Source organism: Ictidomys tridecemlineatus, chromosome 4 (assembly GCF_052094955.1).
Source record: "Ictidomys tridecemlineatus isolate mIctTri1 chromosome 4, mIctTri1.hap1, whole genome shotgun sequence".
In the NCBI taxonomy this organism is placed as follows: domain Eukaryota; kingdom Metazoa; phylum Chordata; class Mammalia; order Rodentia; family Sciuridae; genus Ictidomys; species Ictidomys tridecemlineatus.
In genome coordinates this window covers 93776183-94064540 of record NC_135480.1, presented here as the reverse complement: position 1 = coordinate 94064540, position 288358 = coordinate 93776183, and the positions used below count along the sequence as shown (strand labels likewise).

At 35.7% G+C, this 288358-nt stretch overlaps 2 protein-coding genes, 3 long non-coding RNA genes and 1 pseudogene across 12 annotated transcripts; 1 reads left to right on the top strand and 5 right to left on the bottom strand.

Moving 5' to 3' along the window:
• Positions 1-33150: 33150 nt before the first annotated feature.
• LOC144376859 (uncharacterized) lies at positions 33151-35803 on the bottom strand. The gene is made up of 3 exons (XR_013437228.1): positions 35704-35803; positions 33343-33425; positions 33151-33224 (listed from the first exon to the last, which is right to left on the bottom strand). It is a non-coding gene; the product is annotated as an uncharacterized LOC144376859 (long non-coding RNA).
• A 25986-nt stretch (positions 35804-61789) lies between these two features.
• On the top strand, positions 61790-146180 carry Rdx (radixin). Its single transcript, XM_078046965.1, has 16 exons — positions 61790-61930; positions 77807-77882; positions 85101-85184; positions 89256-89351; positions 89894-90168; positions 97462-97545; positions 97751-97897; positions 100413-100509; positions 101224-101387; positions 108968-109098; positions 120799-120959; positions 121841-121933; positions 124709-124951; positions 125732-125892; positions 143661-143750; positions 145598-146180. Exons 2-15 carry the CDS (start codon positions 77871-77873, stop codon positions 143725-143727), a joined length of 1815 nt encoding a protein of 604 aa, XP_077903091.1. The 5' UTR covers positions 61790-61930; positions 77807-77870; the 3' UTR covers positions 143728-143750; positions 145598-146180.
• LOC144377179 (uncharacterized) lies at positions 105189-123410 on the bottom strand. Its single transcript, XR_013437874.1, has 3 exons — positions 123037-123410; positions 122706-122741; positions 105189-106844 (listed from the first exon to the last, which is right to left on the bottom strand). It is a non-coding gene; the product is annotated as an uncharacterized LOC144377179 (long non-coding RNA).
• On the bottom strand, positions 115312-117766 carry LOC144377178 (small acidic protein pseudogene; annotated as a pseudogene).
• Positions 137472-148890, bottom strand: LOC144377180 (uncharacterized). The gene is made up of 2 exons (XR_013437875.1): positions 148063-148890; positions 137472-137792 (listed from the first exon to the last, which is right to left on the bottom strand). It is a non-coding gene; the product is annotated as an uncharacterized LOC144377180 (long non-coding RNA).
• Positions 148891-156999: 8109 nt separating this feature from the next.
• On the bottom strand, positions 157000-227968 carry Zc3h12c (zinc finger CCCH-type containing 12C). 8 transcript variants are annotated; one of them, XM_078046963.1, is made up of 6 exons: positions 227947-227968; positions 190767-191518; positions 172364-172503; positions 167539-167773; positions 165418-165524; positions 157000-164790 (listed from the first exon to the last, which is right to left on the bottom strand). In XM_078046963.1, exons 2-6 carry the CDS (start codon positions 191444-191446, stop codon positions 163394-163396), a joined length of 2559 nt encoding a protein of 852 aa, XP_077903089.1. In that variant the 5' UTR covers positions 191447-191518; positions 227947-227968; the 3' UTR covers positions 157000-163393. The 8 variants fall into 8 exon arrangements, with proteins under 8 accessions (XP_077903089.1, XP_077903088.1, XP_077903087.1 ...); XM_078046962.1 differs by lacking the exon at positions 227947-227968 and adding an exon at positions 224357-224486; XM_078046961.1 differs by lacking the exon at positions 227947-227968 and adding an exon at positions 224039-224292.
• Positions 227969-288358: the final 60390 nt, after the last annotated feature.

Sequence of the window (288358 nt, the reverse complement as noted above, 5' to 3'; positions counted from 1 at the left end):
AAATGGTCCAAATTCTGTTGAGGGTGATATGATATTTTTTAAAATTACACATTTACTTACCACTTCTGGGAATTTCATCCTGCAGATGTCCACACAGGTGTCAGATCATGTCCCTCCTCTGTTTAAGGCGCTCAGTGGATTCCCATCTAACACAATGCAGAGGTAAGTTCTTAAAGACTGACAGGGCCTCGCATGATGAGCTCCTTCCTGCCTTTCCATCCTATTCCCCAGTCCTCACTGCTCCTAGCTGCTCAGGCCTTCTACCCCAGGCTTTTTCACTGCCTTCCTTTTGCCTGCAATGCTTTCCACCTGCATAGCCACAGGCTTCACTTCCTTTCTTTTTGTTTGTTTTGTGTTGAGTTTACTTACAATCCAAAACCCAGCTCCATTTCTGTGATCCTATTAAAAGTAAAAATTAATGGAAGGTCTTTCAGAAAGGCAGTTTTTGTACATCCAAGACAGCAACTGAGGATCAGTGACATGAATGGAAAGCTAGTCCTTGCTAGCCCACATAATTACTATTAAGGGACACTGGAACTTTCTTCCGAGAAAGAAATTGTGTCTACGAGGATGATAAAAAGCCATGTAATGGAAAACATTGGGCTAAGTTAAATAAGCCAGACTGAGAAAATCAAGGGTCTCTCACTTGTGGAAGCTAGAGCAAAATAAGGAAAAGCAGGGGAAAGGAATAATATATCATATCATAAAGACCCAGGGAAAATGAGTGAAATAGAAGGAGACTGAGAGGGAGGGAAGAGGGATGGGAAAGGGGAGGAAATGCAGAATAAAGTTAACAAAGTCACACTATGTGCACATATAAATATAACTATAATGACCTAATAAAAAATAAATATAACAAAACAACAGTTATTAAAAGATTTTTATAGAGGAAAAAAGCCGCTTAAACTCTTTGTATACAAGAACAGAGCATAAGGTTTCAAAGAGGCAAGTTAAGTATACATGCCATAAATTGAATGTGTCCTATCTTCCCCAACCCCCATTCATATATTGAAATCCTACCTCAAGTTGATAATATCGGAAGTGTCTGTGAGAGGTCTTGAAGTCTTGAGGGCAGAACTCTGTGAATTAAATTGGTGCTCTTATAGAAGAGACCCTTAAAGGAGCTCCTTTGCTCCTTCTGCTATGTGAGAATAGAGCTAGAAGGTGCCATCTATGAGAAAGCTTGCCCTCACCAGGCACAGAATCTCTTGGCATCTTGATCTTGGACTTCCCAGCCTGAAGAACTGTGAGAAAAATAATTCTGTTGTTATATGCTGTCTAACTTGTGACATTTTATTATATTATCTTGAAGACCAAGGCAAAAATTTTAAAGGAAAATATATTAGAAGATATATTACCCAATTTGAAGATTGCAAACAAAAGCCATAATGAAGAAATACAGCAGCACTGGTCATTTTGTCCACTAGGTGGCGCAAGAGTAGAAAGAAAATAGACCCTAGCAGATAGCAAAATTGCACAAAGGGGAATTCAAACTGTAAATCCACTGTGGCTTCCAAACCAGAAAAGTCCATTAGGCAGCCTGCCAGAATTTTCCCCAGTTGGTTGGAATCAGGGGAGGAGAATGAGCCTGAAATGAACCAATAAAGTAAACAGCAGGGTAAAGCAACATGCAATAGAACAACAAATCTGATTTTAATCTGAACCCAATAGATTTGCTTTGGCAAATGTGCAAAATTTTGAACCTTAAGAAATAAGGTCGGTTGAGGGTAGATTTGTGATACTCTATTAGAAATAAAAGATTAATAATTAATTATTTTAAGATTAAAGCTGGAAGACCATGGTTTTATGGTGAGCAAGTGTATACTTGAGGGAAAGAAAAAAATATTTAAAAGGTCTATAATTCCTTAAATAGCTGTGACTAATAATCAGATACATGAAGTAATTGAAATTTCTGCAAAATTTGGTTGTTGTGATGCTAATAAAATGGATTGAATTAAATAAGTGGGATTATCATTCATGGAAAATCCTATTACCCTACCACTTTAAAAATGTTTTCTTATAATCATCATCAGAGAGAATCTCAGAGACAGAAATTGATGATTGCCCTTCAACTAATAAAAAAATGCTCATGTCTTGGGCTGGGATATAGTTTGGTTGGTAGAGTGCTTGCCTCCTCGAATACATAAGGCCCTGGGTTCAGTCCCCTGCACCACAAAGGTCATGTCTTAAGTACCCCTACCCCTTTGTTGTAAGCTTCTGTCAGCCACCAAGAGTCACCTGTCCCCTTTGTTTGAAAAGGTGGGTTGATCATATTCTAGGTGGATAGAGTGTGGCAGAAAGGGGAGCTGAGGCTTGGTTGCCAGGAGAGGAAAAGGTAGGGTCATGATGCTCTGGAGAGCATCCTCGAATCCAGAGAGAGGGATGAGAAAGACTAAGGAAGCTCCTGAGATGGCTAAGCAGCATAAGGATCTCTGTGACTTTAAAATGGGACTCATTGTCTTAGCCCTTTCAGGCTATTAAGTAAAATACCTTAGAATGGGTAATTTACATAGAAATATATTGCTTTCAGTTCTGGAGGTTGGAGAGTCCAAGATCAAGGCAGCAGCAATTTGATATGCCCTCCTTTTCTTTCTTTTTTTTTCTCCCCCAGTGCTGGGGATCAAACCCAGGGCCTGGTACATGTGCTGTGTACCAGAAAAGCACTATACTACTGTGCTACATCCCAAACCCTAGATGGTGCCTCTTGCTGCATCCTCACATAGCCTAACAACAGAAGCGAGGAAAACATGCTTTATTTGAGATCTTTTATAAATTAATTAATTCTATTTCTGAGGAAAGAACCTCCATGACTTAATCATTTCCCCAAAAGACCCCACATCTTACTACTGATACAGAAGGAACTAATTTTCAACATAAAAAATGGGGCAGAGGATACCAACATTCAGAACAAAGTCATAGGCTATTCTTCTACTGTGGTCCTTGGATGGAGAAGTAGAGCAGACTGGAGAGCTGGGTTTAACCAGGGTTGGGGCCTGGTTCCATGAAATGGACAAAAGAGTGTAATGTGTTCAAGGAGAGGAATATGATTGATCATTGAATTCAGGTTGAATAAGGAAGTTGCCTGTTCCCAGTGCCAGGACTACAGAAGGACAAGGTCTTAAGAAGATAAGGTAGAACCTTGTACTGCTGGCCTCGGACAGCAAGCAGAAACTAATCTCTAAGTCAGTGACCCAATTTCCTCTGCCTTAAATAGTGCTTTGTGCAGCAGGCTCATTCTCGTTCTTCAGACATCCCTGATATCAAGTGCTGCCTGAATGATACATGATAGTAAGATTTATATGTACATTTTCTCATTTATCTCTCATGAGAGAAACATTTAATATGGAAAAAATAAAACTTATGAGGGTTAAATAATTTGTCCAAGGTCACATAGCCACATCAAGATTTAAAACCAGGTCTTTCTGATTCTAAATCCCCTCTTTTCACCTTAGCTACTTTTGGAAACATAAAATTTCATGAACTGAACAACAATGCATTATGCTAAAGTTTTTGCAAGGAAGCCAAGGAAAAAAAGAAGAGATGCAATAAAAGTGGCTGTAGCCCTAGCTGTTGTTACTACTCTGTCATTTGTTGATGTATTTGTTAATGATTCCATATAATTCAGAATCAAATGTGCTTTTTGACACTAGGTTCAAATCTTAAAAGATCTTTCTTTAAGAGCCACTACCTTTCCTCTTCATATCTCCCTTTTTTAAAAAAATATTTTTTAGTTGTAAATGGACACAATACCTTTATTTTATTCATTTTTATGTGGTGCTGGGGATTGAACCCTGTGCTTCACGAGTGCTAGGCGAGTACTCTGCCACCGAGCCACAACCCCAGCACCCGCTCCTTCCCTTTTCTTCTTACTTTGTCCACAGATTCCTTTTCATTCATGGTCTCCTCACTTCTATCTTTGGCACACTCAAAACAAAGAATTAGAACCAAGTTATTATACCAGCACAAGAAGGAAGAATTGGCGTTGGACAAGCATAAGAGAGTCAAAGAAGGATACTAGAAAAGAAACAGAATAGAACACATAAGCATCCAGAGCACTCCTAAAGAGAGCCCCATATCAGAGACGTATGTGTATGTGAGCAGGAGGTGGGGAAGCAAAGCCAGGATTGGAGAGGAAAGCCAAACAATAGTGATCCGTACATAAAAGAAATGGAGTGTTGTGAAATTGAGAATCAGCTTGGGACCAAAAATAAAAATGTGATTAAAATTCTTTCATTCTGTTTTTGTTGTTTGTTTTTTATTTCCTTTGCATTACTGAGGATTAAACCCAGGGTCCTCTACCACTAAGCTGCATCCCCAACTCTTTTATATTTACTTTGAGAAACAGTCTTGGTAAATTGTTGAGACTGGCCTTGAAATTGTGATCCTCCTTCCTCAGCCTCCTGAATCACTGGTATCACAGATGTGTGCCACCATGCCTTGCTCTGTCATTCTTTTAATAATATGAATGTTATAACTAATATTAAAGGTTACACGTGCCTGTAATCTGAGCTAGCTGGGAGGTAGAAGGATTGCTTAAGCCCAAGAGTTTGAGGCCAGCCTGACAACATATCAAGATTTCATATTAAAAAGAGAAAAACACCAAAGAGAAGGCCCAAACCAATAAAAGAATAGAAATAAAAGATCCAGCTTGAAATCTCAAGTTTTCAGAAATGTTCTATTTGCATCTCTTTGCACTGCTACATAAGTGACTCACACACAAGAGGTCCAGAAAGGAACTAAATTACAGTGCTTAAAGAACAATTACCCTGTCCTGTTCTAAATTGTCCTTAAATGAGAAGAAAGAAGGCTGGGATGGGAAAACCCTTATTCAGTCTGCATAGAAACTCCCATGAAAACAATTGGCGATTGCTTTGCCTATGCCAGAAACAGGGGGAAACTTGAACATTTTGCATTCTTTCAGGTTCAGTTTGAGGAGTCGTCAGGCCTGTGGACCCTGGGAAGTGTGATTAAGGACGCTTGCTTTGTCTTCTTACCACCCACTGCATGCATTGCAGTGACAGGCCTTGACATGTGTCACTCCTCCTAAGGCCAGGGAGGGCCAGAAAGAGTGCAAGGGTATCATTCCCTAGCCCACACAGTCCTCCCACTGCTACTTGTCTGTAGAAGTAATGTGAAGTACTCTAAAATGCCAGCCTGGTGCCTGGGGCTCCCTCTTCTCATCAGAGGAGGAGTGACACAGAAGAAGGGGCTTTCCTTCTCCCTGCACATGCAGGCCAGCTTTTCACTCTCCAGAACCCAGTGAGCAAAGGCAACCTCTCAAAATTATATACATATTTTACTTATTTTAAAAAATAAATTTTGTACTTGATATAAGAAAATAAATGCATTTTCTTTTAAGAGTTAGGCACCTTTATTTCATCTAGATGGGGGAAAGCCAAAATATTTAATAATTGGTATTTAGGAAAAGAGGGAAGCTTCATTCCAAAAGAAAATCTAGCTGGTTCAAAGATTTAAATGCATATAAAGAAATCTAAAGGTACTAGAAGAAAACAGGGAAAGGATGCCCATGTACTATGTTAAACTAACCAAATGTGTGGGAGATCAACCTTGCACGTGACTGGGTCACACTCCCCGGATGGGTGCTGAGGCGCTCAGTCACAGAAATGTGGCAGAGCTTTCCCCACCCTTCTTGGGTTTGAGGGTCAGTGTCTCTTGCATGGGTGTGTCTTGCTACAGCCGAATGGGTGGAGCTATGCTCACCTGTTCCTTTGTAATATAACCCCTTGCCCTGTTTAGGATAGAATCTTCCATGGAAGTGCCTTGTGTGCGTCCCCTTCTTTTACTGTGCCCTTGGGTATGGCCCACCCAGGTGTCAGTCATCCTGCTGACAGTGGACATCATGAAGATATACTCAGCTCCCTGAAACCTGACCCCTTGCCTCATTTGAATAGCTTCTCCTCAATAAAAGGGGTGCTCTCACTCTCTCTCTTCCTGTGGATCCTTAAGGTCAGAGGAGCCGTCACAGTGACCCCAAAGAAAAAGGTATTTCTGTCTCTTGTGTGGTTACTTTGCGAAGCCCAGTTAGCCCAGTTCAACTGGAGTGACCTTTTAGATGGGAGAACAGAAACCCGGCACAAATGCTTTTCTTTTCCTTTCCTGTGGTAAACAAAATATGGCTCCCAAAGATGTGTCTACATCCTAATCCCCAGAACCTGTGGATGTTATCTTATATGGCAGACTTCGAATACGTGGCCAAATTAAGGATCTTGAGATGAAGATATTACTCTGGATAATCTGAGTGGCTCTAAGTACAGTCACAAGTAGCCTATAGGGCGGGAGGCAGAGAGGTGAACCCAGACAGGACAGCAGGAAGCACTGTGACCACAGAGGCAAAAACTAGAGTGATGCAGCCACATACCAAGGAATGCCATCAGCCACCAGAAGTGGAAGAGGCCAAAGCCTCAGAGAGAATGTGGCCCTGCCAACATCTTGATTTGGGACTAGTGAAACTAATTTTGGACTTCTGGCTTCCAGAACTCTGAGAGAATAAATTTGTCACTTTCCGACACTAATTTTGTGCTGATTTTCTCAACAGCCCTAGTAAACTGATATACTCCTGGATTTACCCAAGCTCCACCAGAGTAACAGTTAAAGGCAAGAGAATGGTATGATTCATAAGAATAAAGAGAGTAGCAGAAAAGGATTTTGATAAATATCTGATAAGTGAGAAGAAACTTACTTATCAGAGACTATTACAATCTGTGATCCTGGAGTAGGGGATATGGAGAGGACCTGAGTCACTTCACCCCAGAAACAGGTACAGGGGCACCAAGCAGGGGAAGAGTGAGTCGTGGGGCTGAACCTGGATATGGAGTGGAAGTATAAACATGGGCCTTGGCTCCCCTGTCTCTGGCTCCTTCTCTGGTACTGGTCTGACATGAGCTAAGGGTGTTCCGAACCCTGTCCCCAGTCAGTGCTCTCAGCCCCACCACCCCTGCCTGAGCCTACGTAAGTCACTCGGTGGTTCACATCCTTCCTAGATGCAAGGGGCCTGAGAAAATCCATGCAGGACCAGCACAGGCTTCCTGGCAACCATTCCTCATTTTGGAAGGAAGGTGTGCCTTCTGATGGTCTAACAGCGGTCTCTGCAAGACACTGCAAAGTACATCATCCTAAAATTTCCAAACAGTGGGAATAAAAACAAGTAACCGAAAGCTTCCAAAATGAAAAACCAGATCACATTGTGTCTGAGGATCAGCAGTCTTACTGGCATCAGACTTTTCGATAGCAATACAGAATTCTAAATAGAATAACACTCAAAATTCTGAGAGATATTATCTTGCAACCCAAATGTGATAATTGAGCTGAAAATTAATGTACTGGAGAATTTGAGGGAAAACTAAGAGTTTACCAAATTTGTTAGATTTCTTGGGGAAAATATAGTGATTGTGTGTAGAAAAAAACTAAGCAATTGGCCAATGGTAATGGGAATTAGCAATTATTTTATTTTTTAATTTTATAATTGTAAATTGATAAATTATAGTTGTGTATATTTCTGGGATAAAAAATGATATTATGTTCTAGGAATACAATGTGGAATAATTAAATCAAACAATTAACTGTCACCTCAAATGCTTATCATTTCTTTCTTTCCCTCCAAATCCTCCCAATACTTGGGATTGAACCACTGAACTATATCTCCAGCCCTTTTTATTTTATATCTTGAGCAGGATCTCCCCAAGTTGCCCAGGAGGATCTTGAACCTGTGATCTTCCTGCCTCAGCCTCCTGAGTTGCTGGAATTATAGGTGTACATTGATATGCCAAGAAAATAATGATCGTTTTTTATGGTAAAAACATTTGAAATGTATTTTCCTACTGGTTTTGAAATTCCCAGCCCATTATTATTCTCTTTATTCATCACACTGTACAATATATCTCAAAGTTTTTAAAACAATGTATTCCTTTTATTTGTGACTTTGTACACTTTGATCATTACCTACCTATTCCCCTCAACCTAGATTAGCAATTATTAATGTTAGAAAAAGCACATGTTTCTATAAGAAAGAAGATATTATTATTATATACTATTTGATTCAGTAGTAAATAAAATTTGGTAGATTCAACAATATAAATATCAGACTTGATTTAACTAAATATTTGATATAACTGCATGGAGAAATTTGAGGAGGATTATAGTTGGATAAGAAATCAGAAGCCCCCCAAATTCCTTTCTAGGGTCATAATCTATGTATATTTTTGATGTGTATGTGTGAAGATCATTGTACAAAGAAGATTGTCACAGCATTGAACAAGAAATAGCAAAAATGGAGATAATTTTAAAATATCAATTGAGATTGGTTAGACAGATGGTGGTCAGATGGAATAAAAATGCAAGCATTTTTTAAAAGGCAGCCAGATCTGCTGACGTGAACTGCCCCCAGTACTGAAAACAAACAAAAACAAAGTATAGATTCCTGGGACCAGTACACTGCCACTTGTGGGGAGAAAACAAATATATGAATTGATACAAACACACACACCCACAAAAAAAAGCGCGCGCGCAAACACACACACACACACACACACACACACACACACACACACAAGCATTGAATTTCATGTCTGCACAGACTCTGGAAAGATCCATAAGGCACTACTTGTAGTGAGTGACATCTGCAGAGGGCAACCTTGGTGAGCATGTCCGAAGGAGGTAGGGAGCCTTCTTTCACCATGTACTACTTTGCCACGTAATGCTAGTGAACCTATTACTGATTTATTCAAATGCATATTTTAAAGGAAGGAAAGAAAAAACTTGATAAAATAAAAAAATGAAAAACAAAACATAGAATTAGCACCCTTTGTATCTCAGTATAATATACCCATCTTCTCAAAATGCCATTTCATCATTTCTAGCACCTTTCCTTTAGGTGGCAGCAAGTGCTTCGTTTTATAATATCTAGCAGACTAGCCTTTAGTATCGAATCAACAACTGTGTTTAGATGTCTTATTTCTCTTTTTTATCAGGAAAATTTTCTCAAAATATCAAAGTATACATTTACAAAATTCATGGCCCAGAAATATTCCAAGTATGGTAATACAAAAACAAAACAAGAAAATCAAGTATACATTTGCATGATTATAAAACAGACACATTGTTGACACTGATTATCACTGGGTGGCAGGACAATTAACAGGTGAATTTGTTTTGCATTTTATATGCCACATTCTACCACGAAGGTGGTATTTTTGAACACCTTATCTTCAAGTTCTAATCTTCACCATTGGAGCCTTCTTGGGTCCTGGAAAGATGGAATGGACTTAGGTGTTATCTGGCACTCAAATATTTCCAACATCACCATGCCTTTTAATTTCTTAAATGTGGAGTGAAAATAATGGGAAAAATTGAAGGTACACAAAAGGACTGACTATTGAGGGAGAGGTTTGATGGATGAAGGATCTTTTCAATAACCCTCAAATCCAAAAACAGATTTACCAAGACACAAATAAAGCTTACAATTCAAGATGCTTCCCACTACTTGCTCTAAACATTTTTCTAATTTTTTTGTACTATATCATTAAGCCCAGTGGTATCTTATCACTGTGCTATATTTTTGGCTCTTTTATTTTTTATTTTTGAGACAAGAGTTTATTTCTGGCCTAGATGAATTGCTGAGGCTGGTCTAGAATTTGTGATCCTCTTGCCTCAACCTCATTGGGGTTACAGGTGTGCACCACCAAGCCCAGAAATTCTTTAAATATTATTTTGTGAGATACTCTATTCCATGATTTGAGGGGGTTCTGAAGGTATACCCAAAAGCTCTCCATGGAACTAAATTTCCCAGCTCATGTTTTGTTCCCCAGACAGCGTACTTTGGATGTTCAAACCATTGTAGAATTGTTGACTAGAAGAAGGTTTTATGGAGAGGTAAAAAACCCTCCCTGTTTCTTTACTCATAGAGTAGTTGAGGGCAAATTCTTTAGAGCTATTTCTGGTGGCTAGCAAAAAGGGTATTCTTATCTTATGTAGAGAGCACAAAAAAAGTCCTCTTGTCCCCAGAAAGCTCTTGGGACAGGTAAGCAGATCCTGCCAGATCATCACATGGTTCATTGCAAGTTGGCTGAGTGCTGGACTGAAGAAAAAGAATTTGACTCCCCTCTGAAAAGATGCATCAGCATATTTATCTGTAAAACTGAGAAGACAACAAATAAGATACATGGTGTTTTAGTCAGCTTTTGCTGCTGTGACTAAAGGACCTGATCAGAACAACAGTAGAAGAGGAAAAGTTTATTTAGGGGCTCACTGTTTCAGAGGTCTCAGTCCATAGACAGCAAGCTCCATTCCTTGGGGCCCAAGGTGAGGCTAAACAACATGAAGGAACAGTGTGGCAGAGGGAAGCAGCTCACACTATGATCAGAAAGCAGAGAGAGGTCTCCACTTGCCAGATAAAAATATATACCCCAAAGCCATACCCCCAATTCCCACTTCCTCCAGCCACACCCTACTACTTCAGTTACCACTTAGTTAATCCTTATGCCAGGGGATTAATTCATTGATTGAGTTAAGACTCTCACAATCCAATCATTTCTTCTCTGAACCTTCTTGCATTGTCTTACAGGTGAACTTTTGGGGAACACCTCTCAACCAAACCAACACATGGTTTATAAATCCCTCACACAAAAATGCACAGAAATCCCAAACACAAAAATGCAAAACCAAATGAGAAGAATGAAACTTGAAAAAATAAGTCCTATATGATGTAGCAATTCCACTTCTGGGTATGCACCATAAAGATGAAAACAGAGACTTGAACAGACATTTCTACACCCATGTTCATAGAAGCATCATTTACAATATTCACAATAGCCAAAGGTGGAAGCAACCAAGTACATGTGGAACGGATGACTGGAAAAGCAATACGTGGCATATTCATATAATGGAATACTATTCAGTCTTAAAAAAATGAATGAAATTCTGACACATCTTGAAGACATTACACCAAGTGAAATAAGACTGTCACAATAGAACAAATACAATATGATTCCACATATATGAGTTATCTAGAGTAGGCAGATTCATAAAAACAGGAAGTAGAGTGGTGGCTGCCAGAGGCAGTGGGCAGGAAGAAACAGGGAGACATTGTTTAAAGGACACAGAGATAGACAGTGGTGATGGTTGCAAAACACTGTGAATGTATGTAATGTCATTGAACTTTACACCTAAAAATGGTTAACTTGGTAAGTATTGTATTATCTCACTACTATAAAAAGGGTGCCCCCAAAAGACTATCCAGATGGAACCAGGAAGAAAGGAACATTTCCCTTTGTTTTACCAATGTCTTAACAAGACAGGATTGGATGCTTATTCTAGAATCATTCTATAATATAGATGTTGATTACTTGTGGATATTGATAATAATTTTAAACATCTCTTAAAGAGACCCTTACTATGTTCGAGGGACCATGCTAAATTCATTTTCAGAACCACCCTATGAAATAGATATTATTATGGTCATTCTAAGGTTCAATAAACTGAGGCTTAAAACATTTAAAACACATGAGAAATTTCTGAAAGATACAAAGCACATGGATGGATGGATGTACAAGTACAAAAGAAGCTGCAGGCCAGGGCACAAGAAGTGAGAGTGTGTCTCCCAAGGGAGCGCAGAAAGTCTTCACGCTCCATCTACAATGCAGTGATGAGTGGCCTCATTACAAACTGGATTCAGTGCCTTGGGACAGCTGGGGTCTCTTTCCTTTGACCTGTGTACACAGAGCTCGGCAGCTGAGACTTTTGCCCTCAGGATGAAAGCCAGGGCACTGCCCTTTAGAAAGCAAGCAATCCGTTCAGAGATGGTTCCCAGTGAAGGTCTTGTGGCCTAAGAAGAGACTTTAAAGAAACTGAATTTCTACCATAAACCCAGAAGGAAAACAAACTCAAAATGCATCTTTACCTCTCCTACTTAGGAACCTCAGGGTTCCCCAGCCTGCTTGCCTGCTCTTTTTTCCCCCCTTTTCTTTTTAACTGACACATACTCATTGTACACATTTTTGGGGAACAGGGTGATGATTCCACTCTTGTAAACAGTGTACAATGAACAAATCAGGATAATTATCCAACCTCAGTCTATACTCCTTCCCCTATCCTTCTTACCCTCTAGCAATCACTAATCTGCACTCTTTGAGATGAACTTCTTTTGCCCACAGGAAACCCTCCAGGGAAGCCTTTCTGTTCACAAGCCCCACCCACTTGTCAGTCATTCCATTCACAGGAGAAGCTTCTGAGAGACACAGACCTAAACAACTGAAGAGGAAACCCACGGATCCACTTTTGCTAAATTAAGTTATCTATTTAGTTTTCAGTTCATTAATAGAGATGGACAATAGTGGACATGGATTTGTAAGAAAAAATACAAAAGTGAAAGCGTTAGACAAAACAACTTGATCATCCAAATATAGGAAGAAAACTATTTTGTAAAAAACCTAATCAACATACACAGAAATCAATGACATGCCCAACATTTATACTAGCTCATTAAGAAAATGAACATTTAAAGTTATACAGTAAAATAAGGGCTAATTAGGATCATCAGAGGACTTTATAACTCACTACATTCTTAAGACAATTACAGTTTACCATGAAAAGCAGCAATCATGGGAGAACACAAGAGTTCTTGGAAACTAAAAATAAAAAGATCAAAGGAATTGCTAAATAATAGTTTAGACACAACTGAAGATCTATTTGGTAACCTGGAAGACAAAGAAAAGGAAGTAAAATGACAGAAAATATGAGAGAAAATTAAGACTCATAGAAATTAGTTATAATATTATAAAAACACGGTCGTAGAAGATATAAGGGACAAAATAGGGGGAAAAAATCCAGAAATAATAAACTAAAATTTTCCTATGGCAAAGAGCTTCCAGATTGACTATTCCCACCAATTACTAAGCAGAGGGAGAGGAAAAATAAACACACACATGTATATATCTAAAGTCATCCAAAAGAAAATCCTAGGGGATTAAAAAAGAACAATATTCACATTGCCATCCAATTATGTTTTAGCAACTCAAATCAATAAAAGACAATTCATTTATTAAACTAATATATATCAAATTTATGTTGTGTGCTAGACATTGTTTTAGGTCTTTGGAATACAAAAACAGAATATTCTGTGAATCAAACAGATAGAAACCTTGCCCTCAGAGATCTTACATTCTTTTGTCAGAATGTCTTCAAAGTTTTGAGGGAAAAAAACAGATCTTGGAATTCTAAGCCTGGTCAAACTAATAGTCAAATGTGAGGATGAAATAAAGACATATTTAAACTTTCAAAAATTCAGAAAGTTCTTATACAAAAATAAAAGGGCTGGGTGTAGCTCAGTGGAAGAGCTCTTGCCTAGAATATGTGAGGTCCTAAGTTCAATCCCCAGTATGGAAAAAAATTTTTCAAAGAAATAGTTCAACAAATTAAAAGCAATCTCAGGAAGCAAACAAGAAATTGCCATTTGAACATATCTCAGAAAAAGTCTAGAAATCCAGAAAAGGAGGATAAAAGGAAAAGTAGGAGACAGGAAAGGTGGGGAGGAAGAAAAGAAGGGAAGACTTTGAAGCCTAGAAGAATCTCATTTGAGCTGCAAATTTCCAATTAAATAACAGTACATTTTCTTCCAAATGGGGTTTATCCACACCACTCATTCAATAATTACATCTGGCAGTTATAGAAGACATATATGTGAAGCATTATGCTGAATTCTTTCTATGGATTATCAGTTTTAATTCTCAGAGGATGTGATTATAATGACAGCAGAATGTGAACACACAAACCAGGAATATACATACATAAATGCACACACAGACATACATATGTAAAATTGGGAGGTGGACCCTCTTACACAGAAGGGAATCAACAGATTCTACTAAGAGCAAAAATCCAGAAATAGAAGTTTTGGTGCCTTGTTTAAAGTTATAAAGAATAATTTATAAATTTTTTAAAAATTAAAACTAACAGATTAGAAGATGAAAGGGAACAGAGAAGTTAAGGGAAGTACACACATAAGAAATTCTTTATCTTTTATAGATGGAAGTTAGTAGATGCTTTTTAAAGTTGATTAATTAAAAAATGGAGCTGTAGGCATATTATTTTAAATTATGATGGTAACTGCTATACCATCTAACAGCGGAAGCCACAGAAGTATATGTTTATGGGGAGTGGACCTGGACTGGAATGGAATGGAAAATTTTCATTTTTAACCCTTCTATACTGATTAATCTTCTTTATCATGTGCACATATAACATCTATAAAATAACAACAAAATAATAATAAAAAACCTTAGTAGTGATAAATACATGTGTAAATTATGAATATTAAATAATAATTAAAGAGTGAAGACACGTCCAATGATCTTTCCCAGAAACATACTAATGTTGAAAAAGGTGAGTTGCTTGTTCATAGCTGCTACCCATCCTCAATATTTCGCCAAAGGCTCATGTTTTTTAGGAAATACATCTTAGATCAAAGAGAATTTATTTAATGTATTAATTATGCTACATTTGAAACTAAAAAGACAATGTAAAGTTCTCCAGTTTTTCTGATTTAAAATTTGGGGAAAGCTGAAAATATTGTATCCTATCCTTTTTGACTCTAAATGACTCAAAACGACTTAACTGAACACTTTGGACTTTTCAGAAAAGGAATTTATCATTGAGGATTACTCATCTGTCAGACTAGAATAAAATGTAGTTTTGTACCAGGCGACCTTCTTTAGCGGTTAATATTTATTGAGCCTGGGAAGGCGCAGCATTGAGGACAGAGTGCGGGTCAGAAAGCCTTTCTGACCCAGCCCTGTCTCCAGCTAGCCGAGTGACCCAAGATTAATCACTTAATCTTTAAGTTCCTTCATTTGTAGAACGGGGATAAAGGAACTTCCCTCACCACTTCATGTTGTTTCTGAAGATCAGAAAGAATAAATCAAACCAAAGTCTTTTGAAATATTACAAAGTAGTATGAGATTACAGTGTACAATTATTTAGATCATAGATTTCAAAGTTGGAAGGAACTTGGAAACAGTCAAATTTCTTTAATTCACAGATTCTTTTTCCTAGTCTCTTTCTTACTAATTAGAGCTATTCCATGTACTACTTTTATTATAATTCTCACAATAGATATTGACTTAAAATTATATTCTTCAGGACTATGTTCTCTTCTAAAGTTACAAAGAATCACAGACTACTAAGGCTGCAGGGGACTTTGCCAGACATTTCATCTAATCCCCTTGTTTCAAACATGAAGCAATAGCAGCGCAAAGAGGGTGACTGGCCTAAGATAAATACGGGACAATGAACTCAGACCTTGGATCAGAACCTGGATATTCAGGTCCCCAGGAAAATAATCCTTTCCCATGTCACTGCTGAAGTAAGAGAGCAGCTGTTTGTAAATACACATACTCAATACTGCCCTGACAAGATTATACTAATTATTCCAACCATTTTTTGTAATATTCAAAAGATCTTTCTTCCTTCTGAAAGCAATTATACAAGATCAACTAAACAAAAATATATTTTAAAAAGAAAAAACTTTTTAAATTAAAAAAGGAAAAAGGCTTGAAAATAAGTGTAAACACATACTCTAATATATTCTCTAAATAAAATTTCATATTGTATTGTAATAATTAAGCAGTCAAATTAATTACCAATATTTTAGTAAAATGTAATATCACTTAGTCCTTAATACAAACCCTTGGAAGAGAGTCAGATGAGCATAAATGCTTAAGAATGCAGGATTTTAAATCAAATAGACTTGGGTTCAAATTCCAACTCAGCCATTTACTAGATATGTAAATTTTGAAAATGTATTCAACCTCCTAAACCTCAATTTCCTCAGCTATATTATGGGAATAGTAATAACAATTATTTCATTCAGTTGTTAAGAAAATAGAAAGTAATTCACATAATTCTATAAATAGGACCGCTCATTGTTGTCACTTGGCGATTTTACTAATGGAGAAACTACCACCCATAGTGATTATTTAAGATTGCTCTGCTGATAAGTGGTAGAGCCAAAATTGGTATCCAGGTTTTCTGACTGTGCTATTTCCCCCTCACTACATGACCTCCCTACCCAGCACTTCATTAGCTCATCTTCACATTACCCTCCACCCTTCACCCCCTCCAGGGGTAAGATGCAGCTCAGGTATAGATCATTTGCCTAGCTTGTGGGAAACCCTGGGTTCAACCCCCAAGACCACAAAAGAACAAAAAAAAAACAAACAGGTAACCACGATCTCAGGAAAGATTAAAACATGTAAAACAAATCCTCCCCTACCCTGTACCCAGCTTTATGAAAAGTTCTAGCTCTTTCCGCTACCAAAAGAGAGAGAGATTCCTTACTAAGTTGGACATCAGGACAGCTCTTTCAGTTGGTTTCAGATGATATGTCCTCTAAAAGCCCATGTCTCTTTTGGCCTGCCACAGGTAGTCACTTGACTCCTAAATGCACAGATCCCATCCCATGTGCTGGGCCCATGCTGAGGGGTGGCCACCTCTCTGTGCTACACAACCCTCTATTGTGCTCTTATCCCTCCTTGCTGCCCATGAGGAGTCCCATGAGGAGGCACATACCTTCCTTCCCTTCCCCCGGCTCAGCTTTTCCGGCCAGGACTGGGGAGGCCTTTCATCTTTTTTTCATCCTGGTGTCTGAGTTCTGACCCTTCATGACTCAAATCCCCCTCAAGAACCACTGATTTGTCCCTGAGAGGTATCATGCGAGTTTGATCCTGTCTTTTTTTTTTAATTCCTCAAAGCCAAGCATGAGTTGATATATTAGCAGTACTCCATAAATGTTTGCTGAAAAGAAGTGGTCAGGAAAGAAGGAAGGAAGCAAGCGAGAGAGGGAGAGAGGGGAAAAGGAGAGAGTAAGAGAGGAATTGATGGTTTTACTCATCGTTGTAGAGTTCTTAAAACAGATCTAACAATGAGGTCAGCTCCAAAAACATCTCAACAGTATTCATACATTTATCTACCTATCGCTATCTGGAAGTTGGTCCCAGAAAACACATTTAAGATTTAGGATTAAGATTTAGGAGTGTGTGTGTGTGTGTGTGTGTGTGTGTGTGTGTGTGAGAGAGAGAGAGAGAGAGAGAGAGAGAGAGAGAGAGAGAGAGAGAGAGAGAGAATGTATGTTGAGTTTGAACCACAAAAGTCAAATTGCAACATGAATGAAATCCAATACAGGGATATGGAAAATTTTTATTTTAAATGTTTTATGTCAACTTGACTGAGCTAAGGAATGCCCAAAAGGACTGATGAAACATTTCTGAGTGTATCTATGAGGGTGTTTCTGAAGGGACTAGCATTTGAATCAGAGGTTGAGTAAAGAAGGTTGCACTCAGCAATATATGTGGGCACCATCCAATTATTTGAGGGCAGAGATGTAACAAAAAATCACAAAACAATGTGAATTTGCTCTCTCCTGCTGTTGTGGGCCATCGGGGATCCTGGTTCCCAGGCTATCAGATTCACTGGACTTACCCCACTGGCTTTCCTGGTTCTCAGGCTTGTGGATGGTATATATGGTGAGACTTCTCAGCCTCCACAACCACATCAGTCAACCCTCATAATAAATCTCATATATATATGAGATTTATATATATCATGTAGGCATCCCTTGGTGTTCATGGAGGACTGATTTTCCAGGACACTCCTCAACCCCCAAATGTTCAAGTCCTTTTTATAAAATGGCATAATATTTGCATATAAGCTATGCACATTTTTCTGTGAAGTTGTTGTTGTTTTTGTTTTTTAATAAAGCAAGGTTTATTTAAAAAGGGGTAACATAGACTTCTCCCAGGAGGGAGAAGGGGCCATAGCTGGTATCCTGATATTTTCCTGTGAAGTTTAAATAATCTCAAGAATACTTATGATACCTCATACAATGCAAATAGTTGTCATACTGCCCGGTTAAGGGATGTCCATGTTCAGTACAGACACAAATTTTTTTTCGAATATTTTGCTTGGATGAATCTATAAATATGCAACTTCTGGATACAGGGCACTGACTATAAATGCTATTGGTTCTGTTTCTCTGGATAATCCTAACATGGAGATTAAAGTCCTAATTTTTTTAAATAGTAGTGACCAAGTTGCTATGTGATCCTGGGTAAATTGCTCTTGGGACTGTCAAAGTGGAGGTAATTCTAAAGGTTGTCATTCTTAAAGGCATTGTGGACAATAATTATAATGATGCATGTATGTATGTATGTATGTATGTATTTATGTTTGGCACTGAGGATTGAACCCACTGGTGCTTTATGATTGATCGATGTCTTCAGTCCTTTTCATTTCATTTGTTTGTTTGTTTGTTTTGTGATAGGGTTCTTGCTAAGTTGCTGAGACTGGCCTTGAACTTGCATTCCTCCTGCCTCAATATATCAAGTGTCTGTGAACACAGATGTGAGCCATTCCACCTAACCATAATGCCTTTTAAATCATCAATTTCTTAAATGATCCCTAAAAGTGGCTGCTGTACTATCTGAATTTTCAAATTTTTACAAACTTTGAAATCCAAATTCTCTTATCATTTGAATTCTTTCTATTTGAACCTTCTTCCTTGCCTCAACTAGTATCTCCAGAATTCATAACTTTTAGTTATACGACCATCAATTCCCAATACTTCTATTTCTGAAATGGCTTTGAATCTGTTCCTGGCTTCTCTGTTCCTACTATGATGCCTTCACTTTCACTAATTCTCACTTAAGTTCAATAACCTCCTGACATTTAATGCTTACCTCGCCAGCCAATCATTCTCCATTATGTCTGCTGAATCCTCGGACACTGAAGTTCAGACTATCCATGCCATCTATTCATGAGAGTACTTAAAAGTTCAGCTTTGGGCTACAGCTATCTTGGCTATATTCAATGTTCTTTCATCTGCAAAGTCTTGGCTTTCTATTCAATTCCTAATACCAGTTGCAGACTCACCTTGTTTTGATTACCTGGGTAGACAAGCAACTCTTTTATGCTCTGCATTCTCTCTGACTTAACAACATTCTTGTTCATAAACTCCCCGTATCTGCAACTGTGGGTAAAAGATACCTTAAAAGGGGGGCGGTTCCTGCAGGAATTAATCAGGAATAGGGTATTTGCCTAGCATGCCTAAGCCCTGGATTTGCCTCATTCTGGCCAGGATTGACTTGATCTAGATTACTAGCCACTCACCATGAGGAGACTGAGCAAAATTTGTCATTAAAGAGATGGTTCCAAAACTCAAATTATAACACGGCAGCCTCTAATTCCAGTGCCAACAGCAAAATATCATTGTGGTTATTAAGATTTTGTGATTTGAGTGGGTATGCAACATAGAGACTCTTCAGCAATAGAAAGCTAGTAGAAGGAAACCAAAAGCTTAGTCATTAAGTACATCCACCACTGGAATAGAAGGTGGGCTGGAAAGAATTGACCAAGCTATACAAGCAGCAATGGAGAAGGTTATTTGGTGAGTCAAAGGCAGGAAGCCTCGACAGTCTCAATTGCTGATCCAGATGTTGCTGGTACTGCCTTGGAGGTAGCTGAGGTAGTAGAAAGCCAGGTTAGCAGCAAATTACACTTCAAGTTTTTACCTTAAAAAGCAAGAATGCTCAGTGATAGAATGCTTGCCTAGGATGCACAAGACCCTAGATTCCATTTCTACCACATGCCCCCTGCCCAAAGCATACATATATATCCTTGTTGACAACTCCATTTGTTCCTTTAATAAATCATTAGGCATCAGCAATATGCCAGGCATAGTGTTAGTCACTGGGTACACAATGGAAAAGCAAAGCAGGCATGCCGACCTTCTCAGCAAGCTTTGTTAAATAACTTGGCATGTACCATTCTTCTTTATTGTCTTGTCAATATTAGAATAGGTTTTTAGACCAGCAGATGTGGCTTCTAGCCAGTGCTTTTATGCAAACAATTCTCAGATGTGCCATGAAAATGCGGCCAAGAGAACATTATAGCCTCCCTTCCTGCTCAAGAATAATGACACAATTTTTCAATAAATGACATCCTTCAAAGGCAAATTGCACACATTGGTGGTTTCTGGATGCTTTAAATTTGATAAGCAGTGTTTTTTAAAAAAATTTTTCAACTAATCATCCTTATATAGTCAGTTCAAAACAGATTGGAGTGTCAATCACCACAACACAGTATTCAGAAATATACCATGGATTTATACTATTAAGAGTCTTTGGTGGCCCAAAATGAAGTGATTATATTTTGTTGTACTTGCTTCTCACAGCAGGATTAGTAACAAAAATGTCTCTGAAAAAAAACCAAAACTTGTTCTTATCACTGAGTCAGTGTCCATCGAGACAGAACAATTACATAAATAAAAAGGCATGTCATTTTCTTGGCTTAGAAGACATGCACTGTTAATATGCCAGTTTTCCCTGAAACTAATTGGAAATTTATCACAGCTCAATAAAAATTCTCACAAAATTCTTTTGAAACTTGGAAAAAAGTGTAAAAGTTTGTCTGGAAGAATAAAAATATGCAATCGATAACCAAGGAGATACTAATATATAAGATTATGAGGGAGACCTTTGCCTGTTACTTAAAATGCACTATTTTCTGCTTGTACACTCCTGCAAGAGTAGGCAGATGATCAATAAAACAAAATATTGAGTACAGAAGTAGCTCCAAATATGAATGGGATTGGATTATATAATAAAGTGTTAAAAATAAATGTGTTATTCAGACAACTGGCTAGTCACTTGGAAAAAGAATAAAATTGGATGACTGACTACCCTGAACTTCCAGATGGAGTAAAGATTTAAATATTTTGAAAAATCAAATAGTACCAAAACCTTTCAGATGAATTTTTTTTTTTATGATCTTTAAGTGAAGGAGGATTTGAAACCAGACAGTTGGCTATCCAGGCATAGGATCCTCTGCCTCCAATGGAAGGATTCCCACTGCAAGGGGTCTTGGTGTGACAGGGTGCACTGTGTCCTACCCAGGAAGCTGCAGGAGATCCCTTCCCCACGCTTCCCGTCCCCCCCACCCCAGAGCCTACACTGATGGCCTTGTGGGGAGCTCCCATGAGACTTGCGAACTGAAGAAGAAAATGTTCCAGACTGGACTCTTCCCCCATATACAGACACTAGCACAGTCACAATAGGGACTACTGTTGCATGTTCCTCCCACTGAGGGGAGGCTGTCAAGGACAATTGAGAAGGAAATGCTTCCAAGAGGCAGAACTCTAAATATCTTTTTGTTTACTTTCCTGGAAGGAGAAACAACCTTCAGATTAAGAATTCAAGTTGGGGAAGGTTTCAGTCAAGGGACATGTAAAAGATCCCACTGAATTGGAACATGAAACACATACTTTGCTGTCTCTTGGCAAGTAGAAAACAAAGTTTGAGTGTAGGCTGAGTGATTCATTCTGACTATAAAAGAGCAAGAGGGGTGGTATAACAGCCTAACAGGGGCAGAGAGGTGATGCCCAGATGCGTTTTGCACTCCATGATGGTGTTCAAGTCAGTAGAAGACACTAGAGACAATGCAGGTAGTACCACTCAGGGCTCAGATCCCTTGGAAATGAAAATTTGGGTCACATCAGCAAATAAATAAGGCAGACCAGCAAAAGAACAAAGTGAGAGCCAAGAATCATTTTTGATGTGGCAAAGATAATAGCAATGTATTTTGGCTTACGAATTCCAGACTGGAATCAGGAAGCAGACTGACTAATTTTAACTTGCCAATATATCCCCATTTTAAGCACAAAGTCTGTTCACATTTCAGAGAAAATAGATCTTCTTGCCTGCTAATAGTTATACAGAGAAAGTTTATATCATCTGCTATTTTTTATTTTTATTTTTTAAATCTTGTTCCCTCATCCTCTGCCTCTTGGCTCTGAAAGGGAGAGCTCTCTCTGAAACTCCCTCTGCAACTCTAGGATACGCCATCCTCCTGTACCTGGAGCACTTCCTTTCCCACCTGCTTCCATGACTATTTACCTACTGCTATTTGAGATTCAGCCTAACATACTGTCTAAGCCTCAACAGCATATTTCCATCAAAACTGACCACTTCCTCCTTACTTGCATCAGATGATTGCCAACTCTTCATATGCACAGAGTCAATCAATGGGGAATCAAAAAATATTTTTAACTGCATCTGTATTGATCATGTACAGAGTTTTTTCTTGTTATTATAATCTAGAGGTGATTTAAAGTATATGGGAGAATATGTATCATATAGCACATCATTTTATATGAGAACTTGATTGTCCATGGATTTTTGTTTCTGTAACCAGTCCTCCATGGATACAAAGGAATAACTGTACTTATAATATTAAATCCATAGTGGCAATGAAATATTTTTCATTTCATTCACATTCATCTCTGTTTAACAAATTTTCCTTTAACATTTCAGAACTTAGCACATAGAAGGTATTCAGTGGATGCCTGTGGACTAAACCTATGAATTACCAGCGTTAGAAGCAGCAATATGTTCAGAATGAGAAAACTTTCAGTCATAAAACCAAATGAAACAAATATTCCTCTAGTTTCACCTTATCCTAAAAGCTTATATTCACAAGTACTTAAAAGGAGCCAGAGCTAATTCTGTCCTTTGGAACATGTAAACTGTTTTTCAGACCCAATATTTAAGTAGGAAGGTCAGGTCAGCTTCCAGGCATGTGGGTTCATAAAGATCAGAATAACAACCAATCATCCCTTTTCTACCTTTGGCCCTAGTCCATCTGACTCTCCCTTTCCTGTTCAAAGGGCAAGAGGAAGATGTACGCACACACAGCAGTAGTCTCTAGTGCATTTTTCGGGATCTGTAGCTACAGCAATAATTAAGGCTTGGAGGAGTTCAGTACTACTGCTCTATTTCAGTTTCCATTTGGGGTATAAACTTCAGTCATTCACAGACCAAATTCTTCTTCTTTTCCCTTGGTATAGTAAGTTGCTTGGTAAATACACTATACATTAATAGCATGTAAACTTCTGGGAGATTTCCATTTCCCTTCTTTTTCCTCAAAGTTACTTTTTATTCAAGAGGCCCATTTTTATTCACCACCATTATCAGGAGTACATTGAACTTGACAGGAATTTTGTGACTACACAAGTAGGATCACTGAGGGCTCAGATCCCTTGGAAATTTAAGTATGAGTAAAGAACCCCAAGCAGCTAAAGAACAAGTCCCTATTTCAAATGGTCCTTAATGTTTCTATGTGTGATGGAAAGAGTGTATCCCAATTATCTTTGTACTTCACTGGCCAAATTTTAATTATTATTCCACTGTGCGTGGGACTACTCACATCTAGCTTTTTGTTCTATGTAGTTACTAATTGAACCAGATTTTCAATTCACATACTCAGGGAAACTCAGAGGTCTATTGGGAAGCTACATTAAAGCCTTTGGGATAGTGAAAGCTATTTTACACTCTAAAGAAGTAATGTTCCTTAGTGATCTGAGAAAAAAATTGCCATATTTTTCATGGTATTTAATTTGATTCCAGGAAGTTAGGTAAAGAGAGGGCCAGAGCTAATGTGAACAAATAGGGAATCTTAGACCTTTACCTTCCCTAAAATCAATACTGTTGCCTAATTGAGCAAGCACAGGAAATACTCTTAAAGTCAGAGAGACCCAGCTCTCAAAACACTGAAATGCTTTATTTTCTCTCTCTCTCATGGAAATAACCTACAGGAAAAATTCTGTTTTCCTCTCATGGCTTCTCTCACAGTTAATTCTTCTCACAACAAAAAATAGTTATAATGTGTGTGTATTTCTAAATTTCAGATTACCCAATATCAACTATTTCTTGTATATATTTACATGACAATCATGAAACACATTCACCATTTGAAACAGTAGTCATGAAACACATTTTTGAATCTTGGAAAATCGATATTTATCAAAATGAAAGAGTGGTCCTTTAATGACTTTCTAAATCACTTTCTTACTCCCTCAAAATCACTATTAAGTCCTCAGATACCCTACAGCCTCAAGGGAAATCTTCACAACAATAAATAATATGAACAGAATGGAATATTCTACAACTATGGAGCATTTGCTATGTGCAAGGCTCTGGGCCAAACACAGAAAATGGTGACTAAAAAAGACATCAACCTTACTCTTATGAAATTTACAACCCAGAAGAAGAGGTTGACATGCAAATCTTTACATCATACATGTCTGACTAAAACTCAGAGTTTGATCTCATTCTGTTCTGAATCCATTTTTGTCAAATTCCCTGCAGGCCTTCACATGGCTGAATTCAATGTGCAGTTTTGGGCCAATCTTAGTTCTCAAAATCACTTGATACAGTTTACCACACCCTCCTTTTCTAATCATTTCTTCAACCGATTTCACATTCTGTGATTTTCTAAATTCATATAGTTAACCCAGCCACTTTTCTAAATTTGTCACTTCTGTATCAATCTCCCTACTATAACGTTCTCTCTCTGAGAGTTAATGGGCTCCTCAAATTAAACATGTCCCAAACCAAATCCTGAATTCTCATCTCCACTTCTCACACATCCGCCTTCCTGCTAGTTTTCTATATTTTACTAAATGAGATTCCTATTAATTTAGTTAATCAGGCCAAAAATCTTGGAATTATCATAATATTTTTCTTTTTCGATAAGTACATTTGACATACCAGGTAATCCTTTGGATTTACTTTCAACCTGCATCACAAACTTCCCATCTCCCGTCATCTTCACCACTACTATGTCAGATCACGACACCATCTTCGACCATCAGGATCTCTCCCAATGGATCTTTTTGTTTCTACTCTTTTGTCCTATTCACTGTGTGGCAGAGAGCCTCGCCCATCAGATCATGTCATTTCCTTATGTATACTTTTTCAGTGACTTTCCATAACACATAGAGTAAAATCTTCACCATGGCATACAAGATTCCAAATGATCTGGTCTTTACCTGCTTCTCAGCTCAACTTCTCTTCTATTCATCAAACTATTTCTTGTATTTTCTCTGCATATTTCCATTTCAGGACTTTGGCATTTGTTTTCCTCTGCCCAGAGTGTTGTTCACTGTACATTATCATGGATCTCTTCTTCATTTCATGCATGTCTCTGATCAAATGTCAGCTTTTCAGAGAGGCCAGTCTGAAACAGCATTCCCTTTCCATCTATCTGTCCTCCTCATCTGCCTTGTTTTCTTTTTAGTTCTTAATGCCCCTTGACACTTTGTGTCGGGGGTTGTATAAATACGGTTATTTGTTCATTATGTGTCTCTCCTATAAGGACGTAAAATTCAAGAGCACGGGAAACTTTGCCTCATTCATTCTTATGCCCCCAGAGACTTTGGACAATGAGTGCCTGGTACATTGTAGATATTCATCATATTAATTTGCATAAACGAATGTAATAATAGTGTAAAGGGAAGTTGCAATAAGATACCACTCATAGAACTAAGTTGTATTGGTATCAGTAAGGGCAGTGAAGAACACCAACATGCACTGTGGTAAGTGTCTATAAATTAAGATGTCAGCTACACAAATATACATAAGAGAGTTCTGTAACACTCTCTGGATAGTTGCACACCACTCTCCCTGAGTTGACCATTGGTGATAGGCATAAAAGCTCTGTAGAAGAAAAATGTTTTTTCCATGGATAGCTTGGTTTGTTTTTTTCCCAGAGAAATGTGATCAGCAATATCTCATTTATCTGTGTAACAGATCTCTTAGGTAGTTGGACAAGAGAGATGAAAGGAGAAGGAAAAAGAAAGAAATAATACCAGTTTTGTCTCAGTAAAAAAGGCACTGAAACAGAGCAGTCTTGTGACAGATCCAGCATGATAGTGATAGAGCTAGACATGTAATTGATCTTCCTAATTTATTACTGATCTCTGCTTCTGGGACCTGGGATGGGAGGAAAAAAAGAGAAGTGTCTGCACATAAGAAGTTTCTTTTATATCTCCTCAACCCTGACTACCGCCTATAATTTTGGTCATGGCTCAAAATCTGCAAGGTAAAGAGGAGGAAATATGTAGAAGGAAAGGGTCAGTGCTCTATAAGTATTTATTGAATGGATAAATTAGTTGGTAAGAGAAAGGGGAACAAGAAAGGTTTTGTTGTGTGCGTGTATGTGTGTATGCATATATCACATGCACACACACGTACAATTCTAATAAGGGGCCATGTGAAAAAAAATAGGAATTTAATGAGTAGCATAGAACTGGAATATGGACTTTAGTGGAGAATTTGTCTCCATTTCTCAGGTCTCTGTGACTTTATTCTCAGTGACATTTACCTCATACTGATTTATGTAAAGTATGGTTTTTTCCCCCCAAAAGTATAAAGAAATACAAATATCATCTCACTCCAGTCAGAATGGCAATCATTAAGAATACAAACAACAATAAGTGTTGGCGAGGATGTGGGGAAAAAGGCACACTCATACATTCTGGTGGGACTGCAAACTGGTGCAGGTAATATGGAAAGCAGTATGGAGATTCCTTGGAAATCTGGGAATGGAACCACCATTTGGATCAGCTATCCCTCTCTTCAGATTATATATACCCAAAGGACTTAAAAACAGCATACTACAAGGACATAGCCACATCATTGTTTATAGCAGCACAATGCACCATAGCTAAACTGTGGAGCCAACCTAGATGCCCTTCAGTGGATGAATGGATAAAAAAAAATGAGGCATATATACACAATGGAATTTTACTCAGCAATAAAAGAGAATAACATCATGGCATTTGCAGGTAAATGGATAGCCTTGGAGAAGACAATGCTAAGTGAAGCTAGCCAATCCTCAAAAAACAAATGCTGAATGTTTTCTCTGATGTAAGGAGGCTGACTCATAGTCGGGTAGGGAGGGAGAACATGGGAAGAATAGATGAATTCTAGATAGGGCAGAGGGGTGGGAGGGAAAGGGAGGGAGCAGGGGATTAGCAAGTATGGTGGAATGTGATGGACATCATTATTCAAAGTACATGTATAAAGACTCGAATTGGGTGTCAACCTACTTTATGTACAAACAGAGATATGAAAAATCATGGTATATATGTGTAATAAGAATTGTAATGCAAAAAACCCCCCAAAGTACATGTATAAAGACATGAATTGGCATGAACATACTTTATATACAAATATATGAAAAATTGTGCTTTATATGTGTAATAAGAATTGTAATGCATTCCATAGTTATGTATTTTTAAAGAATAAATAAATAAATAAAATACAAATATGGATATCATATCAGATGCAATTGTGTAACTTGGGCTTTCCCACTCCAGTCCAGGCAGATGCTAAGACTAAACTGACAGAAACCAAGCAGCATCCATTTGACTTGGTCCTCATAATTCCTCAAATCCTGCCAGCTGGATGTGAGCAGTCTGCAGAGGATGTTCTTGGGTGCTCACAAATGTTGTGCCCTGGGCTGCAGCTCTCTAGGAGTTTCTTCCCCTTTGGTAGGGAACTGGGTTCTGTGGGCCCTGGTGCTCAGGTTATTGCTTGTTTATTCTTTTCTACCTCAACCTCTCCATCATTCCTTTAAAGTTCACTCCCACCTCTTTCACCCTTCTGGTCCCCTGTCACTTTTCCCTATTTTTCATGCATAGCATGTCCTGCTTTCTCTTCTGTGACCTTTGGAAGTACTGTGGTTCTTTTCTGCAGTGTCTGGACATATTTATGTGATAAATTGCTATGACACAAGTACCAGGATATTGTGTTTGAAAAATTAACTTTGCTTTATTTTCTACTCATCGGGAAGGAATAAAGGATTGTGGAAGACAATGTGGAATGGCTATCAAAAAATATTGCCAAATCTTTTATCCATTTATGCCCTCCCACTGTTCAGCCTGAAAAGCAGAATACTTGTTTTTTTTTTTTTTTTTCATTTCCCTTGCATATAGAGATGTTCCTGGGACCCATTTCTGGCACACAGGACATAATTGAGGCCTCTTGGTTGGGGAGAAGGGAATCTGGAAAATCTCCTCTCCTCTGAAAAAAGAAAAAAATGTAAGGCTGCTTTTTCGTCTTCCCCTCTATTCTCATTTTTCTCTCTTAAATGTAGAATTGATGGCTGGATCTGCAGTGCCATTTTTTTTTCCTTAACCTTGAGAGAAAAGTCAGGAGAGAAACATATACATGGTCTCTGATACCAACAAATTAAAGAACCAAAACCAGCAACCATGTACAGACAGACTTCTTGTTAAGCAGAAAACATAAACTTCTATTTGTTCAAGCACTCAGAGATGGCTTTTTCCTGTTATTTTTAGCTGTATTAACTGATGTATAGGTACCTTCTTACCACCATACCACAGCTCAAATAGAGAAGCCACAACTTCCCAGATTAGTAGAGCTTCTTGGTCACTATTAGAGTGAAGATGCATTTATTTTTTAATTGAGACTAAGAGGAGGATAGAGCTGATTATCCTTTCCAGAGTATAAAATGCTGGAAAAGATGAGGAGTTATTTGATTCTACAAATAGTGGGGCTTTGAGTGGCTCCTATATAGTGCCATAGAGGGGCTAGGATCTCCGTCGGGTGTTACCTGTCATTAAATGCTTAGCCCTGAGCAATAGAAGGATTCTATAGCTGGGTCTAAGATCAGTACAGGAAGTCATGGTAAAGGGCATCTCTCTACCTGAAAAGTGCAGTATTGCTCAAAGACATCTGAGGAGCAATTAGGAAATGGTCTCATGGGCCAATGAAAGGAACAAGTGAGACTCTGGCAGGACTATGTGTCCTGCTTACTTGGATGCAATTTTGTGCAATCTAATCATGGATGGAGAAGGGATGGCAGTAGTTCTGAGATTGAATTTTTGTCTCTGCTAATAAATAACTGGTTACATTAGATTTAATTATTTAAATGTTTATGTTTTTTTATTTAAAGTGTTTTTTTTTCCCCCAGTGCTAGGAATTCAACCCAGGGCCTCATGCATGCTAAGGCAAGCACTTTATCACTGAACTACATGCTAAATCCTTCAATTTTGTCATTTTCTTGTAAATAAAAATTTCTGTTACGTAACTGGTATATTTAGACTACTTTCACTCCATTAATTATTAATGTAGATGAATTAAAATTTACCATCCTTTATACATATATAAATATTTATATATTTGTAGTTAGACACAATAACTTTATTTTTTTTATATTTATGTGGTGCTGAGGATTGAACCCAGGGCTTCACATGTGCTAGACAAGCGCTCTACCCCTGAGCTACAACCCCACCCTAAAGTCTGCCGTCTTATACCTATGTTCTATTTGTTCCACCTTTCCTTTGATTCTTTTTTCTTCTATTCTTCATTCTTTTAGATTATTGAGAGTATTGTGACTCCATTTTATATTCATTATTGGTTTACTACTTAAGCCTCATTTCCAAAAATATTTAGTGCTTACCCTAGAGCTTAAAATATACAGTTAAGTCATCACAATCCTCCTTCAGAAAACATTATTCCACTTCTTGTGTTGCATAAGGACCTCGGAGTCATGCATTTCCAATTCTACCCTTCTGTCCTTTGTGCTGTGGTTAGCGTATATTTTATTTTTACATATGCTGTAAGAACAAAATACAAAAAGATACAACTGACTTCTGTTTTAAATAATTAATTATCTTTTAGAGCAGTTAAAAATAAGGGGAAAAGAGCCCAGTATCATGGCACAGTTTTTTAACCCAAGAGACTTGGAGGCTGAGGCAGAAGGATTGCAAGTTCAAGGCCAGCCCCAGCAACTTAGCGAGATCCTGTCTTTAAAAAAAAATGAAAATAAAAAGAGCTGGGGATGTAGGTTAGTGGTAGAATATTCCTGGGTTCAAGTCCTGTACAAAAAAAAAAAAAAAAAGGAAAAAAGAATTTAAATTTACCATAATTCATGCCAGAGCTCTTTCTTTTATTTATATAATTCCAAATACGAGACAGTATAATTTTAGAATTAATCAAAGTATTTTCTTAAAATTGTATGATAAAAATTATTACATCATCCAAGGAATTCTATAAAAGATAAAAACTGAAAATGAATTTTCTCCTTTTCAATGTATACATATATTAAATGATAATGCATAGTAGAGCATTTTTCTTCTTTAAAAAAAACTTGAATATTTTCACACCTGTAAATATATGCATGAAATTTATATGACATATTCATGGCATTTATAGTCAAGTATTTATATTAAATTATTAAGTTGTATTTTTTTAAATATCTTTTTTATTGTTGTTGTTTATTTTTTATGTGGTGATGGGGATTGAACTCAGGACCTCATGCGTGCTAGGCAGGCGCTTTACCACTGAGCTATCTCCCCAGCCCCAGTTGTATTGTTGTTGTTGTTTTGGCACTAAGGATTAAACCCAAGGGCATTCTACCACCAAGCTATACCCCCAGCACTTTTTACTTTTTGGAGGCAGACTCTCTCTAAATTGCCAAGGTTAGCTTCAAAGTTTGTAATCCTTTTCCCTCAGCCTCCTGAGTTGCTGGGATTACAGGTGTGTGCCACCACACCTGGCCATAAAGTTCAAATTTTAAGACCCCTTTGGATTACATGTTATCACTAATACCAACTGAAAAAAATGATTCAAAACAAATTACTTTGATGCTTTATATTGATTAGGCTCTTTAATTGTGGCCTACTTATATGGTATTATTAAATTCCACGAAAATAGCCTATGCATTAAACTAAGTCAGTTAAACTGTCAAAAGCATTTTAAGAGTCCTGAACATCTGTAATTTCAGTGGCTCAGGAAAATGAGGTGGGAGGATCTCAAATTCAAGGCCAGCCTGGGAAATTTAAACCTGTCTCAAAATAAAATAAAAAAGGCTCAAAGGTAGAGTGTCCCTGGGTTCAATATCTAGTGCAGAGGGTAAGAGAGGGCTAAAAGTCTGAATAAGTGTTAAGACACTTGGCAAATGAAATACTTTGACATTACTTCCAAATTTATAGCACTTGTTTTTTGAATTCCCAACAAGCCCAATGAGAAAAACGTGATGGTGCTTCTAAGGGAGGCCAGTGATCTGTCATGATTGATCTCTAATTTTTACATGACCTATTTAGGAGGGGTATATTTCAACTAATGAAATTCTGCAACCTAAGCTTTGTGTTTGATTTTCAACAACATCAGTTCCATTGCTACAAAAACTGAGATTATTTGAAACATGCCAGAGAAGTTCTGTGATCCTAAGACCATGATTTTATCTAGGAGTTAAAGAACTTGAGCTTGTCATTTTTGTTTCTTTGTGTCAGTGCTCCCAAACACTTGGAAGAGTCTGTAAAGCTTGAGTGCAGCAGCTGCATGGACTCCCACAATATTTGCTTAATTGTCATTTAAATGCAATTAACCACAGGCGGGGAATGTAATTGTAAAGCTGCTGCATGCATGAGTTATTAGCATCTAATTCCCATTGGCAAGGAGCTCAACATTTCACTCAATCCCCAAAACCCATCCCTTAGGGTCTGTTTCCAGGGGCAATTTTAGATACCAATTTTATAGCAGTCGGGGTCCAGTCAGGAAACAAAAATCACACCAATAATTTGAAGAGGAGAAATTCAAATATCCTGCCTGCTGCAAAGGAACTTGACACAGGGTCTAAGCCAGAGCCGGTCTACAAAAGAGGTTCACCAGTGCTGAAGAGCAGATGGAGCAGAGATGGTCTATAAAAAGAGGGCCAGGAAGAATAGATTTGGGGCTGTTGATGACTGTCACTTTTAAAAATAAATACATTCAACAGGCATGGCGCATGCCTGTTATCCCAGTGGCTCTGGAGCCTGAGGCAGGAGAATTCCAAGTTCAAAGCCAGCCTCAGCAATTTAGTGAGGCTCTAAGTAACTCAGTGAGACCCTGTCTCAAAATTAAAAAAAAATAAAAAATAAAATAGGCTGGGGATGTGGCTCAGTGGTTAAGTATCCCTGGGTTCAATTCCTGTTACAAAAATATTAAATAAATACATAAATAAATTCATGTATTCTTTTCCAAGTTCCTGGTGAGTTACAACATAAGCTGCAACCATTTTAAAATCAGTTTTTGCTATCACCTGGCCTTAACTTCAGGAATTCAGATCGGTCCAGTACCGATGACAAAACAACCCCACATGAGAGAGTGATCGCCCTTAACTTACAGTAATTAATTTTTCCTTGTTATTCTTTCTCATAAGAAAACTGATAGTTAGATAACAAATGTGGGACATGGAAAATGTGTCCGCCTTGAAGAGGAAAAAAAATCATTGACCCAAAATAGATATGAGGGAAAAGTGTTTTATACAAATACTTGTAATGAGTATTGTGGTGGCTTTAAAGTATGTCGTTAAATTATTCAACAGTCTTCAAATGGTGGAGCCTAATTCCCTGATTTCTAATGTATGCTGGACTTCATTTTTTTCCAGAAATAGTACATGATAGAAGGCACAGTGTGTGATTTCCTATGCAAAGTCACAAAAGGCATTGCCACTTCTACCACTTGCTTTTTGGGCCACTCACTTTGAGGGAAGCCAGCCAGCATGTCATGAGGACACCTAAGAAGTTGGCGGAGAAGTCCATGTGAGAAGCTCCTGGGTTCAGTCCCTAGTACCACAAAAACAAAAACAAAAGCACACCAAGGAAATTATCTACTGAAAGCTCTTAGATCACAAATGAAGCAGCTTGGGACAATAATTTTGATATAAATGATTTATTATCGATAGATTCTTGCAAAACATTGGCTCTTTCCAGTTAGGAAGATTTGAATTAGGCTATGCAAAAGTATCTGTCAATAATAGGACACCAGAGATCCAGTCTTGGTAAATGATGTTTCTTCATTCTCCTCTTCAGGGAATAAGAATGGCTGAGTAACACCCCAGAGTTCAGGATTTGGTCATCACTAAAATTAATAATCTTTTTCTTTAAATTCTTCAGACTTCCCAGCTACTCAGGATGCCGAGGCAACAGGATTGCAAGTTCAAGGCCAACCCGAGTAATTTAGCAAGACCCTGTCTCAAAATAAAAAGGAGTGGGATGTAGCTTAGTAATAGAGCACACCTGGCTTTAATCCCCAGTGTACCCTGTACATAAACACACATAAACACACACACACACACACACACACACACTTGATGAAGAATGAGTTCTAAAGAAATAGCTAATTAGAAGATTTACATGTAGCTGAAGGACTTCTCAATGGATGTGCCATATATTAGGTTGAGAAGGGGTGCAGTTTCTTCTTTGGGCAGCTTCCTTGATATATCAACATATAAATATCCTTTTTGTTTTTCAGATGCTGATTAGTTTTGTAAGAAATCCTCCAATCTTTGGTCCAATGGTATATCATAAGTTCCTGTCAGAATTATGGGAGATCTCACTATTTATCTTTTTTAAAAATTTATTTATTTATTCTCCACTATTTATCTTTAAGACTAATTTGATCTCCCCAACCCCTTCCAGCATGGTATTACCTCATCTCCACTATGCCTAGTATTCCAGAATTCAAAGCCTCTTTGGTTCAACTTCTCCTGAGAGTGAACTTTGCTCCCGGTTTCTGCAGAGATAAGTAAGGGAGAGGTCAGAGGATAGGGGAGGAAATCTATGCAGACCAACTGCTCCTGTTCTCAGCTCAGCCCTGTACCACATTCTTCAAAGGTTACTGAGGGCCATATGCCTAAACCTGGAGCTTAGGACAGAAGCTTTTTTCCTTCCTGTTACCTTCTCCTTATACGTGCTTAGGTAATTGTTTAAGGTAGGATTTAGGAAGAGGAAAAAGATAATGCATACATTCAGCCCATCATATTTACACCAAATCTTTATTTTTAAAATTTCATCTTTTTTGTCTCAAATATTTTTTGGTGTGCAAAGAGAGAGGAGAATTTAAGCTGCATCTCACTCTGTACCAGATCTAACCAAAGACACACTATTTATTGAATGTGCTTTCTTTTGTGAATCAGAAATTGCATCACAAAAGTTAAAACATTTCCTCTGGGCCTAAGATGAGGCATGAAGATATCCAGAGGGAAGTTATTGAGGCATTGGAAAGGATATGTGGGAGTGTATGGAAACATGAAAATGGATGGGAAGTGGAAAATGAGGCTGATAAAAAAAAATACTGGGTCAGGTCTTAAAGGATATTTTACACCATATGGAAAAATCAGACCTTATATGTAGGACAACCACATGATAATTATGACAAGTTAAGCCCAACATTTTAAAAGATACATATGAACCATGTCGTTACTAATTGATTAATCGACTTCCTTCTGGTACCCTTTTCAGCATTTATTTTTTCAGCTTTTGCTTTCCCAAGTACACTTTTTTATGATTCCATCAATGATTCATGCCTCTATGGTTTTCATTTCTTTTTGCATCTGAATGTGACCTCATTAAAGAGTTACTCATCTAAGTTATGCTAAGTAAGTTCTGTTTACATCCCTGGCTGACTAGGAAACTAGGCAGGGTATACACAGACTCAAAAGTATATAAGGGACACAAAGGTGAACCCTAGAGGCTGAAAAAAAAAAGAATTAAAATATCAGAAGACACAGCCATGGCTGCATAATGCAGGGAAGACAGATTCTACACCTTAAAAAAGTTAAAATTTCTGAGCTATGGATGCAGCTCAGGGGTCAAGCACTTGCTTAGGATGTGGGAAGAGTGCTGATTCATGAAGCATGAAGGCACTGGCTGATTCCCTAGCATCTCCCCCATGAAGAAAAGTTCAAGATGCCAAAACAACTCAGAAAAAATGTATAGCAGTTCATACTTACTACAATGTATTAGACATATGTCCTATTTTTGTAAATATGCAATGAAATAAGAAAGTATGACCTGTGCTCAGGAGAAAAAAGTGGTTAATAAAAACTGACTTCAGTGGACCCAGATATTGGATTATTGGAAAAAGACTTCAAAACAACTATTATAAATAAGTTCAAAGAATTAAAGAAAAGTATCATAATAAACCAGAGAATATCAATGAAGAAAATGAAACTACATAATTTTTAAAAATTATTATTTTAATTGTACAAATTTGTGGGGTATAGTGTGATAGTTCTATATAAAGTTCTATACATTACACAGAGTATAGTGGTTGAATCAGGGTAGGTGACATTCTGAGGTCTAAAACTAAAATCTATGAGATGGGCTTAAGATTTGAGATGCAGAAGGAGGCATCACTGAACTTGAAATAAAACAATAGGAAACATTCAATGCAAACAACAGAGTGAAATAAGCAAGAAGAAAAATAAACAGAGCTTCAAATATTCAAAGTATAAGCCTGTAGATCCAAGAAGACAAAGAGAAAATCTTGAAAAGAGCAAGAAAAAATGGACAAGATTTTTTTCTTGTCTTAGTATCTAAGTGTGCTTACTTTTCTGATGCACTGTAGATTCGAAACTCAGAATGAAGAAAGATATAAAGTGACTAGTAGCTATATAGTGGTTTAAGTGACTAAATCAGTCAAAATAAACTTTTAAGAAAAAGATTTCTAGGGACAAAGGACAATCACAATTGACACACATCTAAAACAGCCCCAAAATACATGAAGCACAAACTGACCTACTTGAAAAGAGAAACAGATGGAGTTTTCAGGACTCCTCTCATAGAAATTGATAAAACAATTAGACAGAAAAATAAGTAAAAATATAGAAGACATAAATAGAATCACGAACCATGTTGGCCTTTTTAATATACAAGAGCATTCTACCCCCAAATTACTAGAGTAAGTGGTATTTTCAAGCACACGTGGAACATTCTCTAGTAGAAACTATAAGACAAGAATATAAAGCAAGTCTTGGGCTGGGGATGTAGCACAGTGGCAGATTACTTACCTAGCATGTGTGAGGCACCAGGTTCCATCCTCAGCACCACATAAAAAAATAAAAAAATGAAATAAAGGCTTGCTGTCCATCTACAACTATAAAAAAATTTAAAAAATATAAAGCAAGTCTTAATAAACTGAAAATGAATTAAAATCATGCAAACTATATTCCCTTGCCCACAATGGAATCAAATTATAAATCAAAAACAAACAAACAACAAAGGACTCTCCAAATATTTGGAAATTAAACAAACATTTTAAATAACTATGACTCAAAGAAGAAATCACAAAAACATTAGAAAATATATTGAATTGAATAATGAAAATACAACATGTCATTTAAATGCTTTTTATTTTTAGCACATTATAGTTATACATAATAGTGGGTTTCATTTAACATATTCATAAATGCAAAATAGCATAGTTTTCTCCCTTTCAATCCTCAGTAGTACTTCCCTCTCTCTACCCCTCCTTCCCTCTGATCACCTTACTCTACTCTATTGGTCTTCTGTTTATTTATTTATTTTCAAATTGGTGCATTATAGTTGCATGTAAAATTGGAATGCATTGTGGTACATTCATATGTGCATCTAGTATAATTTGGTCCATTTTATTCCCTAGTTCTTCTAGTCTACTGATCTCCCTTATAATTACTTTTTAAAAAACTTTTATTAATGCTTATAATTGCACATAATAGTGGAATTTATTATGGCATATTTGTACATTCACTTAACATAATTGGATCTATCTCATTCCCCAGTTCTTCCATAGCTATGCCCTCCCCCTTTCCCCCTGATCTGCTTGCTCTGCTGTGCTGGTCTACCTTCCATTATGATTATTATTAATTCAATTAGTATGTTATAATTATGTATAAAAACAGAATTTATTGTGGTATATTCATACATGGACATAGCATAATTTGGTAGATTTCATTCCCCAATACTTCCCTATCCACACCCCTTCTCTCTCTCTCTTGATCTCCTTCCTTTACTCTATTGGTCTCTGTTATATTTTAATGAGATTAGATTCCCCATTTAAAAATTCCTCCCCCACACCCCATCCCGCCACCTCTTTCTGTTACTTCCACATACAAAACATTCAATGCTTAACTTTCTGAGTCTGGCTTATATCACTTAGCTTGACATTCTCCAGTTCCATCCACTTACCAGCAAATGGCATAATTTCATTCTTTATGGCCAAGTATTATGCATATATACCACATTTTTTATCCATTCATCTGTTTATGGGCATCCAGGCTGGTTCCATAACTTGGCTATTGTGAATTGAGCTGCTATAATCACTGTTATGAACAACATGTCAATATGTATGAGGTGCAGCTAAGACAGGTTTACAAGGTGATTTTATAGCTTTATATATGTCTATCAAAAAGGAAAGAAAGTCTAAACTTGGTAATGTAAGTATTCCCCTTAAGAAGCTAGAAAACTAAGGGTAAATCAAACCCAACGTATAGAAGGAAGAAAATAATAAGGATCAAAGAGCAGAAATAAATTAAATAGAAAAATAAAAAGACAATAGGAAAAAGTCAACAAAATCAAAAGTAGTTTCTTTGAAAACATCAACAAAATGAATAAATCTTCAGTTAGACTGGCCAAAAATAAAAGAGAGGACACAAATTACCTAAATTAGGAATTAGGAAAAACAAATCACAAATTATCATTATAACCTTTATAATAATAATAACCATTATAATACAAAAATTAAAAGAAATAGTTTAATTTCATGCCAATAAAACTGTTTCAAAAAAGAAACAGAATTTTTAAAAAATCTATAACATAGAGGAAAGTAACCAAAGAGTGGAAGTGAGGAGGGAGGGGGGAAAATGGCCAAATTATTTTGTTATATTGTGTATGGTGCGCATGTACGAATATATAACAACAAATCCCATCACAATAATGCACAAATTAAAACTATATTAACTATAATGCACAAATAAAAAATAGGGAGAAAAAAATCTACATCAAGCAAAGAAATTGAATTTTCAATTAAAATCCTTTCAAACAGAAAATCCCAGACCCAACAGGCTTCACTGATTAATACTAACAAATGTTGTGGTAGAAATAATACTATTCCAATTGAAAATAGAGAAGGAGAAAATATTCATTCCAATATTATTATTGTTATTATTACTATTATTTCTTTTTAGTTGTAGATGAACACAACACCTTTATTTATTTATTTTTATTTGATGCTGAGGATCAAACCCAGTGCCTCACGTGTTTAAGGCAAGTGCTCCCCACTGAGCCACAAACTCAGTCCTCCTTTCAATTATTTTATGAATAGTATTGATTTATCAATATTCCTCAATACTAAATATGTATCACAAGAAAATTACAGACCAATATCCTTCATGAACATAGACACAAAAAGCCTTAATAGGATATTGGTAAACAGAATCCAGCAATGTAAAATTGTTTTAACATTCAGAAATCAATTATGCAATATTTCATATTAATAGAATAAAGGACAAAATTTATGCAATCCTTTCAACAGACACAAAAAAGCAACCAACTAAGCTCAGCACACTTCTAGTAATAAACTCCTGGACAAATTAGGACCAGAAGAGAATTGCCTTAATTTAAAGAAGAGCATTTATGAAGTACCTATAACTAACATGATAAATGGTGAAAGACTGAATACTTTGATCCTAAAATCCACAAGTTTATTAATATGAAGGAAGAAGCAAGGGGAAGGAGGAAAGAATAAAAGAAACTTAAAAAGAACAGAAATGAAAGTGGGGACGGGCGGGGCATAAAATCCTTTAGACAAATCTAATACCTTTTTTTTAAAAATGATGGTGAGTAAGGTGGCTTAAGGGGGTGAAACACCTCCAACATTTGTAACCCCAAGTTCTATGCTGAGGCTCTGGGAAATAGGGCAGGGTAAATATGAGGACAGAGTCAATGAGCAAAAAACAAAACAAATGTTGATTTGCATATTTCCACTTTTCCACATGGAAGCCTCATTTATTGTTTGTATGGAGATTTCTTGGAAAGCTGGGAATGGAACCACCATTTGACCCAGCTATTCCCCTTCTCGGTCTATTCCCTAAAGACCTAATAAGAGCATGTTACAGAGACACTGCTACAACGATGTTCATAGCAGCACAATTCACTATAGCAAGATTATGGAATCAGCCTAGATGCCCTTCAATAGATGAATGGATAAAAAAAACGTGGCATTTATACACAATGGAGTATTACTCTGCATTAAGGAACGACAAAATCATAGAATTTGGAGGGAAATGGATGGCATTAGAGCAGATTATGCTAAGTGAAGCTAGTCAATCCTTAAAAACAAATACCAAATGACCCCTTTGATATAAGGGGAGTAAACAAGGACAGGGTAAGGATGAAGAGCTTGAGAAGAAGATTTACATTAAACAGGGATGAGAAAAGGGGAGGGGAGGGGAGGGGAGGGGAGGGGGGATAGTAGAGAATAGGACAGACAGCAGAATACATCAGACACTAGAAAGGCAATATGTCAATCAATGGAAGGGTAACTGATGTGAAACAGCAATCTGTATACGGGGTAAAGTTGGGAGTTCATAACCCACTTGAATCAAACTGTGAAAGATGATGTATTAAGAACTGTGTAATGTTTTGAACGACCAACAATAAAAAATAAAAATTTAAAAAAAAAAGTAGTTTCTACAATGAGCAATGCTCTGATTCTGTGCTGTTATGTGTCTTTCACTACATTCTGGTTGGAATGTGTGTATTGGAACATGCCCAGCACCATTATTAATTGCATTAGAGCATACTATACTAAGCCAGGACCTTTCTCATTTGGGTTTTGGTAATGACTGGTGTCTTACGAATAATCTTGATGAAGCATATATTTGGATTTGATTTGGAGGGAAGTAAGACTACCATCTGATCTATCCCATAAGAAGGGTTATTATTAGGCCTCTTATAATAGGTGTTCTTGGAACCTCTTAATTAACATTTTAATCAGGGCCCTAGGAGATATAATAGCCCAGCAATTTATAACCAGCTGATACTAAACAAGAGTCCTGTGCCATATGAGATGTCATCTGAATTCATAGCAAGCTTGGAGAATTGGAGAACTAGTCATAAACAGAAGTAACTTTGGTGAATACTTTCCTAGAGAGGTAAATACTAGCACAAATATAAAATGTGGCTAGAAATGTGGCTCATTTTTGTACCCTGTAGCAGAAACACATTGTTAACATTTCAAATAATGATCCTTTCTCATAGTCCATCTTGTTCATTGACCTTACTCAACCATTATTGCAGGGAGCATTGGAGTTATCTTTAATCTCTAAATTTTATTTCCAATCCTACTGCTAAAACCATTGCACCAACTTTTTAAATGTATTAATCCATGAGAAAGACAGGGATACAAAAAGGAATTGGAGTGCCAGTACTCAGTATGATTGCTTGAAGATCACCTTAGGATCCTTGCAGAGCAGAGAGGAAAATCTTTTATTATTATTATTACTTAGAAATAAATTTGATTCAAAATGAGTCACGAGTCTGTGGGAAGGAAAAGTCAATTGAGTCCCCAGCTAGAACTGACAATCTGAGGGCTAATTCCAGAGAACAGACACATAAGTTCTAGAAGGAATGGAAAATCCTTCCTGAGATTCCACTAAAATCATTTGCTTCAAAGTAACATGGATCAGAAATCTGAGGAGCTGAGTCTAGCTTCTGGCCCATCTGCCCAGACAGTGTGGAGGCCAAGAAAAATAATTGGAACTGAATACTTCACAAACTGCCAATTCATCTAGGCTAAAACTAGATTTTGGTAATATTAGGATAAAAATTAAAAATTCGGGTTTTGTAAACCTATCCATTTCCAAGATCTCATATTTGCTTCCTTTTTTTTTCAGTGTTTTATTTTATTTTATTCCAACCAAGTCCCAGCTGAATCAAGAGGAAAACCAATGTAACACACCTAAATTGGAATAAATAATGGAAATACTCCAGAAGCAGATAAAGTGGGATAGAGCCAAAGAATCTGAGACTGAGAGAAAAGTGAGGAAGTAGGATGAGGCAGGGCTGTGAGCAGCAGCAGGCCATGCTAACACCTTCCTTCCTAGGGATTCTTACCTTATCTTTATGCTCTTCCTTGAAGTTGTGCTTGCACAGTGGCCTTGGGTCAGAGGTGAAAAAGCTTTGTGATTTCCCATTGTCAGGGCAGGAGGAACAAATAAAGAATCGCCTCTGTGGAACTGTGGAATGTTTATTATCCTAAGAAAAGCATTTGTCTTCTCTCCAAGGGGACATCCTGTCATCTTATCTTAGAACTGCCCATGAAATAGTCTCAATTGTCTTTAATATTAGAGAAAACCAGGAGCACAGGACCCAATCAGGCAACCTGTCTGTGGGCACTCATCCAGCAGCAGTGGCTAAGTTCAAAAATCAAACCCTACACTATTCAGGCAATTAAAATGACCCTGAAACCAAGCACTCTTACCTGATCCCAACCCCAGTTCCTGCCCTGTCCTTTCCTCCTCCACCCTTCCCAGGCAACAGCATGTCAGATGCTACATCCTTGAATAGAGTATCAGAGGTCAACTCTAGAGATGAGAAATGAAACTCATGGACTAATTTTTACTGTGAACTCCTAGTACATTCAAGAGCTGGGAGAGGTTGGTACAACCCCACTTGCCTTAGAGTTCTTTTTTTTGTTTTTGCTTTTCTGGCATCCAGTGCCTGGATTCCCTTATGGGACATATAGCTGCTTCCACAACTCTGAAATTGCCAGTGATTGATGATCTTTGAAAAAAAAATCTGTTCTTCTTATTTTTTTTAAACTACACTTTCTTCCTTTGAGTTAGGATTTTACCTTTGTCTTTCTTTAATCTCTTCTGCAGAATCTGCAAATAAATATGACATTAATGAAATTTCATTACTATCTTCTGTGACCAATAAATACTGTACAATCATACTTCTGGTCTTTTTCTTCTTTCCTTCCAATTTTTGATGCTTACTTTGCAGAATAGCTTTCCAAAATAGCTTTCTAAAATGAATTTGGAAATGAAGTGCATATTTTATGTCTTTATCTCCCTGTTTTCACTAGTTCTTTGCAGTCTTGTCTATAATAAACTCATGCTTTCAAACCAAAAGAAAACACACTCATAGAATTATACAGGATAATGTCTGAGCTGATGTTATCTTTATTTCATTAACTCATATTTGGAAGTTTGAAAAATGGCAATTTAATAGCTGTAGAGTCTAACTGACAAAATATTTCCCAGTTCACAAAGGACAGAACTAGAGGATTTTGTAATTAAAGTGCAAAAAAAAAAAATTTTGCAAAAGAACTTTTTAACCCTATGTGGATGGAAATTAAATAGAGAAAAGAAGTCCAAAAAACACAATGACGTCTTCATCTCTAGCACAGATATTATATAAAAATTTATTCTTAAATTAAATCAGGTCTCTTTTTTTGGCTTTAACATTATGTAATTTTGTAACACTCTCACTGTATGCAGAAGATCATTAGCATATGTTTTATCAAATATGATACAACATAATTTTATGTTTTAAATAAACAGAAGATTCCTATTTCAATGACTTCTAAGAAGATTCATTGTTGAGGCTGGAGTTGTAGCTCAGCAGTGAAATGCTTGCCTCAAAGGTGTGAGGCACTGGGTTGATTCTCAGCACCACAGATAAACAAGTAAATAAAATAAAGGTCCATCAACAACTAAAAATAATATGTATTTTTTTAAAAAAGGATTCATTGTTAAGTCAAAGACTAGGGAAAATGGCTACTACAAAAATCATTTTACTGATTGTGTCATTTTTCCTAACATATTATAGTTATACACACTTCTTTTAATTTACAAATAGTGGAAGTTTACCAATCACATGTGAACCTTGGAAATTCTGTCTAATGTGTGCATAATAAACAAACGAATTGTTGTTTTAGACAAATACAGGGAGACTTTTAAGCCTCAGACTTTTGATAAATGGCAGAAGCCCACATAACTGCCGAGGACCAGTTGGACAGGAATTGGCAGCGATAACAAACAGAACAATGAAGGTCCATTATCATAGAGTTCACAGAAGAATGACTTGGCACCTGGCCAGATGTATAATCAGTCTTTTTCAGTCTTTATCACACAAGCCAATGGGTTTTTCCAAATAATAGTAAATTAGGCGAGGCTCTTACCCTTTTTTTTTTTTTTAACTAAGAGGATTTCCTGACAATCTGTCTAGAAGTTCTGATAATATCTTTCTTTAAATGGTACATCGTGTATCTAAGATAAAATAATGATATTTGGTAGCAGCTTTTCAATTTGGGGATGTTTGAGGAATTTTATTTTCAATTGATTCTATTGACTTTTTTGTTAGTCTACATTGAAGTTGACCTTACCTTAGTCCAAATTCCCAAATGTGTGTGCTTTGTTCTAATAAATTAGAGCCATATTGTCATATGGCAGTCATCCATTCCATGATGACAACCACTGCTACCCAAATGTCACTTCCGCCTACAACTCTAGGTAGGACACGTGTCTTTGTACCCAAATACCTCTATTTATTAACACACTGAAGTTATTGCTGCTGCTTAATTAACACACCTCCAGTTTTAACTGTCCTAATTGTCATGATTTATCACAACTAAATTGGGAAAATAGTCCTCAAACTTAGATCATCTAAGGCTCTATTTATTATTAAATCTTATATAAAGAAGTACATTTTTTATATTTATTTTTAGTTGTAGTTGGACACAATACCTTTATTTTATTTATTTATTTTTATGTGGTGCTGAGGATCAAACCCAGGGCCTCACATGTGCTAGGTAAACGCTCTACTGCTGAGCCACAACCCCAGCCTATATTCTTTCATTTTTAATATTGCTAAAGAAATTATTTTAAATAATTTTAACAGACATTTTACTTTTCCTTTTTAAATAACTTTATTTTATTTATTTATTCATTTTTATGTGGTGCTGAGGATCGAACCCAGGGCCTTGCCACATGTGAGGCGAGTGCTCTACTGCTGAGCCATAACTCCAGTCCCATAAAGAAATTCTTAATTTTTAATTCATTTTATATGTTCTTTGTAATTAAGAGTATAAAATATTTAGGAATAAATTTGACAAAACATGTTAAGACTTACATGTTGAAAACTATAAAACATGTTGATAAATTTTTTTTAAAAAATTAATGGAGAGATGCAATGTGTTCAGAAGTTAGAAGACAGTGTTATTAGGAATGGGATATAGCTCCATGGTAGAGAGCCTACTTAGCATGCATGAAGCTCTGGATTTGAGCTCCAGTACCACAAAAACAAACAAAACCAGTGTTGTTTAAATTTCAGTTCTTCCCAAACCGATGTATATCTATTCAGTAAAATTCCAATCAAAAGTTTAACATTCTTTTTTTCTGGGGTGATTCATTGGATTATTCTAGAATTGATATCAAAATGAAAAGTACCTGGGATAGTCAAAACAATTTTTAAAATGAAGAACAAAATTGGAAGGCATATATTGCCTGATTCCAAAATTACAATAAATCTACAGTATTAAAATTGTGTGAAATAGGCATAAAGTAGCATCTCAGATCAACAGAATTGAAGAGAAGTAGGCTTGAATAGTTTTCCATAAAAGCACCAAGGCATTTCTTTGGAGAAATAAATATCTTTTCAATAAATGGTGCTGGAAAAACTAGAAAGATGGACTGCCCCCCCAAACACACCCCTCTCCCCCCAAAAATAAAGAAAAGAAACTCAACAATTACTTCACATCAGATGCAAAAATTAACTTCATCAGCTGAGGATGCATCTCAGTGGCAGAGTGCTTGCCTAGCATGCTCAAAGCCCTGGATTCAAGCTCCAGCACTAAAAGAAAAGGAAAAAAGTTGAAATGTATTATAGACTCAATGTAAAAGATGAAGTATAATAGCTCTAGTAAAAGACATAGAAGAAAATCTTAATGACTTTTGGTTTGTTAAAGAAGCCTTAAATAAGACATGAAAAGCATGAAGTAAAACAAATAAATAAAAGGGTCCAATAAATTGGATTTCATTGAGATTAAAACAAAAACAGAAAACAAAATTTGCTCCTTGAAAGACACTTAGGAAAATAAAATGTCAAGCAGGGCATGATGGTACACAATCCCAGCAACTCAGATGTTGAGGCAGGAGGATCCCAAGTTGGAGGCCAGCCTCAGCAGCTTAAGGAAACCCTAAATAAATAAATAAATAAATAGGCCTGGGGGTGTAACTTGGTGGTAGAACCCTCTTGGGTTTAGTCCCCAGTACTGGGTTTTGTGGGGTGGGGAGAAAAAATCTTTGCAATACTTTAATAGACAAAGCTTTTTTTTTTTCTCTCTCTTAGAATAGAAAAATATCTCTTGTAAAACAATAAGGAGGCCAGTCTTTACTGATATGGGCAAATAATTGAAAAAACCTTTCATTAAAGAAGATATATAGTGGAGGGCTGGGGTTGTGGCTCAGTGGTAGAGTGCTTGCCTAGCATGTTCAAGGCCCTGGGTTCTATCCTCAGCACCACATGAAAATAAATAAATAAAATAAAGGTATTGTGTCCAACTACAATTAAAAAATAAATATTTAAAAAAAGATATATCAATGACAAATGAGCATATGAAAAGTTTGTCACTGGTTACTAGAGAAATACAAATTAAAATTACAATGAGATATGACTCATCTTCCAGAATGGCTAGAATTAAAAAGAATGAAAATATCAAATGTTGGTGAGGATATAAAGCAACTAGAATTCTTTATATGTTGCTGGTGTGTGTATACAGTGGACCAATCATTTTGAAAACCAATTTGGCAGTTTCTTAAAGTTGGACTTAAAATTTGACCCAACCATTCCATTCCTGGATATTTATTCCAGAGAAATGAAAGCAGGAAGATCACAAGTTCAAGACCAACCTCAGAAACTTTGCAAGGACCTAAACAACTTAGGGAAACTATCTCAAGATAAAATAAAAAGGGCTGGAAATAAGGCTCAATCATAAAATACCCCTGGGTTTAATCCCTAGTATCAGAAAAAAAGTGCTTAAGTGTGGTTTAATAATATTTTATCATTAAAGCTTATTTTAGAGAATTGTGAAAAATTAAGAAAAATATCCAGCATGTTTCTTATCATTGGGAACAAGAGCTGTTACTTTCATTTTCAGACTTTTTCATGTAAATATAAACAAAATAATTTGTTAAGATGGGATGATATTATATTTGTTTATATCATGATTTTAATTTAACATTATGTAATGAACATTTTTTTCCCTTTTTCTTTGTATTTGTGTGTGTGTGTGTATATGTGTGTGCGCGCGCTTGTGGACTGAACCCAGAATCTCATGCATATCAGGTAAGCACTCTGCCAGAGAATTGGTTCCAGGACACGCCCCATACCAAAACCCACTAGTGCTCAAATCCTTTACATAGGATTGTGTGGTACTTACATATAACATAGATACATCCTTTGGTATGCTTTAAACCAACTCTAGATTACTTATAATACCTAATACAAACAATGTAAATAGTTGTTAGATTGTGTTAGTTAGGGAATGATGAAAAGAAAAAAGTCTGTTGTGTTCAGTATAGATGCAATTTTACCCCCAATTATTTTCCATGTGTGGTTGGTTAAATCCATAGTTGTGAAGCCCACAGAAACAGAGGGTCAACTGTAAATTGTAAATCATAATTTATATAACATTTCTTGTTTGTGGATATTTAGGTTGTTCTCAAGTTTGCACTTATATGTAATAAACATCTTTGTAAATATGTATTAAACCATGTCCTTCTTTTCTTTTTTAAAAAAGTTTTTTTTAGATGTTGATGGACATTTATTTTATTGATTTATTTATATGTGGCGCTGAGCATTGAACCCAGTGCCTCACACATGCTAGGCAAGCACTCTACCACTGAGCCCCAGCCTCAGCCCCCATGTCCTTATTTTCTTATGTATTCTTAGAAATGGACAGATGATCCAGGAGTATGAATGTATTTAGGACTCCTAATTATATTCAGTTTGACACATGATGTCTAATTGTATTTTAGGATTATTTTACCAACTTAACAATGCTTTTATTCAAAGTGTATAAAGGTACATGAGAGAAACTACCTTACTATATTCTCCAAAGTATTGAATGTCTTGGAACTTTTAAATTCTAATACCATTTTTCTTTCTGTTTAAGGAAATTGCTTGAAAGAAATTATTTTTTTAGTGTGACATCTTATTCAAAAGATATGAGTCATCTTTTCAGAAAAATGAAAACCAAAGTATTACTTTTATGAGACAAGTAATGCCATAGTCATTAACATTGCATTAAACCGTAAGACATATATTTCTTTTCTACTCTCATGAGCAGGTTAATAATAATTTTATCTTTTGCTAATATACAAATTCTCTAGTGTAAATAGTCTCTGATTCTGACACATAAACAAGTAAAAATGTTGTAAGATTTTGAAGGCATATTGTGTGAAATGATCTATTCATTTTTTTAGTTTAATATTTTGAGCTCAAAAGTTAAAAAAATATTAAGGTTTGCAGGTTTCCAGTAAAAAAATGTCACTTGGTTCAAAGTAGTAATTACTTAGCCACATAGCAAGTATGATTTTATATAAATGAACAGTTAAAACTATGAAGAGTCACTCTGTTTAGAATCTAGATAGTTTTCTTGTTTTCAATTTTGTTATATCAGAGATAAAACAGAGACACAGTTTGAGTATATCTTCATTTTTATGTGTATCCTTCAGAATACTGAATCTTCTGGTTCTTTGATGATTCTGACCTCTTGCAAGGAATGAGATATATCCCTGCTGGTCAAAAGCCATTGAATATTTAATTTCATGTAGTCTGTGATGCTGGAGAGCCCTTGATTCTTAAGAGAATTCAAGTAGGAACAAGGTCCATGAGTCCAATCTCAGATCAGCTTTCAATGGAGATAGTTGGAAAAATAAATAGTAAAGAAGTAGACAAGAAGTTACAATATTTGAAGTCAAAGACTGAGTAAATACACTATGGATGAAGTCTAGAGGCACTTGGTCAGAAAGAAATAACCCAAAATGTGATTTAGAAGTAAATGATGTAACTATGGCATTTACAGGTAAATGGATGGAGCTAGGGAATATCATGCTAAGAGAAATAAGCCAATCCCCCCAAAAACAAAGAATGAATGTTTTTTTTTTGATATGTGGATACTAATTCACAATGGGGGGTGACTAGGGAAAAATAGAAGTACTTTGGATTAGGCAGAGGGGAGTGAAGGGAAGGGAGTGGGGTATGGAAGTAGAAAGATTAGTAGAATGAATTGGACATTATTACCCTATGTGCATATGGTTACATGACTGGTGTGTTTCTACATTATGTACAACCAGACAAATGAAAAGTTATACTCCATTTATGTGTGATGTGTTAAAATACATTCTACTGTCATGTATAACTAATTAGAACAAAATTTTAAAAAAGGAAGTAAATGATGTAGCCAGGCATGGTAACACACATTATAATCACAGTGACTAAGGAGGCTGTGGCACAAGATCACAAATTCAAGGCCAGCCTCATCAACTTAGTGAGAACCTATCATAAAATAAAAAATAAAATGGGCTAGGGATGTGGTTCAGTGATAGAGCACTCCTGGATTCTCCCCAGTCCTGAAAACTAAAAAAAGAAAGAAAGTTTTAAAAGGAGGAGGAAGAGGTAGTGAAAAGCATGTAGCTGGTGTATAGCTCAGTGGTGTAGTACTTGCCTAGTATGCTCAAGGCCCTAGGTTCAGTCCTCAGTACTGCATTAAAAAAAGAAGCAACAAATGATATATGTATTTATTAGATATCACAATTTTTTATGAAATTGTGTTGAAGTTGGGAATGATAGCACACTCCCAGTGACTTGCAAGGCTGAGGCAGGAGGATCACAACTTGGAGGCCAGCCTCAACAACTTAGCAAGGTAGTCAACAACTTAGAATGACCTGCCTTAAAATCTAAAAAAATTAAATAAATGGGCTGTGAATGTAGCTCAGTGGTAAGTTGCCCCTGGGCTCAATTCCCAGTAATAGTAATTAAAAAAATAGAAATGATAACTGTAGGAATCTTCCTCTGGTGCCTTATGTGCTTCTTGGGGCTTTTCATGCACTCAGTAAAAGTTTGCTGAGTGAACAAATGATGATCTTAGGGGAAAAATTTATCTTTAAATATATATATATATATATATATATGTATGTATGCGTGTATGAATATAAATGTTTGTGAATATGCATATATTTGTAATATATATGTATATATTTAAAGTGGAAAATAAAAGAACTTTAAAAAAAGGAGAGAGACCTTGGATTTAGATGTTACTCTCAGCACAACCTTAGGTGAGATTTCTGTATGATGAATGAGGAAATGAACGTGAAGATGATCAGGCTGAGTTTCCCCTGAAATTTAATCGAATCACACTGAAGCCCTTTTTGGCCTACTTCCTCTCCTTCTCCTGCTCTTTCCCATGCAGAGTTCTGGGGGAGGCTGGAAGGGTGGGAAGAAGAATGATGCCTCCCTTCTCAGAGGAAGTAGGCCTCAGAGGCTGCAGACCTGAGACTCAATGAAAGGTCAAGGAATTGGATTGCCTGGATCTAATTTTTACCAAATGAGGGGCCAGAGAAAAGAAAGAAAACTCAAAAAGGCTGACCTAGTTCCATTTTCATTCCAAGAAAAAATGAATGAGTATTACAACTATCAAGCTTTTAAGTCAAAAGAGGTGCCCTCAGGCCAGGCACCAAGGGTAGTATAGAAGAAGGTAGTATTAGATTTGTATCCTCTGGGAGGAAAGAATGAATATAGGGGCCAGGCTAGAGATGACTCACATCCTCAGAAGTTTACATCAGCACAGAACTAAGACATCAAAGGCAGAACTAGTTTCTCCGTAAAACTAGATGGGTGTATTCTATTATTTTCCCATCAGATACTGATTTGTTCTCTAAGATCATAAAATTTCCTTTCCCGAGAATATCTTCTCATGATTGCACACTGCATTTGCATCCTTCTCATTATTAATTCCCGCAGTAACACAGCATGCAAGCTTCACATGATTGCCTGAGTATAAATCCTGTCCCCACCGATTACCAGCCCTGTTCATATCTCCCTCCATTTATTTCCTCAGAGGTAAAATTTAAATTAAAAAAAGAGAAAGACAAAAGAAAGAAAAAGGAAGGAAGGAAACTAAGAGAAAGAATACCTTCCACCTGTTGTTGTGAGGATTAAATAAAATAGTGCTCAGAAAGCTGTTAGAAAACAACCTGGCCTGGTTGCTAAATCTTGTTGTCACTAATTTGTTTGTGCAAGTATTTTCGATATTGGGCAGGTCATATGTAGGGGCTCACTGGCTTTCTCGGTGACAGATTAGCCTAGATTTAGAATACTATGGCAGAGACTGCTGAATGTCTACTGCATCCAGTGTCTCTTAGGTGCCACTTTGGATCTTTCAGTCCCATTTGTTTCTGGGGCTTCAGCCTCTTGTTCTGGCCTAGGTGTTGCTGAAGCTGGCCAGTTCTGCACCTGCTCCGATTTCATACAGATGCCATGTGATGGCGATTCCTCTCATGCCCATGTCATATGCCTGTTGATTCCCTCTCTGAGGCATCTCTGCTGGGCTGAGGCATGAGATGCCACAGGAGCTGTTCAGTGCCTGCGCACATACAATCGGAATTGCCAGGAAGCCTGTAGGGTGACCTCGACAGAAGGGAGACCGTGGTCGAATTTCTCCTCTCACCACACATTGACAGACTTCTGAAATATAATCATTGACACTTCCATTTGAGGACTGTCCTATCATTTTAAGCAGCCAGTTGTGTTTGACTCATTTGCAACCTTCAATAAAGACTCTAGTATTGGCTCCATCTCCTCCCCTGTCTCACCAGCTCCCTCCCCATTTCTGTTTCCCTGGGTTTTTATTTCCTTATAAATGCCAATCTGTACACATTTACTGCTATCTGTGGAAGCCAGGTTAAGATATTTATCACATCTATTTTCCCCTTTTTCTATGTAAGGTAGTACTGTCAATTTTTACTAAGCACATGGCTACTCAGAAAACAGTATAATTTCAAACTTCCAACCTCTCTTGCGGTTAGATTTGGAGATATATTATATATATATGTGTGTATATACACACATATATATATAACATATATCACATACATATATATCATATACATATATGTATATATCTATATCCAATGAAATATATATAATATATTCATTGGATATAGATATATACATATATATAAAATCAACTATATTATTATATATAATTATAGAGGGAAGCAATCCAGGAAATGTCCTTATCTCTCCCCCCTTTTTTTCTTTTGCAGTACTGGAAATTGAACTCGGGACCTCCTGCATGCTCCCAAATGCTCTGCCACTGAGCTAAATCTTCAGTTCCTTTTTAAATTTTTATTTTGAGGCCGGGTCTTGTTAAATTTCCCAGTCTGGCCTTGAACTTTGTGATCCTCTTGCCCGAGTCTCCAAAGGGGAGCTGGGCAGCGTTTTCTACCATGAGGTGGAAGCCACATGTTGGGGATGATGGAGCACAGGGATGGTGCTCCTGATGACTAGGCCTGTGCCGTATCAGCTCTAGATTGCCTATCTGGATATAATTTTAAGGGAGAAAAAAAAATCTATCTTTTTAAAGACACTATTATTTTGGGCTTTTTGTCACTTTTTGCTGAGCGTAATCTTAACTGTTCAAGTAGAAAATTGGCTTTCTATATGAAAAAAATGAGGACAATGGAAGAAAAAATAGCATCAAGTAGCATTTTATATGGCTTGTTATATAGCAGCACTGGATTTAGAATGCTAGTCTGTCTGAATCTAAAGGTCAATGCTTTTATCATTTCATTATACTATTTCTTACAAATTTAGACTTTACAAGTCAGATATCCTGTGGTCTGATCACCCTTGAATTAAAGAATATTGATATTGCAGATTAGCAGAGCAAAAACAAACACAGTGTTCCCTGGTCAGGAGCCTGGCCTGTCAGTGCTTTACATCCACATTAATACATGTTGCTAATTACAATAGCATTTACTGTGGGTTAGGCCTTGTGCTAAGCTCTCCAAATAGACCTCTCAAAGCCCTACAGAAATAGCATCATAAGAAGGATGGGTTACAGAGGGCCCCCACACTGGTCTGGGATTCTAGTTAGGAGGCTTACTCATATTCAGGATTAAAATAGTGATAAACAGGAGAATTAGGAAGAATGGCTTAAAAGATTCATGATTAGATAAGATTAATAGAATTTGATAACTGAGGTAAGTGGGGCCTGAACAAGTGCAGGGATACTTGCAATTTTCTGGGATGGATGATTGTTTAGAAGATGGTTTCACAAATTGAGATGTTTGTATACAGCAGAAAGGGGAGGATGAGGATGAGGTGGGAGGGGAGGACTGAGGAAAAAGGTTCCTCCCTGCAGTTCCTCCTTGGGCAGATTGAATTTGGGATGTTCCTGGGCACCAAGTAGAGATGCCAAGAAAGTCATGAATATATGAGGCTAGTAGAGAAGAGGAATCAGTTACAGCATTTTGGACATGATTTTGTAATTTTCTGCTCATGAAATTGAATTTCTTGAGGGAGAAGTAGACCTGCTTATTTTATATTCCTAGCACTAAGCACAAAGTCTGAAACTGAGTCACAGGTTAAGTAAATGAATGCGTCAATTTAAATCAGTCAAAAAGAATACATTTTTTGTTGTCTCAAGTTAATCCATAATATATACATTGATTGCAATATGATCGTAAGGGCTGGGGATATAGCTCAGTTGGTAGAGTGCTTGCCTTATATGCCCAAAGCCCTGGGTTCAATCCCCAGCACTACACACACACAAAAAAAGATTTAAAAAAATTAAAAATTAAAAAAGAAGTGTGATCATAAATCTCAGCTGGTTTCACAGTACCATTGGTCTAGTTGCATTATATTTTAATAAGCTTCTTCAGGCCATCTGCAGAAACAAACCACCCTTCAAAAAGTTGTTCACTGGAAAAAATAAACCTCTCTCAAATTCCAAAATAGTTTATATCAGACCTTTGGCCACATAGGCCCTTTACTAGTTGGAAATGTCATTCTTACATGTTTCTCCTGAAGAACTTTCTATAATACCCTGCCATGCATCCTGCATGCCATCATGTCTATAGGACAATTGAGAATCAACACCATCAGAGGAATGCAGAGCATGGAGGGACACTTCCCCAATTATTCAGTGTTATGATGGTCACCCTCCTTTGGAATCAGATCACTATCCAGCTTAAGAAAGTATTTAAAAGAAGAGAACAGAGGTATAGCCCAGTGACTATTAGATCCTTTATTAGATCAAGGATCCAAGTAAATTTGCAAAGGACCTAGACTTTGTCACCCTTCTTCATGTGAATATAGCTCCTAAATATTTATCAGCCTAGCCAACTCTGATTTAGACAATCCCTCCAACTTTAATTGTGATCATTGCATTTATAAATTAACTTCTTATGTAAAAAAGCACTTAAACATCTACTCGTTAACTTATCACATCTCAAATTGTATAAAGCAATCTATTCAGGAAGAGCAGGACACTACTCTTCAGCTGTTTTAAGTAATGGTGGAATGTCAAGGAGTGAGGGGCAGAATCACAAATTCTTGTCATTTTACTGTAGTAATTTCCCTAGATATTGTACTCTACTACTATTGCCAAATACAATATTGAAGAATGTCAATGATTTTCTTTGTACTTTATAGATGTGTTATATTGCTATGCATTGTTGACTACATCAAATTGAGAGCAGTAGGTTGTCTGTAAGTAACATTAAACCTAAAGTCAGAAAGTCTGGGTTTTAGTTGCACATAAACTTCTTGGGTGATTTCACTCTTTCATCCATTTAACAAATATTTATTAAACACTTCCGAATTCCTTGGACTCTGTTCTATTCTAGAACACTAGGATGAAAAGAAATGTGTACTGTCCTTGGGTTTATAGGCTTGTAGTGTAGTAGGGAGAAGAGATACCAATTTTTAAAAATTCAGGAATCAACAAAAGGAGGAGTAAAGGGAAGGGAGAGGGGATAGGAAAAGGAAAGATAGTGGAATGAATCTGATATAACTTTCCTATGTACATATATGAATATACCACAGTGAATCTCACCATCATGTACATCAAGACTGGGATCCTAGTTAGAATAAGCTATATTCCATGCTTGTATAAGTATATCAAAATAGACCCTACTGTCTTGTATAACTAAAATGAACCAATAAATTTTTTTTAAATGCCAATACTCTGACTACTATTATTGCAGTGGTTAATAAACCATCTTTCTTCTCTGAAGAAACAAGTGCTTATTATTTAGTACTACAATGAAAAGTTACATGGAGATTGTACCTGGGAGATTAGGCAGGTTGAGTTACGATTCAGATGTGAAGGATGAATAGGTATCAATGAGGTGAATAGGGCTGAGGGAAAGCATATGCAAGGTCCTTACAACCTGGACATGGTAGCAGGCATACTGTAGCAATTGTAGAAGGCCACAGTGACTTGAATTTGGAGAGTAAATACAAACCAATGACTAGCAATGGGAAGTCAACCAATGGGATGGGGTGAAAAGAAGGATATGTCAGAGGATCATGATTGTATTTCAACAGGTTAAATCTGAATGACGTATTGAGAAGTAATTATAAAAAAAAAAGAGAGAAGTAATTATAGATGCATGGGTTGATGTGAGAAGAACACCTGGGAGGCTTTTATTGGAGTCCAGAGGGATAACAGTTGTGTGGCCTGGTTGGGGGTTGCACAGATATAAAAGGTAGAGGGGGAAGGAGATAAAATCATTAGAAATAATTAATAGTTTTGGTGTAAGACTGAAGGAGAGAGAGATATTAAGGATGACTTCTATTTCTCTGGCTAAGATTGGGAACAAGAAGAATATCAGCTATGAGTAACACAAACTCTGGACATCTTAATGTCTATTTTGCAAAATAACAGGTTAAGCTTCTTTGAAGTCTTGTCAAGTTTTATAATACATAATTCAATCATCTTTCAAAATGAAGGAGTGGCCTAACTTGAGTGGGAATTCAAATGTAAATGATTAGTTATCTATTGCTACGTAAAAAAGCACCCCCAAACCTCAGTGACTTAAATAACCATTTATTATCTCAAGATTTCCCTGGATCAGGAATTTATGGCCAGATGCTGTTGGTTCAATGTTTCCTGTGGCACTGGGAATATTGACAGAGGCTACTATCATCCGAAGATTTAAGTGGGACTGGAAGACCCGTATGCTTCCATAGTGGCTCACTCACATGGTTGTTTGCAGAAGGCCTCACGGATGGCAGAAGGGCTCCATTTCTTACCATGAGGTCTCCACAGGTTGTTCAAATGTTCTCATTACATGGCATGTGGCCTACCCCAATGTAGGTGATCCTAGAGCCAATGAGGAGAATTTTTTATGATTTGGTTTCAGAAATCATAAACTGTCTCAGTCTATTCCTGTTGCTCTAACAAAAATACTTCAGTGCTTTTTTAAAAAATATTTTTTAGTTGCCAGTGGACCTTTATTTTATTTATTTATATGCAGTGCTTAGAATCAAACTCAGTGCCTTACACATGCTAAGCAAGCTCTGTACCACTGAGCCACAACCCCAGCCCCAGTACTATGGTTTTGATGAGTGTTCCCAAGGTGTTAAAGGCTTGGTCCTCAGGGTTGTGCTAGTGGAGGTGTTTTAGGCCCTACCTTTAGGTGAATTTTAGGGATACACATTCAGATCATAGCATGTATACTATCAATTCCATTTTATTTTATTTGTTACCTGATACTCTCCTTAGGAAGAGAAACATTAGGCTCTATCCCTTAAAGATGTCTCAAATAATTTGCAGATGTATTTTAAAATCACCACAGTAAAATTTAAATCTCACACACTGAATACTTCACAAAGTGGTGAGTATCTTTCCTTAATAGTAAATGGCACTGTTGTATAATACGATTCAACCAAATTAAAATAGAACTAAACTATTGCAAACTTCAACTAAAGTGCCAACATACAGGGTGAATATTTATTTATTTATTTATTTATTCATTCATTCATTTACAATTCTCTCCCCCTTCCATATGTCATGGATAGTCTAACAAAGTACAAAGCTTATTTTAAATATATTTTCAGTTGTTGATGGACACAATACATTTTAAAAAAAATCTTTTTCTCATTTTAGTTGTAGATGGATATTATATATATATATATAGTATATTTATGTAGTGCTAAGGATCGAACCCAGTGCCTCACACATCCTAGGCAAGCACTCTTGCACTGGGTTATAACCTCAGCCCCAATACCTTTATTTTATTTATTTATCTTTATAGGTGCTGAGGATCAAACTCAATGTTTCACATGTTTCACATGTGTTAGACAAGTGGTCTACCACTGAGCTACAACCCCAGCCCTACAAAGCTTATTGAGACATAAAGTCACTGATATTTGGGTCCACAATTATGAAATTTTATGGTGATTCTTGTACATACATGCTTCCTGCCTGTGTTATAAAATATATAATGAATTCTACAAATTCCACATTGCTCTGTATGAGAATCAAATATTTTACATTTAAATTAGATAGGTGAAGAATTTTAGAGCTTGAAGAAAACTTACAGCTGATATAGTCCAGCTCCCTTATTTAATCAATGAGAAGACTAATAAGAATGGGAACGGAGGCAGGAGCGCACATACACACAGACTTTTTTCTCCTAGAGTTCTCAGTTTGTCACAGAAAGCTACTGTTGATGAGCCGGTCATTTGGTAGCAATGTTGGAGAGGTGATTCAATGCTCTTTGAGGTTGTCTTCTTGTCCTGAAAATCTATGATGTTTTTTAACAATATGTGGGAAAGGTAAAATATAGGTAATATTCTCTCTTTTAACACTGATTGTAAATATGTTACAGAATAGTCCATAAAATCTTTCAATGTCATTTTGTAAATTGTTGGAAAGAACTGGGAATAAAAACTAGTTTAATAAGATTCCCTTATTGAGTCTGTCTCTGCTTTGATTATTACATACTTCTGAAATTTATTGCTATTTTTTTTACAAACTAAACTGTCTTTATTATGTAAACAGAATTAAGTCATAACTTTTATTCTATCTGTTGAAGATATGGTCATATCTGTGGACACATGAATTATGGGCTTATCTAATTTGAACCTAGATAGGGAGAGAATAAAAGTAGGAATAAACCTGTGGTTTCCTGACTTGGGTTAGGTACATTAGCCAACAGATCTCTATTGACTGTACTGAAATTTTATAGCTTATATCAGCAATTAAATGTGTATGGTTTACTAGGCATACAAAGTAAATGATAAGATAGTTGTATTGACTTTTTCTAATTTTACTGAGGGCTATTATGAACATAATGTGAATATGTACTTAAATGTGCAAGATAATATGCATAGTATAAAATATCCTGGTTTTTAATGGAAAATTCTCTTGCATTTCTTTCTATGTATAAAAGTTTTTAAAAATAGTTGTAATTTTGCCTTGTTATAGCAATTTTTTTTAGGGGGGAGGTACCAGGGATTGAACTCAGGGGCACTCGACCACTAAGCCACATCTTCAGCCCTATTTTGTATTTTTATTTAGACACAGGGTCTCACTGAATTGCTTGGTGCCTTGTTGTTGCTGAGACTGGCTTTGAACTTGTAATCCTCTGCCTCAGCCTCAGTAGCTGCTGGGATTATAGGCTTGCACCACTGTGCCCTGCTTAGTGTATAATTTTTGATGGAAAAACATTTTAGTATATTAAAATGCTTTAGACTAATTTAATATCTAACACTGTTTAAAGAACCTTGGCTTATACAAAACTGTATTTTCCAAAGAAAACAGGGGCTGAGGTTGTGGCTCAGCGGTAGAGTGCTTGCCTAGCAAGTTCGAGGACCTGGGTTCAATCCTTAGCACCACATAAAAATAAATAAAATAAATGTATTTTAAAAAAGAAATAGGTACAAAAGAAAAATCCATTTTAGCATGTTACCTATGTTTGTTTATTTAATGAGTATTTATAGGATGTCTCATTTGCCATAGTTCTTACAGTTCATGGATTTATAGCGACTGCACATATATATTTATCCCTAGATTATCCATCTACACTTAAAGTCAGCATGTTCCCCACCTGCCTTTTTTTTAAAAAAAAATTTAAAGTTGCTGATATAACTTTAATTTTATTTATTTGTATGTAGTGCTGAGAATCAAACCCAGTGTCTCACACATGCTAAGAAAGTTCACTACCACTGAGCTACAACCCCAGCCCCCCACTTGCCTATCTTGATCTCTTCAGTTCCCCTCTGTTGTGTACATACTCCCTGTTTACCTTACTGAAACCCACTGGAAACCCTGAAATCATTTCCACTTCTCCTTCTATAGTATAAAGTCTATCTCTAAATATTTTAACAGACTCTCTCTTTTCTCCACCTTCAATCTCCCAAGTTCAGATCTCATTTTCTCTTGCATGGGCTTTTGTAGCCAAGCTATCTACCTGAGGTGTCCCTGATGACCTTACTATCTACTCTCATTGTCCTTGAATCAAGAATTCCATCTGGTTGCCTGTTACTTACTAAAAATATAAACTATTCCTTAATACCTCTATGGTATTAATTAATACCTCATCCTTTTTCCTCAAGGTTGAAGGGCAAATTCTGCACTGCCCAAATGGATCTCAACTTACCTCTCTGGAACCTCTGGAAATAACACACTTACAACCAAGCATCAACTTCATCTTATTACTCAGTGCCCAAGGCTGGTTGTCTGTCCTCGGCTTCTCCTCTCATGGAACTTTCTAACATGCCTTCCTCTTATCACCTCACATGCTCTGGTATTCTCTTCTCTAGGCAGTTAATTGCCCTTTTTTTTCTGTCTTCCTGGATGCTCTGTATCTGACTTCACTATAGCTAGATTGACACCAATGTCTTTCCAATTACTGTACAAGAGGACAGGAACTCAGTCTTATTCAAACTAACAAGGGGCCTGCAAACCAATGTTTGTGCTAGGTCATAAACCTTCCATTTATAAACCATTCTTGCAAAAATGAAATATATATATATATATATATATATATATATATATATATTTTTTTTTTTTTTCTCTCTTGGAGGAATGGTGTGTGTGCTGGGCATTGGACCCAGGGCCTTGAGAATGCTAGGCAAGTGCTCTACCATTGAGTATATCTCCAGCCTTCAAGGAATACTTTTATATGTGCTGATGAGGCAAATGCTTTTTTGTTTTTTCCTTAAAGTTCACTTTTTAGTTTTAGCTGGACACAATATCTTTATTTTACATTTTATGTGCTGCTGAGGATCGAACCTAGTGCCTCATGCATGCTAGGCAAGCACTCTACCACTTAGCCACAATCCCAGCCCAGAGGCAAATGCTTTTATAACTATCATTGGAATTCCAGAATTCAGAATAAACCAATATATTGTGGTGAAGTACAAACAGGATTATAACAGACATATTAGTAATAGACTGATTTGAGTCTTTCTTTTAAAAGCATATTATGGGCTTCATAAGTAGACTTCTTGTAATTACTGATTAATACCAGATTTTTTTCTGAAACACAATAGTTTTAGCAAATGTGATTCTTTTCCTCTTTGAAATTTGAACTGTTAGAATGACAATGAGAAAGATAATTGTCAATTAAATCTCCAATATTTCATTAAAAGTGCATATACTTGATATAAGGAACAGTACAGAACAATAATGATGTGTGTAAGATGACATCTGAATCCATGGTAAACATGATCGTGACCATAAAATTCCACCAGCTCAGTTCACCACAATTATTATTAGAAAAGAGTGGCTTTGTTGCTTTTGTGTAATCAGATAAAAATATTTTTAACACTATAAAATGCAGAAAAAAAAGAGATGGAAATAGGAAATAAAAATGCCCATAGAAACATCACCCAAAGACAACTATGAGGTTCAAGTTTTCTTTTTGCTGATACTTCATGAATTTTTGAACATAATGGTGGTCATAATGCATGCATAGTTTCATAATTTATTTTTCCCCTACTTAAAATGTTGCCATGTTGTTATATACATTCATATTTAAAATTGTTACTTAAAATGCTATAGAGTAAATCCAGCTATTTAGAAACTTAGTTTCCATATATTTTTGATCTTATAAAATATTGTGATATGGAATTTATGAATTAAAGTTTTTGCTCTACTTCAGATTATTTCTGTAAGGATCCCAGACATGGGATTGTGGGTGGTAAGATTTATGAATTTACTTAAAGATTGAATCACAATGCCAAATTGCTTTCTAAAGAGGTTATTTCAGTTTACATTCCCACTCACACTGTCTGAGATTACCATTTTTATCTCACCAGCCTTGAATATTTACTAATACCATCATCAACTGAAATGTTACAACTTCTGTTCTATTTGCTGTTACAGAGGACAGAAGAAAATCAAGTCTTTGGATGCAAATATATTTTTGGGTTTGGTCATAGTTCTGCCACTTCCTAGCAGGTTTACATTGGATAAATTACTTAATGCTTTTGAGGATATCTTTATTCACTTATTTTTAAAAAGCTGACACTAGTTTTCATCCCAAACACAGGGTTGTTATAATCATTAAGAGTCCTGTGAAAGCTTTTCTCACCTGTACCTGATACATGCCCAACAAGAGTGAATCCTTCATTTTCAGTTGCAAAAGGGTGTTACAGACTTTTGATTAGTGTACTACTTATGAATTTTCATAATACTTTGACCATCTTTATGCGTGCAACCTGATGTAGAAGGCTGAACAATTACCTAGATAATTTTTGTGTCTCCGGAGACAAAGGAGTTGTCTTTTGGTGGTCTCTAAGAACCACATAAACCTGTTTGATTACAAAGCACACACCTGGTTCCCATCCTGGAGGAATTTGCAATCTAAAGGCCTTTGAGTGTAACCCTGGAGTCTCTTGGGGCTTTTAATTGTTTAGAAAGGTCTCCAAAGGGCAATGGTGGAAACTCACGGAAGAGGAAACTTAGTGAAAGTGATCTGGAGAGAGTTCCTGGAAAAGCTACTGTCTCAATGAAGGCAAATGCGAAGGCAGGAAGGATATGAATTACTTGTCCTATAAAAGTTAAATACACTCTTGAGTTTTATTGGAATTTAAGGTTTATTTACAAAAGATAAACTAAAGCATTGCAAACCGGTTAAGCCAGGCTAATCTGATTTTGTGCACTTGTTGTAGCACGTTTTACTCTGAATCCCAGTGGAAATACCCAAGGGAGGCAGCTTGGAGAGTATAACACTGTTCCAGAAGTGAGAAGAGGCTCTATGTAGTCTGTTACTAACTGAAATGAGTGGACTAGAGTTAAGGCTCTCTCCAAACCTAAATAATTTAGCTTTAGCTGCTCTTTTGAGTTTCTACTTCCAACTTTTTCTTCTCAACCCGCTCCTTTTAAGGGCCAAGGAATGTCATTGATAATAAAAATGATCACACATCCTGGCTTGGATCAAAACTCGCTCTTCTGATTGTTGTCATATCCACTGAGGTTTTGGGTGAATTCACAAATTGCCTCCGAAAAAAAAGCAAGCTTTTCCAGTAGGTTAAAACCTACCAAAATAATTTAAACGTTATTTTTTGCAAATACAAGTTCCTCTCAGGTAGGCCCATTTCTCTCTCCCACTCCAGGATTTTCAAGCCGAGCGGCCAAGTAACGCGCCCCACCCGCGGCCGGATTCCCCCTGGGAAGAACGCCTCCCCGGGGGCGCTGGAAACGCCCTCAGTGAGTTCGCTGGCAACAGCGGGAGTTTCAAGTTTCCACTCGCGGGGGAGGCGGCGGGCGCACTCCAAGCTGGGCGGCTCCTCTACCCTTTGCCGCAGGCTTCGCTCACGCCCGGGGTTTTCTGCAAGGATTTGCCCCTCTTGACGTGTGCCCGGATTCCCCAGGGGCCCCGGGACGGCAGCCTCTTTCCCGCCTTAGCTGCCTCAGACCGCGGCCTGCGGCGGAAAGGCCCCGGGCGGGGCGGCCCTCGCGGCTGCGGCGGGGTTGGCGCTCAGGCCGCCGCGCGAGGCCCGCTGGCCGGGAGGGGGAGGCGGGGGGCGCGGGGCAGCCCCGCCTTTCCCCCCGAGGAGGCGCCGGGCGGCCATATTGCGGAGCTGTCTGCGGTGTCGGCGGCGCCTCTCCTCTCCAGCTGCCCGGCGCTCTCACCACCACCTCTCCCTCCCCGCCGCAGCCCCAACGCCTGGCGCCGCCGCGCAGCGCCCCAGCCAGTCGGCGCGCGGGCAGGAACCGCTCGCTCTCGGGTAAGCCGCCGGCGCCCTCCCTTTCCTCTCCCGGGCTTCGCCGCAGACGTTGAGGTGACGGCAAGAAGTTGCGGGGCCCTTTGCTGCCCGGCGGTGGCGCCGGCGCCCGGGCCTGGCGCGCCTTAGCTCGCGCCCCGCGGGCCGAGGCGCCGCCGCCTTGTCGACCCAGCCAGGCCGCTCCCGGAGCTGGCGGGAGCCGCGAGGCCCGGCCGAGTCGTGGCGGCCGCGGCCCCACAGTGCCCAGTTCGGGCCGAAGTCCCCGGCAGCCGCACGTTTCTCCTCCGGGCGCGGCGTGGGATCCGCCCTTAGCGTCGGCCTCGCACCCCCAGACCCAGGGAGGTCGGACTGGGCCGCGGGCTTGGGCCAGCACGTCCATGGGGGTATTTGAAAAATACTGGTAATAAGGGCATGTAGGATTCTGTTTTGCCATGCAGGGAAGGCATTGATCAGAACTTCTCCCCGACCTCCAGTCTGAAAGTAAGAGTGTTGAATTACTAGACAGCGTGCGTTCCTCCCTGGTGGCAAAAAGCTTGTTGCATTACAGGCTTTGGGGCGCCAGTTGCTCCCGCCGCCTGCACCCGCGAAGCCAGGCCCGCCTTCCCGCCTCCACTCTACCTGCTGCTGCTGCTGTTGCTGCTGCTGCTGCTGCTGCTGGGGGCCCTTTAACTTTCTTGAGCCCTTAAGCCACCCAGTTTATTAGCTCAGCCCCCACCAGAAAAGTTGAGTACCTCACAGTCCCCTTTCCTTTACCGGGTTCTGAGCTCAATTCCCGAGCTAACTTTGAAAGGGGGCAGTACGTTAGTTATTTCAGTTTAAATGGAGCACATCAGTTGCTACACAGATGTCATTTTTCTTTAAAAAAATCCCCAGGATTTGTTTTTCCTCAAAGAGTGGTTATTAATGAGGTTGAAAATATGTTAAAAAATCAATTTCATCAAAAAATAGATTTTAATATAGTTGAGATTTTACAGAAGACATGTTTAGGAGCTCCACAGCAGTCCTGTGTAAGACTGGCACGATGTAAATGTAAAAGTCCAAGATAATGAGGGTTTATTTGATAAGCGAGTACTTGGACATAGACATTGCAATCTATTGTTGACGGAGCATACAGTTTTTAGAACACTAAATACTCTTTCATATGATGGACGGGCTTAGAATGAACAATTGTCCCGTTCATTTTGCTGGATAAATAATGGCTTAGACCATTTGCCAAAACAGCATCATTAGATTTGAGGAAAGAGACTAAAATTTAGGATTGCAGTTTTTTTTTGAGGAGGGGTTGTTTTGTTTTGTTTTCAGTATTTGCTTTTACCAGTATATCTTCTAGAGAAGAAGATAATTAAAATATGACAATGTAAAGCACTTCTTTTGAGAAATTGTATGCTGTTTAAAGGATTGCAGCTTCTTAACCATGTTTAAACTATAGTTTGGAATTTAATAAGCAGATGATAGGAATGAATAACATTGGAATTGAGACAAAATTTGATTATGACACTTAAAAATGTTAAATTCTTGCTATCATGGAGCATATACATTGTTTTGTTCACTTCTTTATCCATACACATGAAGAACCTGTAGGAGGGGTTCAGACATGTCATTTATTTGGTGTGGGTAAAATATATTGAGTCTGTCCTACTTTTTGGAAATTGTGATTACTTAACTGGAAATTAAATTGATTATTGTTTTCCTTGTGATGGTAAGAAGTGACACACTTTGCAGTTCTTTCCTGTCTCTTGCTAATTGTCAGTAGTCTCAGGGATTGGAACAAAGGTTTTTTGTTGTTGTTTATTGCTTCACCATTCCCAACAACAGAATTGGACTTTTTTAATATTCATTTTTATCTTTGGCAGGCTGTTGAAATGAGAGTCTTTGTATATTTTGCTTTCAGTTCACCGTCTTTTAATATAATTAACAACAACATATTCTACAGTAGTAGAATCTGAAATGTTGAATGATGGTGGAAATATTGTTTTTTTTTTAAATTTATTTTTAACTTACTGCATTTTAACTTAAACCATTTAAAGATGAGGGCCAATTTTAACCATTATCTCTCGAAGACCAATAAGATTGTGAGGACTGGCTGGGTGTGGTGGTGCATGCCTATAATCTCAGCTACACCGGAGGGCTGAGGCAGGGGGATTGCAAGTTTGAGGGCAGCCTCAATAATTTAGCTGGACCCTATCTCAAAGTAAAAAAATAAATGGGCTTGGAATATTGCTCAGAGGTAAAGCACCACTGGGTTCAATCCCCAGTGCTACAAAAAACAACTGAAAAAAAGAAGACCCAAGCAGTACTGATGAAGCGTCTCTGTAGAGAATAGCTAATAGTCTTGTCTTTTTTTTTTTTTGTAATGCTGGGGTTCATACCTGGAGCCTTGTGCATGCTAGGTAAGCACTATCACTGAGTCATATCTTCAGCCCTTAGAGTATGTCTGGTAGAAGTTCATGTTACTGCTGTGCACCTGGGAAGTCTAGGAAGTCACCCTTTCTTGGATGGTTTTGGAACCTCCTGTAGATCAAAAGCTGGTGGGCACTACTTTCTCCTATTGCTGGGTACAGGATCCAGTAGAGCTGGATTGGGTTGCTATAGACTCTACCTTTACAAGGTTACTTTAAGGTTCTTGGTATTTATTGATCAGTAAAGGCTGTTCTAGGAACTTCTGACTTCTATAGCCAGAGTATGTTCATCTCTTTGGTGTTAGAGGTGTTCACTCTGATCTCAGATGGTTCCTCCATCTCTAGGCTGTTTTAGAGAAATCCTGCCTGTTCTATTCATTCAAGTTCCTGGTATTTTTCTTAAAATTTATATTAAATGTATATCTTAATGTTCACAACTATAATTTATTTTTATGGCAAAGTTAAAAAACCCAGAGAGATGTAAAGGGAAAGTTAAAGTTCTCTTCACTCTCCAAACTCCCCAAACGCTTCCAACCCCTTTTCCAGTCCTGTTAACAATTGTTAGTAATTCTTGTATATATAGAAAATACCAATTCTTATGCAAGGATAAACATTCTTGATATCCCTTGTGATTTTAAAGTTTGTTAAAATAAGATTATATTGTAAAAACACTAAAATAGTATTAATTATGTTAAATACTAAATCGCTTCTCATGTTTTCATCATTGAATGAATTTATGAAATATAATTTGCTGTACTCGGAAGTGTTTGTGTAAGTGCATGTGCAAATTTTTTTGACTAATGATTAAAGGTGAAATTCACTTTTTGTTTTTTTTCTAGAGTATGACTAATAGTAAACAACAACAACAATAAAAACCACATGGTGTCCTTTTAAAACAAGGTTCCTAGCCAGGCATGGTGACATATGCTTGTAATTCCAGCAACTCAGGAGGCTGAGGCAGGAGGACTGTAAATTCAAAGCCAGCTCATCAATTTAGTGAGGCTCTCCGCAATTTATTGAGATCTCTCTCAAAATATAAAAAGGGATGGGGTTGTGGTTCAGTGGTTAAATATCTCTGGGTTCAATCCCTGGTACTGAATAAAATAAAATAAAATAAAGGTTCATGATTTGGGTTAGTGAAATGTCCATGTAATATGTGGTTGTGGTTGTTTTTGTCTGAAAACTATTAAGAATAATGATCTATGTGATTTACTATTTATTCATTCCATTTAATAGAGAACTCTAGTGTCAACTTCCTTCAAGAAATGGTTCTTTTGGATTGGGAGTTGTGTAGTGACCCCTCACCCCCCACTAAATAGCTGTTATATATAGCAATCCTTATAAATTCACTAACTTAAAATGCTTAGTTATACTTCATAGGTGTTCTAAATTTGTGTATGAGTAAGTTTTGCATTTTTTCCTTCTGTAATATATTGGTGACTTTTTCACAGTTTAATTCTAAGTTACAGGTACTAAATCAGATCCCCCACCTTGAGTACTGGGGGATTGAACCCAGTGGCACTTTACCACTGAGCTGTATCACCGTTTCCAACCTATTTTATTTCTTGAGACAAGGTCTTACTAAGTTGTGGAGGCTGCTTTGAACATGTGATGCTTCTGCCTCTGTTTCCTGAATTGCTTGGGATTACAGGTGTGCTTCTGTGCCCAACTGTACTCAGTTTTAATTTATGTGTATAAACAAGGCAAATAAACTTTTTACATCGAGTTATCTAATGATCAAGAAATGCTGGTTACTTTTCTTCATAATTTATATATATTTGAAATAAGCTATTTTTGAGGTTTAGTAAAGTTGATTTGTTTGAAAGAGAATTCTTGCTAGTAGCCATTTTAGAGTAGGGGCCGGCAAACTATGGCCAGTGTACCAAATCCAACCTACATGTCTCTTGTTGTAACTGAAGTTTTATTGAAACATACATGCCTTTTCTTTACATACTGTCTGTGGCTGCTTTTGAGCCACAATGGCAGAATCTATATAGCTCACAAAACCTGAAATATTTACTATCTTTTCCTTTATAGAAAAACTTTGCTAACTCCTGAGTTAGAGGAAAAAATTTCATTTTGAAAGACTATTTTAGATACAGTATCAAAAAAGAAGTTACTGTTTTCTCCAAGATTATAGAATATATAAAGTTAGTACCTTCTAATTGATACAAGATACTTTCCCCCTATGTTTTACGTGATCTCTAAGGGCTTTCTAGACCTTGCATTCTTTTTTCATGTGTGAAAAGTTGAAGTTAAATAGGACCGACTACAGGTGAATTTGTGAACAGTTTTTGGTTTTTAGCCCTTACAACATTTAAGATGCTTTGGATACAAATAATAACATTTTCAAATTGTCTTAAACAATAAGGAAATTTAATATCTTATATGAGAAAGTCCAGAGGCTCAAGAATGGCTCAGTATTCTTGATAATTGCCAATCTAACTTGGGTGAGATGAAATCTTAGTTTTGATTTGCATTTCTCTGATTGCTAAAGATGTTGAACATTTTTTCATATCTTTGTTGATTGACTATTTATTCTTCTGTGAAGTGTCTGTTTAGTTCCTTAGCCCATTTATTGATTGAGTTATTTATTTTTTTGGTTTTTTTTTGGTGTTAAGTTTTTTTGAGTTCTTTATATATCCTGAATATTAATGCTTTATCGAGGTACATGTGGTAAAGATTATGGAACCAATCTAGGTCCCCTTGAAGAGATGAATGGATTAAAAATGTGGTATGTACATATATAATGGAATATTACTTAGCCTTAAAGAAGAATGAAATTATAGCATTTGCCAGTAAATGGATTGAGCTGGAGAGTATCATGCTAAGTGAAATAAACCAATCCCCAAAACCCAAATGACGAATGTTTTCTCTGGTATGGGGATGCTAATTCACAATGGCAGGGGGTACTAGGGAAGAATAGCATTACCATCTTAGATTAATTAGGTAGAGGGGAGTGAAGTGGGGGAGGGGATGTGGAGGTAGGAAGGATAGTAGGTACAATGGATCAGACATTATTCCCTATGTACATATATAACTATATGACTGGTGTGATTCTATATCGTGTATATCCAGAAAAATGAGAAATTATACTCCACTATATGTGAGGCATCAAAGTCCATTCTACTGTCAGTGTAACTAATTAAAACAAATCAAAAATAAAAAAGAATGGCTCAGCAATATCACCAAAGCCCAGTTTTCCTTCTAGTTCTAGCCTGTGTTCTTACCTGCTGACTTCACACTAAGGCCACTTTTCCCTTGTCCCATATTGGCTGTTGTAAGGACTAGTGTCTTATTCAGATACAATAATAAAATGAATGAAGGGGACTGTGTCTTTTCCAGAAGTGCCTGCAAAAGATAATTCTTCAACTTATTGACCAGGATTGGGTCATATACCATATCTAACAAGTGATTGACAAGGGAAATGGAATTGCCCTTTCTTCTTACTCTGTTTCTATTAGACTGTTTTCCTTAGTCATATACTACCTGTCTTGAATTCTTTCTTGCCACCAACCAAAATCAGATCCAAGATTGACCTGTCATACAAAATCATACATAATTAAGTATGAATATGTGCGCTCACATCTTCCTGGACACAAAATGTAGTTAAATTTTGGAATGAAAAACATTGACTACTGTTTAAGTACTTGACAAATTATAGTTCAGGAACTAAACTCCTCCTGCCTATTTTTGTGAACAAAGTTTTATTTGAACACACTACGCGCTCATTTGTTTACTAATGTATGGCTGCTTCCTGCTTTACCAGCTACTTGAAAACAGAGATGATACAGCTTACAAAAGCTAAAATGTTTGTTTACCTGACCTTTTACAAAAAAGTTTGCTGACTCTTGCTTTAAGGTATTAATCATACATTGAGACAGAATCATGTGCCAAAAAATTCTTTGCATTTTAGACTGGAGAAATGAGTAAGATATTAAGGAGTTCACTCCCTAGAGGGAATATAGATATGCCATATTGTATGTATTTTTTTAAAAAGAATTTTTGTATATGTAGATGGAGAGAATGCCTTTATTTTATTTGTTTATTTTTATGTGGTGCTAAGGATTGAACCCAGTGCCTCATGCAAGCTAGGCAAGCACTCTGCTACTGAGCTATAGCCCTAGCCCTTGTGTGTCCTAAAGTGTGTTACATGCTATGGTAGTGGTTTGTATAAAGTAGAATATTCATTGTAATAATGTTCCAACCATTCTTCTGTGATATGAGTTCTGGATATTTCTTCCTACTTAATTTTTTTTTTTAAAGTCTTCCCATTGTTTGTGTAAATTGGTTGTCTTTCAGTAAGCTAACCAGAGTGGATGTATTTGTCATGAAAAATCTCCCTTTCAGGAGAAGTCTCAGCTATGGTTAATTGACTCAAGAACCCTTGGGTCTTTAGGGAGTGTGTGAGATGGATTAAATTTTGATAGCTACCACAAGGACTCTTGATATTTAAGCTGTTTGTAGGTTCTACACTTAGAAAAACTATATAAAGTTAGTTTGTCAGTTAAGCAAAGGTAGTTTATATTCAGAAGACTTACTACTTATATCTAGTCTATTATAGTTCCCATTAAATGTGTCCAGTTAACTAGCCTTTAAATTTATTTTCGTTGTTGAATTAAGTGGAATTATTTAAACAGTTTTGGATAGAGATAATATAGACTTGAATTTGGGAAAACTAGTTGTGAAAACCTTTTCTTTTTTTTTTTTTTTTTTTTTTTTTTTGTGGTTCTGGGGATTGAACCCAGGGCCTTGCACCTCCTAGGCAAGAGCTTTATCACTATGCTATATCCCCAACCCTGTTAAAGTTTTACTTTGAGTCAGGTCTTGCTAAATTGCCTAGGCTGGCCTCAGATTTGGCCCTCATTCTCCAGAATAGCTGGAATTAATAGGTTTGTGCCACAGCCTCTGGCTTAAAGCTTTTTCTTATGTTGTCTCAGTGTTTATTAGCTTCATCATTTTATAACGTTAAAATAAGAGGAAAATATTGCCCTTGACACCAATCAACAGAAAAAAAAATGATCATTTTTTTTTTGTAAGCTTAATTCAACAAAAGCAGCAAATATTGAGGACTTATTGTGAGACAGGAACCATTCCAGCTTCTTAAAATGGAGGTTAAGGGTATTCATGATAGTAGAATTACCCTGTAGAAATGCTGTATACTTTTAATAATATTTAATAAGTGAATTAATGTTCTATTTAGAAAAATCAGTTGTATCTCTATACAAATGGGTTTTTTAGAACATGTAAAGTGTAGAATTATTTGTGAGAATTTCTTCAATTTGTGTGCTGCTTTCCTGCTACATATGACTTCATGAACCTGTTTTTATTTTACTATTTTTAAAACTGTATGAATTTTTAATTTTTTTAAAATGTAGAATGATCGCCTTTTGGCATTGGAAACTAATAATTACAAATGTATTATTTGCCTTTCTGTTCACCTAAGGAACAACACAGATATATTTTAAATTTATAAGACTCTTTTAGAGGAGAACCTAAATTCAGTGTAAAATTGTGTTTTAACTATCGTAGTTCTGCTTTATATTTGAGTTTTAGAAATTTGCTCTGTATTTTCATTTTTTCAAAAATGTTGAATATTTGGTTTCCTTGAAAATACTCTTAAAGCAGATACCATGTCTACATTAGCTAGTACTTAATGTCTTACTTAGAATTGCAAAACACCCTTGCAGGAAATCAAATGATAGAAGTGATTATACCACTTAATCATATGCCCTTAACAACAAGTTTAGAAGTAGTCTTTCTACTTGATACTAGTAAAGGAGAAAGCTTGAACAGCCTGCTTTTTGAAAAGTATTATTGTTTAAAATGAGCTTGTCTAGAATGATATTTTAGAAAAGCAGACGAGGATGGTCAAAATCCCCAGTGCTAGGATTTTAGGACTCTGACTCTGTTAACTCACCTCATGACTTTGGGCAAGTCACTTATGTGAATCTTAATTTCTTAATAGAAGGATGAAATATTGGAATACCTGTGTATGGCAGGAAGAGGAAGGGCAGTTATTAAGAAGATTAGGTAATATAGGTCAAGAATCTATAGAATGAGTACTACCCTTCTTGCTCTTGGTGTTACTTTTTTAACTTGGAAATGGGACTAAATTTTTCTCTTTGCTTTATCTGGGGGTCACATGGCATTTCATAGGCAAAAAATGCACTGTTATCGGATTCAATATTAACACTGAGATAAAAATATAATAAACATAGTCCTTTATATATTTTTTGGATCTGGGGTATGTGAGCTTGGTAGGGGGGCATTGTATCTTTACGCGTTTTCTTCCATAATGATTGTAGGCAATGGTAGCATTAGTAGTACCAGAGACTGTTTTCATTAGAAATTGCAGATATTTTTTATAATACACTAAAATTCTCTCAAGATGACATTTATATTCATCTTTACTTACAAATTTGGTTACTAGATGCATTTGTAGATACTGTTGTTTAAAGCATTAATAAAGAAGCACATACATTACTATGGCCTAAATTTGTGTTTTTTATATTTCAATATAAAATAATGCATTAAGTTTATTTTGTAACTTAATGCATTATTTCCTGCACTTAAAAATAATTTTCTAAGAGGAGATCTATAGATCCCTAGAGTGTCCCATGCAGGGAAAAATACCCAAATGGTAAAGAACTTCTTTTGCCAATGATGTTCCTATGTTGCTTTGACTGCCAGAGTTACTGTATTAGTTCAATTTATGTTTGTCTTTATAGTACTGCTTTCCTCAATAAATGGCCAGAGTTCTTCTGAAAGTTTAAGGAGAGAGCATTTGATCAGAGATCATTTGAATCTCAAAAGGTGGAAAAAAGGTTTTGGGAAAAGAATATCTTAAAGGTAAAATTAGGCAGTCTGCTGTAAATTATTGAAGCTTCATTGTAAGCTGTGTGTTTAGGAGCCTTAACAACACCTGCTTTACCACCTGGAGTCTGTTGTGCCTCTCCCTTGTGAACATAAGGCTGTTTTTCCATTGCATGAAGTACAGAGGAGGCTGTTTTAGGGTCACCCTCAGAATTGAAGGATGAAAGAGGGAATGTTTTAAATGCAGCATTGTGTTTTAAGTACATATTCATATGGGTACTTCTCTGGAAATGGAAAATGTGCTTTGTTATGGAAATGGAAAATGGCATCATCTGTTAAGACTACTTCCTATGTTGCTACCAAGATTGCACTTCATTGCTTTTTGGGGAGTCATTGTGGAAAAAAGGGTAAAATCATGCTAAGAAATTTAGGAGTGGGAAAGATTAAGAAAATTAAGAGTAAGGAGGAGTAAATTTTTTTCTTGATAATGTTATGAGGAAAGGTGCAAATATACAAATATTTGATATGCAAATATAGATCTTTAGAATATAATAGTTTACATATTAGTACTAGTATTATTAATTAGAGAGTAAAAGAAGACACTGAAAGATGTCTTCTTAATTAGAATGAAAGAAGACAGTGAAAGTATTTTTTGAAATTCTCATCTCTGTTATTTTAAATTAGGATTTAAAAGACCCTGATTAATATTAAATATGGGGTTTCTGTACTTCCAGATGTACTTTGTAACAGTACCTGTGTTTTTATTTGGTGGTGATGAGTGGCTAGTTACATGTTCTTACTTACCCTTATGAAAATATTGACACAGTCCTAGTATACAAAAACAAGCCCCTCTCCTCACAATAACAAAACCCTAGAGTAGCTATCTTGTTGTCACATAGTTTCCACATTACTTTGTGATTTTAATCACTGGCTATTGTGCTGCTGAGAATATTTTGGTAGAGATAGCTTTCTTTTGTGTTATTTTCTTAGGGGTTTATGCTAGGAGCAGAATTTCCTGTTCAAAAAAGCTCTTTTAATATATTAGCAACTAACTTTCTAGAAAAATGGAGTCAATTGTGGTGCTGCTAGTAATATTTATCTATTTATTTATCAATACAGTTTCCACAATATTATCATTAATGAGTACATAATCAGTAATACCTTAAAACCATTTTGATTTGTAGTTTTAGTCAATAGCACAGTTGTTCAGTTTTTAAAGTAAGATTTGTTTGTGAAGTCTCTCACTTAAGTGTTTACTGAGTGAAGTGTGTTTACAAGCAACTTTATTATGGCTGTTGCATATTTTCCTATTAATTTTGATATTTCTTTTATCCTACTTATGTAGGTTTTTAAAGTAAGAATATATTCATCTATTTTTATCATAATCTATATACCTCTTTAGGTATTTTTCTTCAAAATTAGAATTGGTATTTCTTGTGTTTTTGAAAAGTGATTAACATACTTAGATAATATTAAATAGTATTGTAAAGTTATAAGTCCAACTTCATTCAGTTTATTCACTTAGAATAATTTGTTCTTTCATTTTAAGAATTTTTATTTCAAAAGTTTTACATTTTAATTGTAGAAATTTAAAAACTCATTCTAATTCCCAGAGATTCAATATTTTGCATTTATGTTCATTTTGGTCTCTTTCTCATACTTTTTTAAAAAAGTGACAATATGCTATGGATGTTTTTATTTATTTGCAGTACTGGGGATAGAACCTAGCCCTTCACATGTGCTAGGCATATGGTCTAGCACTGAACTACATCCCTATCCCTTATTTTGAGACAGGATCTTACTAAATTCCTCAGACTGACCTTGAACTTGTGATCCTCCTGCCTTAGCCTCTTGAGTAGCTAGGATTGCAGGTGTATGTAACCACTGAACCACATCCTCCACCCTTTTTTTTTGGTATATTATTTAGAGACAGGGTCTCACCGAGTTGCTTAGGGCATTGCGAAATTGCTGAGGCTGCCTTTGAATTTGTGATAATCCTGCCTCAGCCTCCTGAACTGCTGGGATTATAGGCATGTGCCCCCATGCCCAGCATAACCTGCCTTTTTCCTCAGAGGTTTGTGCGTATTTTCCCTAGCCATTGAATATTTTCTGTAACACCTTGATTAGCTGCATTTTGATCTAGTGTAGTCTATACCATTATTCACTCTTAAGTCCCATATGACATCTACTTTTTAAACTTGCACTATAATTAGAATCTTTGTAGTTAAACCATTATAAACATTTTAAAATATTTTCCTTGGTTATATTTCCATAAATGAGATTATTTTTCACTTTTTTTAATATTAGAAAGAGGAAGACAGGCTGGTATATGATAGAGTTGTGGGTTTTAGGCATCTGAAGGATTGTAGCTTGTCCATTTATTGTCCATGTGACTTTTGGACAAGCTACGTTAAGAATGGACCTTGTGCTGGGCATAGTGACATACTTGTAATCTCAGCAGCTCAGAAAGCCGAGGCAGGAGGATGGCAAGTTCAAAACCAGCCTTAGCAATTTAGCAAGGCCCTAAGCCACTTGGTGAGACTCTGCTTAAAATATAAAAAAGGGCTGGGGATGTCGTCCTGTGGTTAAGCACCCCTGGCTTCAATCCCCATTACATAAAAACAAAACAACAAAAAAGTGGACCTTGTTTTGTTTCTTCAATTATAAGGTAGCCATAATGTAATCTCTTACTTTCTTCCTGTTTTTTTTTGTTAGTAAAAAAATCAAAGTATAAGAACATGAAACTATGGTTTATAAATATAAGGCATTGTTCTCAGTCACTTTATGTTCAATTGGCAAAGAGAGCCTCATTTTTCTTCAGATAATTTATGATAAACTGAAATAAAATGGGGAAGTGAAATAAAACAGGAAAGCCTAACATGATTTTTAAGAATGAACACAGAAGCTGGGTATGGTGGTGCATGCCTATAATTCCAGGGAGGCTGAGGCAGGGGGATTGCAAATTCAGAGCCAGCCTCAGCAACTTAATGAGGGCCTATGCAATTTAGTAAGACCCTGTCTCAAAAGAGAAAAAGAACTAGAGATGTGGGTCAGTTGTTAAGCATCCCTGGGTTCAATCCCTGGTTAACCTCCCCCCCAAACACTGATCTGAAAGTAGACATTTTTAGAAGCTTCATTTAGAAGAGTCCATATTCGTGATGGCTTTTATTAGCCCTTCCCCCATTTCACAGTTTGTATAGATCAAGTACACTTGTAGGAGATTTTGTACGCTTAATTAGCTTGTGTAAGACCCTGGTTCTGTTTTTGTTGGCCTGTCGTGTATACTTTTATGTCAGATGAGCTCTCTTATTAAGATTAAAACTTTAGTGTGGAGTATTTTGTTTGGAAGATCCTTTCCTGTAGAGTATAACATGAAGTAACTCTAACATCAAAAACCTGGATAAATTATTTCAATATTTACTTGCCTAGCTGTTTTAGAAATACCTTTTCTATAATCTGACTACTCTTAGTTTGTAGAATCTGGCATATAATTAAATGTTTGCTTTCTTTATTCTTCTTTACTAATGAAATACTGCATTGGAGAGAGACACCAACCATATGGTTTAGAAAGTAGTGTGATAGATGTGAAGCTCATTTGAATACCTGCTAACTTGCCCAGGGTGTGGTGGTAGGGAATGAGGTGGTAAAGGAATGTTGAGTAAAGAAATAAATGTAAAAATTGTTCTGGAATAGATTAAAGCAAAGGAATGAGTTAGATTGACCTCAGACTCCTCATCAGTGGTAACGGATGCCAGAATAAACTAGTGTCTTCCAAATGCTGAGGGAATAATGGTCAATTTAGAATTATATTTGCAAGAAAAGAAGAAAAGGAACTATTCACTGGGAAGATAGAACAATTCTAAACCTAGATTCACTTAAAATAGCCTAAAACATAAATTAAAAGCTGGTATTTTAGAAGAAGAAATTAAGATCCATATTGATTAGTTGAGAAAACTTGATATGTTTCTACCAAATTTGATTAAACAGACTAAAATGAGTAGTAATAGACTATTAAGAAAATTTTAAAAACTTGGTTTAGCTTGATTTAATTTATCAAATGCATACAATACAGTGTATTTATACTTGGGACAGTCTAGAAAGAAAGACACTGACCGTGTACTAAACATAAAATATCCTAATGAATTATTTGACTATAGAAGAATAAACTTAAAAGTAATGAAAAAAATCGGCATTCTACCTAAAGTCCTCTAACCCTTCTATTTGAAAACTAAAAAACAAAATATTTCTCAGTAGTGATTAGAAATCATGGTTGGAAATGGAAACATTTAGGCAGGACACTTAGAACTGTATAAAAACCTAAGCCACTGAAGTGCTACTTAGAAAAAATGCTATACTTTCAAGTAAGAGGCAAGGTTTTTTCCCTCAAATATTCCCCAGAAAAGAATTATATTTGTATTCTTAAGAAGTCTTTCATTATAAGATGCAGTCTTCTTTTTGAGCATGAAACTTCAAGAAAGGCACATTGATTTGAAACTCCCATTAGTTCACTTGAGTTTGGAAAGCTCACAGGGCTCATCTAGTGATTTAAACATAGGAAAAGGCAGAGGAATCTAGATCTGATTTAGTTAAAAAAATAATAGTAATAATAAATGAAAACAAAAAAAGAGTAGTTACAATGTAAATATATTAAAAATTTTTCCTATAGTACAAATGGGAGGGTGTCCTATGTATAATTGTGACTTGAAATAAAAATTTGATCATATGATACACTGATTCAAAAATACTAATATAATCTAGAAAATTATTGATTCAAAAAGTAGTCCAAGTTTTAAACAGATACTTTTATCTCATGTATATATTGAATTAGAATAAAATTATTCTATGAAGTTTGAGATGAAGCAAACAATATTTCTGAATCAGTATTTCATAGATCACGTTTTTAACATTTAAGTATACTAATAAATGTTATAGATGCACATTTAATTTAATATTCAAATCATAAAATTATTTTTGAATTTCTCACTGGTAAATTAGGGAAATCACTTTATTTTTGGAGTTTTTCTATAATTGGACATACTTAGTTGATGATTTTGATGCATGAACTAGTAAAGAAACAATATTGGAAATTACTTAGGTAAACTTGCAGTTGGAGGAAATAGAAAGTCAGCCCTCTGAGTAAAGCCAAAGCAACTAATGAGAAGAAAATGAGAAAAATTAATAGAAATTAACAAAATTAATAAAAGGTCAATGAAACTAAAAAAAGTGACTTTTAGACCAACTCTTGACTTCTGGCAAGACTAATCAAACAAAAGCAGGCAAAATTAACAGGAATGAAAAGAAGGTCACAAATTTAGATCTAGTAGAGAAAAAAAATCCTAAGAGAATACTATGAATAGATTTCTAGAAATACATAATTCATTCAGCTTTGAAGAAAAGTAGATTTGGCTCTGGGATAGGGATTGAAGTATTTGGCCAAGTCTTTTTTGAGATAAGCCAATTCGCCAAGAAACCCTGGAGATAGAGATTTGGGGACTAGTAGCTAATAGATTATGAAAAGCAAGTCCTTTTGGAGGCTGTTTTAATCAAGACCTGAGATGGTAAAGTGAAGGACTTGTGAAAACAGATTGTAGAAAAATTTGACTGAAATACATTTAGGTTATAAAAGTAGAGGAGTATAGATAGGGGATAGGTTAAGAACAAGTTAAGAGGTGTGTGCTTCCAACTGAATTTCATTGCCCAGTGACTGATAAAACATACACTCGAGCGTGCACATGTGCACATGCATCCCCCACACTAAAGGAGAAAGTTATCCCTAAAAAGAGGTTTATTGGCCTGTGCTTGAATAAAATTTAGGAAAATGACCTTATTTCAGTGTATATTTAGTTGGTTCTTGTGTAACAAAGTTTCTTGCCAGAGACATTACCTAGATAAGCTTATTCTCAAATAATGTATCTAATAGAACACTTCTGTAGTTTTCAAATTAAAATGATAATTTTTTGAAAATTAATAATGATTAAGAATTAGATATTTTAACAGATTTGCAAGGAGAGGAAACTTGGTTTTGTTAGATGTTTCTTAGAACATTTACCCTAAGATAATGTCATAATTCTTGATAAGATTTGTTGTCTTAGGGGGAGAAGATACAATTTACCATTGGTCTTCAGAGCAATTCTAAATTTCATTGAATGCTGCTAGCTTGCTGGTGAGCAGCATGAAAATTTTTAGTGTGCAAAGCTATGACTGTTTAATATGTATAGGTGGATAAGCTACATATATACTTTATTGAGATTTTAAAACTTTCAAGAATAATTAAAAAATTTGTAGTTACATTAGAATTTCCTTTTGTCTTTTAAAGTACAAAAAATGGTTGAAAAAATTCTTAATTCTTTAGAATCTGAATATACTCATCCTCACTTTTACCGTCCTTTTCTCTATTAGTCTTATATAGGAATGAACCCAACACTGAGAGAGACCCTTAGCAAACATGTTTCTTTGCTGTGTTGTCTGTAAATTAAAACTTTTAATAGATTAGCAAGTATCAGGTTTTAATCTTTCTAGGAAACATGAAATATTAGTAGGAGACATTAAAAATTAGAATAAATAAGAACTGTTACTTCTGGTGCTCTAATGTTTATCTTTTATATAAGTGTTAGTTAAAAACCTTATGTGAAAAAGATAATAAATTATTCTTTTTCTTTAACAGAAGGTGACAATAGAATTTATAGACGTGAAGAATTTTTAAAGAAAGTAACAAAAAGAGAAAGAAAATGCCGAAACCAGTAAGTGAATTTTATTACTTTTGATATATAGTTTACTTAAAAAGATATTATTAGCAGTAAGTTTTTTTGTTTGTTTTTTGTTTTTGAACTGGGCAAAATATCAAGGGAAAGTTGTTAGAAGAAAATGCTCGGTTACTATTACTTGTTTTAGATTAGTGTGGCTATAGCATAGTATTATGGGCAGTGAAGAACTGGTATGGATAACATTGCAGTTAAGGTTAAAATTCATGGGTCTTGAGGTAAAACTGACTTACTGTCATTTAATCTGGGTAATTTGTTAATTTAATTCAACCTATCCATGATTTAATTTCCTTTTTATATAAAATGGGGTATACATAATTAGTTAACTTAAGGAGTATGATGAGGATTGAAAGAATCTGGTACATAGTGCAAAAAAAAAAGGTAAGTTATTGTTAAGAGAAAATAATGAGAGGTTGGGAGGACCCATGCTTATTAAATTTTTTTTTTTAATACTGGGGATTGAACCCAGCAGTGTTTTACTAGTAATGAGCAATATTCCCAGCCCTTTTTATTTTTTGAGATAGGATTTTGCTAAATTGCTGAGGCTGGGTTGGAACTTGTTTGATAAAATTTCTTCAGCCTCCTGAGTCACTGGGATTAAAGGCATGTGCCATTGTGCCCGGCTGCATGTTTTTTTCTCAAGTGTTCTCACACACTAGTTTTTGATGCTGGTGATACTTACACTGACATTATGTAGTCTTAGTTGTATATCTTTGGTCATTTTACTTGATTTTAGAATTATATGGTTCTTGATTAAAGTGTATGTATTCTTTTTGTCCTAGAGTAACTATTCTTTTCATCTAAAAAAAAAAATGGGGTATTTTTTTTAATAGTGTTCCTTTTGGTCAGTTAGCTTTTTAGAGAAATTGTTGGTTATGTTACTAGATTTTCATGAATATTGCTTTAAAGACTCAGCAGGTAACAGTGTGTAGTTGGTAGAAAAGAATAAAAGGAAGTAAAAGGTATAAAGATCAGAATTAAGAAGTAAAATTTTCTATTTGCACATGATATGATCGTTTGTAAACAGTTCTTATGAATCTATAAAACAACTAATAGACCTAGTAACTTAATTTAGCAAGATTGTTAGACAAAAAGTTATAGTAAAAATAATAATAAAAATAAAATCAATGTTTTTTAAAATATATATAATGACAGCAGAGTTTGAAAAATGTAGTGAGAGCATAGAAAACATAAAGTACTTAGGAATAAACATACAGAGGCAAAACAGTCTCTATACTGAAAACTTTTTATAAGAAATTAAAGATCTGAATATATGGACAAGCAGATAGTTTTTACAGTTTTATTTATAAATAACTATTAAGGTGTCAGTTCTTCCCAGATATATTGGTAGTTTTAATTGAATTCTATTCAGTTGAAACCCTGAAAACTTCTTTGGGTAAATTGATCAAATTGCTAAAGCAGTTTTAAGAAGGAACAAAACTGGAAAACTCACACACCTTCATTTCAAGACTTACTCTCAAGCTACAAAAACAAGACATTGTAGTAATTGTGAAAGGGTAGATAATAGAGTCAGAGAAATAGAAACACACTCACACACATTACATATTATAATCATAAGATTTTTGACAAAAGTGTTACACAGTTCAATGGGGAATTTTAATTATTTTCAACAAATGTTGATGGAACAAAGAGTTATCTGTACAGAAAAAACATGAGCATTAAATTCTTGTCTCATAATTTACTCAAAAATTTACTCTAGATGGATTGTAGACCTAAATGCAAAAACCTAAAGTATAAAACTTTCAGAAGGAAATAAAGGAAAAAAGTTTTGTGATCTTGGATAGGGGAAAGTTTCTTGGATAATATACAGAAAGTTTGAACCAATAAGGAAAAAATTGGACTTTATCAAAGTTAAAACCATTTGTAGTCCCAGTGGCTCGGGAAACTGAGTCAGGATCATTGTAAGTTCAAAGCCAGCCTCAGCAACTCAATAAGACCCTGTCTCTAAATAGAATACAAAATATGACTGGACATTCCTTGGTACCCCACCCCCCCAAAACAAACAAATAAACAAACAAAAAAAAAACAAAAACAAAAACCATTTGCCCTGTGAAAAAAAGAGCAATAAGAAAACAGCAAGATGGAATGAGAGAAAATAATTGCAATATGAAGTTCTATAGTTCAATTACTCAGTATAAAAAAAATTGGGCAAAAACTTTGAACATATACTTTATATAAAGAAGCTATGTTAATTGGCCAATAAACACACAAAGATTCTAAATGTTTTTAGTTATCAGCAAAATACAAATTAAAGGTTCAGTGAAATAACATTTTATGCACTAGAAGGGGAGTAATTATATACTGATAATATTAAGTGTAGATAAGGATGTGGAACATCTGTTACCCTTAATGTATTTCTAGTAGGAATGTGAATGCTTATAAGAACTTTGGAAAACTCTTTGCTAATGTAATTATGCAGAGAACATTTATTTATTGTTCCTTAGAGTGAAGAGTCAGATTTATTATTCAACTGGATTTCAGGTCTGTGGTTGGTACATTAAAATATCTGGAAGATAATATTTTAATATATTAATAATCAGGGATTTTTTTTCCTCAAACTTTTTAGGTCAAAATATAACTGACTTTTTTCTCCCCACTCACCCTAATAAAAAATATGTGTATTTTTTTCCCCCAAACACAAAAGTTGGAGAAAGTTAATTTCGTTTTTGTGTTTTACCCCAATCTTGTTGGCCCAGCTTTATACTTAGTAGATATGTAACCTTGGTGAAGCATAACTTCTGCAAACTTGATTCATTTGTAAAATTGATTCGATAACAAGTGCTTTGATTACCTCCAAGAATTGCTGTTAAGATCAAATGAAAAGGATTTAAAAGCTGTCAATTGCACTTTTTAAAATTAAACAGTATTGTTTCACTTTTTAAAATTTAATAGTATATTTATAGGTAGCCATTTTTATATGTTACAATGTTATTATGTTAACATGTATTAAGTTTATTAGCATTATACTTAAATGAGTTAATATTTTAAAATTTATCTGCTTTAATGTAGTAAATACTGATATATATATATATATATATATATATATATATATATATATATAACCCATATAACAAAAACTCTTTGAGTGCTTTGTAGTTTTCAAGAGTGTAAAATGATCCTGAGCCCAAGAAGTTTGAGCTTTAGCCTTTTAGGTATTATTATAGTATTTATAGTTGAAGCTGCCTCCAGCTAGCAGGAAGGGACGATAAAGCACGGGGAAGCATGCTTCCACTGATTTATGCTTATGCACAGGAATAGTCTGCGTCTGTAGTGCTCATGTTCTATTGGTGACAGCTTAGTCACAAGGGCATACCTAGTTCCAAGAGACATTATAGCTTAGTAACTCGGTGTCATTCCATTAGTTAAAGGAGAAAAATCGTGATACATTCAGAAAGATCAGTTGCTACAACTGAACAACCACTTATGGTTTAAAAAATAATAATGGAGAAGGAATGTACAGTAAAAACTGTTCTAAATGTGTTAATGGTAGAAACAGTCTTAAAATCAAGAACAAGATAGGAGATACATGTTATCATGGCTATTATTCAACTTTGAATAGCAAAACCTGTTGTACAAAAAAAGAAATCAAAAGCTTAAGTATAGGAAAGGAAGAAATGCTATTTGAAAATTTTAGGATTACTAAAATTTACTAACCTGTTCTTTACTGCCTACGAGCTAAGAATGATTTTTTTTTTACATTTTCAGTGGTTGAAAAAAAAGGTTGTTTTGTAACACCTGAAAACTATAAAATTAGATTTCAGGATCCATAATGAAGTTTTATTGGAACACAGTATGCTCAGTTGTTTATTACCTATGGTTGCTTTGTTGCTCTAGGTTCAGAGTTAAGTGGCTGCAATAGAGACTGTATGATCCTCTGAAAATATTTACCGTTTAGCTTTTTATAGAAAAGCTTGCTAATTCTTGCTTTATAGAAACACAAAGATTTTTTTTTTAGAGAATTTTTTTTAATATTTATTTTTTAGTTTTCAGCGGACACGACATCTTTGTTTGTATGTGGTGCTGAGGATTGAACCTGGGCCGCACGCATGCCAGGCGAGCGTGATACCACTTGAGCCACATCCCCAGCCCAACACAAAGATTTATAGACTCATTATAACAATTGACAAGTGAAATAATAGGATCAAAATAAAATCAGTTTTATTCCTTAAAATCCCAAACAGAACAGTTTGAAGAGATATTTCATCAGATTTCATAGTCCTGCCTTTGAAACCCTTGAAACTAGCTGAGTTTCAGAATTTGGAATTTTTAGTATTTTAGAAGGGTGACTATGTATTGTAATGTATATTACATTATGTCATGAAACTTTTATTAGTTCTATGGCATCATTAACATTTCTATAGAGAAATGTGTGAATGTCCATATGAAATGAAATAAATTAATTCACCATGAGTGATAGTTCACATTACTTCATATCAAATTTTTGCCCAAAATAAACTAAAACTTCATTCTTGAATGCTTTTAGGCTGTCAAAATTATGGATTAAGGACTGTGGACCCATATTTACAATTGCTACAAAACTTTAATGTCCAGGGGATAAAAGTCTTATTATTTTTATGGAGAAACTATAAATACTCTCTTTCACAAAAGAGACTAAAAAACATTGAAGATGTCCTAAATCATTGCACACAAGAACCGTAGTTGTGGGTAGAGTTAATATTGGAAAGATGTCAGTTCTTACCCTGAAAGACTGATGAATATAGTGTAGTTCTAAATTATAAATGTGGGGTTTTGAAAATTTACTGTTTTATTTGGAGGCAGGAACTAAAATACAGAACCAAGAATAGCCAGAACAGTTCTGTAGAATAATGAGGGGAGACTTGCCCTACCAAATATCAAGACTTATTTGAAGATATAGTAATTAAAACAGCATGATATTAGCAGAATAGTTAAATTGGCTGGTATAACAAAGATCCATGCCTGTACAGATGCTTGGTCTGTGACAGTCTTTGGGGAGTAAATAAATTATGTTGAGATTTAAAAAATTTTCATAATATTATCCAATGGGGATTAAAAATGAAATTGGATCTCTTTCATCATAAGCAAAAATCAAAGAGATATAATCCAAAACCTTTAAGATGTAAATTAAGAAATGTAAGAATATCTTTGTGACTCTAGACAAGGAAGTATTTGTTAACTACGGCAAAAAAGTGACTTCTGAATTTAAAACATTAAAATCAAGAATATGTGTTTATTAAAAAGAAAGACACCATAAAGAATACAGAATGACAAATAGGGAGATTTTTTTCTGACATAAATAACTGAGAAAAGATTAATATACAAAGACCTCCTATTATAAGCATGAGAAAGAAACAAAACACAATAGGAAAATAAGACATAGATGTGAACAGACATTTCAAAGGTGAGACTGAGTGGTTAGTAATTAGCTCAGGCTTACCTAGATAACCTTTTATCATTTTTTGCAGTGCTGGTGATTGAACACAGGACCTCATATAGGCTAGGCAAGGGCTCTACCACTGAGCAACATCCACTCCCACTTTTAATTAAAAATTTTTGAAACAGAGTCTAAGTTGCCCAGACTGGCTTGAATTTGTGATCTTCCTGCCTCAGCCTCCTGAGTAGCTGGGATTATAGGCATATGTCCCACACCTGGCCAGATAATCTCTCTTAAGGTTAACTGGTTGTGAACCTTAAGAGTACCTACAAAATTCTTTTTTATCTTGTAATGCAATATAATCATAGGTGAAACACTAGGGCACAGGGATTATTGGGATCATTTTAGAATTCTGTAGGCCACATATACAAACAGGTTTTCAACTTCATCAGGAATCAGGGATGCATATTTTAAGACCATATTGATATATCATTTCATATCTACTAGGTTATCATTAAAGAAATCTGATACCCACTATTAGTGAAAATGCAATCAATAAGAATTCTTAGGCACTATTGTAAGACTGTTTCTCATTACATGGTTAAAATAAGAGGTATGCATATTTTATCATCTGGGAGTTCTCTTTCTGTGTAAATACGTGTAGAGGAATTCTGATGCATATGTACTAGGAGAGTGTATAAGACTTCATAACAATGGAAACAATGTCCATTGATAGAAAAATGGGTACATAAATTGTTTAATCACTTGTAGAAGATGGTATAGCTGTGAAAATGACTTGTAACTACTCACAGAAATGTCAATCTTAGAAATATAATTGAAAAATCAAAGTATAGTATACAATTTAAAATGTTTTAATTGAAATAGATCTGCAAATCAAAAGACTACATCATAGTGAATCCCAGTAATTTGTACAATTAACGTGTTTATTATAATTGAACTTTTATAAAGTGAATATATCCATGTAACCATTGTCCATACTAAGAAAGAAGACTTATATTAGCAAGTGCTTGCAATTATAGTATAGCTGAAAAAAATCAACTTTTTAATTGATTATCTATATGTGTACACAAACATGCATAGACACACCTGTGAGTGATATAATTAGTTTTTAAAGATGAGAATGACAGCCAGGTGTGGTGGTGCATACCTGTAATCCCAGTGACTTGGGAGGCTGAGGTTTTGTCATATGAACAAACCAGCCTGGGCAATTTAGTGCCACCCTGTCTCAAAATAAATAAAAAAAGCTTGGGTGTAGCTTAGTGGTAGAATACTCCTGGGCTTAATCCCCAGTACCAAAACCAAAAAGGAAAAAAAAAGAAAGAGAATGACAAAAAAACAAAATTCAGATTATTATTTACCTGTATGTGTTGGGGGTAGGGATGAGGAAAAGTAAATTGGCAAAGAAATACAGTGATATATGTAACAAGTTGTCATTTCTAGTTAAGTTGGATGTTAAATTTATGGACTTCATTTTTCTTTTACATATGTTTCACATGTATTTTTATATCAATATTTTTAATAAGATATTTTAAAGAAAAATACAAATAAGATTATTTTAAGAAGGATGAATTTATATGATTTGTTTAGAGAAGGCATTCAGGTAAAAGCCACACCACATATGGTGTTAAAGTGATTAAGACATGCAAAGGGGTATGAGGAATCTGATTAAAAGTTCTTATAATGTGAATTAAAGTTATAAGAGAGTTTTGAAACATATGATAAAAGATTTTTCTCGTGCCTACTAAATAAGTAATTAAGTATATTGTCTTTCCTAATGATTTTCTCTTCTGTTTTTATTATAGATCAATGTAAGAGTAACTACAATGGATGCTGAACTGGAATTTGCCATTCAGCCCAATACAACTGGCAAACAGCTTTTTGACCAGGTATCATTTAATCACATGAAGCATGCAACTTTGATACCACGTGTATGCCACTACATACTATTTTTATGTGTGTGGTGCTGAGAATTGAACCCAGGCCTTCATGCATGTGAGGCAAACACTCTACCACTGAGCCATATCCCCATCCCACTAGTTTATACATCTGTTTTTTCCTGTACCATTATTGATAGTCCAACAGTGTAGCACCAGGAATTTTTCTCTGTACCTATTCATATAATTTGAACAGCTATAGAGAGATTCTTTATTCTTTCTCATTACTACATTTGTGTGATAGTACTTTTTAAAAAATTTAGATATTAAAACATACATAAAACCTAAAAATTGTATATAATGTGATGTCTAATTGAGTTTTATGTATATATACAATGTGAGATATACATTGTATAATGTTTACATCAGTTACACTCTCTGTCTCCTCAAACATTTATCATTCCTTTACGGTGAATATTGAGTGCATGCAGTTCTTTCATTTGCTCCTGGAGGTTGACTCTTCCTCTACTAGTCTCCTTGTTTAGCTTCTACTTGTGGGATTAAAATATTCATATGTCCAAGGAATACTCAGAAATCTCTTATTAAAATTTTTGTTTATATTCTTTCTTTTTCTAATTCTTTAAAAAATATAGTCTTTATTAATATAATAGTATATTTTATTAAAAATATACCCGTTGTAGTTATGCCCCCGGCATTTTAAAATTTTTAGGTATGTGATCAAAAGTTTCTGATCATACCTCCAGAAGAAGTAGGGAAAGAGCTTCTTGTGAGATTGGGCATACTAGGGAATTTCACAACTAAACTCTTCCCGATTGTCTTGAATATTAGTTGTGTAAAGTTAGTTAAAGTACTATGCCTTGTGCCCACTGTGGCACATCCCATTTTAATCAGCCAGCATTGTAAATCTCACAAAGCATGGAGGCAAAAGCTGAGGCCGTCTATTTAGGTTCACGTTTCTCTGCTACTTTTGCCCTGTATCTTTCCTGTTCTTGCTACCCTGAGCTTGAACATTTTCTGTGGCTTTGCTGGGATAGCCTCTCTCTTGCCAAAGTTATTTGGGATCTCCTTTTATCTGTATTAAATTTTTCATTGTTTGGCATTATTAGCTTTTGCAACATTAGTATGAATCTTTATATTCCATATGCTCCAAAAATGTGTTTGTTATGATAACCTTTAATATATTCTTTGCATAACTGAATTGCATTTATTTTAAACATTCTTTTTTTTGTTTTCTTTAATATATAATTTATTTTTGGTTATAGAAACAAATGTTAAGAAGAGAAAACTTTTCCACCCACATAAAACAATTGAATAGATGAGAGAACAGATAAATGATAAACAAAAAATAGAAATTTTAGATTTTGTTATAGTTTTAAAACTAATATTTAATATAATTTAAATATTTGATATAATTTGAAATCATTCAAATTTCAAACTTTGAAAACTTCAAAAAAAGTATGACTCTGTGATAAAATAAAAATACTGTATCCTGTATGAAATGAAAACCCTTGTTGGGTTACTTTTGATGTGGGTCTGTTAGTTTTTCTGATTCTAGCTCCTGCTTCTGCCCATGGAGCTGGTGTGTGGATGCCACCATAGGTGAGAACTTCACCCACTGGCATGGGACACATCCCAGGTTCCAGAATCAGAATCCTACTTTACTGGCTACTACTATGTTTTAAAACACCGAGTATTAAGCATACTGTGAAAATATTTTAGACAACCACTGCAAAACAAAACAGCCACACTGAGTCACACATACATACTCCCTGAACAATACTGCCTCTTCCCCCTCCGGAATTGTTTTTAAGGTGAATTATAGTTCAGGTAAGGAAAAACAATTTCAGTATTGAAATTATAATCCCTCCCTAGCATATGATGAGTGGCCAGTCTTCAGGGATGCAACAGAGTTAAAAAAGGGAATCTTCCTTAGAAAGACCTGGAACTCCTCTTGCCTCTCATTTTTCCTCTGCCACCTTTTTTCTGAAACAGGAGTCAAGTTTCATAAGTTAAGGTATATGAGGAATCCAAAATGCCTCCCTCAAAAGAAAGTTAAAAAGGGAAAGAAGGGCAAACAAAAGATTTGATTTTAAATCCCAATTTTTACTCTTTTAAAACAAACAAAAAGCTTGGACCAGTTATCCCAGAAATTAGGAGGCCACAGGCACAGTTGGAATTCACATAGGCCGGAGAAGTTCGCATAGAGGAAAAAAAAATCTACTTCAAAGGGTTCATTTGGGCTCCATGCTTGCATATCTGTAAGTTTGGGATTGGTGCTAAACAATTGAGGCCTGCAGGGAGAAAACCCTACTGTTAGCATGTGCTCAGCACAGGGAGCTGTCCTGATTCAGGCAATCTTCTTGGGCAGCCTCTTTCTTGCTGTGTTGTGAGTATTTGATGAATTGAAAGAGCAAACCATTCCAGGAGCAAGATTCCCAGATAAAGAATAAAAAGCAGGACTCGTCTAATTCCCCTCTGACTCTGTCATGGGAAGTGGGCAAGACATGAAGCACAAGTCGCAGCCTTTGAAAACAGGAAGATGCAGCCTAAACATTCCACTGTCTTGCCAGGCCTGAGACCAGGGAGGTCCTCTGTAGCCAGTGATTGGCTACTTTGGCCACTTGGTTGCTTAACCTGAGCTCAGAAATGCATCTGCTGCTTCTCACCACCTCAGGGCTTTCTTTTCACTACATTTTCTCTGTTGCTAAAATGACAAGCAGGTGCAGAGAGGGAATAAAATCCTGGGAGTGGTATTTCTCCCTGGAGAGAAACTATGTTTTGTATGTAACATTTTAGTGAAAAATTTCAAATGAGAGTAAACTGAAGGATCAATTTGCTGTATTGAAATCAAAAGCCTGGAATATTTTAAGATTAGTTTTAAAAAATAAACAATGTTTATCATTTAAGAGCTGAAGTTAAATCTTAAGTTTTTAAAATGTTAGTGAACTCTCAATTCCCTTCATTTTAAGTATTTTATTTTATTTGAAGTATGTTTTATCTTTTGTTAAGTGTGGGTATAATCCTGGATGTATATGCTAGCTGCACCACTTTAGTATTCCAGTATTTTTGAGTACCTGCTATAGGATAATTATTCCATGAGAGGACCTGGATGTTAAAATAAAATTTAAAAAAAATGGTAATCCCTGTCCTTAAGTGTTAGTGAAGGAAAGTAAATAGACACAGTACTAAAAACACATTTAATAATGGTAAAGGATAGAATAAGTGTTCTGATAGCAGAATAAAGTAATCAGAAACAAGTGATTAATTTATCTAAAAATTGAGAGAGCTTTCTGCACAGAAGGCATGTTAGTTGAGCTGAGCCTTGAATAATAAATTATTCAACAGGTGACAAAAGGACAGAAGAAACATTCTAGCAGAGAGTTAAAAAGCATGAGCAAAGGTGTAGAAGGGTGAAAGTTATGGCATGTTCCAAGAATGGTTTAATGCTTAGTGATCGTAGAACAGAGACAATATCAGACTCTTTTCTAAGCAAAAAAATCAAACTATTTGCCCTGAATACCAATAGGGTAATTCTAAGAATTAGTTGGAATAGAAATGTAGAATTATGACAATTGCATATTTGTTCTCTGGACTTGTTATTTGTTGAGGTTGTAATGGGAGATGAGGAAAAGAAAATACAAACAGGTGAATTAAGTATGAAGACTGAAGTGATAGTACAAAATTGAGTATATAGAAAATCCAAATTTAGGGCTGGGGATGTGGCTCAAGCAGTAGCGCGCTCGCCTGGCATGTGCGGGGCGCTTGGTTCGATCCTCAGCACCACATAAAAATAAAGATGTTGTGTCCACCGAAAACTAAAAAATAAATATTAAAAAATTCTCTCTTTCTCTCTCTCCCTTAAAAAAAAAAAAAGAAGAAAATCCAAATGTAAGTTTTCAGACATGTTCTGTGAATATGTTCAATTTTTCCTTAGGAAATGCCTTTTTTTTTATGGCAAAGAAATATATCTATACCTCTCTAGTTTTGTTCTATTAAAGTCTAGTTTCTAGTGTCATTTAGTTGCCATGTGAATGAATTTTCCTTTTTTTTTTTTTTTTTTAGGTGGTGAAAACAGTTGGTTTGCGTGAGGTCTGGTTTTTTGGGCTGCAGTATGTAGACAGCAAAGGTTATTTTACGTGGCTTAAACTAAATAAAAAGGTAAAATGTGCATGATAAAATTAAGCTAGTAATTAAGTTAATTTGAAATTATTGTGAATTTGCTGGTAAATTTAAGTGTCTGCTTCTGAGTCCCTTTTATAGTTATCTTTGTTCATTGCACGATGTCATATTTTTAAATTAAGCACCATCAACTTCATTTGAGTAAAAAGATACGCTCACTTCCTAGTTGAAAACTAGTATCTGTGAATTATTATTATAAGGCAGTTATTACATATTGTATAACTAAGTATTTGGACCTTGATTGGAACATCTGCAGGATAAGTGTCTCCAGAATATGAAAAGAAATTTCCAATTTAGTTATTAAATCAGATCTGTGAGTTACAAGCAGCCTTCATAACTGAACATAGCATTGCTTTTCTCACATTTATTTGTTTACACATTTAAAATCTTACATAGTATTACTTGAAGGTTTGGAAGCTTTTATTTCAATTCCTCTTTTTTCCAAAAAGAATTTGATGTGACTGGACTAAGTTGTGTTGAATTTGAGATTTTTATTGATTATACTTGAATTACTGTTCTAGGTGACACAGCAAGATGTTAAAAAAGAGAATCCTTTACAGTTCAAGTTTAGAGCTAAATTCTTTCCTGAAGATGTTTCTGAGGAATTAATTCAAGAAATAACCCAGAGACTTTTCTTCTTGCAAGTTAAAGAAGCCATATTAAATGATGAGATATATTGCCCACCAGAAACTGCAGTTCTTTTGGCCTCCTATGCTGTCCAAGCCAAGTATGGAGATTATAATAAAGAGGTTCATAAACCAGGCTACCTGGCTAATGATAGACTCCTACCCCAACGGTAAGTGAAACAAGCCTTTCTGTTATATTCTTTGAAAATTATATTCCAGAAATTTAAATTAAAATAATTGAGATTTTAAGTTGCCAGCTGGATCAGAAAGTATACTTTTAAAAGTTCTGACTCAGCCTCTCTATAGATTTATGTGCTCTATAATTGCTTAAAGTTGATCTACCTCTTCTACCATCATTTCTATAGGATGAGCAGTAAAGTGATATGTTAATTTAGGCTTAAGGGAAGGATATAAACTGTTGCTGATTAGTAAATGTTCTTAAAACAAGCATATAGATGTTTTGTAAATGCTTTTGAGAATGATAAGTGGCACACTATGTTTCCTCCAACTTTTTAAAAAGACTTTTTCAGATTCATAGGTTGGTGCTCTATTTCTCTACAATATAGTGCTATTATCTTTTTTAAAAAAGATACTTTTTAGAATATGTAGTATTATATATATCTTACATATATTAATAAATATATTAGATATAATAGACATATATATTTTAATTGCTGATGGACCTTTATTTTATTCATTTGTTTATATGTGATTCTGAGAATTGAACCCAGTGCCTTACACATATGAGGCAAGCGCTCTACCACTGTGCCACAACTCTAGTCTTGTCTTTTTAATAGTAATTTTTAAATATGGCTTAGGAATAAATCATTAGGTTTTGACAGGTTTTGAGAACTGATCATACCATTTGCTAGTTATGTGACAGTAGATGCATAATCTAAAATATCTTGAGTCTCAATATCTAAATTGGTAAAATGAAGATAAATAATGCTGTTCTGTCCAACTCCAGTTTATGAATATAGTTCATGAATTGTACAGTTTTAATTGTAAAGTGTTATACTGTTATCTGGTAAGATTATTTATGAAATCTAGAAAACATAGTATCAAATGTTATATTTAAATATCACAGTTCTCCTTCCAAACTCATTTGATGAAGCTAGTATCACCCTGATTTTAAAACCAGACAAAGACACATCAAGGAAAGAAATCTTCATGCCAACATCCTCGATGAACACACATGCAAAAATTCTTAATAAAATACTGGCAAATTTCATACAGAAATACATTAAAAAGTACACATGATCAATTGGTTTCATTCCAGGTTTGCAAGTTTGGTTCAACATATGGAAATCAATAAACATAATTTACCATATCAATAGATATAAAGACAAGAATCACATAATTATCTCAATAGATGCAGAAAAAGCATTTGACAAAATACAGCATTAATTCATGTTCAAAACGCTAGAACAGAAGGGATAGTAGGAACATTCCTCAATATTGTAAAAGCTATATATGTTAAACCCAAGGCCAATATTATTCTAAATGGAGAAAAATTGAAAGCATTCCCGATAAAAACTAGAACAAGACGGGAATGCCCTCCTTTACAACTTTTATTCAACACAGTCTTTGAAACTCTAGCCAGAGCAATTAGGCAAAAGAAGAAATTAAAGGGATACACAGGAAAAGAAGAGCTATGCCTATTTGCTGTCAACATAATCCTATATTTAGAAGACCCAAAAAACTCCACCAGAAAACTTTTAGAACTCATAAATTAATTCAGCAAAGTAGCAGGATATAAAATTAATACCCATAAACCGATTGTGTTCCTATACATCAATGATGAATCAGCTGAAACAGAAATTAAGAAAACTATCCCACAGTAGATGGGGTAGAGAGAGAAGAAGGGAGGGGAGGGGAGGGGAGGGGGGATAGTAGGGGATAGGAAAGGTAGCAGAATACAACAATTACTAATTGGGCATTATGTAAAAATGTGAATGTATAACCGACGTGATTCTGCAATCTGCATTTGGGGTAAAATTGGGAGTTCATAACCCACTTCAATCTAATGTATGAAATATGATATGTCAAGAGCTTTGTAATGTTGTGAACAACCAATAAAAAAAAAATTAAAAAAAAAAAAAAAGAAAAGAAAACTATCCCAAAAGTACTGTATAGACTTAATGCAATTCCTATTTAAAATTCCAATGCCATTCTTCATAGAAATAGAAAAAGCAGTCATGAAATTCATTTGGAAAAGAAACACAGAATAGCCAAAGCAATGCTTAGTAAGAAAAGTGAAGCTGGAGGCATCACAATACCAGACCTTAAATTATACTACAGAGCAATAGTAACAAAAACAGCATGGTATTGGCACCAAAACAGAAATGAGGACCGATGGTACAAAATAGAAGACACAGAGACAAACTCACATAAATACAGTTATCTCATACTAGACACATGGACCATAAACATACGTTGGGGAAAAGATAGCCTTTTCAACAAATGGTGCTGGGAAAACTGGAAATCTTTTTGTAACAATGAAATTTATTCCCTGTCTCTTACCCTGCACAAAACTAGTGGATCAAAGACCTAGATTTTAGACCATAAAACCTATACCTATTAGAAGAAAATATAGGCCTAGCATTCCATCATGTTGGCTTAGAAACCGACTTCCTCAACAATACTCCTAAAATGCAAGAAGTAAAATCCAGAATCAATAAATGGGATGGTATCAAGTTAAAAAACTTCTTCACAGCAAAGGAAACAATCAAGAGCACAAAGAGAGAGCCTAAATACAGAATGAGAAAAAAATCTTTGCCACCTGTATCTCAGCATTACTCTCTGGGATACATAAAGAGCTCAAAAAACATTAAAAACCCCAAATAATCCAATTAATAAATGGGCAAAGGAACTGAACAGACACTTCACAGAAGAAGAAATAATGAATGGTCAACAAATGTATGAATTTATGTTCAACATCTCTAGCAATTAAGAGAAATGCAAATTAAAACTACACTGAGATCACATCTCAAGTCAGAATGTCAATAATCAAGAATACAAGTAACAATAAATGTTGGCAAGGATGTGAGGATAAACATACTCTCATACATTGCTGGTGGGACTGCAAATTGGTGCAACCACTCTGGAAAGCAGTATGAAAATTTCTCAGAAAACTTGGAATGGAACCACCATTTGGCCAGTTATCCCACTCCTTGGTATATACCCAAAGGACTTTAAAAAAAAAAAAAAGCATACTACAGTGATGTAGCCCATCAGTGTTTATAGCAGCTTAGCTCATAATAGCTAAGTTATGAAACCAACAGATGAATGGACAAAGAAATGTGGTATATATGTACAATAGAATGTAAGCTATAAAAAGAATGACTTTATGACATTTGCCAGAAAATGAATGGATCTGGAGACTCTTATGCTAAGTGAAATTAGCCAATCCCCCAAAACCAAAGGTTGAATGTTTTCTCTCATAATGTGAATGCTAACACACAACAATGGGGGCAGACGAAGAATAGAAATTCTGTAGATTAGCCAAAGAGGAATGAAATAAGGGAGGTGAGACAGGAAATGGGAAAGACAGTAGAATGAATGTTACTTAACTTTCATATGTATATAAATACACCACAGTGAGTCTTTATATCACATACAACCACAAGATTGCCATCCTAATTAGGAATAAGATGTACTCCATGAGTGTATGAATATGTCAAAATATACTCTGTCATGGATAACTAAAAAGAAAAATGAATATCTGTTTTTAATTTTGGTATCACACATATCCCCAATGTTAGAAAGTAGATCGAGATCTTTCTTTTAGAGCTCCGAAAGAGGTTTTTACTTTTTGTAAATGCAAAACAGTATATTATTATTATTATTGACTTAAAATTTGTTTTATACCATTTCCTGAAGCTCATTTTCATAGCTACTAAATATAAAGACAAAACTACTTTGTCCACATTTGTTAATTTCCTTTGACTATAGGCATTGATGTTTATTTTTGGCTAATGTATAATTATTGATATATGCTTTATAATCTACCACCAATTTGGTTGTTACTATGTTCTGCCTTTTAATATTATAGAAATAATCTTAGAAAAAAGAATGATGCATATTCATCAGGAGAATCAGGAATAATAACATTTTTAAGTCTCTATGTATATGAAATATTTGTAAGTCTTTGTTTGCTTTTGTTATATTGAAATACTGGAGATTGTGTAATTTGTAAAGAAAAGAGTGTTAATTTGGCCCCAGTTCTGAAGGTTCCCAAGATCAGGCTTTCACATCAGGGTGACCTCTGTTATAGACCTCATGGCAGGAAAGTGGAAGGGAAGTGGGCTTCTGCAGAAAAGAGAAGGGTCCAGTGTCCTAAAGATGTAACTCAGTGGCAGAGTACTTGGCTAGCATGCACCAATCCCCAGTACCACAAACAATCAAGAGAGGAGGGGCCAAAGGGGCTAGATGCATTATAACAATGTGTTCTTTGAGAACTTATACAGTCTCTGGAGAAAGACGTAAATCCCTCTTAACCCACCACCAATCAACATGGTTGAAAACTCAGTAAGAGTTTTGGTGAGGGCAAGCTGTAGCAATGTTCTTCTGGTTTTAATAATTATTCCAACCCCCAATCCTCTCAGATATTTTTTTCCTTTTTTCTTTTTCTTTCTTTGCGATGGGTTCTTGCTATACTGTCTAGGCTAGTCTCCAACTAACTCCTGGGCTTGAGTGGTCCTTCTGCCTCAGCTTCGTAAGTCCTAGAACTAGAGGTGTACAACACTAAAATTGGTGGTCTCAGATTTTTTTAGGCAGTGAATTAAGTAATAACTAATACCGAATTTCATTTCAGATAGGATTAGTTTTTACTTTTGAGATATAATTTATATATTAAAAACAGATTAGGTTTGAAGTCAGTACATAGGTTGAATTTTACAATAAAATTACCCTTAGAATTTCTCAAATGTTTATGAAACAATGAACATGCTTTATTTCAGTAAATACAACACAGGTAATTGTTTTTTCATTGTTAGGTCAGTTTCCTGTTTGGTTGAATAATTCTTATATATAATACTTTGTGATTTAAATAATCTTTTAAATACTAAAATTGCACTTATAATTTATTTTAAATGCCATGTGTGCTATAACTCATTCTATTTAAATAAGAAGAAAGATAGCTGAACAACTTTGGTTAGGATTGTTTACCATTGTTAGTGCAAATGTTCTTCAAGATTTTTCAGGTCCATTGTTATTCCAGAATTGATAGTTTATGGAGGACCAATTCAAGCCATTTAAGCTTACGACACACTTGGGCATAAATTTTTAGATTATTATTTTTTTTGGTTTTGAATGAAAAAAAATACCTTCATAGTGATTGGCTTATTCCATGTCTCATGTATAATCCATTTGTTATTATCTAAGTATATGAGGAGGAATGAGAAATCACAGGGTTATTTGGTGACAATAAACAAATAATTTGATTCTGGTGGATTTTTAATTCTTACATTGAAAAAATCCAAATAAGTAGTCTAGTCTACCACAGTAGTTTAAATTTTGGTGATATGGATAATCAGCTACCAGACAGTATCAATTTCCTTTGAAATTTTTCCATGTTTAGTAATGACTTTTATGAAAATAAGGGGAAGAAAAAGTAAATTTGGGAGGAGGGTAAATTCAGTTTGATGTTAGTGAATTTGAAATGTGGGTAGTATAACCCAAACATTGTTGAACCTGAATTTTTAAGTACAGAAGAAGAAGCTCCTCTAGAAGATACTGAGAAAAAAATGGGCAGAGATTCAAGAATATTAGAGGAGTGTTATACCATAGAAACTCTAGTAAAAGAATGGTTTAAGGAGAGAAAGGTCAGGCACTGCCAGATAGTACAAAGTAGTCAAGTATGAAGATAAATTGTCTGCTGGTAATAGAAATTGGTAGGACTTTAGTTAAGAATAGTTTCAGGGGGCTGGGGTTAGCTCAGTTGGTAGAGCATTTGACTAGCACGTGTGACACACTGGGTTTGATCCTTAGCACCACATAAAAACAAATAATAAATAAAATAAAGGTATTGTGTCTGTCTGTAACTAAAACAAAAAACAACAACAACAACAAAAAACCCAAACAAAGAATAGCTTCAGTATAGTGTTCTAGATTGAAGCAGGTGGTAGTAGATTGGGGGCAATGCCTGTTGGGTATGGAAATTAAAGCTAGTAAATGTGGGCAGTCCTTAAAAGAAGTTTACCTCTGAAAAAGAAAAAATATACTCTCTAGGGCTAGGAGAGCATGGGTTTCTAGACTTGTTCCTTTAAAGGAGGGAAAATGATTATTTCATTTGTATGTTCTACAAATTTTTAGTATCTCTTCAGTGTTCTTACTAGGCATATGATAGTGAACAATTATTACAGTAGGTTAAGCCTCTGAGGCTACTGCATGCTTCATGGTGAGCCCAGAGTCCAGACAGCAAGAGAAAATGTGGAAATGTAAGTGCTCTGAAGAGTGACAAAACTGTTCTCCCCAAAAACAAGAGCTTAAAAGAGGATGCATAGAGAATATAATAGTCAGACTCCATTAAGAAATCTATTCTTAGGTTGCACCTGACTTGTCCAGGGAAGATTTTATACCTTATATTACTTTATATTGCCAAGAAATCCCTTGGTTTAATGCAAAAATTTTACATCATAAAACAATAGTGTTTTAATACTACAGTTTTTGAAATTCCCATAAGCACATTTACAATAGATATTTTAAAGACTGCATTTAAGATAATTTAAACTATCTTGAAAATTTCATATTATTGTAGATTCAAATGTAATGTTAATTTAAAAAAATTCTGTGTGTTGGGCTGGGGATGTGGCTCAAGCGGTAGCGTGCTCGCCTGGCATGTGTGCGGCCCGGGTTCAGTCCTCAGCACCACATACGAACAAAGATGTTGTGTCTGCCGAGAACTAAAAAAAATATAATAATAAATATTAAAATTCTCTCTCTCTCTTCCTCTCTCTCTCTCTCACTCTCTTTAAAAAAAAAAAATTCTGTGTGTCCTCTCAGCCTTCTCTAGTGGTAACATCTTGAAAAATTATAGTGTGGTACCAAGATACTGACATTGACACACTCTACCTTATTTAGATTTCATCAATTTTACATGCTCTTATTTGGGTATATATTTAGTTATGTGTAATTTTTATTCACATATATTAATTTGTATGACTGCTACCATGGTCAAAGTACTGAAAGGATTTTAGACTTTTTTTGGAGGGGGGCTACCAGAGATTGAACTCAGGGACACTCAATCACTGAGCCACATCTCCAGTCCTATTTTGTATTTTATTTAGAGAGAGGGTCTCCCTGAGTAGCTTAGTGCCTCACTGTTGCTGAGGCTGGCTTTGAACTCTCAATCCTCCTGCCTCAGCCTCCCTAGCCACTGGGATTACAGGTGTATGCTACCTCACTACTGGGCCAGAAATCACAAAAGTATTAAAATAGTTTTGTTTTTTTTTTCTTCCCAGTGTTTTGGAACAACATAAACTGACAAAAGAACAATGGGAAGAAAGAATACAGAACTGGCATGAAGAACATAGAGGAATGCTAAGGTATTTTGGTGACTATGTTTTCCTTCAAGTTAAAGTATTTTTATTTTATTTAAAAATTTTCAACTCTGTTATGTATTATGTCCCCCCCAATCATTTGAGTTTTATGAATAAAACATTAAATTTCAATACAATGTATTTTTGTAGTTTTAATCTGATATTTAGATTCTTCCACTTATATATATTACATTTAGCTTTATTTCAACAGGGAAGATTCAATGATGGAATACTTGAAGATTGCGCAAGATCTAGAAATGTACGGTGTCAACTATTTTGAAATAAAAAATAAAAAGGGTACCGAATTGTGGCTAGGCGTTGATGCTTTGGGTCTGAATATTTATGAGCATGATGACAAGTAAGTAAATCAACTGCATAATGAGCTAGTTGTTAGTCGGTGGTGTAAATGTCTATCAAATTATGTTCTGTTTGTAAAAGTGGTTTCTTGGTTACCCTTACAGTTTTTTTGTTTTGTTTTGGTTTTGGTACCAGAGATTGAAACCAGGGATGCTTAAGAACTGAGCCAAATCCCCAGCCCTTTTTCATTTTGAGATAGGGTCTTGCTTAGTTGCTGAGGCTGGTTTTGAATTTGTGATCCTCCTGCCCTGGCTTCTCAAGCTACCACGCTTATAGGCATTTGTATTTCCATTTTCTTAGCACCTTGCAGTTTCAAAAGTTCTTCTTGGTGTTTATCAAATGGGGTGACTTTTATTTGAGTCGTAGTTTATCTCATTTTGAGTTATATCTTCTTATCAGACATAACTAAAATCAATAGGTTAAGGATAATTCCTTAGATGTTATGATACTGACAAATAGGTTAAAGTTAACATGTATAAGAAATCATAAGCAATGAGATAAGTTATAATAGAAATATATACATTGGGTTTTGAAACATTTTTTGAATGTTTATAGGAATTGTTTTGAATATTTTGGACAAGAATAGAATGTTAAGCATAATAAACAGTCTGATTATATTTTAAAAGTGACCAGCTTGTCAGTACTGCATTATACATAAATATATACACACACACACACACACTCTATATGGGCATATATCTGTATATATACTATATGGGCATATATATATGTAATATATATAAATGTATGTAATATCATATAAATATATCAGATTCTGGTAGAACTTTTGGGGAATAATTGCTACAATTATACATTATTACCAAACCACATAAGCATTGAAGTCTGTGTCAGTATTGCCTTTTCCTAAGGCATTGTTTTTTATTCTAGGTTGGCTCCAGAATTTTAGTTTTCAGATTATACCTGTCTAATAAAGTATATATTTCAAAGTCTTTAATTATGACTCCAGAAAAGGAATTTTTCAATTTTTACTCTATACAAAGCAAGTTAGAATGCTAGCTATATAATTCACTACAGAAAATTTAGCAGGTTTTTCAAAGGCAGAAATTACCTTAAGACTAATTATGAATGGATTTTTATTTTTTCTCCTTTTAAAAAAATCTTTGAGCCAGGTGTGGTGGTGTATGCCTGAAAATCCCAATGACTTGGGAGGCTGAGGCAGGATAATCTTGAGTTCAAAGCTAGCCATAGCAACTTAAGAAGGCCCTAAGTAACTCAATGAGACCCTATCTCAAAATATTAAAAAAAAGGGCTGGGGATATGACTCATGATAAAGGGCCACCGGGTTCAATCCCTAATGCCAAAAGAAAGGGAAAAAAATTTTTCTACTTGTTTCCAGGCTCACAATATAATTCTCACAATTATATTCTTGTAATTTTTTAAAAGTAGCAAATAAATGTAGCGAAGTTTTACCTTAAAAGTATTGTGTTCCAGCTGGATGCTGTGGTTCATGCCTGTAATTCCTAGCTACTGAGGAGGCTGAGACAGGAAGATCACAAGTTTGATGCCAGTCTAGGCAGCTTAGTGAGATACTGTCTCAACATAAAAAGGACTGGAGGCAGGGGACAGTGGGTGTGGCTCAGTTGTAGAGTTGTGGTTGTGTTTCTGTCACTTCCTTTTCAAGCAGCTTACTTTGATTTAGTGGGCATTAGAGGCTAGAATAACACATGCATATTGTGTAAAGAATGTTTTATGTAAAAAAAAAAACAATTTGCTATGCTGTAGTACCTATCTGCTTAAGTATTAAAGGTAGTACAGATAGCTAGAAATTCTTAGTTATGAGTAGCCTGGATGACTTCTTGGCTAGTGTAAGAGTCAGTCATTTCTCACTTATGTGATTTGATTGATAGTCTGAAAAAGTAAAATATATGAAAAAGCAGAAACAAAATTACTTACTCCAATCAGATTCCCTGTATTTTTATATGTAGGGTGATAAAAAGGGACAACTGTCATATAGAGTTTGAATTTTAGTTCTACCACTTATCCAGCCATTTGTGAAAACTTTAGAATTTTTAAAATTGAGATATAATTCATATACCATTACATTAATTCTTTCCAAGTATACGGAAAATCCAATGTTTTTAATATACTCATATATCTAAACATTTAACAAGAAGGTACTAATTGATGTTCATATTCCACATGGTGTTCATAATCCAATTTTTGCCCTTTCTTTCTTAAACATATTTAACTGAAAGTTGTAGTAGCTTAAAAACGGAATAAAAATCTAAAATAATATAGACTCCAAGAGATTTATTTCTATACTCTGATTACCAGATATTTTTTCCTACATAATTTTAGGAAAATAATGCTTTAAAGGTTCATGACACATTTATAAACTCTTTGAGAGGTTATTATGTGATTCAATATGTCAAATTTCTATTAAAAAAACATTTTGAAAACATAACTCTTTAGGATTGCCAAACGGCCCCCAAGAATTGATTAACTTTTTCTGTTGTTTCCTACCTTTAATTAAAGGGATGCTCTTACTTTTTAAGGTTAACACCTAAAATTGGCTTTCCCTGGAGTGAAATCAGAAATATTTCATTTAATGACAAAAAATTTGTTATAAAGCCAATCGACAAAAAGGCACCTGTAAGTAAATTTATGTTTTAACTCTTTAAATTTCTGCTACTTCCCTATGATGTCTCTTGAAGAATAGCATTAATCATTTATTGAATTGCTTTTGAGGTACATTCTCTTTTTTTTTTTTTTAGTTTTAACTTTCCCAGTGGTAAAGTAACAAATGTTTCACCATTTTTAAGAAACAATTTAAAAATTATTTGGTGACTGGAATATAGTAGAGATAGTTAACTCTGTTTATTGAGTTTTATATTATAAATTTTTTTTTTCTTTCGCTTGGAGCCTTGGATTTTTAAACAGATTTTTAACATTTAGCTAATGTCAGGGATACTCTAGCATTCTATCTCTGCTAGTTATTGAAAACAAAAAGATATGGAGGACATTTCTAGGTTGAAAGCCACAAACAAGGACTAATTTTGACATTAATTGTGAAAAGCTAAACAAAATAATCTCCTCTTCTATGGTGGTAAGGAACAGGTGGTCATAGTTATTTGGAAAAGAAAAAAGAATGACATTTAAAGTAATGAGAGAATAAGATATTAATCTCTGTATAAAACTGGTTAGGCATGCAGAGGTAAGGAACTAGGAATTAGGAATTAGGAAATGTAATGATTTCTAACTATGTATATATATTGGCATTAGAATTCATACCTTATGTTGAAATTTAATAGATATGAAAGACACTATCTTTCAGAAAGGTTTTAAATCAGAATATTTTATGTTCAGGATTTTGTTTTTTATGCACCGCGTCTAAGAATCAATAAGCGGATTTTGGCCTTATGTATGGGAAACCATGAACTGTACATGCGACGAAGAAAGCCTGATACTATTGAAGTACAACAGATGAAAGCTCAGGCTAGGGAGGAGAAACATCAGAAGCAGTTGGAAAGGTATGAATTAGCCTTTCATTTTTAATTGGTACAATAAACTAAGACTGCTCAGTTTTATTACTATACTCTAATTTTAGATTTTTATATTATTTCATTGTATTAAAATAGACAGCATTATCACATTGTCCTTTTTATTTTTTTTAAACCTTTTTTAATACTTAATATTTTTTAGTTGGACACATTATCTTTATTTCATTCTTATGTGGTGCTGAGGATAGAACCCAGGGCCTCACATGTGCTAGGCAAGTGCTCTACCACTGAGCTACAGCCCCAGCCCCTCACATTGTCCTTTTTAAAAATGAATATGTATAATTTTCAAGGTAAAATATGTGACAAATATTTCTTGGAAAATAGCTTTTCATGACTTCAAAGATGTGTCTTTTTATTTAATTTTTTAATCAGTCATGCTTTTCACCTATATTGTTTGGGGCAGAATAGTTTAAAAATTTTCAAATGTGTTTTGCTTTTGACATATTAAGGTTTTAAGGGTAAGAATGTGCTCAATGTTTAACTTTGAAATAATGTTAGTAACATCGTAGAACTCAAGTTATTGTTGAATAGAAAAACACCAGTAATTTCTACCAAAGACCCTGATCTTTTTGACTGTTTCTCTTAGTCTTGAAAGATACTATTAAATGTACATTAAAACTGAGAAATATTGAATAAAAACCTTATTTTTTTTGTTTTGTTTTATTTTTATATATTTTTTAATTTTTATTGTTGGTTGTTCAAAACATTACATAGTTCTTGATATGTCATATTTCACATTTTGATTCAAGTGGGTTATGAACTCCCATTTTTACCCCGTATACAGATTGCAGAATCACATCGGTTACACATCCACTGATTTACATATTGCCATACTTGTGTCTGTTGTATTCTGCTGCCTTTCCTATGAATAAAACCCTTATTGAACCTGGAACTACATTACTCATTCCAGCCACATAATTCCCATATCTGATTCTAGATTTAAACTGTATATTTTATTTGAAAAAATTTGGAGGCCAAACTGAAGCTAACTCTTTATTGTGGAAATCTTTATGGAACAATGTGATCATCTAAAAAAATAGAGGTCTTAAGAAAATCAAAAACCCAAAATTGAGGAAACCTAGACATACATTTTAAACATTGGACATAATATAGTTTGTGTCTAGTAATTAAATGGCCCCTCTTCCAGATGTCACTGTGCTATTATAGTTCTGGTATTTGTATTTAATAATTTTTAAAAAATGTTGTAAGTAATTCAGATGTTTTATTATTTTTACTTATTTTATAATATTAACTCAAATTGTATGCCCTACAGAATCTGACTTTGTTAGATTTTGTGTGGACATGGACCTTAATAATTCCTGATTCCATTAACAAGGATACTAAATTGTATTGTTACTTTGGGCTTTGTCCTTTTTTCCTGCTGTCATGTGCCTTTGGATTACATTGTGGTTCTAGTCTTACTTTTTAAAAAGTTCTTTATATATTCTTATATTTTAAAAAATCATCATAAAACTTTTACTCTCTTCTCTCTTCAAAGTCTTCTATGCTGGATTAAATGAAAAGTTACTTTATGTGCAGTTCCTGTATCTTATAGTCACCCCTCCATATGATGTCTAGTTGTTCTGCTGTCCTATTATTTACCTTATTCCTCAGCACTTAGAAGTGGGCTATATGGAATCTTATTAGTATCATTTGGTGATAGTTACTCTAAAACCTAGAAGGAAGTGGAACACTTAAGTTTCTTTTTTGGCATTGTAATTCATGTTTTCTTTTTGAAATACATTATAGCTTTTCATCGGTAATTGTTTATTGACTGCTTTATGCACAGTGAGAGTTTATAACTTTATTATTCTAGTCATCTAAGGATTGACAGACTTTCAGAAATGGCATGCTATGTCTTCATTTATTCCCTGCTTTACAGGGAGAGAGAAATGGCAGCTGTATATGTGGAAACAATTTTGGTCAAGCCCACTGGTAAAGTAGCCAGCAGACATAACTTTGGGGAATGCTCAGAGGTGTGCTGCCTGTGCTGCTAGAATCACTTGGGCAAAAACAGTAGATGGGAAAGGGCAGTCAGTAGACCTCTTTCCCTACAATATCTGTTTTTGTGGCTGAATATTTTCCCCATAATTCTTTTATTGGCAATGAAAATGGTCTTGTTATTTATGTCCAAATTGAATGACTCATTCTGTCATACCTGAACATAATTTTCTATAGCTAAGATGGTTACTAAATTTAAAAACTGAAAACCTTAAGTTTATAATTTGGAATCAGATATCCATATGCCACTTGTAAGTTAGCTGTGGAAGCTTCTGTGTCATGGCTGGCTGCTTATGTCACGAGAACATAGCTGGTGTCATACAAAGAACATAGGCTTTGAAACTAAATAGATCTTGGTTTGAATCCTCTTCTTTTTTTTTAATTTTATTTTTATTTTTTTTATTGGTTGTTCACAACATTACAAAGCTCTTGGCATATCATATTTCATACATTAGGTTGAAGTGGGTTATGAACTCCCAATTTTTACCCCAAATGCAGATTGCAGAATCATGCCGGTTACACATCCACATTTTTACATAATGCCCTATTAGTAACTATTGTATTCTACCTTTCCTATCCCCTACTATCCCCCCTCCCCTTCCCTCCCATCTTCTCTCTCTACCCCATCTACTGTAATTCATTTCTCTCCTTGTTTATTTTCCCATTCCTCTCACAACCTCTTATATGTAATTTTGTATAGCAATGAGGGTCTCCCTTCATTTCCATGCAATTTCCCTTTTCTCTCCCTTTCCCTCCCATCTCATGTCTCTGTTTAATGTTAATCTTTTCTTCCTGCTCTTCCTCCCTGCTCTGTTCATAGTTGCCGCAGACTTGGCTGGGCACAAGATCACGAGCCACCACACACCTTGTAGATTCAAACAGCAATTCTTTATTCCTGAACTCACACCGGCCCTGTACAATCACGTTCTGGGGAAATCCCCGTTCTGCCCGTGAATTCACGTCCCAAAATACTTTCTCAATTCCATGAGAACTCAACAAACTCAGGCAGCAGGATACACCCTATTCCCAGCAGGAATCACCTTAAACCTGGAACTTCCCTAAACCCAAGGAGCGGGATACTTCCTCAAACCTGCAGGATACACCTTAAACCTGGATCCACCCTGGTCCTTGAGCAGGGTCACCTTTCTCAAAGACACATGCAATGTCATAGCAAATTTCCAAGGCAAGTCCATTTAACACGGGGTACGCTGGCAAGGAAATTTTGATGCGTCATTCCTACTTGGCAATGGCCCTCAGCACATAGTTGCTCTCATTATATCAAAGAAGACATTTGGTATTTGTTTTTTAGGGATTGACTAGCTTCACTAAACATAATCTGCTCTAGTGCCATCCATTTCCCTGCAAATTCCATGATTTTGTCATTTTTTAGTGCTGTGTAATACTCCATGGTGTATAAATGCCACATTTTTTTTTATCCATTCATCTATTGAAGGGCATCTGGGTTGGTTCCACAGTCTAGCTATTGTGAATTGTGCTGCTATGAACATCAATGTGGCAGTATCCCTGTAGTATGCTCTTTTAAGGTCTTCAGGGAATAGTCCGAGAAGGGCAATAGCTGGGTCAAATGGTGGTTCCATTCCAGCTTTCCCAGGAATCTCCATACTGCTTTCCAAATTGGCCGCACCAATTGGCAGTCCCACAAGCAATGTACAAGTGTACCCTTTTCCCCACATCCTCGCCAGCACTTGTTGTTGTTTGACTTCATAATGGCTGCCAATCTTACTGGAATGAGATGGTATCTTAGGGTGGTTTTGATTTGCATTTCTCTGACTGCTAGAGATGGTGAGCATTTTTTCATGTACTTGTTGATTGATTATATATCCTCCTCTGAGAAGTGTCTGTTCAGGTCCTTGGCCCATTTGTTGATTGGGTTATTTGTTATCTTATTGTTTAATTTTTTTTGAGTTCTTTATATACTCCAGATATTAGGGCTCTATCTGAAGTGTGAGGGGTAAAAATTTGTTCCCAGGATGTAGGCTCCCTATTTACCTCTCTTATTGTTTCTCTTGCTGAGAAAAACCTTTTTAGTTTAAGTAAGTCCCATTTGTTGATTCTTGTTATTAACTCTTGGGCTATGGGTGTCCTATTAAGGAATTTGGAGCCCAACCCCACAATATGTAGATCGGAGCCAACTTTTTCTTCTATCAGACTCAGAGTCTCTGATTTGATATCAGGCTCCTTGATCCATTTTGAGTTAACTTTTGTGCATGGCGAGAGAAAGGGATTCAGTTTCATTTTGTTGCATATGGATTTCCAGTTTTCCCAACACCATTTGTTGAAGATGCTATCCTTCCTCCATTGCATGCTTTTAGCCCCTTTATCAAATATAAGATAGTTGTAACTTTGTGAATTAGTCTCTGTGTCCTCTATTCTATACCATTGGTCCACCCGCCTGTTTTGGTACCAGTACCATGCTGTCTTTGTCACTATTGCTCTGTAATATAGTTTGAAATTTGGTATTGCTATACCGCCTGATTCACACTTCCTGCTTAGAATTGCTTTTGCTATTCTGGGTCTTTTATTTTTCCATATGAATTTCATGATTGCTTTATCTATTTCTACAAGAAATGTGAATCCTCTTCTAATTCTTGTTTAATAATACTTTTTTGAGCCTGTGTTCCCTTGCTTTTATTAGGAAAGTAATAATCTTACCTTCAAAGGTTTTTTTAAGAAATAATGACGCCTATATATAGGCATTTAGCAAAGTATTTGGTGTTTCTTAAATAGTAGCTGTTATAGTAATTCTTAATATTTTAACATATTCTAAGTTGAATGTAAATTTAATATTCATTTAGGAAAAATGTTAGTGGGCCCATTTGATAATCTTTGAAAAATATTCTAAAATAATTTATTTTTGTGTGTTAATACATAGTTTACTAATGTTATTTATGACCTTGAAATAGAACTGGGTCAAAATGAGTATTTTCAAGCCAAACTCTGAATAAAATATCTACATCCATACTTGGAGTAATCACAGGAAGTTTTGTAGAGAAGGTGGGGTCTTAAAGGTTAGAGAATAGAGAAGATGTGAATAAATACATGTGTGAAGATAAGAATATGCATGCTATGTTAAGGGACCAGTGAGTGGATCAAGTTAATTCTCCCTAGTAAATGGTGTGCAGCATAGAAGCAAAGTTTCCCAGTTATTTATAAGGGAGACAGGCCTTCAAAAACTAGGTGTCTTCAAGTGTTAGCTGGTAATCAGGAGAGATGAGATGTGAGAAATGAACCTCACAAGAGTGCAGAGTAAATTAGAATGTTTAATGTTTTATAATTGGATTAAATGTGTGCTTGTGTTGCGCAGTTATTTTTGTTTTTCAGTAGGAAGGTGATACTTACCCCCACTTTACTTATAGCCAGGTACAGTCCTTTTTATTTGCTTCCTTGTCTCCTTCATCTTCATCCCTAAAGAAGAGCAAATGAAACATCAGTAGGGAAAAGCTAAATAAAACCAGCATTTTTCCCCAGAAGGGACTCTAAATGAGAGAGCTGGACCTGAAAGATTTTGATGGATGAAATATGATTGTAGCTTTCAGATCTTGAGATGAGATTTGCACTGTGAGTCCTCAAGCAATGTTGTAGGGCCTAGAGGAAGAAAGAAGAGAACTGTCTTGGGGACTTGTGGTAGCAGCAGACATGACTGTGCAGAGGCTGGCAAGTGGTTGGGGTAGGCAGTGGACATCCTCAGGAAGAGGACAAACATGAGTAGTTCTTGCCCATATTAGCAGTTATTTGAAAACTGCTATGCCTTTGTTTTCACAGAAAGCTTGATACTTCCGCTGTCTGAGGATCACAGAAAGGGCAGCAGCCTCTAGAGTTGGGCAGCATCACACCCTTCTTTTCTCTAGGAATGGGCTGCATCCACACTCTTCTTTTCCTCAAGGAAATTAGGAAGCTTAAATATGCCCTTAAGCCTCCATCATTCAGACGTCTAGAAGGGTAGTAACCCCTATCTCTTTGAATTTCTTTGCCTGTTATATGCTTCATAGAAATGAATGTTCTGTAGAGTGAACACAAGTCCTGGAGTATAGTTATTGAATCTTTCTCCTAGGTTTTGAGAAAGTACCTGTAGGGACCCCAAAACTAAAGTGGAGTTCCCCTTGCCTGAATGAGCCTCAGGCCCTTAGTTCCTGAGTGGTATGAGGATTTATTAAGCCAGCAGGGGTTCTAGTGACTCTTCAACTTCATGAGTTGGCTTGGTCTAACTTGGAGTATGGCAACTGGGGTATGGCAACTGTGCAGTTAACTCTTATTATGCCTGACCACCATCATTGCCTGCCTTGCCCCTAACTGACTTGGGACAATACTATTTGCTCCCAAGTTGGACTCTTTCTCTTGGGGGTACACGATATTTGGAATCTGTAGGAATTTCAAAATTTATGTTTGTAGTTTAAAGGAAGAATACTTTAATAGTAAGACTTTTTTGAGACATGTGGTTTTGTGTGTGAAATTCAGAATTGACACTAGATGGCAGTGATGACTTTTTGTGGAATATTAAAAAATGTTACAGATGAAATCATTTGTTTTTTAATTATCAAAAAAAATTATTCTCATTGAAATAATGATTTGAATATTGATGGAACTTGTTAAGATATAATTTCTCATCTGACTTTTATTCATCCTTTTGTTTTTGGTCTTCAGCATGGAGTCTGACCCAGAGTAGGCTCTTCATGGATATTTGATGAATGAATTTGGCCGTATTTTAAAGAATGTCTCATCAGACCATGACAGATGCAATTAAACAATTAAGGCATGCTTTCCCACCGACAAGCTCTGATGATGATCTTTTTTTACAGCATTAAACACCTAGTATCATTCTAATGGCATTGTCAAAGGAAATAAAACTGATTTATCATCTTGGATGTAGGCATATATGGGTACTACCCCAGAAATTAAACTTGCATTAATTGATTTATAATTAATTATTTTAAAAATAGCCTCCCCAGTTTAAGAAGGGCTTATGCTAAAGAAGGCATTTTCTTGGGGTATGGCAACTGAGCAAAATAAACTCCATGATGCTGATGTAGGTTGCCAGAATTCACCCAATGAAGATGGTAACTCTCCTAATCTTTTTCCCTGACTCAAACCTGCCTTAAAGACATGATTTATGGGCTGGGGATATAGCTCAGTTGGTAGAGTGCTTGCCTTCCATTCATAAGGCCCTGGGTTCTATCTCCCAGCATCACACACTAACAAAACATAATTTATACACAATACTTTCTAGCAGTTTTGTAGTTAAGAATCCTCCTATGAAGTCTAAAGCCTTTAATGTTTTTCATAATGGTCATTGATCATCTTTATTATGATCTGACAATAAGAAGTACACTGAAATCCAGCACATGTATATATGAATGGGCATGAGTGTGTGTAACAGCACAGGCCAATATTTTTAACCATACCATATTTGAAGATAAGTTAATATAATGAAAAATTTTTAAATATTTATGCTGTAGTTTCTTATATGTTCAACATTAGGTTTCACACTATTTCTACTGATTTATAACATGGGAATTGCAATTCCTTCTAAGGGCACAGTTAGAGAATGAAAAGAAGAAAAGAGAAATAGCAGAAAAAGAAAAAGAAAGAATAGAACGTGAAAAGGAAGAACTAATGGAACGTCTAAGGCAAATTGAAGAACAGACATTGAAAGCCCAAAAAGGTAAGTTTCTTTTTAATGCTGTATTCAAAATTATTACTTTACTAACAGGAGTATTTCCTGACTGTTTATATGTTTTTTATGTTATTTAGGACAGTTACATTTAATTGACAATGCTTATGGGAATTGGATCATAAAGACATTTTAACTAAAGGCACATTGAGTTCTACAGTGCTCATGTTCTCTTTAATATACTTAATCACAAATATTTTTCATGTGTTATAGATGAATAGCTATTTACTATAGTAAATAACTATTAATTTATAACAATAACTGTCCAGGGTTCCATAAGTAAAACCATATGTTCACTCCTTTAAACAAAAGCATTTATGCAGTGCTTCAAAGCATTTTCAGCTGTTTTGAGTATATACACTTTTAGAACTCACTCCTAAAAAAGATTTTAGTGTGTTAGAAAACACAGCACACATTGTGGATATAGCTTAGTGATAAGAGCACTTGCCTTGCTATGTGTGAGACCCTGGTTCCAAATCCCCCAAACTACATTAACAACAACAACAACAAAAGAAAAATCCACCATACATGTAAGATGTGTTATCTGTTTTTGGTAGTACAAGTTTTGGAAGAAACTTACTTCCTAGGCAGCATGTAACCAAAATACTACAATATGGAAATGATACAAGTTTTTTTTTGCTATGTAATTTATATTAAGTAATTGTAGAAATACTACTTTCATACAGCAAATAGTAAAAAGAGCAAAAGAAAAAAGATATTGAGTACAATCCAATGTTTTATTCCTTCCTAAACAGTAGGATTTCAGAGGTGAACATGAAATCTATACTATTTATAAAACCAAATTTAATAACTTGCTTTCCTAATAACTAGTAGCCATTGAGTTCTACTGGAAATAACCAGTAGTCTTATATAAGGCTTATTTTCATTCCTTATAGCAGCCTCCTATTGGAAGGAAATGCTTTTCAGGAGTATGTAGAATAATTTGCAAGGAGATAGAGCGGAGAGTCACAAAGATAACTCAAGATGATTAATCATTCCAATTCCAAGAGAATTGGAAATATTAATAGAAAAAAATAGGGTTTTATTCTAACCAGTAGAAACATTATTTCTCAGAGTTACAGAAGACCTGGAAACTAAATTATTCGAAGCCCAAAAGTAGTAGAGTATTTGTTTGCAGACCACAGCTCAGGGATATAGCTGAGCAGTAGAGCATCTGCCTAGCATGCATGGAGGCCCTGGGTTCAATTCATAGCACTGCAAAAGGAAAAAAAGTGTACAGTGTACTAAAAGATGTTAAAAATGGAAAGTTTATAAACATTTATTGTACCTGTCTGATTTGAAAGATTGAACCAGCACTTTTTTATTTACATAACACCTTTTTTGAGAGAACTACTAAATATTTCAAACTCATTTATTTAGGATGTATAATAAAAATATTAATTTATATATGAAAAGAAACAAAGAAGCACTGAAGAATATAAGCGAGATAGAACATAAAGAATATAGAACATCCTGTCAAGACAATTTCAAATCAGTCATCTTAAAGCAAAAGACACCCAATTTGGTTTTTGTTTTTCTAATGAAGCTTTTCCAGGCTGTCCTAAAATCCACATGATTGTCTTGTAATTTATATTAAAATCTCATTCAAATGCAGTAACTTTGGCCATCTCTAAGTCATGGTATTTAGTAAATTGACCTATGATTTTTTGTGTGTGAGAAGAAATTTTATATTTCATTATTTCTTTTTGTTTTTATTGATGTTATTATTTTAGATGAATCATTAAATAGAAGCATTGTTCCACATGTAACATTTTAAAAATTATCATTTTTTAATTATTTTGAGGATATAATGGCAAATGATATTTGAATATAATACAGCCAGACCTGAATTCAGTTACTGTTCAAGCAAATATCAAGGTGAATTTTTCTTCTTCAGTAAGACAAACTATAGAAAAGAGTTGATATGTAATGATTGCATTTGGTCTGGATACTTTTTAAATCCCTTGCGTGTATTATACATGGTTCTAGGCATTAGGATATAGTACTGAACAGGAAAGGTCCTTGCTCTAATGGAGTCTATATGTTACTGAAAGAAGAGGATGAAATGGTAAAGTCATTTTTATATAGTTTTTAAGTGCCAGGAGGGAAGTAAGCATGATGTGATTAAAAGGAATAGTTGTGGGTAGGCAGGGTGATATTCACTTTGGATAAACATTGTTTACAATTAGGAGCAAAGTTTAATTCTGTTGTTAACTTATAATATGATCATAAGGAAGTAATTTCAACTTCTTGGTTTCCTTAGGTTCCTAAATTCATATTTTTAAAAAAATCAAAGCACTTTTCTGATAGATTCTTAGGTGTTCTACAGATACTTTTTTTTTGTGGGGGCAGGGAATAATCAGGAATTGAACTCATGGACACTTACTCTACCAATGAGCCACATCCCCAGCCCTATTTTTTTTTATATCTTTATTTTTATTTTATTTTATATATTTATTTATTTTATTTTATTTTTAATGTGGTGCATGCCTCATGCATGCTAGGCGAGCGGTCTACCACTGAGCCAAAACTTCAGCCCCCTCAGCCCTATTTTATATTTTATTTAGAGACAGGGTCTCACTAAATTGCTTAGGTCCTTGCTAACAAAACTTACTTGCTTTCCTTTAAGGTAGTATTCTTTTCTAAGGTTTAAAAAAAAAAAAAGTGATCCTTGATGAAACATTGCCTTAGAAAAGGGAAGTGTAAATCAAAACTGTGAGACACTATTTCAAATTTGTAGAGTGACTACAATCCAGAAAACAAATATTAAGAAATGTTGAACACAGGGTTCAGTGGCTTACGCCTGTAATCTCAGTGACTTGAGAATCTGAGACAGGAGGTTCATGAATTCAAAGCCAGCCTCAGCAGCGGCGAGGAGCTAAACAACCTAGTGAGACCCTGTCTCTTGAAAAAAAAAAAAAAAAAAAGAAGAAGAACTAAATAGGGTTGGGGATGTGGTTCAGTGGTTGAGAGTGCCCTTGCATGCAATCCCAGGTACCAAAAAAACTAACACAGCATCAACAACAAAAAAACATTGATGAGAATGTAGAGTAATCATCATATATTGCTGATTGGAATATAATATAGTATAGCCACTTTTGTAACTACTGTGGCAGTCCTCAAAACTGAAAGAGTTAATATAGTCTAGGAATTTCTCTCCCTAAGTTTGTACCCAAAAGAAATGAAATCTTACAACACAAAAACCATATACACATACATTAACATTATTTACAATAGTTAGTAGAACAGGGGAAACAATACAGATGTTCATCAGTTAATGAATGAAAAGATGAACATAGATATGAAAATTATTAATAAAACATTGACAAATTACCTGAAAAAACACATTTAAAAGATAGTGTACCGGGCTGGGGTTGTGGCTCAAGTGGTAGAGTGCTGTCCTAGCACATGTGAGGCACTGGGTTCGATCCTCAGCACCACATAAAAATAAAAAGATTTTATTCACCTAAAACTAAAAAAAATATATATTTTTTTAAAAAGAGTACCATAATAAGTTGGTTATCAGCCCAGAGATACAATCACTAAATGTAGTTCACCACAATAAAACAGACTTACAGACAAGAATCACATTATTATCTCATTAGATGCAGAAAAAGCATTTGACAAAGTTCAGTACTCACTGATGTTTAAAACAGTAGAAAAACTAGGAATAGAAGGCACTTACCTCAACATTGTACAGGCTATATATGACAAACCCAAGGCAAACATTATTCTGAATAGAGAAAAACAAAGTATTGCTTTAAAAACAGGAACAAGGAGAGGAATGAGCTATTTCATGCAAATGGACACCAAAAGAAAGCAGGAGTAGCCATACTAATATCAGATAAAATGACTTCAAATCAAAACCAATAAAAAGAGACAATGAGGGTTATTACATAATGATTAAGGTGTCAATTCAGCAAGAGCAAATAATTCTTTAAAAATATGTGTGTGTATATATGTATATATATCCAATATTATAACACTCAAATAAAGCAACTATTAACAGACCTAAAGGTCAAACCAATACAATCCATAGCTAGGGACTTTAACATTGGACAAATCATCCAGACCGAAAATCAACAAAGAAATGGTTAAATTGCACCCAGTACCAAAGAGACCTAACAGAACATGCTATCCAATAGTTAGAGAATGCAAAACTTTCTTATTAGCATATGGAACATTTTTCAGGATAGATCATATGGCAGTCCACAAAACAAGTTGCAGCAAATTTTTTAAAAAATGAAATTATATTGAGTGTCTTTTCTGATCACAATGCAATAAATCTAAAAATAACAGAAAAATCTTTGGAAACAATATAAATACATGGAAGAACTCAAAAAAGAAATTTAAAAATAATTTTTGCCAGTGTAGGTAATTCAGAACATGCTTGTGTTTATGTATCAGAATCAAGGCTCATAAGCAACCCAGCATATTTAAACCATGAAATGATGAAAATACTTTTTGAAACATAACACTGGTCTCTCTCCCTCTTACATTCTTAAATATAAGCCCTCACTTTCTATTTAAATTAACTTCAATGTGCAGTTCTACAGGCTAGATATTTGAAAATCAATGGTCGAGCTAAAATGCTTTGAGTGGAATTAAGCTAAATTTCTGTAAACCATGTATGTGTTAAATGTTTTACACATTGTCTTTTATAATGTTTATTTTGGGGGATATTGGTGGTTGAACCCATGGCACTTAACCACTGAGTCACATCTCCAGCCCTTTTTATTTTTTGAGACAGTGTCTCGCTGAATTGCTGAGGCTGTTCTTGAACTTTTGATCCTCCTGTCTCATCCTCCTGAGCTGCTAGGATCACAGGCATGCGCCACCATTCCTGGCAGACTCATTATTTTAAATATATATAGGGTAGAACCTGTTTTAAAACAATGTGAAAAGTTGAAAAAGCAAAAACAAAATAATAAATAAATTTTGGGGGCCAGATATATGAAAAGTAATGCAAGACATAATCTGTAGCCAGAAATCACCTGTTTTAGTTGCTGTACTCTTAACAAATTGAAAATTACAAAATGATAAGAGTACTTGGGGGTAAAAAGGTCCAGTGCATCAAACATATACTTAAGTATCTAGATAAATAATAGTTTGGCTCACAAACAGGTTTGATTCTCATTTTTGAACCTGTTACTTGGAAACATTCAGATTTTGGAAACAATTATTCAGAGATCCACTGACTAGCCCATAATGCAAATGTGTTAATCAATTATAAAAATCATTTACATAAAAACATGATTCTAATCTTCAACAGAAGCAATAAAATTAGAAGGTAATACTTCTTTTTAGTAATAAGATAATCAAATAACCAAACTGGAATAAAATAAAGACAATTTCTTATTTCTGCTTATTCAATAAACCCCTTCCTCTTTTTTAGATATTGAAAATAAATGTATCACAACCAAATATGGGAAACTGCTTAGTCTTTATTTAGACCTGAAGGGAAAAATGAACTTTGGTCACATTTCCTTTAAAAAAAAAAAATCCAGGTTTACATATTTCTAAATAGTCAGAAGTAAATGAGCAGAAAAATAATTTCATATGTAAAACTTGGCCAAATTTTATCAAAATCCTAACGTGCAATGTAATACAAATTGTATGAAGGCTGGAATTACAACATTCTAAATGTGTGACAGTTTTATTCTGTTTTAATATGTGTTAATCTATTATGTTCCATCATTCTATATAGAATTGGAATCTTGGAGCTTAATGGGTTAATGTACTTGTGCTTGTGTTGTTTTGGTCCAAAAGAGCAGAGCTGAATCAGTAAGAGTGGATGAAATATGTAATCTTTTTCCAATAATAATTTAGATTGTGATTGGCAGCAGAAATATTCTTGATGAATATTCTACTATAACAATTAATTAAGGAATATATTTCATGAAAACATCACAGTATCAAATTTTTATAAAAGAAAAATATGAAGAAAAAAAAACCCAGATGAAATAGCTATCACAACATGTCTTCCACAATGCATCTGAAGGGGTAAAAGGTGAGGTTAAAGGGTTGGTGATGTTAATATGAAAGGAAGTTGAATATTGTATTTATAATTTTCTACAAGTGTTACTCTTTACAAAATAATAGTCATGCCCATAAATGTATTGAATGGCATTTGAAAGCAACCGATTTTTAATTATTTAAAAGGACTTTTTAAAAAAATTGTAATATTCCATAATCAGTCCTCCATTGTGCATTATAACAAGAAGGCTTACTTTTAATCAAAGACTAAGTGGGAATTAACAAACTGGATTTAACAAATAGTTTATAATTGCTTTTTTGTATCTTTTTGTTTGGGGATCTTCCATTTCATCAGGGTGCTCAGTAGCTTCAAGTTCTTCAGATTCTTCTTTCTCTAACTCTGAATCACTTTCAGAATCATCTAGACTTTCAAAATAAGGTGAATATCATTATTGTCTCCATCATGATCTTCTATCTCATTGAAGCCAAGTCCACAGTGTTGATAGTTTCCTGATAAATATTAGCTGATGTTGAGACTCCAATTCTTCATTATTTTCTTATCTTCTTCCCCTTTTTGAAAATGAGATGTTGTTTTGTGATCTTCTGTAACAAGACAACCAATATGTGCTTTCTTGCCTGTACCCAGTAAGTCTCAAGAATTTTTGTTTTCTCCTTGTCCAAGTCTTCTGCCTCCAAATTGCTAGATCCAAGATCATTTCCTAGGGAGGCTGAATGATTCACCTGTGTGTGGGAGAGTGCCTGGCAGCACTCATTATTGTGTTGATTCTAACATGAAATGCCCAAAACACTCATAGTTTTCTTCAGGCAGACACCAGTAGCTTGCAATCTGCCACTGTCTCAAACAGGATTACTTTGAGGCCTGGGCACAGTGGCACATGCCTGTAATCTCAGTGGCTCAGGAGGCTGAGACATGAGAATCCCGAGTTCAAAGCTGGCCTCAGCAATGGCAAGGCCCTATGCAACTCAGTGAGACCCTGTCTCTAAATAAAATGCAGAACAGGTCTGGGGATATGGTTCAGTGGCCACGTGCCTCTGAGTTTAGTCCCCGGTAACCACCCTCATCTCCAAAACAAAAACCAGTATCACTTTGAAACTGAAAGCCCCCTTTGGGCTTTCACCACCATCATCACCACTTTAAAAATTTCTCTAAGTCAAAATAGAGACACAACATACCCAAACCAGATACAGCAAAAGTAGTACCAAAAAGGAAGTTTATAGCAATCAATGCCCACATCAGAAAAAGGAGAGATTTTAAAGAACCTGTCACTGCATTTCATGGAACTAGAAAAATAGTTAAACACAAGCTTATTAAAAGGAAAGAAACAGTAATGATCAACGCAGAAATAAATGAAGCCTAAAAATCAATACAAAAGATCAATGAAACAAAGAACTGGTTCTTCAAAAATATGAAATAGACAAGCCTTAGCTAGACTGAGGACAGAAGAGTCAAATCAGATATAGAAATGGAAGCATTACAACTGACACCATAGAAATACAAAAATCATTAGAGATTGTTATAAAGTATGTACCTGCATGTTTGATAATTTAGGAAAAATGAACAAATTCGTAGACACACACCTTCTCAAGACAGAATCATGAATAGAAAACCTAATCAGACCAGTAACAAATGAGATTGAATTACTAATAAAAAACTTTGCCTCAAAGAAAATCCTAGGACCAGAGGGTTTCACTGCTGAATTTATCAAACATTTAATCTGAACCTCCTTAAGCTATTCCAAAACAGGAAGGAACTCTTCCAAACACATTCTAAGAGGACATTACTCTGATACCAAAAAACAGATAAGGACATAATGAAAACAGGAAAACTACAGAGCAGTTTGATGAACAAAGATGCAAAAATCCTCAACAGAATTTTTGCCAGCCAGATACAATAGCAAATTTAAAAGATTATTTAGCACAATCAAGTAGGATTCATCCCAGTGATGCAAGGCTGTTCCAGTATACACAAATCGGTGAAAGTGATACACCACATCAACAGAATGAAGGACAAAAACCACACCATTATCTCAATTGAGGGAGAAAAGGAATCTGACAAAATTCAACATCGTTCTAATACCTTCTAATAAAAATGCTGAACAAATATATAAGGAACATACCTCAACAAAATAAAGATCATTTATATTAAGCGGACAGTGAATATATATTGTATGGGGAAAAGCTTTCTCTCTCAGATCTGATACAAGACAAGGATGCCATTTTTTAACATTTTTATTCAAGATAGTGCTGGAAGTCCTAGCTGGAGCAGTTAGGAAAGAGAAGGAAATGCAGGGCACCCAGATTGAATAAGAAGAAATGAAATTGTCACCATTTGCAGATGACATAATCTCCTGTATTGAAAACCTCAAAGACTCTACCAAAAACTATTAAAATTAATGAATTCACGGAAGTTGCATGATATAAAATTAACATATAAATCACTAGCATTGGGACTGGGGATATAGCTCAGTTGGTAGAGTGCTTGCCTCACATGCACAAGGCCCTAGGTTCAATCTCCAGCAACACACACACACACACACACACACACACACACACACACACACACACACACACATATCACTATGTGCTATATGCCAATAGTGAATTACCCGAAATAGAAATCAAGAAAGCAGTCCTGTTCATAATAGCTACAAAAGATAAAATACCTAGAAATAAATTTAACCGAAGAGATGAAATTATTTCTACAGTAAAAATTATAAAGAAATTGAAGAGAACCAAAACTAATGGGAAAAACATCCCATGTTCTATATTCTAACAATATAGAAGAATCAATATTGTAAAAATGTTCATTCTACCCAAAGCAATTTACAGAGTAATTGCAATTCCTATTAAAATATCAGTGGTATAATTCACAGGACTAGGAAAAACAATTCTAAAATGTATATGAAACACACACACACCCCTACACACCTACACACCTGAATAGCCAAGGTTACTGTGAGAAAAAAGAACAAGAGAGGTTACACTATCTGAATTCAAAACATATTACAGATTTGCAGTAATCAAAATGGCATGGTATTGTCATTAAAATAGAATATCCTAGAAGTTAACCCACATATCTACAGCTAACTGATTTTCAACGTAAGTACTAAAAATATGAATTAGAGATAGTCTTTTTAATAAACAATGTTGGGAATATTGGAAACCCACATGCAGAATTAAACTGGACTTCCATTTCTCACTGATTAAAAACTCAACCCAAAATGGATTAAAATCTTAAATCTAACACTCGAAGCAAATTTGGAGAAGAAAACCAATGGGAAATACTTCAGTCCATTGGAATGGGCAAGGACTTTATGGACAAGATGCCAAAAGTTCAGGAAACGAGCAAAAGTAGACAAATGGGATTTTATAAAATTGAAAAGTTTCTGCACAGCAACACTCAACAGAATGCAGACAACATACAGAATGGGAGACAATATTTACAACATATACATTTGACAAGAGGTAGATACATAGAATATATAACAAACTCCAAATAATATAACCAGATTTTAAAAATAGGCAGTAGATCTAAATAGACATTTAAAAAAAAATACAAATGGCCAACAGGTACATGCAGAAATGCTCAACATCACTAATCATCAGGGGAATACAGATCAAAACCACAATGAAGTATCACCTCCAATAAGAATGGCTGGTATAAAAAAGACTAAAGATACCATGTGGTAACATGGATGTGGGGGAAAGGGCACCTTGCACACTGGTGATGGCAATGTAAATTAGTATAGCTGTTATGGAAAACAGTATGAAGCTTCCTCATAAATATTAAAAATAGAACTATGATGATGATGATCCAACAATTCTACTCCTGGGAATATATTTGAAGGCAATGAAATCGGTATGTAAAAGAACTATCTATCCTACTATGTACATTGCTGGACTCTTCACAATAGCTGAGAAATGGAAATAAGATTATCTAAGTGTTCATGAACTGATTAATGGAAGAAGAAAATGTGGTATTAACATACACAGTCACGTCTTTTGCAACAACATCAATGGAACTGTTTCATTTTGTGAAATGAAACAAGTCAGGTACAAAAAGACAAGTACCACATGATCTCACTCATGTAGAATATAAAAAAACATCTCATAGATGTGAGTAGGATGGTAGTTACCAGAGATCAGGTACAGTGTGGAGGAAGGGATGAGGAAAGTTCCAACAGTGGGTACTAAGTTATAGTTAGATTGGAGCAAAAAACTCTGGGCTATTGTTGTAAAGTATGGTGACTTTATAGATAACAGTTATGAACTGCACATTTCAGAAGCTAGAACAAAGGATTTTGAAAACTTTAAGAATTGTGCTTAGAGAAATAGGTGTGTTTACTAATTTAAATACCATGTGCAGTGTACACGAATTGAACATTATGTTTTTGTGTATCAAAAATAAAAACTTAAAAAATTAGTAATTTTAGAATTTAGCTGTGGCAACATCCAGTGTTATCCTTTTCATCTTTATAGCAAAATAGCCACATAGAATTTTTATATTCCTTTATCAAGAATTTAGAACCTAACTGAAGAGTAATTTTTCTTTTCCATTCTTTTCATAACTCCAAAGTCTTAATTACAGTTACTTAAGCTAATTTTGACCATGAACAACAAAATTAAGAACAGTAGGTAAAAGCTTTTACATACATTTGACAAGAGGTAGATACATAGATATAACAAACTCCAAATAATACAACCAGATTTTAAAAATAGGCAGTAGATCTATATAGACATTTTTCAAACAAAACAAAACATACAAATGTCCAACAGGTACATGCAGAAATGCTCAACATCACTAATCATCAGGGTAATACAGATCAAAACCACAAACCTCCTGGCATATAGATTTTCAAATTCCTCTTTTCTAATGTATTCAGTAAGGAAAAGTGATTCTCTCTAGACCATTGCACTCTCTTAGGTAGCATTCTGTTCTCTTTCATACAATGTACTTATTCAACAAGAATTGTTAATAATGTTTAAAGTTAGTAATTTTAAAATCATTTAAAAGCTTCCTGGTTTTGTGTCAGCAGTATTTTCCTTTCCTGTTCAACTCACTGGGATAAGAAAATTTTGTGTTCTTCACTGTTCAAGATTAAAATTTCAGTCAGTCATCTCCAAATAGCACTTGCTTTCACATGCCTCAGGAATTGTGGATGCCAGTAACACAATTTTCAATAATTTGTAGTTCATGTAAGAACTTTTACATTAGATCAAATTCCTTGGGTTTACTTATCTAATAGATGTTGCTGATCCCAAATCCAGGGCCTTGTGCCTACTATGCAAGTGCTCTACAACCAGTATAATTTTATACCCCCCTTTTTTTAAAAAATAAATTTCATCCCCCTTAAGGTCAAACTTTAAGTGAAAGGATTTTTAGAAAGTAAAGGTATGTACTTCTAGCCTCATGACATAACTTGAATTAAAAACAATTTTCATGTCTTTGCATTTTTGAATTGCATCATAGATTTCTAAAAATTAATATTTCACTAAGATAAAAATGAAGTCAATGAGATTGATATATATTTACATATATATGTGTGTGTGGGTATGTGTGTGTGTATTGATATATGTACTGATTTTTAGAAACTAAACACATGAGATTCCATGTTACTATTTTAGTTTCTTTGGGTAATGAATAATTGGAATTAATCATTATTTGGGGGGCATGGAAATACATGTATTTGACAGAACTAGAAGAACAGACTCGAAAAGCTCTAGAACTGGATCAGGAACGAAAACGAGCAAGAGAAGAAGCTGAACGGCTAGAAAAGGAGCGTCAAGCTGCTGAAGAGGCCAAGTCTGCTATAGCAAAACAAGCTGCTGACCAGATGAAAAATCAGGAACAGCTAGTAAGGAATTATATTAGATCTTAGAGAAAAAGAAAAAAATTAAGTAAATGCGTGGCATGAACTTTTTAAAAACCATACCTGTGAAATGCAAACCAAAGGTATAGGGAACTTAATGAAGTGTGAAAATAAACCTAAAACTTATTTCTGCCTTAAAGAAAGCCTAGAAATAAAACAAATAAATACCTTTACTGCCAATAAGATTCTCATTTGCTTACACTTTTGACAGGCTCTGCAGTAAGCCATCTGGCATCTTTTGTTCTAGATCTATGTTCTGGTCTGTACATAACTATGGGCCATATTTCATTAGATTTTTTGTTGTTGTTTAATGGACTTCCAAATAATGAGGGGCATAACACTTAAAAGATCTATGGATTTAAGTATTAGTTCAGGTAATTACTTGCTATTTGCCTTTATGGCTTGTTTAGCCCCCCTGTCCCTCCCTATGAAAAGGGGAATGATATACTTAAGAGAGTTGTTAAGGAATCAGATGAGATTATTTGACAGAGTACTCTTAATTTAAATTATAAAGCATTATATAAACAATGTAATATTTTTCCTTTATAGGCTTTAGTGAAAGTTTACTGATAAAAATTTTTAAAAATAGCTGTTACAAATTTTAAGTTCCTATTACTAAATCAGGATTAACTACTCATCTATAAAAACTCATTCTATAGAATAACACTTAGTTTTGTCTTATTAGCGTATTATCTCAAGAACTTAGTATAAATAAGCCACTTAGGATCTTCAAGAAATATTGCCTTTTTGAAAACAGAAGAATGTACTTGAATATTTTTTAACTGAACTTGTCAGATTATTCAAAATATATTAGGATTTTTTTCTTCATTTTTTTAAAATATTGGTAATTATGTTGTTCATTATAGGCAGCAGAACTTGCCGAATTTACTGCCAAGATTGCCCTTCTAGAAGAAGCCAAAAAGAAAAAGGAAGAGGAAGCAACTGAGTGGCAACACAAAGTAATCTATTCTTTATCCACTAATAAGTCAGCAATATACTAACTTTATAGAGATGAATATAAGATTAACATATGTTCAATACTTTGGGAACACAGAAGAGGTGATTAATTTCCAGGAACGAGCCAGTTTATTGGGGAAACTCATATACATTTAAACTGGATATTGAGCAATAAATTTTGGGAAAAGAAAAGATTGAGTACAGTTAATGACTGAAGAGGTGGTCATTCTAGATAGAAGGGAATTGAATGAGTATAGGAAGTATAGGCAAAAATAATGAATTTGAGGACAGTCAATAAATGACCAAAACATAGAGTGTAGATTTGGAAGTGTTGGTGATGTGCCTGGCAAATTGGATAGTTGAATTGTGGAAGGCTTTAAATAAATGGCCATGCTAAGACGAAGTCATGGGGAATGTCTGAGGACACCAGGCTCTCAAAATTTCAAAACATAATTGTAGCATGATCAGGTAAGATTTTATAACAATAACAACAAAGAGACATTTTGTGGTACACTGAAAAGGGCAGGATAACCAATTCTTGGATGTTGAGTAGAATTAGAGAGTTACAGTGATGGTGCTGCTGAGATTTCTAATGAGAGTTCTTTGTAGAGGAATCCATCATTGTCAAAAGTGAAAATCAAGCTTCAATTGAATGTGGGACATATGAGTTTAATGTAAACTTTAAAAGACATCAACTCTTAAATATAACTATAATGATTTTTTTACACCCCAAAATACAGTTATATATCATAAAGTACAAAAGGAATTACTCACCAGAGTAATTTTTCTTGCCCAGGAGGGATAAGCCATCTGAGAAAATAGTGAAGAAATAAAAGACAAAGTCAGAAAAATGGTTTTAAATGCAGAGCTCCTGATAGGTCCAGCCCACACAGGAACTGGAGCTGACTGATGAGAAAATTGCTCTGTTGGTTTTATTTAAGGGGGTACGTCAAAGGTAGGGATATGGTTTCAGATGTAGAGTCTTGCATTCAACAGGTTGATTGGCATCTTGATAGGCTATACCCATCTCTGAGGTGGTATAGCTACAACAGGTCACCCCATCTCCAGTGCTATGTAGGACTTGGCAGAGCTGAATAGGACTCACATGTATCTGGGCGATTTTATCAGCTAGATTGTCACTGGAAGTTTCCAAATATCAGATTTTCCTATTCAGTGGCTTCCATGCTGATTTATCCACATGTCGTCCAGGGATGGCTCTCAACAGTTACATTTGATGATGTTCTGTAATAAAATGTACTTATTATAGAAAATGTTTTTCTTTAATTTTCTTTGTAGCAGTTTAAATTTCATTGGGAAGTTTTTGATACATTTAAATTTACATATAGGGGCTGGGGGTGTGGCTCAAGCGGTAGTGCGCTTGCCTGGCATGTGTGCGGCCTGGGTTTGATCCTCAGCACCACATAAAAACAAAGATGTTGTGTCCGCCGAAAACTAAAAAAATAAATATTAAAAAAATTTTTTTAGAGAGATCTCTCTCTAAAAATAAAATAAAATAAAATAAATTTACATATAATAGTACAAAAAATAAATTAAATTTACATATAATAGTACAAAAGGAATAAAACTGTTTTATTTTCTTCTTATACTGTTTCATTATTACAATTTTATAATTCCCATTTAGGGATGATTTATGAACTTCAGAGACATAAGCTTTTAAAAATCTCATATTTCAGACACAAGTCCTTTGAACTGTAGAAACTTAGAAAATGTACACAAGAAATTGCATTCCCACAGATTAGGACAACATTATAAAGCATTAGTGCATATTTTCCTGTGTGTGTGTGTGTATACACACACATACCCATTTATATATTTGAAATGAGATCTTATCATACCTGTAATTTCATTTTAGTGAATTTTTATCTCATCTAAACAGAATTTTTCAGTTTACCCAAAAAGTCTTTTAGAGGTAATTTGTTGTACCAGTGTTCAATTAGGACTTTGCACACCTGCAGTACTTTTTTGCTCTAAGGCTCTTTTAATGTTGGACAGTTGTTTGTTTTTGATATTGATTTATATAAAGAACCTGAAGAAATTGCTTCCTCTTGGTGTCATCCAACTTGTCCTTTTATACCCACTATTTCCCATAACTGAAAGTTAGATCTAGAAGCTTGAGGAATTAAATGCTTTTTGTATAATATATCATAGGTGAGACTTCCATATAACATAGCACACAAGAAGATCACAAAAGTGAGTAAAAGGGGGTGTTATTAATAATTATATAAGATAGCAGTGTAAAGAGGACTTTTCTAGACAAATCAGGACAATAGAATCAATCAAATCATTGGTGATATTGGGTATTTTATGTTGTTTCATGTCAAAAGATTCTTACTATTTAGTTAACCCACCATTAGTGATTTTAATTGATCATTGGATTAGAGTAATGACAGATTCCTCCATTTTACTCCCATGTGGCTCAAATGTAATCTATTAGCCCTCTGCAAACAAAATAGTCAAACGTTTGCATAATAATTTCAGCAGCAGTGGATAATCCTTGCCAGAATTAATGATTTTATTAGGGATTTTAAAACTTTTATTAGGGCTTTTAGATTTTTTTTATTAGAGGTTTGTAAAATAATGTTTTAAAAATTTTATCTCTTCTACCTGCTGGTATACTGTAAAAATAGAGTGTTCATCAGTAAGGACTATTTTCATTACTCTGAGATACAGTTTTTGCTAGAAAGGCAAGATAACTTGATTCTCTTAATTACCACTTTTCAAAGTAAGTTGCTCATGAATTTATTTTTAATGCTTAGGCTTTTGCAGCCCAGGAAGACTTGGAAAAGACCAAAGAAGAGTTAAAAACTGTGATGTCTGCTCCCCCTCCCCCTCCACCACCACCCGTCATTCCTCCAACAGAAAATGAACATGATGAACATGATGAGAACAATGCTGAGGCTAGTGCCGAATTATCAAATGAAGGGGTAATGAACCATAGAAGTGAGGAAGAACGTGTAACAGAAACACAGAAAAATGAACGCGTAAAGAAACAACTTCAGGTAATTTGTAATTCTATGTACATGTAAAATGTAGTTTATATTTTCTCTATCTTAGATGAATGTATTGAAAAGAACTTAAGATTTTTAGCAATCTTATTAGTGGCCAGTCTTATAATTGGTTGTTTGGCCAATTATTTCATTTATTCCTTTGTATGACTCTATTAACAAATGTTTGTTAACTAGTTAGCTTGACCCATTTTAAAAGGTAGAAAATATTCTATTGCTGTGTTGAAAATCAAATGAATATAGTTTTTAAATAGTAAAGTGCACATTGACAAGCATATCCCAATTAATTCCACTATTATGGACCAATAAAAATATTTTTAAAGTGTACATTGACTATACTATTTTATAAACTACCTTTAAGGTATTATATAATCTGAATTAAAAGTTAAGGAAATTTAGAATAAAAAAATATCATGGTTGAAAGTGTGAAAATGAAAGGCCCCGATTATTCCTCCCCAAGTACCATCACCATTACAAAAAATAGAGAAAATGATTTCACAGTGGAAATTTTAACATATTAAAAAGTCAGACTTTGGGCTGGGGATGTGGCTCAAGTAGTAGCGTGCTTGCCTGGCATGCGTGTGGCCCGGCTTCGATCCTCAACGCCACATACAAACAAAGATGTTGTGTCCGCCGAAAACTAAAATAATAAATATTAAAATTCTCTCTCTCTCTCTCTTAAAAAAAAAAGTCAGACTTGGTATATTTGTATTTTTGCATCTTTAAACCATTTCCATACATTTTTTAATAGTCTTTTTTTTTTTTTTAATGTAGGCATTGAGTTCAGAATTAGCCCAAGCCAGAGATGAAACCAAGAAAACACAAAATGACGTTCTTCATGCTGAGAATGTTAAAGCAGGCCGTGATAAATACAAGACTCTTCGACAAATTCGGCAAGGCAATACAAAGCAGCGTATTGATGAGTTTGAAGCAATGTGAGAGCTGTTATTTTGCATACATGTTCTTCATAAGCTGAACCACCAACAGAGAAAAGCAGGCCTTTGCAGATGTGATGGAATGCATCCCACCTTGCCAAAGCACTTATACCAGTTTGACTGTGGTGGCTGAAAGACAAATTTAAGGAGAGCTCTTCAACATTAAGGCAGTGTGATATCATGCTCGGTTTTCTTTTTTGTTTGGGCCAGGGGATGGAGAACCATGTTCCATCAATTCTTTTACATTTTTCAGTTTTCATTTTTCTTTTTCTGTTGAACATTCAACACTAATTATCATGACTGACAAATGTGTATGTGTGGCTTGATCACTTTGTGCATTTAAAATAATGGTGAACCTTTCAATAAGTGTTTAGATGGAGCACTCAGTTTTCCCTTGCCTTTTTTGTGTTTAACCTATATACATTTCTTCATTCTCTTACATTTTCTCAGTGTGCCCTTCTCATATCCTGCCATTCCTATAGCCATAATTCTGCTATCATACAGGTCATTGGTAGTGTTTAAAATTATGGCAGGGTGAAAAAGTGTTTGATCACTGTGCAGATGATGACTACAAATCATGAAAAGGATTAGTACATTTAATAGTATAGTGTGTAGCTGATGATAAGTTTTTTAAAATAAAGTCCCAATTTAATTACATTATTGGATATTTGTTATTTGCTTACTTAATTACAGTCATTTTTGACAGCTAAATTGATTGGTGTTTCATCTCCTGTAATTTTTGGTGGTTTTCTTTGCTAGTCACTTCACAGAGGTCTAGTTAGTTCCTAGGAGAGGTTATTGATGAAACACTACCTACAAATAAGTTGTCTCAAAAACTTGAAAAAATTTGTTCTTTCATGAGTTGACTTAGAAAAAAGGATGTCTAATAAAAGAAAGTAAACATTTGTTGGTAATTAATTTTAATCACTAAAAGGAAAATGACCTTTCTGGAAGGGCAGTATATAAAAACATCAGTCCCAGGAAGGGGACAGTAATACTACCTCACTATTACACCTACAATGACTGGTTTCCAACACCATGAAATGTGTAAGCTGTATGTTTATTATACATTAAGACAGTCTCAATCATGAAGGAATATTTTTGAGACTTCATTTTCCTTTAGAATATGTGAATGCTAATTTTTTAACTGACTTTTTGTTAAGTTGAACTGTGGGCTCTGATTTGTGTTAAAATTGTAAGATGTCACTGGTATACTATCTTCCTAGAGGGGTGTTATGTCTGAGGAAATGTGTGTCTTTGTGTGTGAGAAAGAGATGTTACCTTTGTAGCATATAAAGAATGTCTATACCTTCATTTCTTGATATGATAGTTACATGATCATTTTAGCATTTTTGGTTTCTAAATCACTGTGCTTATTTTTTAAATCTATAACTTAAAAAAATTAAATTTGGTAATCTTATTTTAGAAATTATAATATTTAGGCTATTCATTTCATTTATCTTACTAAATAAATTTTCCCAGTTAGAGATATTCTAATATTTTTTTTATTATTAAATGCCTGGATTTGAAGATATGGAAAGCCTTGTTTTCTCTGTGTGGTTCAGCTACTTTGCATTTGGTATTGTGCACTCAAATTTACATTTATTAAAATTGCCATTTTATTAAACATTTTTCATGCACAGTAGATTCAAGTTATGTCTGAAAATATCTCTTGTGCTTTGTTATTTTGCTGATTTTTAAAAGGATTAATCTGGGCAGACATTATGAAAAGGAAAGGTTTTGCTTAATATATTTTGGACTTGTAGGACAAAAGATAACTGGTTAACCTTGAAGTGACTGTTGTACAGTGGTGTGCACATGCTTCAAAATCCTATGAAAGAGAATGTTTCTACTTGGTACACTAGAGGAGTAAATGGTAGACCCTACTGTTCATGCTTTGAAAAAATTTTTACTTTTCCAAAGCATTAAGGAATTGCCATGATAGTAAAAACCTGGATTTCCATTAATTTTTCTAATTTTGAATTGTGTGCACTATCATTGCTACATCAGTTTGTTACAGTGTTGAAAAATTACCAGTTACATTTGCTGTTTATAATCTATTTGTAGATTAGGATTAAAATGGATTTAATCCATTTTTAAAGCTGTGTGGATTTTTTAAAACAGGAACAGCCATTTGCAATATGGATTTTCATAGTGATTAAACCAATATAACTTATCATTAGCAATTGAGCACATGTTCATATAGTAATGTAAAATACACTAATGAGTATTTGGTAAATTCCAATAGGCTTTTACCATTAGTATATTTTTGTGTTGTACAACTAAGTTACATCTCTAATTTTGGATAATATTCATTGGTTAACAATAAAGTAACAAAAGCTCATGACTTCAAGGTCCACTGTTGTTATTTAACATGAATTTCTTCTATATTTCCTGAAAATCTTAATCCCTATCAGAGCTCTGAATCATTGCATCTTAAAAGTGATAAGTGGACAGGAAGAAGTTTTAAAATCCTTGTAGATTTACTCATTCCCCCAGATTATACTGATATTACTATAGAAATAATTGTGTTTATTCTGTGGAAAAATTAAATTGACTTCTGACAATAAAAGATTATTTAGGATTTTCTGTCATTGGCTCTTAATGTAGAGATTTTTTTTTTCTTGAGGAAGACAGTTTCTTTGTCAACAATTCATCTCATTATTAAACTTTTGATGTTCTTTAAAGAACTGGATGCTAAGTGCATTTATTTAAGCACATTCTTATTTTAAAGCCATATTACAGAGCAGATAACATAAATGTATAAGTTACTTGCCTTTTTAAAAGCAACTTACTAATTTTTAACAAATATTTTTTTAAATAAACAATTGGTAAATCTACTCTAAAAAAACCCAGGTGTCTTCTCAATTCATAGTAGTACTTAATTGTACTTTATATTTATATTCTCAAGGGCTGGTAGTGATTTCTTTACTCTGATCTTGTAAGAAAAGAAATTTTTTATACTTTACTCTTTCTTGGTTTTTATTTTTTAAAATACTGGGCATTGAACCCAGGGGCACTTTGCTACTGAGTTACATCCCAGTCTTTTTTTTCCTAATTTTTTGAGACAGGGTCTCACTGAGTTGTCGAGGGTGGCCTTGAACTTGTGCTTTGCCTGCCTCAGCGTCCAGAGTTGCTGGAATTACAGGCATATACCACTGAACCCAGTGGAACTTACTCTTTTTTGATAAGAAAAGTATCTTAATATTAGTGTCATGTATAAAAGAATTCCCCCCACACGTGATGTCCCAATTTTGATTACCTTGTATGTTCAGGATGTTTTTAGAAATAAAAATAAAATGAACTTTTTAAATTCAAAAGCATCTCGCTGTGTATATGCACAATGAAAACTCACCTTTTTAAAAGTTAGTTTGAATCTGAAGTATAAGGAATTACTAACTATAGCATTAACTGATTTGTAAATCAAAGTGTAGATATCATTAATAAAAATTAGAGAATACATTTCAATGCAGAGATACATTTATAGGCAAATTCCTCAAATTTGTTCTAAATGAGCAGAAGAACTTTAACATTTTATATTTTCTTCTTTTTTTTTTTTAAAAGTATCAGAGATAGAACCCATGGGCTTAACCACTGAGCCACATTCCAGTCCTTTTTATTTTTTATTTTGAGACAGGGTCTTGCTTAGTTACTTAGGGCCTCTATAAGTTGCCAAGACTGGGCTTGAACTTGCAATCCTCCTGCCTCAGCCGCCCAGGTTGCTGGAAATACAGGTGTATATCATCATGCCTGGCTCTCTTTATTCTTTTAAACTAATGTACCTATCAAATATTCTAATGTAGTTTAACATTTAGGTTGAAGGTGTCCTAGCAGATTTTGGAAGCTCAATAGTTTCTGCATATGTTTTGATTACTGCAAAAAATGTCCAGGCAGTTTTGATTTCTTGCATTCTACACTGGTAGGTTAGGAAGAATTGGCTCATAACAATGTTCCATGTCAAAGCTCACTACATTCTCATCCTTGGCTTTTCCAACTAAATAATTTTAACTCCCTATTTTTTTCCTAAGAGGACATACTTCTCAATAATATGTCTTCTTTTGAGAATTTAAGAGCTGCCATTTTCCCTCTGAAAAAGTTATGACTTCCTGCTTGGTACTTCCTGCTCAGTATTTTGATTTCTTTTAAGCCCTGTAATACAGAGTTTTCTGATTTGGGGAGATATATGTTATATATATTCACACACATATGTTTATAAATACATATACACATAAATGATATATAATTAAGATCTATGTATAATTATAAACTATAGATTATGCTTATGTTTAATGTATAAAAATATATTATACGATATATTATACATAAACTGCTTTACAAGTTCAAGTGTCCCATCATTTCCTGCAAAATTTTAATGTTAAAAGAGTATAACTAAGATAATTACCCCATGACACATCCTTTGAATCCAGTTTTATGTTTGGTTCTGGAGTTCCCTATCTACTCAGTTCTATATTCTTATTTGATAATAACCTTCATTTAAAATATTTTTATTAACAGTCTGCTACATTTGCCAACTTAGAAGCAAGATTAAAATGACTATTTTGGCAATCTTAAATTAATATTTCAATTTAGATTATATGCATTTATTACAATTTCAAAACAGCAGTGCCACATGTTGATTCATGTTATTTGTATGCCCAGATTCCTCCATGCTTTTAGCTAGCCAGTTGCTTCCATTTGTGAAATTTATTTTTATTACTCCATTCTAATTTTTAATTTTTATTTAGTCATTTAAAAAATTGAATTAATTTTGATATTTATGCATGTCATAAAGTTTGCTCCTAAAAACAGTGATATTGGCTTTGGTTTCTCATCTTTACTAAAGCAATACAGACAAATGCCCATCTTCCTAGGGAAAATATGGCATCAAAATTTCTGTGGTTATTCATGTTACTGTCTTCAGAAAAATTCCTCCTGAAAAAATGTGGAATTGTTGTTGTACTCATGTCATGATATCCCTTTTAGTTTTTTTCAACTTAAATGTTTTGTCTTGTTTTACATCTAGAAATGCATGTATCTTAGAATTATAAATAATGTTAATTTAATTTAAATTTTAGCTGCTTTGGATAAAAATTAGAGTTGTGTCATTATTAAGGAAACAATGATGAGGAAGATCAACTGCAGAAAAGATAATGACTAATAGATAACATAAATAGTATAGGTTTCTCTAGCTTGCCTGTTCTCTGATAAGTTATTTTTAGAGGTCAAATTTTAAACCTGGATTAATAAAGATATTTTTAAAGATAGAAGACCCTAATTTTAAAAGTTTCTTTAACTTTATAGGAAGATTCATTTTATACCCACACTGAAAAACTGGTCTAGTAACTAGTAACATCTGTATTAAATATTGAAAAGATAGAGTTAAGAGTTTTCAGTTGAATCTTTATGGGCTTATTGTTTTACAAAATATGTGTTATATAAAATTTACCATTTTACCGTTTTTCAAGTGTTCATTGGCATTTAGTACATACACAGTACGTTGTGTAATCATCACCACCATCCAGAATTTTTTCATCATTTCAACCTAAAACTCTGTACCCATTAAACAACTCCCCATTTTTTCCTCCTCCCTAGTCCCTGGTAACCACTATTATGTATTTTCTGTCTCTATGAATTTGAGGTTTCTGAGTACCTCATAAAAGTGATCTCATGTAATATTTGCCCTTTTGTGTCTGACTTATCTCACTTAACATATTTTCACTTAGCATAATATCCAAGTTGCATGTTTCTGATTTTTCTTGAGGCTGAATTGTATACATATACCACATTTTGTTTATCCATTTATCAGTCAATGGATATTTAGATTGTTTCCACACTTTGACTATTCTAATGCTGCTATGAACATTTGTCTACAAATATCTGTTGGATTCCCTTTTTTCAGATCTTTTGGGTAGATATCTTTTGGGTAGGTATGATTGCTGGATCATATGGTAAATCTGTGATAATTTTTTGAGGGCCTGCCATGCTGTCTACACCATTTTACACTCTCACTGGAATGCACAAGTGTTCTAACTTTTCATATCCCCATCAACATTTGTTATTTCTGGATATTTGTTTGCTTGCTTTTGATGTAGTTATCCTGATGGTAAAGGGGTTTCTCAGTTTGATTTGCATTTCCATGTGGCACATTTCCAAAGCATAAAAGATGTTAGGTATCTATTCATGTGCTTATTGGTCATTTGTATGTATTTGTAGCCGGGATTACAGGTGTGTGCTACCTTGCCTGGATATCATGTTCTTTAATGAGGGAAAACAGTTTGATGCAAAGTTATTACCGAAGACAGAGGCAAGGTAGCAGAGATGTTATAGACAGAGGTTAGAGTGTTTAGAACAGAAAATGTGAGTCACTGTGTACTGTTTTAGGATGATAAAACTAGAGTGTGTTGGGCCAGGAATTTGTGGAGCCTTGAATTCTGTGCTGTGGTGGTTTGGTCTGATTTAAGGACAACTGGTGGCTTTGAGAAAGCACAGCTACAGAAAGGAAAAATAACACAATCTTACTTGAAGTTCTTTCTGTGTAAGATATACTAGAAAATGCAGAGGATAAAGAAAGCCTGTAGAACAACTGTATATATTAAAATTAGCCAAAAGAAAGGCTGTGGCCAAGGAGATGAATATTACCACCCCTGAGAACTGAAAGGAAATATCTACAAGGAATTTATTCTTACGTTTGCTATATGTATTAATAGTTTTTCTTCTGCTTATTTTCCAAATGACCCCTTTTGGAACACTGTTTCTATTTATCCATGACCTTTTAGGGGTGGGTTCTTGGTGAACTAGAAATAGAGACATCTAGGAACAAATGGATTTTATTCTGGATTCTAATTCTCTCTCTCTTTTTTTTTTTTTCTTATATTCTAGTTTTGATAACTGATTTCAGAGTTGTGAATCTGATGGTCTTTTTCAGAGCATTTCTCTGGAATCAGATATGGATGCTTTGATTCCAGATCTTGTCTTTACAGAAAATACATATAATAATATACTACCTGGGCTGGGGTTGTGGCTCAGTGGTAGAGTGCTTGCCTGGCATGTGTGAGGCACTGGGTTCTATTCTCAGCACCACATATAGATTAAATAAAATAAAGGTCCATTAACAACTAAAAAATATTTTAAAAAATATACTGCCTAACTATGGTTAATATATATGAACTTTTGAATTACTAATTCTTATTTGTAGTTGAAAAGCTGTTTCCTCTGTGGTGCATGTAACTATAGTTCTGTCAATCTTTGTGCTCCCAGATGATCCTAACAATGTGACTGGAAGAAACTTGTTTTTTTTGTTGTTGTTGTTACCACCAATTCTCTCAAGTTGTTGGTATGTACCACTGTGCCCAGCTTGAAGGGTTTTTTTTCCAAGAGGTTTTTAGGGTTTAGAAAATCAGTTCTTTCAGATCATTATAAAAGGGGTTTTAATCAACTAAACACAGTGAAGATTATCTTAGAACACACATACACAGTTATTTACTGGCTGCAACAACTTTGAACAGCTCATTTTGTCTGAATTTCTATGGGATTTTTAAAAGTTGAGAACTGTATTTGATTCTGCTCATCAACTTAGCTTTTATGCTACAGGAATGATTTGGTTCATCTGCTTATGTCTAAATGATATTGCAGACTTTTTCTTGCCTTTTGCTTGTTTTCCTCAGTTTTAAATGCAGACTAGTTCTCAACTTTTAGATTATAAAGGCTTTTGAATCTGGGTTGATATAATCTTTGGATAATCTAAGTTACAAACAGATAGTTCCTTCTCATTAACTTTGAAATATAATGTCTTACTTTAGTATCTAGAGTAAATGTAGAATTTGCAATATCCTCCCCCATGCTCCACCAGCTCACCATGTTCTACCCACAGGAGTGTCTGGATTATCATAGCCTCCATTCCATTTTCTTTATTTCTTCTCTTGCTCTTTTATAGTTTAAAACAAACAAACAAACAAACACAGCTTTAAGCACGTAAATCAGATCATATGTTTTCTGCTATATATCCTCCAGAAATTTCCAGTCTCAGAGTAAAAGCATATCTTTCTTAATAACCATTCATAGTCCAATATAGTTTGGTCCCCTGTTGTAGCTCTTGGATCTCATCTGCTGATTTCCCCTTCTTTGTTAAGTAGAAGTCACACTCTTGTTATGCTTTAAACCAGTCAATCTAACTTCTGTCACCTTCAGGATTTTGCCTGAATGTTACCTCAGTGAGGCCTTCTCTTACTATCTGAGTTAATGTGGTGACTTCCCTCATATCCTACCCATTTCTTTTCTGTTGTTACCACATGCACCATCTGACTACAGAGTACCTGCCCTGTTATTGTTTGTTGTCTGTTTCCTTGGGGTGGGGGGAAGGTAAGCTCCAGGAGGCAGGCACTGTACTCTGGGACAGTGATATATACTCAGTGCCTAGAACAGTGTGTGTTAAAGACAGCTGCTCACTGTTGGTTAAATGAACAGTTAGTTACATGATTAGGCACTCAGAGGGGGGGCACCTAGACTTGCTGAGGGCCCCAGGAAGACTTCCTGGAAGAGAATATCCCTAAGACAAGTCTTTGAGGATGAACTCTTCTTAATCAGGGGGTTAAAGACAGGAAAACTGTCCAGGTATGAGGAACTATGTATGCACCCAAATCAAGGCACAAGAAGACGGGAGTGTCCTAGAATGCCCAATTTGTATTGAAAATGTGTGAGTTCTGAAGGTGGTGTCATAAAACACTAGAAGATCATGAGGGGAGGAGGCCTGTGTTACTTCTTTTTGGATAATTGAGCTTGGATACTGATGGAATGTCAGATTGGGTTCCCCAAAGAGTAAGTAAAGAAGCAGTGAGTTCAGTCCAGAACCTTGGTGAGCACCAGCACTGTCAGGGCCGAGAGGGCATTCCAGGGAAAACCAAAGACAGGCCAGAGGCTCAATAGTCTGTGACCACCAGAGCCATGGGAAAAGCTGTCATGATATTTAAAATGCACACAGGTTTGGGAAACAAGAAAATCATTAGAAAGAACATTTTTTTTCTTGGAATTAAAACAGTTATCACTTCACTGTACAGTGTCTCCTGAAATGTGTTTTCCCCAAACCTATACGCGAATTCTTATACCCCAAAGAACAGAAAAATGCTGTCTAGCAGAGCCCTCTGTCAGCTCCAGATGCCCAAAGTGATATGCTTTGGTACAAGTCTTATTCTGCACCCCTGCCCAAGTCCACAGGATTATTCCTAATGAAATGAATCTGTTTCCTTATTTACCTTATAGGTTAAATATGCTCCATATGACATTTGAATGATTTAATACATTCAAATAATTTCTTTGATTAAAGATTTATTATATGTTTGAAGTTAGGCTTTAGAGATTCATAGATAAGTTAAAACATCATCCTTAGTCTAGCTGAGGAGACAGAAGAGAAATAATTGTAACAAATAAACAAGAGATACAAAGAGCTAGGGATCAATCAGCCTCTTGCTAACATGGGCAAGGCTGGAGAGGTTAGTGCAGTGGTAAGTTGTTATTCCCACTTCAACCTCGATGTCAGGCTGAGGGAACATCTCAGTTGGATGTACAGTTGGGAGTAACTTCCAGTGCTAGAACCCACAACTCCAGGTGGCAGAGGCTGGTAGGTTTTAGGACCAAAGCCAGCTCTACCACTGTGTATAAGGTGCTACTGAATAATATAGCATGATTGCCTGGAGCTGTGGGTTAGGAAGTTAATTTATAATCTGGGCTACTTTCAGAGATCTCAGGAGAGGTTACTATGAATTCTGGGTGTCCTCTGCCCCTAACCAACCTTGGTGCGGGGTTGGGGGGTGAGGGGGTAAGGGAGGTCCTTCCATTTATTTATCTAAACATTTTAGTGCCTAGAGCCGCCTACCAGGTGCAGAGTATTAGTCATCCAGGACATCACAGTGACTAGGCCTTTGCCCTAATGAACTGACCTTCAGAAGGAAAGACACAAAACACCAGCAAACAAAATAATAAGTCGCAAATTGTAGTATTAAGTCGAATTGTGAAATTGCCAATATTCAACCATCTTTTTTTTTTTTTAGAGAGAGAGAGAGAGAGAGAATTTTTAATATTTATTATTTAGTTTTTGGCAGACACAACATCTTTGTTGGTATGTGGTGCTGAGGATCGAATCCGGGCCGAATGCATGCCAGGTGAGCGTGCTACCGCTTGAGCCACATCCCCAGCCCTATTCAACCATCTTATCAAAGTGATTTTTATATCCATTTAATGCTATGAACAGGAAATAAGACGTAGGGAAAAAGTAAAGATGAAAATCAGGGATTGAAGGTCAGGAAAAGCCTCTGCGAGATAGAAGTGTGTATGTCTAAGTTGTCACCTGAAGGGAAAGAAGGTTATCTCCTCTTCTTCCTCTATCTAAAACAAGATGGTAGATGCAAATGCCAGAGGGGTAACTCGAGGTACACCGGGCTGGGAGTACTTTCTACTCAGGAGTCTCAGACCCCGTCCAAGGGGACGTGCTGTTAGCTCTTACGATGCGGAAGGCCCAGTGTTGCCATACCCTCCGGCCTTCCAAGATAAGCCAGAAAACAGCTTTCAAAGAAAAGCATTCACAGATATTAAGTTGAAACATAACTTTGTGTGAAATCTGCCAAATTTAACATGTCAACTATTTTGAAAAATTTAAAAAAAGCTTTGCAAGCCTCACCAGATACATCTGCTTGCCAGAAGAGGCCCATTAGATACCTTTACAGTCTGTTGTAAAGTATTCCAGGCAGAGGGAATGGCATCAGCAAAGACCTTCAGGGCTGGGCTTGTTCAAGGAAAAGAAAGGAGTATGTCCAGAGGCAAGTGAACCCAGAGGAAAATAGTGCAGAAGACGAATTTGGAAGGGGCCAGACCACAAGGAGCTTCCTAAGTCCTGGTAAGACATCTCTAGGATCTAGGTCAGATGTCTGCTGAGTAGTGTGACCCTAGGAGACAGATATTGCTGCCAGAGTTAAGCTAAGAAAAAGTAAATTCAAAGAAGATCCTGGGACAGATGGTGCAGATGTGTAAGGACAGAAGTACAAACTTAGTTGGTCCAGTACTCTTCAGCCATGTACCCTAGAGTCAGACAGGGCTGCATGTACCTGGAAGAAGGAGCACCTTTTCCTAATCCACACAAAGATGTCACAAGTCTGCTGGTGTCCTTGAAGGTAGGCGTATCCTTTCATTTCACAGTTCAGGTAAACAGCCTACAGACAATCATGGTGGCAGAGTCTGCAATTGGATTCTGGTTTTCTTTGAGGTAGAAGAGTGCATGTCCAGGCATGTGTGTATGTGTGTACAAAACAAATCACATTTCTAATTTAAAGCCAAAGGAGACATGTTTACATGCTCTTTGCAAGCTTTCAGTGTCTGCAGAACTCAAAGTGAATGTATCCATTAATTAGAGGCCAAGATGAATATGTCATATCTTAAGTTTAAATTGAATGGAGAGCAGCAGTGAGCCCAAGACCAGACCTGTCAGATGGAACATGGGTCTCATTCAGCTCTTATTGGCTGGGGCTAGTCGGGGGCTCTGCACTGCACAAGGGCAGGGGGACACAGCTCAGATACAAAGTTGAAATGTGTGGTTGATTCTTGCAGGGGAGAGAGAGCCTCTTTTTATTATCTGTTAAATGCCCCCAAATCCAAAGAAGGATCTGTGCTCAAGAGACCTTAGAAACCTAGAGAAGTGAAGATGGTTGTGGAAAGAAGTAGGCTTTTGGGGGCACAGAGAAAATGTATTAGTAATGACGCGAAGTCAACTGAGTCTGGAGGAAATTCAAGAGGTTGTAGATGAGAGGGAAGAAGGCTCTTGTCTGGCAAGTTGAAGCACAAGAAAGGGAGCCAAGAGATGAGGTTGGCGTGCCGCACTTTCAGCCAGGATTCCAGTCAGGAAAATGCATTTTTGCCTGTGGAATTAAAATTAACATTTTTAAGAGGAAAGTCACCATAGTTGCCTATATTTTGCTTTTCTAGATTGGTTGATTCTTTGTTATCAAAGTAGAGAAGGATTAGCAAACTACTTATGAAAGGTCCAATACTAAGTATTTTTTACTTGGTACCAAATCGTTTCTGCCTCAGCTTCGTAACTGCAGCTACAGCATAACGGCAGCTACAGGCTGTGTGAACAGGTGAGCAGGCCAGTGCTCCAATGCAGCTTCATCTGCAGACACTTACATCTGAATTTCACATGATTTCATTGTCATGAAAGTCTTGATTTGGGGGGGGGAGTAAAAAATATTCTTAAATCATTGTCAGTACCCAAACAGGTGGGAAGCCAGATGTGGTCGATAAGACAGTTTGCTGACCCCTAAATTCAAGGATTAAAGAAGCAGTCTTGTTCCTCCTAGGGCAGTGGCATGGTTTTCTCAGCTATTTAGAGGTTTGATGTGATCATAGTAGGGTCTTATTTTCTTGCAATGAGGGGATTTTTCTTACACTTTGAAAAAAATTTCAGCAGAAATTTAAACTAACGTGCAGTGCATCACAATTAGTTAGAGGGCTTTGTTATTTTTTAATTTGTTCTAATTTGTTACATATGACAGTAGAATACATTTTGACACATCATATGTAAATGGAATATAACTCCTCATTCATCTGGTTGTACATGATGTGTAATCATATACACACATAGGGTAATAACATCCAATTTATTCTCCTATCCTTCTTATCCCCATTTCCCCCTCCCTCCCTTCACTCCCCTCTGTCTAGTCCAATACATCTCTATTCTTCCCTGCCTCTTACTGTGAATTAGCATCCACATATCAGAAAAAAATATTCAGCATTTGGTTCTTTGGGATTGGCTTCTTTCACTTAGCATAATATTCTCCAGTTCCATCCATTTACTGGCAAATGCCATAATTTCATTCTTCATTAAGGCTGAGTAATATTCCATACAGTCAATAGTTACTGTTGAATATCACAGTTTCTTATTCACTCATCTGTTGAAGGACACTTAGGTTGGTTCCACAGTATAGCTATTGTGAATTGAGCTGTTATAAACATTGATATGGCTGTGTTACTATAGTATGTTGATTTTAAGTTCTTTGGGTATAAATCAGGCAGGGAGATAGCTGGGTCAATGGTAGTTCCATTCCAAGTTTTCTTAGGAATCTCTGTACTGCTTTTCAGAGTGGTTGCACATTGGAGGGCTTTTTAAACACAGACTGCAGGATAAATTTCTCATTCAGGAAGTGTTGGTGGGGGGGCACAATTGAGCATTTCTGACAGGTGAAGCCATGCTGCCATCTTGGGACCACACTTTGAGAGTCATGATTTAGAGAGATTCGAGCACCCCCTGCCGCGAGATGACACAGCTACTCCTTTTAATCAGTGTCCTACAGTGACTATGGACTTTTCTACAAAGATGGTGTGAGACTTGAAATTCGAATGGTTCAAAGACCAAAGCTCATTGGAACCAAATTCATAACTGCTCCACCTATTAAGTATTTTCCCATCATTTGTTTGTTTGTTTTAAACAATTTAATTTAAAAAAAAAGATTGGTTTACAATAGTGTTAGGGAAAGAAATGTGCCTAGGAGAAATAGAAAGGATATACTATATATACAAAAGAGATACCAATGTATCAGTTTTAAAAATAGTTCATTGCCAGTAGCTTTGGTGTTCTTGATTATGTCATCCTTTGCTTTTTACTGTATTTGTATTCACAAGCAATATAATTTCCAGTCTTGCACACACATGAACCTAACAACTTCATTACACACATACACGTATTTTGATGTCTGTAGCTGTGGTTAATTCATTTTCACTGCTGTACATTTACTTATGAATGTACTAAAATTTATCCATTCCCCTAATAGATGTGGATTTTTTAATTTTTAATTTTTTTTTTTTTTTTTTTTTTTGCTGCCAGGTATTGGACCCAGGGGCCCTTAACCACTAAGCCACTTCTCCAGCCCATTTTTATTTTTTATTTTTAGACAAGGTCTTGCTAAGTTACTTGGGGCCTTGCTAAGTTGCTGCGGTTGGCTTTGAAGTTTTGATCCTCCTGCCTCAGACTCTGAGGGGCTGAGATTTCACATGCATGTACCACCATGCTCCACCTGTTTTCAGTATTTTAAAGAAATTTATAAACAATAAGATCATAACTACTATTGACTTTTATTCATATCTACTCCTGCATATGAGCAATACTATTTCTATGGCAGAGCCCAAGGGAGGGGAATTGTCAAGTAGACTATGCCCTTCTCCATCTTTACTAAATAACTATCCAATTATTTCCCAAAATAAGGATTTACCCACACCTTTACCATGCTTGATATTGCTACACTTTTTAATTTCTGCCAATTTGATAGGTTTAACATAGTATCTTATTGTGCTTCTAACTTGCATTTTCCTGATTGATGATGTAGTTGAAAACTTTTCTTATATTTATGAGACTTTCATTGTCTTTGGAATGACTTTTGTTTTTTTGCCTGATTTCTAGTAGCAAATACCATATTTCTACTGCTTGTTTACCTCTATTTGATCAGTTTAGAGAATTTCTTCCTATTCTGGTTACTAATCTTTTGACATTTAAGTGTTTTATAGATGTCTCCTTCCATGTCTTGTCTTTTTGATTTTTTTAATGATTTTTTTTAACCATATCAGGGATTGAATCCAGGGGCACATCCCAGCCCCCCCGCTTTTTTTTCATTTTAAGACAGGGTCTAAGTTTCTTAGGTACTCACTGAGTTGCTGAGGTTGGCTTTGAATCCTCCTGCCTTATCTGCCTGAGCTGCTGGGATTACAGGTGTGCACCACTTATGATTTTTTGATGGATGAAAAATTTAAATTTTCTTTTAGCTTAATTTATAAATCTGTCTCCATATATTTATGGGGATTAACCCCCAATGTGTCTTTAAGACATTCCTCTTCCTCTGGAGATCATAAAGACATTCTCCTATATTTTTATATAAAAGTGTTTGGCTTTTTTCCTAAAAGTTTGGTTATTTTTACATCTAACTCTTTAGCTCAGAAGAACTTTATTGTATGGTTGACATACTGATGGCTGCTTTTACCACTGACCTCTCCCTATGGGCTGCATCCACTTGGCTCCTTTTCTCTGTTCTGTGACCCCTAGGCATGTGTCCAGCCTGAGGTCAACACCTTTCTGTCTTAGCTACTACTGCTTTAGCTTTTTTAGATTTTAAGGGGTTAGTATCTGGTTGAGCTCTCTATAGAAGTTTGTCCACTTTATTTTGATGATAAGCTCCTAACTGGTTTTGTCTCTTTGTTCTACATAAATTTTAGACCTAGTTTATATTGTATGAGAAAACATTTGGAGACTTCTGATAGAAAATGAACAGATTAGTTGGGAAGAAATTATATCTGTACAATATTAATCATAGTTCTCTCTCTCCATTTATTGATGTCTTCCTTAATGCCTTTAAGTTGTTATTTTGCTATCTTTTTAGGAGTTATATTTGAAAACTATTTTGTGACTAATGTAGAGAAATTCAATTTCTTTTTGTTTGCTTAGCTTAAATTAAGAAAATTTGCCCATTTTTGGAGATGGTGGTGATGGAGACTCTGGGGATTGAACCCAGGAGAGGATTACCACTGAGCTATGTGCCAACATTTCAGTCCTTATTTTCTAGTTTGAGGGTCTTGCTAAGTTGCTGAAGCTGGCCTCAAATTTTCCATCCTCCTGCATCAGTCTCCTGAGTAGCTGGGATTATAGGCATGTGCCACTATCCTTGGCTTAAATTCTAATTTCTTTTCTAATAACTTATAAGTTATCTTGGGCTTTTCACCCAGTCATCTTCTGCAATAATGAGTTTTCAATCTTTCTTCCCTTACTTAAGCTTTTCATTCTTTTTCTTATTGAGTTGACTGGCTGGAACTTCCAGTCTAATGTTGAACACAGGTGCTGTCTCACTTCTGACTTAACAGGAATGCTTCTAACATTATGCTACTAATTATGTTTGTTCTAGGTTTTTGGCACATGACCCTTATCAGATTAATGAAACGTTCTTTTATAAGTATATACTTATTTTTCTAAGAGTTTTGTTTTTTTTAGTTATTAAGGGAGGTTTTAAAACTTATTAAATGTAATTGCTATGTATATTGAGATAACTGGGTGCTTTAAAAATTTTGTTAACATCCTGATCTGGATATATTTTCTAATGTTAAGCCAAGTTTATGTTCCTGGAATAACTTGATACAACCATGCGCAGCACTCCACAAATGAGCCCTGGGTACTGGGAATATATTGCCCTCTGGTGTCTATGTCTCCCCACCTCAATCCCCATCAGTTGTTGCTGTTGAGTAGCTTAATCTCATAGCACCACCTGGTGGCAATCTTTGGAAATTTCTGATTTCTGTCGACCTTGTTTTTCTCAGGGAAATGTATACATGCAGCTTCCTGTTATCACTGCTAACTCCTTTAATTTTGTTTTCTTTCTGTGCCTTTTATCCACTGTGCTCCCTCATCCTCCTTTATCTTACTCTTCTTCGTTTTCTCAGTATATTCATGAAAATCACTTCTCTTTTCTGTTCTTTGCTCTTTCTCTCACAATTTGTCCCTTTATGAATCTAAATCTACTTCAGCAGTGGTTAATCATGGTGAGAGTAGAACCAGCAACTAAAGAAAAAATACAACTGTATAGGTTGATGTAGAATAAAGGGTCCACTCTGCTAATTTCCCAAATCCTTGAAAATACTTCCCTTTAAAATGTTCTTAAATGTCAAATACTACTTAATCATCTTCTAATTAATTCTACCCAGTTGAACATCAAGCTCAAGTATTCAATTAAAGTTATAAAACTATTAATAAGTTTCATTGTATCTTTGTTCCTTTATTACCAGCTTTCACAAATTTGAGGTTTCTAAAGTATTTTACTATGCAGACTCAGTTTTTCATTATAGGTTAAACTACTTGGAAACAGAGCCATGATCTGTGACAGTTTTCAGAGGAAAACAAGCCAGCCCAGACGTGCTTTTGGTACATAATCTATGCAGAAGACAGAGACTGACTAACTGACTTCTGATTGTTTATCTACTAGTATGGAAAACACTGTAAGCATGATTCTCCCCGTCCAGGAACTGACAAACCAGTTGGCCAGTCCAGCAGCTTCTTTGTTGCCTTAGTCTTACTTTTGTTTTCTGGTTGGGCTGCATCTGAGAGCGGCAGATGAATCAACTAAGGAAGACAGAGTGGAGAAAGTGGGGCTCAAATTGCTCTCTGTGGCCCCTGGGATGCCAATGTGGCTACCTGGGAGGTCATTTTGTTTGTCTTAACCCACCCCAGTCCTGTGGCAGGCAGATAGTGTATATATTCAAAGATAGCAACTACTAATTTCAAAGTAGGCACCATAAAGTACTTTCTTCTATAAGCCTAGTTGTTACCTGAAGGAAATTCCAGCAGTGCCTTCATCAATAATATATAAAATCTACTAAAGCACAATACCCTGAAGTTCTGATATTTATGGCTTTGAGACCTGTTCATCTTGTGAAGCTGATTGTGACAGTTGCTACAACTCTTAGGGATATTCTAGCACCTATTTTGAGGGGCAATTTAGTTACTCTTATTTCTATATTCTAATAGTGTAGTTTCAAATGTGAATTTATTTATTTATTTTTTTAAAAAGAAGCTAAAGATTAGGAAAGAGTTTAGTCTGGCAATTTAGTTACCCAGTGGCTCCATGATACTCAGAGGTGTTCCTGGCATTCCAAACTATGGAATAGGCAATCCACTACCCACCCCTCCCCCATTTTATTTTCTTCTGTGTTCTTGTTCCAAATGCTTTCTAACTTTTTGATGTCTCTTTTGAAAGGTGGGGACCCAAGTTGTATGCCTTGTTCCAGATGCGATCTTGCCAAAGCAGTATAAAGCAGATGTAATAGGACGAAGGCTCCCTGACCAGGTAAGTACAACTGGTAGCTGTTGCCAGGGCTAGCCCACCCTCCCAGTAGACCTGCCAGGACACTGGGTCACTCTAGCTAAATGTAATATATTTGCAATAATACTTCAAGATTTGGAATAAGTGTCCATTCCGACAATACTATTTTTTAGATGTTTTTCATGTGACAGGGAAAAACGGTTATATGTGTTCAAATAAGATGGGGAATTTTTAGAAATGATTTACTTCTTTGGCCTTGAATTTTGGATTGCTCTGAAATGAAGTGAAGGTCATGTTAGAATCTTTGGCATCTCTTGGCACCACCAGCACTGTTTTAAAATCCACTCAAAGGGCTGTGACACATCCATCATCATTTGCTGTCACTCATTTTGAAAGGGGTGTAGGTGATTGTGAATTTATAATTCAGGTAGTATTTGAACTAAAATCCTTAGTTAAAAGACATTTAAAATTTTTTTTTAGTTGTAGATGGACACAATACCTTTATTTATTTATTTATAACTTTTTATTCTATTTATTTATCTTTATAAATGCTGAGGATCAAACCCAGCACTTCACATGTGCAAAGTGAGCTGAGCGCTCTACCACTGAGCCACAACCCCAGCCCTAACACACATTCTTAATGTTTCATAGATTGCTATGAACAAATTAGCTACTAATCTTTAAATCTTTATTTCAATGAGGAATTTTCATTTATGTAACACACTCCATTTTTTTCCATTTTGTTTGATTAGAAAAATTCCCCAAATTAAAATTCACCTAATGTTTTGTAATCTTCCCTCATTGACTTTCATCCGTTATGTTTTTCCTTTTTAGAGTCAATCCTTTGAGGGAGTCTGATTCTGAGCTAGTGTCATCATCAGCAGGAAAAGACAATTTCTGCATGACTCACCAGGAAAATCAAGCTCAAATGACAGATTTCGAATTATACAGAGATGAATTTATGAAGAGAGCGAGGGAGTTAGCAATTGTCACATCCTTCAGCCTGAAATGTTATGTAGTTGTCAGCCTTGGAAGGGTTACCGGGCTCCTCCATGGTTGATTATAATGTTACTGACCCAAGAAAAAGAAAGGGACTTCTGAGTGTTCTTCTAGTCCTCTTGCCACCCTTAGGCCTTTCCCACAGCGCTGTCATCCTGAGGGGACTTGTGGGATGATGGTGGTGAGGAATTAGAGGTGACATCTAGAGCCACAGACAAGATAGAGCTGACTGGTCTCTTCAGGATAGCACCCCCTAAGGTCCAGGACCAGATGGTATCCAAATTATTAATCAGCCCTGAGGCTGGCACAGCCGGTATATTCAGACCACAGACTTCTGGCTCTCAACCTCCAGGCCTGTCTTTTTTCAGAGGCTTTAGGCTGATTTTAGTTTACAAGGCCAGGTAGACCTGACCTGTGTGTCCTTTCTCCTGGATTCTTGAAATGTGAAGTAGCCTGAGGCAAGATGGGGAGCTGATATAAAAGGGTAAGCTCATTCTTGGGCACACATGCCCACAGGCTGCTCAACTACTTCTCTCAGGATTCATGTCACAAAGGTTTGTGGCTGTGATGTGAACATGTTTATGCTACAACCTTACACCTGCCTCTAATTCTGAAACAATGCCAAGTCTACGATGCTAGACTCTTTTTGAGCACAAAAGTCATCCTTGCTGGGTGGAGCCACCCCTATTCTGTTGCAGCCTGTGGTCATTCCATACCCCTTCATAGCTCACTGACCAACACCCCTGGGGCCTAATGTGAACTGACAGAACATGGAGAAGGCATTCAGGATCACGATTTTGCAGTCCCATTCTGGTAATGACTGAGTTTTCTTCTTAGTGACTTTGCTGTCGACTTTCTGTGTCTTCATGCAGGTCCCCGGCCGCTCACACATGGCAAGCGTTAGGATAAGGACATGCCAAGACAGCCCTGTTGTTCTGAATGTGTGCATTCCCCAAAGTCTGAATCTCAGCTGGAACTCGATGGACCAGTATTCCCTCAACCAGGATTCTTGCTGATGGTTCTTCTCCTCATCTCTGTTGCTGTTGGTTTTCCCTTTCTTGCTCTTTCCAAACCTGTCTCGATTGCCTTTCCTAGGGACAGACCTGAGGAAATGAGCCAGGACTTGGGACTTCTGCCTTGCACCCTGCAGTCCCAAGCCAGCATCCATGGCACCCGTCTTCAAGGCACTGTCCCCCAAACGCCTTCAGGCATCAGCTTCTGAGAACCCACTGTTTCTGCATGATCAGCTTGTAAGGAGGAATCTATGGGAAGAATTTTCCACTTAAAAAAAATGTGACTTTTTGGCTTTGATCTGAGAGTTAACTCAGTGGTGCACAGCTCTGTTTCCATGTGCACTTGTGTGGAATCTGAAGAAATTGATGCAACACACCCTTTCCTGTCTGGGCTGTTTGTATAATTGTATATAAATGTAGCAATAAATACAGTCTAATATCAGTGTGCATCTTACTTTCCACTCGACTCTGCATCCTGGTGGTAGGCAGTGACAATTATACTCTCAAGGAATTGGCTTCCTGATCAGTGGGGCCTGCCTGCCCCATCTTAGGTTCTGATCTCTTCTGATTTCACAGTGTTAGTCTGGAGTTGGGCAGTGTTTGGAGAAAGGGTTAAGGAGACTACAGTGGAAGGCCTGGGACATGAAGTGGCATTATTAATTCAAGAGATGGCACTGATCCTGGCATTTCAGGTTTGAATGCCCGAGGACTGAAGCTTAGAGGATTGGGTGAGAGTTTGCCATATGAGTCAGCTATTTTGATAGTCACTCATGTTCTTTAAGAATGTTTTCTGCTGCAGGTACTTGCAGGGCACAGAGGTCTAAAGATTTTCAGAAAACCCACACAAATATGACAACATGAAACAGAATTTTCCATCTGTCACTAAAGGTTTTCAAGGGTACTAAGTCTGGTTGTTTTAAAGACAATCTCCTCCTACAGGGGACACGTAAGCAGATAATGCTTTATTTGGCAGATGTAATACTGTTTGTCTAAAGTCAAGGAATATTTATTCTAACTGGTCTCTCACAATTCATTTGAAATCTCTGGTTATCATCATTTGTATGACTTAAGACCACAATCACATACTCTGTTGTGGTTTCTTACCAGACCTTTCCTTAATCACAAGCAAATTTGGCATAAAATTATTCAGTCATGAGGCAGGAAATGCAATGTAGCTGAAAGCTGGAAAGTCCTTCAGCAAGGGTTTGCAGCACTTGAAAGAGTACTTTTTGTGTATTAAATACACACCCACACACTGGAAGAGACTTAAGGAAATCATCTGGTTGAGCCCTCGGAGCCATTGAGCAGACAGTCTCTGCTGTCACCTCTGTTCTTACTTCCACCTGTTAATAAGTTCTTCAGAGAACCTGAGCCGCTGGGTCAAAGGATAAAGTCTGCCTTCCACAGCAGAGTCCCATAGGAGGCCACTTTTGAAAACCCTTTCTATGCATAGCTTTTTCTGGCTGGGACTAGTGATACAAGAAGAAATTATTAGGAAAGAGAAGGGGAAACATATCCTTGGCTTCTGGTTATAGTGTCATAAGAGATAAGCCTAATTAGAGGTAATGCTGAATAATCCACAGTGGCAGAAGATTGAGGATTCTCAGCCTGTGGGTGTTAAAGCTGGGTGTGGGTTTTGGGCTCTGTTACTAATGAGTGGCTGGAACTTGGCTCAGTCACCCCAATTCTTGGGCCTCTGATTCCTCTACTGTAAAATGATATGTTTGGACTGATTTCTACATCTAAATTTACTTCTATTCATGAAGTGCTCCTTTGGGAAGGGTAGCCTATTTTTAATGCTAAAGAGCAAGTCATGAGATAGCAAGAATGGGCAATGAGAAGCAGAAGGGAGTGATAAAAAGACTGCTCATGTTCAGATACTTAAAAATGAATTGTCAAAATAATGACAAGTAGCAGGTTGAACCTCTTCCAAGGAAAGAGGACATACTCAGCTCTCACTTTTCACATCCTGCTGGCTGGCTGTCTTTGTGTGTCGCTTCTGCACAGGACAGAAGGACTTCAGTCTCTGCTCGTCATTGGGACAGACAGGTGGAAAGCTGAAGCCTCAGAACAGAAGCCACTTTCTTCACTCACAAACCACCAGAGCCACCAGACCAGGTGGGGCCATGCAGAGCATCCATGGCCCTTATAACTGCTAGGCTTATGTCCTTGTCAAACTGTCTCCAATTGTCTATGAGCAAAGCTGATCCATATCACAACCAAAGGGGAGGAAAGCTATTCACTTAAATCCCAAATTGTCCACATTTGCCCTTAAGGAACATATTCTCCAGCCAGTTTCCCTCCAGTGTAGGTCTGACACTTACCAGCACAACAGCCCTGCCCTGGTGGTTCACTCTTCCCTTTCCAGGGAGATGGGATTTTGGTGAATTTGAAGAGGAGCCTGTGCAGCACTTTCCTTCTCTTGAATTTTCCTTTTGGAAGCCAGCTGCCTGCAGGAAGCCCACAGCTCCTCCATGCCATTGTCATACAGAGGCAGGCCAGACTCCCACAGGGTCAGTATTAGGGAAGAAGCCCAGTTGCTACAAAGCCCACATTTTCCAGTGAGAGTTTTAGCAATGCTCAAGGGGATAGCCTTCACTTACTAAACTCTTTTGCTCCATTTCTCAGTTGACCTGGCACAGTGGTTCTCACTTTCATGTGCATTCGAATCACATGGAAGATTTGTTAAAGAAAGAAAGAAAGAAAAAAAAAAAAAAACAGATGGTTGGGCTCTGTGCCCAAAGATTCTGATTGAGCAGGTCAGGGATGGGGCTCTAGAATCTGCATTTCTAGGGGCTGGGGCTGTAGCTCAGGGGTAGAGCACTTGCCTAGCACATGTAAGGCAATGGGTTCGATCATCAGCACCACATATAAATAAAAGAAAGGTACTGTGTCCGTCTACAACTTAAAAAAAAAAAACTGCATTTCTAGCAAGTTCCCAGGTAAAACTGAGGCTACTCTATTGGGCACTCCACTTATAATCCAGGAGCATTTGGCTGAGGGAAGGAGTTTTATTTCTTGTTCCCCTCAAACTCCAGAAGCACCAAATGTTCTCAAGGCTGGATGAGTCAGCTGGATGGCCTTTGCTAAACTGGGGCTGGCAAACATTCCTTGGTCGGAATGAGTAACTCTTACAAATCAATATCCTTTTCTAGCTCACAGCCTTGGGGAGAAAGAAATGGTTATGGATTATAGTCATTTTGGTTCTAAGAAGAACACAAGATAAATCAATGCCAGCTGTATGTCAGTCTTGAAATGGTGATTTTATAAAGAGAATCCAAAAGGCACATGAAGCTCTCCTTTGATAAAACCCTTCAGAACACAAGGCACAAATAAACATTTAACTGGATTTTTTAATAAAGATGGAGCCAGAGAATTGTATAAATTTTTCTTAGAAATGTAAAAGACAAACATTTGTAGACCAGGGAACAGCATGAGAAATCCTAATAAGTTGTACGTTCATCTGTGAAATCAGCAAAAGACAATCAGAGCAGCCAGCCCCCAACTGTCCCCCCCCCCCCCCCCCCCCCGTGCTCTCTCTCAGGTCCTGGGCTCCGCTCCAAGAGTCAGCACCAGTCTGAATCCTAATGGGGTAGGTGTGTTTCATCTGGTTTGTACTTTATATAAGTAATCAAGTTGTTCAGCATGTACTCTTCTGTTCTGCTTCTTTTACTCAACTAACTTAAGAATTCCTAAAATTTGCTGTCACCCAATCTGCCTTTGGCAGACCACATCACACCTTTCTCTGGTCTTTGACATCAGACTGGACGGTGGCGACCCAGCTAGTCCTCCCAACTTCCCAGCCCAGTGTGCCCCAGTGAGGCCACCCTGTGTCTGCACCTGGGCTCCAGCCCCCATGGGAAATGCCTTTCTTCCCTGTCTCCCTTTCTGACAATCAGAGGTGAGGCTGCATGCCCAGGCTGATGCTGGCCCGCCCACCTGAGGCCCTTTCTTTGCTCTCGTTAGTTTGGGGGAAATCTTGCCCCGCATTTCCTGAGAGACTTCATGCTCACCCCCTCCCTTGGCTCCACAGTGGCACTGTCGTTTCAGCTCATATTTCAAGGTTAGAACTAGTCACACAATTCCTCCTAGCTTTAAGGCAGTTGGGAAACATGGGGAATATTCCATGAGTGTCTGAGTCCATTTCATGTAGTGTTAGCAGGCTAACTGACCTGGGTACGTCATAAAAGTAAAGAGGTTTATTTAGCTTATGCTTGTGGTGGCTGGAGGGTTCAAACATCATGGCTCCAGCTTCCTCATCAGGGTCCCCCAGCTGGGACCCTGACAGAGAAACCAAAAGGGAGTAACCTACTCTTGTGAGAGCTACATCACTACTTTCCTTAGATGGTGTCCTCATGACTTAACCACTTTCCACTAGACCCAACCTTTTAAAGTGACACCACCTCAACACGGTCAAATCAAGCCTTAGCACAACCAACATTGGGGGGACAAACTCAAACCATATGCAAACCTTAGCAGTGAGAATTTGTGACTCTGCTACAGTGCTCAAACTGACTTATCCTTGAGTTTGGGAGTGCCAGATTGTCCTTCTTGTACTTCTGCTCTTAGACACCCATGCACTCTGGTCCCTCTCCATTATTCTACAGCATGTGCTTTCTGTACACCCGGAGACCCACCCCCTCCCCCAGGAGACAAGACTGGAGGACATTTTTGATTGTTAGGATGGTGTGATTCTGGCATCTAGCTGGTCAAATCCAGGGATGTTGGGAAACATCCTACAATGCAAGGATAGTCTCCCATCATAAAGAATTACCCAGCCCTAAACACCAATAGCAGTGTGGTTGGGAGCCCTGAGCACCACTGTCCAGAGAACAGTTTCACCTATGCACAGGTCTTGCCTTGGCTCCATCTACATTGCACCTGCAGGTGAATACAGTCATGGTGGACCAGGCCAGGCTGCACTATGGACTGTGGCCTGCTGCCCTGGCCCCTTCAGTGTGACAGATGACTAGAAGAAATGAAGTGCAGAAATGACCAGCTGAGGGGTGGCAGAGAAAGAAACCTGAGTGATATTTGCAAACACTTCCCCAGGCTCAAAATACAGAAGACAGCAGCCAGCAGAGCTTCTCACCTAGAGGATTCCTTCCTTCACCCCTGCTGTGGCTGGGTGGCAGGGTGCCTGGAAGAGGAACTGGCAGGCCCCAGTGGGTGTGCTCAGGACTGCTTACCCTGAAGTCCATGTGTTTCTTTGTCGCTGCTTTTTATCTGGTTGGTGATTGAGCCAAGCTGAAGGTGACCTATGTTAGCTTCTGTCATTGCTTTTCACTGTCCTCACAGTGGACTGTGCTTATGGCCCAAGGGTTGTGCCCAGTATTGGTCTGTTGGGCATTCTAACTCTACTGTTTTTCTGCTGTTTGACTTTGGGCCAAGCATTACTCTCTGGACTTTAATTTCTATACCTGTGAAAGAATAAATTGATCTCTATAACATATGTGTTCAATTTTTATTTTGTTTTTCTCCCTAAGTAAAATTTATAGGGCTCAGAACTCATTTTCAGTTCCTTTTGGTTTAACACAGCGATGTTGCTCAGGTATCCTGGTACCATAGGGCAGCATGCTCCCCTAGCCCCAAGGGATAGTTATCAGAGAGTGTCCTAAAGGCAGAAATGAAGAGACTTGATACAAATTCCAAGAAATAACTGTGCATGGCAACGAGGAGCAGGGTTAGCGGAGGGAATACCAAATGTAATCCATTTACTCTGAAAACATTTATGATCATCCCCTGGGGCCTGGGCACTGCTCTTTGCACCAACTATGCAGGATGAGCAGTTTACAGGAGCCCCTGCCCTTCCTGAGTGCCTCCTGTACCTCCTACTGCACCCAGCACTGAGGCAAAGGTCATGTGGCACCCAGCAGCCCTCACTGGCTGGTAACTCCAGGGAGGATGGGTAGATTGGAAGTTGCAGTTTTTTCCTCCAAGCAAGCTGCTAGAGTAGCGTGTCTAGCAGCTGGGTGTCTCTCCCACCCTTTGCCTTCTCTCACACTCTGCCTAAGTTCAGGAGCACGGCAGGATGGTAGAAGGCAGGCTGGGGAAGGACAAGTAGGGGGTGTAAAGTACAGATGCCTGGGATGGAATACTTGTCTTCAAATTATCAGGAGTTGACTGGGCTCTCAACTCCCAAGGCTGCCTCCACCTGGGTCCAAGGTGACTAACTATGTTTGTTTAGGCTGCTGCTAAAACAGGAGCCAGTTTTTTTTTTTTTTTTTTTACTGGAGCCAGTATACATCTGCCTATACATTTGGCCTTGTGTTTGTTTTGCACCTTGATAACTTTCTTAGAGAATAAAATCCAGAGCAGTACAGAGATTAAGCTAAAAAGATTAAGCATTCTATGGGAATCTGTGGGATTCCTTTTGAAAGAATAAATTCTGGTTGCTCTTTGGAGAATGTATTTGGGGACTTGGAACTGGGAAGATGAGGCCTTAGTGTTCTAGAGATAAAGGTCAGGGTGTGACAGGAATAAGTACTTGCTGGGCAGCAGCTCTGGACCAGGTGTGGTACTTCTTAGTAGGGTATTAGTTGTTACTCTGCCACTGGGCAGGGTGGCATGTGGTGGATGGCCATGTGGTAAAATCCTTGCACTGCACTGCTCAAGACAAAAACCTAGTTTCATTCTACTTCTGAACTGTCTCTGATTTCTTGCCCCTTGTCAGTCCCGCTGTGAGTGGGTCATTGCAGCAACCTCCCTACTGCTGACCCGCCCCTATTTTGACCATCTTCCTCAAAATTGTGACTCACCATTTGCTTCCTATTTAAACATCTTTCATATATTTTGCTGGCCCCAATACTACTTATTTTCCTGGCCTGATTAAATTAGTGAGGCTTGTGCTAGAGGCCAAATTAGAGGACATACATGTGGTCAGAGCCTTCCAATGAAAAATTAAACAATTGTGCTGGCCACAGTAGATGCATCTGGCCCCAGATCAGGCTCATGTGAGACCTTTGTAAAATCTTAGTTACAGATCCCAAATCTAAGCTTTACATATAGGGGTTGCCTGGCCTCAGTGTACCCACAGCCTCTGCTTTGTAAACTCCATAATTTGGTCACTACGAACCTCTTTGTTCTCAGAAGATGCTCTATGAATGCCTCCTAGCTTCTGGGACTGATTTCTTCTGACTTGTATGTTTTTCTGACCCTCAAAAGTAATCAACCTCTTTCCCTATCTGCCTAGAGCCACTGCCAACTGGATGATTTCAGTGTCTCTGAAAACTGCTGCCTGGGAAGAATGAGACAGAATTGAGAATGTTTACCTTTCCAGGTGACTCTGAACCAGGAAGAGAGGGCAGGGTGAGGGAAGGAATGGGCCACAGAGAGGGCAACTGCTTGGATGGGGGCTCCGGGGTTTGAAAGAGCCTGTCCCTCACATGCATCCCTGCGTCAGGGGCCAAGAGCTCTCCAGTCCCCACTCACATCTCCCATTGCTCTTGACACAGGCAATAAAGTTGAACTTGAACTAGAGCATGCATTTTGCTCTGCTCCTCTCTTGGCAGTCTTTAACATGTCTAATATGACACAATGTGCTTTGTCCTTGACTTGTTAATTTGGTAACATACATAGCAAACCCATAAATCTCCTCTGGACTTTATTGAACAGCTTTTCACGTACTTACCAAATTATATTTGCCATCTCCCTTAATCTTTTCACATGCATATTTGCAATAATTATTCAAATGAATGATAATTACATCCTTGAAAAGTACAGAGCAAGAGAGCTTTGAAGGCTGAGATAGTAAGAAAGCCTGAGCCCTGGTGGGCCCCCAATCCCTGAAAGGCGGAAGGGGAGCCCTCTGTGCACTGAGACTGGCTCATTTAAGCCTCTGGACAAGAGAGGGAAATGCATTTAAGCCTTGTATTTCCTATTCTTTCAATGTTCTGTCCCTCATTGAGCTCTCCTGGGGAACTGGGAAGGGAATCTATTTGGTCACCTAATTAAATATTCCTATTTCTAATCTCATGCTGAATTTGTGCAAAGAGAAAGCATGGGGGAAATGCAAATGGCAGCTGCTTCAACATAAAAGGTGCTGTTTGCAGTGGGTATTGTCAGGAGATTGAAAGCTAAATGGGCCTTCTCAAAAGACCCGCTGGAAGGGCTCTATGTATGATTGGAAACATTAGAAATAAATGTTCTGCCTTTTACTCTCTGGAACTACAAAGAATTCTCAGACAAGGTCCCAGACTTTAAAACAACCCTCTATCACAGCAGAGAGCCAATCCATCTTGCTTACTGGAAGCACTAAGTGGGGCTTAGCTTTTCCTTGGATCCTGATCACTGTGCCTAGTCAGTGGGCGGTCATCAAAGGCTTGGGTCAGGTAGATTTCTGGGTAACCTTTCCTCTAATACAAGTGACATCTGTGTCATGACTGTCCATACATGAAATCAGAGTGTTAAAAGTATGAAGGATTACTAAAGAAGAGAAATAATACTTCTAATTTTACATTTTCTTCAGTCTTCCTCTGCTCCCATGTAAAATTATAGCATTTTTAAGTACGTGCAACTATAACTAAATTTTTGTAGAACTCATACTGAGGATGGTTAGGGATCAGTTCCCAATACTCCAGCTTTGGAAGGTTATAGAGACAGACTCAACCATGGGTCATCCTTGAGCAAGTGCTTTCTGAGTCATAATTTTCTCATTTGTAAACTAGGGATAATGTTTGTTGCACAGGCTTCTTATTTAAATTATGTAACAATATAATACTGGACTTCCAGATATGAGTGGCTTACCTGACAGCTTAATGTCTCCAACTTGGAGAGTGGAAGTTATAAAATAGGAGGAAGTGGTTAAAGACAAAAACAGCTCCCCTATGTTAGCTGCTATCTTCCCAGAAATGTGCATTATCCCCCTGCTCCTTGGCTCTGTGGGTTCTTAGGCTAAGGGACTGACATGCTTTTCCAGAGTTTGTGTGATGTAGGAGTGCAGACAGGTTTGCTGGAATAAAAGTAGAGTTCAGAAGGATGTCAGTAATGAAGTCTAGGATTTACTTAGCTGCAAGACTTCTTTTCTGAAATCATTGTTATTCCATTTTCTCCTATGATACATAGAAAAACTCTTAAACCAAGAAGACCCTGGTGACAGGATAGCAAGGAAATAGATTCCAAGAATTCCTTGAGCTGGGTATGCTAGCACAAGCCTGTAATACTAGTGGCTTGGGAGGCTGAGGCAGGAGGATTCCAAGTTCAAAGCCAGCCTCAGCAATTCAGCAAAAGCCCTGAGCAACTTTGTGAGACCAGTTCTCAAACAAACAAACAAACAAATAAATAAAAATAAAAGAAAGAAATTCCTTGAAGGTTAAAATGTTACTCTTTGAAATCCTAAAATCACTTCATTATTAAATATATCAAATTACATTGATTGTCAGAATTCATATTCTACCAGTATAACTACACTGAACTTCTGAAATTTGTTATGCATTTAGACATCCTTTCATTTACATGACAATGGCTATCATGTAAAAAATATCCCATTACTTATCGAACACACACTATGGATTTGCATGTAAAAGAATTTTAGTAGTTTCAACTCATTTAGTCTTAACAACCCTAGGAGATGGTGGTGAGGGTTTTATTACCCTGTTGAGTGATTTGCCAACTTGCTGACATCAATGGAAGTGGGGTTCCTACTGTGAACTCTTAGGCTGATGACTGTATCTAGAAAGGAATACATTTTTAAAAGGTTACTTTAAAAATTTTAAGGGAAACCTTTAAAATGTTAAAAGATTAAGAAAATTCTTTACGACTTTTCAAACACTAAAGTGAAAACATTAACTCTATAAGGGTACCTGAGGCTGTAGTACAAATGCTAGTAAGTACTTAAGTCAAGAAAGGTTCAGGTACAGGTGTTTTGCTTTGAATAAATTCACCATTAGAGTTGTGTTTTACAATACTCCTCAAATATTACTTAACTCGTCAATATGCAGTAACCTTTTCTCTTCAGACAACAGTACTAGATGGGGAAGAATAAAGTACTAGCTCTAGTTAACACTGCAACCCAATCTAATGTTATCTTGGATTCTCAGCTCAGCCTCTCAAGTACTTGGAGAGCCTCCCTACCTAACACTTATTTTGGATAAGTTGAGTTCTCTGACAAGTCAACATCAATAATCAAGTCTTCTGACAAAGTCAAAATACACTGTATAAATCCATAAGAACCCAGTTAAATGGGTTAAGCTAAGACAATGAAGAAGGAAGAAAAGAATATTTGATAACGGAAAATAGCAATTTCAGGGAAAAGACAACAAGGAAAGCAAAGGTCTGAAAAGCAATATAGGAGGAAAAATATGCTATCTGAAATAATATCTTATGTACTGATAGAACACGAGTATATTAAATCATGGAGATCCTTGGAATATCTCATTACTTACTTTGACCATAACTGAAATAGAGTGTTTTTTCACCGACAGAAAATTATTAGAACAGTTGGGTAAAGAACATACAGTTTCTGAAATAGCTGGGAGAAAGTGAAAATCCCAGTTTCACTTCAGCAAGAATGGGATAGATGCAGCACTGTATACATTTGCATCTGTTCTTCAATTATCCTCATGCCCACTGCCATTATCATCATCCCATTGGTGACAATAAGCCTGTCAGACAGGCATGAACATCATTTTACAATCGAGTTTCAAAAAGTCTATGAAAGATGATTTGCCCTGATTTTACCTATTGTGTGTGATATAGACATTACCATAGCAACGGGTACAGGACTGGAATTGGAACACAATCCCAGCAACTGTCTGAAATCTTTTTCAACCTGTGGAGGTATTTCTCAGAAGCAGTACAGTTTTCTACAGTGATTTAGGTTTTTCAGTTTCAACTATCAGAGAACTAAAACTTTCCATTTCTCTTCCTTGAGATCTATTCAGACTATTTTTTTTAAATAGTCAACTTTTGATTATGCAGATTCCAGCCCTACTGCAAGGTGAACTTAAAGGCAGATGTACTGACCCTGGTTCTCTTGAGCCCCAAGCAGGTACTGAAGCTTCACATACATTAGTGCTCAAACCTGATGCAGAATTCCAGTACCTATTATCCCACAAGAGGGGCCTTAGCAATATTTTTTAATCACTTGCCAGCCCTCATAATTAGAAAAAGGACACCAATGTCACCCAACATTTCTTAAAAACTCTATGGACAAGGTCACTATTAACAATCACTCTTGTCTTGGCCAGATACCTGATGACACTTCAAAATCACCACATACACACACCTTCGTGACTGACTAGAAAGAAAACACTCTCACCATCTTAAGTTATGACTAGTTGTCTTTGACATTTAATTTCAGTTTTCAGAGGAATTAATTTTGGTGCTAACATTTACATTGACACTGAACATGAGCTTACTTTACAGAATGCTCATAATGTTATTAACCAGTGAATGCAGGTAAGCTGTGGACTACAGAAGGATAATGCTTTTATTTATAAGCATCTATGCTGCCATATGAGACCAATTTCTCTTTATGAAACAAAAACAAACCACTATAAGAAAAACGAATATTTTAATTTCTCTCCCTCAGTGGCAGAATCATATATCTGTTTATCAAGGATTTCCAGTAGTTCTAATAAATTGCTTTTGGAATTGTAAAAATTCCATTACAGAAACACAGAGGACAGAGATAAATAGAATCACATCAGCTTATCAAATGGTTGCTTTAAACATATTCTTTAACTTACTTTTCCTGTAAGAAAAGTTTGCAGAATCAAATAGGGAATTCCACTATCAGCATAACTACTATGGGTTAGAAAACCAAAACTAAAAGGAAAAGATCAGATAGATCAGTAACCTGGTACACTTGCAACAAAATACTAAGTCTGCAGAAGTTTGAATGTTTGTTACTATTTTACATAAGGTAGAAAATTTATAATTTTATGATTAAAAAAACCAAAGGAAATCGAAAACATATTCTTTACAAAACCAAAACATTACTCTTCAATATCTTTTTCCTTTGAGACATAAGCTGCTTTAGAAAAACAGGTGGCCAAGGCGTTAATGGTCAACATTTTTTTCCTGAAATACCCAGGCAGAAAAATTATTACATGATTTAAAAAGTAAAACTTTACAAGTTTTAACTAAATTAAAACATGCAGATATTTTCTTTGCCAAATGGTCAATAGAGAGCCTTAAATTGTTTTTAAATCTAAAGATTATTAGAGAAAAAGCCACTTCTAATATAACAGTACTGTTATAACAGGAACAAAAATAGACAAAATAGACAAAAATAGACAAAACAATAAACACTGTTAAAAGGTAGAATTGTATTCCAATTTTAAAATAAAGCATAACTATTTAAGTGAATAGTAACTTTCACATCAATTTAATATTCTTATGATGCTTGTGCTGAAACACCATGAATGTGAACACTGTGAATGAGGATGCCCAGCAGTGTGTACTTTCAAGGAATTCAGAACTACACATCATCACATTAAGAATATCATTCATCATGGATAGCCCTATGGTGTCTAAAAATCTAAACATTTGGACAGAGAAAGCAGAGATACACTGTTTCTTATAGTCACTTGTAACATTCACATTATAGATATCATTATATAGTCACAATTTTTAATTTTACAGAGAAAAACTAAAATGTGAAATTGCAGCCTGTTTATCTTCTTTAAAATCATTTTCAAAGAACAGATCTGTCAATTAGTAGAGGCCAAAACTAACAGAAAAAACTGATAAATGCAGTTAAAAAATTTGTAGCTAATTATACGCTAATTTTCAAAATACAATAGTTTTTTTTGTCCAAGAGGCCATTAAAAAACAAAAGATAACTTAAAGAACTCATACTTATCAACAGAAATACAAAGCTCATGAAAAAAATTTCAAGACTTATTATCTTTTTTATAGTTTGTGTGTGTGTATGTGTGTTTAAACACAAGAAATATCTAATAAATAATGGTGTGAACATCTTAAAAACATAAATGCATTAAGGTGCTTTAATATGACTGTATCACAATCATCCTTTGAAGAACATCAATAACTATCTGATTTTTCTCTGAATGTCAGATGAAATAAATTATTATTTCTAATAATAACATATATCAGGATTTACTACTCACAGCGTCTGTTTTTCTCCCTCAAAGGCAGGAACCAGGAATGGCCCACAAGGCAAATCTGGCCTGCTGCCTATTTCTGTAAATAAAGTTTTATTGGAACACAGCCAACTCTTTTATTTCCATATTGTCCCTGATTGTGTTTTTGCTATTAAGATGAAGGAAGGTGAGCAGTTTTTTTTTTTTTTTTTTTTAAGAGACCATTTGAAAGCTGGGGATGTAGCTCAGTGGTATAGCACTTGCCTAGTATGTCTATCTCTCTCTTTCTCTCTCTCTCTCTCTCACACACACACGCACACACACACACACACACATACGAGAGAGAGAGAGAGAGAGAGAGAGAAAGAGAGAGAGAGAGAGAGAGAGAGAGAGACCATTTAATTCTCAAAACCTGAATTATTTACTATTTGATTCTTTTTATAGAAAAAGTTTGTCAACACTTGCTCTAGGGCATTTTCCTAAACCAAACAAAATAATGCATGCTACTTTGCCTTTATTAACACTCAGCTTTCTCTAATTCTAATATATATGAATATTTCAGCTTGTTTTTATAGTTCATCATATTTGTTGGTGGACTGAAAGCTCAACATCACAGATAAATTTTTGTCTTTTGGGACATAAGCATTATCTCTAGCAAAAAAATTGTTTTATTTCAGGTCACTCAGGCACTCTATGAATTATTACAGATAATAATAAAATGGATGGGTCACGTGCCAACAGAATGGCCAGAAATTGTACATCGTATTTATCTTGAATAAGGAAGCTGGATAGAAATAATAATAAAACCAAATATATAAAAGCCATTAAATCAGGCATGAAAAGGCTTAGACTTTCCAAAACACACACATAAGCACACACACACACACACAGAAGCATCTTCCCACTTACCATAAAGAACTACAACATAAAGTAGATTTGTTTTATAAATATATTACTGTCTATATACATATAGTTACATCCACAAAACATGTTAAATAATCATTTGTATAATCAATACTACTTTAAGTTTTTTGTGTATTTTAAAATTACACATCTATTAAAATTATCAAAATAATTCTTTAAAAATATCAGGAATAAAACCAGAGAAGAGTTGCTTTCCTTTTAAGTGGTTCTAAATCCTATCATTGGTCATCCAGACACTAGACTTGGTCATCTACAACTCAGTGAAACATTCAATTACAGAAATGTTAGCCATCAAAGGACCCCCCCCATTTTTAATACTTCATAACAAATATGTATGTATGTGTATATGTATATATATAAAACACTCTTCTTTAGTTATATTACATATTCTCATAAATGCATTTTCATAAAAACACAAAATTCAAGTTTCCACCAGAATTAAATATTTTATACTGGTGAGCATTTCTTTCAATGTTTAAGTCAATGACAAACTCTATCAGGATACAGAGATCATAAAAACGAGACCAAAAATGTCTGCATCACATGCAAGAAAGGAGGAAATACTAAGGGCCAGTATATGGCCAGTTGGATACTATTCCCTCTGGACTAAGACACAGAGACAACAGACTGGCTAATTACTGTATAAAGTACAGTCAACTGACAATTATTCAGGGGCAGAATATTCCAGTCTGAATTCTTTTTTTTTCCTATTCAGCTGACCATTATTGGCAATTTCACTACTTATTCACACACCTCTTTCTAGTTATTTATTAGCAAGTCTGATAAATAGGGATTATGAATTAGGGAGAAAGTTTTTGCTTAAATGAAGGTTTTCGATCAGCTGTAGATTTAATTTGACAATGTACTGCTTTTAGGTATTAAGATAAACAAGAGTTTGCTATACCCAAAGTCTGCCAATTATCTTATTTTAAAACTCTGAAAGCAACACTGGTGTTTAAAAAAAATAGGAACAAATTGTCCTTTTGATATAATAAAATGGCTATTTCTTTTTTTAAAATATTTTTTTAGATGTTGATGGACCTTTTAATCTTTATTCATTTTTATTATTTATATGCGGTGCTGAGAATTGAACCCAGGGCTTCATACATGCTAGGCAAGTGCTCTGCTGCTGAGCCACAACTCCAGCCCCGAGAAAATGGCTATTTTTTTTACAACTAATTATACTGGAAGATTTGTGGGTAGTTCAGGGCTACTCACTTCAGTACAAGTGATGGCAGGGTACATTATTTTCCCAAAACAATCATGACAAATAGCCACTAAAAATATTAAAAGGTCAAATTTAAAAAGTTATATCCATTTCACCTAAAATCTCATTTAAAACAATTTAGTAATATTTGGCTATCTTCAAATAATTAAAATGCTACAAAGAAAACGGAAGCAAAACCTACAAGAATAATTTAAAAGTGATTTTTATACTATATAATCTTAGATTATGACTAACATAAAACATACTACACATCTGTAACCCTACTTTTGGCACGCATTTAGCTTCTGTATTTAAACTTGTTCTGTAGATAATGACTGACAAAATCAAGGAAAACAACTTCACAAGTGAGTACGGGTTGCTCAGACACCACTCAAAATGGTCTGTGTGGCGTCACCTGCATTACTTTTGGGTACAGATGCATGCCACACTCACTTCAAACACAACAGCAATAATTGTGTAGAACATCACTTTCCTGAATTAAGTTTGCTGAACATGGTTCAGATTATTGGATATGTCAATAATGCACAATGCCTTTTAGAAGCATTTACTGTATACCCAAATCCTACTTCATGCAACACACAGTGTCACACAAGTAGTGAAAATGTTATCCTAGTCAAAGATGCTTGGACATTATTTTCAGGCAGCATTTTACCTTTATTTTAAGTTCAGACTATATAAGTTTTAGGAGAAAGAAAATGCCAATAAATTTATTTAATATATTTTAATATATTATATAAAACTAAGACAGACACTTTTATTTACCTAAATTGTTACTTTTATTTTCTACCCTATTCTAGACCTCAATTTTACTTTAAAAATTTGTATTTAAATAAGGGATAAAATGTTGCCCAAAAGTCTAATCATAGTTACACATTTGTGTTTTTTACTAGATCTACAAATCAAAATAGTTCTTATAGTTAAAAAGATACAATTTGTATCAACAGTAAAAGGTACTTTCTGGTTTTTCAGGGCTTTACTTCAAACTATGGCATGTGGAATAATCCAAATGACCAGAGCATCCAGGCAGACTGTAAAAATAGATCTGAATGTGTCTGCTACACTAAGTAAAATCCAGAATCTGGAGGGAACAGTCAAGTTATGTCAATCACATGACTGACTGCCGCTGACTGCAAAATCTATCTTCTAGTCCATAGAAATGTAACTGCAACAAGCAAAACCCATGACTTTAAAACCAGAAATATCCCTTACTAATACTAGAACAGACTTTAGTCTGTATCTAAAACTACACTATTTGTGGCAAGAGTCTGGCCTTAATAATATAACAGGCCCCCCAAAAAAACTACCTTCAGGAAATGGAAAATATACAGTATCTTACAAAAATTTTAAGTTACCATTTACACTCCTCCATCACCACTTCTATAGTGCAGTATCAATAAATGTTGCATATCCTCAACACATAAAACCACCTCAGGCCAGCCTTGATAAATAGCAGGAAAGCTAGAGTATATTAAATATAAAAGTTGCATTGAGAATAATTAGATTCATTAAAAACAGGCAAGTACTGTGAAAGGGTTATTTATCCAGTATTGTTGTGCCCCCCAAACAAATAGACATTAAAAATACGGGTTAATGGAAATCGAGGAATTCAATTCCATTCCTACTGTCTAGAAGCACATCATAGCTGGATAACAAAGCTCTAACCTGTAACAGTTACGGCTTTTGCCTTATTCATAAAAAAATAAAAATTAAAAAATGGAAATGATTTTTTCCATTGATTGCATCTGCTTTCTCTTAAACTGACCATATTAAGTTAACTAATTCTTAACAGAAAAAATCCAAACAAAAATACAACAGTGAAAAGTGCCATATTTGAAATCATTCTAATATATACTGTTACCCTTTTCAACATAAACCGGTAACTTACATTTTGTCTAAAATATAAAGTCAGTGCTGTAGTATATCTTTGTTTCTATAAATAATGATTATAGCACAAAGAAGCCCACTTTCCCCAAATAAAAATAACTTAAAAAGCTGTAAAAGATTCTAATTAAGCTTGGCTTGAAAAAAATAGTTTGCTAGGTCTAGTCAAAGTTTCCACATTCTGAAGGTATTATAATTGCTTGCGATTGATAGATAAACACCAAGTTAATAAAACATGAAACAAAGATAAAAAGTGCTGCATATAAACCCCTGATGCACCAAAGATTAATATCAAAGATCACAGATACATCTATTAAATCAAACTGGAAAATTTTCCAGCCAAGGATATAGCTTTAAAAAGGAAATGTTTAAAAAAAAGTTTGAATGTAAAGCAATCCCGTGATACTTCCACCAAGTGGGGCTATACATACAGATTCCATGATACAGTATTTCACATAAATGGATACTATATAACCTCCTTGCTGAGAAGGAGATCACATGTGCTATTGTAGCAAACCTCCCTCAGCATTTGAGCTGAACAAAAAACTACTAAACACCACAATGATGCATCATCTTTCAATAACCCAGCTGTGATTTCTCCACTAAAATGGCTGCAGCAAGCTGCTGGGCATCTGTCATGTGAGGATTTCTTTTCATGACAATTCTCACAAGGTCAGGTGGGAAGATGTTGCACAAGTTGATATAAATCTTTTCCCGGTTGTCTTGGTACCTTGGAGGATCTTGTGGTATTCCACAATATGGTATTCTCCAGGTGGGCTCCTGCTGTTCAGGTAGGCTCTGGAAGGTGAACTGCTCATAACACGGTGGTGTGGAGTTATCAGGCAAGGAATAAGTCTGCCGATACCCATAGGCATCCATTCCGAAACTTGGCCTATCCCAGCTTCCCAACCCTTCCTGACGGGAGTAAGGCTTTCTTTGTCTTGAAGGAGAACTGTCATAGAGTCTGGAATCAGAAATGCTGTCTATTCTGGTAGCCACTAGGGACCTTCCTAGGTGTGGTGCCTTCGAGTGTGCTGAACTTGGAGGAGAGGGGTAATCACCAGGACAGCTAGACCGGGCACCCACAGCAGGGTGCTGCAGATGCATAGCCAAGTGTGGAAGAGGAGGCTTGTGATGGAACTTTGGTTCTTCATGACTGTAACTTTGCACTCTGGTTAAGGGGTCGTGGAAATTCTGCAGGAAAGGCTGGGAATTAAGGCGGCTATGAGGGTGCATGTGTTGACACTTCAAATTCTCTTCCAGCTGGGGGTCAGGAGAACTGACATAGGATCGGTCATTGTACCCCACATACGAGTCACTACTCCCGCAGCTCATGCTCCCTTCACTGCTGCAGTCAGAAGCTACAGAACTTATTCTATAGTCTGTGTCTAATGAGAAACGCCTTTCAGGACTTCTTGGGCCTGAGATACTCAGATTTGAATATGCATTTAACATGGAATAATATCCAATGTCAACAGGTGAGTCACATTTTGGATACTGTTCATAAGGCATTGGCGTTCCATGATTTTTGGTTGCCATCATCATTGGAGGATATTGTCCCTGTGGTCTTTGATCCTGAGGTGGGAAATGAACTCCAGATGGAAGGCCATTGCTTAAAGATGTAGTGCTTTGGGGTTTTGCAGTAGAAGTAGCCGGTATACTAACTAAGGAAGGTACAGACCTGGTTTCCAATTTGTTTTTGGTGGGAAGCTTTTCTTCTAGGTCTTGGTAGACTTGAGTCCTTATGCTTGGATCTGATTGCCTCTTTGGAGCACCTCGTTTGACGTCAGAAGTGCTATCAGCCTTTGTGCTACAAGGAACACTGTTGCTTTTCACCAGTCCTCCTTCATTTGCAGTTTTGGCTGCTGTATTTCTAGACATGGCACGAAGTTCATCAGCCACTGACCGCTGAGGCTGACTGCCCCTTTCGGGATGGTAATATTTGCACTTGTGTCCATAGGTACACTTCTTTCCTAAGAAGAGTAAAATTAGTTAGGTAAAGTAGCGTACCATCAGATTCTGAAAAATCATCATGGCACTAGTATTTTAACTTGTGAAAGAAAGCAGAAATGGGAGATGCGCTAAGTGTTATTCTCTGTTCCATACTCATGAGAAATGTCACTTTTTAGTCTTCATTTTCTTACTAGCAAGAGCAGTAAGAAAGTTGGCCAAATGATTAGTGATGACCTCACAGCTTTTGGCTAATACCATATGTTCTCGACTCACACTTGCCTCTTCTCTTCCAGTGGGACTATATAATCAGGTAGGAAATTCTGTTTAGAAGAATAACTGTGCTGCTATATTATAATAAAGCCATGCTTATCTAATTTGTGTCTAGATAGATGAATTCTAAATTTTTTACCCACCTAAAAACATCATATAGAATTAACTGAGTTTTCAAACCATATTTTAGTTCATGGCAATTCATATTCATATTGAAGCCAAATAGGTAAAAATAAGGGATTTTCTTAAATTTAATTACAATCAAAAGAAGCACATATTATGCCATCCAAAATTTTAAATGCTGACTTTTATTAACAAAAGTTTAACAATATATTGTGTTCTAAATATAAATGTTAAGTATTCATAAAGAAAGTTACCATATGGACAAGGCTGCTTTTTGTGTTCAGGAACAATAGGTTTCTTCCTCAGAAAATTATCCAGACTTGGGCCATGTCTGCCAAGAGGGTCATCAGGGGGCATAAACCTAACATGGAGATAGTAAAAAATGATACTTAAATAGGAGGTTAATAATTTAATTCTAAAGATACTGTACAAAGATTTATTTACTCTAATTTGAAATTTTAATCCAAGTTTTTGATTCAATATTTACAGAGTAAAAAAATGACAAACACTACAGAAATTTCTTCTTTCTTAGAAACTAAAGTAAAATATCTTAAGCTGAACTTGTATGTTTTTTAATTCAAACAAATTTTGAGTCTAGCATCTTTTAATTTTTTTCTTCTCAGCGGAATGCTGGGATTTTTTTTTAAGGATTTCAGAAAGTGATTACAACGAAATTTTATGAGAGTTCTGTAAATATCTGTGCTATGAAGTTGTATGAAGCAGGTGGGGAGTAAGACGGACCATCTGAGGAAGGGAGGGGAAGAGAGGGGAATACAGTGAGAACACAGGGACTTGTTGGACACCAGTTATGTGTCAGATACTTTACATGCAATAATCCCATGAAGTATTAGCTCCGTTTTACAGATTAATAAAATTTTCTAATTTAGATATAAAAGAATTAAGTAATTTTTATCTAGTGTCTCATAACATAGGAAATATTCAATTATGACTGACTGTTCAAAGTCTATTCTCTTCCTACTATAGTAAATGTACTTCTTAGATGAAATGGATAAAAAATCTTAAGGAAGTAAACTTATTATTATTTGAATTGACTGTACAATGGAGAAAAAAATTTATAGTGTACATGATAAAAAGAAATTATGATTGAAGAATTATACTACTTGTCATGATACTGCTAGAACTTGAAATAAGCCTAAGTAGTTATCTACAAAATAAGAATAATGCAAGTAATGTATGAACTCTTAGGGAAATGTCAAAATGGCTGAGTAATAAACAGTTGGCAAAAACAGTGTTTGCTATCATGAAAACAATGTATCAACATAAAAGTTAAAAAATAAAAGACCAAGTCACAACAAACACACTATTTTAATACAATTATTTTCCATGCTTTGTCTTTTTTGTTTGTTTTCTTTTTCTTGTTTCTTTTTGTTGCTTTATCTTTTTAACATAAAAATATTTTTCCATGTTTATTAATAGCTTTCATAATAATAATTATGAACAGATGAATAATATTCCAGTAGGATATGCACTGTAACGTGATTGCTTTCTCTACTGCATCTTTAGTTTCCTTTGACTTCTTGCAATTATAAACAATACAAAAACAAACATACCTGGTCTTTTCTTTTTTCCTCATTATATATTTCAAGAAATGAGAATATTGGATTGAAAGGGCAAACATATTTTTGAAGCTTCTGCTAAATTTTGCTAAAATGTACATCAGTTTACATGCATCTTTAAAAGCATAAGGCACACACAAAAATATTTTTTGTGAATTAAATAGGTGAGGGGCTGGGGTTGTGGCTCAGTGGTACAGCACTCAGCCTAGCATGTGTGAGGCACTGGGTTCAAGCCTGAGCACCACTTAAAAACAAATAAAAAAATAAAATTATTTAAAAAAGATGAGAAATAAAATACTTTTTAGATTGGTTTTCATTTTTTATTATTCAAAGATGATATTTTTCTTCATATTTATAAATATATTCATTTCTATGTAACATGCTGGTTCATGTCATTTGTCCATTCATCAACTTGTAGACTGTGACTATGACTAGAGTCTTATATTGGTTTTGCAAACTTTAAAAAATCATGCCTTTAGTAAGCTATCAATGCTCTAAGTTGACTTGTGAAAAGTATCTTTTTCAGGGTGAAGATGGGAGTTCTTCACCCTCAGAGTTTAAACTTTCTTGGCCTCAGGTGCTCTGTTAGAGGTTTCAGGGAAGGGCAGGGGCCTTCGTTCATGCAAAGCCTTCCATAGCACAAGTCTGCAGTTTTTCTGACTACCACTGAGGATCAGTAGGAGATCAGTTGTTGGAAGAAACCAGTCTCAGGTCTGGGCACCATAAAATAAAAAGGATTCTTAACAGCTGCCAGGTACGGTTATATTTTCAAGGAAGCAAGAGCATTGGTTTACTTACTTGTCATTGACAAAGGAATACATTAATAACCGCTCATCTATGAACTTCTTCCATTCTGGTTTTTCATTAGCCAAATCCCTGTAGTTATCATTGGACACAATTATACCATCTGACTCAAAAGCAAGCTTCACAATGAACCTGTCATCATAGCACACCACTCGCCTTCCCTGGACTCGCCGGGATGGCGTGAACACCAGGATTTTTTCCTTTTCCAATTTGCGTAAAATTTCCTGATCTGCAAGAATAGTAAGGGCAGAATTTGAGGAATACATAAATATATAACATATAGAATGAAAACTTTCATACATTGTTTTTAATGAACTGGAATATATGTAATCATTTAACTAGAGATTATGATTCATAGTTGGTAGATGTAGCAAAATTTGTAACTCCCTAGAATATTTTTTTTCCCAGGAATTTAAGGCTTTAAGAATAGTAAAACAAAATAAAACAACAAAACCTGATCAGCATAAACCTCAATGTGATTGAGAAAATTCTGATTTTCATTCCATGAAGCTTTTACTAAAAGCCTGCTCTTAGCAAATTTATAGAACAGCTAAGCTATAAAACCAGCAGCATTACTGCTACAATGACACTCTAACAAAGCATATGAGTTGGGTTTAAGAGAGAGCAGAAGGTATTTTCCTCCCAAGTTTGTGTATTTTGTAGTTTTTTTTTATTGTTGTTGTTGTTTGTTTGTTTTTCTAACTGGTTGGTGTGATGGTAGGAGAATCTGAAAAGTAGTAGTACATGTAGTAGAGATAGTCAAGGGAAACGTTAAAATATAAAAGAAGTTCAATAAAAAGGAGGCAGAAAGCTCAAGAAAGTTGAAATATTGGCTATTATAAGTTCTATGTCTTTTTCTCTGAAATGTGGCAACAAATAGCCAGTTAGTAATTAAAAAAAAATAAATCTTTTCAACAGACAATTACTACATGCCTACTCTGTGGCATGTGTTGTGCTAGGTATCAAGAACCACCAAGGTTAATGTCATCTCCTCAAAGAGGGCACAGTCTTACTGGATCAGACAAACATGCAAACTAGGTAAGCAAAAGTATAATTGCCATTGCAGAAATATGAGCAGGCTCTACAGGAAGAGGAAATGGAGGAGTGATATGGGTTAGCTCTAATATGAATTGGATGATGGTCCTCACAAATGAATTCATTAAAACCAGAACTTGGTTTAAAAAATCAGCAAAGCAGTAATGGAAGATATAAGGGTGTTAGAATTAGCAAACCATGGATAAATCTCAGATTCTCTCACTTCTTACATCTGGCAATCATAATCTCATTGAGACTGTTTCTTTATGTCTGCAAATGCAGTGGCAAGCCTATGAGGAGTAAACGAGTTAACATGAGTAAAGGACACCACATGGTGCCTGGCAAATTCTTAATAAACACTGTGCTCTTCAACTTAATAGAGACATGTAATTGTCGGATCTCTTTTAAAAAATCAGAGAAAACCAATTTGAAAACAAAAGTCCAGACAAAAGTCACTATATCACAATTACTGTGTTTTCCTCATAAAGATTTTGGGGACAGGTACCATGTCTCATTTATCTTTGTATCCATTAGCACCAAGCCCATGAAATGAAATATATCAGTAGATGCTCAATAAATATTTATGTAATGAATGAATAAACGAGCTACTTGAAGATGTATACTCTGAAAACTTCCAGTGTATTCACTGTATTATATGCATGAGTGATCCATGGTACCTCATTATTCAGGAGGGTATTTACTGACATCTGGTATTCCTTAAGCCTTGATAAAGAGACTGCAGGAATAAATGTGGCAGCCTAATAATCAACACAATCTTGCTTAATTTGAATTTATAGAACAGCTAATGAGGTTGAAGGGACAATTAACTGGATGACACATAAATAATCCTAACCTCAATATAGGTTCAGTATAGCTGGTAAGTTAACATAGATAGCGCTTAGTAAGTATTTGTTAAAATAAATGGAAGAAGAGCTGGGTGCAGGGGCAGATGTCTGTAATCCCAGTAGTTCAGGAGACTGAGGCCGTGGATCCTAAGTTCAAAGCCAGCCTCAGCAACTAAGGTAAACCTTGTCTCAAAATAAAAAATAAAAAACAGGCTGGGGATGTGGCTCAGTGGTTAAGTGCCCCTGGGTTCAATCCCTGGTATCATGGGAGGGGATGGGGGAGAAGATTGGCAAAAGTGCTAGCCTGAATCTGAAACCTTTAATATATATATTTTTTTGAATTATTTTTGGTGCACTGTGAGCACTGGACTATTCAATTTATCAGGTTTACCTGAATGAGGGCTTTAGTCAAGAAAATTATTATATTTGGAGAGAAAACTCTTAAAAGCCTCTAAACAGTTCTGGCATTTTACTAAGTAAAGTGCATATTGAATTTCAGAGACCTGGTATGCTGGTGTTTTTAAATCAAACTCAGCCACACTTCACATGTATATTATCATTATTCCTTCTTGATTTTTATTCTTTTCCTACTTAAGAAGCCTGCAAGTCATTTATATTCTTAAACATTGAGCCAGGCACAGTAGCTGCATGCCTGTTATCATAGAGACTCTGGAGGCTAAGGCAAGAATATTGCAAGTTCAAGGTCAGCCTCAGCAAAGTAGCAAGACCCTGTTTCAAACTAAAAAGTTCTGAGAATGTAGCTCAGAGGTAAAATATCCCCGGGTTCAATCCCCAGTACCAAAACATAAACAACAACCCAAAACCCCAGACCATTAATGTGAAAGAATATGTCCCCTTAAAATTTCTGCCTAAATATTCCACCTATTATATCAATCAATCCTAATTTATAGATTCTTTTAACAAAATTATAATTTTTTTTTCATTTTTTTTTCTATTCAAGATAATATAACAATGAATATCTTTGGTCATAATCTTTGCCTATGAGCTCTGCTATTTTTGGGAAGTGGGGTGGGGGCGGGGAATTATTCCTAAAAGATGAACTAGTAGGTCTAAAAATACAGTAGCCACACCCACCCATCCTGGATATGTATGTTCCAGGACTCCCAATGGATCTCTAAAACCACAGATAGTACCTAACTCTCTATATTCTGCACTTTTCTGTGCATACATTCCCACAAAGTTCAGTTTATATATTAGGCACAGTAAAAATCAATAATTAATAATTAAATAGTATAACTATAACAATATACTGTTAAAGTTATGTTGAACGTGGTCTTTCTCAAAATATTTTATTGTAGTATAGATTTCAGTAACAGCATATTGTTAAGTCAAGAACTTTCACCTTTTCACTTAGAAGAATTACTTTACAGCTTCTCTTTAGCATACCCAAATTGGCAGCATAACTCTTGAGCTTTAGGACTTTATTAAGAAAAATAAGGATTACTTATGCACAAGCACTACAATAGTCAATCTGATAACCCAAGAAGGCTACCAAGTAAGAAATGGGTGGGCAGCACAGTGTTGATATGCTGAACAGTGGGATGAGATTCATGTTCTGGATAGGACGGAGCAGGACAGCATTAGATTTCATCACACTAGTCAGAACAGTGCACAAATTAAACAAATTAAACGTAGGAAATGTTTATGCATTCATAACAGAACTGCATTTTACGTTAAGAACATGAATTCTTTATTTGTTGCAGTTTTTCTTATATAATTGATGAGTTCTTAAGAAAGTTTCTGCAAAGGTAGAAGCTTACATTTTTTATGTAATTACATCTATCTTTTCCTTCATAATTACTTCTAAAATTTTTAAATTTAGAAAGGCCTTCTCCCACTCAAAGACAACTTTTAGTCTTTGATGGTTTAATTTTTGACAATTACCTCTTCAAATATCTGGAATTTATTATTATAGGGCATAAGATAAAAATCTAAACAAGTATGTTTTTTCCAAAGAGTTATTCCAACATCATGTACTTTTAGCAGAATTATGCCAGCTCTCACATTTTTATGTGAGTCCATAGCTTTGGACTTCACCCTTGGCTGTCTACACATTTTATCATAATTTGACAATGACTTTAATAATTGAAAATAAAAAGAACACTTAAAGTAATCTACCCCTTTGGGTATATGATAGGTGGTCATTTGTTGTTGATTTGAAAAGTTTTATGGTTTCCTCCAGAGTTGCCTCACAGATTTTGTTAATATTAGAGGTGGAAAAAAGGACAGGAAGGGTTGGATGCTGATGTTACAAAGGATATCTCTACCTGAAACTCATACATTTAAAAATTATGAACTAATATAAAGTATGAATATAAATAGTTTATTGAGACTACTCATTTTCTTCTTAACCAGACAGAATATTCTGTGGTCTTAGAGGTCTTTTTTTAACTTGTAACCATTAGAACTTGACCGGCATCTAGTCTAATTTCTTACAGCATTTGAGAAAAGTGGGGTTCAGAGGCTCAGTGTGCTCAAAGTTCTGTTGCTAGTAAATGGCAAAGGTAGAGAAGGCTTCTTGTCTCAGCATGTCTCTAAAAGTCAGAATTTTAGGGGTTAGGGTTTTGGCTCAGTGGTGGAGTGCTTGCCTAGCATTGGTGAAGCACTGGGTTCAATTCTCAGCACCTCATATAAATAAATAAAATAAAATAAAAATAAAGGTATATTGACAACTAAAAAAATATTTTTAAAAAGTCAAAGTTTCCATATAAATGAAAAAACCCCTGACTCACGTAGTAAAGATTAGTGTTCAGTTAATTAGATAATTTTCAAACCTGAAAACAATTTTAATGTCCCACACAAGACAATTGCAATCATATAGAATAAACAGAACTGGATTAAGAATACCTGAGTGTTAAGGGATCTACATAGGTATTATACAGAAGCTAGGAACAAATAGCTGCCTGTAATGAGCTTACCTGTAATGAGAGCATCAGGTCGGGATTGCTCTTTTCTCCAAGCAGGAACAAAAACTGTAATATCTTTATGGCCTCTTTCCAAAAACCAATCCACTGCCAATTTTATTCCTCGGCAGGAAAATACTTCTTTGTTTCCATGGCTGAAAGATTATTTCATAATACTTAAAACACAACAAAACCTAAGTTCAATTAAATTAATTCAAATTTATAAACAGAAACAACTGCATATTAGATTTGAAAGTTAAGGTGAAGGCCGAGCTCAGTGGTACATGCTTATAATCCCAGTGGTTTGGAGGCTGGGGCAGGAGGATTTTGAAATCAAAGCCAGCCTCAGCAAAGGCAAGGTGCTAAGCAACTCTGTGAGACCCTATCTCTAAATAAAATATAAAACAGGGTCGTGGTGTGGTGGTGTGGCTCAGTGATTGAGTAACCGACCCTGAGTTCAATCCCCAATAGCAAAAAAAAAAAAAAAAAAGGGGGGGGGGGAGACAGTTAAGATAAAGTTGCATTCCTCAAAAAAATTAAGATAACTTAGTTGAAAAATCAAGATCGTTGAGAAAACAATTAGAAAACTGAAGTGATTATTGTAGAAAATAAAGAAAAGAATAGGTTTCCAAATGTAAAGTTATAAAGATTAACTAGTCAAAAAGTTTATAAGTTCTTTTTGATAAAGAAAAAGCTTCAACCACAGAAAGAATTTTAATCAAATGTAAAAAAGTCACACAGAAAAAGAAATCTGTAAAAACAGTGAAATGGAATACTTCAGTTTCTAAAAATTTTTCCTTTTTAATAGTTCTTATGTATATTTTTCAATATAATGACTAAGTCATGCACAAAAATTTTTAGGTAAAAAATGTAAAATAACCCCACATAGTCATGGAAAGGAAAAACACGTTCACAATGCTTTATCTCATACAAAAAAAAATACTTTCTATATCCTGCAATGAAAAGATACCTAGTTTCTGTTCAACAATATTGTGTTGAACAAGGATTAATGATGTCAAACGGGCATTCAAAATTGGATTAGCAGTTTTAGTGTCTAAAAGAAAATGCCCAACTCAGGAGTCATTCAATAAGTATTTATCTAGCACAAGGTTCTACTTATACATATTAACCAAATAATTAAAATAACACAATTTCAATCTTTTTAAAGAAAGAAGTTTCTGCTTTGAATGTAATTAACTGCATTCTTTACAACTTAAATTCTGAGGGCTCCCTTTGTTACATATTATTTTATTTTTGGGACAAAGAAGGGCTGAATGAAATTATGTAGGTAAATGCTTCTGTTAACTTTTAATAGACATCAACCATTAGGAAACCCAAGAACCACTAACATGCTGTAATCATTTTCAGTACAAAACAAAAATTGATTCACCTGCTTCATAGATGTTAAAGACTACAAATACAAACACAAGAAATTGTGTTTCATGGTTTCACAGACCTCTTTTAATGGTTCAGGGAAAGATTAGAGGTGAAATCAGATTCACTGGAAGTTTCAAAGAATGGCATAAGGAAAGGAAGAGTGTGAGGTCACATTTTCTAGGTTAGAAGGGCTGCCTACTAGCCTGCAAATGCTCCAGAAAAAAAAAACAAAGTGATGTTTGGTTTCATGGAAAATCCTGAAATTTAACCAGTCTCTGAAAAATTATAGAAAATGAAGGTATCTCTTCAGAGAACACATAGAGCGTATTCCTAAATACACTCAACTTGCTAAAACTTTACTATATTTTTGCTTTACTTTATTGTTTTGAAATCTATTATATTATGCTTTGCTAGTAAAATGGTTTTATTGAGAGTTGACAATTGTTTCTGCTTCTAAAGACAGGCATGCATAAGCAATTTCTTCCTGGTTATTTCATTCAATAAGGGTAACTGTCACATTTACTCACTGTACAAATAGAAGATTCCATCTTCTCATTAAAAAACTTTCATAAAATGTGTGAGACACCAGACCATTTACAATCATGGGACATAATTCTATAGATTCAACAATAGGAAATGGTATCAATTCCAATAATAAATTTTGTCCTCATTTATCCTCTCCTCACCCTCCACAAAGCATCACTGGGAGAGAAAAGGAATGAATAAGGATGAAAGGTGGTAAATAGAAAAATAAAAAGAGCCTGGATTTCTGAGCAGATGGACTCAAATCTATGTTCAATCTTTGTTATATGAGAAAAAATAATTCCACATTTATGGAAGCAACTGTAGTGCAACTTTCTGTTGTTTGCAGTTGAACACATCCTTAACTTCCACACTAGGCAGACTATAAACCAAAGTAAACTGGCACAGCTCAATCAATACCAGGAAAAAGTACATAGTTTAAGGCAAATACATTTCTAGGGATAAAAAAGCTATTACATAATAGTAAAATCGGAACAATTCACAGGCAACTATGGTAATTATGAACTCATAATCTGTGTCAATAAGGCAAAAGTTCACAGGATTACTAAAAAAATTAACAAATTCACAATCATACTAATTGACAGGTGAAGCAGAAAACATTAAATAAGAATATAGATAATAGGAACAATCAATTAAAAACTTGATCTAATGGACATATATCAATCCTGCACAAATTCAGGGAATAGAAAATCTTTTTGTGAGCACATCAAAGCTTCATAAAATTGGCTATATACCAGGCTATAGAACAGATTTCAACAGGTATCAGGAATCTGAATCATACATAAAATATCCTTTGACTACAATATGTTACTACGTTACAGATATGAGGTTCTAACAAAAGCAATTTAAAATTTTAACTTTTTTAAAGTTTAATCTTTTAGATTATTTAATTTGTAATAATAATTAAAGCTAAACACATCTAAACAAAAATAACTTTATGGAAAAAATGAAAATTAGAAACTTGTATTAAAGTACACAAGAACTAAAAAAAAGAAACAATATAACATTTTCAGCAGCAGTAAGACCCAATTTATAAAGATGGCTATCAAGTTAACATATAAAAAGTACATTATATTACCAAACAAATTACAGAGAGAAGTTTTTACAGAACTTGATAATCTGATCCTAAAATTGATATGGAAAAACAATGAAAACAATGCTGGGGGCTGGAGTTGTGGGCTCAGTGGTAGAGCGCTTGCCTGGCATGTGTGAGGCCCTGGGCTCATTCTCAGCACCGCATATAAATAAATACAAAATAAAAGTAAATAAAAGATCCGCTGACAACTACAAAAAAAAAAATAAGGTGATGTTACAAATCAAAATTGGAAAAAGATGGACTATTGAACCAATGATACTAGGACAACTGGCTATTCATATGGAAAAAATAAAACTGAACTTTTAATTCTTTCCATATGCAAAATGTAAGTTGTAGGCAGATCTAAGATTTAAATATGAAAAGAAACATTGTAAAACTTTTAGAAGAAATGACAAGAGACATTCAGAGTAGGATAGGGAAGTACTTGTTAAATAAGACAAACAACCACGTACTATCATAGCTTTGAACATATAAAAGTTCTTTACCCAATACTCCATAATTTATAAAGAAATGTCATATTGGAAAAAGAGACTTGCAATCTGTACAAACAATCAAAATTCTAATTAGTAAATAATTAGTAATAGTTACTAATCAAAAACAGTAACCCAGTTTTTTTTTTTAAGGTAAAAGATATGAACAGTCAATTCATAGAAGAGGAAACCCAAATGACCAATAAACACATGAAAAGATGTTCAAAAGTGGAAAAATGCAAATTAAAGTCAAAATGAGACACTCCTTCACACCCATCAGATTGGTTAAAAATAAAGTCTGCAAACACCAGATGTTGCCAAGAATGTGTGAAAGTAGGAACTCTTACTGTACAGGTGGGAGTATAAATTGATGTAACTATTTGGGAGAGCAATTTGGCAATACTCTATAAATTTGAAGGCGTGCTTTCTCTAAAACATAGCAATTCTACATCCGGGTTTAGTAAAACTACACAGTAACCTAAAATTAGATTCAATGCAATTAGCCATTGGCTTTCATCCTCTGCCCAGCCTTAGATTTTTACATGGGATAGGCAAATGTTCCTCACTGCTAAAGGGAAGAGAAAGGCAAGCAGGAGGGGTAGGTCCCTGAGTCTCCAAGATTTTCACAGCCAATCCTCCCTGATCAGGAAAAAAAATTAAAAGCTAACTAAGAAATTCCTAAAATGGCTGTTATTTTGGAAGTCCCTGTTAAACACCAAGACCCAGAATTATTCCTATTAAGATTGAAGTCCAAGCAGACAACCACCAGGTGGCTCCAAATTACAGAGGTAATTTGTAGGGGTCTTGGACATATCAGGAGAGGTTTGGGGAAACTGAACTTAATCAAATCTTACTGAGGCATGTTGAAAGATGTGATTAATGATATGTGCTAGATATAGTAAAAAGGACAACTATAGGAGGTACTAATGAAAAAATGACAAGAGTTAAGTCTGATAAAAATTATGAAAAACAGGATGTCCAAGTACAATGTTACTGATGCAATTAACTATCTGTTGGCTATTTATTAAAAAAGAACCCCAGCTTTAATTCTATATAAGGACAAAATTCACAATAACTCTGTAGCCACTTATGGGCTATCTACATACACTCAGGGATTTTTCTCCCCTGAGTAATGAAATTAGATAATATTATATTTATGAATTAGTATATTCCTTCAGATATCAATTTCTTTTTTTAACCTAAAAATTTAGCAATAAGGATGGTTGGTAAACCGTAAGTAAGTTCTTCTGTTGGGTGATTTCATTGGAGGACATTGTGGTTATCTTAAATTAGGTAGAAGACCCTGAATATATGCTAAAAAGTTACTCTCCAACTGTTTTGGTTTAGTGGGATACGGTTTCTAAGGTAAAATTCCAAATCTTCACAGCAAATTTTGAGTTACTGTTGATCAAAATGGGTAATATGAGCTTGAAGATCTCATCTGACTATGATACTGGCTAATAGTAGAAAAATATGAGAAGTCCAGAATGTTGTCAGCAGATCCCTTAAAAAAAAAAAAAAAAAGGCTTATTTTACTTTGCTGTTTGGGACAGGTTCACCTATAAAAACACCACTTTGCAATGGCCAGAGAAAGGGTTGACTGAGTAGAAAATTTCGTGTATTTACAAAAATTCTTAGAAAAACTCCACTCAAAAGAATTACTGATGTCTCTGCATCTATTTTATTTCTCAGGAGATAAAAGAAAGAGTAAACTGGACATCCACAAAACAAATTAGGAAAATGGATGAATAAACTAGAGGAGATTAAGTTATTTGCCCTTCTATGCTGCTTCTTAGCATCAATCTAGGACCTTGAAGAGTGGGGTGATGAACTTTTGGATGGATGGATGGTTCCCAATGACTAAAGTGTCTGGGGATAACTTTCCCCTTGAAAAAGGAGAACTGCAGTCTTATTAGAATATTTTAATATGGATTTCATCTCTCAGACTCTTTTAAACCCAACATGGAAAACATAGCTAGGGAAGTAGAAATGATGAAGAGGAAGAAACAAGGAGTTTGAAAATGTGCATAAGAGACTGTCCTAGAGTTAGGTTGGCAAGTGGTTGCACTAGTAACTTGGACAAAAAGGAAAACAAAAGTCAGGATATCAAACAGTTAAAGGAGCCTGAAACTACACTGCCATACAAACCAACTGATTTTTCATCTAGTTGTGAAGAACATCAGTTCTAACCCTTTGAAATTCCACTGATTCAATTACCTTTTATAAGTGATCCAGGACTATCAGAGAAACCATATGATGTGATAAGGGTACATAGGCCCTGTTTCTCAGCTGATATTACCCATGTTAAAATGTTATTTCCAGTGCTCTGGAAAGATCTGCAAAAATCTGCCAAGGGGTCTTTGGCATGTTTTTAGTTTACATATGAGAATGTGTACTGGCTGCTGCATGGAGTGTTGCTTCTGATTGACTGCCTGACTAGAGAAAGGCATGATGGGAAAAACGATAACCCCCCTCACACATAGCTGTGCGATAGCTGTAGGAAGCCAACTGCCTCCTCCAACATCTCTGATTGCTCCTCATGCCTTTAAAACTCATTGTGAGTCACTACAGGTAGCAGTGAAATCTTTCTGCAGGAGGTGATCTGGGGAGAAGTTGCCCTGTTGCTATTGGATAAGTCTTGCATTGATTTTTCCTCAGTTGCTCACTGAGGCATTTTCTAAATTAATGAGGATGGGTTTAGAGCAGATTAGAATAGACTCAGTCTTCTCCACTTTTGTGGCAGTTTTATTACAGAGAATAAAAGCATAAATGGAGGAGAGGTATTTTAGATGGTAATGACAGGCAAGTTTTAAGGTACTGGCAACAGCAATCTAGTTTGGGAGAAAAACTGGAGATAAAGGTGGAAAGACAAAAAGAAACTTAAGACTACAATGTCACCTGCCCAATTAAAATTATGTACAAAGGGAGTAAACCCTTTTGGGGGGCTACCAAGTTCTTCTCTCTTAAGACACCTGCTTCTTTTAAGAGAGAAGACCTCTTAATGAAAAGTCAAAAGGTCACTACTGTTAGAAGCCAGGACATTGGGAAAAGAAACGGTGAAAGACTGAGGAGGATACAAGAGATGCAACCCAACTATGAAGCTTTATCACTCCTCCAGGAGACTCTTCCCCTCAGGAAATAGGACAGGAAGTAACTAGCAAATGGTGCAAACTACTGAGCAAAACTGGCGTAATGGAGGAGCTTCAAAGCTGGGAATGAAACAACCTCATGTTTCAATGTTTCCTGCCTTGATCTTTGTCTGTCTTCTTGTGAATACTAGAGTCATGGATTTTGCAATTTCTGCTAACCTTTCTTGTTTTATCCTGGCCAGAAAAATAATCTGTTTCTCTTGACAGTTTATTCTACTTGTACTTTCTCTTCTGAGGTTCCTAAGCAAATAGGAACTGGTTAGAAGAGCATGTCTCTCTCTTGTCCTTAATTTGTGGGAAAGAGACCTGCTGTATAAACTAAGGACTACCATATAGTTAGTGTACATATAGTTAGAGACAGTATTTTGGGGGCTTCTGAGGAACACGGTGCTTCTGAATTGGAAGTTGGTGAATATGTGCTCTTTTATACTGATAGTATAAGTATATATAAGTATAAATATATACTTATATACATTTATATATAAATATAGTATATGGAATGGCTTCATGCTATGGGCCAAATTTTGAAAAAAAAGAGGCTTTCTAACATTATTGGTAACTACAATGTCACATGAGAAATGAATCATTAATTTGAATCATTACAACTTCCCAAAGAAATTTCTGTATTTCATTGTAGAATTCATGCAGGGTAGCAAGGTAAAATTAATTTGTAGACTAAGCTGTGATAAGGACTACTGAACTTTGAACTGGGTTATCTAGAGCCCAGTTACTTCTATCCAGGGATGGCTACTCACAGTTTCAGACACATGCACACTTCCTTATGACATGGAAAACTGGAAACTAAGGGGAGCTAAAATGAACACAAATTATCTTGGCAAAAATTCTTCATTAGCTTTTATTATTTTGCAAATTTATTTTTTTCAGAAACCTAATAGGATTATCTTTAATTTATTCATATTGACTACTGTAATATATCTGAAAAGCATATAAATTCTACTTTTCTGTCCTCAAGAAAAAGGCAATTCCATAATAAGTACAAATAAAATAGTATTTGCTATCTCCTGTAAGACCATAAATAACTGCCACTATACAATTAAAATATGCTTGCTTATTAATGTCAACATATTAGTCACTTACAATTGTTAATAGATGATAAAGGTGCATTTGGTAATGCTGAGAAAAATTCAAGGAACCACATATTTTAATGCAATCTGTTTCATTCTGTGATCTAGAAGATGGGAAAGCTGGGCCAACCACTCTATCTGCCTTTTCTAGAAAATGTAATTTCACATATTCCATTTTATCCAGTTATATATACAGATATCATTAACTAGGTGAATTGCAGGACAGGAAGTGTTATCTTAAAATTAAAATGTTATCTACTAGTGGTAGATGTGAAGAAAAACAGAAAAACATGGAGAAAACTAAAAAAGGAATGAAGGCATCTATTAAAGGAGACTGCCTCTTTTAATACTTTATGTGGCCTTGACAGGGGTGAGGGTAAGGGGATAACAAAGGTGTCTTATCAATTATCTTTTTTTTTTCATCAAATTTCATTTTATTACAGTTTCCATATAATGTTTTAAAGAACTTTGGAAATTATAGGTGATTTTTTTGCTTCTTTATTGTCTAAAATTTACATAATGTTATTTATATGATCTAAGAAAAGCTATTCCTAAAAAGTAAGTCCTTTTCACAGCATCTATAACCTAATTTTAAAAACTGTATCTAGAATAGCACGTTTTAATATTCCAAATAGAGATGGCTTTTCAATAGTAGACTGACCGTGAAAATAACATACCCTCTAGAATTAGACATTATGTAATCTCTTTATTAGTTTAAGTCTTTTCTTTACCACATTTCTGTGATTTTAGGCAATTTCTTACGTAAACCTCTATTCCTCATATTCAAAATGAGGATAATCCTATCTGCCTTATAGGATTGTAAGAACTGAACAAAGTAATATACATAAAAAACCTAGCAAAGTATCCAACATTAAGAAACATTATTATATATAACCAGAGATATGAAAAAATGTGCTCTTTATGTGTAATATGAATTATAATGCATTCTGCTGTCATATAAATAAAAAATAAAAAATAAATAAATAAAAATATATTAACATCTGGGCATGGTAGCCCCCAGTACCCAAATAAATAAATAAAAAACATCAACAGCTTGTTCTTATGATACCAGTGGTTTTTCATGTGAATTTTAAGTATTTTTATAGTTAATAGTGTAATAAATCACATTATCTTTTATTCTTATATTAAAATTCCTGCTCATTTATTTTTATTTATTTATTTTATTTTTTCCTCTTCATTTCTTTATCCTCAAATTATTTGCTGGGCACCTCTTTTGTACATTATTCTGCCATCTGTGCCAGAAAACAATATTTTATTTTAAAAGAAAAAAAAGCATTATTTCTTAATGTTTAGAAAATAGTAAAATGCTTGGTTTGGAATAAAAATGAAACCAATAAAATAAATCTCTGTTTAATAGCTTTACTTTCACCAGAAAGCAAACTATCTTGTAGGGCAATATGGTTGATGTGTGGAGATCGATAAACAGTTTTAGTTTTCAAAAGAAACCACCGAAAGATTATGGTAGTTTGTAGGCTTAAAAAAAAAAACAAACAAACTTCTTTTTAATAAACCTCTATTTATTTCATCTATTTAAATAAAAATCTGACCTATAGGTTTGATATATTCTAAAATGTACCTCTCTATATGATACTGTCCACTGGAGAATGAAATATAAGTATAAAACTTCAAAGATTTAATAAGTCATTATATTAAGCCACCTATCATGATGACACAAGTAGCAGAGTTTGTCAGTAAAGTGCCTAGAATGAAATCTATAAAGTAAAAAGTGTCAGTTTAAACTAGAAAATCATTTTTTAATTTTTAGAAACAAAGTTCTTCAAGTTCAGATATAAACAATTAAGGAAAGTCACAGCAGCTGGAAACAGTGATGCATAGTGGTGCATGCCTGTAATCTCAAGCAACTAGGGAGGCTGAGGCAGGAGGGTCAAAAATTTGAGGCCAGCCTCAGTAACTTAGCAAGACTCCATCTCAAAAATAAATAAAAAAATAAAACAGGGAAAAGGTACACTGAATGCTATTGATAAAATGATAGTAATATAATATTAAAAAGTATTTAATGACAGTAAAGCACAGGTACTCTTCAAATATTCGTTGAATTATTATTTTTCTTTAGTTTTTAGGTCTGATAATAAAGAAAGCATTTTGTGTATAAAAAGTGGTTTTAAGACCTCACAAATGCATGTTTCAATGTTAATAATTTTGAAAAAGAAATTCTCTTACACCTATCCTATGTGCCTTAAGCGGAAGAAAGGGTACAGAAAGCTGGCTACCACCTTCAACATGGAAATATGGAAATATGATAACATTTTATTTTCTGTCATTGGAATTCATACTGTATTTGAGAACCTATACTTATTTCCATGTTGCTGACTCATGGGCATCTAGAGTATTTTCTCTGGAACTGAAGGCTTATAGTCATTCATTCATTTATTTAGGCATGCCTATTTTGTTGCTCAACTTCATTGTTTCTGACATATTATCCAATATACCAAGATCACTGTGAAGTTAAATCTAGTTCTCAGAAAGCTAAATACTAAACAGACCATCAGAACAATAAATTCATGTCATTACAGATAATTTAAATCAATTTTATCAAGTCATGTTCCAAACAGAAATTTCATGGTATGGCACAGATTTTTCTTCACCCAGATCCAAGTAGGTCACTGGCTTGATGTTGACAAGGAAAACATATCTGAGTATTTTTATTGTTAATAAAAATATCTTATTAACAAAAGTAGAAAACAGATTCTGATTATGTTTTCCCATTTCTTATTATTGGTAACACTACTCAGGTGAAGGTCTGTGATCAACATTATTCACATGCAATAGGATTACTAAGGTAATGGTTTCCTTGATTAAAATTTAAATAAGCACATTTTAGAAAGTTGATTGCCCACTGGTCTAATAAAATATGTGATACTGATGACAACCAGAATTATGTACTTAAACAAGTTATAAAGGGGTATAATGAAATGTAACTAATATTGCATTTGTCAGACTCTACACTGAAATAATTAAGTAACAAAAAGAAAAACTTGTTTTGGGGCTGGGCTGTGGCTCAGTGGTAGAGCGCTTGCCTAGCATGTGTGAGGCACTGGGTTCGATCCTCAGCACCACATAAATAAATAAAACAAAGGTATGGTGTCCAACTACAACTAAATATAAATAAATAGATAAATAAATAAATATAAAACTTAGTTTGGGTTCTATTCATAGCCTCTAAAGATTTTCTTTAAACCAGTAAGAGAAATGGGGCAGTGCTAACTAACCTGTAAGTAATATCTGTGACAGCCACGTATAGGGAAATAAACTGTCTTTTAATGCTACTTGTAGTAAACTGGAGCTCAAAAATCATTACAATGAAAGATATACATAATTTGAACCACATATATATGTAATTTTAAGTTACTTAGCATAGCACATTACTAAAAAATAAAAGGCAGTTGAAATTACTTTTAATATATATTTCACTTAACAAATTATTTTAACATGTAATCAACATAAAAGTTATTGAAGTTGTTTGTTTTTGTACTAAATCCTTAAAATCTGGCATGTGTTTTACATTTACTACATATTTGGACTTGACAAATTTCATCAAGAATTCAATAATCACTTATAGCTAGTGGTTACTATACTGGGTCATGCAGGTATACTGCACTTAATATAGTTTTGTTCAGGAAGCCAAAACCAAGTTTGAATGAAATCTAGCAATTTTTAGTTTCTCCTGTAATTTAAACCAAATACTTGCACTAGGTGTGCAGGATGATTTTATTCACTAGAAGTCAGTGCTACACTGAGTAAACCAAAGAAATAAAGATAAACTTTAGAAACTAGGCAAGATGGCCTTAAATACTGATATTTAAATTTAAGAGTTCTCAAGTTCATATACCTTCACAAAACAGATTAGGTATATGAAAGGCTTTGTGCTTTTTAAAAGATGAATCAGAAGCTTAAATCCTGATTATACAGATTCCTAAATTCTATATTTTATAAATATGTGGGCTTACTTAGGTCACTATTTTTGATATGAAGGAAAGTTATTATAACTTCTGCATATTGTCTGTCATATTCTAACTTTAAAAACTTTCAACTGTGTTCAAACCTTAAGAAAATTACTTCAATGATTCACCTGAAGTGCTTTTCTACATCCCAGCTGATGTGTAACTTTATAACACCAGCTCCAACATGAGTCTTTTTTGGGGGCTGAGTATAAACTTTCAGGCAAATGGCTGGTTTATTTCTCTGTTCTATGCCATTTCACTGGCATATAAAAGTAATCACACTTTCAGTGCATCTTTTCTCAGGAGCTGTCTACAATTTTTAACCTTTGTATATACATTTCAACTAGGTCTTCTTAAGTCTCCAGACTAACTGATCAAATCCATGCTCTAAATTTCTCTAAAAATGATCTTTCCTAAAAGCAAATTTTTCTATGCTACTCTGATTAAATTCTTCTGGTGATTCTCTATCACTTAGATAATATAAGATAGATCCTATTGGCACAAAATAGTCACATGAATTATTAGCAAACAAAATATTTATCCTAATATTCTGCACAAACATGCACCAAGAAGGCCTACCAATAGTCAGGAGACTTAATCTAACCCCAGAAGCCAAGGTTCACAGACCAAGATAGAAATCTTGCAATGATAGGGTGTGGGACAGTTGTTTCCTCAAATCAAGAGTAGAAGAAGGGCTAGGGATATAGCTCAGTTGGTGGAGTGTTTGCCATGCATACATAAGGCCCTGGGTTCACTTCCCCACACTAAAACAAACAAACAAACAAACAAATAAAGTAGAAGAATAGTGTACCCAGTTTCTATCCCAACATTCAACTACATAATCTGTACTTCCACCACAAATGTGTAGGCAGTGATGAGGCTTTTTTTTTCCTTATGCCCATTCTTATTTTACATAAAATTTGGAAGAAGTTGAAAGAGAATATGGAGATCTAGTTAATTTTAATGAAATTACATGACTAGGTCATGGAAGCATATTGAAGAAATCAAACACTTTTAGGATTAAAGGGCTATAACATCAATTTATATTCCTACCCCTGATGGTTCACAAGATGGTACTTTCTTAATGACAAGACAAGTCAAACCTAAAACCACAGGGAAATTTTAAAAGCACTTGATGTTTTGAAAGAAAATATATGAAATTTAAACTAATGAGTACATGTGGGTAGAAACTAATTCTATATTCCGCTGCTGGGCTATCCCAAGTTTAATAGAATCACAGATTTTGAAGAGCAGTGAAGCTACCTGGAGGAAATAATCACAATATCATGAAGAATTTAATTTTTGCAATATGATAACTATTAACATGTTTTGCTTCTGTATCTTTATATTGGAAGTACAAAGTTCTTGGCATATCTATGGTATGAAGACTCTGCTCTATTAAGGAAAGAAACTTGTTTAAGAGAGCCTATCTGCCAAATTAATGAAATGTTTTTTCTCTTAGGCATTCAAATTAGCTGCTGCCTTTTGTCAGAATTTGTTAGTCTACCTCCACTAAATACAAATTCTATTCTGTTCCATATTTCAGAAACCCAAGCACTTCTTGAATTCCCAACATTTTATATGTAAGTTCAGGGCTTTATCTAAATAGTTTCCTCTCTTTTCTAGTTTTGCACAATTATGTCCTTGCTGATTCTATATCTAGCAGTGAATTGGCTATCACAAATATGCTAGACCAAATTGCACGTATTGTCAATTTTTGGTGAATTGCTTATTCAAAAAACTATCAGTTTACCAGTGTGACACATTTTTTAAAAGATGCTAATAGAGCCCAGCATGGTGACGCATGCCTGTAATCCCAGCACTGTGGTCCAGAAGGCTAAGGTAGGAGGATTGCAGAGTTCAAAGCCATCCTCAGCAATTTAGCCAGGCCCTAAGCAACTTAGTGAGACTCTGCTTCTAAACAAAAGAGAAAAAGAGCTGGGGTTGTGGCTGGGTGCTTAAGTGCCCCTGGGTTCAATCCCTGTTACCAATCAACCAACCAATAAATGACATTAATACATGATACTGATGAGAAGCATGTTCCCTAAGGCAACGTAAGATCCCTGCAATTTTGGGACCTATGCTGTTTATGTATTCTGGGGATAATTCCGGAGTCCACCTAGCTTTAAGAGCCCGAGTCTCTTTTAGAACACTGCAGAAATCATCATTGAAAACAATGGTGATACAAACCTTAAGTAAAAATTGAAATATACCACTTATAGTTCATAAGAATGAGATGGACTATTAACTCACTAAGCTTGTTAAATGTTGATTAACATTTAACTAAGTTTTTGTTATATTTGTTACTATATTCTGCATTTGGAAATTAGCTCTTTAATGTAATAATAAGTATATTTTATTGAGTGCCTATTACATTCCAAGCATTTGGTATTAATCATCTGTAATCCTAATAGAGTTGCAAAATAAGACTATCCCTTTTTATACCTTTGGAAACATAGGCTGGAGAGTTTAAACAACCTGAGAAACATAAGATAATATGCAGAGAATTAAATGTATTTTAAAAATACTATTTTATAATTGTAATAAAATGTTGCTGCCTTCCAACTTTTAATTTATATCTTAAGACTCATGCATATCAATTTTATGGTTAGCATTTAAATGAAAATAAAGTCTATCATATCTGTTTGGGAGACAGAAAAGAAAATAGTACTTTGTTCTAAACTTACCCCAGATTTACTTATCATATATAATCTATTGTATGTGTAATCTATTTTTGTATGTATAAATTTATTATATATTTAAAATATAGGTTTGCTAAGCTTATCATAAATAGAAAATTAATTTCAAAAGTATATAATATTTATGCAACATGAAATGGATGAAATTCTGTATTTTTGTTACATTAAGATTTGGGACCTGAAGTATATATAAATGACTTTGCTACCTTATAAATGGCATAATGTAAAAAGTTCACTGTACATTTTCTTGAGTTCTGGCACTTTCAAAATTATGGACATGGTGCAACATTTTATTGTGATTTGACACTATAATGCTGCTGTAATAAAACTTTCCTGTCAACTACTTCTCTCATGACATGCCTAAGGCTCTCCAGTTTAAGTGTCAGATTAAAATATACGATGTCAAGAAGAAATGAATCTGCATAGTCCTATCTGTATAACAAAGGACACAGAATGAAGCCAAAATAACATGGGAGTAGAGGTTGTTTTCATAATTACATAAGAAAGGTTGTTTGAAATGTTTTAATTATGCCATCTACTTTTGGGATGAACTTTTCCTGAAGAAAGTCTGTCAGATAAGCATAGTTTAGAGCTTTATATCAATTCTCAGTTATCAAATATTTCAACTTGGAACTAGGTTTTGATTAGGTGAGTTCATGAGGCTGGCCCAATATGACATCATTTACCTAAATGACATTCATCTTAAAAATTAGGTTTTTGTAAGTCTTATACTATTTTTCCCCTCAAAAGGTTTGTTTTTGTCCATCCAAAAGTTTACTCTCTTCAACGCCAAATTCTGCATTTGTGCTTTTTTTTGGTTTCCTCTTTCATAATTTGACTTTAAAAATTGACCCATTAAGTCCCAAATTTTCAATTCTGTGAGTGAAATTGGCATAAGTTGCACTCAAATAGGTTGAAAACACTAATCTAGAGCTTGTATAATTATAATAGTAATATAACATTGTTATGAGTTATATTGTAATATAACAATATAATTATAATAGTAATATAACATTCAGCTACTGGGCTTCTATCTTTAATACCATACGCATTGTTATATTACTATTATAATTATATTATTATAATTATACTACCTACTACATAATTAAACATTACATACTATAAATAGGTTTTTATAGGTGTTTCACTTCTGGGACAATGGGGCAAAATGGGTTAAACTCCTCTCTCACAGTATAGCTCTCTTCTACTCCTTCCCTTTTCTCCTGTTTATATAGCTTCATTCTCTATTTTTTTTTTTTTCTTTTTGGTACCACGTATTGAACCTAAGGGAACTGAACCACTGAGCCACACTCCCAGCCCTTTTTTATTTTTTAATTGGAGACAGGGTCTCCTTAAGTTGCTGAGGCTGGCTTTGAACTCAAAATCCTCCTGCTTCAGCTTCCTGAACTGCTGGGATTACAGGCTTGCACCCCATGCTCAGCTACAGTTTCATTCTTAAAAACAAAATCATACAAAATTCTTTCCTAACACTTCCTTTTCCTTGTCTTTCTCTTCCTTTTTCAACCTTTTAGAATAACAGTCTAGATCTAATGTCATTTCTTGACATTCAGCTACTGGGCTTCTATCTTTAATACCATATAAAAAAAAGATTAAAAAAAATACCATATGCGTTTTTGAAGACGATGACTTCCTGGCTGTCATGTCCTCTGATCTTTTTTCACTACTCAGGATATTCTCTCCTTAAAGCTTCCTTCCTCTTTCAGTTTAATGACATTTTTAATGTCTGTTGGTTTACTGTAGCACTGATTTTTTTCTAGCACTAGGATTTTTTCTAACTCTATTGTTTCCCTGAATCATCACTTTCTTCTGTGTCCTGACCTATATGTATGTATGTGTGTGTGTGTATATGTGTATATATGTGTGTTTATGTGTGTGTATGTATGTATATGTATATATGTATAAATACTTCTGATGTTTAATGGTTCTCAGAATAAGCTATACAGAAGAAATAATTGTGGCACCTCAAAATATATAGTTATTTTGGCCCTACCATCACTCAACTGAATGATACTCTTTTAAGTATGTTTTTAAACAACTGATCTTGTAATTCTGGTATATATCTATGGTTGTAAGTGTTTCTCAAAGATCTACATCCTTCCTTCAATATTTTCTGCTTTGGCAATTTCATGGGTTTTGGACTTCCATATTTTTTTAAGTAATTATTTAGTAGTTTTTGATTATTACAAGAAAGAAAAAGCCATTCTGTAGACATATTACCTTTAATACCTTACTGAAAGACTTTTCAAAGCCATATGTATAATTCGTACCTCTAAGACATTTGTTAATCTCTCCATTGGAAGGGTTGCTTAGATTCTAATTGATCTCCAACCTTCTATTCAGCACCGCCAGATTATGGGTATAAGGCACTAATCAATACCCAGATTATGGGTATAAGGCACTAATCAATACAGTACACAAAAACCCTCAATTACCCTTGGATTGTAAAGTTTAGCATTAAAGACTTGTAAGATCTGGCTAGAAACTGTGCAATTCAGTTTTTCCTCTTTTATTATAGGACAAAGAGTATAGACTTTGAAGTCAGACATATTTGGGTTTGAATAATGTTTAGCCTTGGCAAATAGTTTAAATCCTGTAAATCTAATTTGTTTATAAATGAAAGAAAGATAATTTTGTCTCCCTCTTAAGATTGTCTGGAGGACAACATATCTGTTTTCCTTATAGTTTATGTGGAAGAACTGTAGTAATTCTCAAAGTTCAGAGCTACAATGTCCATTACAGTAGTCAACAGCTACATGTGGCTACTGAACACTTAAAAATGTGCCTATTCCAAATTGAAATGCACTATATACACCAGATTTCAAAGACAATATAAAAAAATTTATGCTATGTCTCAGTAATAACTTTAAATTGACTATGTTGGAATGATATTTAGCTATGTTAGACTAAATAAAAATATATTTTTCAAATCATTTTAACCTGTTTCATTTTATTTTTTAATGAGGTATTAGGAAATTTAAAATGACACATTTTATTTCCAGTGAATAGCACTTTTTGTTCTCCTGGTTAATATTCTAGGCTTTCCTTCTGAGAAACCATGTATGAAATTCTAAGTTGAAATGCTACTCAATTGTTCAGAATTTGTGCTTTCTTCAGAGTCTCCAGAGCTCACATTCTCTTGAAATGCCCCTTTTTCTACCTTCCTGGCATTAACTGAACCCATTGTTGGTTTTTCTACCATTGGCCATGGTACAGATGCACTTAACTGTGGGTCATTACTCCCCACAAGTTTGACAAGTTCTCTATTCTGATGACTTTATATGTCTTTTTATTCTCTAGAGTACTGAACATTGTGGCAATTAATTATATATTGATTGAATTTGGATATACTTTAAATTTTGATGTGGTAGGTATTGCTTATAATTCTAGTACTTGGGAGGCTGAGGTGGGAGGATTGTAATTTGGAGGGCAACCTGGGCAATTTAGTAAGACTCTGCCTTAAAAAAACAAACCAAAAAAAAAAGGCCTTTAAATTCATTTAGAATACTTCATTAGAAGTTTCACTTTTCATTTCCTCATGATTCCTAGAGAACTATTTCTGAATTACATTTCTTAACTGAACAAAAAATTTGTTCCCAAATCAATACTACTTTCTAGAAGAATTGGAGATTCTCCCTACAGTCATTTAACTTCATGAACAGGAGATTCCCAAATTGTTTAATGTCATCATACTTAAGTTCTTCATTTAAAACTAGTGATAACACTAAACCAGTAATGTACAATATTTCTTATGCCATAGTAATTTAGTCAGATAAAGAAAAAAGACATATATGAGAAAAGAGAGTCTTTATTCAGGGATGAGTGAAAAGAAGATGGCTGAAGAAGGATTAACATTAAACTAATATTTTCTAAAGGTAATGTTGGAATGCAGATGATTATTGACTTTGATGAACCTGAGAAGGGAAACAGCAGCAAAAGTAGAACAAACTTTTAAAGATTTTTTACTAATAATTTTCAGTACAATTTTTCTTACTTACCTCATTGCCACATTGCTGCCATCAATAACAACTGGTCTTAGATTTTCACCATCATCTGTTACAATCTCTTGCATTGGCGATTCAGACCTCTGAGATTCCAGGGAAGAAGTTTCCCGCATTATAGTGTTAATTGTACTAACTGTTTGATCAGCCTCACTTTTATTTCCCAGTTTGACAAGTTCTCCCAAAATATCATTGATTAAAGCATCAGTACCAAGTTTGTTTAACACAAGCTGAACCTGTTCTTCAGAATAACCCAACTTAAGTGCAAACTCCAGTTTTGTTTGGTATTCTCGCATCACATCAGGGGGTTTCTTCATTTCCTTGGACGGAGTCTGGGACTCTTCAGGTTTAAAGTCTTGCAAAATTTCATTGTGTTTGAGTAGGTGAGGCTCTAAGCAGGGAGACCTACATAATTGTCTGTGAGTCTTGGTTAACAAGCATGGCTCTACTGAAATGCTATTCAATTGTTCTGACTCATGATCAGAATTTGTGCTTTCTTCAGAGTCACCAGAGCTCACATTCTCTTCAGACACCTCTTTTTCCTCCTTCCCGGCATTAACTGTATCCATTGTTGATTTTTCTACCATTGGCCAAGGTACAGCTGCACTTAACTGTGGGTCAGTGTTCTCCACATACAGGTGGCCGAGGTCATGCCCCAGGTGATCCTTCAAGCCCATGAAGCTGTTACGTGTACTTGACTCCACTTTGCTGTTTTTTCTGTATTCCTGAATGCAAAGTACACCGTATTCCTATAGAAAAATGTAAAATATTCAGAATTTCATACTTATTGTTTGATTTAAGTCTTAATGGAGAAGTTAGTGAACTGTCAAACTATAGAACACCTAGTTCATATTCTGTTTATATCCTCTCATCACTCATAACATGCTTGCTAAGACCTCTCATGTCCCCTTTTTCAAATGAAGAGGTCACGAATTAGAAAGGCCATGTAATTTCCTCCAAGGCAACAAATTAGTAATGTAACTGGATATTTTATTCAGTTTTTTCCTAACTCTTACACCCATCCTTTCCCACTATACCAGAATGCTTCTCAACCGTAATGGCAGAAATTTTCCCATTTATATTTCTAGAATGACCTACAGAATACTATCAAAAAGCATACTTTCAAAATATTATGACAGGCTGAGTACATTTTTCCTAACCCTAATTCCTAAAAGTCTGTAAAAATCATTTTTTAAAAAAAGCGATGTAGGAAAAAAGGAGAACATTAGTTCATCATACTTGAAAACTTATATTAACCTGGATGAAGCTTACTAATGTAAATTAAAGACATTTTCAAAATAATTTGTATATTGAAAAATATTCACATTTTATAAAATGGCCAATAAGGAATTAAATAATTACAAAGTTAATTATGTTCTACTTGGAAGTGAATATAGTTTTGCCTTAATAATCATGATTTTGTAAATATTGAACATGGTAACAAAATATAATTTTTCACATTATGCTATTCTTATTAAGTGGCAGTGGTATTATATTCTGTTTCATTCCAGAAAAAAGAAAGAGTTCTTTTAGCCTATGTGCACTTATGGAAAGAATAGAAATTAAATACTTCACATAAAGTTAGTAGCAAATAATTAAGCATACCAAATAAATAATCTTATCTCAATTTCCTGAATTTTATGGCAGAAAATATTTCTGTATTGCACCAGATTAACAGTTAACTTGCATTTCACTAAAAAAAATCACCTCTAAATTTTTTCCCTGTGGGAATATTTTTAATGATTAAAATGTTTTTGCTATTATACGATTTTTCCTTAAAGTCTATTGGAGATAATTTCCATTTCTCCATTAGGGATGGGTTAGACAAATAAAGTTATTTTCTCTAGTGCTTCACTGTATGAAGTACGTCAACATCAGTGGTTTATTGATTAAAGTAATTCTAGTGTTCTACCCAGGTGCAACATTAGTAAACCAGTGGTAGCTGAATTTGAGACTGTCATTAAACACCTATTTAAATAACCTAATAAAACTGGGAAAACATTTATTCTAAGGCTCTTCAACATAACATACATAGAAGAAAAGAGCTATTATATAAATGTTAAAAGAAAATGCAGAGTAATTTTCTGACAAGTCACAAATTTGAAAACATATCTAATAAACTTCATGAGTCAAGTATTTCAACAAAGTGAAATTTTATTAACTTTGGTAAACACTATAGATGAGAACACGGAATCTTTACAATCCACTTAAAATTCCCTCAGTGTAGAACTCCTACACACTTCTACAAGAGTTTCTTCAGAGTTTATTCTGAGAAGACAGATAACTTTAATATCACTGTTCTACTAATAGAACATTCATTAGTTTTAAAGCAACACCAAACTTTCCTAGTCCTGATTGCTCAACTGGTAAAAGGATATTCCTTAAAAGAGCTCTGTATACATTTGATCCATTGTGAGCTGTATTCATTTCAATTTCTTCTGTTAATATGGATATGTATATCCATATTATTATTTAGAATTAAGGAAGAGATTTTGAAAGCAAATCTTTACACCCTATGATTTATTAACTACTGTAATATACTAACACCATAATGTAAGTAACAAATCACAACAGCATCCTAATAAAGGGATACAGTTAAAAGAAAAATCTACACTGTGGCCTTCGTAGAGCTCCCACCAAAAGTATCTTAAACAAGGAAAACCTATTGGAAGCTGGGCTGCCTGGCAACCAGAAGCTGGTTGCTAAGCTGCACTCCTTTAACATGCCATCATGAATGCTAGCACAGTGAAAGAATAATTTGGTATGAACAAAAGCCTATAAAAGAGACTGGGACTTAAGTGCGTCTGGTTTACCCTCTGAGAACAATGCAGCTGCCAAACCAATCTGGAAGCTCCGACATCATTGTTCTGTAAACCCCACAATCTGCTCTGACTGCAGGAAGTGCATTTAATGGGCAACATTTTTGATCTCTCCTGAAAAGTTTGGGTTTTGCATAAGTGCTGTTGTGAGATAATTCTTCAAGATAATGACTTGCTGACCAAACCCCTGAATTGAAGTAGGAAATATTATTTTATTGAGCAACAGTATTGTTGATTTTTAATTTTTTTTGGGGGGGGATAACAAACACAAGGAGTATCTTATGAAAAATACAGCCAGTGAGGAACACTAGAATAAAAAATTTTGTTTAAAGGATAAGTGGATTTTCATAATTTTTGACTTTCAAAGAAATAAAACCAGATACTATAAAGTTTTTAAATGGTAAATTAACTACTCTAAAAGTATTTAAAACTATTTCATCTTCAATCTAGTATTTTAAAAAGTACGAATGGTACTACTATATGGCTATAATGAAAAGATAGGGAGAAAAATGGGGTTGTTTTTCAAAATTTTAGACCACTTAAAACTCAATGTACTTTTAACTTGTGATAATACATGTCATTTGTACATTTTAATAAAGAGTTTTTAATAATGTAAACTGTCCTAATCTTTAAAATGAACATTCCATTTAGTTTGATAACATAATTTTAAAAATATATATTTTGGTTGAACATTTTCTGTAATGCTAGGTCCCTCTTCATCATCTAGATTTCATTAGTTAGCTCAGAAAAAGTTATCTAATGCCATCTTGTACTAAGCAGTTAAAATGATTTTTAGCTCCTACAAAGCAAAAAGACTAAATATAAGTAGTAAATGTAAGGGAAAATGAGTTCAATTTCCAGACCTACAAGCCACATATATACTCTCCATCATAAAACACTTACTTAAAATAACCTGATTTATATTGACCCAATTGATAAAGATCTGATTTTTAAAACTTCAAGTTATGCTTTTCTACTCATGATTAGTAAAAGGTGCTCTTAATTTAATATGGAACATTTCAGAATTTGGCAATATTTAAAATCATTCAGTAAAAAAATTAAATGCTAAAGATTTAAAATATTTCCATAGACATTTGTTAATACAATGGGATATGTAAAACTTAAATACAATTATTGTTAAGTAAAGTAAAAAATACTTTCCTCATTTCTAAACTACTTAAGCTCTGCATTTACTAAAATGCAAATTTATGTAAGTCATCTTAAATTTAACCAAGAATTATCTTACAACAGCACTTATGCAAAACCCAATATTAATATTTAATATTACATAAGGATGATTTTCCTTATTTCATGGAGAAGAAGCATAGTCAAAGTTTTCATACATAACACAGACTAGTTTATACCCCACTCCCAGATTATCACAAAACTCTAAGAAACATGGCTTACTCTTAAACTTTATATCAGGCTCTATTATAACTGGCCTCTACATACTATATTCTTGAACACAAAAAGGTATTAGGCAAAAAATAATAATCCCAAACAGATTTCTACAGTTTTAAATCTTTGGATTTCCTCCAGATATTGTTCTGGAAATTCAATTTTTCTTGTTAAAGGCTACCTAAAACCTAAGTAATAGTATTTGTTGAAAAAGAACTAAATTATCATGATAATTCTGTAGATGATGATGAAGTATAACAAATTGTTTTAATTACCAAAAAGAAGCTTTGTAATAGCTGAATGCAGTTTAACATATGGTGGTTACTTATTAGAAATTTATCACACATACTGTAATTCTCCCATTTAGTGAAGAGATTTTCAGAAATTTCTCATTCAACAACTTGGATAATACTTCATCTTAAACCAGGTAACAATATTATTTTTTTTAATATTCTAAAGAGTCTCATATTAATCAGGAATATTAGACCATAAACTTGCTAAATCAATTTATTTGTCTGTAATGTAAAGTTACAATGCCATAAAAGTAGGTTCTGGTTGTTATCCAAATGGTAATACTATGAGAACAATAAAAATAAAATAATGAATATGTAATAAATACCTACTGCTGTAGCCTCTGTGTATTTAATTACCATTGTATATGAGTGAGTGCTGTTGTCTGCATCCCCCTAGCTAACAAAGGAAGGATGTCCCTTTGAACAGATTGGTTAATGCTCTGGGGCAACAGATGTCTACTGGAACTGCAGGAGACCAGCAACTGGTGGCCTGCCCATCTTCTGAAAACTTTCAATAGACTTATGCATATGTTCACACAATAGGGCATGTGGTAGAAATGAAAACCTCTTTTTAACCCTTTATACTCTTTCTTTCTCTCCTAACTGATAGATGAAAAGTCTTTGTCCTCCATTCCCCATTACAGAACTCTTAAGATCAATAGTTCTTGGAATGACATCTTTAATCTAGTATCTGAAAATAATGCAAAAGAGGAAAAAAGGTAGGAGAGTAGAAAATGAAAATTGTACATGAATACTGAAAGTGCTGACAAAGCAACTGAAATGCTCAATCATATTTAAAACCAGCTGTTTGAAACATCTTCATGTGTCAATCCATCTCCCTAGGCTATAGACTTAACACAATGGAAAAATCTACCAAATCTGAGCATCATTTTACAGCACTTAGGTTTGACAGTAACTCCTTAAGAAACATAAGAATCTGACAAGAAGATAAAGTAAAAATTCACTGTTTATCACAATATCATATTTTGTTATAACTTGTCTTTAAGCTCCATATGATTCCACGCCATGTCTAGTGCCTTGCAAATATCCATGAAGCTATAATTATTTGCAAAATTCCATAATATAAAAATGTAAAAATCTGATTCACAGACATATTTTTAAGAATTGAATTTTCTGTATGTTGGCACTATGTAATAGTTTATAGGTTTTCATTTGAGGTGCTTTTCTATCTTTCATAAATTCAAATTAATAATCTCTTTAGCAAAGTTAAACTTCCAAGGTATTAAGTAGCACAGATACTCACGTTAGCAGGAAAATACAAAGACATTGGTTTCTGTAGCAGCTTCAGCAGTAACTCTTTAACACAATTTTAGCTGCAGACTTCCAGGCAGGCAAGAAGAACAATGAATGGTTGAACAGATGGAATGGCAATGTCTTTGCTTAACCTATTACCGAGTGGAGTAACAGCCAATCATAGGCCAGAAAGCTCACAATTAGTTGGCCAGGCAGATGCAAGACAACCTCAGCACCCTGCGTCAGGTTTGTAGGTTTCTAAGATAAGCAAGTTGATGTCATTCTTGGGTCTGCCTGGGGCAGCATGTGTATTAACGAGGGGTGTGCGACAACAATAGGCCATACAAAACTGACTAGTAGGCAGCTGCTATATGAGAGCAGAGTCATTAGGGAGCAGGCTGCCAACAAGAAACACCTGGCTTGGGCAGACTTCAGCTTTTCCTCCTTGTTTTTAATGCATGAAACAAAGAAACCAATTGTGTTTTAAAGCAGTAAAAGTTGCATGTTTCCAAAAAGTTGAGGCTATACACTAGTCTATGAGCTTTTCATTTTTATTTCAGAAATAAAGAAAATGAGGTGTGTCAAAGGAGCAATTAACTATTGTAGCAACCCTTTTCTCTAATAAATGAGGTAGTGGTGAAATGAGACAGAAGGTTTTAGTAAACCTATTTCCCTGGCAATAGTGGGAAATCTGTATTTTTAAGTATTTGCTAATGTGTTGCAAGACAATAAAATTGAGGGGAGAATAGTGAGGGGGGAGGGGGAGGGGAGAGAAGTAGGGGGAGGGGGGAGAGAGAGAGAGAGAGAGAGAGAGAGAGAGAGAGAGAGAGAGAGACCTTTGTGTAAAATTAGTCATGTATACTATACATTTAAACAAATCCATTTAACTTCAACCTAAGATCATGGTAATGGCCCATTTTATCTAGGTCAAGTAGCACTGTAAAATTCTTTATTATGGATACTAGTTAGACATATAGTTTTATATGCAAAATCTTTCATTGTTTTAATATACAGCATAGTATACCTGTTGAAAATATTTATATTTCATAACATTTATAACATGTAATATTCAAATTTCAGTTTAGAATAAATTAACACTAAAAAGAAATATTGTGATATTTTTGAAGGGTCTAAAGTGTACAAAAATGTCCCCAAGGTGAGGAAGCTTGTTATCTCTGATTCATATCTGTTTCATATTATAGCACTATGTGCTACCTGCTTTTGAGGCCTGCTTGAAAAATTCTATTAAAATGTAAATGTCATAGGCATTGTGAGGATATTTCCCTATTAAAGCAAAAAGAATCTATAGCTGCCTTACTATTTATTTATTCGATATGAACACACACACACACACACTCCTTTTTTAATCCAGTACAAACTTAAAGAGTCTTCGAAGGCAAAGAGCCTTTAACATAAAATTTTCTGATACAGGCTGACTTACGTAGAGTCCAGACCTTTTCATTAAATGACCCATGAACTTATCTAAACATCAAAAACTTAAGTCAAAACATCCTGAGGATCTACATCAATCTCACTTTAAAACATAAAATACAGATGTTACTCACAATTATGATCACTTGTGAATACTTGGAAAAGGTAATATTTGTTTGGGATTCCTGTTCCTGACCTTTTTGTGTTTACTAAAATGCAAATCACATGGTCTGTATTTAGTAAATAGGAGGAAAATCTATTCTATATGGTTAAGATTCTTCAGTGATCTCAAAAAACCATTCCTTATGCCTACTAAAACCTTAAAAATTATTGTTTCCAGAAAGAAAAGTAAAATATAAAGTATGATACTATAGATCACCATTTGCCTATATATTATTTTTCTGCAAAAGAGCTTAATATTTTATTGAAGTAATGCCTTTCCAAAATTGTTGGGAAATTTTTAAGTCTGCAAAACTATTTTTGAACTCAATAATTACTAGGTTCCGAATGTCAAACTAATTTCTAAAGCAAGAACTGATCTTTTTCTGCCAAAAAAAATTATTAAATTAATTTTAGTGAAATACTTAAGTCCATGCTCCACATCATAAGCCATTAAAGATCAGGGTAAAGCATCTCTAACATTATAGTTTATTGTGAATTACAAGGTAAATTACACAGAATTCAAATTTCCCTTTTCGGGTTAAGCATATCACAGAAATAAATAAAGAATTTTATTTCTCCCTCCTCCCCATGGGGATGGTAGTTCTTCTTGAAAACTCATGAGTAAAAAAGGTGTCATCCCTGAAAGGAATGAGGTCAATGCTGTGACTAGTCCACTGTAATTCTTCGTAATACTGATGTGGTTAAATAAAATACAAATGAAAAACATAGTTTACATGGAAATTAGTTGCAACTAAAACCTAAAAACCTAAGTTGCTACATACTGACTAGAAAAGACAATAAGGTCACATTTATAAACTCATATTAAAACTTTTTTCTTTTGTATATAAAAAGGAAACTATTTAGTACAAATAGACAGTCTTCTCTTTTCCCTTGGGGTTTCTTCCTTCTCTTTATTCCTTGCTACTATAGTTACTACTTTATAGCTTTAATTCAGGAGGAGGAGGAATCTTCTCAGCCTGCCACAGTGAACACAAAGAATGAGAGAAAACTACCCAGGAGCTCAGCAGGAAGCCTGATCTATAGCACTGGATTAAGCTTTTTTTGCAAACAGCAAATAAAGGCAGCGATCTGAAAAAGCTAATCAGATCCTGCTGTGGTATTTAGACCATCTCAGTTGCTAGTATTGGATAATGTTAAGCACATTAAAACATCTGTAGGTGAAAAAAAGGGTTCCTTGGGCTTTCTTAGTCACATGGACCTAGTCTACTTCCCACTGACAGGCAAGTACAAACAGCTGTACTGAGCTCTGTTTGGGTCACTGCAATAAATGACTAAACACAGTTCCCACTTATGACAGGGAAAGAAAAAGAAAGGAACCAGTGTAGTTTGAGGAGTTTATTAAAATTTGTCAATGCCAAGTGTGGTTCTAACATGGGTTTTCTATTTTTTGTGAGGCATGAATGTTAAGAAGTGAGTTTGAGACTAGTGTTTGAAATCAATTCTCTTTGTCAGTGGTGACACAAGCTTTCTGGTACCTCTCTCTTAAGATTGGAATCATTTCCCTTTAACACAGAATCTCTTTTTACCTTAACAATAACACCATGGAATTAAGATTATTCCATTAAATCTTCCCAATTGTCCTCCAAAGGTTGAAATATTTTAAACAAAAACTTAATATTTTTGAGATAAAAAAAAGCTAACACATAATAATAGAGTAAAAGAATAGAACAAAATCAACTGAGCACTAATTCTCAAAGCCAGAAATTATATTAGGCAGCTAGATGGTTATCTTTCATATATAAAACTACTTTTCTGAGTATTATTTGAAAATTGTTAAAGGTTACCTTTAAATCACAAAATGATGCTTTTATGAATTAGACACATTGCTATAGATATCCATAGCACCCCATAGCACTGGTTAAAAGAAAGTCATAGGATCAGCTGTGTCAAGGACTATCATCTGTAATATGCTAATTCCAGGATATTCTGTATAAAATTAGATATTTTCTTAATTTCCTTCTGCCACTCAAAACCACACCACTTTTCAGAGAAGAGGCAGGACATGAAAGTTCCAACATTAATTAACCCATATTTGGATCCAGCCCTGAATTTGATCCACTCAAATATATGCTAGAAAGACAGTTTTATCTTTAACCATAAAGATCTCAACTGTAACTAGAATCATATATTTAAAGTAAATCATCAAATATAAATGGTTTTATATTAAATCAAGCCCATAATCTGAAAAATATTCTTATTGGGTAGAAAAAAGTATATTAAAAATTGATAAGAAAGACAACAAAAGAAATATCAGAAATCATATTCTAGTAGAACTTATATTTGCTCCTAAAAATACTAAGTAATGCCAATAATAAATAAAATGGCAAGAAAAAAAGGTAAATTAAATATTAATTTAATACTTCTTTATTAGCAAAACCCAGACTGACTAGCTCTTTTGTTTTTTTTTTTTAACAGAGCTTGGAAAATTTATTGAAAGAATACAGAAGAGTTCATAGGATCAAAGGAAGAACTCAACATTCAAGTTCTGGGAAGGCCAGAGACCAGGTCAGAACTAAAGGTTTTGGCTGTGGAGCTTCTAGAATACCTCCATCTGATGATTCAGCACTACCTACTTGTAGGCCTTCTTGTGTTCTCATTCAGATTCTAATTTCTGAGACAAGAATCTGAGCAGAACAGTTTAGGTCTTACACTCACTTCTTTGTCCAATTACTGTGGCCAGAGATATGTGGGGCCATGACTGGCAATCTTACTAGAATGATATAGAGATGGACTGGAGGTTCATTTCATGGAGTGAAATTAACAAAAGCAGAGAGGGAGAAAAAGGTAGGTAGACAAAAACAAAACATCAGGTATCTGCTACTAAATAACATTAAACATATTACAGGGAGATTATGGGTCCCATAAAATCCATCAAAATTACTTTTAAAAAGAAAGAATGTATAAGGAGTGAAGAAATAAAATTAAAAAAAAATAAAGAGCAATAAAATTTAATCAAAGTGAAATCCCTATTTCTGATTAGTTTTTCACATTTATAAAAATAAAATATGTAACAAGCTCATGTCCTTGCAGAAAACAGGCACTGCTTGGTCTCAGTTTTCATGTCTGATCTATATCATATCTAAGACTGAATTTCTTTAAAGAACCCCATCACTGTTGCAATAGCACATTCTTGAATGTTCATTCACCTTTGTATGTTTCGGCTTCAACGATTTAATATATCCTCAATTCCAGTTAATCAAATCCCGATTATTTTTCTCTTCTCGAATTTCTCATTCTTACAGCATCCCTAAGACTAGATATGCATTCCCTCCTCAGGCTTAGATTACTTGTTTCTCTATTTTTCTCTTTTGAATAATTTGAATAACTCATAAGTATTTCCCTGACAAAAATAATTTTCAATGACATCACTCTTATGCTAAACAAATACTCAGTTGCAAATCCCAAGTTCCTGGTTCTCTGTTCTGTTTTCAAGGTTCCACAATCTGGGCCTCCTCTGGCCCTATAATTTTACTTCTCACTTCACTTAGGGGAAAGAACAGCAAAAGGAAGGCAAAGATGCTAAACTCTCCCCTAATATTAAGTCTTCTCTAGTACTGTCCCACTTACCCAGCCATATCTGCCATTCTAAACCCGGCTCAAGGCTTATTTTTTCCTTAAATCCTGCTTGGGTTAATATAGTTTTTGTTTATCTCCAATTTTTTTGAATTTCTGTAACATTGATGGTCTATATGGCACAATTTAGCATTTGGGTGCAACCTCAAGCTTCTTGAGGACAGAAATATTCACTTTTCCATGATCGCAGTATGCTAATCTCTGGAAGACCCTTCAGTGCAAAATATGGCCAGTAAAAAACCAAGCCCCATGCAAATATGAATGCAGGCATTCATATGAACAAAAATGCTATCCAACTAGATTTTATTTTCTGTGTGACAAGGTGGGCTTATCAAAGAGCCTTTAGATTAAGGCTGGGTTCCGGTAGCCCTGGTGCTGCCACTAGAGCTGCTTCCAACACTCAAGGAAGCTCAAGCCTTTTAAAAAGAGGACAGGTCTTTTCCTGTACTCTCCTTTGAATTTGACTTCCCAACTACAGCAACATCCATAATAACAACACTGTAGCTTCTGCCTCCTCATTTGAGTGTGACTTATCTGATGGGTAGCCTAGGAAGAATATGTGTGCAAGCAAAGCTCAGCTCCTTATATTGCATGTTTCTCTTCAGAATAAGCCACCAGTGGGAAGAACAATACGTGGTTGCTTTCTTCTTTAGCATTCCCTGAGACTAAATGATTATATATTTCTGATTCTGGGGCTCAGTGTTACTAAGTCCTCTATCCTGTTCTCTTAGGTCATATTCCTTGACAGTTCTATGGACAAAAACAGCTGCTATTTTGGTCTCCTGCTATGGATCCTTTATTTATTTACTGGTTTAGTACTAAGGAAGGAAAAAGACTGCCTCAAACTCTATTTTAAACAATAAAAAGTTTTGTTATAAATAACTCTTAAAAGGGGGTAAATAATGACTATATACATGAACTTAGACCACTTTGATAATAAATAAGAAAAAAGTAAAAAAAGAAGAAAGGAAGATAAAATTTAGTAACAAAACTGACAATGTGCAGTGGTGCACACCTGTAATCCCAGTGACTCCGGAGGCTAGGACAGGAGGATCCCAAGCTCAGAGCCAGCCTCAGCAACTTAGCAAGGCCCTAGGTAATGCAGCAAGACTCTGTCTCAAAACAAAAAAGAAAAAGTGGGATATGGCTCAGTTGCTAAGCACCCCTGGGTTTAATCCCCAGTACTTAAAAGAAAAAAAATGTCACAGAAAGGTAGATAATACTCCTCAAAGTCAAAATTCTTAAGGTTTATGAACATCTTTCAGTGCATGTCATCAAGAGTAGATAACCCTCTGTTTGGGGGTTAGAGATAAGTATAAAATAAATCTACAAAGGCAGTGTTATTTTCCTCTGGTCTAAAGATAAAAAAAAAACTCTTCTATAGTCATTTACAATGACAATATAATCCATTATTATGAAATTTAATTTAAATATTTTTTTCCAATGAAAATATTTATATTCCCACTTAGTGGTTAAAAAATTCATTAAGTAAATAAACGTTTTAAAAAGAGAACCTTCATTTCCTAATAATATCTGTAAATGCCCAAGAAACAAGGAATTCTAGAAAGTGCAGGGAGTACAAATGGCATACAAAATGCAGATTCTGAAGTAGTAATATATGGGAGGAGTGAAATGGAGAAAATCCATGAGGAAAAAATATATATATACTTTTAAAAGAAGCAGAAAGCATATGATATCATTCATGGTAACAAAACACTCATAATTATATTGAGAATAATTGAAACTATGGGGAAAAGATGAAGAAAAATGCATAATTTATAAAAAATAAAATGTTCATAAGACATTCTTTGAATTTTAAAATAATAGAATGGTAGTTATATGACATCATATTGCTTTTACTAATGATAATGTTCACAACATCATCATCAAAGCCCAATAAGAACATAAGAATATGACTTCATCTCTCCTTCCTTATGCCACTCAATAACATTCCTTACTTTCCACCTGGTATGCATTCATTTGTGAACATCGTATCTTCAGGCTGCTACTATCATGTGAAGATTCATATATACATAGTATTCTTTAAGTGTTCAATAATTGAACTTGACAAACTACTTTAAAACAGCTAGACCCAAAGCATTGTTAAAAAGTGAAATTGACAGGCTACAAAGAATGATTACATTTAAAAGAGGGCTATATCATTAGTAGGTCTGTCTGTTCTTATTAATGGTCTAGAAGAGAGTGCAAGTAGTATATTAAATGCTTGTAAAGTGACTATGGAAAAATATGATACAGAGCAAACAATCCAAAAGGAACTTCAAATGCACTATAACCCAGTAAATTTACTTTGTTAATTATAAGCTTGATTTAAATAATAATTCTTACTAAGAATCAACATAGAAACCAGTTCCCTCTATATCAATTCTTATAAGATGGGGAAATGAAATGTTTGTGGCCTCATTATACTGATTCTACATAACTGCATTCTATTGATTTTAGACCAGTGTCCTATTGTAAAAGAAAAATAAAAAGCATTAAGAGGCTTAAAAAATGAATGGTTGTTTCAAAAAACACTCAATGAAATTAGCACAAAAACTTGCAACAAAAATTTTCATTATAAAGTTCTGTTAGATGTCAAAATTTAGATATTAAAATTGTGAGCATTTAGAACAAGATTCCTTCTAAATACAAAACATCATATACTAGAAGTATGAATCATCTTGAAGAGCTACCAATGTAATTTAATTATAAACTTCTTTTGCTTTCTTATGTAGTTCTACACTAAGAAGAGTGCCTGGCACAAAGTAGGTACTATAAATAAATATGTGCTAAATAAGTGACACCATGTAAATACTTGGGACAAAATCTTTTTTTTCCAGATTTGTTTACTTCCCTCACATACCCTACACTTCAGCCAAACTCAAGTAATTCAAGTAGTGGTGTGGTTCTCTAAATTCTGGTTGCACACTGGAATCATCTTGGGAAACTTAAAATATACTAATGCCAAGGGCTCACCTATAAATATTTAATTTTATTGGTTTAGGTGAAGTCTGGGCATAGGCATTTTAAAAGCTCCCCAGCTGATTCTAATGTGTAGTCAAGTTTAAGAATAATAACTTTGAGTTTCTTTCTCCACAGTTTCACCTGTCAATAATCCTATTCATTACTATTGAATATTTAGCTAAAAATCCAACTCTGTCATGAAGCCATTCCCAGAACATTGGCAAATTCATCTTTAAATTATTTGTTTTTCTTACAGGGTCTGGTATATGTTTACTAGTGCATAATTCTGAGAACAAAGCACCTAACATTTATTGAAAGAATGACATACAGTTGATCCCCATTTTTCACAGATCTGTATCTGCAAATTTGCCTATTTGCTAAAATTTACTTGCAACCCACAAATACATACTTGTGGGGTTGTCACACTGTACACAAGCACAACTGTGAAAAATTTGAGGTGGTCAACAGACCTCCAGCAAAGGTTGAGCAACATGAAGGTATGCTTTCATATTTCAAGTCTTAAACTATAAAGGAGGATCTTTTTGGGGTGGTCTATCTAGTGCTATCTTTTCCCCATTCTTGTTAGTAAACAGGCTATTTAAAATGATGAACTGGGCTGAAATATTATCTAGTGTTCCGAAGAGCAAAAAAGGCTGTGAGGTGCCTTATGGAAAAAATACACGTGTAACTTGGTTCAGGCATGATTTATACTGCTATTGGCCATGAGTTCAATGTTAATGAATCATCAGTATAGTATCTTTCAACACACATATAACAAGAAACACACATATAACAAGGCTATATACTGATGAGTTGATAAATATTCTGACCTCTACAGTAGTGCCCTTGATCTATGGTTTCACCTCTCCATGGTCAATTGCTATTAGAAAATATTGGATTGAAAAACTCCCCAAGGGCTGGGATTGTGGCTCAGTGCACAGTGCTTGCCTCGCACATGTGAGGCACTGGGTTCAATCCTCAGCACCACATAAAAATAAATAAATAAATAAACAAAATAAAGATATTGTGTCCATTTACAACTAAAAACATATTTTTTAAACTCCCCAAATAAATTATTCATACATTTAAAAAAATATGACATATGTTTTTGATGATGTTTGTTTTGGTGGTGCTAGGTATCAAAACTAGGACCTCACACATGCTAGGCAAGTGCGCTTACACTGAATTACACTCCAGCCCCCAATCCATAAATCTTAAACTTTATGTAATTCTGAGTAGTGTGATAAAATCTTGCATTGTTCTGCTCTGTTGGAACTGGGATGTGAATTATCTCTTTGTCCAGAGTATCCTCACTATATACACCACCCACCCTTCAGCCATTTAGCTACTTGGTTATCAAATTAATTGTCATGGTATCACAGTTCTTATATAGAATTCAGTACAATCTGCAGTTTCAGGTACTCACTGGGGGTCTTGGAATATATCTTTCATGGGTTAAGAAAGGAACTGCTATATTTTCTCTAGCAGCAATGGTTCAGTATTCATTGTTTGTGAGAACTTAATAGGTCAAAGCTATAAAGAATCACAAGAATTGACTAATTTCTCCCTCTCTTCAAAATACATATACATCTTATCCATAATTTTTAACATCAGTTTCATTCAACAAACAGGAACATCCTGCTTGCCACTCATTGAGGACAGAACAAGAACAAAGTCCCCTTCTCTAACCAAGTTTACAGTTTAGTCTGTAAGGAGGGGCATGGGAGAGAATGTAAATAATAAACAGGTGTTGAGTGACTGAACTGTTATAAACAAACTTTGAATAACAGAAAGCTTTACTGATAAAGTGATATTTGTGCAAATACCTAATGAAGTGAAAGGAAACATGCAATAGGATTATGATCTAAATGTTGGTGCCCTTGCAAAATTTTTATGTCGAAACCTAACACCCAGTGGGATAGTATTAAGAGCTGGTGCCTTTGGGAAGTAATTTCATGAGGCCTCAACTCTCAATGAATGGGATTAATGTCCTTATAAAGGAGGCTAAAATGAGTTTCCCTGCCCCTCATGTACCATGTGAAGACATAGCAACAAGTCACCATCTAAGAAAGATGAGCTCTCACTGGATACTGAACTTGCTGGTACTTTGATTTTGGAATTCCCAACCTTCAAAGTTGTGAGAAATAAATTTCTATTGTTTACGAATTACCCAGTTTAAGGAATGTTGTCTTATCACGGGGAAAGAATGAAGACAAACAGGCAATGAAAGTCTCAGATGAGAATGTACATGATGTGCTCACAGACAGCAAGGTGGCCAGTATGACTGGTGGCAAGTGAGCAAGGAAAGTAATCAGATAAGGCCAGAAGAGAAGGCCAAGGGAAACCAAATCATATATAGCACCTGAAGGGCACAGCTTTTCAAAACTTCAAATTGCATGTAAATCACACAAGGAGCTTGATATTCTGATTTATGAAGTCTAAGGATGGAGATTCTACATTCTAACAAGTTCATAGGTGATGCTATTGGTGCATGGGCCTAATGGGTTCCTGGGTCCCCATAGCAAGTAGTCACAGTAAGGACTTAGCTTTATTTTGAGATGAAAAACCACAGAAGCACTTTGAGAGAGAAGTGATAATCTTGTTTCATATTAATCTCTTATAAACCTGGGTTTACTTCTTAATTTCTGATGTGTTTTATTGATCTTTTCCTATTTCTGTGCTTGTACCACAAATTAAGAACTGTAGATTTATAATATTGGGCATCCTACATGCACAAATCTTATAATTAATTCTTTCTCCTCATTTTCATATTTTTATCCTGGCTATTTTTGCATGCACATGCTTCTGCATACATTTGAAAATTGGTGACAAATTTTCCAAAAAGCTGTCGAAAGACTGATGAAGATTATGCTCCACCAATACTTGCTTAAAAAGTGCTACTGACTTACTAAAGTGTTTAATCAAGAACAATTCACTGAAGTTTGCTTTACCGTTCAATAAAGTTCTCTATATTTCTTCATAGGGAACTTACACATTTCTTATTAAACTTATCTTTAAATATTTTGCTTTTTGTTTTTGCTGCTGTGAATGGAGGTTTTTCTTTCCCCATTATATTTTTTAAGTGGTTATACTGTTGGTATACATAAAACATTAGTGAACTAGAATTCTTAGTGTTTCCATCAGTGTTCACTGAGGCTCTTGGGCTTTCCAGATGCATATAATAACACAGAATTATCTGCTTACCCCTCTCTTGCTTCATGCTTTTGTCTGAATGTTATAATATAAAAATAGCAAAGAACAATGGTTATTTTGTGTTGTTTCAATATTAATAGGAGTGATTTAATGTTTTAGTATTACATACATAGTATATGTATATATGTATTTGAATATACACATATATATATTTGTCTTTATACATAAAAGACTGTGGGCAGATTAACTTCCGCACCTCTCAGTGTCCTCAGCTGTGAGAGAAAAAAGGATATAATAGGGTTGTTTTGAAATTTAATAACCAATAAACACAAACTCTTAAAACAGTGTCAGGTTTAGGGTAAGCACTCAACAAGTATTAGCTGCATGTAGTTATAGGTTCATAAACACATATGTAAAGCACTATATACAGTCTTTTAAAAAATAAAAAAATTATAGAAGCACTTTTTTTCTACATGATTTAAAGAAAAAAATCAGGAATTTGGATTACAATAAAATGATCTATTAAGATGAGTACATAATTTTTTTCTTACTATGAATTTCATTACTAGAAACATGATAACATTTTAGTGAAATATCAGTATAAATATACATTTTAATAAGAATTTTTGTATCAATAATCTTAAAACTCAAATCATTTTCTGAAACTTATTTGCTTTGCTACAATACACTATTATTTTGCTGACTTAAAAGGTACACGATATTTCATCCAAAACTATTTCTCAATGGTCACTGCCAAAGAGAGCTAAACTAATTTATTCTTCTTGTTCCTCCATAGGCATCACTATTTCTTAAGACCTGATTTACTGATGTTTTCAGAACTTTCCCTAAATACTTAATTTTATAGTACAATTTATTCCAGCATGGATTCCAAAGGAAAGAGATGAGCAAGAGGGTGATTTTATAATTTATGGATATAAGAACCAATACCATACCATGTCCTCTCCTCTAAACTAACCAAGTAACTTGAAGAAGTTACTTAACTTCTCTATGTCTCAGTTTCCTTAACACTACTAGCAACACAGGTTTATTATGAGGATAAAATTAGTTAATTTAGAAATGTGCCTGTCACATAGGAAATGCAAAAATGTATATTTAAAAATATTTAGATTATAAGTAAAACTGTAGTTCAAAAAAGAAAACTCAATTTACACTATTTTATTTGATATAATTCTGAAAGTTCTCTCCTTTTTAATATAGAAGAAAGAATACTGTGCAGGCAGAGACTGTAATTGTGTCCACTAACTTTTCTTATCACACATTTAATAGAAACAAGAAATCAAGTGACTTGGGAACTCAAATGCCCTACTCTATTCCTTTGTTCATGGTTATTTACCATCTGAATTTACAAAATAAATAATTTAGAACAATGTTTATCAAAGGGAAGGGGACATAATATCTAGTTCAGAAAACCTAAACGTATCTAACTGGAAATTAAGTGCCATAAAATATTTTGGCTTATGAAATAATTAGAAAATGTTACCAACTGGTTAAAAATGTAAATATAAAAATTGTTGACCATAGTGATTTAGAAAAAAATATAGTAATTTAATGGTGGGCAGGAGTGAAGGGAAGAGACAAAAATGTAAGAGAATATAATAAATACCTGAAAGAAAATAAAGAGCTTCTTCTGTAGAAAAAATATTAAAACTTTGATTTTAGTTTAACAATACTGACGTGTGTATTATTTTAAAATACATGGCTGTAGACAGAGCAGCCATCTTTCTCTACCTCTCCTATAATATAATTTCATTAATCTTTTAATTTCTAGTCACAGAATTTTCCTAAATAAAACTCTTAATTTATATACTTTTCAAAGTTAGCTTCCTCCAAAGATCTATACATTAACAATTAAAAAGTTAAAGCTACTCTGATATAAAGGGGGAGACTCAAAGTGGGATAGGGAGGGAGAGCATGGGAGGATGATTATTTCTTGATAAGGAAGAGGGGTGGGAGGAAAAGGGAGGGGGAAGGGGAATAGCAAGGATAGGGGAGTGTGATGGTCATCATTATACAAAATATATGTAAGAAGATTTGAAGTTGGTATCAACATACCTTATATACAAACAGAGATATGAAAAATTGTGGTATATATGTGTATTAACAATTGTAATGATAAAAGGAACTAGTTTTATAAGCAAAAACTTGAATAAACATTTAAAAAATTATACTGAATAAAAAAAGTTAAAGCTATAACAATTTTCCCCTAAAATAATTGTCACTTGACAAAATTACTTGTGTTAAAAAATGATTCCTATATTGAGTTTATTTTATTGATGGTAATATAACTTGAATACAGAGCATTTTATAGATATTAGCTAGTTGATCAGATTTTATTTCAAAATTCTATGCATTTTAAATGTAATACTTGGAAGAAAGGCAGGAAAATGGCAGTTATAGAATGATCATGTGGTCAAACCAAGTGAGAGGTTAAATGAAAACTAATTCATTTATTCACTCAAGAAACATTTATTTGAATGGTTTCCATGAGAAAGGATTACTGCTAAGTGAAGGAGAGAGATTACAAATATGAATACAGTTGCCATGCTTAAGGAGCACATAATTTATTAGGAAAACCAGATAAATGAACATCTGCATAATACAGGGCATGCCAAAATTAATATTCTTTATAGAGATATGTCATAGAGTACAAGAGACAAAGACATAGCCTCAGATGTAGTAAGGTTCTGCAAGGTGACATATGTGCAAATGACAGTGATGACACATTCCTATATGCACTATATGGTGTATGTCTTTTGAAGGGGAAGAGTAGGGAAAGGCAATGATAAAAGAATTGTTGCCTACAGAGGAGCACTGACCAAAGATCCAGAGGTCTTGGAGATGATAAAACATAAAACACTGATTAATATAGCTAGAGAAGTGGCTAGAAAGTCAGGATGTGGCTGGTTCATAGTAAGTCTTGAATACCATACTGAGGAATTTCAACTTTGGTAATGGGAACTACTAACAGTTTTTTTAAAAGGCAATGGTATATTGCTAACCTTCAGAAAGGTAATGGGAACTACTATAGGTTTCTGACATGTGCTTTTTAAAATGTTTTAGGATAATAACTCCAAATGCATTACTTTTTTATTAGTTTTGGGGTGGCAAAAGGTGACCAATAGCTAAATTTATGCAGAGAAAAAATGAGATTCTTTCTAAGATAGTCAGTGAGTCTAGTTAGGATTTGATACCAAAGAAAAAGGGGAGTAATAAAAAAAAAAAACCTGATGGCATCAAATGAGACAAACATTACAAATATATTACAGAATGACAGGGAAGAGGGCTTGAGTAAAGGCTATAATGGACACTGAGGGAGTTATTTCTTTTTTTTTAATTTGTTTTAATTAGTTACACATGACAGTACAATGATCTTGACATATTGAGGGAGTTATTTCTATGAAGTAAAAAGAGGTGGAATGAATGGGAAATTATTCTTTACCATGTTTATATGCTACGGACACCTTTCTCAGTTGATACACTCTTTTCAAAGTAATGCTTTTAAATATGTAAAACAAAAACATAGGGTTGCATTTCAAAGGAAGCCAATTATACTGAAGTATAGTCATTAAAATATTAAAAACTGCAACAGTGAAATATATGTCTTTTTATTAACACATTAAAATAAAAAGATGAAGCAGAAGATCTAAAAAATGATCACGATTTAGAAATAGTTAAAAATGCAAATGAGGGGCCAGGGTTGTGGCTCAGCCCTAGAGCACTTGCCTAGCATACATGAGACACTGGGTTGGATCGCTGGCACCATATAAAAATAAACAAATAAAATAAGGGTATTGTGTCCATCTACAACTAAATTTTTTTTAAAAAAGTGCAAATGATACTTCAGAGTATTTACTTCAACTGGAATATGATTTCTGCTATTAATAATGAGCTTGTTGCTTACATTCATAATTGAGAGAAATGCTAAATATCAATTAGAGGATATGAAAATAAAGATGTAAATTTTTCCCATCAGGCATCACAGAACCAATGGAACACAGGTTGAAAATGCCTGGTAAAGATATAAGATTTTGCTGAAAAAGAGATGATGGCATATGTTAGGCAAGAAAAGATTAAGATACAGAAAGATATTTTGGGTGGTGGTGGAAAGCAATAGAAGAGTTTCAAAAGAAGTCTTTTCTCCCCTTTTTTGGGTATAAAAACTTTAAAATAATAGTTTCAGTGCAGCAGGAGATGAAAGATATGTGCGTGCACATATGTGTATAAAAAAGAATAATAGACTGTAACTTTAAAAAGAAAGGAAAACAGTAAAGTAGGGAAAACAACAGACTTGGTTCTATCAGGAAACCAATGACTTTCTTTTATCCTATAATTCTCTGGTAACCAGCCTTCAACCCTCAACTCTGTACTATTCCCCAGTCTCCATAAGATTCAGTGGGCCAAGATGGAATGGGAGTAAAGAGAGACAAGGAAAAAGGCCTCTGGCAGGGAACTACCAGTCAAGGGAGCAGAAAGTTAATTTTTGCTGCTGTTCCACCTCCTTTTCTAAGACTGTTTACTCTTTCCCAGCACTGCAGATTCCTAGTGGCTTTACATTGCCATTTGGCAGTCTACTTCCATTCTTGTTACTCCTTCCAACATCTTTCCCACCAAAAATCCAAACTCCAAAAGAAAGATCAGTGAGAGTGTTAAGACACTTAAATGGTTAAAATAATTAAACATTTAAATGTGAAGAATTCTTGAGATAAGGAATATTCTGTGGATATTATAAGGATACTTAGATAAAATGATTGAGGAAATTGTTAAATATAAAATTTTAGTATCTACTATTCTCAACCTCCTTCCTTATACTTGCACCTTACTTCCTGTGTGTGTGTATATATGTATGAGTGTATGCACACACATGTGTGCAGGAGTTAAGAGGCTGGGAGTTAGAACCAATTTACCCCACTTCTCATTCTTGGAAGAAAATTTTAAATCTTTGGATTTGGTAAACAAAAAACTAACAGGGAAGTAAACATTTGGCAATTAAATGTATCAGTGTTCAAAACAAGAATTTCTAAAAATAAGTGACCATTTTATTTGACCTTCTAATTCTGAATGTCTTTCTAAGAGGTAACACAAAAAGTTGAATAAGAGACTATTGCACATTGAGAAGTATGAGAATTCTATATACTATAGGTTTACAAATGAAAATCATTTCAAGATTATGACATATGTATATCTATGTTGAACTATCTTGCTTACACTAGGTACATACTATCAAGTAAGTCTCAATCTATTAAAATGCACATAAAAGTTAAGCACTCATTTGCTATCAAAGTAGGAAATAAACATTTATGATCTACCTGTTATATTGAAGACTGTGTAGGCCCAAGACTCAGCACCCAGTAGCACACTTGCCAAATTAACATTCTGGTTTCTGGCTGTCACTCAGGAGTTCCAAAGTGCTTTCTCCACCTGCCACATCTTCATTCAGGTGCTTTCACAGCATGGGTGGGTCTAGAAGCTAAGTTGCAGCTGCCAACCTGGTACATGCTTCATAGCCAGCCAGGCCAGCAGAAAAATATCCTACCTCAACCAAATTCACAAAATCAATTTTCTAAAGTTTTTTTTTTCCCTTATAAGGTAATTCCTTATTGTTTTTTAAAAAATCACACTTGAAAAAATATACCATCTATTCTCTGGGGCTAGTCTCAGCATAGAAAATCTTTCTGATTTCTGTGATCAGGATTTAACTTCAAACATTAGCTGCCGCTTGCTCCTTGCTGATGTTCTTATTCAAAACGGAGGTTTTAAAGACCCTAGGACCAGTCTGAGGCTCTCTCATTAATATATCAGAAGATCTCCAAGAATACTGAAAAGTACGTAACTTAATGGGGAAATAAAAGGGCAGTGTGTGATGCATTAGGAGTTTGTTATTTGTGTTACTTATAGGAGTCACCAGAATCACTACCAATTTCCATTCTCAAGATGTTCTAAATGTTCTAAATGCTGAATTCTATGATTCTTTTGGTCAGTTTATTTTTCCCATCCATAAACAGGACAGGAAAGAGACATTAATTTGTACTTCCAAAGCTAACCATCTTGGAGTAAGGGTGGGAGTTTTCAAAAAATACTCCCTGATACACTGTTAAACTAATAAAGAGAGCATAGTTGTCATCATGGAAAAGTCACAGGTACCTTCTCAACTTCTAATGCCCAGAAAACCTCTAGAAGGGAGTGCAACAGGGCCAGAAGTGTGCAGATTAGTAGGGAAACTACATTTAAGGACTCAAATGCTTTAAATACAAGCTAGGAAATCAGATAATTTTGAAAGTTACACCATTCTGTCCTTACACAAAGAGGACAAAAGCCCTGACAATCCAAAGCATAAGATTTATTTTTCTTATTCACAGGCCTTCAGTGATGATGATGGTTTTAAACTCTAAGGTACATAAATATTTAAACAACAGTAACAAAAAATATGACTCTTACTCAAGTACTGATTTAATAATTTACCATGAGATACTTGATTTCAAAGCTGACATACAGATATTTGCACTAGACCAACTTTTTCAAAGCCTTGAGAAAAATTCAAATTGAGAGTAGGGCATGATACATAAAAAATAAGTTACAAGCAGACAGATAACTCACATAAAATTCCAATTAACTCTATTGTTATAAAAAATAAAATTTTAGACTATTTAGAAATGGATCATAATAAAATGTTCACCTATGAGATGTGGCCAAACTGATAATCCATGATGTAAATTTTTTAATAGATATAAAAAGGAATTAAACGTTTAAATCAGAAAGGTTAATATGAGCAAACAATTCAAAATAAAGCTGAACAAAAGAATAAAATTAAAGGCAGAAATAAATAAATTAGGAAGCAAAAATAAGTAAAACTGGTTAATAAGGATTAGAGGTACAGCTCAGTGGCAGAATGCATTCTTAGTATGCAAAGGCCCTGGGTTCAACACTCAGAATCAAAAACAAGTGATTTGGTGAATAAAATGAAAAGCTGGTTCTAAATGCTGAATGAATGAACAAATGAATGAGTGAATAACTTCAGAAAAGTATAACCAAGAGGTCAGAGAACACTACAACTATATAATATAAATTTAATATTCAATGAAATGGGTTAAATGTCAACATTTCTGAATAAAACATTATGTCAATAAATTAAGAATCCATAATCAAAGTTGACTTAAGCAGTTGCAAGTATGAATAACCATGTAAGAATAAAAACTTTTTTTAAGATTTCTATATGACATTCCATTCCTGCCAAAGTATGTTATATCAATAGGTTCTATGAATGTGTTCTAGCAAAACCTCAAAGCATCAAGTCTCTCTTCTGTTTCTTAGATTATTCTAAGGCACCAAAGATGGAAGGCATCCCAACTAGTTTGTGAGGCTAGCATAACTCTGTTGATAAAAACCCACAGGTACCACCCAAACTTATCAAATATACATAGACTCTTACTTATATAAAAAGTCCTAAATTTAACAAAAGTAAATTATATGGTATATTGAAAGTTTTAAAATATACATTAAGAGATTTTTCTAACATTAAACAACTTTGTTAACCAACTCATTACATGTATTGGTTAAATGCTTTTATTGGATTGATGTGAAAGATGTTATATCAAGAGTGTCTAGATTTTTGGTTTACGCAGCTGAGAAGGAGACAGTATTTACTAAGAAAGGAACAGATTTGGGATAAAAGTTTTGTTGATAGTTTTAGTTTCAGATACCAATAGAGCTCTCTACAAAGCAGCAGTGTACAAGACAGAAGTCAAGACTGAAGACATAATGTGGTAATTATCAGTTCACAGATGGTATTTTAAAATATAATATTGGATAGACTTGTTTTCGAAGAGCACAGAAAAAAGTATAGAAGCACACTTTTAATAATCTAAGGACAGGAAGGCACCATCTAGATTAGTGGCTACCATATTTTACTGTAGTTTATATTTGCTATATCTAATCATTTTTTGGCAAGCTAAATTAGGATTTCAGCACAAAAAAATTTAATAAAAATCTCATGGTATCACAATGTGATTTGACAGTTTCTTAAAATTTTTGTTTCAGTTTCACTGCACTTTGGAGGCTTGTAAATTATTAGAAGCTTTTTTTTGAGAGAAGGGCAGTAGTTTTCAAACAGTTTTCTGCAAAGATGCATAAGGAAATTGGTAAGGGGAGGCACAGGGACTCTCACTTTAAGACTTTAGTTGAATGAAGAGTTTTTTTCCCAGAGGATATAAACTGTTGTCACTGACTTTTAACCAAATTTTTTAGATATGACATAACAAGTGGACAACTGTGAAAAGAATAGGTCTCAAATTTTAAAATAGCGAGACAAGGATAGAATAATTAAATGGAATGAAAATAGTAAATTTTCAGCCTTACTAGAGTTACAATAGTTGACTATTTGCTCAATTAAAAATGAAGAGATGATATCTAAATATTAGAAATGTATAGTTGCAGACATTTCTTAAAAGATCCTTTAGGAGCTAGGGTATAGGTCAGTGGTTGAATGCTTATCTACCTATGTGAAGCCCTGGTTCAATCTCAAGAATCACCACCACCACCAAAATAAAAACAAAAAGACCTTAAGGCTTTAATAATTTAAGGTAATCCCCATTACATGCAAAGCTATTTTTAAGTTTCTTACATTTAACTATTACAGATATTGTTGGAACATGTTTATATAAGCAAAAGACACCTGTACTAGAAAATAGCCACAAGCATTTTGAAAAGTAGAAGTCCCATTAAAGTCAGAAGTAAGTCCTAAATGCTTCTAATTAATCAGTACTAGTCTCTGATTTAAGCCAATGAAGTAAGACAAGAAAAAAGGATAAAATAAAAATATTGAAAAAAACCACATACTAATGGGTCATTAAGTATCCTGAAAATAAAGAGACACAATTGAAACAGAGTTGGAACTACATCTTAATAATTTATCTAATAGTATATTAAAAAGAATTCTGTAAGGTAGCCAAATGGTTATATAAAATAAATAACTTTTAAAAAATCAACTACTAGCAGGTATAAAATATAGATGAATATCCCTTATCCAAAATGCTTGGGACCAGTAATGTTTCAGATTTTGAATGTTGTTGAATTTTGGAACATTTGTATACACATAATGAGATAACTTGAGGATGGGACCCAAGATTAAACATAAAATGAATTTATGTTTCATATTTAGTTTACATACATAATAAGTGAAAATCACAATAAGATGGCTAAGGACTTAGAGACTTCAATATACATTATTAATCAATACCCACAATCATTATAGTATCATGATGATAAGTATTACTATAACCATTTTATAGGCAAAGAAACTGAGGCTTAGGGAAATTAATGAGAATTTGCACAAGATCACATACATAACCAGTAAGTGTCCTAACAAGCATCAAATTCAGTTTCTCTGACTCCACAAAATGAGCTTCTTAGCACTATACTCATGATGGTATACCAAATGAACAAAGAAGACTGTGGAGAAATAGTGATGAGAACTAAGAAGTGAACGCTCATGTATTACTGATAGATTACTAATTACTAATTGCCCCTAGAGGGTAATTTTCATGATCACATCTTGGAATGTGTTAAAAATATACTTAGGTAGACATTGATTTCTATACACAGACATTTATCACACTGTTTATTACAACTAAAAAAAACTGGTTATGATCAATGATTTCTTATATTGTTAGTGCATAGTTGTTCATAGTAGGCCTTAATAATTTTATTTCTGTGATACAGTTGCAACATATCTCTTTTTTCATCTCTAATTTTATTTGGGTCTTCTTTCTCTTTTTTTTCTTGGTTTGCTCACAATCTAAATATAAAACAATATAAACCTGATCAAATTATAATACTTAAGATATGCTGAATGTCATTCAGCCAGTAAAAACAATTTCTTAAAAGAATACTGAGTGACATAGGAAAACTCGTATGAAAAGCAAGTAATAAAACTATAATGCATACACTTTTGGGGAGTTGGGGGGATACCTGGAATTAAACTCAAGGGGTTGAGGGGGATACCCGGGATTAAACACCTGACCACTGAACCACATCCCCAGCCCTCTTTTGTATTTTATTTAGAGACTAGGTCTCACTGAGTTGCTTAGCACTTCAAGTTTGCTGAGGTTTGGCTTTGACCTCACAATCCTCCTGTCTTAGCCTCCCTAGTCACTGGGATTACAGGCATGCACCAATCCGCCAGCAATGCATACACTTTCACAAGGATTTTTTTACAATGAAATTTTAAAAAATGAAAACAAGAACACCAATATTTTAAGTTACATATAAGCAAGAAATATAGATTATTTCACTATCATTTTGTACTTTTCCTGTATTTTATAAATGTGATAAAATGTGCCAAAATATTAAATTCTAAATCTAATTTAAAAGGATAAAATGAAGTAGTCAAAATAGTAAAAATGGATTTTAGAAAACACCTCCTCATTAAAACTATTTTTCCTATGCATGATAGTGCTAATTTAACACAATTATGCCCATGATTTTTATTACTTAAGCCACTTTTCTATCTTAGCAAAAATAGAAATAATGTATTTTATCTAAAATAGATCATTTATTGCACATAGATCTGCACTAGTCATTTTAAATTAAAGCAAAATTTCAGAAGTATTTAATTCACTAACTCAATGGGGCCAAAGAACAAGAACACAAACATTAAAAAAGGATAAGTCAACAATGAGGAGACAGCCTCAATTATATGGGAAAACTTCCCTGTAGATGTACAAAATAATAAAAATAAATTATAAAGTAAAAGCCTAGATTTCAAACAGACTAAATCTCAGAATAAGGATAAAATAAGCCCACCAATTTTGAATGGGAAATGAGTACAGATGACTAAGAACAAAGAACAAAAACTAATTTTAGCTTTATCTTAAAAGTAATAGATTTAAAAGCCCTCTGAAAAATCTAAAATATAAGCTGACATTTTAGTAACAATAAAAGTAAACTTGATTTTATAGAAGTTTCATTATTGGCATTTCCAAGCACTTGGAACATAACTGAGAGCCAGAGAAAAAGTAGAAAAACAAAACAAATAAATAAAATCTCTGTCCAATGAAATGAATGGATACTGCTAATTCATTTCATAATATTGAATTGTTCTTTGTGCTAAGTATTTTTACTTTCATTATCTTGAATTATGAGAAAACAACTCTGCAAAGTTAATGTGTTTCATAGGTGAGTAATCAAAGAGATATTAAGAGACTTTCCTAGAGTCACAGGTAGAATATGGCAGGGCCAGAATTCAACTGTGTATCTACCTTAGGTCACAGCCTTAACCTGCTCTCTTCATACAGTGTGAACATTCACTTCTCAATCTAGACTATTTGAACATCCTATAATCACTGCCTAGAAGTTTTATTTCAGATATATTATTAGCTTCTTGTCATCCAGTTTCACAATCCACAGCAGATATCATCTGCAAATTAGAGGAAGGGAATGACAATGTCAGCAAGGAACAGCTAATATCAAGGAGAGAACAAAAATCATTGCTATGAATCAATATCAATAATTGGTTCCTGCTACCTCATCACCTAAAATAAACAGCATAGAAGTATTGTTATTTAATTTAGGGTAAATTAGAAATCTAAATAATTCAGGTCAAGTTATTTAGATCTCTAGTTCCATCACCTGCAAGGCAGGAAAAAAAAAAGTGCAGCATACACTTTATATAGTTGTTATCAAACTACATTACGTAATGTAAGTTCTAAATTGTGCCTACCATAGAGTTAAGGAACAATAAATATTAGCTATTGTTACCTCTCAAAATAATTTATACCACAGGATATATATTATTTGAAAACAGGAAAATACAATGTGAACTAATTATTCTTCCTTTTAAAACAGAGAAAAATGTTTTGCTCTTAAAAACTGGTATTTTAGAAAATTCATGTTTATAATATTCTTACCTTGCTAAAGGAGGTAATCGAAGTTAATTATATTCTTAAAAGGCAAATGTATATTCCTCCTCAAGCAATCACATAATATATTCTAAGTTAATTTTTAAATGCCTGACTATCAGTTGTGTATTTGCTCTCTAACGATCATCATAATCAACATAACCATCTCTTATCCATCTATTATTGTTGTTGTTGTTCGTCATAACCATCACTAACAGATCATTGGTTAATCGTCAGGACAAGTCTATACACTGGGTAATTTTTTTTTAATAGATGAAGAGCAGAGACAGAAAAAAGCAGAAATGAGGAAGAAACAGCTCTTATCTAATCTGCAAGTATTATGAAGAAATATATAGTATTTCGAAAATGGGGAATTAAGCAATTACTTATGAATTGCTTAATTTGAAAAACAAATGCTTGTCATTTGTTTTTATTTTAAAGTTCATGTACAAATTCTGCAAACTACATAAATATGAATGCAAATAATTGGAACAATCTTGACTAAAATATTTACATAACTTATTTCTGGGTGAGATTTCACATGAACTTAAGTTTCCTCCATACTTTACTTTCCTTAATCAACACATCAGTACTTTAAAATATAGTACCACATGCCAGTACTTTACAATATAAGTATAAAAGTAAGCATTAAAATTAGAGATTAATGCCCACCTAACACATTGTCAAAGATTTTAAAAGTCAGTACTTAATGAGTGTAAACATAGGATGAAATCAACACTCTGACTCTTTGCTAATGGGTATATACACATCAATACAACTTTTGGTTAAAAAAACCATCAAAAACTTTAAGGCTTATTCTCTTTGATCATTATTTCTTGGAATCCATCCGAAAAACATACTAAAGAAAAAAATTTTTACTGAGATGTTCATATCATTATACTATTAAAATATTGGGGGAAAAGTACACATGTCTAACTGCAATAGAATGATTAGATAAAAATAATCCATTGTTAGGGAGGAAATGTTTGAAATATTTTGAATGTCATAAGAAAATCCTTAGTTTGTTATATAGGAATGGGAAGGTGGAATTCAAAATGCTATCAACAATGAAATTCCAAGTATATAGGAAAATATTATGTCTTTTTAGAAACAAACTCCCACGTAAGATCATTCTATTCTATTATTTAAACTTTAAAATAAAAGATTAATCTATTAACATTTATTATTATAGAGACCTTAATTTTTGTTTTAAGGAGAACTAAGTTGGACTCTCTGCTAGTAATAACTGTGGACAAATGCTGCAGGCCCATAAGGTATATTAACATTTAAAGTTTTTTTTTTTTTTAAGAACATTTGGTAGATTTAAGATCAAATGTAGAAACCAGAATCTCAATATTTTAGGTGTAAATGTGGAATAGTGATTTAATACATTTATATTATTTGCTGACCATCTTACAAACTATATCCCAAGATTTGCCTTCTTAATCACCCACTACTCCAGTGTGCCACAAGCTTCAGATGCAGGTCCATCCACTATCTGCTTTCCTGCTACAGCTCCTTGACTCATTTACTTACTTGGAAATGGCTCCCACCCAGGTATATGCACATGAATCCTACCTTGTAATTTATCCCTTTAGAGGTCAGGGGTCTTACTCAGCACCTATACTGATATTAAATTATTTGCCAAGGGAACAAGATGAGCAGTAACTGGCAGATTCGTTTACAATAATATATTCCAAGGCTAAAAAGACAAAACTTTTCTTACTTGTTTTTTAAAAAACTGCTATGTAATCAGAATCAAAGAATTCTTCTAGTTTATATAAGAAAACAATGAAAACCACTAAGCAGATATAAAATGATAATACCTTATACATATATTATATTAATTAAAAAATAAATGTAGAAATCACTGTGGGCTGCTAGAATCAGGGCAAAGTAAAAAATGAGAAAAAAATGTTTTAAAGATACAATTTCTATTAATCACTTGGGGTCCAATTTGGCAGATGCAACCCATCAAAACATAGCTCCAGAGAAGCCTGAAATATAGAATATTTTATTATTCTGGTAATTAAAACAAAAACTTGGTAAAAGGAAGTGATAAATAAAACTGCCATCAGCATACAAGCATTCCAAGTGTCTGTTTTCTATCCATTAATATTTTCCATTATACTACTTTCCATCAGACTTTGATTATTAAATGGGGTGCGTGTGTGTAAAATAATTATCTCTTTCTTGTTGTTTTAAGTTTACTTTGGGCTATGGGAGTAGAGCAGTGGTAGAGTGTCTAGAATGTGGGAGGTCCTGGGTTCAATACCCAGAAAAAAAAATTTCACTTTATTTTGCTTATAATGTTTAAGTACATTTACAATGCTAGAAGAACTGCAACTTACTTTGAAAGTAAAACCATTCTTTAAATAAAGATATTCAAACATTTTGAATTATGGATTCATTAATCAACTATGATATTTTTATGGTACCTTCAAGGAGACTAAGTTAGGTAACTTAATATAAGCAGGCCACATTAGAAAAAAGGTGTATAGAGGGGCATCTAAAGTAGTCATCTTCCTGAGCTTGTCACAGTAAAATTTATTTTACAAATATTTAGTCAGCTATCTATATATTCAAACATCAGAGAATACAAAAAAATTCAAGAATACGGTACTAAAACTAAATGAATTTTGGCCTATGTCAGAGAGGAAATAAATGGAACTCAAACCCTCTGTACTCCTGACTTTCTATGATTTTTGGAAAGTCCAAAAAATGTACTTGGGGCGTATTTTCTGTTTTTTCTATTTTCGTATTTTCTGTTTACATTAACATTAGAAAATGAAAAACTCAGTGAGGAAATAAGAACTGAACAACCTTCCCAAATTTCTGAATATACAGTACTCAGGCCCAAGGATATCTGCATCTATTCTAAGGTGGTTAAAAAAACAAAACAAAACAAAAAAACACTGAATCAATAAGCGCCTGATGGGCCTGGAGATAGTCCAACAGTCTTGCAACCAATGGGAAAACTTTCCCTAAATCGAGATTAGTGTTTCATCTCTTTACCACAAAACACAATGCAGGATTGTTAACGGGTACCCAAAAGGCAAGAGGCGCAGTTAAGAGAACTCAGTACTTGGAAGCTACCTCTGTTTTTCAGGACTTTAAGCGGTAAAGGATGAAACAGTTTAAGGAAGAAAAGCGGGATTCATTTCTCCAAGTTATATCTATAGCACCTCTTTGTAAGGAGTTAAACATGTGAAGTAGCCGAGCTAAAAGGAACGCCTGGTGTGAAAGGGAACTGGGCTGGAGCCTGAGCAGAGAGGGAGAAGGAGGGACGCGGGGGTGAGGGGTCTTCATCAGGACCGGGCGAGTGGGGTGGTAGGATGGAGCGATGGATAATAAAAGCGAACGGCTGGGGCCGGATCCGAGATGTCGGCTGATGCCTCACCCCATGAGCGCGCGAAGGTCCGAGCCGCAGCGGCACAGCTTTGGGTCCGTTTCCACCGCGGACGCCAGAGCCCGCCTCCATGTTCGGCCGCCGTGCCCCCGGCCGGGAGGGAGCCGACCAGTGCCCTAGGCCGCGGGGCCGGACACCGGCCTCACCTCGTCCGAAATCCTGGCGGGACCGGAGCCGCCCGCAGAGGATGCGCTGGGCTTTCCGCTCCGTGCCACCTGAGTGGCGGGAGCTCGGCGACTCGACCTCGGGCAGTGCGACCCGCCTGGGCCTGGAGATCACCCGGCTCGGCCGCTCCGGTCCCAGCCCGGCGTCCAGACGCGGCCTCCCGGCCCCCTGGCCTCCCCACGTCCGTTCCTTCAGCGTCCCTCTCGCCGCCGTCGGCACCCCAACCCCCTTCCCGAGGACAAACCTGGGGGCCGCTACCCGGCATGGCCAATCCCGCGAGGAAGCGGCGAGCGGGCGGCGGGGCCCGCGGCCACAGCGGCCAGCTCAGCCCTCCCCGCGCCGAGCCGCGCCCGTCCGCTCGCCCTCTCAGCGGGCCGCGGCCCCGGAGCCCCCCTCTCCCGGCTGGCACAGCTCACACCCCACAGTCGCGCGCGCCGGGATCTGTTGCTCAACCTACTTGCAGTCTCTTCTCAGCAGCCATCACATGCTCTGGGAGCCGGGGCAGCCCCAGGGCCCTGCGGCAGGCGGCCGCCTTTCGCCTCAGCCCTGGGCCGCCGCGGCAGCCGCTAGGGCGCAGGGCAAGCGGGAGGCTTCCCCATGCCGCCCGCCCGCCCGGCCAGCCGGCCGCAAGCCGGGGCCCCGGCTCGGGCGCGCCCCCGGCCCTCGGCTCGGCCCGCCGCCCGCGCCGCTGCTCCGCCGACGAGAGCGAACTCGCCTCGGCCGCCTGCCTCCTCGCTCTTGCCCGCCCGCCGGCAGCCGCCGCCGCGCGCCGCTTCCTCCTCCCCTTCTCTCTTTTCCTTCTCCTTCGCCGCCTCTGGAGCCGAGGTTGGCAAACCAGCACCTGCTGCTGGAGATCGCCGAGAACTGAAACAGGAAACCCTGAGCCAGGGGGAAAACCCGGGAGGCGTGGAGAAGGGTGAGGGGAGTTGCTGGGACCTGTCGGGCTCTACCCGGCTGCTGGGGCTGCCCGAGGTTCCCGCGCCTCCTCCCCTCTCACCCATTCCCTTTCCCGGCCCAACCCAGGGGTCCCGACCTCCCCTCGCCGCTCGCGCAGAGCTGTCCCGAGGGTGCGCCTGGGCTGGTCAACACCTTCTCCGCCCAGCAACACGGATCATGCTCTGGGCATCAAGGGAATCAACGGGCTCCCTTCTTAGGGCATGTTTCCCGTGGTTGATTATTTATTTTCTATATTCTGCACGGAGAGGGAAAAAACCACACCCTGCATAAACAAGACCATTAAGGAAATTTAAGCAAATGAGGCTATTGGGATTTCAACCTGGGGAAGGACTTCTTTCAACAAGGAAATTGGCCTTGTTGGAAATGGCAATCATGTCAAAATCAAGGTTAAACCCAGAATAAATTCAGATCTCTTTCAGGAGATGGAGAAGAAACAGCCTACTGAGGTGGGCACCTAAGTTGCAAGTGTGAACAACTCTGAGAGCCGAGAGCCTTCCTATTCTATGAACCCAACAATCTAGGTCAACATTTCAGGAATGTTCAAATAATCTTATTCACCTGCCTGTGGAATAGTTACCAAGATCATCATTCCTAGCTCTGGGCAGGATGCTTCTCCCTCTGGAGAGAAGGGAGGATCCTAGTGGACTGTGTGGCTACCATGTGCCACTTGGTCCTTAGTTTGCTTTAAGTGCCTTATCTCATTTAATTGTCACCACAGCCAGGTGAGCTGGATATTATAATCCAGTTTATTGTAATAAAATAAAAAATCGATGCTGGAGTGTTTATCTGAGATTACACCACTTTTGATCACATTTTTCATCTTTAGAATCATTTGTTGCCTCTGCATTGTTTTCAACAGGGCTTAGTAGATGGCTTAAGCCTAATTTTGGGTACTTAATGGTAGTGGAATCCATGATATTTATGGGGACCCAAACTTTATAGTTTCCTGTTTAATATTATTTACAGAAAAAAATGACTTTATATGGCTCAGTTGAACAGCATGAATGCCTCCATCTCTTTGATTAGCATCTATTGCTCTTTTGTTATTGATGAGAGCCCAGGTAGAGCATCCTTCTGACTGATGCCCATGAGCATACTGGTTCTACCTGTACGATGAAAGGAAAGTGTCAAATGGAGCCCACTTTCCACTTTAGTAGGCCAATCTTGAGGCTTATTTAATAAAATTGTAGACAGGAGGCTGACTTTTGTGGTTTACATTTTTTTGTAGCACCTTGAGGACCCTGGGAAAACTAGCAACCTGCTCTCTGCTGCAGGGTTAGATTTTATTGCCAGAAAGGGTAGGATGTTCTAGGAAAACAGCCTCTGTTCACTGGGCCAAACTCTCAGAAGTTTCTGGAGCAGGATTAGAGAGTAGCAGGGATTTAGGCTGGATTTGACAGTAAGTGACAACCTATGACATGATTTTAGTGATGGCAGATAGTTTCCCCATTCCACAAAATACCACCCACACAGTGCCTTCTATCCTACAATTCAGTCCAACTGAGTTCCATTCAATATTGATTAAGCATGGTTAAAGATCAGGGCACTCTGCTTAGGGCCTTTGGAGGTAAGATAGATGAATAATAGTAGTCAATAACTAACATTTAACAAATGCTTACCAAGTTTTAGATATTCTAAGTACTTTGCATGTGTGTGATCTTATTTCAAAACTCCTAGAGGGGAAAACTCATTCTTATTTCCATTTTTCAGATGAGAAAACTGAGAGCATGATTGCACTCAATAAATGATCAATAGCATAAGAACTAAAATTCAGGCATTCTGACTCCAGAATCAAGACCCATTATGTGAATAAGATACTGTAACTTTCCTTAGTTACCTTGTTATTTAGTTGGGAATATAGAAAGCACATGGAAGTGAAAAGAAAACTAAGAAAATATAATAATTTATAAAAGTCTCAAATATGTGTCATGCTTAATAAATCTGTAAGGTAACAGAAAACAGAGGAATCACATCAGGTTGGTATAGGTAAAAAGACAAAGAAGATGAATCTGGGCTTTGAAAATGAGGATTTGGTCTGGATTGTGATATATGAATAGGATTTTGATAAGTGGGAGGATAAAGAAGGTCAGATCTGTGGAACTGACAGCATAAACAAGGGATGCCAGGGAAATATGGGGGACAGGAATAAGAAAAAGGTAGAGAGGAAAAGTAGGACAAAATTACAGAGATTTGCAAAATGAGAGAGGGAAACACATACACACGAAGAAAGAGATTATGTATCCTATATACCCTTGGGAATCTGTGAAGGGTTTTGTCAAGAGATGATGTGGAGACTATCCTATTCTAGGAAGACCAACACTTTAATGGTTGTTGGTTATTGGATGGTTTGGAAAGGGGTGGGAAACAAATTTGAAAGCTCATATGGCAGAACTGACCTAAAATTATGGTATAGATAGTGAGAGAGGAAAGGAAGATACAGGTAAGTGATCCACTGTGATTTAACAACCACAGAGGCTTTGTGAATGATTGAATGCCCTTAGGAAAAGGGAGAAGTCCAAAATGACTTAATGGTTGTGAATGTGAAACTTGAAGTATTACTGACAGGGAAAAAAGGTGGGAGGGCAAGATAGAGAAACTACTCTTTTTGTATTTAGATCACTTGGCCTAAGACAGAAACTTGAGATAATATTGAGATATGCACATGAAAATGTTACAGTATTATGTAGGAAAAGCAGATAGTTTGGTAAATGATGCCCTTATCTGCTATTGAGAAAGTAAGTATAAAACTTTTAAATGGTCTCTTTTATAACAAAACCCAGGTATGACTGTTCATCTTTGTAAACCAGAGTTGAAAAAAATTCTGATACAAATAAAATGTTTCTATGACTCTTGAGTTAAATGAACATTAGGGAATTCCTCTTATATTATCTTTTTCTTTTTTTGCCAGTTAATATTTTTCTACAAGGAAAAGGGAATATATAGAGAAGAATTTTCATGAGCTCTGAGAATATTAAGATAATGGAAGGAAAGTTAGAAATTATTTCATGTGATCCCACTTTTCATTTTGCAAAAGGCAAAATTGAGAATAAAATGATAGTAAAGCTTCACAATAGGCATTGGACAAATATGGCACTTTTGCTATTATCAATTCTGGATAAAAAATTGTATTTTAGTTTTATAATCAAGTAGGAATCTTAAGTTGCAACTTGGAATTGCACATGATTAAAGGAGTCAAGTAGCCAAGAAGCATAGAAGGCAAAATCTTGGGACAGCCTCACTAGTTAAAAGCACATACATTGGAAAGAACAGATATGGAGGAGAATGGTTGCAATAAAACACTTCTGCTTTTTAAAATGTAGCTCCCCAGTAGACTACCATACATCTGGTTTCACATTTGAGCCATAAAAGACAAGAGTTCTAGATGATTGTCCCATCCCATTGTGGCTGCTTTAGTCTGGGGCTTCCAGTTTCCCAGCCACCCTATCTAAGACCTCTAGTTGCTTCAAATGGCTCATATCTCAGGTTCAAAACTGTTATACAGCCCAGGAAAATGCTTCTAGTTCAATTCAGAGTTTTCCAGGTTCTGTCCTTGGGAATTTTCTCATTAGAAATGTGCCAATGTAGTATAGCTACAATTGGGGCGGCAGAAGAGTTATTTCTCCTACTCTCAAGCCTCATGCTTTTACCATTTCTACCAAAACTTACCTTAGTTGAAACAATACCAGCAGTCCTCTCGATGTACCATCTCCAGCTCTTCAGTCAGCAACTGATTTCCTCTAGTCAAAGAAGTGCTTCACACACATAGCCAGGTGAATATTGTGATGTTCCATGCAGTGTCTTCTATGTCTTCTAGAGAAGTTCTGGTTAATTTCCACAATCAGTAACATGTCTAGCTTCTTTTGTCATCATTATTCAACAAAAGCCTTAGCACATGCTGTGTAGAGGAAAGACACAAAGAGGTGAAATGCATACTTTACCCATGAACTTCAATGACTGGCTAGAGCTGCTGAGTTCTAAGGGAAAGGAAACTAGAGGACATGAGATATGTTCTGTTGACCAGTCTCAGGGCTTCTTTCTTTTCATGGTTAACCACAAGATTCCATACTAGCAGCATGACTCTTTTTTTTCCCCCAGAAATTGTGGGAGGACACCAGATAAGGTCACCAGAGAGCCAGAATAGCAAGGTTACTGTCATACAGTCATGTGCTGGATTTTCTACCTAAGCCTGATAGGATAGCTGCCCAACTTCACCACATGTGGTAAACAGACGAATTTTGAGAACAATGAACTCCTAATAATAGAAGAAAAAATGCATATAAGATAGCACTTTGCTACTGAGGACCAGTATTGATACTGTGCTGCTATTTGTGTTAAAGAAAATCTCTGCTTACATAATCATATAATTTTCTAATGAACACTTAAAAAACTGGTAACACTGGTTGTCCATGGGCAGGAGAACTGGTAATTGGAAAGAAAGATTATATGAGAGATTCACATTTTACTCTATACTCTCTCCTAGTTTTTGAATTTAAAATTCGATGCTTTGGCTTCATTAGTCAAAAACACTTTTAAAAGACCATGTTTATTGATGACATGTGTTTTGTCCATGCCTTTCTGATAGCTTCTATAAATAACCAGCTGTTACTTTTTTTGGTGACTGGAAGAGGAAGTTAAGGGAATCCTGTGAGTTGTACTGTAGAGTCCGGGGCTTCCCAAGCAAGGGAAAGATTCCCATGACCATGTAGAAGGGGAGATCCCATAATTGCTCAAGGATTCCCAGCCAGCATTATAAAATTAGTCACTGTCTTTACAACTTAGTTGTCAAAAGCTCTAAACTCAGATTCTATGAAGAGTTTTGATGAAAAACTGCTTTAGCCAAGGGGAACGTTCAGGGATGTTCTCATGGACAGATTCAGGAAGGAAATTCACATGAGCTGGAGGTTCTGCATGGGTAAGCTGTAAGAATTGGGCAGATGGAGCTTGCATGATTTCTCATAATACTCATCCCCTAATATTGTGTGCATGTATGAATATGTAACAACAAATCCCACCATTATGTAAAACTGTAATACACCAGTAAAAAGTATGGAAAAATACTCATCACCTAGACTTATATTTGCTTATGTGTTTGTTTTCCCACAATTTAATATCTATGAATGCAAGATCTGTCTTGCTCCCTGTGCTGTCCTCAGGTCTTCTGTGCCTGGTGGGTAGAAGGAACTCAGGTTGCCTTTGGACAAAGGGAGCACCTGATGACTCTCCAGTCTCTTATTGTTTGTTTAGGCATAATTCTGTTAAAAAGTAGTAAAGATAGGGCCAGGATTCAGGACTCCAGTCTCTGAAAAAGTGAGCAAGGTAAACTTTAAATCTCAAAGGAACTGGGAATTTAGAAAAGTACTCAAGAGCTGGGGATGTAGCTCAGTGGTAGAGCACTTGCCTAGCACTTGCAAGGCCCTGGGTTCTAGCCCTAGCACACCAAAAGAAAAAGAAAAATACTCCAGAATGGGGGAACAAGTCAAGGAGTCAAGTATTAAACTAGTAGAAAATGGAATGGGCTTGGTTTTAAAAAGAAAGAAAAGGGAGCTGGGGTTGTGGCTCAGTGGTAGAGTGCTTGCCTAGCATGGGTAGGGCTCTGGGTTTAATTCTCAGCACCACATATAGATAAAAATAAAAGTTCATTGACAACTAATATATATATATATGAAAGAAAAAAGGAAAAACAAGGGTTCATGGAGGAGGATTTCACCAACTTTAAATGAAAAAAGAAAACAACCTTATGAACAAAGAAACAACAATTGGTGCAACAATAAAAGAGCAAAGTGAGTCCTATAAGAAGAAAAGCTTCAACTTACAGGAAGAGCAGGATTATCAGCAAAGCAGGCTTGCTGCTGAGTCACTGCAATGCCAGAGACTTGGGTAGTTGGGATGGACTCAGACACCTTGATGTAGGGTCAAGATGGGCTTCAGAGTCTAGGAGGGGGGAAGACAAATAAATTTTGTGACTGAGGTCAAATGGCTATAGGGCAAACAACCAATCTAGATAGTTTCAAGTACTGACTTTCAACCATAGAGTGGAAGTCAATGGAAAATTTATACTATCAGCTGTTTTTGTTTGAACATTGAATATTTGGAAGATATTCAAAGACTATCCAGAAGATAGAAATGAGAAATCCAGCCAGGGAGGAGATGTTAAGAATATTTTCATGAATCCCTAAGCAAGTGCCAAAGGCCTAGATGGGATGTGAATTTTCTGTGCACCTTGGAGATTCAAATATCAATGATGTTCATTGAGCACTACTAAGTGCCAGGCACTGTTTGGATGTACCACTCCTTCCTTAGGCAGACTTGGAGAATACCTAAGCTGAAGGCAGTTGCTGCTTTCTTCTATTCTGCCAACTCTCCATCTTCTACTAATCTATTCTCTTCTCATCCCTCAGCCACACACATCTTCTTGATCTTGCTGTTCCTCTCTCAGAGCATTCTTTCCACACTATCTACAAGGCTCTCTCCCTAATGTCCTTCATATTTCTGCTCAAATGTTACTTTATTGGGGAAGCTAACAACCCATCTAGATTATTAGTCATATCCTCTCTGGATAAACATTTTGGTCACTATCCATTTCCCTTAACCCTGTTTTTCTTTTCATTTTTTTAAGCATTTTTATTACATATATACTTATATATATATATGCTCCTAGAAATATATATATACCTATATATATAGAAATATGTATGTGTGTGCTTAATGATGTGTGTATGTATTTACAAGGAGGCCAGGAGGATGCTTTTGGCTTTAATGTTCACTCAACACAGAATAAAAACTATAGGCTTATAATATTACCATGATTTTGAGGGCTGGGGAATGGGATCAGGATCAGAATATAAAAACAGTAGATTATGTCCTATTAATAAAGAAATGGCTTTATAGAGGTAGCAATATGTGAATGAAAATTTGTTTACTTGAAGGTGAAAATGAAATAAAATTTATTTGAACAAGGTAAAAAGAAAACACACATGTCATCACTATTGGGATACAGCACAGGAAACAGACAAGTGTAGATACGAAGATGAAGCTTTCTTCAGAGGTTCCCAGTGAGCACAACAAGGAGACAAAGGAATGTGAGAAGTATGTAGTTCCCCAGGTGTCTGCTGCCCATCATAACCAGCCAGATGTGGATTTTCTAGTCAAGTCTTAACTTACACCAGGGACCTTGGTTTCCTTTGGCTTGTGTGATGCCACTTCTTTCCTGGTCCCCTCCTTACTTCTCCTGACCAGTCTCTTTGGGGTTTTTCTTCTGTTCACTTGTACAAATAATTTCCCTTAGGCTCATTGTCTTTTGGCTCTACACAGATGCTTGAGGTTTCTCCTTTGGCATTAACTACTACCTATATTCTGGTTGATAATTGCCAAATCTGTCTCTGCAGTCCATAGTGCCTGACACTAAATGGGCACACAATAAAAACATCATTCATCTGTTCAAAATGAATAAACTGATTTTATTAGGTACCTACTCTGTGTCAGCTACTGTTGTACGTACTGAAAATTTTCCCTCTCTGATAGAGCTTATGTGGCATACTTAAAATAAAGGAATTAAGTGGAGCACAAACTGGCTGAAGGCTGGTTTGTGGATGGTGATGAGAGAAGACCTCTTTTAAATCTTATTTGAGCTGAAATGATGTTAAGGAGCCATGCAAAGCACATTGCAGGTAGAGTCAGTGGCATAAGAGGAGCTTCTAGATTAGTAAAAATTGGTGGCTCAAAGAAGAGAATAGAAGTCTGTGCACTAGAGCATGGTGAGGGAGGGAAGGCACTGGACCCAGGTAGGCTTGCACCTTGGGGCTGGTCCTGTGCTCTCCTATTTGCTCTGGACCTCACTTCTTCCCATTTTCTTACCCCTGGCCATCCTCCCTTTTTACCTGTCCTGCCTGGCCCTTGTAGGCATGTGCTTTTGTAACCCTTTCCTGTTCTTGGTCAATTGCACTGGCAGTTAGGAAAAGGTTTTATACTTTTGTTTACTTCCTGGCCTTTCCGTAGATAGTCTGCTCTCTTTGCTTGCAAAACCTTTCCCCTAATAACTGTGTGAGAAAAGGTTCAGCTCAGCATCTCCTTCCATTCTAAAACCTTCTTAGATCTCATCTATTTTGGTTAGATGTCTCTCTTCTGTGCTTCCAGAGTTCCACTTATAAGTTTCAGAAAAGTTGAGTGTTTCCCCCAAATTATACAATATAGTCAGGATTAAAACCTATGTTCATAGTCATCATGCCTCAGAAAAACTGTTGGGAGAATTACATGGGGTGATGCTTGTAAAGTGCTGAGTATGAGCCTTGACTTTTGAAAAACACTCAACAGAAGTAAGCTTTAATTCCAGTCACAATCCCTGCTCCCAATAAACTTATTAAACTAGACTTTTAAACCAGGGTTAAAAGTCTAGTTTACTTTACCCCAAATAAGTTGGAGAAAACAATCTGAATACCTAGAACGATCTTTAGTATAGTTCTAACTACTGTCATTTGTATCCCTTTCTGTAAAGTACCTGCATTTAACAAGTGATGGTGACATTCTCTGAAAAAGAAAATATTAAAAGGAAGAGCAGGTGTTGTGGGGAAAATGACAAATTTAGTTTTAGACATACTGAACTCAAAGGTGTTTCTGGAATGTCCAATTGAACTAGACAAATGGCAGCACAATTCACCCCATTACTTAAGCATTATTCTTTTTTTTTTTTAGAGAGAGAGAGAGAGAGAATTTTTAATATTTATTTTTCAGTTTTCGGTGGACACAACAGCTTCATTTTATTTTATGTGGTGTTGAGGATCGAACCCAGTGCCCCACGTGTGCCAGGCGAGCACATTACCGCTTGAGCCACATCCCCAGCCCAAGCATTATTCTTAATTCCCCCTTTCCCTCAAATCCACATCTAATTCAACATCCAGGCCTTATCCTGTCTACCTTTAAATGATCTCTGTAATAAGCCCTCTTCTCTTCTACCATCACCTGGATCACAAGTCTCACCATCTCTGTGCCTTGCCTACTCCATCTGTAAAATATGGATACTTATAGTGTTGACCTCATGGGGTTGTTGTGAAGCTTAAATGAGATAATTTATATAAAGCATTCAGAGTGCTTTTTAGCATTAGAAAAAAAAGAGGGAGCAAAAAGTAAAGAAAAGACCAAGATTGTTATGGGACCATAGAATACAAGGAAAAAATGTTTCTAGAAGAAAAGTAGCTATCAGCGGTTAAGAAGATTGGGAACTTCCAAACACGTGATGTTTTCTTCTGTTAGGACATGTTTACACAAGAGTGGTGAAATAGAAAGTTGAACAGGGTTATTCCACCCAATCAGTTCATCAGAATAGTGTACACAACCATTATCTGCAGAAAGGTTGAGTCAACGGGAGACTCAGCTAGAATCTGCTTGACACAAACCACCTCTGTTGAGTCAAAACTGTATTTGCCAGGCCTCCTTGTAGGTTGCTGACAAGTCTGTGGATAGGCTTCCTTTGAGGTCAGTTTCCTACTCCTGTTGAATCAGCAGAGGCCAGAGAGAGATGTGACTGAGCCACCATGGCTGGCCAGGGCAGCTTTCACAGCGGGGACCCAAGATGGACTGGTTCTCCTCTGAAGTGACTGTGGGCTCTGGGTGTGGTGGGAACCATGACTGGCACTTACAATTTAGAGATGTAGTTCAGTTGAGGAAAAAAAAGCATGATGCTTAAAGTCAAATGACTAGTTTTGAGGCCAACCAATTCAGTTCACATGTGATACACCATGTGAATAAGCAAATACATTTCTCTACTACATGATTTTTCTTTTGAAAAATGGATATGTTCATAATTTCAGGGGTGTTTGGTTTTGAAAGCATTATGATAAGTGTAACCATCTTGAAGCATCCATGTCCTGAATAACCTTTTTTGCTTAGTAGGAGAGACAGTTTTAATTGCATTATTAAGTTAATTGCTAAAACTCTTTGCTAAGATACTGCTTGGAGGGAAACTACTCTCTGGGAATAGGACAAAAATATAATTCTCACTAAAGACTTTTTCTTCTCTCATAGGTAAAGAAAAAACGAATTCTTTAATACTAGTAAGAAATATTATGGGTCAACTCCGGCAAGAAGAATCTACACTGTTCAATTATCTGCTATGTTTAGCACAATTTACTGTGATGATTTGGTCTCCTAAGAAGTAGGATGAAATGAAGTAGACTAGCCACGACTTCTCTTTTAAAAAAATTAGTTGTATAGTTGACAAATAAAAATTGTACTTATTTATGGTATACAATGTGATGTTTTATAATATGCATTTATTTTGGAATAGCTAAATAAAACTAGTGAACATATCCATTACTTCACATACATTTTTTTCTTTGTGGTGAAAACATATAAAATCTACTTTCAGCAATTTTCAAGCATACAGTACATTTTTAAGGCTCCTCTTTAAGGAAGCAGAACACTCAAGTAAAGAAATCAGATAAGAAAATAGAGACTGAAGAAAAGGAGGGAAAATCCAATGGAACAGGTTGATCTAGAATTTCCCAGATGTTCTCAGTGGATAGGAAGTATTCCCCAAATCAAACTCCCTGGACAGGCCAGTCAGTATGAAGAAAAAACAGGCTGGAAGCCATTGTATGATGCAGGGACTGTAGGACAAGTAAGAACAAACAGCTGATTGCTGATATCCAATGCACGTCAATACAATCAGTGCCTCCTGGAAAGTAGATTCTGGAATTCAGAAGGAGAATGCCCAAACTGAAGTTAAATGCTTTGGCTACTGCAAGGCTCACCACTACCTTGTAGGCCAAAATGTATGTTTTTAGGCTATCTTCTCTTTTAACCTAGGAGAAACTGCCTTTCATCTCAAATTATAATATATATACCTGGAGTAACATGTCCAATATTATTTAAGGTAAATACAATAAAGTTCCCAGGATTCTGGTAGAATTTGTTAAAGATTATTGGAGATCTGACATTATCTCTAGAAGTTTTGGAGAACCAGACTTGGAGACTATGGAGCCAGTCACCATGCTCAACATTACGTAGTACAGCTTTACCAGGAAGAATCCGTGTCTCCGCTGATCGGCAGAAACCACAGTCTGTCACATCTCCAGTTTGATTCTGGCACTAAAATCAAGAAGTGGCCACTAGAATCACTGTGTCCACTGCTTTTGGAAAATGAATATAATTTCTGTGCCTGCTCTTATCTTTGCCAGACAGACTCTAGGAAGCTCTTTCTTTTTTTATCATTAACTTCTGACCCCAAATCTGAGGTGAAAGCATTCCATCAGAGGAGTCTAGGCCATGTGCTAGCACCCCAGCTATGAAGGGTTCTGGGTAATCTAGTACCTGGTATGGTCAGCTTCTGTAGCAAAGGGTTCTAAATGCTTGGGAGAGGGACATAAACACTCAAAATATACATAAGGTTTGTCTCTAAGAGTTGTTGACTTTGATGAATAAATCCTTCATTTAATTTATATGAGATATTTTGATGCACAACTCTTAAAATCCTAGACATTATCTTTTGGCTCTCAATTCTGTTTGGCAATTTCTGAGAAATCCCCAAGAAAGTGAAGACAGTACTGATTGCGTAACTTTTGGTTAACAATAAACTAAACATACATTGGTGGTCCCATAAGATAACATCACTTAGTAACCTCATAGCCACCTTAGTTTAAGTGTACTCTATGATGTTCACACAACAATAAAGTGATCAAATGAGGCATTTCTCAGATTCTAACCCCTCTTTAAGCCACACATGAGTGTAAATCTTTCTGAGGACTAATTAGTATATAATATTACACTAATAGTCAGTAGTATTTTAAGTTCAAATATATGCCAATAGTATTTTTAGTTCAAAACCTTGAACATTTACTACCATTAAAAATCAAGAAATGGTTTTTATTATACAAATACAACTGTTAATATATTCAGTATCCACCCATAGAAATAATGAATAGATTGGCGGAAAAGCTTGTGGTAAGACACTTTCACACTCAGATATGCCAAGATTAGATAGCATTAAAACTTTGATAATAGCAATAATAATAATTTAAAAATTAAACAAGGAAGGGGAGCATGAAATATTTTATTTACTGTTAGGTTTTTTTAATACTTCTTATAATATACACATGTAGTAAAGACGCTTCAATATTTTAGTTGCTGCTGGAATGTTTTTGTGGTCCCACATCTAGACTGTAATAACAAGTTCTCTTATCAAAGCTATCTAATAGTCATTTCACAATGCTCAGCAATGCTAGTTGTGACGAAGATGCGTCATGTAAAAATTTCTAATATCTCTGGTTCCTGTACTTCCCCCTCAACTCCTAGTATAACTAATTTAGGAGTTAGGAAATGTATAAACAAGATGGGAATTAGACTATCCTCAAAAACCTGGGAGTTTTTTGTCCATATGCTTTCGGTTGTTCCATCCTGAGACCACATTTCCCAAGTGCTGTTAATGAAGGAATGAGTGGCCTTTCATTGGTTCTTACTCAGTCTTTGTCTTTCCTATGAGTCATTATTGTTTTCCAGCTATATGCTGTGGCCAGCTTTGCTTTAAATATGTCATTTTCATTCATTTGGAAACTAAAGAGCTGTGCTTTGCACCACGATCTTTGTGTGAGCAAAGATCTGTTGGACTAAATGCAGACACATGTTTGCAGCTAGTGTGAAGTGTCACAGGCTGCCAGTTTCAGAAAAACAGTCACATTGAGCATGTTATAGGTCCCCTTAAGGAGGGCTTGAAGGATGGATGCCTGAGGCTAATAACATCTCAAGCTTTGTTAAAAAAAAAAAAAATAGGCCCTTATCATTGTATCTGGGAGACAGAGAATGTGGCCTATAGAACTCCTTGTAAAAGAGTGCCACCCAGGATATTTATCCTGTAAGTGACTTATGGATAGGCATCTTATAAGGGGTAAATGAGTTAATATACTCATAGCACTTCAAATAATGTTTAGTTATCAAGACTCTCTTTTTATGTATGCTGTTTCTTTATTACAACAATGTGATCTTTATAACAATTCAGATAAGGAAACTAGGCCAGGGATATTAAATAACTTATCCAAAATCAAACAGCTAGAAAACAGTGAAGTCAGAATTCAAACCCAGTTCTGCCTATATCCAAAGCTTTGGTTACAAGTTAACTCAATCTAATACCTAGAATTATAGTCCTTTTATTTTTAACAGGAGAGGAAAAGTGTTATATTTTACCATGGAAAGGAAAAAGTATGAATTCAACAGAACTGCCCTAATGTGATGTTTAAAGAAAGGACTCCTCATACATGGTTCCAGAATGGAGTCACTTAGGTCTGGCCCAAAGCCATTTAACATTCTGATGAGGGATTCTGTTGACTGTTGTGTTCTTCAGCGTAGTCACACCCTCCCCCAAATTACTCACTATATAAATAATCCTGCAGGCATAGGAAACTGGATGTGTGATAATGAAGAGAGGAAATAAAGAATTAGAAATGTCAAGATATGTTAACCCTGGGGCTAGTGAGAACAACCATGGAGCTGTCAGTAGATATTCAATAAATATTTTATTCATGAAAGAATTTAGAGGTTGTCTCAGAATGCTGTACACATAAAGCACAGGTTACATGCAAACAGAATTAAGGACTTTCAGATCCTAACACCAGTAATTTATGACTGCAGAATTCTAACAAGCATTTTGAAAAATATGTGGATTCTTTCAAGAAGAGACATGTGGTTGCACAGAGCAGAAAGAGTTATTATGGTGAATTCTAGGAGGCCTAGGAGTCTATAGTTAGCATGGCCCTCGGCATCTCATAGTTTTTACAACATATTTGAATTAAACTGTATCAACTTTTAAGAGTTGAATATCCTTTAGGGAGTAAGTGCTGCAAGGAAGAGGGAGTTGCCCAAGACCCAAGCCACTGTTCTATAGTGTTTTCTAGAGACTGTCCTTACTAGTAAGAGAAGGGTACCTCTCCACAAAGCAGCAGGTTGATCAGTTTTTTAACTTACTGGGTAAATAGCACACCTCCAAAAGCCCTTGTTCTCCTAATTTCAGCCAGATTTCATTTCTCTGACTCCAAAAATAGGTTAATTGTGTCTCCTATGTTTTCCCATGGCAGCTTATGTGGTATTCTACTGTGGCTCCCAACAGGAGTAGATTTTGTAAGTAAGATTATATATTTACCTCTTCAAGAGGTATGTGGGCTGCCCATGCTGAGTTATCTCACTGCCTAGAATGTTGTTTGGCACATGGTAGGCACTTAGTAGATAACTGTTGAAATGACTGAAGTTAAGTCATACAGGAACAGGATTTTTATTTTTGTATCAGGAATTGAATCCAGAGGCCTTTAACCACTGAGCCATATCCCCAGCCATTTTCTAAATTTTATTTAGAGACCAGGTGCTGCTGAGTTGCTTAGAGCCTCACTAAATTACTGAGGCCGGCTTTGAACTTGCTATTCTCCTGCCTCAGCCTCCTAAGCTGCTGGGATTATAATCACACACCACCACACATGGCAGCAACAAGAAGTTTTACGAATGCTATGGGAGGGGATCTCCAACTGCAGTTGGCACAGCTGTTCATAGTTGTTATTTAAAATTTGTTGCCTTTGGTTTATTGGATTGCAGGAATTAAGATATATATTATCAGGTTTAGTTTTAAATCTGCTTATTGTGCATTTATTGTACTCTGGGCACTGTGATGAGTAAGACAGGGTTCTTACTCCTATGGAGCAGTCTGTGGGGTAATGTCATAGTTTAGATATGTGGTGTTCCCCAAAAGCTCACGTGTGAGACAATGCAAGAATGCTCAGAGGTGAAATGAATAGATTATGAGAGCTGCAACCTAATCAGTGGATTAATCCACTCGAATGAATTAATTGTGTGGTTAATTCAGGTAGCAGGTAGGATGTGGTTGGAGGAAGTAGGTCACTGGGTGGTGTGCCTTTGGGGCATACATTTTGTTCCTGGTGAGCAGAGCTCTCGGCTCTCTTACTGCCATGTTCTGAGCTGCTTTCCTTTGGCCACACCCTTCTGCCATGATGTTCTGCCTCACCTTGGGCCCAGGGCAATGAAATCAACTGATCATTAACTGAACTCTAAAACTATGAGCCGAAATAAATTTATCCTCTAAATTGTTCTTGTTGGGTATATTTGTCCCAGTGATGTAAACCTGACTAAAACAAGTAGAGTGTATCTAAATAAATAACTACAACCCTGTGTCATATTGTAATACCAGATTCGTGGGACCCCAATAGATCTCCAGGAGCTGAATCCAATGCAATCACATAAGTCTTTATTGCAAGTTTGAGCCTGGACTCACAACCGTTCCTGATGCAGCAGTCCCAGAGAGTGAGTCCTGGTCCTTTGTTCAGTGAGATTTTATAGGTTTTGGGGGGATACTCTATGTGTCACAACGTCACACAGCAAATCATTCCATATCACGGGAAAATCAAACAACAACTCTTAACATTGGTTAGCACATTCACTAGTGGGAACAAGTTGGGTAAGGGTGATTGGTTAGTACAAGAGGGGGATTCCTTTGAACTGATTGGTTTAGGCCACGAGAGGTGTAAGTGCTAAACTACATGGTTTCCCAACATGTTATCAACCACCATAAACTACTGGGGGGTCATCTGGCATCCCAGGTATTTTCTCTGTCTCATGCTGATTGGTGGTTGCTAGGGTGTTGCTGTGGGTCTTCACCTAGCCTAACTGAGTCAGGGACACCTGGCACCGCAGATCTCTCCTGTTATTTGCAGACAAACAACTCAGCAGCGTGGTTATCTGCCTAGAAAGGCTCTGTGGGTTTTTCCAAGGACAAGGGTCATTCCCCCTTCCTTAGGACAGGCCTTCAGGTAGAAGCTGGTTTCTCAAAAATAGAGTCACATCCGTTTCTCAATATAATCAGTAGTAAAAGTGCTTACTCTGTATTAAAACTTGTTCTAAGTACATCATTTAATTATAACAATTTTATTAGATTAATATGGCTATTGTCCCCTGTTTGAGTCAGGTTTGGCATCCCTGTGACCAAAAAACCCAACAAGAACAACTTAGAGGAGGAAAAGATTATTTTGGCTCATGGTATCAGAGGTCTCGGTCCATAGGCAGCAGACTCCATTGCTTTGGGCCCAAGATGAGGCAGTACCTCATGGGGGAAGAGTGTGGGAGAAGGAAGATGCTCCCTTCATGACACCAAGGAAGCAGTGAGGGAAGGGGTAAAGGGGCCCCAGGAGAGATGCAGCCTTCCTGGGCATGTTCCCAGTGACCCACTTCATCCAGCCACACCCCTCCTACCTACAGTTACCACCCAGACGGTCCATTTAAACTAGAATGGATTGATTACAGAACAGGTCTCACAGTCTGGTCATTTTACCTCAGAATTTTACCCCGAATCAACACAGGAGCTTTTGGGAGGCACTTCATATCAAAATCATAACATTCCTTTTTAACCCAGAAAGATTAAAAAAAAAAGTTGAAGATTAGATAGTGACTAAGTGATTGAGCCAGGGGATAAATCAGATTAATTTGAATTCAGAAACCAAGCTAGAAACTGTTGCATTGTAGCACCCCAGTACAGAAGAGGGAGGGATAACTTTGGGGAAGGAGAAGAGGAAGGGAGGATGGATGCCAAGAAGCATCAAGGAGGGCATAGTCTTTAATGTAAAGTTGTGAGTTATAAATGGTAAGACGTCAGGTGGATGGAGCCAAGAGGGAACAGCATTGGCAAGACATGGACAATTTAAAGTCAGAGTGTGATCAAGGAAATGAAATACTTCAGTACTGATTAAAACAGAGCATGCAAGGCACAGAGAGGTTGAAGAGTGGACAACCTATCATGGGAATGAGTAAATCCTCAAAATTCAGTAGCCTCTGGCTTTGCAGGAGGTAGAATAAGGATTTTTAATTCTGCTACTCAGATTCTTGATGGTCATGTATCTGGCCAGAACTGTGGGCAAATTGAACCTATTTTTAAAGATAAAGTTAGCCTGTCTCAGATATTCACTATAATAGCAAAAAATTGACTAATACAGATTGCAAATGCCATGAGTTGCTACTATCCTATCACAATCTCCAATATATAGCATAACAGTTGGTATATTGTGGGCTCCCAATGCTTTTTGTTGCATGAATGAACAAAAAAATAGGACTGAGAATTTATTACTAAGAAAAGCTTAGACTTAAGGAAATTAGAGGAAAAACAAAAAGGACTAGGGAAGTTGGGCTCATAAACTAAAAAAAAAAAAAATAGGACATAAGGACTGGAATGGCTATATTGTCTGATAATGGTTAGAGCTTTCACTTGAACAGGAATTGGAGGACCCAGAGAAGTCAGCATGCTTCTGGGATACAATTTCGATTGACATGATAATAAAGGTGAGAGTATACACAAATTTCTCTTGAAGTAGCCAAGGTGTTCATAGCTCTGTTTTCTTTCTTAAAAAGAAATGTTACACAATATATAAGTATGGCCCTAATGATCTAAATGACTTTTAAATAGGAAATCAAATAGCAAATTTCTTATGATTATTTCTTATAGGTTATTTGATAAACATCTCACTTGACAGACTGTTTTGATTTAGGGCTATAATATATCACCTAGAAGCACAGAGAACTTGCATGTCACAAAAGGTAATTTCTAAATAACATCACTCTCAGTGAGGTAGAGGTTGCCTTCTCTGTCCAGGATCTATGTGTCAACGGTCTCTATGGCTGGCTGAGATCAATTCATGCTTTTAAAAGTAAAAACAGTAGAGATCAGACTGTCATTCTGTCATTAATATATAATACGATTCAGTATCATCTTGGATGATCATTTCTTCCTATATACAGAAATAGATCAGAAAATCATAAGAATTAAAAAAAAAATCAGTGTCTGGGATGTGGCTCAAGTGGTAATGTGCTCGCCTGGCATGTGCGGGGCGCTGGGTTCGATCCTCAGTACCACATAAAAATAGAATAAAGATGTTGTGTCCACCGAAAACTGAAAAATAAATATTAAAAAATTCTCCCTCTCTCTCTCAAATAATAATAATAATAATAATAGAACCGTGAAAAGCATCCACATCTATTAAACAAGTTGTCAAGAAAATCTTAGGGTTCTATTAATTCTCTGACATTACACATGAAAAGTCTTATTTCTCCTTCATTAAGATATAAAACAAAAATAACTACACAGTTATAAAGGCCTTGGTATAAGTCCATGATAATGACAATTCTGTGGCATCATCTCTTCCTGGCTGATGTCCTGTCTGCTGGCCAGCGCGATATTCTTTCAGAGCATCACTTATACAGCCTTCTATCTTCAGACACAAATTTCCTTCTCTTTTAACTTGTACAATATCTGTTGGTCACGGTTTCTTTTCATATAGCTCGTACATATAGTTCATTTGACAATGATATCAAAACAAACATTTCTATTTTTAACCTGGTAAAATCATCAGCTACTAACTTTTTAAATTTCTTTCTTTTCTTTCCCATCATAACCTCTTCTATTTCAGAATTGATGGAGAATGGGCAGGAATCGCCAGTGTCCCAGAGAAACACCTGTGATTTCTCTCACATGTTCAGTCTCAAACAATCAGATATATACTTGTCCTTCATCTCTTTCACCATAAACAAATCAGTACCATTAGTCAGCTCTGGTAGAATTATACATCAAAAGGTATCATTAAGATTTCCAAGGAATGTGTTTTGGATCCTCTCTGACATTTATTCATTGGTTAGTTTCACATAATTCTGCAAGTATGCTTGGTCAGATACTTCGTGAGGAATAAAGGATTCAAAGATGTCGCCAGCTGGCCAGGCTGACGAGATGAGCTTGGTTCAAAGGAGTTGGCTGTATCAATAACTATGAAAACGGCAAAGAAACTACACAAACACAAAAATACTTTTTTCCTCAATTGCAGGGTCAGGATGACTCTGCGACCTCAAATATTGGTTTCCATGCTGGAAAGAGGGCAAGGGGAGCAAGAGAGAGAGCACATCTGCAATCCCCCTATTTATTGGAGAAAAGCCATTCATAGAATATTCTACCAATTGATTGACATCTTGGAAAGCCACACCCATCTCAGGTGCTCTGTGGATCAAAGGCAGAGCGAGAGAAAAGGCACACATATGTCACACAGCCCAATCAGGCAGTAACGTCAGGCCAGTCCCCTCATTCTCTCAAATGTGCATAGCTCATACACACAGCCCATGGGTGGCTCGAGACACAAAGATTAATAAAAACAAACAAACAAACAAACAAACAAACCCCCACAGTCTTCTCTGTCTTTTGAGAGTTTATGATTTAGTGGGAAGATGAATGATTGTAGTGATATATAACACAGTTGGATGATCAAGAATGAAGATATAAAAAATTGTACTCTATATGTGTAATAAGAATTGTAATGCATTCTGCTGTCGTGTATTTAAAAAAAATAAAATCAATAAAACTAAAAAAAATTAAAACTTAAGCATTAAAAAAAGAGAATGAAATGGCAAGCTCTGCTCAGAAAAATTAAAGGAAGTTTTCTGGGGAAGAAAACATCTATATTTAATGTTGAAGATTGGGTTAGAATTCACTTGGTAAACAATACAGGAGGAAGTGTTTCAGAAAGGGCGAGTGCCTGAGGTACAGTGGGGAAATGCAAGTATATCATAATGGTTCCTACAAGAGGTGAACGTGGAGGAGTGAGTGAGGGGGCTGGAGCAACATGAAGGACTTTGCTATCAATGCCTGAAAGCCATAGGAACTATTAAGAATTATAAGTAGGGAAGAGGCAGTGTTAAGAATGTCATTGCAGAAAGATTTAGACAGTGAATTGTAAGGAGGTAAGCCTGGGAACTTTCTAAGTTCCCTAGGCTAACCCCAGAGTGCTGAAAGGCTGGTGTGCAGAGCATTAAAATACTCCCTACCTACCAAGTTCCCTGGGGGCACACCTGTAATCCCAGTGGCTTGGGAGGCTTAGGCAGGAGGATCACGAATTCAAAGCCAGCTTCAGCAATTTAGTGAGGGCCTAAGCAACTTAGCAAGACCCTGTCTCAAAATAAAATATAAAAACGGGCTGGGGATTTGGTTCAGTGATTAAGTACCTCTGGGTTAAATCCCTCCTCCACCCCACACAGTATCTCCTACCCAATGGCTAAGCATATGATGCCTTCTAGAAGGGTTATGTCTGGAAGAAATGTGGGGGGTGAATTGAGGTACATTGTCTAGAAGGAAACATTAACACTGGAGTCAGAGACCCTGAAGAGACAAGAATGTCAGAACAGAATAGATGGGACAGAAGTGGGTGAGTCAATTCCAGGAGAGGAACCAGCACCTGCAGGAGGCTTTTATATGTTCCTGTGTGCAGCTGCATATTTTCACACATTTGTGTGGGCAGAATGGGTTCATTAGAAATAACCAGTGTGTGACACACCAGAGATTTGTTAAAACACTGTTTGTGGTGACTGTCCAGCCAAGAAACATTACAAACCAAGACAGTGGCAAAGTTAATGAGAAAGAGATGGATTTTAGAGCTTTCAGTTGCTTTTCTGGGAAAATTTCCAGGATAAACTAACAGCTAAATGGTACCTCTAGATAACAGAGTATACTAATATATAGTGAGGCATTATTACATGTTAAAATTTGAACTTTAATTTTGAGGACTGTCAAAGATAATGTTTTTAACTTCATTGTGATTAATAGAGATAACTTTTTCTGGCAATAGACTCAAAGACCAATTGCTTATGGCCTTCATTCTCTGGTTCATAACTAAATCATGTTTATATCATGTAGAAGGATACTTATCTCCTTTCTTTGTATGGTAGGGGACATTTTCCAGGTCATCTAAAGTAATTTCAAAATGTGAACCTAGAAATTAGGAAGAAGTGGGTCTGGATAACCCTTGGAGGTTATCATCTGACTCGCCAGGAGACCACTAGAGCTTACCCTGGTTTTGTGTGGACATAAATAACCACAGCCTAGATTGAGCCCACACAGCTTGGCCCAGAGCCACTTCCCGCCTCAAGAAGAAAAGGCTAATGACAGGGCATTAAAGATAAAAATAGTTATAATGGAGGGGGCTGCTCTGCTATTCCCCTGTTGGGGTGGTTCCTGTGAAATATTGCCTGGTTCCAAAATCTGGGTATGAGAGATTCTGCCTTTCCTACCTAACTAGGTGTGTAGTGCTTTATGTATATACTGAACTAAGACAGGACGTTGTAGGAATATGTCCAAATGTTTGGTGTATGAAGACTCAAGCACTAGCTGGGTAGAAATCCTTTTCCGGCAATTCCTCTTTTGTAGGAATCTGCTGCAATAGCTTCTGAGGGCACCATAGTGCCTGAACTTGTGGCAGAGCACACTGTTCATCTCATAAGCCAGGAAGTAGAGCAAGAGAGGAAGAGGGAAAGTCTGGGGTCCCACAATCCTTTTGAGAGCATGCCCCCAGTGACCTACCTCCTAATAAGTCCATCCTTCCCCCCAACAGCACCTCCCAAGGGACCAAGCCTTCATTACATGAATGTCTGGGAGACACTTATCCAAACCACTGCAGAAAACTACCCTGAGTCCTTAGATCCTCCACATAAGGCCTCCCTCATTAACTCTTATAGTTCCTCCCCGTCTCAAGGTGACTACATTAAATCATTACCCACCTCTTCTAAAGGGGAACCTTCAGGGAGAACAAGGAAGGAAAAATGCAATCTTGTTCTAGAGCAGGTATTCAATGTGTTAAATTTTTGTTTTCTGATTTCTTTATGAGAAATCAGTGGTAGAGTAGGAACTAAATGGTTCTGTGACAAAAGATAGTTACCCTAAATATTATTTCCTTAGGGAGTTTATTCAAATAAAATTACAAGTGACTAGTGGCAAGGTCTAGTCTGAGAACTGCTTGAAGTGTACAAAACTTAAGGAACTCAGGCACATCACATCATTTTAAATTCATAAAATCAGAAGAAATAGACTTTACATACATTACTTTCGATTTGTGCTTCCAAAACCTTTTTCTGAAAGATGTTCAGTGGAAAACTGTACATAATAATGAAATCTTTATCATTGGTTATATAAAACAGGCATAGGGCTTCTCCCTATCTTGATTTATAACATTTATTTGATGAAACATTTAAAAAAAATCAAATGCAATTATTTCTCAAGTGGCCACATGTGTAGTTTGACTTGCTCAGGTTTCAAGGAAAGCTACTTCCAGTTACCCCCAAGTTTATTTATAAGGACCCGGAAATGCTCTGCTCTGATACTTGACTCATTTTGTTAATTTCCTTGCCCCGATCTCCTTGTGTTTTCCAACTTTAACTTCCCTTGTTAAGACATAGTGAGTCCCTTTTAATATTTTTATCCACCTTTCTATAAAGCCACGGAGGTCTATTATCTCTATCTATTCATTGCATAAGGGTTTTTAAAAATTATTTCTTGAAAAGTGGGATTAGGTACATAACACTTTTTTTTTTTTTGTATCTGACTTTCCTCTTTCAGATAAAGGTAAAAAACGCCAGGAGGCTAGGATAAGAAAATACATATTAAATATTAGGTATATTTATATATTTATTTATACATACATTTTATGAATAGGATCATATCATATATTCTGTTTTCATCAAGGACACCTATTTGTATACATTGTCCAAACTTTAGATTCCCATGCCTGAACTTTGACTATTCCATGTGACTCATGTTAAGACCTAGTGAGTCCTTTTTAACATATATATTTTTTTTAAATGTGTTTTTTAAAAAAATTTTTTAGTTGTAGTTAGAAATTTCTACTTATTTATTTTTATGTAGTGCTGAGGGTCCAACCCAGTGTCTTGCATGTGCTAGACAAGTGCTCTACTGCTGAGCCACAACTCCAGGCCCCTTTTAATATTTTTATCCCCATTTATGTAATTCTATACAGGTCTATTATTTGCGTCTGGCTTTTCTCCTTCAACCACAGTTCATGGAGTTCTTGCAAATTATTAGCTGCTCTTTTATCTATCTAATAGCTGGGTTGTATTCCTTGGGCATATTACAATTTACTCAGCCATCTTTCCCTCACCTCCCATACTGACGGACTTTCATTTTGTTTTCCTTAGAAGATGTGTTAGTCACATTCCTGTCACTGTAATGAGATACCTGAGGCATTAACTTATGAAGATAAAAGGTTTATTTTGACTCACAGTTCTGGAGGTTCCAGTCCAAGATTGAGTGGCCCCATGTTACTCCATGCCACTTCCATAAAAACTGGAAGAAAGGGGAGAGTTAGGAGGCGAGGAAAAGAAAGCAGAAGCTTAAGACAACTAATTAAAGATAAAAATTGAATAAAAATAAGTATAATAGAGAATTGAAAGTGACTAGAAAACTAGATAAAAACAGATTTTTAGATCATTAAAAATGTTAAAAATATAAGAATAAGTAGTAAAGAAGGACAAAATAGTCTAAAAATCTTTAAGATAAAATGAACTATCATCTCTAGAGATATTTTAAAAATTATACAAAACAATACAATATGATAAAAATAATTCAACCAAGCCTTTCATTTTCTCAATAAAGTAAAAAAGTAAAAATTCATGAGATTAGAAGTGAAAGTAAAAACGGAAATCAGCTAAAAAAAATCTAGGGCTTAACATTGCAATTTGGGGACAAATCTCTTAAGATTTCCCCAATGAGGCCATGGTTAAGTCCACTGAAAGCTATAGGTGAAGAACAAGGGCTGCTGCCTGTTGTCTCGCCTGGAACAGCTGGGCCCCATTCCTGTCACTGTAATGACCACCCAAGCCTCACTTGGCTAAGCAGTCTTGGTGTTGTGGGTCAGCTGTGTCTACATAACTTTGACAGCAGCTCTGCCCAGCTCAGCCTGGCACACAAACAACTGGCCACAGGATAATGGACAGTTTGCCAGAGGCTGGACTAAAGGAGAAGCTTCCAAGAAACCAAGGAAGGGCTCCCCTCACCCCACTCACCCCATGCTTGGAATCTAACCCAGGGCCTCAGACCACTGAGCCACATCCCCAGCCCCATATACTTCAAAATGATTCAACTTTAAAAATAGTCAAATCAAATGATGTGTTTGAGGTTTTTAATTCACCTTTACTTGCAGCATCATAAATTTGTGGTACCCAGTGATGAATCTATTAGTAGAAATGAGGGCTGGGGATTTAGCTCAGTAGTAGAGGGGCATGTGTGAAGCCCTAGGTTTCATCTCCAGCACCACAAAACCGACAAACAAACGAATCTACTAGTGGAAATGACTAATTCTAAGCATGTTTTCCTCTTGGGGTGAACTAATACCAGAGAAAGGAGGGTTGAAAAATTCTTGGAAATTCCAGATTCCCAGACTTTGCAGGGTGACGCAGCACAGAAATCTAATTAGAAAGGCAGTTAGTGACTGGGATTCAGTGTGGGCACGAGAAAGATCCTGTGGTAAAACTCTGCTCACCCGTGTCTCACACTGGTTGACATGCAACCCTGGATGTGTGTTTTACACCACAGTGTTTCACTCTTAATGCAGTGACCTAATTTTAAGTGACTTCCAGTAATAAAGAGGTATTTACCTGATATAAATCTCAATGGCACTTAGACAACTGACTTGCAGTTCTCATTCTTAATGGAAATGTGCCAAATCATATCACTTCATTTGTGCATGTTATAGTATTTCAGATGGCTTTGCATATGCTGTATATGTAAAACTGTTTTCTGGAACCAAACCTATAGCTAAGGATATAGTTTTATGAGCTTTTCATGGAATTATTTAAAGATGCTTTCATGTAGGGATGTTTTCTTTTCAAATTTGTAATACCTGCTGCTCTGTTTTCTCTCAGTTGATTGCCTGCTTCCTACTTCACTGAACATTAAGGCAAATGTGAAAGAAACAGCACAAGCTCTCACCAGCCCATTTGTCCACCTATGTTCATCTATGCCCAGAACTCTGCCTGCCCTAGGACTCTCGGTGAACACACTTCCACTTGGTATTGGAAGTGTTTCTCTCTTGCCAACTCAAATTTTCCATTTCTACTAGACCACGACAGTCAGCTTACAAACATGCTGATATTTCTGCATCTTAAAATTCCCCTACTACAGCACTATTTCTCTGGCATTCTATAGCCCATTCTCACCCAGCAGCAAGTTATATCATGTTATTCCTGTTTCCCAGTATCTTTCATCTCAATTGGAGTAGAGGACTAAGTCTTAAAAATGGACAACAAGTTCCAACATGATTCCCTTTCTCCTCACCTCATCTCTTTTCTCATTTGCTCAATTTGTTATTTCTTAAACATGCCAAGTGTGATTCCCAAAGGATGGGGGTGAACCTGAGGAGAGGAGAAAAGCCTGAAATAGTAAGAGAATAGGGAAGGGTTGGGAATACAACTGCAGGACCAATAACTCTGCCTGACTCAATCTATTGAAATGTGAGTTTACTTCTTAATTCAAGAAATATTCAGAAAATTTCATCTATGTGCTGGACTCTAGAGACATAATACATTCATTTATCCTTTCATTCAACAAAGCTAAATGTTGTCCCTGTTCATGCATCTCCAAGAAATCTTCATTTAGTAGTTAGGGTCCAGATGCAGGAAGCAGAGGCTTGGCCTCAGGATGTGGTAGGTGAAAAAACTTGTTGCACCCCCTCCTGGAAGGAGGGAGCAATTAGGAGGGGATCATTCAACTAGAGACTGGAGTTCAGTTTACTCTTCACACAAGCTGGGTATCCTATTTTATTCACATAACACTTTGAGCCTAGCAACAAGAAAAGCTGTGTTTTGATCCGTCCTTATGTGGAGATGTTGCTTGATTATCCTCTTACAAAAAAAGAATTAGGTATTGAATTCAATGGCAGTAGTTTTTATTTCCTAACCTTTGTTGCTAATGTCTTATCTGACCTAAAAACTGAAAGATTATTTTGACAATATTCTACTACTTTAAGAATCTCTGTCTTTGGTTAGCATATATTTTATTTCTGGTGGTAAGATTTATATTTTCAGCTGGAAATAGATTATGAACAGGAATCTTCCCTTCAATATTCAGTGACTAATACCTACCAGAGTGCTTTGTACATAGATATTCAGTGGAAATCTCTTTTATTCCTTGTTTACTCTTGCATACCAGGGAAAAAGTCTGTCTTCTCTCTCTCTTGCACAATCCCTGCCTGTCTTTTTCTTAATTGTTTTTCTATATTTACTAGAAACATTGGCAAAACTCAATCACAAAGTAGGATGTGGATATAGAGACGCTCTCTTTCCTGGAGTGAATGTGAAATAAATGTTGGTGATTTAGGTTACTCTTCACACAAGCTTGATTGTGAAAAGAGGATGGAATCCAGTTTTGAAATAGGCTAGGAGTAACCTTACCACATGTACGGCCTGAGAGGTGTGAGTGGAGAGGACAAATTTGAGAATACAAGAAAAAGAAAGGAAATGAAGAATGATCGAAGAAAGGAATTGATGTACTGAGGGAATCAAGGATTTTGAGAGAACAAGGAAAGAAAGAGGCTTGAAGGGAGAGGTGAAGGCTTAGACCTCCTCCTAACAAACAGATCAACAGGCAAGCCTGGTGGAACTCTTGGCTGAGACCCTCACAAAGTGGGTCACAGGGGATAATTGCTTTACAGGACCTGGAATTAAAAATGTAGAGGTCTGGCCTACTATCTGGCATGCAGAGGCACTTAGGGGCCATTCATTGAATCCATGAATCACTTGAGGGAAATTATTTTTTTAAAAAAATTATTCTAAAATAATTTCAGACTCTAAAATGTTGCATAACAGGGTTAGGGGTGCAGCTCAGTGGTAGAGCACTAGCCTAATATGCTCAAGGTCCTAGGTTTTAGTCCCAGTACTGTACAAAACAGGCAAAAAACAAAAGTTGCAAAACAGTGGGAAATTCCTGTTTTCCCTTGACTCATATTTACCAGATGTCAACCTATTACCAAACTAATTATTATTTGTTTTATAGTCTTCTCTTTTTATAAGTATGCAAATATTTTTTTTCTGATATGTTTGAGAATAAATTGTGATACAGTTACCTTTAACTCTAATACTTCAATGTATATGTCGTAAAAACAGAAACGTGTTCTTATAAAACTACAGTGCAATTATCAAAACCAGGAAATTAATATCAATCTAATGCTATTGTTTAGTCTATGACTTAAATTTATTTTGATGAAATTTTAATAAATGAATTATATTACACCTGCCATCTTTGAATAGATTAGAAGAGATTTTTAAAAAAATTTTAACTAAGATTATTATATATGTTAAATTTCTTTTAGTTATACATGGACATGATATCTTTATTTTGTTTATTTATTTTTATGTGATGCTGAAGATAGAACCCAGTGCCTCACATGTGCAAGACAGGTGCTCTGCCACTGAGCCACAAACCCAGCCCATATATTTTTAGTAAAAAAGCATGGCTCTTCTTTCGTCAAATTAATAAAGCTTCTAACAACTGTATTTTAAATTCAGGGAAAATGTGGATTGATTTAAAATTGTTCACAGAGGTTATAGTAATAACCTATTAATTCTATTGACATAGAATTGCTAATAGCATTCTCAGTAATGGGGAAAAAAAGATGCCTGGGTCATTGTTTTGAAAGAAATCAGTATTGTTTCAGGAAATTATTAATGTAATAATAGAAATAGTGGCTATTGCAATTCTCAATGCTCCTGGTAAATTTGGATTTTTAATTTGTAGCATGCAAAGTTGTCACCATGTGCCCAAAGAGGAGTATAGAGCTATGCAACCTCTATTGCATTCAGTAGTTCCGGGCACAGGGTCGAGGAGAAGGCAGGAGGGCCTGTCTCTCTAAAGCTGAGAACATTGTAAAGCTCCTAGACAAACGGCAGAGAGCTCAACGTGATGGATGGGCAGCCATTTTAGGTGAGAAAGAATTGAGTGCTGCCTTCTTTTTGGACAGACTCACATAAATCCTTTTATTTAATCCCATCTCAAGGCAGTGTTTGTAGTCTGTTTGTCTCCTTATCTATTTATTTAGGATACAAAAGCAGTATACAAAATTCTTACTCTATTAAAACAAATATGAAATTGCCTTTTTTGGTAGGTTAAAATAACTGAATTAGCAGCAATGTCACATAGTCTAATATGATTAAAAAAGGTACAACCTTATAAAAGATTCAGGCAATAGTAAATACAGAACAAAATGTTACTCTTGCTACCTTTTCTAAAGGTAAACAATGTTAGGTTTTTTTGAATGGTATCCTTCTTTTTCTAAATGTTTATATGATATACACAAGTGGGCTCATTCTCTCTGCACTGTTGTATACATTGTTCTATGGATGTGAGATTTTTTTCTATATTAGAGAATGTGTTCTGCCTCCTCTGGTAATAGCTGCATAACTTTTCATATAATTATTTCATAATTTATTTAATCATTCATTTGTTAATTTCCTTATTCATGTGTATTCTTAATGCTTTAGTCAATACTATACATGTATTTTTTTAATATTTATTTTTTAGTTGTAGTTGGACACAATAGCTTTATTTTACTTATTTTTATGTGGTGCTGAGGATTCAACCAAGGGCTTTGCACATGCTAAGCAAGCGCTCATGCTGAGCCACAACCCTAGCCCCTACTATACATATTTATTTGAACATGTGGATGAAATTTCTGTAAAACAGATTCCTATTCAAAACTTATTATTGTTAGATTTTCTTACAGAATGATTTGCCAATTTATCAACTAACAGTGTCTATTTTCTTGTATCCTTGCTTTTACTAGGTGTTATAAATCTTTTAAATTCTTATAACTTATTAATGTTATCACAAGATAATATAACTTATGATAATATGTTTTTTCTTATTTATTAATCATTTCAGAAAACTTTAGATAACTTCTACTGCTCATTTATATTTCTTTTGTCAATTCCTTTTTATAATCTTTAATTTGTATGTAGATTAAATATTAGCTCTCTATTCATTTTGTATTTTTATTTTCTACCAGTATTATCTCTTAACTTAATTTATGGTAAATGTAATCATATAGTCTTTAAGTTTTATTTAGTTCAATTAATCTTTTTCATTTTGAATTCTGGAGTTTTATAATTTAGGAAGAATTTTTCAATCTTAAGATCACATTTTTTGTATTATATTGTTTTTTACTTTTATCTCTTTAATACACTTTCCATTATTTATTGTATATAATGTGACATAAAGGTCTAGTTTTATTCCAAATAGATATTTATGTTAATATTATTTATTAAGTAAGTATACCTTTTAGTGATTATAAATGCCAAATTTATTGATTATACTAAATTATTACTTATATATGGGTCTGTTTTTGGACTTTTAAATTATGCTTTATATATCATATGTTTTTACATCCATTTCACACTGATATAATTACTCTACTTCAAAATATTCTTTAAAAATTTTTTAAAATTTGTTCTTTTTAGTTATATATGACAGTAGAATGTATTTTGATATATTATAGATATATGGAGCATAACTTCTCATTCTTATGGTTGTATATGACATGGAGTTACACTGGTTGTGCATTCATATGTGAATATAGGAAAAGAATGTCTGATTTATTCTACTGTCTTTCCTAGTCTTCTATCCCTTTCCTTCATTCCTCTTTATCTAATCCAAAGTACTTCTGTTCTTTCCTACCTCCTCTTATTGTGTGTTAGCATCTGCATATCAGAGAGAACATTTGGCCTTTGGTTTTTTGGGATTGGCTTATGGGATGGTATCAAACTCAAAAGCTCCTTCATTCCAAAGAACACAGTCAAGAGCATGAAGAGACAGTCTACAGAATGGGAGAAAATCTTTGCCACCTGTATCTCAGATAAATCATTAATCTCCAGGAAATATGAAGAACTCATAAAACTTATCCCCTACCCCTTCCCCCCAAAAACCCAATCAATAAATGGGCAAAGGAACTAAACAGGCACTTCACAGAAGAAGAAATAAGATCCATTAACAAATATATGAAAAATGTTCAACATCTCTAGCAATTACAGAAATGCAAATTAAACTATCCTGAGATTTCATTTCACTCCAGTCAGATGGCAATTATCAAGAATACAAGTAAAAATAAATGTAGATGAGGATGTGCAAAAAAAGGTACACTCATACGTTGCTGGTGGAAATGCAAATTGGCGCAATCACTCTGGAACGCAGTATAGAGATTCCTCAGAAAACTTGGAATGGAACCACCACTTGACCCAGTTATTCTACTCCTTGGTATATACCCAAAGGACTTAAAATCAGCATACTATAATGACAACAGCCATATCAATGTTTTTAGCAGCTCAATTCACAATAGCTAAGCCACGGATCCAACCTAGGTGCCCTTCAACAGATGAGGTGGATAAAGAAAATATGGTATACATATACAATGCACTATAACTCAGCTATAAAATAGAAGAATGAAATTATGGCATTTGCCAGTAAAATGGATGGACCTGGGGACTTCAAAAATATTCTTACAATATCTAAGAGAGTTATTTCTTTTTATAATTCTTTAAAAAATAATCTTGCCTGTTCCTCCATAAATTTTTAATTGTATGAAATTTAGCATCAGCTTAAAATTAATACAATTTCTATTAAGTTTTACTAAGAACACATTAAACTTATAGAGTAATTGGAGAAAAATGGACACTCACAATTTTGAGTTTTTTTTCCATCTAAAATGTATTATTTTTATACTTTGATGTTTTGAAAAAATCTCTATTTCTTTTTATGGCTTCCTTAATTGTTTTCTTTTACTCTTCTTAACAGATTTACTCAGAGCTATTTTTCCTATTAAGAATGATGTTTTCTGGGTATATCAGGAAGGTCTTTTTTACAAGTAAGGGACATTTTCTTCCAATTTTAGTTTAGCTTTCTTAAGTTAAAAAAATTGTGGTAAAATGGATACATACCAACATATACAAATCTTAAGTGTTCAGTTCATTGTGTTTTTAAAATTAACTTTTTTAATTGACAAAAATTGTATATACTTAGTATGTGCATCATGATGCTTTGTAATACATATGTACTGTATAATGGATAAATTGGGCTAATTACCTGAAAGGTTTTTTTTTTTTGTAGTGAGAATACTTAACATCCACCTTCAAACTTCCAAGAACATAATACATTAATAACTATGATCATCATGTTGCACAATAAATCTCAAACTTATTCTTTCCATCTCACTGAAATCGTGTTTTCTCCACCCTCCTCCAACTACTGCCCATAGCCCCTGGTTATCAACATTTGGCTCTCTGCTTCTAGGAGTTTAATTTCTTTGTTGCTCTTTTTAAAATCAAATAATTTTAAAACTGATATATATATAAACATACAAATTGTACATATTAATGCGATAGCAAGTGATGTTTTGACACATGTACACATTATATAATGTTCATATCAAGTTAAACACGCCTATCTTCTTTCAAACATTTATCATTTCCATGTGGTGAAACATTCAACATCTTTTTTTATAGCTTTTTGAGATATACATACCTGTTATCTATATTCACCCTACTGTACAATAGCAACCAGAACTTCTTATTCCTGTTCAACTTGTACCCATTGATCAATCAATTTTTCCAGTCCTCCCTTCCCACTCCCTTCCCAGAGTCTGGTCATTAACATTCTGTTCTCAGCTTCTATGAGATGAAATTTGTTAACTTTCCCATATGAGTGCCATCACTCAGTACTTGTCTTTCTGTACCTGGCTGATTTCACTTAACATAATGATCTCCAGTTCCATCCATGTTGTCAAAAATGACAGGATTTCACATTTTTTAATGTCTGAATAGTATTTCCATTGTGTATGTATACCATATTTTCTTAATCCATTCATCAATTGTTGATATTTAGGTTGTTTCCATTTCTTGGCTACTATGAATAGTACTGTAATAAACACAGAAGAACAGATATCTTTTTGACATATTGATTTAATAGGGGATTGTTGAATTATATGGTAGTTCTTTTTTAAGTTTTTGAGGAACTTCCATACAGTTGGACATATTGATATCCTAGTTTACATTCCCAGGAATGTCTTTTTCCACATTCTCTCTGACACTCATCTTTAATTTTTTTTGACAATAACTATTCTAACAAGTATTTGGCATTTTCTTATTACGGTTTTAATCTGTGTTTCCCTGGTGATTGGTGATGTCGAACATTTTTTTTTTTGATGTCGAACATTTTTATGAATAGCTTTTGGCTATTTGTATGTCTTCTTTTGAAAAATGTCTACTCAGATCTTTTGTCTTTTTAAAATTTGGTTTATTATTTGTTTTCCTGCCATCAAATTCCTTGAATTGCTTATATATTTTGAACTTTAACCCTTTATCAGATATGTGCTTTATTGAGTTTTGACCACTTCATTTACCTGACTCAGTACCACCCAATACAAAATATTTATTAATACAACTTCTCACACCCAATTCTATTCAATTTCTCCTCTGCCCAGAGACAACCACTTCCTAACTTCAATCTCCATTAATTAGTTTTGCCTGTTCTTAAATTGTAATAAACCAAATGGTAGTTATTCATATATGTTGTGAGTATAATCAGTTACTCCTTTTTATTTCTGAGTAATATTCAATTGCATAAATATACCACAATTGGTTTATCTGTTCTCCAACTGATTAACATTTGGGCTTGTTTCCAGTGTTTAATTATTATAGATAAAAATTCCATAAATATTCTTATCTGTTGGTTGCCTTTTCTATTCTTTCTTTTTTTCCTCTTTATTTTTTTTGTAAACATATTTCACATATTTCTGGTAAATTTCTAGGAATATAATTATTAGTCCATAGATAAAAATCTGTTTAGAAGTTACTGACAAAAAATTCTTCAGGGTGGTTGTACTATTTTATATGCCCACCAACAATGTATGAGGGTTCCAGTTGCTCCTCACATTTGTCAATATTTGGGTTTAGCTGATCTTTGGGTAAATCATTCTAGTGTGGATGGGACTCTATTTCATTGTGGTTTTAATTAACTTTTCCCAGGTGATATTGAGCATGTTTCCATGGACTTATTGACTCTTCATGTTTCTTCTTTCATGAAGTGACTCTTCAAATCTTTTGCACATTTTAAAATTAGTTGTCTTCTCATTGTTGTTTAATATGTCTTAAAAAATGTTTTTAAGACATTTTTATATTATGGATATAAATATGTTCTTTGCCATATATATGTATGTGTATATACACAAGCACAGTGAATACATTTTTTCTCAACTGTGACTTGCCTATGTTTTTTCTAAAGGGCACATTTTAAAGAGTGGAAACTTATAATGATGTCTTTTTTTAATATTTATTTTTTAGTTGTAGTTTGCCGCAGTCTGGCTGCAGCAAAATAATCGGGGGGTGACGAACAACTTGTGTACATTGATACAGCAGGAGTGGGAGCTGTTTATTGTAGGACAGGAGGGGTATATATACATTCCACACAGCTTATCTTAATTAACATAAACTAGATACAGCAGTCAACCAATAAGGAATCTCCACACTTAATGGCTCGCTGGCACCACCTCACAAACCACTCCCCCTGGCAAAATGCCAGGCGCCATCTTGACTTGTTTACAGACCTTAACAGTAGTTGGACACAATAGCTTTATTTTTTAATTTTATTTTTAATGTGGTGTTGAGGATCAAACCCAGCACCTCGCATCTGCTAGACAAGTGCTCTACTGCTGAGCCATAACCCCAGCTTCAATATAATGATGTCTTTTAAAGATTAGAAACTTTAAATTTTGATGAAATTTAATATAGTAATATCTTAACTTTTTGTGTCTTTTTCCAGGAAATATTGGAAGTCACAAAAATTTTTAAAACTATTTTCTTCTAGAATCCTTATAGTTCTGGCTTTTATGGTTATATTTATGATCTCTCTCAAATTAATTTTTGTATACAGTGTGAAAAGTGATATTCATTTCCTTCCAAATATCCTATTTTTTCAGAAGCACTATATAAGGAAACTCTATTTGACTCATCTAGTTGACTTAATGTCTTGGTCAAAATAAATCGAGTATATATGTAAGGATCTATTACTGAACTCCTTATTCTGTCCACTGATTTATTTGTCTGTCCTATGCTCATAACAAACTGTCTTGCTTGTTGTAACATTTAGTAAATCTTCAAATCAGAAGGCAAATTTTGAAGGTTGTTTCTAATTCCTTTGTATTTCCATATATATATATATTTTAGAATCATATATATATTTTAGAATATATACATATTTTAGAATATATATTTTTAGACTATATATATATTTTAGAATGTATATATATATATATATATAATAATCTTGGCAGTTTCTATAAAAAATGACTAATTTTAATAGAAATTATATAGAATTCATTGAAATAATGACATCTTAATAATTTGAGTTTAATATTGAGTTTTCAAATATTTGTTCATAAACATTTATTTGGTTCTTTGATTTCCATTAGCAATGTTTTGTAGTTTTTAGTGAGAAATCTTACATGTTCTTGTTAGATGTATTTTTGGGTATTTAATTTTTTCATGATTTTTGTCAGTATTTTTTAGAAGTTTTATTTTTCTAAACTTTTGCTGGTAGCAGATAAAATAATTAAACTTTTTATATGTGTCAGCATTTCGAATTTTACATATTAATTCCAGTCTTATTTTCTTTTTGGTAGATTCAGTAAGGTTTTCTATGCATATAATAATTATGTTATCAGTAAATAAAACAATTTCACTTTTACCTTTCTTTCAACCTTCAGCCTATATTATTTTTTCATTGTATTATATTGGCCAGAATTTGTTTTTCTTATATTTCTCATAACTTTATTATATATATATTAATTTATGCCATGAGATTAATAAAATTTCATGGCTGATGTGTCTTGCATTGTGTCAAGTTGAATGATAGCTCTTTATTGTAGCATATACACACAACATAACTTTACCATCTTAACCATTTGTAAGTGTACAGTTTTGTGAAATCAAGTGCTCTCACATTGTTGTAATACCATTGTCATCATCTGTCTCCAGAAAATTTTCGTCTTCCTCGTCTGAAACTGTACTCATTAAACACTCATTCCTCCCCCAACCATCCCAAGACAAAGCCATTCTATTTTTTTTCTCTATGTATTTGATGACTGTAGGCTCCTCAAATAAGTGAAATCATGATATTTGCCATTTTTGTGACTGACTTATTTCATTAAAGGATAATATCTTCAAGGTTCATCTACATAATCACATTTTATTAATCTACTCATTCATTGATGGACACCTAGGTTGTTTCCACTTATTAGCTGTTGTGAATAATATTTTGAACATTGGTGTATAAATATCTCTTTGGATCCCTGTTTTCAGTTCTTTTAGGCATATGTCCAGGTGGAATTGCTGGATCATATAATAACTCTATGTTTATTTTTTGGGAGAACTACTATAAAATATTCCAAAGTGAATGAATCATTTTACATTCCCACCAGCAACAGACAGGGTTGCAATTTCTCAATATTCTTTCAAGTACTTATTATTGTCTGGCATTTTTTTTTTATATCAGTCATCCTAACTGGTGTGAAGTGGTAACTCACTGTGGTTTGATTTTCATTTCCCTATCAACTAGAAATGCTGAACATCTTGTTACATGCTTATTGGTCATTTGAATATCTGAGAAGCAATGTCTATTCAAGCCTTTTACTAATTTTTGAAACAGATTGATTTTTGTTGTTATAGAAATTTTTATATATTTTAGATACTAATCTATTATCTTACATGATTGTGTCCAATTCTGTAGATTGTCTTTTTACTCTACTGATAATGTCCGTGGATGCACAAAAGTTTTAATTATGATGAAGTCTGATTTTCCTCTTTATTTCTTTTATTGACTGTGCTTTTGGTGTCATATCCAAGAAATTACTGCCAAATCCAATGTCATAAAGCTTTCCACCTATGTTTTCTTATAATGGTTATGCAGTTGTGATTAAACTTTTTATCAGTATGAAGGACGTCTATTCTGTTCAGTGTGCTTGTCCTTCATCTGCTTCCTAACCAGTATGGAAAAACAGAATAGAAAAGCATGGCGTGATTCACCTGAAAGTTCCGAGCCAATTGTTAAAAACACAGCTAAAAGAAGCAGAGGGCAGGCAGGTGGCTGAGAAATTCTAGCTGGAGTGGAAGTGCAGAAAAAGTAAAGGAACAGGGGACCCGCTGAAGTCAGGAAGAGTTATCAAGATTTCATTTTGAAATCAATCTCTACTTTTCAACCTAGTACTCTGAAATTCTGAGTTTTAAAAATTGACTTGAAACTTTTGGGTGAATTATGGCATCCACTGAACTGTTTTTGGAGCAAGAACTTTGTTGGTGAGGCCACAACTTCATTCTGTGTGTCTCATGGGTCTCCCGAGTACAACTCAGAATAAAACTGATTGTACACTGTCAGGGCACATGGGCTCGGTCCACATTATAACAATATATAGTGTAAAAACCTCAAAATAATGATGTTATTGCAATAATGAGAAAACTGGAAAGCAGAATAGGCTTAAGAATGTTTAAGATATTTAAAACTTTGCATGAATATTCAAGGCAAAATGTCTTCTTACATAGAAAATTAAATAACCTTGAGGGATTCAACCTTCAGGGCTAAAATTTAATAAGAGAGGAAGGACTGAGAGTGAGCTGAGCATCCCATCACTTTACAAATTACTACATTCATTCTTTCAATCATTCAATTAATATGAATGATATGTCCATGTTTTATTATGAAATATTGATTACTTTGTTACTATCCTTCACTATAGTACTATTGCCTATTCTGTGAAAACCTGAAAAGATATTTCCTTCCTTTTACTTGATTTCTGACAGATTCTTACTCATGAGATGATATTGACATTTGTGTCCTAGAGTTGGGCAGCTTTTGGCAGGGGTCATAATACAATATTGGAGGTACAACGCTAGACAGAGAGCTACCTGAGACAAGAAGGTAAAATCCAGAACCAATATAATACACTGATTATTTTATTAAAATTATGAAGTATTTTGAGAAAATGAAGAATTTAATTTTAAAGAAATGCTATATTCAACACCACTAATTTCCCTGTCTTTTTCTCTGAGTATCTGTAGGAAACAAGCATTTTGTTTTTTGCAGAGTATTTTTCAGGGAGACAGAACTAAAATTCTGATGTGACAAAAGCAACAAAATATTTCTCTGATTCTGATATTCTTGAGAGAGGGAGAGAGAAGAGAGAGAGAGAAGAGAGAGAATTTTAATATTTATTTTAGTTTTCAGCAGACACAACATCTTTGTTTGTATGTGGTGCTGAGGATCGAACCCGGGCAGCACGCATGCCAGGCGAGCACTATACCGCTTGAGCCACATCCGCAGCCCCTGATATTCTTTTTTTTTTTTTTTTAGTTAGCAAAAATTTATTTTTTTTTATTTTTTTTAAATTTTTTATTTTTTTAATTGGTTGTTCACAACATTACAAAGCTCTTGACATATCATATTTCATACATTAGATTGAAGTGGGTTATGAACTCCCAATTTTACCCCAAATGCAGATTGCAGAATCACGTCGGTTGATATTTTTTTTTCTTAAAGCTTTTTTTTTTTTTTGAAGAAAACTCTTAGATTCACAGGCAAATTGAGGAGAAAGGACAGAGTTCCCCTATGTCATCTGGCTCCCCCAACTCCCACCTCAGTCTCCTGAACTACCCACTTCCCCATCCAGGATGGTACATTTATTACAATCTATGAGCCTACATTGACACATCATTATCACCAGAAAGCCATGGTTTATACTAGTTTCTCTTGATGTTGTATATTCAGTGAGTTTGGAAATTTGTATAATGATGCATCCATGGCTATCGTATCATTTGCAGTACTTTCATTGCTCCAAAAATCCTCTGTGCTCCACCTATTTATTCTCTTTCTCCAAGAACCCTGGCAATCACTGATCTTTTTTATCATCTGCATAGTTTTGCCTTTTCCAGAACGTCATATAGTCGGTGGCCTTTCCAGGATGGCTTCTTTGGTAATATACATTTTAGTTTCTTGGTAATATACATTTTAGTTTCTCCTTGATTTTTTTTTTATAGTTTGAGATTTCATTTTTAAGTACTGAATAAAATTTCATTGTCTTGATATAATAGCTTACTTATCCATTCAGCTAGTGAAGGAAATTTTGGTTGCTTTCAAGTTTTGGCAACTATAAATAAAGCTGCAACATTTTTTTCTTTATAGAGTAATAAAAGTTTGGGGGTTGTGTACATAAATTTGGACCCTAATTTTTTTCTCCTCTCTTTATAGTCACACGCATGTTGATCTCATCTAGTTCCTCAGATTATCTGTATGTTGACAAATTTATATCTTGTTCCAAACTCCTCGTCTGAACTCCAGATTGATGTATCCAAAGGCCTACTTGATACCTCCACTTGGATGTTCAATGGACATATCACATGTGTTCAAAACTGTCCTCTTCATCTTTCCTTCCAGCCCCTGCCTTCAGTCTGCCCTCCTGTAACTTTCTGTCTCAGTTAATGTTAACTCCATCTTTCTAATTGTTCACACAGAAAACACTGGAATCTTTGAAGACCTTTCTTTCTTTCTTTTGTATCCCTCTTCTAATCCACCAGTAAGTTATACAAAAATCTCTCCAATTCGTAGATTCATGAACTGATTAGCTACCATCTGCTTTATACCATCACTATCTCTCAACTTTAAGAAGCTGAAACAGCTCCATAAATAGTTTCCCTCTATCCCTATTGCTAGTTTCAATATTGTAGCCTTGAGTTTTCTTTCATTATTACTTCGAAAATTACAGAGAAGTTGTGAGTTTAGAGAGAATTTCTTTTTACCAAACCGTTTGAGCATAAATTGCTAACCTATTTGCCCTGTCACTCCCTTCTACTCAAATACTTTAGTGTGTATTTCCTACAAACAAGGTCATTATCCTATGTAACAGCAATATATCATTAAGATCAGGGAACTTGCAATGATTTATCTCTATTACTTAATTCTCAAACCACATTCAAGTTTCACTAGTTTGGTCCTAATTATGCCATTTATAGCAAAAGGACCCAGTTCTCCATCCAGGGTGTTATACTTGGTGGCTATGACTTCTTCTTTTTTTTTTTTTTTTAAATTTAACTGATATTTTTTAAAAAAAAAATACACCACAGTGGAATGCATTACAATTCTTATTACACATATATACCACAATTTTTAATATCTTAGTTTGTATATAAAGTATGTTGACACCCAATTCATGTCTTCATACATGTACTTTGGATAATGATGTCCACCACATTCCACCATCCTTGCTAATCCCCTGCCTCCTTCTTTTCCCTCTCTCCCCTCTTCCTTATCTAGAATTCATATATTCTTCTCATGTTCCCCCTCCTTACCCCACTATGAGTTAGCCTCCTTGTATCAGAGAAAACATTTGGCATTTTTTTTTTGGATTGGCTAATTTCACTTAACATTATCTTCTCCAATGCCATCCATTTACCTGCAAATGTCATGATTTTATTCTCTTTTATAGCTGAGTAAAATTCCATTGTGTATATACGCCACTTTTTTTAATCCATTCATCTACTGAAGGGCATCTAGGTTGGCTCCATAGTTTAGCTATTGTGAATTGTGCTCCTATAAACATCGATGTGGCTGTGTCCCTGTAGTATGCTGTTTTTAAGGCCTTTGTGTATAGACGGAGGAGAGGGATAGCTGAGTTATTGGTGGTTCCATTCCCAGTTTTCCAAGGAATCTCCATACTGCTTTCCATATTGGCTGCACAAATTTGCACTCCCATCCGCAATATATGAGTGTACCTTTTTTCGCACATCCTCGCCAACACTTATTGTTATTTGTCTTCATAATAGCTGCCATTCTGACTGGAGCGAGATGATATCTTAGATTTGATTTGTATTTTTCTGATTGCTAGAAATGATGAGCATTTTTTCATATATTTGTTGATTGATTGTATATCCTCTTCTGAGAAGTGTCTGTTCAGGCCTTGGCTTATTTGTTGATTGGGTTATTTGTTTTACTGGTGAGCACTATACAGATTTAATGCAATTCTGATCAAAATTCCAATGGCATTCCTCATAGAAATAGAAAAAGCAATCATGAAATTCATCTGGAAAAATAAGAGACCCAGAATAGCTAAAGCAATCCTTAGCAGGAAGAGCATAGCAGGTGGTATTGCTATAACAGAACTTAAACTATACTACAGAGCAATAGTAACAAAAACAGCATGTTATTGGCATCAAAACAGACTGGTAGAGCAATGGTACAGAATAGAGGACATAGAGACTAATCCACAAAATGACAATTATCTTATATTAGACAAAGGTGCCAAAAACATGTACTGGAGAAAAGATAGCATCTTCAACAAATGGTGCTGGGAAAACTGGAAATCCATATGCAACAAAATGAAATTAAACCCCTATCTTTCACCATGCACAAAACTTAACTCAAAATGGATCAAGGATGTGCTGGGGTCGTGGCTCAGTGGTAAAGCGCTTGTCTACCATCCACGAGGTACTGGGTTGGATCCTTAGCACCACATAAATGTAAAATAAAGATATTCTGTCAAACTAAAATATAAATATTTTTTAAAAAAATGGATCAAGGACCTAGGAATTAAACTAGAGACTCTGTGTCTAATAGAAGAAAAAGCAGGCCCTAATCATCATCATGTGGGATTAGATTGCAACTTCCTTAATAAGACTCCTATAGCACAAGAATCAAAACCAAGAATCAATAAATGGGATGGACTCAAACTTAAAAGTTTCTTCTCAGCAAAAGAAACAATCTGTGAGGTGAACAGAGAGCCTACATCCTGGGAGCAAATTTTTACCCCTCACACATCAGATAGAACACTAATTTCTAGGGTATATAAAGAACAAAAAGCTAAACACTGAAAAAACAAATGGCCATGACTTTTTTAGACCAGTGTTTCCCTGACTGTCAAGACCTTGATAACTTTGGAAGATCAAAGACCAGATATTTTGTAAATGTTTTCTCGTTTGGGTCTGTCTAATGTGTCTTTATAAATAGATTACTCTTTGTGGCAGAAATATTACAAGAGTTAGCTTGTATTTTTCTTGTTTTCTCCTAAAAGGTGGTACACAACTTAAATTTGTTCTATTCCTGATGAGGTACAGTGTGATCTCTCTCCCTTTTCCTTGCTACACTGGGGATTAATCCCAGGGCCTTGAATGTGCTAGGCAACTGCTCTACTACTGAGGTAAATCCCCAGCCCCAGTATAATATCTTGGTATCTGCTAATTTTTACCAGTATAAAGCTATTATTTTCCCCTTCATAATTAATAAATTTTTTTTTCATGAAGGCACTTGGGAACTATGTGTTCCTTATCAAATTTTCCATTTATTCTTATAGTTATTTATAGCTTTCTGGACTCATGGCTTCCAATTTTCAACTTAGGTTTATATGTTATATATTTTATACATTACTATTTATTTTATTATTCCTAATTTGGCTTCTGGGGGGCCCTGAATGTGGTTTCTGAGTCCTTGTCATGTACCAATTATTCTCTGAAAATGTTCTGATTTCGAATAAAAAGAAATGTTTTATCTTTTACTTTCCCCGTTTGAGTTTTGTAAATGGCATTTACTTGTCCTTGACATTCTGGTTCTTTTTCATGGGAACCCTTCCCCCACACAGACTCCTGTCTGTCTCTCCTGCCCAGGGCTCTGGCTCCCTTTATCAGGAGGTCTCTGTGTAAGATGCCCTCTTTTCCCAGCTTGTGTTTCAACAATTGGTGCCAGGCTGACCCCAGCAAGCACATCCTCTTCAACCTCCTTGGGTAAAGTCCCTTGTTTTTTTTTTTAACCTGGAAATATTTTTATTAAATATATTTTTATATTTAGAACTTTTTAATATATATTTTTAATTATTAGTTGTTCAAAACATTACAAAGCTCTTGACATATCATATTTCATACATTTGATTCAAGCAGATTATGAAGTCCCATTTTTACCCCAAATACATATTGCAGATTCACATGGGTTACACATCCACTGATTTACATATTGCCATACTAGTGTCTGTTGTATTCTGCTGCCTTTCCTATCCTCTACTATCCCCCCCTCCCCTCCCCTCCCATCTTCTCTCTCTACCCCATCTACTGTAATTCATTTCTCTCTCTTGTTTTCTTCCCCTTTCCCCTCACTTCCTCTTATATGTAATTTTGTATAACCATGAGGGTCTCCTTCCTTTACCATGCAATTTCCCTTCTCTCTCTCTTTCCCTCCCCCCTCTTGTCCCTGTTTAATGGTGATCTTCTTCTCATGCTCTTCCTCCCTATTCTGGTTAAAGTCCCTTGAAACATTAGGTTATATGTCTTCTCTGGCTCAAAACCATCAAGTGACTCCCATAGTCCACACTATACTGCAAGCTTTGCCACAATCAGACACTCTTTTACCTTTCCCATCTCCTCTCCTGTGGCTCTCTCCTTGCTCACTCTACTATATGTGCACCCATCAGTTCCTCTCCCGCTAGAGGGCATTTGTTCTTCTCCTTAGGAACACTCTATTTCCCCAGAACTTCTTGGTGAGCTGCTCCATCCCCTTCAGGTCTTTGCTGAAATCTCACATTTTCAATAAGGACTACCTGATTTTCCAATTTAATACTGTAAGCTTACATTTGCTCAAGTCAATGTTTCTTTCCTTTATCAAAATGTGTAAGTGGAGCTGTTTGATAAAAACTGAGGCCCACAGGACATGGGCCTGCAAGTAAGCAGAATCAAACTAGATATCAGCTGTTTTAGTGAGAAGAATTTAAGGTTTGGGTAGGCAGCTCCTTAGCTAAGTGATGGGGACTTTGGCAATAAATGAAAGAAGTCCAGGAATAAGAACAAGATCAGGAACATTTGGTCGGTCACTCAAGTATGTATTATTGGTTCGACATTGCAGCAATGGAGTTGTCTTGTCTGGGGGTGCACTTACGGTTTGACTCCCAGATTGAAAATTAGTGGGAATAGCTGAGATGAAAGGTACCATTAGAACAATGTACTCCTTCCCAGGGAGGAAGCTGGCCATCTCACAGAATATGGGATGATGGACAAAGCAGCTGAACAAGCTTTTACGGTAAAGAAGGCTGCAGGCTTTAGGATCTCTTAGGTATAGGTCATGCCTACAGATGTAAGAGTCTCCTGAAATTCACGTATCTGATCCTGCCCCAATGAATATCTATTACCTGTTCAGAGAAAGAGAGCCTACCATTCAAATTCCCTGAAATTGCCAGATGTGTTTTGGGAATGAAAAAAGTCCTGGGTTGAGATGGAACATTCTTCTCAAACCAAGAAGAAACACAGTGATCAAAATGAAACAATTCCATATATATGAAATGCCATTGTTTTCTCTTCCCCCTAGAAACTCTGTTCTTCCACAGAACCTCTTAGCCAGCTACTTCATTTCCTCCAAGTCTTTGCTGAAATCTCACATTTTCAATAAGGCCTAATTGTTTTTCCAATTTAATACAGCAAACTTCCCCTTGCCTGGGTGGATGTTTCTTCCCTTTAAAAGTATCAAATAACACCGTGTGTTCAAACAGAGACATTAAGCAAGAGGCTGCTCTATTGAATGATTTTTAGAGTAAATCTAAAATACCAGAGGAATTTTGCTCTTAGGGTAATCTGATTTAGATTATGCCCTCACACCAATGAGAGTTGTTTAGTCCCTCTGTCACAGGTGTTACTGTATTATAAGAGTTGGAGAGGGAACTGGGGTTGTGGCTCAGTAGTGGAGTGCGCTTGCCTGGTGCATGTGAGGCCCTGGGTTCAATCATCAGCACCACATAAAAATAAATAAATAAAATAAAAGTATTGTGTCCATCTATATTTAAAAAAATATTTTAAAAAAGAGTTGGAGAAGCACAGAAAAAAGAGTAGGAAAACCGTCCTTGTCCTTTCCTCAACACTGTTGACCTCAGTCCAAGTCACCAAACCTATCAATTTTCCTCACTTATAAAATAATAAGGTTAAGATGACTTTTAGTTAGATTGCTTTTGACTTTTGGTAATGATCTCAGCCTTCCTCTCTTTCCTTCTCTCTTAACATCTTGTCTTCTATAGTTCTGTTTTATTCTCTTCTCTTTACTGTTTCCTTCATCTACATTTTCTTGAATAAGCTCTTCTGTTCCACTTTCTCCTAACTTTGTCTTTACCTGGTCCACTATGATTGTCCCAACATTCTCCACTTTCTGACAGTTCTTATTAATTTTTAGTTTCTGCCTTTGCAGTCAATTGCTCATTCTGTCAGTTTCCATGCTAATTCCTTAACCTTGAGAGGAATCTGATGGGCCCAGCTCATCTCCTTCAAACAGTTCTCCAGTTCATAGGCTGAGGGTCAGCCAACAGAGGAGCTATGCGAAGACCAGCTTCCCACATTAGCACCATAGTTATGGAAAGGGAAAGATGGGGTGCCATAGTAGAAAAGGTGGCTGCTGACCCCTTAGCATGGCTGTGGGGAAGTCAAATCTCAATAGAAGGGAATGCAACTGGCAGGAATAAAAAGAACTAGGCTTAACCCCAAACTTCTTCTGATTCTTATCATTTCTATGGGTTTAAAGGCATTGAGCCTAATACCCAGGTTTACTGTTGTTATCTTTTTGATCTGTGAGAGAGAATTCCTCTCAATCCTCTCCCTTAGATTTTATGTAGGCTCTTTGGACCCTATTAATAAGAGAAGAGGTATATGTTTTATTAAATTTACATGCATATGAGGATATTTACGAGACATCGAAGACTGAAGAAATAACCACAACACAATACTTTTATACTTTTTAGACAAAGAATAACAAATTTGTGAAGGAATGACAGGACAAATGAATAGCTGGACTAGGGTAATACATCATTCTAGAGATGTTACTAAGAGATATGTGGTGGGAGGGATATGTAGCAACTCTGTCTCACTATATTGCCCAGGCTGGGCTCAGACTCAGGAGCCTCAGCTTCCTGAGTAGCTGGGACACAGTGTGTACCACCACACCAGGCTCAAAAGAATCTTTATTTGCTTGCTTGCTTCATGTATGAAAAAGTAGGCAAAATGGCCCTTTCATGCTCTACAGTTCTTTAAATAATCAATATATCAACTCAGTATATCAAGATGGTAAATCCTCAACTCCTTTTTAGGTATTTAGGGTCTGATTTTCTATATAGTAATGTGACTCATAATATTTACCTACGTAAGGAAGTTCTAGAAAATGATTATGCCATTGCTAAAGGTTTTTAGGGTTGTTGAATACTTTAGGTTCAGTAGAGATACAAGTTAATTCCCTTTCCATTTCCTTTCATTCAAGAAATATTTAATGAATGCCAATTCTGGATCAGGAACTGTTTTATTTAATAGGGATATAACAGGGAATAAAATGAACAAAACCCTTGCCCTATGGAGCTCACATGGTAGTGAAATATTAAAAAGCTTTTGTTTGCTTATTATTTAAAAGGAATGTTTTAAATAGGGAGAATTACGTAACAAAAATGCATATATCCTTCATCCTGTTAGCCAGACCTCAACATTTTACTATACTTATTTTAGTTATTCTTTTTCTTTAAGGAAAAAAAACATGGTATATAATGTCAAAACTTTCCATGTAGTCTCCAATCCTATTCTTTTTTCATTTTCCTTTCTTGGAGCATTATGGACTGAATTGGGCACCTCCTCCTTTCCACACACCAAATTCATACTGAGCCCAACTTCCTATATGTATTGGATATGAGACTGATAATCAAGTAATTAAGGTTCAATGAGATCATAGAAGTGACTGGTACCTCTCTCTTTGCCATGTGAGGACACACTCTGCAAGCTGGAAGCAGAGCCTTCTCCGGGAGTCCAGTCAGCTGGAATCTTGATCTTAAATTTCTCAGCATCAAGAAATAGAAACAAATAAATTCTGTTGTGTAAATCATCCAGTTCATAGTGGTTTGTCCTGGAAGACTTCGTCCACAAGGGAAACACTCCTCTGAATTATGTATTTATGAATTCTAAGCAGGATTTACACTTCTATGACATTATGTAGCTCCAGGAACAAGGACTAGTTTTCCTTTTTCAGTTTAGAATACTTTATGTAAATAGTATTGTGCTCTACATTGTATTGTATTCTAAAGAAGTGGTCAGATTTCATGACTACTCCTTTGAAAATTTGAAAAAGTATGACTAGTTTTCCAATAACAAAATATGCAATATTTTGTGTACAACTTCAGAGTTTGTAAACTACAACGAAGCTCAATCACTAGCTCCCAATGAACAACCCTTACTCTAGTTTTAACTACTTTTCAGATTGACCATCCCAGGACATCACAACACCCCAGTCACCTAGAAAATAGAGTAAATCATGTCCACTATTCCTTCTCGACTGAGATTGGTAAGTGAATTCACAATATAGAAATATAACAAAAATGACTTTTTTCTTGAGTGTCCAGAAAATTAGATTATCTTTATATCTCATTTCTCAAGTTTTCCAAATAATTGGGGTCTGGCAACAGAGGCTCATATAATAAGGATCTTGGCTTGATAAGAAGGCTAAAAGAGTTAATTAAAAATAGTCTTTCTTGGACATGAAGGAAAGGCTTAGAGTTATTACAAATAAATAGAAATAAAAAGTGATGTTCCTGTCCTTAGAACTTTGATTAGCACAGTTAAATATCAGGTCCTGTCTTTTTCCCCTATAAGATGTGAGGAAGTTTATCTGGAAAACTAGAAAGCAAACGGTTGTTTGTTTTAAATAACCTGGTGTGAAGTATCTTGGAAAGGATCCCCAGCACTGGGGTATAATAGGTTTTGGCATGCTGGTTGTTGTCTGTACTGTACTTCCCTTTCCTCTGATAGACACAGAACACTGTGAAAGACCTCAACGCCAAATGAACACTTACAAATGAATTACCACCTGCCACGAACACAGAAAGAAATATTGATGTTAAATACAGCCATTTGGGAACTCAAGAAGGGGAAAAGAGTGTGGAACCAACTGAAATCTAAAGAGCCTAGCCAAGTTGTGAAAAAGGAATGTTAAATTGTCCTACACAAAATCACACAGGTCTGGACTGAAGCTGGCCATTATCTGGGAATCACATTCTTGTTTCTGTTGAAATCTATTATTGCCTAACTTTATCGGCGAGCACCAGAAGATACGAAGACTCATTCTGAGATTATCTCTAGAGAAAATATTTTCCAGGCAGAGAGGAAAAAGTTGAGAAATCCAACATATATATGAAGTAAAAGAGAGATGGAAATCTGTGAATGGAAGAGTAAGAAGGAACACAGGTAGCTTTTAGGTCTTTTGGCAAATGAAGAGAAGAAGAGAGACTCAGAGATATAGAAGGAAAGAGGTTGAACAGCCTGATCTGCTATCATACCTACAGGGAAATGACCATTTCCAATATTATTTTATTAGGTATTTTCTAGATTGGACAGAGCAGGACTGGGAACCGGTGTGCATCTTCAGCCTTGAGACTATTTATCTCTACTTAACTGTCCATTCTTATGTATGTATGTATGTTCATGCATATATGTCTTTTATCCCCTTTTCCTGGTAAAATTTAGGAGAAGAGGTAATATTAAGATTTTGTAGATGAGAAAGGAGAAGAAAGGAAACACATACCTTGATTGGTTCTCCATTAGGCCAGTTTCCCCTGACATTATGTGTATTAGTCAATTTGTGTCCTCCAGAGAACCAGAGACAGATATTTAATTATTTACTAAAAGCATTGGCTCACTCAATTATGGAGGACTATGGAGGCTGGCAAGTCTAAAATTTGTAGAGCTGATGACCCAGTTCAAGTCTGAAGGCTGACAGGCTACGGTAGAATGAGGAAGATTAGAGGTCTCAGTTTGAAAGCTGCTGGTTAGAAGAATTCTCTTACATGGGACTAATCAGCCTTTTGTTCTACTCGGACCACCAATTGATTGGATGAGGCTCTATGACCTTATCTACAGCAATCTGCTTTACTAAGTCTACCAATGTAAATGTTAATTTCATCCAAAAATACCCTTACAGAAACATCTAGAATGATGTTTCACCAAATATCTGGTCACCCTGTGGCCCAGTCAAGTTGACACCTAAAATTAACCATCATACAGTGATAGGCTAAAAAATGGCACCCCCACAAGAGGAAGAGGCAATGTGCCCTGGAGGCAGAGATCAAAGGGAATGTACCCTGGAGGCAGAGATCAAAGGGAAACAGCTGCAAGCCAAGGAGCTCCAGCAGCCACCAGAAACTAGAAGAGGCCGGGTAGAAGATCCTCCCCTGGAACCTGGATGAACCATGATCCTGCTTCTCCTTGATTTTGACTCAGTGAAACTAATTTCAGATTTCCTGCTTCCCAAACTAAGAGAAAATACATTTCTGTTGTCATAAGCCTTGAAGTTTGTGTTAACTTTTTACAGTGGCCACAGGAAAGTAATATAGAGACCAAAAAGAAGGTGAGCAGCAGAGAGCACAGTGCGGGTATCAAAGATTATATATGAGGATGAGAATTCTAGAAACGAGGATGAGAGTTCTAGAAAGAATTCTGGAACTTGGCTCTCCCCACATTGGCCTCTCACATCTGAGTAATGTAACCATGTGAATTTCTCCAAGTAAGGAGGTGATGAGAAGAGAATCCGGAACCCATCACACCTTTTCAGCAGAACTATATTTCAGAGTAGCCAAGGAAAATAATCGATGAGGGAAAGCTCATTTTTTTTTCATACAAGGAATAGGAATTTTAGATTTATAAAATCACCAATGTTCAACCCTGCATGGAAACAAACAAACAAAAAAACAGAGTCACGGAGCATCTGTGATTGTTAACTCTTCAGTGGTTCTCAAGGTTGGCTGCTCACTGGGATCATTCAGGGCATTTGAAAACTACTGACTCCATGTCTTACCACCTTGGATTCTGATGGAATTGTTCTGAAATGGGTTCTGAGCATCAAGATATTTAGAAACTTTCAGGTGATTTCTAATGGGGGGGCAATTGCAAACTCTGGCATATTCACCCTGACTATTCACATGTGGCTAAAATATCACTCCACAGCATGTGTGTGTGCATGTGCTATTCACAAATGGAGAAATGTATCTTATAATAAAGAGATCTATCTAGATCTCTAGCTGTCATCCCTTTCACCCAGGAACCAAATTTAGCATCAATTCCCAGACATCATGTACCCTTTGATGTAATATAGCAGATAGACAGATGATGATAAAAACAAAATAGATAAAAAAATCTTAAATGGAATAAAATTCCATGTAAAAGTAAAATTTATAACTAAAGTTAAGTGCTATGGAAGAAAGATATGTGGTTCCAAGAAAGAGTCTTAATGGGGACAGACTGAGGATGAGGAGCCAGATTATTATTGCATCCTGGGTGATACAGGCAATGATGAAATTCATACAACTCCTCAGCTCACTCTCAGCTGAATCCTCCTTCACTTCTATCTACCATGGCAGCACAGCCTTGGAGGAGAGGCCCCTATTCTGGCCAAATTTACATTGCCCCTTCGGGGGGCAATGTAATACCTTCCATTACCACTCTGCTCTGAACTAACGTGTCAGGCTTTGATTCCTCATTATGGCTGTTTCCACCTGTAGGCATGTGACAGACTGGGAGGAGCACCAGTTTTGGCATGAAGAAGTCCCGTGTTTGAATTCTATCTGGGCCTTTTAGCAGTGCCATGACTTCAACCTCTCTGAGCCGCAATTTTTCTCACCTACACAATAGGAATAATAATGCCTATTTTATGATGTCATCATAAGGATAAGTACAAAGTGCTTAGGAAAAATCCTGGAACATTGTGGGTGCTCAAAGAATGGTAGCTCTTCTGCTTTAATCATGTTCCTGTTGAAGTGGGAAAAAAGAACAACCTTCTCCTTCTGGGGGGGTGGTCTGCCTTGTGCCCTCAGTATGTACAGCTGGTCCTCCGGTGTCTATGGATTCTGCAACCATGGATTCAACCAACTGGGGATAGAAAATATTTTTAAAAACTGCATCTGTACTGAATACATATGTACTTGTTATTGTTCTTGCCATTATTTACTACAAAATACAATATAACCACTATTTACGTGGCATTTACATTGTGTTAGGCATTATAATTAATCTAGAGATGATTTAAAGTATACAGGAAGATGTGCATAGGTTATGCTCAAATACTATGCCATCTTATATATGGAACTTGAGCATCCCTGGATTTGGATATTCCTGGGAGTTATGGAGCCAATTTCTTGAGAATACTGAAGAAAAGCTATATGGAAATGCTAGTGGATGACTTTTTATTTAAGACCTTCTCTATGAACACTTCTCCAAAAGTCAGATTGCTGTGTAAGAAGATAATAGCAGTGTGTATGCACTATCCTGTGAGGTCCTCCCTAGGCTCTGTGTTCTGTTGCCATGCCATGCTTGTGGACCTCTGTTCAGACTGAATCTCTCTCCTCATCCACATCAGCTTGCCTCACTGAGCAATCATTCACTGTGCACTTGTTAGCACTATTCCAAGCACTGGAGAAAGAGTGCAGTGGACATACAGTGCTTGCATGAGCAAAACTTACACCTGACAGAGAAATGGATAATAAACTCAAAAGCAAATAAATATATAGTATCATTCTAGATTAAGTCTTGTGAAGAAAATAAAGCACAGCAATGGAATAGAGAATGAGGAAGGGAGGATAGATTTTCTTTAGCTAGGATGGTCAGGGAAATTTTAAAAATTTTTTGAAGAAGAGACATTTCACCTGAAGATTATAAGGAGCTGGGAGTCAGTCACACAAAGAGCAAGGGGAGAGCTTTCCAGCTGGAGGATACATTAGAATGAGCTTGGGATGTTTGAAGGTTGAAAGAAGGCCCATGTGACTAAAGCAGAGTGGTGAGAGATGAGGTCAGAAAAGGATGAAGGGGTTAGAGCATGCAGAGCCCTGTAAGGAGTTGAATTTTATTCCTCTGGAATAGAAAGCCATTGGAGGTCTTTGAACCAGAGGGTCAAAGCCCTGATTGTTACCTTAGATCATTGTGATACTATGTGGGCATGTGCATATAGAAAGAGAGGAGGCAGGTTGTTCAGTGGGAGGTTATCTAGGAGTCTAGGAGAGATAAAGGTGGCTTGGACCAGGGTTATAGCAACAGAGATGGGAGGGACTGGCAGGCGGTTTAAAATGCGTTGGAGTTGAACAACAGAACTTACTAATGCAAGTGGGTGTAAGAGAACAAGAAGAATCAAGAATGACTTTTAGATTCTCAGCCTTAACAACCAATGACTGGTATTACCATTTACTGAGATAAGAAAGACTTTAAAAAGAAGAAAAAAAATTTCTGTTTTTGTCATTCAGTTGGATATGTTTATTAGACAACCAATTGGAAATATTGAATAAACAATAGATGTACAAACCTGGAACTATAGGAGATCCTGGCTTGACTCATACATTGGAGAATTATTTGCCTGCTAGATTAGATATTATTAAAGCCTTGAGAAAGAATGTAGATGAAGAAGCAAAATGGTGCAAAGATAAGAGATTTGGAGCACTCACTCCTACATGTAGAATCATAGGTGTCATAATCGTGACCTTGAGTTCTCTATCTAATGGGACTCACCTTCTGGCCCATTTCAAAGCAGGGCTACCACTGATTTTTGCTGTTATCTTATCCCCTGCTGCTCTTCTAATCTATCTGCCTTAATCATGGCACTTAATCATGCTTGGTCTTGCATGGTTACTTTATCTCTTACATATTGGCTCCTGTCTCCCCAGATACAGCACTGCCTTCAGGAGGGCAGTGAATATGTCTAATAAATCCCTGTATCTCCTTTGAAAACCTAACAGAGATGCATGTTGATTGACAGGGTAAGGCTGCTTGGGAAATGCCCCATGAGGACGTGTAGGCATTGCTGTGTTTGTAACCTCTATGTCTGGCACACCCTCTTGTCTGGTTGTACCACCCAGGCAGGAATAGGCCATTGTCTCCACCACGTGAGATTAAACAAGCACCAGAAAATTTGCTAGCAAAGCAGGTGGGCAAAGCAACGCACAAAGAAGTAAAATTACTTTCTTAGAAAAATGAATACAGACAAGCAAGGGAGAAAAAAACAAAAACAAAAACAAAAAAAAACAAAAAAAACTCCACAATACAAACAAAACCCAAACTCTCTTCAAAGGGAGGAGGCCTTCAGCACCCACTCTAGTAGCCTGACCACAAGATTTATTTGTTGAAGGAGACAAGCCAGTTGGAACACTAAATAGAGTTAGCTCTTATTTCATTTCTAGAACATTGACATTTCTGAAGTCTATGGCGGGGCATGTTCTCTGTGCTTCTTTTTTGTGCTCGAATATTGCAAGCTGCCTGCTGCTTAAAGAGCTGTTGGATCATCGTTAGCTATGGCCAGAACGCTACTCCTCATGGCCTTCTCAAAGCCTGTGCAGTGTCTGATCAGCAGCACAAAAAGACAAAGAAGCTTGCAGGCACAGAGGACACAGGGCGGGGGGGGGGGGGAATGGAAGGGAAGCTGTGCAATTGAATCCAGGGAACAAAAAAAGAAACCCGTGGCAGCAGATGTCAGTGAGGGAGAATACGAAAGTGCTGATGAATGGAATGGAGCTGGAACTGTCAGAAACAAAGGAGAGATGAGAATATTGGGAAGAATAGAAAGGCACAACAAAGAACATGAATCAGAGAAGGGAGGATGAATGGAAAAATAGTTAGAAATAATGAGCAGAGTGTGGGTTAGGGGGGAAATCGTACAATAAATAGAAAAATAATAACTCCTTACAAGGTTGATCTTGGAATATTTTAGGACCTTTGGAATACCTGGTCAAGAATGATGAATAACAATGGTTTTAATGGAATCAGACTTAATACATTATTAACTAACTTTAGTGTGGTAGCACATGATTGAGCTTATTTGGAAAATCAGAAAAAAATTATAATTTGTATAATTCAAGAAAGCCATAAGAAAAGAATTGTTTTCAGGTACTATAATTAACACATACTTAATAATATGTAGGTTCTTAGGAAAATCAGTGAGTTTTCACTGATATTACTATTATTGAGACAGCCTTATAGACCATATGGTATACTAACACTAATGTGAATACAAAAATTCAGAAGGGAAAGAAGTGGTTTCTTTCCAAGGCCTTCTGTATTACTGGAAGACTTTTAAATTTTTATTTATTTTTAAGAATTTTTTACTTACCATATTAACATTCACAAAATTGTAGCATATCAGATTGGAAAGTATCCTGTGGGCAGAGTTTACCCATTCCCTCTAGCTCTATTGCAAATCCTAAGGCCTGGTTTAGTTGAGAAGATTTGGCCATGGTCAATATAGATTTATAAAAGCTAAATGCCTTATTACTATTGCTAAGAGTCTAGCCAAGCTTCAGTGTCAGATGAACATGTATGTACCCAGTCTGCCTGACGTCATCAATCCAGATGGCAGTAGAGTGCTTGGAAGTCCCACTCCTGAGCCATCTGGGTTGCTGAGGGTGGCCAGGCCTTTCGATGTTTTCTGAGTGAATCACATCAAGGAAAATGGGGAGAAGATAGAGTTATTGGCCACAAGCCCATTAGTTGTTTTGTTTTGTCCAAATAAATATTACTTTTGGGCCTTACTGAAATTGAGTCATGAAAAATGTTTGCTTGAAAGTCTGATGGTTAGCAGCGATTTGTTTGCATACCCTCAAACCCCAGCAAGCTTAAAGGTTTTTTAGTGGTACACTAATCTATCCTCTGCCTTTGAGTCTCCTGAGAACTATTTTTAGAAGTTTATGTCAGGTCCAGCATAGACTTAGGGTAAGATCATCCCAAAATATGCTTTGAAATTGACCATAGCTTTGGACTTTTTTGGAAGCTCTGAGGGTCGCCAGGGAGGAGGGAGTTGGTAATAGGTCTTATGAGCAACTCATAGTCTCTGGAACCATCTGACTTCCTCAGCAGCTCCAGATCAGGTTTTGGCTTACCTTGAAGGGCCCTCGTAGGGGAATGGGGGTTCCAGGTACTCCTTGACAGCATTGATCATTACCATGGTTACTTGCTATAGGAAATGATTCTGGTAGGAAAAATTACATATTCCTTCTCAGAACTTAGGGGGGATAATATCTATGATAGAGGAAATAATAGGAGTAAATGCAAACTCCCAATAATGGGCCTGTGTTGTTACATCCTTTTGGTGAGATCCGACAGTAACTACAGAGATGCTGAATGATCTGTTCAAGGTTGCAGCCAGTCAGAGATGAAGCATTATTCTCTTTCTTCCACAAAACTGCATTCCATCTGTACAACCCCAAACATTCCATGCCCTCACAGGACAAAAAGGGACCAATAAGAAAATGGCTCTAAACACAACCCTTGGCCCTTGGCAGGTGGCCAGGCTATATTGCACTTTAAGGACAACGTTTCTTTTCAGATGTGGCCTCTACTCCTTTTCTCAGGGCATTAGACAGTGAATGGGCCACTCACTGCAGAGACTGGGCAGCCCGAAGAGGCTTTTTATCAGAGCCCAGGGAAGCTGAGTTTGAAATGACTCTACATTTGTCTTAATAGGCACGACCCTGACTCCAGGGACACATTTCTCACTGTCATGACTGCTTGGTGGCCTGAATCAAGACAGTGATTCATTTGAGTTTTTCACATTCTCTCTTTCATTACTAGAAGAACCCTTGGGTCATTTATAGTTTGGACCTTGTCCCCCCTTGTCCTTTATTTATCAAAAGCATGAACATTCTCCCTGTTCATAGGGAGGCCTGGTTCACTTTCACCCCAATTTCTTTTGTTCATGAGGTCAGTATTTTCAACTTCTTTTTTCTACACAGATTATTTTTACATATCTGATGAAAAGGAAGCTCAAAGATGACCTTTAAGGGCCCTTGTTACTCTAAGGCTTGTTAAATCCCAGGGAGCCTGTCCTTTGCCTACCTATTTCTCGTATGCATTTTTTTTTTCCTGAGGAGCTCAATTATAGGCAATGGATCTTGGTTCAGTATAAAAACAAGCCCATAGCAGTTAGAGGTACCTGGAAATAAATGGGTTGTTTCCAAAAGTAGCAAGCTTTCTGGCCTTTGAGGTGTTTAATGCCATGCAATGGATAATGTTCATGTGTCAGATAACATTAGGAGGGATTCATGTAGCAGATTAGGGGCTAGCCTAACAAAAGCAGGTATTTGAGTATTTTTTTAGGCCAGAGATAAGAAAAGTGAAGAAAAACTAGGTAGCCTAGCAGAGTTAGCTTAGAAAGTCCCCTAAACATCTTTCAACCTTATATTATGTCTAGATGCACTAAGATATAAATTAAGAAAATCTTAGATGCAGTTTCTTTCTTAGAGTTGTTGACTTGGAGTGATAGAGATAAATTTTCTTAGGACTTTTTTTTTTTAAATTAGGAGAAGAAAATTTGGCTTCAAAAGATGAATTTTCCCCCCAAGATCACACAGCTAGTCATGTTGTTTATTTAAAAAAATAGATCTGCTCCCTGGACTACGGAATTGACAGAGCACTTATGGCATGAGAGTGTTCTAAATTTCCCATTAGACTAGGGTTGGAATTTCCTACTTCCCTAGCTGCTAGAATAGGTGCAGTTTAGGGAAAGGCTTAATTTATGTGAATAACACTGTAATTCATGAGCCATAGGGAAGAAAGTGGTGGTGGTGGTGGAGTGGGTTTCTGTTAAGACCTCAGAAGCGTCATCCAGGAGGAGGTAGAGAGTATAGCAACAAACAGGAAGGTAGCAGCTGTTTCCATGGTGTCATTTAAAGGGATGCCATGGTTACCACTCCAAAGATCAAGGACAATCATCCTTCTATAAGAATAGCTTCACTGCTTTGGGTGCTAAGGTATTTGCAATCGTAAAGAGGACTCTTTTTTAAACATCATGGTTAATATATTTAACTCTGCCAGTTAATACTTTGGTATCTCTTGGATGCCTAACCCATAATGATTTTTTTAAATTTTTGAGCTGATGGCTACCTGAGAGGAATGTTCTACAGGGAATTGGATACAAACTAGATATCTTGATGTTGGGGACCAGGATGATTAGGAGAATGAGCATTGAACTTAGGGGCACTGGCTTCTATTATCAACTATGCCATTTATAAGTACTATGACCTTGGGAAAATTAAGAGAATGTATGTAAGCCCAAGTTTCTTTATTGTAAAATAGAGATAATAATAATACCTTGTAGGGTTACTTTGAGAATTTCATTAAATATTAATTAGATATTTTGGACGGCACCCAAAAGAGTACCAGGCCCGTATGAAGTGCTCCATAAACATGGATTCTTTCTGCTATTACACAAGAATGAAGAAAGGGACTCAAATTAGGGGGACAGAAGACACCAAAGAAAAGCCACACTACAAAACAGGTTTGTGCAAAGTCATCTTTTTCCAGACAATCTTTTCTCTAGAGGGAAGATTAGCTCTCAGAAGAGAGTCAAGGGAAGCAGCAGTATGAATGAACGGTAAAGGTCTTTCCCTTTGCCTCTCTCTTGGAGAAGAGTGAGTGTGAGTGACTGATGTTCCTGTAGTGCTGGCATTCCCAGTCTGTTTTCTGGTCCAATTTCCCCCTTACCCCATCCTTCCTGCATGCTATAGCTCAGCTGTTTGGAATTTCTAGTTGCACATAATTGTTTCTTTGGCCTGGAAAATATTCCTGGCTGGTTAATTCTGACTTGAAAGCAGAGTTTCAGTTTAGATGTGACTTCTTTTGCGACAACCCCCACCCCAGCCCCCAGCCCCACTAGACAGAAGTAAGTGCTCCCCCTGTGTGCTTCTGCCCACCATCGTGCCAGAAGACTCTTCACATTTATCATAACTCCTTGTTTATCCTTGTCTTCCCCATGAGGCGGTAAATTCTGTGCAAGTAGGGAAATCATCTATTTACCATGTTATCTTCAGTGTCTAGCTTGGTAAGTGGTAATTAAGAGGAAATCAATAAATATCTATTAAAAAGTGAGTGAATGAATGAGTCATATGCTGAGGTTTAGGAGAAGGGAAATTGCTTTGGATTTATCCTAGGCTTTCTACTCTGATCTGTATTCTTTTTAGGTTAATACCATCATTATTTTTCTTTTACTTGTAGAAACTTTCCACAAATTATATCTCATAGCATAGAGGACTTTCCATGTAATTAAAAATAATGGCATGTAAGGACTTCTATAGTTTAGATATTGTTTGAGTATGTCTTCTCAAGATTCATGTGCTAGAAGTTTGGCTTCTAATGTAATGGTATTAAGGTAGTATTAAGAGATGATTAGATCATGGGGCCACCATATTAAAAAATAATTAATATAATTCTCATAGGACCAGGTTAGTGCCTAAGAGAGCAAATGGTTACAAAGGAGCCTGGTCCCTCCTTGCTTACATATGTGTCCCATTTGAGTGTGACCATTTCCCTTTCTACTTCTCTGCTATGTTATGACGTAGCTGGGATGCTCTCACTGGATGCTGGACTAAGCTGTGTGGACTTCATGCTGTCAGAATTGTGAACCAAATAAACCTCTTTTCTTAGTATGTTATCAGCATCAGGTATTCTGTCACAGAAACACAAAACAGGCTAAGGCTGGGACCACCTCTGTTTAACAAACCTATGGTTTGAGCAGGGTCTTGGAGCTTTATTTGCTAAAGAATAGTGTGTTGTTAGTGCAGTTGTTAGTGGGGAAATCTTTCAAACTATGTTTAAAAAAAAAACACCAGCATTAAATCATTGTGAAAGGCATACAAATTTGGATTTCTTCTCTTTAGGAATCTATAATATATTTATATCATTTTGTTTCTTTCTTTCTTTCTTTCTTTTTTTTTTTTTTTTGGTGCTGGGGATTAAACTCAGGACCTTGTGCATGCAAAGGATGTGTCCTCCCACTAGGCACAAAGGGCTCTGAGCTTTGCAGATATCACTGTCACCTGTAGCTTCCCACTGCTGTCAACACCAATCTATACTTAGACATTGCAGTTGACAGCAAGTCCTTGGGTCTATTTCCTTTGAGCTGTCTGAAGACAGTGTTCCAAACATGACAGAGAATTTTCATGCTCTAGAAAGAAAAGTATTTGATTATAAGATTCCTGCTTTCACGGAATTATTCCAGGATTTATGTGCCAAGGTAATGACTTCATATGCCTTTTGGTACCTGTGTCAAGTCCACCAACGGGAGATAGTTAATGGTTAGAACTTTGTCACAAAGCATTCAGGTCATGGTATCTTGTCCATGGAAGGTATTGGACCAAATACAAAAGGTTCCTGGGTTTTCATCAGCACCAAGACAGTTGGCAAACATGTGGTCTTAGGAAGGTGAAGGAGGGCATAAACATTGTGGAAGCCATGGATCCTTTTGGGTCTAGGAATGGCAAGAACAATAGGAAGATTACCACTGCAGACTCTGAGTGACCCTAATGCATTTGACTTGTGTTCATCTTCACTCTCAGACCACGCCTTTTGTAGCTCAGGAGAGCACCCCTTCACTCCACCTGCTTCCCCTTCACTCCACCTGCTTTTGATAGCCTACAGTCTTTATGCTCTCACTGCATTTTTCTTATTCTCCTCCTAGTCTAACTGGATTGCCAGGTTAAATTCGTGATTATAAATAAAAAAACAAATCACCACCAACAAAAGACTCTCAATTACTTTCCCTTTTTTTTTTTTAAGTGGGGGCGAGGGAGGACTTTTTCCCTTTAGCACATGACCTCCTCTCAGTCAGCAGTTAGAAATAGAATAACCATACATTTATCACTCAAACCAAGGTACTTTTGGGCTCCAGCCTGTGACCTGAGCATGGGTCCAGTTCCTCTTTGTGTCACGTGTTCAACAAATGAAAGAGGAATCATAAGCCTAACTTCCTCTAGAATAGCAGGATTGGAAGGGCACACTTACTAATATGTAGTTTATGATGCATATGGGGTTACAAATCTCTGTCTAGTTGCTGGGCAATAGGGCTTTGGAATGGAAGCAAACCAGCCTGTGGTAGCATGAATTTTATTTTTCCATGAAAAAACTTTAACGTAGTTTTGTACATAAGTAGAAGACATGCAAGTCAAGTACAAAGAAATCCCTTACCCAGTTTCTCCAACTGAATATTGTACTACATTGCCTTCCCCCACCTTTACACTGTGTGATTTGTGAAGACGAGGGAAAAGTCCATTTTTATTCCTGATACCATGAGAACAGTATCAACAGGATGCTTTGGCAAACAGCCAAACAAAGAAGGATTAGAAATTAGAGAAAGAAAGTATTTTTATAGGGAACCTTCATATGTTAAGCACTATGCTAACAGCTTTGCAAACATCACTTTTCTAAGCCCTTATAAGAATGTACTGAAGTGAGTATTATTTTCATTTTACAGATGAGGAAACTGAGGTTCAGAAAGAATAAGCCACTTGCCCAAGTCACAGGGCCAGGAAATGGCCATGCTTGTATGTACCATCTTAAGGCTTCTCTTTCTATTACTGCTGGCCTTATCCTTATAAAGGGAATATTCAATTGGGCTTAATCTGTATTATCTTAGGCCAAATTCTTTACTTCATAGAAACTTCGTTTCTTTCAACCATAAAATGAGGGTGGTTGAAATAAATTAACCTTAAGATTGCTTTTAGCTCAAAATTCTTTGAATAATTTAATAGATGTAATATTTTTTTACCAGCTCAATGACAGAAGCATATTATTGTCCACTATAAGAATTGGAGAAATGGGACTTAGAGCATATTCAATTCAGCAGTGAATGAGTTAAATTCTTCCTCTGTTGGGTAGTCTATTTTGGTAGCCTCTTTAAAGCACCTACCTGTCTCTGACCTTGACCTTCTGCTACTTTTGGCCATATGCTTTCATTGTGCTTAGAGCTTTTGGTGTTCACCCCTTACATCCTAGGAGTTGGGGGAATTTGGAGGGAAAGAGGTTGACATTTCCTCTGATGGATAAATTGAAGGAGGGCATTAAAGGAGTTCTCCTTTGTTCATTGGCTTGGTTTTTAACTCACCATTGGGAGCTGAGTACAAGTTTCTTTAGATAGTCTTTTCCAGCTTCAAAGAGTGCTATTAAAACACTCTCTTTCTAAATATTTGACTGTTCTTCAGAAACCAGAGTATGTATACCCACAGAATCGTGCAATGATCTTCAAGAGCCCCTACCATGCCTCAAACTATGAGATAAATACAACTTCCAGAATTCCAAAAAAAAAAATAATTGGTAATCAGAAATATGATTTTTAAATTAAAATATACACTGCTGTCTTATGAAGCAAAATTTTTAAAATCCCCATGAATTTTTTTTTTCAGTGCTGAAGATTGAATTCAGGGATTCACATATGCCGGGCAAGTGCTCAATCACTAAGTTACATCTCCAGACCCCCATGATTTTTAAGGCAAAACCTAAGAATTCCCAACAGTCTTACCATTGCCACTGATTTCTTCCGTCTTGTCTCCAGGGATCTGGAGTTTTTTCCTGTCATAACTGATCCTAGCACAGGAAAGTTTGATGCACAGTGATATTTAAGGAGTATGACATAGCGCTTAGTATATATTAAATGCACTCAGAATATAGCTATTCTTGTTACTCCTGCTATTTCTAGCTCATTCTCTTTTTGCATAATTTCCTGACCTCCATCATAATTTTTTCATATTATATTTTTTCTTCACAATATGAATCATTTTCATTTGACACCCAGTAAAGGCAGATGCAACTACTTCTCGTTTACTTTGACTTGATACCTTGATTCTGAGACCCATAGGTTCCAAATCTACAACCTAGGAAGACAGTCACTCTAAGTAAGGTCATGAAGACATGACAAATAAGTAATGACAGCTAATCTTGTCCTCCTGAGACCTTTTTCTCTTGACCAAAATCGCTAGTTCCTCCAACTCTTCTTCATATAACATGGTTTTTGCATTCTTTCACCTTACTCCCTGCTTCAAAAAACACTCTCCTTCATCTATCCTTTCAAAGAATTGATTCAATAGTTTTAACAAACTTCTTACTCTTGTTGCATGTCCTCCTCCTAAGGCTGAGTCACCTCAAGAGGAGCAAAAGACAGGCTGATGGAGTCCTTTTTATGTTACTGAATTTGTTCATGGGTAATTATTGGGAAATGTAACCTATTAAACAGCTAGAATCACTTGACTGTTCAGCATTCTCTCTTTTTCTTTCTCTTCTTTCCAGTTAGAACATTTTCTTTCCAGGAATTATCTTTTTTCCTGCTAAGATACTGTCTGTTGGGATCATAATCCCTGGTCCTGTTTACTTCTCTACTAGGGCTGGAAAGGATGAATGCTAAGTCAATCTGCTGTTTCTTCCTTGGAATTTGAATCTTCAGCAGGATGATAATATAGAAATAACTGGATTTCCCTTTCATTCTAGCAGGGCTCCTTGGTCATACCATTTGTGCTATAAGCCATTGTAGTAACTCCTGCTTTCTACCCTTCCATTGCTTCTGTGAAGTTCACCACATCCTTCTAATACATTGCTTTTGCTTTAGCTAGTTGCTATGGATTGCTTAAGAATAACTCTCTCTTCCCAATGCCACCATTGTCCACAATAGTTCATCTATCTACTGTGTTTGCTTCTACAAAACTTATTCATACTATTTTAAAAATGATAAAGTATCCCACGGATCAAAATATCATGCCAGGTGAAATAAGCCAATCCCTCCAAAACAAAGGCTGAATGTTTTCTCTGATATGAGGATGTTAATTCACAATAAGGGGGTGATTGATAGGGAAAAATAGAGTTACTTTAGATTAGGCAAAGGGGAGTGAAGGGAGGGGAGGGAATATGGAGATAGGAAGAAGAGTAGAATGAAAAAAAAACATCATTACCTTATGTACATGTATGACTGCATGATGGAAGTGATTCTACAACATGTACAATCCAAAAAATGAGAATGATACCCCATTTATCTTAGTGAGACCCTCTCTCTAAATAAAATACAAAACAGGGCTGGGGATGTGGCTCAGTAGTCAAGTGCCCTTGAGTTCAATCCCTAGTACTCCCCTCCCACAATAAAGAAAGTTTTGACTAAATATAAAAAAAAAATTAGTAACTTTTTGAAAAGAGCTTTTGTCTGCATTTTACATGGGAAGATTTAACTCCATCACACAGTTGCACTGGGCAGGAGACTCAGCGTTCTCTTACAGGTGAAACTGAGGGAGGAGGAAGCATTAGCATCTGCCAAAATGTCAGTATTCTACAATTAAGTTAGATCTCACCCTCTTACTGGTGTTGAAAATGACAAAAGAACGCAGGTATCTTAGTACAAGATTAAAATCGGTTCTTGACAACTGAACATGAAAGCTTTGTTAACAGAGTGACAAAGCCGTGTGGGCAAATGCTTTAATGCTCCAGTGAGGCGGTCTGTGTTCTTCTTGTCCTTGTCACAGACCTCGCTGGGCAATTTTCTCTGATGTGTTGGGTCTGGACTCATCTCCTACAGTTCAGATTTCATATTCTTTCCTTACTGGAGTGATGTTAACCAGATATTTGTAACCCTTTTGAGGAGGAGAGACTGAGAAGATACTACTGCAAGAAGTTCATGTGAAAGCAAAAAGGGAGAAGAAGCAGGGTTCAGCAGGAAAACCCCTCAGACTACAGTGCTGATTCACCTCCTGCAAAGGGAAAGGGGAGAGGAGGCAGGCAGAGCCTCAGGTCTGCTGGTCTCCAGGAGCCCAACAGAGAGGTCCAGAGAAAACACGGCATGTTACAGGCATCCTGCTTTGGGCAGAAGTGGCTGGACCCTGGTGCCCTCCTCACTGTATAGTCATTGGTGGGAGTCTGCCCAGGAAGACAGTGGCCCCAGTTCAGAATTGGTAGCTCGCAAAAACACAAAAAGCTGAAAGTTGGAGTCATTGAACTCCTTGCAGCTGAGTGGAGAGCCAAGCACTATACTCCCATGGCTGCCACTTTGTCCTTTAGATTTGTATCTTAAACTCATTCATGGCATATTCTCTCATTATATGTACTCTGGATTTAGATGGTCCAGGTTTGAAATCCAGCTCCAACACTTGTTGACTGTGTGACCTTAGAAAACTTACTAAATCTCTCTGTGCCTCACATTTCTCCACTTTATAGCGGAGATAAAATAGGTAATAACATTACAGAATTATTATAAAGTACTTAGAAGAATCCTCCATCTAGGTGAGTGCACGATATGAATGAACAATTGCTAGTTACCCATTGAATGTCAACTATATGCCAATGTCCTTTGATCTGCCTTGGAAGTGTTCAGACTGAAGTTCGCTCTAGGTATCAGCTCAGTTATCTGTGAAGCAATGATTATTACTTAGCTTTTACTGAAAGTACATCTGAGAGACTGGACACAATAACTGAATGCTCTGATTACTGATCAGTGGCAGTGGTCAGGAACTTAGAACAGTTCATATGTGTACACTTTGATGTTTCTGTTTTGTTTTTTCCTTAAGAGGTTAACATTGGCCCCAAGGCTAAGTGCAAAATGGCAGGTTAAATGTCAAGTTTCCATTTATTTATGTGTTGAAATGGAGCAAGGGAACTCTCATCCCACAAGTGACAAGTGGGTAAATGGCCCACATACAGTACTTTTAGGAACTATGGAGAAAGCACTTCCTTAAAAGAAGTCCCCTAAATGCTGCCAGGGAGATCATTTTACTTATTTAGCAAACACTTATATAGTACTTAGTGGTCCCAGATAGTACTCTAAGTGCTACCAATTTCAATTAATCCCTACAACTACTCCATGACATAAGTGCTTTGTGTAGGTAATATCAATACCCTCATTTTATAGCTGTGATCACTGAGGTTTGGTGGAGGCCAAATAACTTGCTCTAGGACAGATGCTAGTAAGAAGTAGAGTTGAAACCAAAATACAGGCACAATGGTCTTGAGTCTCAGGACTGTGCTCTTCCCAATCACATGCCTTTTTGGTCTGTTCTCCTTAAAATGCATTCCTTATTTCCCATCACCCTTTTGTGAAGACTCCGTGGAGCATAAATCTCCAAGAAGAAGTTCTTAATGTACCTGGGGGCTAAGGATTCATCTAGCTTGGTTTGGAGAAGAGCCCTTAAACTGTGGTTCTGAGTTAGTTATTTTGCATTTCTATTTTGGAACTTTATGTTGTACACCTGAATGTTAGTGGCTCCCTGGATCCAGTTTGCCAATTGCCCAGGAAATCTTCATGACAAGGTGCCCAATCACAAACCAACAACAGGATCTCTGGTTGGCAAGTCTCTAAGTGATGCAAGATTTTGCTTTGTCTTATTATTACTTTAGGTTGTATGTTCAGAAAAACCTTTTAGCTTTCTGGTTATAATTCTTCTTCTTC

Excerpts from the sequence above, each read along its gene's own strand:
- Rdx (XM_078046965.1), top strand. Across the intron at positions 89,352-89,893 it reads GGCTTAAACTAAATAAAAAG|GTGACACAGCAAGATGTTAA; the intron begins GTAAAATGTGCA and ends TTACTGTTCTAG. Across the intron at positions 90,169-97,461 it reads GATAGACTCCTACCCCAACG|TGTTTTGGAACAACATAAAC; the intron begins GTAAGTGAAACA and ends TTTTCTTCCCAG.
- Zc3h12c (XM_021732411.3), bottom strand. The coding sequence starts at position 223,230 with ATGGAGGCGGGCTCTGGCGTCCGCGGTGGAAACGGACCCAAAGCTGTG. Across the intron at positions 191,519-223,149 it reads GACCTTCGCGCGCTCATGGG|GAATACGGTGTACTTTGCAT; the intron begins GTGAGGCATCAG and ends ATTTTTCTATAG. Across the intron at positions 165,525-167,538 it reads TATTCCTTTGTCAATGACAA|GTTTATGCCCCCTGATGACC; the intron begins GTAAGTAAACCA and ends TCTCCATGTTAG.